The 260,560-nt window shown below is 42.0% G+C and overlaps 1 protein-coding gene across 1 annotated transcript; it reads left to right on the top strand.

The window, feature by feature from the left end:
• Positions 1-112,574: 112,574 nt before the first annotated feature.
• Positions 112,575-253,514, top strand: LOC126267485 (uncharacterized). The gene is made up of 7 exons (XM_049972769.1): positions 112,575-112,668; positions 175,063-175,192; positions 206,153-206,284; positions 214,720-214,847; positions 236,998-237,222; positions 244,845-244,915; positions 250,791-253,514. The coding sequence occupies exons 1-7, from the start codon at positions 112,621-112,623 to the stop codon at positions 251,188-251,190; spliced, it is 1,134 nt and encodes a 377-aa protein (XP_049828726.1). The 5' UTR covers positions 112,575-112,620; the 3' UTR covers positions 251,191-253,514.
• Positions 253,515-260,560: the final 7,046 nt, after the last annotated feature.

The following is a 260,560-nucleotide window of genomic DNA, read 5'->3' as shown; positions in this document are numbered from 1 at the left end:
CCATCGTGTTGCTGCATCAATAACCTCCCCATCATCCATGTGCTAATACCTGCGGAGTGCATCCTTCATTGCACCAAATAGATGAAAGGCTTCAAAAAGGCTCTGAGCACTATGGGACTTAACATCTGAGGTCATCTGCCCTCTAGAACTTAGAACTACTTAAACCTAACTAACTTAAGGACATCACACACATCCATGCCCGAGGAAGGATTCGAACCTGCGACCGTAGCGGTCGCGCGGTTCTAGACTGAAGCATCTAGAACCGCTAGGCCACACCGACAGATGAAAGCTCTTTATGGTCACCCGGTAGGCGGTAAAGTACCCAGCGGGCACAAACCAGACCTCTAGTTGAGCAGTGAGTTGTTTGATTGTGAAGCTTCGATTACTTCGAATGAGAGTGTCCATACTTTCCAACACATAAGGAGACACAGCTGTGTGTGGCTGGCTGACACGTAGGAGATCGGAATCAAGCGGGAATATTCCACGATGTCCCACAACAAATTCCGCTTTTCTTCAACCGAAACTGGCCCAGAGGAAAAATACATTGCATTACTCATTGAACACTCCTCGTATGTCTACTAAAGAGCATAATGAATCAGAGAGAAAGAATGTGTTAGCACAGATTAAGAAATGAATCGTTGCAGAAACCTGTAACTGAAGGAATCATTGCAGGAGATAATCGCAGGAGTAGGATTAGATACGAGAACATAAGGCACATCGTCGATAGTGCAGGATACACAGGTTATGCCGAAACGTAAAATATAGTTGCCAGGAGACGACAGGAAGGGAAAACAGCATCAAACCAACCTCATGAAAGTGCACCAACGCTACAACATGTGGTACCCACAGTACAGCCTGGACTTTTCGAAAACCCTAGAAAATTGGAGGAATGCTGCTCTTTACAATATGAAACCTTTGAAGAACCAGGTCTTCATTTCTAAACAGAAGATGTGTAAACAATATACCAATGGGCCCAGAGGCAGCAAACCTGAGAAACATACACTATGTGATCAAAAGTATTCGGACACCTGCCTGAAATTGACTTGCAAGTCTGCGTCGCCATCCATCGGTAATGCTGGTATTCAATATGGTGTTGGCCCACCCTTAGCTTTGATGTCAACTTCCACTCTCGTACGCATACGTTCAATCATGTGCTGGGAGGTCTCTTGGGGAATGGCAGCTCATTCGTCACGGAGTGCTGCACTGAGGAGAGGTATCGATGGTGGTCAGTGATGCCTGCCACGAAGTCGGTGTTCCAAAACATCCCGAAGGTATTCTGTAGAAGTCAGGACTCTGAGCAGGCTAGTCCATTACAGGGGTGTTATTCTCATGTAGCCACTCCGCCACAGGCCGTTAATTACGAAGAGGTGTTCGATCATGTTGAAGGATGCAATCGTCATCTCCGAACTGCTCTTCAACAGTGGGAAGCAACAAGGTGCTTAAAACATCAATGTAGGCCTGTGCTGTGATAGAGCCACGCAAAACAACAAGTGGTGCAAGCCCCCTCCATGAAAAACACAACAACACCGCCGCCGAATTTTACTGTTGACACTACACACGCTGGCAGACGACGTTCACCGAGCATTCGCCATACCCACACCCTGACATCGGATCACTACACACAACCTTTTTCACTGTTCAATCGTCCAATGTTTACGCTCCTTACACCAAGCAAGGCGTCGTTTGGCATTTACCGGCGTGATGTGTGGCTTATGAGCAGACGCACGACCATGAAATTCAAGTTTTCTCACCTCCCGCCTAACCGTCATAGTACTTGCAGTGGATCCTGCTGCAATTTGGAATTCCTGTGTGATGGTCTGCATAGATGACTGTCTATTACACATTACGGCCCTCTTCAACTGTCAGCAGTCTGTCAATCAACAGACATGGTCGGCCTGTACGCTTTTGTGCTCTGTGTGTCCCTTCTCGTTTCCACTTCACTATCACATCGGAAACAGTGGACCTAAGGATTTTTAGGAGTGTGGAAATCTCGCGTACGTACGTACACCAAGTCACCCGACCACGTTCGAAGTTCGTGAGTTTCGCGCAGTGCCCAGTTCTGCTCTTTCACGATGTATACTGATTACTGAGGTCGCTGATATGGAGTACTTGGCAGTAGGTGGCAGCACAATCCACCTAATATGAAAAACGTATTTTTTAAGGGTGTCCGGATACACAATGCATGTTGAATGACACGACGTTGCAATTATTTTATGTCACATTGGATGACTGAAGATGATTATATCAAAACCATCTGCATTTTAACATCCTGTAAAATTTTCGTTCGATTAGATAGTGTTTGAGGTTGGAATAAGGAAGCAGTGTCTCTGAATTGCCTGCGACAAGCAATATCAATCACTGTAGATAACATATTTCATATTTTCCTCTATATTGTAATCTTCGCTCTGTTATTTTCCTTCTGCGCCAAGAAATACGAATAACTAGATGTTAGTTCGAAATTTATTTTTCACCTTGACGTCCATTTCAGCGTTTAGGTGAAGTTCGTGTGTCCAGTTATCTCGAATGTGTCCATCATTTCTGCAACAACACAGAAACGCTCACAAACACACACAATATATGTACAATACTGTTGGACGTATTAGCATTTTTTATTCTGTCTTTGTACGGGCATGTACCTCTTGATATCTTACTTTTCTACAAGGAGACACAGTAACTGGCCCTCTGGAAATCGCAAGTGAACATTCGACGAAAAGTGAATATTCAGTTGAAAGGATGGGTCATGTAAGCACACCTATAGTACTGTGCCTTAAGGGACTAACTGGAATGTTGGGCTGGAATGCTCAATCGTATCCCTTCTGGTATTATGCTGCGTGTTAACATGCCCTAGGAACTCAAATGGTCTTGTAGCCAACCTGAATAGTACACCACAGGCAGAAGCTAAAATTCCTTCCACTGAAAAAAAAACCGGACAGTCAGGACGTTGTCCAAAGCTGGCGTCTAGAAAATTTATAAAGACGGGAAGATTGTAATTAATTCTTCTGGGACAGCCAATCGGGAAGATTTAATGTGGAAAATTGGAAGCGAATAATAGTTCACACGTGGGAAATGACGATTGTGATGTAGGGACAAATAGAGAAGGTAAAGGAGGGTGTACGTGGGTGGTGATGGATCGAGAGAAGGGAGACATCGAACCCTGCATCAAACGAAATTTACACATTGGTCAACTTCGTAATCGACAAGTTACTTTATACATAATATACACTGAGGTTATTTTTATTATATAAATACATTAATCAAGAATTTTACACAATGCTGCAATTATTCAGGAACATAATTACATGAATAAGGTCTGATTTTGACCTTGACTGAACAACTGCCCAGTCTCCGATTCATTACGATAAATTTCATGTTCATTTTCCAACAAAAGTGTAAGGTACACACGAATGCAAGATTGGGATTACAGTATGACCAAAATCATCATCAACATGTACATTTTCAGATCAGACACCCCTGCCTGTTCTAAAACTACGCTGTTTAAAGCTGATCCCACCATCTTCTTCATGGTCGTCCTATCCTTCTTCTAGTGTTAGGTCTGTGTGTGGGGCGGCTGGTGGAAATTTTCTAATGTTGCGTTCTCAACACAGGCTCTCTAATCATAATGTTGACAAACAGAGAGTGATTAGCAAAAACGTGATGCCTGTAATTAAAGTTCACTGTGCCCACTCTGATGAAGAAAAAGTTATTTATCATTGAAGTTCATTACGCTGAGGATTTAGGATGATATCTGGGATTCATAGAAGATGCAGTTTACTATAACAATTTTTACTATATTCTGAAAACGATAAAGCGTAAAGTTCGAGACAAAAGTTTACCCAAGCAATGCTACTATCAGCTCTTGTACTATCAGAGCTGTTGAGAGTCTATTGGGCGGATCCTATTATCCCTAGATAACGAAACTGTTCAATAATCGGTATCATTGTAAATGTTCAAAGTGAATGATCGCCAAAATTTGATGTTCATACTCATCAAACGCCACGCTAGTAATGGTAGAAGGTCTGTCTTGCGGGGCCACGTGAAAATACAACATATGTGAACTGAGAATAAATCAGAGGTCGTTCCGCAATTAACACTTTACCACAATGCGAACTCATTGTTGCGTGCATACCGAGTTACGTAATGTAGCATCCAAGGCTGTTCCTTGCAAATGCACAGACGCGACGTGGCTCCCGACACAGAGTACGCGCTGATACGAATCTGGAAGAGAACTGGGGCCTGACTCTAGCTTGCAGCGCTCTTATTTATGTAGCCGCAGTGCGGACCGACGATAGTGCAGCCGATAAAATTTCCCTTTTTGACTAGCCGCTGTGGCTAGTAGAGCACCACTTCAAGTTACTAAATGATTAATTGCTTCATTCGATGAAGGCCGATGGAGCTCTCAATTTAATTGTGCAATCAGCACACAGGTGAGTATCTACAATAAAATTCTAATGTGGCTAGATTAAAAACTTTTGGCGAGAGAAATATTTTAGTTGCACTGCACGCAATAGATGAGCTCTCAACTTGCCCTTTGGAGAGACGCTACAGCTACAGTTTTATAGCTACCTTATGGAAACTCACATCTTTATTATTATAGTGTATCTCCATTCTACCTAAATTTAAACATCCTAGCTTTATCTAATCGCTTACTTCATCTATCTTGTTTCCATACTTTTGGGATACAAAAACAGAAAATCATGAATTTCAACCAAAATATTACTTTGTGACATCCAGCATGCCGTTTCCATTAAATTAAAATGAATAAAGAATCCGAATATAAATTTTTAAGTTTCTAGCTCCTTCCTGCTGCGCCGACGATTTTTACGTAAAATGTCCAAATTTCAAAAAACTGTTAAAGTTATTAAACTGAAACTTGACACATTATCATGACATGTGTAAATACACTCCTGGAAATTGAAATAAGAACACCGCGAATTCATTGTCCCAGGAAGGGGAAACTTTATTGACACATTCCTGGGGTCAGATACATCACATGATCACACTGACAGAACCACAGGCACATAGACACAGGCAACAGAGCATGCACAATGTCGGCACTAGTACAGTGTATATCCACCTTTCGCAGCAATGCAGGCTGCTATTCTCCCATGAAGACGATCGTAGAGATGCTGGATGTAGTCCTGTGGAACGGCTTGCCATGCCATTTCCACCTGGCGCCTCAGTTGGACCAGCGTTCGTGCTGGACGTGCAGACCGCGTGAGACGACGCTTCATCCAGTCCCAAACATGCTCAATGGGGGACAGATCCGGATATCTTGCTGGCCAGGGTAGTTGACTTACACCTTCTAGAGCACGTTGGGTGGCACGGGATTCATGCGGTCGTGCATTGTCCTGTTGGAACAGCAAGTTCCCTTGCTGGTCTAGGAATGGTAGAACGATGGGTTCGATGACGGTTTGGATGTACCGTGCACTATTCAGTGTCCCCTCGACGATCACCAGAGGTGTACGGCCAGTGTAGGTGATCGCTCCCTACACCATGATGCCGGGTGTTGGCCCTGTGTGCCTCGGTCGTATGCAGCCCTGATTGTGGCGCTCACCTGCACGGCGCCAAACACGCATACGACCATCATTGGCACCAAGGCAGAAGCGACTCTCATCGCTGAAGACGACACGTCACCATTCGGCCCTTCATTCACGCCTGTCGCGACACCACTGGAGGCGGGCTGCACGATGTTGGGGCGTGAGCGGAAGACGGCCTAACGGTGTGCGGGACCGTAGCCCAGCTTCATGGAGACGGTTGCGAATGGTCCTCGCCGATACCCCAGGAGCAACAGTGTCCCTAATTTTCTGGGAAGTGGCGGTGCGGTCCCCTACGGCACTGCGTAGGATCCTACGGTCTTGGCGTGCATCCGTGCGTCGCTGCGGTCCGGTCCCAGGTCGACGGGCACGTGCACCTTCCGCCGACCACTGGCGACAACATCGATGTACTGTGGAGACCTCACGCCCCACGTGTTGAGCAATTCGGCGGTACGTCCACCCGGCCTCCCGCATGCCCACTATACGCCCTCACTCAAAGTCCGTCAACTGCACATACGGTTCACGTCCACGCTGTCGCGGCATGCTACCAGTGTTAAAGACTGCGATGGAGCTCCGTATGCCACGGCAAACTGGCTGACACTGACGGCGGCGGTGCACAAATGCTGCGCAGCTAGCGCCTGCTTGTACAGCCCTCTCGCAGTGTCCGGAGCAAGTATGGTGGGTCTGACACACCGGTGTCAATGTGTTCTTTTTTCCATTTTCAGGAGTGTACATCTGAAGCCTCTTTTCAGAATCATTATTGTAACCGTAAGGGATATCACAGCCTAGATAGTTGAATTTATAGGCTTCTTCCAGCATGTTACTCTAGATTATGGTTTTAGCTCTAAGATGTTATTTTCTGCAAAATGCCATGACTTCAGGTTTCTTTGTGAATATGGTAAAATTATATTTTTTTCTCTATATGTAAGAAACATACAGTTTGTTGCAGCTTGCCTTTCAAAACTGCCAACTTGGCCATCTGCAAAAATGTGTCAGTTAAATAGCATACTTCGCAGTGAGAGTATATATATTAAATAGCGTGGAGAACGATAAACGACACCCTTCTCTGACTCCTTTTGTGTTTCTTCTCATTCGTATACCAATGGTTGAGGCGACTCTTATCCTGACATTTTTAGCAGCATACAAACCCCGAAATTATATGGTTACTGAGGTCTGCCAGCCTTCCGTAACATGGTCTTTCTTACAACATAGGTTTATAAAATTTAGAAGCCTAGTCTTAAGATTTTCTTGGGCATATTTAATAAGATATGAATTTATTTTTTCTTCCCCTGCACACTTTTCCTGTTTATCATGGACCCTATTGCAGTTTGTATTTCTCGCAAGTAAACGGAATCTACACTCACATCTGACTGAGCTGTTACTATATTTACTCCTTCTGCTCTCTATAGGTTTCGGAAGTAGCCTCTTTCATTGAAGATACTATTCCACTGTAGCGTACCTTTCTCCTCTTTATTGAGAGCTTTCATTATTTTAACTAATACTATTTATCTTTTATATTCAGTGTGATCTTGTACCCTTGTTGTATTGAGATATTTTAAATAAGCGTCTTCCTTTCTCCCAATCATTTTTACTAGGTCTTCATTCCAGATATGGCCCTTCTTCTGTGTTCATTTTTCTTCCTTTTTTCTATAGCCCCCTCGTCTGATTTGATCTTTACATCACTCATTTCATTCCATTCTTCTTTTGCGTTTCGGTTTATTTTTGAGTCTTTCAACATCTTATTCTTTTCCATTGATATAAATGTATCATACTGGGAGCTTGCAGAATATGTAGTTTAAAGACTTCAACTGTCAGTGTATGAACTTTATACTATAACATTTTTGTTTCAGGTGCCAAGTGAAAATGATCTGAATGTTTATCGTACCATCTTTTCACTCTAGTATCTTTTACTAAAGGTATCATTTTATAATTTTTAGGGATGTAATCGAAGACTGAGCAGTTCTCTCCTGCGCTCCAGGTAAATTCATGGATATTTTTAGTTGATAAAATACATCCTTTACCATCAGACTATTAAATGTTCTGAAGTCTCTTGACAGTTCACTATTGTAATTCTTAAAATCTTCTCCATTATTTCCAACTATCTCTTTTGAAGGCATCTTTCCTACCCTTGATTTAAATTCTCTAGCGATTATGGTTTGCATATGACTAGGTAGCTTTCCACAACAGACTACAGGAAACGATAAAACTCACATTTGTTCTAATTTTGCTTTTCCTGGAGCATACAGGCCTCTGATGTTAATCTTCTGTTTTGATTTCAGTTTTAAATTTATAATTCTTTCATCAATCTCGTTGTTTGAATGTATTTCCTTTTCCAACTCGTTTTTACCATTATACCTAGCTCAACACCTGTTGATGGGTGCTGATGTTGGTTTAATCATATCCGCTTCGCCTTAAATAAAAAAATAATTTTTCAGTACAGTGAATCCTCTTTGTTTCTTTTTTGGTGGCAGTTATTTCTACTATATCAGTGTTTGCTTTCAGTAGTTCTAAATTTAGTTCTTTTCCTTTGCTGTATCTGTCCGTAAATTCCATGTAGTTAGATTCAGTAATTTATTGCTCACATTAAGCTTAGACTTTTCTTAGGCCAAGTAGTCATTTTAGTGCCTGCCTGGCTTTTATTGATACAGTTGCAATGAGTAACTGATTTTTTAAAATTTCCCTTATTAAATAAGTTGCCAACCTGAAGGCAGAAACAATTGCAATAAATTTTCATATGCTAACACCGTAGGAGATTGATATCACTGATGTCAATGACAGTTGCTGAGGGTTGAGCAATAACATCAAGGAAAATGTTAGCTTGATATTCAGTTGTTTTTATACTGCTGTTAACGTATGTGTGATGTGTTTGTGTGTGTGTGTGTGTGTGTGTTTTATATCTTGTTTTGTTTTAGGGCGCTAAAATGACTAAAGTCATACGCGCCCATACGAATCTTAGAACATTTATACTAAAAGGAGTTAAAAACGACTACACGTTAAGCCCAATCGATGGGAGGAAAGAGAGCTAAGAATAAAGGCTTCCCCTTGGAGAAATATCCATAAAAATACGTTGCAGAGAGAACGTAGCTTCCGAACTAAGGATTAAATGTTCGTCGTCATATTACTAAGATGGATAAAAAGTAAAACGCGGGCAATAACTCAGACGGCAAACATACATTAGAACGTCAGTGGTTAAAAAAAGGGCATTCGGTCAGGAAATGGCGGACTGTCATAGTTTGATGACAATGAGCACAATGTTGTGAGGAATCACCACTTAAAAAGTGGCGATGGATAAAACGACAGTGCCCAATAAACAATCGAGCTAAAATGAGAAGGCCGAGAGAAGGCCGGCCAAGCCGATGGGAAAGGATTCATTCCCCGGAGCTTGTTCCCGTGGAGAGAAGACCAGTGGTAATGCCAAATTGACACCACCTGCTAACACACGGCAACACGGAGATCATCGGAAGGAATGGAAGAACTAGCGAGCCGAGGTAGGAGGACTTTAGCCTTGGCAGCAGCGTCAGCAACCTTGTTTCCAGACAGGCCGACGTGATCAGGACCCTACATAAACATCACAGTGGCTCCCTCAAGAGTGAGCAAATGGAAGTTTTCTAGGACCTGTTGCTCTAAGGGATAGACTGCATACGGCACAGAGTGTCTCGGAAGGGCACTGAGAGAATCGGTGCAGATGACGCAATTGAAAAGCCCGTGTCGTCGGATACACTGTGTGGCCTGATACACGGCGAAGAGCTCTGTTGTAAATACTGTGCAGTGTTCTGGAAGCAGATACAGAAAATGGTCGGTGCTAATGACGAAGGCATACCAGACAACATTGTATGTGCAAGAAAGGAAGAAAGAATTGATTGTTGGTGTTAATAACGATCATCCTCCTTTATCCCCTCTGCATTACTGCAGATGACGTGTCACTGAGCACATTTGTTCTGTGCATGCAGTACACGTGAGGCGCCTTGTTGTTTCCACTGGACTGTGTGGAATACGAAGGTTCTGTTATAGTTCACTAACCTGCTGTCTTGAAGTTGATGTTCCCAGCGCAGAAAACAGCACGCAGGTCGTAGGTTCTGTATCTTGAGGCTGAAACTGACTTTTAGCGAGGTTCTGTTCTGAAATAATATATCACTTCTTTGAGATGTCACTCGCGTATTTTAATGTAGCCACACGAGAAGACTACATGATCTTAATACAACACCTTCTGATACAGCAAAGTACGTGGTCAAACACAATGTTTACGAAAATGTATCTTTACACTATTTGTGGCACGTGTCTCTGCCTCATGACTACCGGAGTGAATCTTTTAATACTGAGTACTGGCAAACACATCCTGCCACAGACAACTCGACAGCCTAATCCAGAGTGACGAACAGGAACTTAAATAAAAATTGGAAACACATCCTACGACAGACAACATGTCTGTTCTTCTCGACTGCCTAATCAAGAGTGACGAACAGCGCGAAACACTTCGAGCGCCATACCAGAGAAGGAGTGACCCGAACGCTTTCAAAGTGCTTCGTCTGCAATTTCGTCAGTTTTCTGTTTTTGATTTAAATTATTTTTAATAGTTCTAAAATGACTGATTGATAGTCAGCTGTTGAGAGATATTTATATTAAAAAGTGAAGTCATTCCAATGAGTAGTTTAACTAATAATAATAATAACTATACTTTAAGGTTTTGGCGCCCTTGCTCCGAACACAGCAGCCAATCACAGAGCAATAGCATTATGCAGGCGGTCTTTCTCACGGGAATGGTACGGAATCTAACATCTGTCACAGGTACCTCACACCGCATTTCGTCATCTATATATTTCTTGCTTCTTCACTGCTCTGGGAACAGCTTCTTGGAGCCTAATATGATGGCTGACTAAGCCAGAAGTATTACAATTGTCAGTCCGAGAACCATCAGTATACACAAAGTTCCTTCCGAAGGACGAGAAACTTACAGCGATAGTTCGAATCTGGAGTAGTTTCATTAGGAAGCGAATTCAGAGAGTCCTAAGTGAACATGGAAAGCCGTACCAAGCCAAGACGTTGAAGGGTTCACATCCATCGGGAAAATGGCAGGTAGCGTGAAGTTAAGCCGCAGGACAAATAGTCAAAAGCGAAGTCCAAGAGGTAACAGAAGAGGGACGAGCGCCATACAGGCGGTCAAACAACTCATCGAAGAGGGAGGCATAGGATTGGTGGCCGGGCATGGCAGACAGACGTCATGCGTATCTGCGGAGTAGAACACTGCGCTGGTATGACAACGGTAGTTCGACAGCTTCTGAACAGAGACTCTCAACTGGACTAGCGTAAACGGCACCAGTGACCTAACAGATTTCACGATGGTGGATTATATTTATAGGGCGTAAGTGTGCAATGGGAATTCCACTGTTAAACGCAAAGGAGAGAGTGAATTGGCGGAAAGAGTACATTGAAGGGCTCAATGAGGGGTAAGAATTATCTGATGTAGTAGAAGAAGAAACAGGAGTCGATTTAGAAGAGAGAGGGGATCCAGTATTAGAATCAGAATTTAAAAGAGCTTTGGAGGACTTAAGGTCAAATAAGGCAGAACATACCATCAGACTTTCTAAAATCATTGAGGGAAGTGGAAACAAAACCGATTATTCAGGTTGGTGTGTAGAATGTATGAGACTGGCAACATACCATCTGATTTTTCGGAAAAATATCATCCACACAATTCCGAAGAGTGCAAGAGCTGACATGTGAGAGTATTATCCCACAATCAGCTTAACAGCTCATCCATTCAAGTTGCTGACAAGAATAAAATACGGAAGAATGGGATAGAAAATTGAGGATGTGTTGGATGACGATCAGGTTGGCTTTAGGAAAGGTAGAGGCGTCAGAGAGGCAACTCTGACGTAGCGGTTTATATTGGGAGCAAGACTAAAGAAAAATCAAGACGCGTTCACAGGATTTGTCGACCCAGAAAAAGCGTTCGACAGTGTAAAATGGTGCAAGATGTTCGAAATTCTGAAAAAATAGGAGTAAGCTATATGGAGAGACGGATAATATACAATATGTACAAGAGCGAAGAGGGAATAATAAGACTGGACGACCAAGAACCAAGTGCTTGGATTAAGAAGGGTGTAACGCAGGGATGTAGTCTTTCACCCCTACTGTTCAATCTGTACATCGAAGAAGCAATTGTGGAAATAAAAGAGAGGTTCAGGGGCGAAATTAAAATTCAAGGTGAAAAGATATCAATGATACGATTCGCTAATGACATTGCTATCATGAGTGAAAATGAAGAAGAATTCCATGAACTAATGAATGGAATCAACATTGCAATGAGTACAAAAAATGGAGTGAGAGTAAAGCGAAGAAAGAGGAAAGCAGTGAGAAGTAGCAGGAATGAGAACACCGAGAAACTTAACACCAGAACTGATGGTCACGATGTAGATGAAGTTAAGGAATTCTACTACCTAGGCAGCAAAGTAACCAATGACGGACGGAGCAAAGAGGACATCAAAAGCAGACTACCAATGGTAAACTGGGCGTTCCTGGCTAAGAGAAGTCTACTACTATGAAACATAGGCCTTAATTTGAAGAAGAAATTTCTAAGAATGTACATTTGGAACACAGCATAATATGGTATTGAAGCATGGACTGTGGGAAAACAGAAACACAAGAGAATCGAAGCATTTGAGATGTGGTGCTACTGACGAATGTTGAAAATTAGGTGGACTGATGAGATAAGTAATGAATAGGTTCTGCGGAGAATCGGAGAGGAAAGGAGTATGTGGAAAACACTGACAAGGAGATGGGACAGGATGATCGGACATCTCTTAAGACATTGAGGAATGACTTCCATAGTACTAGAGCGAGCTGTAGAGGGTAAAACTAGGGAGAGGAAGGCAGAGATCAGAATTCATCCAGCAAATGACTGAGGACGTAGGTTGCAAGTGCTGCTCTGAGACGATAGGTTGGCACAGCAGTGGAATTCTTGTCGCGCCGCATGAAGCTAGTCAGAAGGCTCATGACACAAACAAAAAGAAAAGAAGATGGACCGACATGCAGATGCATAAAGTGAACACCCATAGTCTAAGAAACTTCCTGGCAGATTAAAACTGTGTGTCGCACCGAGACTCGAACTCGGGAACTTTGCCCTTCGCGGGCAAGTGTTCTACCATCTGAGCTACTCGAGCACGACCCACGACCCGTCCTCACAGCTTCAATTCTGTCAGTACCTCGTCTCCTACCTTCCAAACTTAACAGAAGTTCTACAGCGTATCTCATTCACCAGTAGTCTAGTTTCGAACTCGCAAGGGATCGGTCCAAACGAAGAATCCTGGTCCGATCCGCTACCCAGCAAGTACCGCTTGGGAACCGTAGGACTCTGAGGGACCGGCTGCAGTGGGTGGCCGGCCGAAGTGGTCGAGCGGTTCTAGGCACTTCAGTCTGGAACCGCGCGACCGCTACGGTCTCAGGTTCGAATCCTGCCTCGGGCATGGATGTGTGTGATGTCCTTAGGTTAGTTAGGTTTAAGTAGTTCTAAGTTCTAGGGGACTTATGACCTCAAATGTTAAGTCCCATAGTGCTCGGAGCCATTTGAATTTTGCAGTGGGTGGCCAGGTAAGACACGTGGGAGGACCAAGTAAATTTTCCATTGAGCATGAGCCGCAGGAATTTCGTACTTTCGGCGAACTGAATAGCAACAGGCTCAAGATGCAAAGACGGTGCAAGAAAACCACTGTGCAGCCAGAAATTCATACAAACGGTTTGCCGGCCGCGGTGGCCGTGCGGTTTTAGGCGCTGCAGTCCGGAACCGCGGGACTGCTACGGTCGCAGGTTCGAATCCTGACTCGCGCATGGATGTGTGTGTGATGTCCTTAGGTTAGTTAGGTTTAAGTAGTTCTAAGTTCTAGGGGACTGATGACCTCAAATGTTAAGTCCCATAGTGCTCAGAGCCATTTGAACCATACAAACGGTTTTGTCGGTGGAAAAGCAAAAGCCATTGTCAGTGCTCCACAAGTAAAGACCATTGAGATGTCTCTAAAGATCTCGCTAAAGGAGACAAGTCCTAGGAGAAGTGCAATAGATCGAAAAATCGTCAAATCGTCGACGAGAGGGGAGCCAAAGACGCCTGGAGGTAACAGACTATAATAGGGTTACTGGCTATAGCAAACAGGTCGACGCCCACGATCGAACCCTGAGGCACCTCGTATTCCTGGATAAAGGTGTCCGACAACATAGAACCCACAAGGACCTTGAAAACACTGTCTTTTAAATATTCCTAGAGGAAACGGGGCGGGCGGCCTCGGAAGCCCCACGTGTAGAGAGTATGGAGGATATCAGTACTCCAGCAGGTGTCATAGGCTTCTTTCTAATCCAAAAACACAGCCAGTCTGGTATTTCCGCAGGAAACCGTTCATGGCATGAATTAACAAAATGACGAGATGGTCAACTGCAGATCTGTGCCCTCGGAATCCACATTGTGCAGTGGTTAGAAAATTGGGAGACTCGAGCCACCATACCAGCTGAGCATGAATCATACATTCCAACGCCTTGCAAACACAGCTGGTGAGAGAAACGAGGCGGTCGCAAGAAGGAGGGTGTTTCTGAATACGAACATCGTCCAGCCCTGGGGAAGAAGACTCGGATGAAGTGGGCGCATAATCTAGCACCCTCATCGTAAAGAATAGATTGTAGTGTATTGCCCGAGTCTCAGCGACTTGTTTCCGATGGAGGATCTCAAGGTAATAACGGGCAGAACTCGGAATATGCACAAAACAGCGGCCTAAGGTGTTACAGATAGCAGTGGGATCCACAATGACATCATCCGCTATGTCAGGCCGGAAATTAGAGAAAGGACTTTGGTCCCAGAGCGCCTTCAGATGTTGGCCCACACGATGGAAGATGGAGTGGAACTGTTACAATAACTGGTAAACGAAAACCAGCTTGCTTTTTTGCTGTTAGGAAGAATGAGATGACACTGCGCACGCAACGTGTTATAACGAATACAGTTTACCATCGTAAGATGACGGTTAAAAACGCTTAGAGCACGTATATGCCCTCGAATTGCGTCGCGGCACTCCTCAGTGTACCAAGGGACCGGGACAAGGCGCAGTAAAGACAAAGTGCGAGGAATGGATCGTTCTGCGGCGGTAAGGATAAGGTTTGTAAGGTATCCTACTTGGTCGTCACAAAAGGAGAAATGTTATTCGGCAGGAAGGAGTAAAGCCTCCAGTCAGCCTTAGAACGCTGCCAGTTAAGTTTACATGTAGGTGTAATGGGAGTCAGCTTACAGATAGCAAATGGGAAATGGTCGCTCGAAAACGTGTCAGAGAGAACGGACCACTCGAGATGATGGAAAGCTGGGCAGTGGAGAACAAGAAGTCCAAATGGGAATTGTTGTGCGTGGAGTCTGGAAAGAACATGGGTGCTCCAGTGTTAAGGCAGATGATGTTGAGTTGATTGGGAAGGTTAGCCAAGAGGGCACCTCCTGGACAGTTTCTGAAAGAGCCGCAGAAGGGATGGTGTGCATCAGAGTCACCAAACAGCAGAAATGGGCGAGGGAGCTGATCAAGAAGCTGGAGGAAGCCTTCTGCGGGAACATCGAATGATGGAGGGATGTAGATGTTACAAAGAGAAAAGATGAAGTGAGGATGGAAAATGCTGACTGCAGCTGCTTCCAGCCGAGTGTTCAGTAGTAAGATGGTTTGACTATGAACGCCATCCCAGATGAGCAGCATGACACCCCCATGAGATGGAATGCCGTTCTCTTGGGGGGGAGTTCAAAGCGGTGGCGGTGCACCGGTGAAACGGAGGTCAGTCAGGTGAGGATATCACTCAGTGACACCATTGAAATTGCTTAGTCGTCAGTGGCGAAGACATTTCACCTTTCTTTAATTTCTTGAAGTCTTTCCGATTTCCAGAGGAAGACTCAGATGTTTGTTGGTTGGAGGGACATAAAAAGTCTTCGTGGGAGTGCAGCAGGTGATTTCACCACCGGAGGCGTAGATGTGGCGCAGCTGGAGGAGTAGGAGACGGGTATGCCACTGACATTGGACCACTTTACAACCTAGGTGCTCAATTTGGGCTTCAAGTCTGCACGGCTGTCTTGAGTGGGGCGAGGTGTAGCAAGAACAATACTGTAAGTGCCAGATGGTAAGATGCTGGACTTTCACCTAGCCTGCAACTAGCGAGCGACAGGGCAATACACTTTTTCCTTCACTCAGAACTCCTGGACGGCACGCTCATTGAGATAGACGAGACATTCTCGGCATTAGGCCGCACGGCTGCCATTGCAACTGATACAAAAAAATGACTCTGAGCACTATGGGACTCAACTGCTGTGGTCATTAGTCCCCTAGAACTTAGAACTACTTAAACCTAACTAACCTAAGAACATCACACACATCCATGCCCGAGGCAGGATTCGAACCTGCGACCGTAGCAGTCGCACGGTTCCGGACTGCGCGCCTAGAACCGCGAGACCACCGCGGCCGGCGCAACTGATACATCTGGGTGAATGAGGGGGGGCAATCGCCCTCTTGAGCATCCCTACCACAAGTACAACATTTATCCATGTTTTGACAGGACTTTAGAGTGTGGTTGTAACTTTGACACTGGTAGCAGAGCATCGGGTATGGAATTCACGGTCGGACCATCATGACTTCATAGCCTGCTTTGATCTTTGATGGAGGCACTATCCTATCAAACGCGAGAAAAACAGTATATGTAAGCACTTAGGTTGCATTAATGTTTTTCATGGACTGCAGTGACCCACTGATAAGAGAAAGAAGACCATCACATAGCATAGTGTAATTAACTCCACTCAAAGAATTCAGCATTTGATGGGCTCAACACGAACAGGATAGCCATGGAGGAACGAAGCTACAAGCAGTTTTTGGGCCTGCGAATCACAAATTCTGTCCAGTAAAGCGCCATTGAATAAATGAGAGCAAGATTTCCTAGGGTCGGCAACTGCATCAACACCTTTCTGAATTATAAACGGATTAACCATAGCAAAGGGCCGACCTCCTTCAGCACACGATATCACGAGGAATCGACGTGCAGCTGGGAGAGTCTTGGAACCTTTAGCCTCATTCCGCGTACGTTTAGTAGATGTAGCATGAGATGGTGATTGGATAATTGTGAGAAAGTTCCCCATGATTGCCATACTCTCCATTGGCGTGCTCCTTCGAACTGTGTGGTCCCTCCTCAGAGGGGGGCTCACCCACATTAGGTGACTGTTCAGACCTCAGGACACATCTCCCAAACTCTTGACAGAGAAACCAATTGGCAATTTGGGAAAGTAACAGCTCAGACAATCACCCCTCCCTGGGACTGGCCTGTACCTGTACCTGTATCTGTCAACCCAGGGCTAGGAATTACGCGTTACTCAGTCACCTGTTAAGCGGCAGACGCGTGGGCGGGCCTTCAGGAGTGCACAGTGCGGAAGAAGAAACAAAGAGGAACCTCAAACGCCGAAGCAGAGGAAGGAGGGGACATGGAGAATTAAGAAAGAAACAAAGGAAAAAAAGTGTGGGGACTGTTATGATGTCAGGCTACTGAAAATTCAGGGAGGAGAGAAAGAACAGCAACACGGAAGGTGACTGGTGACCCCCTTGGTGTGTTTGTGTGTGTGTGTGTGTGTGTGTGTGTGTGTGTGGCTCTTACTGGCATGAGCACTATGGGTCTTAACTGCTGTGGTCATCAGTCCTTAGAACTACTTAAACCTAACTAACCTACGGACATCACACACCGGACATCACACACATCCATGCCCGAGGCAGGATTCGAACCTGCGACCGTAAAGGTCGCGCGGTTCCAGTCTGTAGCTCCTAGAACCGCTCGCCCACTCCAGTCGGTGTGTGTGTGTGCTCCTCAAATAAATAAACAGCAGTTTAGTGCCGTCATGAAATTCTGTTTGGTGGAGGTTTATAAGGAATCCGGTATTTCAGTTTACACAACTTACGGGAATATTGCACTCATCTGGCCTTGCAACATCAGCCAACATCCCGATTTCTGATTGGTAGTGCTCAAGAGGATGCTGTCATAAGGAAAACCAATACTGGAGTTCTAAGTGTCAGAAAATGAAATGTTAGATCCCTTAGTCGGGTAGGAAGGTTGAGAAATTAAAAAGAGAAACGAATACCTTGAAGTTAGATTGGTGGGAATGAGTGAAGTGCGATGTCAGGAGGAACAAGACTTCTAGTCAGATGAGTACAGGGTTCTCGGTGCACAGTCAATTAGCGGTATTATAGACGTAACTCAAATATTATATGCTGATGACCATTTGGCTACCTGTCACATGACAGCCTAGTATAGCAATGTATTACTTGGGGCACAACTCAAGCAGCCACCGCTAGTTGGAGTCACTGTCGCGAAAAATGCAAGACGATGATGGCGACAAATTAAAAAGTACATGATGCTGTAGGCAGAAAGTTTTGATAATTCAAGATGGCTGCGGTGCGAAACACAAACTAGGCCAGTTGATCTTAGGAACCCCTCTGATGTTAACGTCCGAGGGGTCTCCATTTTTAAAAGTATCCGAATGACCTGAATTTTGGTGCGTTCAAAAGTATCTGAAGAATCAGAATTTTGCGACATATTCAGAAGTATGTGAGTGACCCGAATTTAGTAAAAATTCGCGCCATGTTCAAAAGTATCCAAAAGAAATGAATTTGTCATAAAATGGTGCTATGTTCAAAAGTTTCTGAACGGCCTCTGGGACAATCTTCAACAATATCCAGATGATCTGAATTACAAAAATCGCGATTATCTTCAAAATTATCTGACAGATCAGAGTTTTTTTTTCGAAAATACAGCATACATGTGTTCACGTGCACGCGCGTGTGAGCGCGCGCGCGCGTACACACACACACACACACACACACACACACACACACACACACAAACATAATATTTGTGTGTGTGTGTGTGTGTGTGTGTGTGTGTGTGTGAACACATGTATGCTGTATTTTCGATAAAAATGTGTCACAATGTTATCCCCACATTTAAAATACGTAACTGATTAACTGATAGTAATTACACATCTAAAATGTATGTGACATATACGTCAGCAACACACAGTTTATATCAATTCTCACAAGGTTACATTTATGTCGAAAATATCTCTCAAAATATTTAAAAGGTATAACTTACAATAGTTCCACAACTAAGTTGTTCGACGGTTTTACAAAGCATATGTGCCCTATTAAAATAATGTGCTAAGCAGGCAGCTGACATTTCATCCAAGGCCTAAATGAGACTATGCCAAAAACAGAGCTGACCAAGCACCACTCTAGGAGGACAGAAGATAATACAAAAAAACAATGTTTATGTCAACTCAAACAATGTTATTTTTATGTTTAAAATGTGCATCAAAATAATTAAAGGTTGTATTTGTATGTCTTACATGTATATCAAAAATACATCAGCAGCACCGACGATGTTTATGTGAAGTATCACAAGGTTAAAAAAAAATGGTTCAAATGGCTCTGAGCACTATGGGACTCAACTGCTGTGGTCATTAGTCCCCTAGAACTTAGGGCTACTTAAACCTAACTAACCTAAGGACATCGCACACATCCATGCCCAAGGCAGGATTCGAACCTGCGACCGTAGCAGTCGCACGGTTCCGGACTGCGCGCCTAGAACCGTGAGACCACCGCGGCCGGCTCACAAGGTTATTTTCACATCAAAAATATTTGTTCAAACATGTAAAGTGTGTTAGAATTTCAGTCCTACACTTAACTCGAGTGCGTTAATGTCGGTTATGATGTACCTTTCGCATTTCTTATTTGTATATTTTTGTTTTCTTCAAAGGCAAGGAGAAAATGTGAAGTGGTAGCCTATCATAGAGACTGCGCCTACCGTCATGTATTTTTGATCTTTATTTAGGAAGGTAGTATACAGTACATAGATTGAACTTTCATCACTTGACATATTTACAGGTGGAGGAGATAACCACCATATTATACACTAGAAAAATGTAATTGACATTATTAACAGGCTAACATAAGTTTTTATAAATACTCTTTTATCTGGGACATGTCAGAAGTTAGATTCAAATATTGTTCTGTAACAAACACTACATACCAAAACTGTTCTGAAAAGACTATATTTTGACATGGTGTTTATCGCATTGTTACAATAAAGCTACATATTTTTGTAATGTGCAAAGTCAGCTTTTTAATGCATAAAATACAAATGTAATAAAGTGCAACATAGCCAAAGACAATGAGCAACATGCATCCTCACAGAAAAGGAAGTATGATATCTCAAAGTTCCACTGTTTGCACAAGAATAAAATAATTTATAAAAATATGTAACACTACTATACTAATCTAATTGTTCTACAACAAAAGAAAATATGCAAATGTACGTCTGCATCTGCATCTACATCTGCATCTACATGGATACTCTGCAAATCACATTCAAGTGCATCGCAGAGGTTCATCGAACCACCTTCACAATTCTCTATTATTCCAATCTCGTAGAGCACGCGGAAAAAACGCAGACCTATATTTTTCCGTGCCAGCTGTGATTTCCCCTGTTTCATTATGATGATCATTTCTCCCTATGCAGGTCGGCGCCAACAAAATATTTTCGCATTCGGAGGAGAAAATTGGTGACTGAAATTTAGTGAGAAGATTCTGCTGCAACGAAAAACGCCTTAATGATGTCCACCCCAAAATCTTGTATAATTTCAGTGACACTCTCTCCCCTATTTCGCGATATTACAAAACGTGCTGTCCTTCCTTGAACTTTGTCGATGTACTCCGCCAGTCCTGTCTGGTAAGGACCCCACACCTCTTGGCAGCATTCTAAAAGAAGACGGACAAGTGTAGTGTAGGCCGTCTCTGTAGTAGATCTGTTACATTTTCTAAGTGTCCAGCCAATAAAATGGTCTTTGGTTAGCATTCCCCACAACATTTTCTATGTGTTCCTTCCAATTTAACTTGTTCGTAATAGTAATACTCAAGTATTTAGTTGAATTTACGACCTTAAGATTTGGCTGATTATCGTGTAACCAAAGTTTAACGGATTCCTTTTGGCACTCATGTGGATGTCCTCACATTTTTCGTTATTTAGGAACAATTGCCAATTTTCGCACCAAACAGATATTTTTTTTCTAAATCGTTTTTCAGTTTGTTTTGATCTTCTGGTGACTTTACTAGTCAGCCAGCCACTGTGTCCGAGTGGTCCTAGGCCCTTCAGCACGGAAACTGAAAAACAGGAGCCTTTTTAATATCCTTTAAGCAAATTGGTCTCCCCTTTAGCAAAATTCCAGCTAAATCCTTGTGTAAGGCCCCCTGAAGTGGGCACTCTGCATTGGGCAATGTTGTAAAGCTGTAATATGATAAAGGTTGTGTTGGTGAAGAGGGTTACGGTCGCAGGTTCGAATTCTGCCTCGGGTATGGATGTGTGTGTGATGTCCTTAGGTTAGTTAGGTTTAAGTAGTTCTAAGTCTACGGGACTGATGACCTCAGATGTTAAGTCCCATAGTGCTTAGGGCCCTTTGAGCTTTACTGGTCGATAAACGACCGCATCATCCGCAAACAACGTAAGACGGCTCCTCAGATTGTCTCCCAAATCGTTTACATAGCTAACGAACAGCAAACAGCCTGTAACACTACCTTGGGGAACGCCAGAAATAACTTCTGTTTTACTCGATAACTTTCCGTCAATTACTACGAACTGTGACCTCTCTGACAGGAAATCACGAAATCAGTCACATAACTGAGGCGCTATTCCATAAGCACTCAAATTCCCTACAAGCAGCTTATTTGGTACAGTGTCAAAAGCCTTCTGAAAATCTAGAAATACGGAATCAATTTGAAATCCCTTCCCAATAGCACTCAACATTTCGTGTGAGTAAAGAGCTAGTTGTGTTTCACAAGAACGATGTTTTCTAAATCTGTGTTGACTGTGTATCAATAGACCGTTCTCTTCGAGGTAATTCATAATGTTCGAACACAATATATGTTCCAGAATCCTGCTGCAAATCGACTTCAATGATATAGGCCTGTAATTAAGTGGATTACTCCTACTACCTTTCTTGAATATTGGTGTGACCTGTGCAACTTTCCAGTCTTTGGGTACGTATCTTTCGTCGAGTGAACAGTTGAATACGATTTTGAGTAAGTATGGAGCTATTCTATAAGCATACTCTGAAAGGAACCTATCTTGTATACAGCCTGGACCGGAAGATTTGCGTTCGTTATGTGATTTAAGTTGCTTCACTACTCCGAGGATATCTACTTCTACGTTACTCATGTTGGCAGCTGTTCTTGATTTTAATTCTGGAATATTTACTTCGTCTTCTTCGGTGAAGGCATTTCAGAAGCCTGTGTTTAGTAACACTGCTTTGTCAGCACAGTCGTCGATAGTATTTCCACTGCCATCGCGCAGAGAAGGCATTGATTGTGTTTTGCAGCTGGCGTACTTAAGATACGACCAGAATCTCTCTGGATTTTCTGCCAGATTTCGAGACAAAGTTTCGTTGTGGAAACTATTATAAGCATCTCGCGTTGAAGTCCGTATTAAATTTCGAGCTTCTGAGAAAAATCGTTAATCGTGGAGATTTTGAGTTCGTTTAAATTTGACACGCTTTCTTCGTTGGTTCTGCAACGGTGTTCTGACCCGTTTTTTGTACCAAGGGGGAGCAGCTCCGCCGTTCGTTAATTTATTTGATATAAATCTCTAAACTGCTGCCGATACTATTTCTTTGAATTAAAGCCACATCTGATCTACACTTACTGGTACATTGTTAGTTTGGAAGGAGTAGAGATTGTCTCTCAGGAAGGCGTCAAGTGAATTTTTATTTTGCTTTCTGAATACGTATACTAAGCGTTTATTTTTGAAGGATTTGGAAGTTACAATATTCAGTCTCGCTACGACGACGCTGTGTTCACTAACCCCTGTATCCGTTCTGATGCTTGTTATTAGCTCAGATTATTTGTTGCTAAGAGGTCACGTGTGTTTTCAAATCCTTTTACTATTCGCTTGGACTCATGAACTAACTGCTCGAAATACGAGTAATTTTTAAAAACTGCATTTAGCAAAATTTCGGATGGTATTTTATGCGTACCTCCGGATTTAAACATGTATTTTCACCAACATATCGACGGTAAATTAGAGTCACTACCAGCTCTAATTGTATGAGTCGTGTACGTGTTTGAAATTAAACTCGTTTCCTTTGAACCTTTGAGCAATTGTATCAACTGAATTGGGAAGTCGGTAAAAGGATCAAATTACTATTTTATTCCGTTTGCCAAGAATGACCTGTGCCTATACTAACTCACAGGAGCTATCTACTTCAATTTCGCGACTTCTGACGGCAACAAAAACGCCACAGACAACTATGTGTCGCCTATCCTTTCGTAACACTGTTAGACTTTTCGCAAAAAATTTGGCTGAACTTATCTCCGTCTTCAGCCAGCTTTCGGTGCCTATAACGATTCGAGCATCAGTGCTCTCTGTTAGTGCTCTGATACCTTTCCAACACAGCTACAGCAGTTTACAACTGTTATATCGATGGTTCCTGTATCTACGTTCTTCGTATGTTCGACCTGCACCCTTTGAGACTGAAGCCCTTCTTGTGTTTTCCCAAGACCCTCTAACCTAAAAAACCGCCCAGTTCACGCCACACAGCCCCTGATACCCGTGTAGCTGGCTCCTGCGTGTAGTGGACTCCTGACCTATTCAGCAGAACCCGAAAATTAACCACCCTACACCGCAAGTCGAGGAATATGCGGCCTACATGGTATCAGAACCGTCTGATTCAGACCCTCCACTCGACTGTCACAGAGGTCCGCAATCGGTCCTGCTGACTGTGCTGCAAATGGCGAGCTCTGCTTTCATCTCGCAAGCAAGACTGGCAGACTTTACCATTTCTGTTAGCCGCTCGAAACCAGAGAGATTATCCTCTGATCCAAAGGGACATACATCTTTGGTACCGACTTGAGCCACCAAGCCGCCAAGAGTGGCGGAGCGGTTCTAGGAGATACACTTTGGAACCGCGAGACCGCTACGGCCGCAGGTTCGAATCCTACCTCGTGCATGGACGTGTGTGATGTCCTTAGGTTAGTTAGGTTTAAGTAGTTCTGAGTTCTAGAAGACTGATGACCACAGAAGTTAAGTCCCATAGTGCTTAGAGCCATTTGAACCATTTTTTGAGCCACTAACTGCAGTTGACTGCACCTGTGCTGTTCATGGCATCCAGAAGGACCCATTCCACTCCTGGAATGACTCCACTCGGTATGCACACTGAGTGCACACTGGCTTTCTTCCCTTTCTTGGAAGCCATGTCCCTGAGAGACCGCATAACGTGCCTAACAATGGAGCTCCCAGCTACCAATAATACGACCCTCTATGATTGCTCGAACCTTGCAGGCTCAGAGGTTACCTCCGAAACAGGACAGGAGACTGCATCTGGCTGAGCAACATGTGTCAGCCACAGACAACACCTAGAACCTCTTTGTGAAACTGACTGAGAGGCATTACGTGCGGCTGCCTGGGAAGTCTTTCGCCACCTGCCATGCCCAAAAGTGAGAAGTCAGTGCTAGCAGTAACTGGGCTGGCCACCAGTGAGGACTGAAAGGAGGATTCGGACGTGCTGGACGTCTTTTGGATCCCCACCGCTGGCCCACAACAGTGATGTCCATCCACTGCAGCTTCAAGCTGTGTAACCGAAGCCATCACAGCCTGGAGCTGAGAGCAAAGTGTCATCAACTTTGCTCACGTCTGCACACAATAATCACAGTCCCTATCCATACTAAAGATCGTGGAAAACTTCACTACTCAGAAAAACAGATCATCACAGGTGCTGCGGAACTCTCCTATAGACCCTGACGAAGGTGCAAGAACTATAACTAATAAATTAGGTTTATACAAAGAGATTCTAATACCTAGTACATTTGGAGTACTGATGAATCTTGCAATTTAAGCAGCATTTGTCGATGACATTCATTCATCTTTGCGTCACACATTAAACAACCCACAACTGTCTGTCATTTACCAAAATACGGAAAGATTTGTTCTACCACATCACAAAAAACACATGGCACTACTGCTGATCTAACTTAAGGTGCACGAATCGACAAGAATTTTTGATCTTTGCACCAAAGTAAATAATGCCATTCTCATGTCCAACTTACCTTTATTATTTGTTAAAAACGCATCTCAGTTCAGCTAAAACCACTATCAGAGTCTGTCAAACATTACAGTGACCTCCATTAACCTTATCTTGCAGTAAAACAAGGTTTCTCATATTCTTGTGATAATAGCAACATGCTATCACACAGTGGAAACTGCATGACACTTTGATGAAACAGCATACTGAACAGTAGTAATACATATTTTTTTAGGTAAGAAATGAAGATTGCTGTGCTTTCAACTATCCATTTTCAACTACTTTTTGAGTCACTAAAACATTATAGCGTCTCTATGCTAGGATATTAACTTTATCTTACAGTACAAACTACTTTACTGTACTAAATCGACATATTACAGCAAAATTGTAACAGATTGTCCCCAACATATTACAGCAAAATTGTACCAAACAAGACCATATTTCGTCACTTTCTATAAATATTGTACCAGATGTTCCATACGTCACAATATTATAGGGAAATTGAAACTAACTGCCCCATACATCGACATGTTACAAAACAATTGCAGTAAATTTCTCCACACATCGCAATGTTACAGCAAAATTGAACATATAACCCTGTACATCATCATTGTCACACAAAATTGTATCAGATTCCCCCGTACATGACAAACTAATGATGGACACTACTGGGGAAAAAAAGTGAAAACTTGTTTTTTAAAACTCCTCTCAGTTCAGTTAAAACCAATGCAACACTTGCTGAGTTGTTCGATAAAGTCTCAGCAAATGTGTTAATTGAATCCTCCCTCCCTGTTGCTATAATCTGTATAACACAAGACAGCGTTTGGGTACTACCTTCAAGACATCTGCATCGGAGTCTGATGATCAGGACGAAGCACAAGAACTGACAGTTAGCCTTCCTCTCCAGTACTGGAATGTAAGCAACGCCGTTAGCAGCGCTTATGTACACTCTATACAACACTTGTGTCAGTGTCCTATGATCTGAGCACAGTGTATGCAGCAGTCAGACGTTTTCCTTCCATTACAGAATCTCTACAACACTTGACACAGCCTTTGCGTGCTCAGACTATCTTTCAAGCAGGGACTATTGCGGGATAATGATGGTCAGATGACATTAGGTGGTTACCATTACCGTGGATACTATGAACCAATATGGTCAGCTGACACAGTGCTACCTTTACCCCAGGTGACATGTAGTTGATATGGTGATTGTCAATACCCCTCAATCACGACGACAACTGCTACCTCTAATATATGGTTTTATTCAAGAATTAATAAAAATAATGTGCTGATAATGGGCGTCAACTACTGGATCTCAGATCACTGTGTTACAGCAATATTTCAACAAATGACATTGTCTGTGTGCAGTAAACAGTGGGGTCTCAGCAACCTGATGGTAAAATTGTATGCTAACACTAGGAGCCGACCAGGTAAATAACATAAGCTGACAGTGGATGGCAGCTACAGGATCTCAAATACACTCCTGGAAATGGAAAAAAGAACACATTGACACTGGTGTGTCAGACCCACCATACTTGCTCCGGACACTGCGAGAGGGCTGTACAAGCAATGATCACACGCACGAAACAGCGGACACACCAGGAACCGCGGTGTTGGCCGTCGAATGGCGCTAGCTGCGCAGCATTTGTGCACCGCCGCCGTCAGTGTCAGCCAGTTTGCCGTGGCATACGGAGCTCCATCGCAGTCTTTAACACTGGTAGCATGCCGCGACAGCGTGGACGTGAACCGTATGTGCAGTTGACGGACTTTGAGAGAGGGCGTATAGTGGGCATGCGGGAGGCCGGGTGGACGTACCGCCGAATTGCTCAACACGTGGGGCGTGAGGTCTCCACAGTACATCGATGTTGTCGCCAGTGGTCGGTGGAAGGTGCACGTGCCCGTCGACCTGGGACCGGACCGCAGCGACGCACGGATGCACGCCAAGACGGTAGGATCCTACACAGTGCCGTAGGGGACCGCACCGGCACTTCCCAGCAAATTAGGGACACTGTTGCTCCTGGGGTATCGGCGAGGACCATTCGCAACCGTCTCCATGAAGCTGGGCTACGGTCCCGCACACCGTTAGGCCGTCTTCCGCTCACGCTCCAACATCGTGCAGCCCGCCTCCAGTGGTGTCGCGACAGGCGTGAATGGAGGGACGAATGGAGACGTGTCGTCTTCAGCGATGAGAGTCGCTTCTGCCTTGGTGCCAATGATGGTCGTATGCGTGTTTGGCGCCGTGCAGATGAGCGCCACAATCAGGACTGCATACGACCAAGGCACACAGGGCCAACACCCGGCATCATGGTGTGGGGAGCGATCTCCTACACTGGCCGTACACCTCTGGTGATCGTCGAGGGGACACAATAGTGCACGGTACATCCAAACCGTCATCGAACCCATCGTTCTACCATTCCTAGACAGGCAAGGGAACTTGCTGTTCCAACAGGACAATGCACGTCCGCATGTATCCCGTTCCACCCAACGTGCTCTAGAAGGTGTAAGTCAACTACCCTGGCCAGCAAGATCTCCGGATCTGTCCCCCATTGAGCATGTTTGGGACTGGATGAAGCGTCGTGTCACGCGGTCTGCACGTCCAGCACGAACGCTGGTCCAACTGAGGCGCCAGGTGGAAATGGCATGGCAAGCCGTTCCACAGGACTACATCCAGCATCTCTACGATCGTCTCCATGGGAGAATAGCAGCCTGCATTGCTGCGAAAGGTGGATATACACTGTACTAGTGCCGACATTGTGCATGCTCTGTTACCTGTGTCTATGTGCCTGTGGTTCTGTCAGTGTGATCATGTGATGTATCTGACCCCAGGAATGTGTCAATAACGTTTCCCCTTCCTGGGACAATGAATTCACGGTGTTCTTATTTCAATTTCCAGGAGTGTAGTTTACCAAGCACACAAGCAAAATTATAACTCCAGCGATAATCTGCTGGTAGAACGGGAGCAAGTTCTTTCACATAATCTCTGTGTAATCTTACAGGTATCTCATTTGGTCTTTCCACTACAAAGCGATTGTAGTTAATTTTCTATTCCACAATCAGTTATCTCAATATCTGCCATTTCGCAGTTTTTTTACGATGACTGAAAGGAAGGACCGTGTTACGATCCTCCGCAGTAAAAAATTTCGGAAGTCTGAATTCACTACTTCGGCCTTCTTTCTTCCATTTTCCGTTTTGATGCCAATGTGGTAACTAAGTGACTGAATAGATAACCATGAACCGCGTACTGATTTTAAAGACCGAACCTCTTCGATCGGTTGACAAAATTGCACTTTCAAAGTCACTGAACGCTTCTCTCATGGCTATTCTTACGCACATTTTTACTTTGTTCGGTTTTTGGTCGTCAGCTAGGTTTTGAGAATCTTTGATGAATTTCACTTTGTTTTCATAACAGGTCTCCAACACAGTCCTTAAACCACAGAGGGCCTTTAACATTCCTGATGATCCCCCACTAAGGGAAATTCAACAAAGCTTTTGAATTTTTTCCATTTTCTCCACATCTTCGTCCCCAGCATTGAATATCTGATGTTGACAACTCAGATATTCTGCAGTTTGTATCCTCTTACTCTTGCTAATCAAAAATATTTTCTTACCTTTTTAAAATGCCTTGTAATACCCACAAAATAATTCAGATAATTTTTAGTGTAGTGCCATCTTCGACTGTAATATCAGAAAGGCTACAAAGCACTACTGGGATACTTCTGCCATCTTATGTTTTTTTTTTTTATTTTCCCGCCACCGCAATATTGTGTTTCATAGTGATTGCATTTCGGACTAGTACAAGTCACTTGAACTATTGCCCACGAAGCACATTGCTATACTGTTCTCTTGGCCCTGATTAATTTGAATTTATGGCAGCACGTTTCCCCAGTTACTTGTGATGGGTTCCAGAAAGAGGACATATGGTCTAATTGATTGGTGTGTTCACTGCCTGACGCCAGAAATTTTCTACGCTTGCCGAATTTTAACTACTTCGAGGCCTTACATTCAGTTCGAATTTATTATGACGTCACCTTTCCTCTTAAAGACGTAGCTTTCAGGTAAGTGACCACGCTGACAGTAGAGCACTGAATTACAATAGATCTGCATACGATGTCACAGCTGCTTGCACGATAGTAACGCACAGATGAGGGGCTATACATTTAATTTATACATCATAGAGTATAAAAACAGCACTTAAAACAATTTCTTTACAATTCTAACAAGTTTTATGACAGATGTTGTGAAAAAAGCCTGCTTTCTATCAACCTTAGTTTTTGTTATCCTATCTCGTTAATAGTCTTCTGTTTTAATCGCTTGTGTTTTACTCGATGACATTCCGTCAATTACTGCTAACTGTGACCTCTCTGACAGGAAATCACGAATCCAATCACCTAATTGAGGCGCTATTCCATAAGCACGCAATTTCACTACAAGCCGCTTATGTGGTACAGTGTCAAAATCCTTCTGATAATCTAGAAATACGGAATCACTTTGAAATACCTTGTCAATAGCACTCAGCATTTCGTGTGATTAAAGAACTAGTTGTGTTTCACATGAACGATGTTTTCTAAATCCGTGTTGACTGTGTGTCAATAGTCCATTTTCTTCGAGGTAATTCACAACGTTCGAGTACAATATATGTTCCAAAATCCTGCTGAAAATCGACGTTAATGATATGGCATTACTCTTACTAGGTTTCTTGAATATGGGTGTGACATGTGCAACTTTTCAGTCTTTGGGTACGGTCTTTCCTCGAGCGAACAGTTGTATAAGATTATTAAGTATGGAGCTACTGTGCCAGCATACTCTGAAAGGAACAAAACTGTTATTCAGTCTGGACCAGGAAGACTTCCTTTTGTTAACTGATTTAAGTTTCTTCACTACTCCGAGGATATCTACTTCTATGTTACTCACGCTGGCAGTTGTTCTTGATTCTAATTCTTGTGGTGATGAGTAAAACATTCGTATCACTACGTATTTAATTGAATTTTTCGATTATTTCCATATATTAAAAAGAAGAAAACGTTAAAAATCTTGAATACTTGGTGCTTCGCAGTTTAAGGTATCTTTGATTACAAATTATGGCAGTATACACGTGATGTGTCACGAGAGTGAAACGAACCTGTGACTACTGGAGACAGTGTCAGAAGTTCCTCCAAAAATGGTTAACACAACACAACACAACACAACACACACACACACACACACACACACACACACACACATATGCCATACTAGCAAATGTAAATCCACCTTACACTGGAGGTTTAAACCTTTGAAGTGCGTCATGGAAATAAATAAACAGTGACTGGTAACTGTAAAATTGTTATGTCATTTGATGCCAATAACTGTCACAGTATAGCTTAACCTGAGATGTTCGCATTTAAATTCAAAGTATTTATTAAGTGACATATTCTGCATACCATGAGCTGCACTAGTAATGTATATTTGCCAAAACCGGTATTCTGATTTATAACCTGTCACCTCTGGCATCTAGTACAAAGAAATAAACAACTATCTGTACTATCATATCCATAAGTATCCGAACGATCTAAATTGAGTTTCGCCTAATTTACATGCAACCCACATAACGTAGCTGTCTTACAAGTCCTATAATCTCTCTGCAGTACGGTCATTTGACTATACAAAGTGGGTACCATAAGAGATCACTAGAGAACACTGTTCTTTAAGCTAATCGGTAGAGATGTAAATCAACACCATGATATTGTAAATACAAGGAACTAAGTAACTGGAGATGAGATAATCCGTAACGCTTGCATAAACTCAATTTTCTTACTCTAAGTGACATTTCAAAGTCACTACCACACTCATTAGAATCTGAGTTAACTAAACCCATCACATAAGTCGTTCCAGTAGTATTTAGGCAAAATTAAATATTGGTGTTTGTGAACAGGACATTTTGAGGCAGTATATGGACTCCTGATGTTATGTGACAGTACGAAATACTTTTGCTCTTTAAAGGTTTTCTCACACCTGTCAGACGTGGTTCCTTTTATGAGTATCATGACATATACTGGATATTGAACTAACCAGTTAAAAACAACCGCATTAAGAGTGGCAGCTGTTGCATGGAAACTTCGGGATTAACGTCGCATCACCAGTAACTTCTCTGTACTCATAACTGAGCAATTATTTGTGCTCATTTTTGAACTTGAAACGAAATGACGAACATTTTTGTTCTGGATTTGTATTGGAATGAAGCACTTATAGCCTTTGTAACTGAAGAAAGCTTTCCTGCCAGACAGTGATTCGATCACAGCAGCGTTCGTCATTTGTGACGAAGCATGAAAAGTCGAGAAGTATCAAAGTTTCCACAAGTATTAGTTGGCAAATCTAAACTAGAAATTTTTTTACTGTGCCTTGAATCCTGTCAAGAACCATGTCTCCCTGTTCACTAAACACGAAAAATGTTTCTAATAATTTCAAGTGGCAAAGTTTGAATTGTTTAAAACGAAATTCCATGATGTAAAGTTTTGCGACGAGAACTCACACTCATCTCATAATCAGATTGTTAACTAAGCAAAATAGATGTTAGATACAAAAAACTTGCACCAGCAGTGAATTTGAAATGAGGATACAGTTTTTTTCCCTGACCTGCTAGAATTTGGCACCTACCGCCGTTGCTTTCTATCCACGAATTGAAACTTCCTGGCAGATTAAAACTGTGTGCCCGACCGAGACTCGAACTCGGGACCTTTGCCTTTCGCGGGCAAGTGCTCTACCATCTGAGCTACCGAAGCACGACTCACGCCCGGTACTCACAGCTTTACTTCTGCCAGTATCCATCTCCTACCTTCCAAACTTTACAGAAGCTCTCCTGCGAAACTTGCAGAACTAGCACTCCTGAAAGAAAGGATATGCGGAAACTTGGCTTAGCCACAGCCTGGGGGATGTTTCCAGAAAGAGATTTTCACTCTGCAGCGGAGTGTGCGCTGATATGAAACTTCCTGACAGATTAAAACTGTGTGCCCGACCGAGACTCGAACTTGGGACCTTTGCCTTTCGCGGGCAAGTGTTCTACCATCTGAGCTACCGAAGCACGACTCACGCCCGGTACTCACAGCTTTACTTCTGCCAGTATCCATATCCACGAATTGTTTGCTCTCCATTAGTGAAATAAGTGCATATCTGACTAAAAATAACGGAACTTTCGTTACTCTTGACAACACATCAAAAGACATTAAAAATGAAACTCATTTATCACTCGTAGTTCGGCGTGCATATGATAGGGCTTGAAATGAAACCAAGGCTACTTTCGTGGTGGACCAGGATTCGAACCCACATATGTGCCTTTCATGGAGACCTAGAGAAGTTTGCAGTCTTGGGGAAAACAACGATATAATCGAACTATACCTTTCTTTATACCACCAAAGAGGAGATTCGAATTCCAGCCACAGTCCAACACAACATTTTTCAACAAGTTCAAATAAAATAAGAGCCCTGTGAATTTGAATGATCACTGGCTCATTAAATAACATAAATTTTGTAGTGTAAGGAATCTCACTGGTGACAGAGTTTATGTTTGCAGAGAATTCCTCCTCTGGTATGGTCAAACCTAAACCGGCTCTGCTCCATTTGGTAGTGAAGGGATGTTTACAATGCGGATTCTGAACTACACTGAAACATGACGTTCTTCACTTGGCATTGCTAGAGGCGAAGCAGATCTGTTGTGTGGGTCTAAAATAAATGACGGAAGAGGGAGCAGAACTTATACCTCACTCCTAAGACACTAGGATCAATCCACCAGACCACTGAAGCCCACATTTGCTACATGCGTCACTGTATCGTAACGCTTGGCTTACAGATTAGACATGGTGAAGAATTAAGTACTCTGTTAGGTAGCTAATTACCAACAGGCTTCTGACACAAAAATTATGCTAATCTTATGTCAGGGGAACGTGAAGATGCGTTTTACCATCACAGTCTCGATTCGAAGCCATTTTTAAATCTTCAGTATTGCAAGAAATTTGTTAGAGTAAGAAATACCACTCAAGAGTATGACGTGACCAAACACATCAATTAATACTGGCATTATTGCTACTAGCTTTTCATTCTGCTGCTGCTACACGCGTGTCTGAAGGAAGCGTTAATGCTTCTTGGTCATTTTTAAAAGCAGTCGCCCAAATAGAGGGAAATACTCAGCCCGCAGAAAATGGCTGCAGCGTTCTGTGGCAACTGGACTGTCCTTTTCCTAGTCATTACTATTGCGAAATACTCTGTTCGTCAGAGATTTTCTGGAGGCAGAATAGTGTTCTAACATGACCGTTCTCCTGTCTATACAGCAAACTGTGTAAGCTTCTGGTTTCAAATGGAGGCGTTGAGCTATTGGACTGGCCTCCCGAAGGTGCTAACCTCAGTCCCATAGAGCGCGTACGGGCATAGATGAAGTAAATTATTAGGTGTAAAAGACCAACGCCGACAAACAAGGTAGTGCTGTCCGAAAAAGTTGATGACGCGTGGGAAGAGTTGTCACAGATAACAGATTCCTCCGGAAACTTGGTGTCTCTATTCCCCGGCCGGTAAATGCAGTTGTAAGGAGGACGGAAACTCGGCACGGTATTTGAATGATTTGTTGTTCGGGAGAAACTGTTTATCATAAATGAACGTTCTGTCCTCCCTCGAAGAAGAGGAGAATTCGTTTATCTTAAACCTTTTTTTTAAAAAAAATGAGGAACAGATTATACATAAAAACTAGGCCGTCTATTTCACCCTTTCCAGTCTTCTGATAGACTCTTGATTTTAAATTTTTTATGACCTTCGAACAAAACGACTGGCACAAAGATGACCCTGTTTTTTTGTCACTATGTGCATAAAGTAAATAACGATGAAGGCATCAAAGAGAAGGTACTTAGTTTTTCTACGCCGAGAAAAGCGTCGTATTAATTTGTACTCTTCATTTACATGCAAACAGGATGCCAATACCAACGAAGCCACAAAAGAGATATCATTTTCTTTTAATGCCACGAAGAAACCACAGTACTGCACACAAAGACAAAAAGTCAAATTACCGTTGTCCTCCTACACGAATAATTGTTACCACCAACTAAAATTCATGGAAGTGACAAGATTCGAGACCCCTGCCTGCAGATTAGAACGGATCGCATGAACCATTACGACCTTAGTCGAGTACACTATGCCTAGCAAATGGTACGATATGGTCTGTAATATCATACCTTTTCCATAAAAAAGAAATGCTATACAAAGTGAAAGCGGCGCAGTGCGTCTTCGAAGAAACAGCAGGGAGTGGATCTGACCTGGAATTCCATGAACGGAGTTATGAAAAACATAAACGTGCAGTTCTTCTATTCAATACGTTTCTTACCCCCAAATTTGCCTGATTATGTTCATTGCCTCCGTAACGTTTGTCTCACGTGATAATCCCTGAATGACAAGCAACCCATAAATTACTGTCATTAATGGTCCTTCTGAGCCTTTTCTTGTGAGGTAATTCAGTATTCCCAAAACAGACTTCTGCTGAGTGCTACAATGTACTGAGTGGACGTTGTGAGAGGCTCATGATGCACAGCCTTTCTTATGATTTAGTCACTGAATTTCGTTCTGAGAGTTTTCAGATTGAATAAGGAAAATGAGAAAAAGATTTACAAATAGCAGTATGTCTCAGCAAGATCCGTACCGCCATGTATGTCAACCAGCGCAGTGAAAATGGAGCGTGTTACTGCTAGTTCAACACCACACCGCTGCAGTATATCCTTCTTCATCACGTCCATATTTGCTAATGTACATTACTCGGAAGATGAATTGAGAGAGAGCAACCACAGCTTAGATGGGAAACGTCAAATCTGATTTCAAACGCCGGCCAGAGTGGCCAGAGTGGCCGAGCGGTTCTAGGCGCTACAGTCTGGAACCGCGAGACCGCTACGGTCGCAGGTTCGAATCCTGCCTTGGGTGTGTGTGATGTCCTTACGTTAGTTAGGTTTAAGTAGTCCTAAGTTCTAGGTGACTGATGACCTCAGACGTTAAGTCCCACAGTGCTCAGAGCCATTTGAACCATTTGATTTCAAACAATGAATTTTACTTGTTCAGCGTAACATCTTAACTACAAGCCATTTAGAATATTTCACCGTGATGACGAAAAAGTACAGTATTAGACATAAAACTTGGGCTCCTGCCGGCCGCCTCGGTGACGAAGTCAGAGCCAATATTCCCAGCTGCCCCTCAGATAACCAAGTCAGACCATATGCAGGATCTGGCAACACTTTAAGATGCGGAGGTGTGTGGAGGAAGGTCTGTCATTCTTCTCGAGGTTTTACAGAAGCTTATCTGCTTCTGGTGTAGTGTTAAGCTTCGTGTTCTGTAACCGTAAAATCTAGTGTTTGAGTCCATTCCATATACTAGTTTTTTTTTAAAAATCACAAATCGGATTTCTGCTAAATGTTATTAAGCTGATAGAAGCTCAAACATAATTCGTTTCGTTTTCTAATGAAACTTCAATAGAAAATATGTCTATAAATATTACCCCAAACAGCCTGTAGCTGCGTCAAGATCAGAACAGTTTATGCTGGAGAGTTTCCTCGCCCCACGGCAGCTACAACCTATCAGCCATAAGCAGCCAGCCGCGCCAACGTCAGACGTCTCCGTCTGGGTGAACGTGTTGCTCATACTATGAGTGTTTATTTATTTGAAGTTTTCTTACTTACCTCACAGGTACGATTTGGATTTTGCATGCCTCAGACTTGCGAAGGTTGTTCAAGTGTGATAAAATAAAGTCGCAGTGGATATATTATATTATTCGATTAGGGTTTAGCAGGGGGAGGGGGGTTAAGGCAACAGAGGCAGCTCTGAATCTTTGTATTGTTTGTAATTTCCCCATGAAACATTGTTCTAGCATGAATCTTTGTTGCGCATTCAGGAAACCTCGATAGCAGACATACCTAATTGAGCGCAACCATTTAAGCGTTGTACGACATTTTCATTCATCAGTCTGGTTTCAGAAGTCAGGAGCAGTAGTACTGGACGCTCTAATTTGAAACAATAAAAATCAACGGGATGAGTATTAAGGTATTATTGCTTGATCGTCATCAGTTGGCTCAATGAGAATTCCAATGTAATATTTCTACTGGTGATTGGTTAGGATTCCTTTATATTAACTTATGAATCCTGTCAAAAGGCATACTCACGAGCAAAGGGCAGTGTGGACGTCATGTACTGCGTGTGATGGCTCAAAAAGGGTATTGTGACAGGTGGTTTCATTGGGGAAATTGTAGTGGCGTGGGAATTGGGAAAGCAAACGAGACTCTTCCATTCTTTTGCAGGATTTGCTCAAGAGATAAGATTATAGCCGAAGAGGGGCAGAAAATTAGAGCCGTTCAGGCCGATTTGGACAGACCGAGGGAGGAACTGAAGAGGTTAAGGGGGAGGAGGGTAAACAGTGGTGGGTAGTGGTAGCTGGGAACAGGTGCAACAGAAAGAGAACAGTGTCTGACAGCTTCCCAATTGGCACAAACAATACATTTGCCTTGCTACTACGGTTAAGTAAGAAAGAGGCTCCAGTACAAGTAAATGTAGTTAATATGCAACAGAATCTTACTAGGAAACCAACTGTTTCAAAAAAGTAGAAAGTAAGAGGGAAGTTCTGTTGCTAGGTAGCAGCCATGGAAGAGGTGTGGGCCAGATGTTGCAGGAAAAATTAGGTGACAGGTACCAGGTCACAAACTTTTTCAAGCCAAGTGCATGTCTTAGCTAGGTGGTAGGGGATATAGGTTCCTTGTGCAAAGGTTTCTCAAAGCAGGATCACTTGATGATAGCGGGCGGAGTAGTAAACGGTATTGATAGGGATCATGGGGACAGTATTGAGTGTGACCTGGTGAAAATAGCCTCTGCAACGACCCATACCAATTGGGTTTGGTGCCTTCTTTCGTGCGGCGTGATCAGCTCCAGTTGAACTGCTGTGTCAGGAGGGTAAATGTGGAGTTGGATCGGTTGCGTAGGGCGGCCACTCTGTCAGACATAGGATTGGTTCCCGTTGAGGCTATTGATAGGGGAGATTTCACAATGCATGGACTACACCACAATAGGAAAGGGAAGGGTAAACTGGCAGGGTTGTTAGCGAAACCCATAAGGAGGGACACTAGTGCTCATGGATGTACCTCTTTTTTAGACTATCATCAGTGTCCAATGAGAAGTTCAGGAGGCCAGGCGCTAAAGAGGTCCAAAACTCACAAGATTCTCACAACAGTAAAGTAAATAATAATGTCACCATATTTAACCAAAATATTGGTGGATTAAAGAAAAAAGTACATTCTCACAAAAGTGAAGTAAAAAATAATGTTACCATTATTCACCAAAATATTCTGGGATTGAAGAATAAAGTAGATGAATTCCTGGTTTGTTTAAATGACATTGAATCTGATAATGTGATAGATATACTATGCCTGTCTGAGCATCACATTGTGTCTGATATGGAAAAGGTAAATATCAGTGGTTGTAAAAATGGTTCAAATGGCTCTGAGCACTATGGGACTTAAACATCTGAGATCATCAGTGCCCTAGAATTTAGAACTATTTAAACCTAACTAACCTAAGGACATCACACACATCAATGCCCGAGGCAGGATTCGAACCTGCGACCGTAGCGGTCGCGCGGTTCCAGACTGAAGCACCTAGAAACGCTCGGCCACACCTGCCGGCAGTGGCTGGAAACTAGCTGCTCATATGAGTAGAGAGAATAAGGTGAGAGAAGGAGTTGCCATATATGTCAAAAGTTATTACTGTGTAAAAAGCTTAGATGCAAAAATGTTTTGTCTAGAGCAACATATAGAAGCATGTGCCTGTCAATATAAACTGAAGGAGGGCTCTTTTATAATTGCAACAGTATATAGGTCCACTTCAGGAAACTTTCATTTGTTCCTGGAAAACGTGGATGTCTTGTTGTGCTATCTGTCAGATAGGGGAAAGCAAATTATTATTTGTGGGGACTTCAATGTTGATTCACTGAAAGAGTGTAATAGAAAGAATGACCTGGAAGTCTTGCTCGGTTCTCTCAATTTCACATCTGTCATTAATTTTCCTACTCGAGGTCAGCAGCACATTGATAGATAACACTTTTATAGACCAAGATAGGTTTAAAAACATAAATTCTTGTCCTCAGCTAGTTACACTATATGACATAGCTCCATTCGGTTATTCAAAACTTCCTTCCAAAGTTGTGCATTCAATTAATGACTCAACAATTAGAAATTTCGGAGAAAGTCTTCAGCAGTTAGACTGGGATGAGGTGTACAAGTAACCCGATGCTAATTTAAAATATAACTTATTCATGATAAACTTGTAAGAGAATTTGAAAATTATTTCCCCAAGAAGGTAGTTAAATCTAATTATAAGAAACCATTGAAAAAACCTTGACTTACTAAAGGAATAAAAATATCTTGTAACCACAAAAGGGAACTATCTAACAATAAAAAAGAGTAACAGCCAACTATTAAAAAAACTACTGTGCTACATTCAGAAAGGTTATTAAAAAGTCCAGAAGCATGTGCATCATATCTGATAACAGAATTAAAACTATTTGGAATATTATTACAAGGGAGACAGGACAGCCAAGAGTACAGGATGATGGCATTACGATCAATGCGAATGGAAACTTGACAAACAACAAGCCGGCAGTCGAAAACATTTTGAATAATCATTTTTCAAATGTTGTAGAGAAAATAGGATCTAAATGTTCATTAGAAGAAGCAAGGCAGTTAATGGAAGAGGCCTTATCCACACAATTTGATACAATTGAAATTCCACCCACCTCTCCTTCTGAAATTAGGAAGATAATAAACTCTCTGAAGAATAAAAGCTCACATGGAAGTGATGGCATTTCCAGCAGGATAATAAGAGGTTGTTACCAAGAGATAAGTGGGATTCTTAGCCCCATACGTAACAGCTCTCTGAAGCAGGGTGTTTTCCCAGTGAGACTGAAGTATGCCACTGTTAAACCACTGAATAAAAAAGGGGATACGTCTGATGTCAACAACTACCGCCCAATCTCTCTTCTGAATGCCTTATCCAAAATTCTTGAAAAAGTAATGTATTGTACAGTAGCTTCACACCTTTGTAAAAATAAAGTTTTAACAAACTGTCAGTTTGGTTTCCAGAAAGGTTTTTCAACGAAAAATGCTATATACACTTTCACTAATGAAATATTAAATGCTCTGAGTAACCGGAAGTCATCTGTTGGGATTTTTTGTGATCTCTCAAAGACTTTTGATTGTGTAAATCATGGAATACTTCTAGATAAGCTGAAATACTGTGGCATTAATGGGACAGCGATGAAATGGTTTAAATCATACCTAACTGGAAGAGTGCAGACAGTTGAAATAAGCAGTTCACATAATATGCAAAAAAACTGGTGATTTCTCAAACTGGGGAACTATCAAGAATGGGGTGCCGCAAGGTTCGGTCTTGGATCCTCTGCTGTTCTTAATATATAGTAATGACTTGCCATTCTATATTCACGAAGATGCAAAGCTGGTACTCTTTTTTCTGATGACACAAGTATAGCTATCACACCCAGCAGACAAGAATTATCTAATGAAATTGTAAACGATGTTTTTTAGAAAATCATTAAATGGTTCTCTGCAAATGGGCTCTCATTAAACTTTCACAAAACACAGTATATACAGTTCCACACAGTAAATGGGATGACACCATTATTCAATAGAGACTTCGATCAGAAATATGTAGCTAAGGTAGAATATTCAAAATTTCTAGGTGTATGCATTAATGAGAGGTCGAACTGGAAAAAAACACACTGAAGATCTGCTGAAACATTTGAGTTCAGCTACTCATGCTATTAGGGTCATTGCCGGCTGGAGTGGCTGAGCGGTTCTAGGCGCTACAGTCTGGAATTGCGCGACCGCTACGGTCGCAGGTTCGAATCCTGCCTCGGGCATGGATGTGTGTGATGTCCTTAGGTTTAAGTAGTTCTAAGTTCTAGGGGACTGATGACCTCAGAAGTTAAGTCCCATAGTGCTCAGAGCCATTTGAACCATTTTATTAGAGTCATTGCAAATTTTGGCGATATACATCTCAGTAAATTAGCTTACCACGCCTATTTTCATTCTCTGCTTTCGTATGGCGTCATATTCTGGGGTAACTCATCATTGAGTAAAAGAGTGTTCATTGCACAAAAGAGTGTAAACAGAATAATTGCTGGAACTCATCCAAGATAATCCTGCAGACACTTATTTAAAGAGCTAGAGACCTTCACTGTAGCCTCACAATATATATATATATATATATATATATATATATATATATATATATTCACTTATAAAAATTTGTTTTTAACAATCCAAACGAATTCAAAAGTAATAGTAGTGTACAAACGCTAGGAGGAAGGATGATCTTCACTACTCAAGGTTAAATGTAACTTTGGCTCAGGAGGGGGTAAATTATGCTGCCACAAAATTCTTTGGTCACTTACCTAATAGCATCAAAAGTCAGACAGATAGCCATATAGCACTTAAAAGGAAATTAAAAGAATTTCTGAATGGCAACTCCTTCTACTCATTAGATGAAGTTTTGAATATAGTAAGTGCGTAATCCCCCACCCCCCCCCACCCCACCCCTTGTGATATACCTTTTGCATTTCTTACTTTTATGTTTTCATCCTCTTTAAAAGCAAAGAGAAAAGATGAGGTGGTAGTAGCCCAGCGTAGAGGCTGTGCCTACCGTCAGGTATTTTTGACTTTCAGATGTTAAAAGACAGAACAGTTTTTTGTTCTGGTACGAGTTGTTGGAAGGAAGATTTTTCTCCGTGAGTGAACGAGTGAGAACCGCTATTTTTTAGCGAGTAATTGCAGACCGCCATTGTGTGTATTTTCTATGTGCATCGAACAGAAATATAGTAGTGTTTTATTAACAGAATATTTGTGAGAGTTATTATTATTTCAAGTAGTAATGCAATAAGAAGAACGGAAGCCCACCTGTGTACTTCCGAAAATTTACGAAGATCCGAATATAACAACACGGCCACAGTCAAGGAGACGGCGATCGGACATAATATTAATAATTGGTACGCATAAAATACTATGAAGACGATTTATTTATATGAATATAAACAAAAATGATTCCTTTCCCATTACAGGCAATGCCTAGCTTATTGTGCTTGTCCTCCATGCCAAAGAATTAATCTCTTTAATTCATCCATTTTAAAAAAGCCACACATTCAAAAATTTTATTATCATTCATTCCCTATCCTATTATATTATCATTTTATTATATTATACCCTTCACCCCACCACCACCACCACCGAAAAAAAATTAAAAGTATTAAGTGTCGTGTAATATTTTGTGTAATAAAATATCTTGTATAGTCAACTTTTATTAACCTGACACGTTCCACATCATTACGAAGTGTCGTTTTCATGATCTATGGAACAAGTACTAATCTACTCTAATCTAATCTGTTGTGCATTACGACAACTTCCTCAGCCGAGAGTATACCGCTGCTGGTATCGGTCACAGTGTAAGAAAAACGACCTACAAAACTACATCACATATTGATACTACACGATAACGCACTCTGCCGCTTTTACTAACTGTTGATGAACTGTTGAAGCTGCATGGGCAGCTGTATTTGTACACGCCATCCAAGCTCTGTTTGACTCAATGCGCAGGCGTATCAAGGCCGTTGTTACGGCCAGAGGTGGTTGTTCTGGGTACTTATTTCTCAGGAGCTTTGTACCTAAATTGCGTGAAAATGTAATCATATGTCAGTTCTAGTGTAAGTCATCCAATACGCACTTACTCTTCACATCTTACATTTCGAACTCCTTGTCGAAAAACAGTCAATAAAATTCCTCTCTGAACAAAAATAGACTTCAAACCTGGTTTGGCTACTTGAGAGTTAACAGACTTTTTGAGATAAATGCGAGACAGTATACTGTTGATTAAATTCTCTCAGGTTTTTACTGTTTGTTCAATAAAATAATGGACAATGCTATTACAATAGGCACTATACCAATTAAAATGAAATACATATTACCACGATATCGTCTCGATGAAAATCTACTTCAAAGAAACATAAAATACCTGCAACAGGACGGTGCCTGTATCTGCACGAATTACACTACTGGCCATTAAACGTGATACACCACGAAGATGTGCTACAGACGCGAAATTTAACCGAAAAGAAGAAGATGCTGTGATATGCAAATGATTAGCTTTTCAGAGCATTCACACAAGGTTGGCGCCGGTGTCGACATCTACAACGTGCTGACATGAGGAAAGTTTCCAACCGATTTCTCATACACAAACAACAGTTGACCGGCGTTGCGTGCTGAAACGTTGTTGTGATGCCTCGTATAAGGAGGAGAAATGGGTACCATCACGTTTTCGACTTTGATAAAGGTCGGATTGTAGCCTATCGCGATTCTGGTTTATCGTATCGCGACATTGCTGCTCGCGTTGGTCGAGCTCCAATGGCTGTTAGCAGAATATGGAATCGGTGGGTCCAGGAGGGTAATACGGAAAACCGTACAGGATCCCAACGGCCTCGTGTCACTAGAGTCGAGATGACAGGCATCTTATCCGCATGGCTGTAACGGATCGTGCAGCCACGTCTCGATCCCCAACGTTTGCCAGACAACAACCATCTACACGAACAGTTAGACGACGTTTGCAGCAGCATGCACTATCAGCTCAAAGACCATGGCTGCAGCTACCCTTGACGCTGCATCACAGTCAGGAGCGCCTGCGATGGTGTACTCAACGACGGACCTGGGTGCTCGAATGGCAAAACGTCATTTTTTCGGATGAATCCAGGTTCTGTTAACAGCATCATGATGGTCGCATCCGTGTTTGGCGATATCGCGGTGAACGCACATTGGAAGCCTGTATTCGTCATCGCCATACTGGCGTATCATCTACCGTGATGGTATGGGGTGCCATTGGTTACACGTCTCGGTCACCTCTTGTTCGCATTGACGGCACTTTGAACAGTGGATGTTACATTTCAGATATGTTACGACCCGTGGCTCTACCCTTCAATCGATCCTTCCGAAACCCTATATTTCAGTTGATAATGCACGGCCGCATGTTGCAGGTCCTGTACGGGCCATTCTGGATACAGAAAATGTTCGACTGCTGCCCTGGCCAGCACATCCTGCAGATCTCTCACCAATTGAAAACCTCTGGTCAATGGTGGCTTTGAATCTGGCTCGTCAGAATACGCCAGTCACTACTCTTGACGAACTGTGGTATCGTGATGAAGCTGCATGGGCAGCTGTACCTGTACACGCCATCCAAATTCTGTTTGATTCAATGCCCAGGCGTATCAAGGCCGTTATTACGGCTAGAGGTGGTTGTTCTGTGTATTGATTTCTCAGGAGCTCTGTACCCAAATTGCGTGAAAATGTGATCATATGTCAGTTCTAGAATAACATATTTGTCCAATGAATACCCGTTTATCATCTGCATTTCTTGTTGGTGTAGCAATTTTAATGGCCCGTAAGTAGTAAGATACTATTCATTCTGAACTTCTAAATGGTCTGTGTCATAATGAAGCAGTACGGAAATGTGATATTTCATGACTAAAATAAACAATATTTTCTAAGTGATTTTCGATCTGACTGCTTATAGCTCTGTCACGAAAAGCCTATCCTGGGAACTGGGAGCCAGAGCAACCCCCACCCCCCATCCCCCACCTCTACGGGCCATGACGTTACCTCATAACTAGCGGAGTACTGCAGCGTTGTGCTCTCTCTTATTGCTATCTAGGACTGATAAGCTCACAACATGAGAGACGAGATTAAATGCAATTTCCGCATCGAATGACTTTCCTGTACTCAAAACCACAAATTCATAACTTTATTTCACAACTTATGTGAAAATCACTCAGATTATTTAATGGAAATCGTGCTAATATATCAAGTGAATTTTGTAAACTAATCCTGTGTCATCCAGGAAGTAGCTCGTCAGTCAGAGGGCTGCCAAGCATGTTTTGCGTTGTTACCAAGATTCAGTTATATACTTCTAGCAGGAAATGCCAGCCTTGAGCGGTCAAGCACTGATTACAGTTCGTTTCTCAAAGACGTGCTGACCGAGCGCCGAAATACTCAAAGTATTTGTAAGTAAGACTTATTTGCGTTTCTGTAACTGAGTAGTCTTACTTGCGTTTCCGTAACAGAGTTTAGGACTACAGCGTTGTCACTAATGAGCAAACTAAGCAACAAAAATCATTACTGTCAAAATTATTTGGTTTTTTTTCTGTCTTAAGAATACTGAAACTATAAAGCTCATCTCTAGACATGATCATATTTTTAGAACAACTCCAGCAGCTATATTGTAAATGTTACGAGTAGGCAACACATCCTTTTTATAATACCAGACTTGGAAAATATTATTCTTGAGATAGGCGTCAACAGGCACCAAATGAAGACACCAGAACACAGCATCGGTTTCAAAACGAAAAATTTACAGGGAGACTTCGTAAGCTACGAATAACATGAAGTTCGAAATCATGAAAGGCTGCTATGCAGGAACCATAAGAAATGCAGGCTCAAAATTGCATTGAAAACTAAACTAGCGAATGTATGCAGCGCAACTTCGATACCTGGTTCTGCTAACGCGAAAGGCGAGGGACAGTTATTATCAGAAAGTGGAACAAGGAAAACAAAACATGACAGTAATGTCTAGCATAAGTTATCCTTGACTAAAAATATCATTCATCAGATAAATACTACAAGAATTATACGTATCATCATGTGGTGTCAATAAATGCGAAAAGCCTCTACATTGAAGAGCTTTTCAGCGTGCTTATGACAGAGAGAACCCGAAATAACAACAGGTTCACCGAGCTTGGCGTGGTGCTGAGATTCTACATATCGCTTGTGCAAACTCTTATTAATAAAGCCCCTAATGTTTTCTATTGTGGCCGCACAGATAGGCAGATGGTCTTAGAATTTACAGTGAACATTCACATGCCGCTGATGGTTCAAATGGCTCTGACCACTATGGGACTTAACTGCTGTGGTCATCAGTCCCCTAGAACTTAGAACTACTTAAACCTAACTAACCTAAGGACATCACACACATCCATGCTCGAGGCAGGATTCGAACCTGCGACCGTAGCAGTCGCGCGGTTCCGGACTGAGCGCCTTAACCGCTAGACCACCGCGGCCGGCATGCCGCTGAATCATAACGCCAAACTATCACGACATCAGATTAGAAGCCACACCTAATTTCTACCTGTGGAAGAATTATTCAACAGTACCACTAAACCCTCACCATACACGCAACACAGTCCCATTATGCGTCACTTAATCGATTCAAAATGCTCTGTACTCGCATCTTTGTCCCAACAACTTAATTTCTGCCGCATGACTATCACCCAGTTACCCCGTAGCGACAAACAAGTGTTACGGTCTACTACACCATCGTTCACGCCCTCTCCCTTCCCCCAACCCGCCAGACCCACTGTGAATGTCTCATAAATTATGGCACCAAACGCAGATTTATACCTAGTTAATCAACTTCTTATTAGCTTTTCTGATTGGGTATTCTGCCGTTTCCCTGAAGAGAAATACTTAAGGTAAAAATGAATAAACTCTATGACGGCTATCCAATGTTCCCATTCTTACAGGACTATTATTCGAAAAATTGTGAAAATAAACGACAAAGAAGCACCTATGAATTAATATATAATAATCAGTGAAATGTGGCATACTCCATTAGCCACCTGTCATTCAGAAAATTGTTACATAAACATAAATTATCTTAATACAACTTAACAAAGAACAGCTTTGTTCACTGTTCGCTGCTGGAGCGGCTATTTAAGTATTTGGGGGCGGGGATGTTAGTGGATGGCCGGAAATCGACGTCCAATGGGGACGTGGAGTTGTGTCTCGTTGAGATTGACACCATAGCCTGTGTGGGAAACATTGTTTTTCAGCAGTTTTTGTGGTGTAGTATCGTGCGAGACACTTTTATATGTCAGTATTTGACTTACGATTTAAGCTTCTCAAACCTCATTTCCTTTTTTGGTACTCTGGAGAGTTGAGTTGTAACATTACAGTGTTACGTAATATGACACTGATTTGGACGTAATTGTTCTACAAAATCCTATTTCCTAAACTTAGCAAGCGTGGCAATACTTAATGAAGAAAGAAGAAGGTTTGCCACAAAGTAACTGACGAGAGACACTGTAATTTCCTCATTAGATACACGTCTTGCAGTCAAAAATTTAAAAGGTTCGATCCCAAGTGACGTATAAGGCACAAATTGTTCATAAAATTCCATCAAAATTACGAGTAAATATCTAGTAAACACAGTAGGATAATTTATTTCCAACTTCAGAAGCCCGGCGACTCTCACTGATTAGCCATACATTTTTTCGGTGTCATTTTATATACACTCCTGGAAATGGAAAAAAGAACACATTGACACCGGCGTGTCAGACGCACCATACTTGCTCCGGACACTGCGAGAGGGCTGTACAAGATGATCACACGCACGGCAAGGCGGACACACCAGGAACCGCGGTGTTGGCCGTCGAATGGCGCTAGCTGCACAGCATTTGTGCACCGCCGCCGTAGGTGTCAGCCAGTTTGCCGTGGCATACGGAGCTCCATCGCAGTCTTTAACACTGGTAGCATGCCGCGACAGCGTGGACATGAACCGTATGTGCAGTTGACGGACTTTGAGTGAGGGCGTATAGTGGGCATGCGGGAGGCCGGGTGGACGTACCGCCGAATTGCTCAACACGTGGGGCGTGAGGTCTCCACAGTACATCGATGTTGTCGCCAGTGGTCGGCGGAAGGTGCACGTGCCCGTCGACCTGGGACCGGACTGGAGCGACGCACAGATGCACGCCAAGACCATAGGATCCTACGCAGTGCCGTAGGGGACCGCATCACCACTTCCCAGCAAATTAGGGACACTGTTGCTCCTGGGGTATCGGCGAGGACCATTCGCAACCGTCTCCATGAAGCTGGGCTACGGTCCCGCACACCGTTAGGCCGTCTTCCGCTCACGCCCCAACATCGTGCAGCCCGCCTCCAGTGGTGTCGCGACAGGCGTGAATGGAGGGACGAATGGAGATGTGTCGTCTTCAGCGATGAGAGTCGCTTCTGCCTTGGTGCCAATGATGGTCGTATGCGTATTTGGCGCCGTGCAGGTGAGCGCCACAATCAGCCCGGCATCATGGTGTGGTGAGCGATCTCCTACACTGGCCGTACACCTCTGGTGATCGTCGAGGGGACACTGAATAGTCCACGGTACATCCAAACCGTCATCGAACCCATCGTTCTACCATTCCTAGACCGGCAAGGGAACTTGCTGTTCCAACAGGACAATGCACGACCGCATGTATCCCGTGCCACCCAACGTGCTCTAGAAGGTGTAAGTCAACTACCCTGGCCAGCAAGATCTCCGGATCTGTCCCCCCATTGAGCATGTTTGGGACTGGATGAAGCGTCATTTCACGCGGTCTGCACGTCCAGCACGAGCGCTGGTCCAACTGAGGCGCGAGGTGGAAATGGCATGGCAAGCCGTTGCACAGGACTACATCCAGCATCTCTACGATCGTCTCCATGGGAGAATAGCAGCCTGCATTGCTGCGAAAGGTGGATATACACTGTACTAGTGCCGAAATTGTGCATGCTCTGTTGTCTGTGTCTATGTGCCTGTGGTTCTGTCAGTGTGATCATGTGATGTATCTGACCCCAGGAATGTGTCAATAAAGTTTCCCCTTCCTGGGACAATGAATTCACGGTGTTCGTATTTCAATTTCCAGGAGTGTATACACTACTGGCCATTAAAACTGCTACACCAAGAAGAAATGCAGATGATAAACGGGTATTCATTGGACAAATATATTATACTAGAACTGACATATGATCACATTTTCACGCAATTTGGGTACAGAGCTCCTGAGAAATCAATACACAGAACAACCACCTCTAGCCGTAATAACGGCCTTGATACGCCTGGGCATTGAGTCAAACAGAATTTGGATGGCGTGTACAGGTATAGCTGCCCACGCAGCTTCATCACGATACCACAGTTCATCAAAAGTAGTGACAGGCGTATTCTGACGAGCCAGATTCTCAGCCACCATTGACCAGAGGTTTTCAATTGGTGAGAGATCTGCAGGATGTGCTGGCCAGGGCAGCAGTCGAACATTTTCTGTATCCAGAATGGCCCGTACAGGACCTGCAACATGCGGCCTTACTGAAAGATGTCTTGAAAGCTCTGATAATGGTGTTCCCTACCTTGTCAGTTCTGCAACGAGTTGCGGCAGTTGGCAGTCAGTGCTGAATGGAAACACACACAAACATCTTCACTGCTGTAGCGGCTACTCTCCTTTCATCATGTTCCCCATACCGTAATTAGCAACGTAACATAAGGCTGACTTTGCTGCAACATTTAGTTTCCGCAAGTCCGTCAATTAGAATTTGCGAGCGGTAGTAATGTATCAAACGAAAGAGACTGTTGATTTCAGTGACGCTTCTAATAGTAACTACGATAAGGATCTGATGTCACACTACGCTTCATTACCCTATAATTTATAATTTATCACTCGATATTAAACCAAGTACTGTGATATGAGAAGAAGAAATGAATTATACGCTTTTCAGCAAAGTATTTCCTTGTGTACTACTAGCAAGTGCAGAAAAGCTTTTGCGTACTGCGTAAATTTTGTTATCGCCTCATCTCACTATGTGAGACATTATCAATGGCTAATTTTCTGATGTCTAATGTGATACTCATTCCACTTTCTCCGTCTGATATGCGAACAGAGTTTCAAAAAATGGTTCAAATGGCTCTGAGCACTATGGGAGTTAACAACTGTTGTCATCGGTCCCCTAGAACTTAGAACTACTTAAACCTAACTAACCTGAGGACATCACACACATCCATGCCCGAGGCAGAATTCGAACCTGCGAACGCAGCAGTCGCACGGTTCCGGACTGCGCGCCTAGAACCGTGAGACCACCGCGGCCGGCATAGAGTTTCACTTCGGCTATTCGCAGAACATGTAGAATTCTGTGGGAAACTTACTTCGGTCTTCATTAATTGTTGCCATACTTGCTAAGTTTAGGAAACAGGATTCTCTGGAATAATAACGTCCAAATCAGTGTCAGATTAAGCAGTGCAACAGTGTAATGTTACAACACGGTTCCTCCAAAGTACTAAAGAAGCAAATCAAGTTTGGGAAGCTTAAATCATAAATAAACAACTGACATATAAAACGTGTATCACACAGTACTACATCACAATAACTGAAGCAAAATTATGTTTCCCACGCATGTTATGGTGTCAATCACAACGAGACACAGAGCTATGCTAGGCAGGATACACACTCGATGCTAATTTCTGGGCATCCACTGATACTCCCACCCTTAAATACTCCAATACTTCAGCACCAACAGCGCACAGAACAGTTTTATGTTAACATAGATTAAAATACGTTACCTTTATGTGTCAGTTTTGTGCATTCATAAGCGCCTAATGATGAGCAAAACATGGTTGAAATGCGTTGCAAAACGTTCATTTAAACATAAAATAAATAATTAAATGGCTGCTCCATTCACTAGTCTGTACTACACGAATGAGAGAACGTTCTTCACGTTCTTGATTCCTTAGTTCCTAAGTTTTATTAAGGCTGTAAGCCATAGGCTCAAATCTCGCTGAACTAGTATATTTAAAGTCAGGCTTTTTCCTCCTTCTGTATGTCAACTGATAAAGACCAAAACGAAATTAAGTAAAGATTTCTACGAGACACTCGAGTTTGTACCACGGTGCTGTGAAGGTCAAAAAGTAGTCAGATAACTTTTGCATATGAAACATTTAATTGACTGTTATTTAATGATTCATAAATGCTTCTCTGTTGCTTATTTTCACAATTCATAATTTTTCGGACAATGGACCTGCAAGAACGGAAATACTGGATAATTACCATACAGAATATTCGTTTTTACGTTAAGCATTTCTCTTCAGAACAATGGCAGAATACCTAATCAGAAAAATTGATAAGAAGTTCGTTAATTTAGCTATAAATCTGAGTTTGATGTCATAATTTATGAGACATCCACAGTGGCTGTGGCAGGTTGAGGGAAGGGAGTGGGCGTGAACGGTGGTGTAGTAGACCGTAACGCTGGTTTACCTCCTTGGTAGCGATATGAGTTAAGTCTTTTTCAGAAAGATACGAACATAAAGCATTCTGCAGCGATTAAGTGACATTTACTGCGACTGCGTTGTGTGTAGGGTGACGCTATTCATGCACTATTAAACAATTGTTCCACAGGTAGAAATTAAGTATGGCTTATAATCTGATGTAGTAGTAGTTTGGCGTTATGATTCTGCAGCATATGGATAGTCTCTGCAAATTGTAGACCCGTCTGCCAGTTTGTTCCGCCGCAATAGAACTCGTTCAATCTCATATGACTATTGTGGTAGCCGAGAGGTGTCGTTAATATTAATATTGAAATGTTAGGAACTAAATTAAATGAGTAGAATCTCAGCACCACGCTCGACTTCGGGTTCTCTTTGTCACAAGCATATTGCTCATTGAAAAGCTCTTCAACTGTAGGCGCTTTTCGCTTTTATTGACACACTAGCAGCCGACACATTTTAATCATAACGAATAGATGATACGTATCATTATTTAATTTTATCTACTGAATACTGAATGATAGTTTATGTCAAGGATGACTAATGCTCGATGTTACTGTCATGTTTTTTCTTGTTCCACATTCTGATAACTGCCTCACCTTTCGCGTTAGCAGAAGCTGGACTTGAAGTTGCGCTACATACATTCACTACTTTAGTTTTCAACGTAATTTTGAGCCTGCATTTCCTATCATTTCTTATGGTTTCCTGCACAGGAGCCTTTCATGATTTCGAACTTCATGTTATTCGTAGCTTACGAAGTCTCCCTGCGGATGTTACGTTTTGAAATCGATGCTGTGTTATTGTGTCTTCATTTGTGTGCCTGTCTTTCATGGATAGTGCTCTTGACATCAATCTCAAGAAGAATATTTTCCAAGTCTGGTATTATAAAAAGGATGTGTTGCTTACTCGTAACATTTACAATATAACTACTGGAGTTGTTCTAAAAATATGGAATATGACTGGAGATGACCTTTTTAGTTTCAGTACGCTGAAGACAGAAAAACTCAAATAATTCTACCAGTTAATGATTTGTGTTGTTTCGTTTGGAGTCATCGCATATGAATATTATTAGCGACGATGCTGTAGGCCCTAGACCAAGCCGGCACGTATGGCCGAGCGGTTCTAGGCGCTTCAGTCTGGAACCGCGCGACCGCTACTGCCGCAAGTTCGAATCCTGCCTCGGGCATCGATGTGTATGGTGTCCTCACGTTAGTTAGTTTTAAGTAGTTCTAAGTTCTAGGTAACTGATTACCTCAGAAGTTTAGTCCCATAGTACTCAGAGCCATTTGAACCCTAAACCAAGTTACACAAACGCAAATAAGCCTCACTTACAAATGCTTTGGGTATCTCGGCGCTCGGTCACTACGTCTTTGGAACACGAACTGTAACCACTTCCAAGACCTCTCAAGACTGGTATTTCCTGTTAGCAGTATAACTCGAATCTTGGCAACCTTGTAACAGACGAGTTACTTCCTGAGTGACACAGAACTAGTCTACAAAAGTCACTTGATATATTCGCATGACTTCTCTTAAATAATCTGAGTGATCTTCACATAAGATGTGATATAAAGTTATGAATTTATAGTTTTGAGTCCAGGAAAAGCATTCGATACGGGAATTTCTATTAATCTTGTATTTTATGTTGGAACTTATCTCTCCAAGCCAGCACTGTAGCAATAAGAAGGAGCACAATGTTCCAGTATTCCACTTGGTGTGAGGTAACGTCGTGGCCGATAAAGGGACGTTGGCTGCTTTCGATCACAGTTCCAGTCTAGTTGAAGCATACGTTTTTAGCCATTTCGCGACAGGACTACAAGCAGTCAGATCGAAAATCAATAAGGAAATTTTATTTATTTTGGTTTTGTAATGCCACATTTCAATACTACTTCGCTGTGACACAGAACAGCAAGTAAACACAGACCAGACAACGTGGCTTATGAACAAACACAGTTATGGTGTGGGATGCATATACAAAAATTTTGAGAGTGTTTTAACCGAATAGTTTTCGTGGAGGTATGTGCCGTCTATGCAACTAAATGAAGGCAGTTTGTTTGTTGCCATACGCGTTTCGTTTCATTTATTTGGGAAGCATCATCAGTGGCGTTTTTCCAGCGCTGCTAACACATATATGTGTTTCTGGAGATGTATTTGCTGGTCTTCATGCTCCAGTTAGCCGAATCAGGTGTTGTTTAGTCATTTGTGACATCACATTTCACTTTCATTGCCATAGTTTTGCTTTTGAGTCTATATCCTGGAAGTAAAATTATCTAAATTGACGTGATATGTTGGATTACTTTGCGAATTTATACCTTTTGTATCTTCTGCCTGCATATACCAAGTGTCAGAAGAGTGTATTTTACATAATGTATTTCGCAGATGTATATAACTAAGACTTAGAAATAACAAAAGACAGAAAATGTATACTCTCTGACCTGTAAGTTTTATGTTTACGCTATGTGAGAGTTATGTTAGACATGATCAAAACTTGTCATTGCCTAACATTTGACAGCAGAAACATACATGACAACCAATATACTACGTCTTAGGACAGCTCTGATATCCTATCGTATTAACTGACATGCATGTCACTGCTATAGACGGATATAATGAAAGTGTACTTCTGCTACTATGAATACAGTTGTCACTTTGTAGGAATTGATGAACATATAGCTGTTGGTTCCTCTTGTCAGATACCCCTGAAGATGAGTTATAAACACGAAAACCTGCTATTGCAAATAAACATTTCCAGTGAAGCTCATTGGTGCTTAGAAGATGTACTTTAATGAAGAAATTGGCAGTGTCAAATTTTCTTTTTCTTCAGATGGGCAGTAAGCCTCCTTAAGTCACACACTCTTCGAATAACAGTGTTTTGTGTCAGTATCTGCCTGATGGTAATATGATAAATTTTATATGACATCACAAAATACAGAGCCATCATTGCTAACGAACTCTATAGGTAATAAAATGATAATTGGTCTTGGAAGACAAGATTCAGAACTATTAAAAGACAGTGATACTTGCCTTTTTCTTGTAAAGATATGGATATCATAGTCGCTACGTGATATATGAGCAGTGAGGGAATAACTAGGGAAAAAGAAATGGCCACTAGAACTCCTTGGACTACGTAAGTGATGGCATCGACAGAAAGCGCAAAATGGCAAAAGTAGGAATGATCAGAGCAAAAATGCTACCTATGATGAAGGTAGAAACTGAACTTAGAAAGAGTGCAGAAACAGTTAGAGAATAAAGATATATATATGAATATGGTATCTGTTCTTTCGGACTTGTCTGAAAGAACAGATGCCATTTTCATACATATATAGTTAAGGCTCACGGGCCACTTGACCACCTTCTTCTTCTGTGCAGATGCACAAACAGTGCCCGAACTCTGGGACTCGGCAGTATAGCCGCGAGTGATGAGTATAATGGGCAGGGGCGCTATGAATATAGTGCGGGACAATAAGTTGCGAACGTGGGTCTGACAGGAGCTGTGCCAGAGATAAATCCCTGCAGTCGCACTATCCTCTGTGTCCTTGGTGGTTCAGCTGGATAGAGTGTCTGCCATGTAAGCAGGAGATCCAGAGATCGAGTCCTGGTCGGGGCACACATTTTCAACTCTCCCCGTTATATCAACGCCTGCATGCACCTAAGGGTATTCATTTCATTGTAATAAAGAAATAGTTACACAAATACCAAGAAGTTAGATGGCAAGCCGGTAATAAGCAGGGAAGGGAAGGATAAATGGCGGAAGGAAAATTTGGAATGGCTTTATAAAAGAAAGAAACTTGGAGACTCTAATATGGGAGAGAAACAGTACATGGATGAAAATACGTTTAGGAATGTGCTACTAGGAGAAGAATTTGACAGAGCACCTATGTCGAAACAAGCCATCTGGCGTATACCAAAATTATTAATATCTTTTGGAGAATGCTACGGGGCGGAAAATAAGTGCGGTTGCAGAGTTCACACGAATGGGCATATACAAATGTTCGTTAAAAAATGTTAGTGCAAATTTTGGCTCTCACATAAGTCACAGGGGATGATTACCACACTTGGTGCAATAGCACACTGTTCCACAACCGCGCATTAGTTATAGCTCTTTAATTAATTTTCACTCAGACATGAATACAGTTTATGCTAGGGAACAAAAATTAGGCGATTATTGCAGCAAAATCATTTTTCGCGACACTGTTCAATCACTATTTATTGGCGTCGTCCTTTTCTTTCACACAATGAAATTAGCACTGGTGAGGCGGTTTACAGTTTTACTTCAATAATAATTTGACTCCGAGCCCCCAATAGCAGTAATGTAGGCTGTTATAATCGGAAATTACTCAATCAATTCGAACAGAACCATAAGTCCTACTGTCCTCTTTGTTCTAACAGTTTTGGCGCGAAATCACAGATCGCCACATGTTCACTTACGCCGATGTATACCTCGTAATTCGTACTCACACAATTAATCGTAGCAGTTCCAGTTAGCCAAATATATGCTTGTACACTTGCACTATTAAACAATTCTCTTTGTCGAAATAAATCGGAGCGAACAATTCTTATTCAAATGATCACATGGGCCACCAACAACTGGGGCTCGCTCGCCACCCACCGACCAACCGACTCAACAACTGCCCAACTGACCCTTGGCCAAGATGGCCGCTCGCTTATATAGGCTTGGATGTCTACCCCTCCTGGTTATGCAAGTACCTATCTCACCAGTTAGGTTACAAATTTTGACACATGCATCCCTCAACAGAAAAAAGTACACCATCAGAACCGTGCAAAAAAGTACATCTTATTTACCATGTTACATTAATTTCTAGGAGTATTCTATCGCCCGTAAATCAAGTTTTAGTTTTTGCAAAATTTTGCCACTTAGCGCAGATTTGTTTGTTTACATCTCTGCTGCACAGTTTTAAGATAGAACTACATATAGCACTGTTTTTGGACATAATCTATAGCGATCTACACATTGCACTGCTCAAAATCTTCATAACTATAATAATTAATTTATTATGGGTGATAAATGTTAATAATAATTTGCAAACAATGAAAACTATTGCAAGTTAAGTGTATAGTATAACTTAACTAGTTTAAAACACGTGTGATGCCACCCAAAATATTATATACTGCCGTTGTTTACGTCGTGAATTATCTATTGAATTTTATAAACAATTTCCTATCAAACTGTTTATTGCTTTTTTTACGAGCTTAATTATTTGTGAATCTTAATATATGACTACAGCACTCAATCCGCTATAACGAGACGTTTTAATGAGCGCTTGCTCTTCTCAATAAGTGATTATTTAGTATTTTTATTAGTTTTTTCAGCATTCGTGATATTAAGCAATTTTCAAGTCATTATTACTTTTGCGTCTCGTGACTTAAAATAAAGATCGATCTTTCAGAAGATGTATATTACTCACCACAATCCACAGCCGCATCGATCTTCACCGTAAGTTACACCGTTTTCGAGTAATGCGCGTAAAACTGAATAATGCCCCAAGCTGCGGGCCACGTGGCCGCCCGACGGTGGATGAATCCCACCGACCGTTGCAAATCTCGCTCAGGTTCGCCACGTGCTTCCGCAAGTGGCGCACCATGTCGCGCACTCGCTCTCCACAAAGCAGTCCTTGCATACTAAACCTATTCATCTACTAACAGGGATTTGTAACGTCAGAAAAACCAAACATGGAAAAGCTAATTCATATCTAAAGAATGCTCTCAGACTTTAAGAAGAATTTAATGAAAGCAGTTTCACAGAAACAAGGGGCTGACAGGAGTGAATATTACCGAATCATCAGTTAAAACACTTCAGGCTGTGAAATGCTAACATGCATAATTTTCAGAAAAATGAAAAGACCGGTAGAAGCCAACCTTGGGGTTGCAATACGTGAGGGAATGCGTACCCTGTGACTTATTTTGGAAGACAGATAAAAAGAGGTAAATCTCTGTTTATGTGAATGCCTGGTGTCTGTTCTTTCTGACTCGCCTCAGTGGACGACGAATACACCACGTTCAGCGTATATGCACAATTATGTGCAGTAATCTCAAAGCAGCGAGCTTGGAGAATGTGGACAGGGAATACGGATAGGAGGCACTAGAGGCGCTAGGTGAGAATGTAGGTCTGCCGGGAGGCGTGCAGAAATAGCCCGCGCAGATACCCGAAACACTGTGTCCGGGTGGTGTAGTGGTTAATGCAATAGCCTAGTCAACTGGCAGTCTTGGGTTCAAATCCCTGTCCCCCACACATTTTGCACTCATCGCCACTGATTCCGCATAAACATCGGTAGTTACTTCCCTTCATTTTCCTTTTCATTCTCCCCCCTCCCTCCACCCTCTCCATCTTTAGTTTACGTAATACAAGTCTGTGTTTGTAGATCGATAGATTATTTTTAAGAGCTTTGACTGGAATACACTCTTTTAAATCCTGAACGTAACAGGAAGCGTAAGATTATCAAGAACTTGTGCAAAAACTAGACTGCAGTTATACGAACTGAAGAACATGAACGGGAGGCAGAAGCTGGGAAGGAAGTGATACAGGATACAGCATATTCCCCGTATCGTGAGGTGTAAGGAAATTAAGGAGCCATTTTAGAAAGAGAATTAAGTTCAGGAAAAAAAATTAAAATTTGTAAGTTTTTCAAAACAAGTTCCACAGAATGAATTGTTTAAAAAATTATTGTAAAGTGAACACGAACAGAAGTAAAACAAGAGTAACAGAGTGTAGTCGTTTTGATAATGAATAAGGAAATAAGCACGGCGGATTAGTGTCGAGGTCTGGTGTGCCGGCCAGTCTGTGGATGGTTATTAAGGCGGTTCCCATCTGCCTCGGCTCATGCGGGCTGGTTCCCCTTATTCCGCCTCAGTTACATTATGTCGGCGATTGGCAAACATATGGGAGGTATGAGACGTTGCCCGCAAGTGGGGGGGGGGGGGGGGGGTGTCCACTGGGGTCGAACCGGTGTGGGGTGGCGGAGGGGTGAGTGGACTGCTGTAGCCTGTTGTGGGGTAATGAACAACTGAGGGCTACAGCAGGGATGAAGCCTCTGCGTCGTTTCTGGGTCCCCGGTTAAATACACACAATACACGACGGGCTTTCAATAAATAGTGCAACATATTTCTTTTCTCTGACAGTTTCGGTTGAAAAAATACGGAATTTGTTGTGAGACATCGTGGAATATTCCTGCTTCAGCCTCGATAATTTCATTAAGTTCTGATTTAAGGTGGCTCTGTACACAGCCTTCAAAATGGTGGAGGTGCGTTTCAAGCACAGAGCTGTCGTCGAGTTTCCTTTGGCAGAATAGCAGGGCACCGCAGATATTCAACGACGTTTGTACAATCTCTAAGGAGATCTGGCAGTGAACAAAAGCATGGTGAATCGCTGGTCGAAGCGTCTGACAACATCACAGCATGGTCGCGCAGACCTGTCCGACCTCGCCCGTGTCAGCTGGCCACACATAGCTGTGACTCGTACAGTGTTGGAACGTGTGGACACTCTCATTCGAGGTGATTGACGGATCACAGACACCTCGCTGCTCGTACGGACATGTCGGTTGGCAGTGCTGACACACTTGTCTACCAGTTATGGTTCACAAAGATGTGTGCCTCCTAAAGAGCAACGAAGGACTATCTGTGCGGAATTGCTTGCGCGTGACGAGGCTGATAGGGTAAGTTTTTGTCGAAGATAGTCACAGGCGGTGGAGTGGCGCCACGTCCCCTCTCCTCCGAAGAAAGAGTTTAAAGCTTCACCCTCAGCCAGTGTAGTCATGGCGTCGGTCTTTTGGGAATCTGAAGGTTTGAACTGTTTAATGTTCCCCCTGGCGGTGCGACGACCAACTTTGGAGTGTACTGTGCTACTCCCAGGTAACTGAAGAAAGGACTTCAGTGTGCTCGTCGCCACAAAAATGCAAACGAACTTCTCCTTCTCCATGGCAATGCAAGGATTCATACAAGTCTGCACACTCGAAGAAAACCTGCAAAACTCCATAAAATTGTTCTACCTATCGCCCGGATCTCCCATTTCCGACTTCCATCTGTTTGGCCCAATGAAGGCTGCACTCCGCGGGAAGCAGTACGTGGAGGCGTGTGGTGGGGTTTATTGATACAGCAAGATGTTAGCACCTACGTCGACCGATAGAATGGTGCCATGTGCTCTCACAGATTCTCCCAGTAAGGTGGCGTAAGGCCGTTGTACTGAAATCATATTGAAAAATAGAGTTTGTAGCCAAAAGAGTGAGTAAATAGTACACTACTAGCCATTAAAATTGCTACACTAATAAGAAATGCAGATGATAAACAGGTATTCATGGCCAAATATATTATACTAGAACTGACATATGATTTGGGTGCATAGATCCTGAGAAATCAGTACCCAGAACAACCACAGCTTCAACACGATACCACAGTTCATCAAGGTAGTGACTGGCGTATTGTGACGAGCCACTTCCTCGGCCACCATTGACCAGACGTTTTCAGTTGGATAGAGAACTGGAGAATGTGCTGGCCAGGGCAGCAGTCGAACATTTACTGTATCCAGAAAGGCCCGTACAGGACCTGCAACATGCGGTCCTGCTGAAATGTAGTGTTTCGCAGGGATAGAATGAAAGGTAGAGCCACGGGTCGTAACACATCTGAAACGTAACGTCCACTGTTCAAAGCGCCGTCAATGCGAACAAGAGGTGACCGAGACGTGTAACCAATGGCACCCCATACCACCACGCCGGGTGATACGCCTGTATGGCGATGACGGATACACGTTTCCGATGTGCGTTCACCGCGATGTCGCCAAACACGGATGCGACCATGATGATGCTGCAAACAGAACCTGGATTCATCCGAAAAAAATACGTTTTGCCATTCCAGCACCCAGGTTCGTCGTTGAGTACACCATCGCAGACGCTCCTGTCTGTGATGCAGCGTCAAGGGTAACCGCAGCCATGATCTCCGAGCTGATAGTGCATGCTGCAGCAAACGTCGTCGAACTGTTCGTGCAGATGGTTGTTGTCTTGCAAGCGTCCCCATCTGTTGACTCAGGGATCGAGACGTGGCTGCACGATCCGTTACAGCCATGCGGATAAGATGCTTCTCATCTCGACTGCTAGTGATACGAGGCCGTTGGGATCCAGCACGGCGTTCCGTATTACCCTCCTGAACCCACCAATTGCATATTCTGCTGACAGGCGTCTGGAGCATGTCGTCTTCGTGGTGTAGCAATTTTAATGGCCAGTAGTGTATTTTTGCACTGGAATCCCGAATAAAACTAACCTGCCTTCAGAAAAAAAATTTTGCATTACTTATTGAGTGCCTCTCGAAATAGTGGAATTTTGCTATTTGGGGAGTAAAACAACTGACTATGGCAAAAAGCGAAGAGCGTATGAAATGCATAGCAAGAAAAAAAGTTTCTCAAAAAGAAGACATGGAAAAAACAGCTACGTGTATTGTACTTCAAATATTGGTAAGTCTTTTGCGAAAGTACTGGTTTCGAGTTTAGCCTTAAGCTGATGTGATATGTGGTCAACACATAGTGTAGACGATAAGTGAATTGTAACTTTTGAAGTGCAGTATTATACAACACTGTTGCAGATTAGATGGGTACAATCGAATCGAATCGGGGAGATAAGAGAATTATAGCCTAACTTCAGTAAAAGAAGGGATCGGTTGATAGAATATATCGAGAGGCATCATGAAATAGTTTATTTGGTAAAAGAGGGGAGTGTGGAGGATAAAAATTTTAGAGAGAGACCAAGACTAGAATACCGTAGAAAGTTAAAATGATTGTAGGTTGCAGGAATTATTCAGAAATGAAGAGGCTCGCACATGGTAGACTGTCGTGGAGAGCAGCGATAAGCCAGTCTTCGAACTGAAAACCACAATAACGATAACAACAATAACGGTATAGCTCTCCTAAGGAAATAACAGTAGAAAAACTACGTACAAGATATGAGGGACATTTGCGGAATTCCTCGGGTTTATTCCATAGAAATATTGTTTCATTAAATACCATTCAACACGACAAAAGTGACAGACATAAGCATAGATCGTACAACCTGCCGATATACCATAGGCTTGAAATTCTGTTTGTTCAAAATTAAATGTGGACATTAGTCATTGTCCGCGCCAGAACAATGTAGGCATCAAGAGTCGCACGTGTAGTATTACTATTTGCTCGATTACATTAGGCCAGGGCGAATTTCATCTGAATTATTCATGGAGAATAGTGTCAGTTTGAGTAGTTTAAAAATAAGTAATTGAATTATCACAAGGTGCCTTGTGATGACTGGGTGTTGTGTGATGTCCTTAGGTTAGTTAGGTTTAAGTAAGTTCTAGGGGACTGATGGCCATAGATGTTAAGTCCCATAGTTCTCAGAGTCATTTAAATTATCACAGGTGGCTACACGAAAGTGAAATTATGGTCAATAGAAAATTCCAAACTGTCTTTATCAATAATGTTTGGAGACTTTTAAAAATAATTCAACTTACTTTGTTGCTCTGGAAGAGAGTAGCAAACTGGACATGAATCAACAAAGCTGTAAGTGAAGTAGGTGACTTTAAACTAAAAAGGCGAAGTCAACGTCACATGTTGGAAAGGTATCAGATAGTGTTTTTTGGCATAAAAATGGATTTTTTTATGATTGCTGTGCGAGTGGTAAAACATTTTTTGGAAAATAGTGTAAATTCTTCTACTCCAACTGAATGAAAAAGATATAAACAGAACCCTAAATTACAACAGGAAGAAAATAGCATTTTATTAGGCCAGTTAAAGATGGCCTGGGAGTGGAAAAACAAAGTGTGGGAACATTCACGCTATTCTCGTGAGTTAGCACCCTCTGATATCCACTTATTCCTACGTCTAAGTGGAGAATGTGGCTGAAAACAGTTTGAGTTCAGTTATATGCTTCTGGTAGTCGTAGAACAGTGTTTGGCAAACATCGTGTACGTAATCCCATGCAAAACAACATCTTCTGAAAAAAGGTAGTTGCCTTACATGTCGATTAAGTGGATAAGAAAGATTGTGAACAAGGTATCTTATATAACACTGCTCACGTGCCTAAAAGCTGACCAATAAACAATGGCCTGTAGGGATGTTGATATTACAAGTGCTACCACTAAGATAGGAAGACGATTAACGAGATAAGATGAGGAAAACCTAATGATGATGGAAAGCAGGCTGTTTTCACAACATTTGTCAGAAAACTTATTATAAGTGTAGAGAAACAGTTTTAAGAGCTGTTTTTATACTCTATGATGTATAGATTAAATTTATAGTCCTTCATCTGCGCGTTACTATCGTGGAAGTAGCTATGACATCATATACAGATCTATTGTAATTCAGTGCTCTCCTGTCATTGTGGTCCCTACCTGAAAGCTAAGCCTTTAAGAGGAAGTGTGACATCATACTAAATTCGAACTGAATGTAAGGCACCTAAATAGTTAAAATCCTGCAAGTGAAGAAAATTACTGGCGTCAAGCAGTGAACACACCAATCAATTAGACCATACGTCCTCTTTCTGGAGCCCAGCGCAAGTAACTGGAAAAACGTGCTGTAATAAATAAAAATTAATCAATACCAAGTGAATAGTATAACATTGTGCTACGTGGGCGATAGTTGAAGTGACTGCCACTAGTCCGAAATGCAATCACTATGAAATACAAGGCTGCAGTGGCGGGAAAATAAAAAACACAAGATGACAGACGTAGCCCAGTTGTGCTTAGTCACCCCTCTGATATTACAGTCGAAGATGGCACCATACTAAAAGTTATATGAATTATTTTGTGGATATTACAAGGCATGTTAAAAAGGTAAGAAAATATTTTTGCTAGCAAGAGTAACAGGATACAAACTGCAGAGTATCTGAGTTTTCACCATCGGATATTCAGTGCTGGGGACGAAGATGTGGAGAAAATGGAAAAAAAATCGAAAGCTTTGTTGAATATGCCTTAGAGTAAGACCCTAAGGAATGTTAAAGGCCCTCTGTGGTTTAAGAACGGTGTTAAAAAACTGCTATGTAAACAAAGTGAGATTCATGAAAGATTCGAGAGAAGTCAAAACCTAGCTGACGACCAAAAACTGAACGAAGTAAAATTGAGCGTAAGAATAGCCATGAGAGAAGCGTTCAATGACTTTAAAAGCACAATTTTGTCAATCGATCTAAGAGGTTTCGTTCTTACGTAAAATCAGTAAGTGGGTCGTAGTCATCTATGCAGTCACTTAGTGACCATAATGAACCGAAATGGAAAATGGAAGAGAGAAGGCCGATATAGTGAATTCAGTCATCCGAAATTGTCTACTGCGGAGGATCGTGGCCCGGTCCTTGATTTAAGTCATCGTAAAAAACTGCGAAATGGCAGGTATTGAAATACCTGATAACGGAATACAAAAAAACTAAAATCGCTTTGTAGTGGGACGACATTAGGTCCAGATGAGATACCTGTAAGATTCTATAGAGGTTATGTGAAAGAACTTGCTCCCGTTCTACCAGCAGTTTATCACTGGAGTTATAATTTTGCTTAATGTTTGGTAAACTATTTGAGATCCAGTAGCAGCCATCCACTGTCAGCTTATGGCATTTACATGATCGGCTTCTAGTGTTAGCATGCAGTTTTACTATCAGGTTGCCGAGACTCACTGTTTACAGCAGACAGATGATGTCATTTGTTGAAATATTGCTGCAACACAGTGATGCCACCTTCGAATACTATCTAAGATCCAGTAGTTGACACCCATTGTAAGCACTTTATTTTTATTGATTCTTGAATAAAACCTTATATTAGAGGTATTGGTTGTCATCATGATTTAGGAGTATTGGCAATCACCATATAAACTACCTGTCATTGTCCCACAGTAGTATCTAGGGCAATGGTAGCACTGTGTCAGCTGACCATATTGGCCCATAGTATCCAGGATAATGGTAATCACCTTATCTCATCTGATCATCATTACCCCCCAATAGTCCCTGCTTTAAAGGTAGTCTGATCACTCAAATACTGTGTCAAGTGTTGTAGAGATTCTGTAATGGAAAGAAAGCCTATGAATGCTGCATACACTGCGCTCTTATCGTAGCACACTGACACAAGTGTTGTACAGAGTGTACACAAGCGCTGTTAACGGCGTTGCTCAGGTTCCAGTACTGGAGAACAAGGCTACGATAAGTTCTTGTGCTTTGTCCTGATCATGAGAGTCCGATGCAGATGTCTTGAAGGGAGTACACAAACGCCCTGTCTTGTGTTATACAGTTTATATCAACAGGGAGTGAGGCTCCAACTGACACATTTGCTGAGACTTTATCATACAACTCAACAGGTGTTGCTTTGGTTTTAGATGAACTGAGAGGAGTTATTCCTCTGATTTCTCCTACACTGATCGGTTTACTGAGCGTGTTCATCATTATAGCTTATGCACTGAAATTCATTATGTATATACACGGTTCAGTCACATTAATGTCACAGCTGCCTGTTTCTGAGCCAAGGTGCAACAACCACCAGCAGACGTCAGGTGACAACAATATCAGTGGAGGGTATGTAAAGTGTGTCGGAGGAAAGCGGAAAACAGTGCAGTATTGTAATGTGGAAAAGGAGCGATTTATCTGAAGTCCTAAAGGACACGATCATTGACTTTCGGGCCAAGGGAGGAAGCATTTCCGAAACTGCTAAGTTTGTAAATTGTTCGCTTGCCGCCGTGGTTAAAATAACTTGTGCAAGGCAGAATGGCGCTACCCAAAACTGGCACTGAGGCAATTGTGATGCAATACGGGCCATAGATGACAGGGGTGAACGACGGCTGAGGTAATGTGTGCGTGCGAAACGACGTGCAGCTGTTGATCAACTGACCGCCCAGGTGAACCGAGGAGCTATCAACGACAGTTCAGCGAACGTAGCTACACTACCGGCCATTAAAATTGCTACACCAAGAAGAAATGCAGATGATAAACGGGTGTTCATTGGACAAATACATTCTACTAGAACTGACATATGATTCCGTTTTCACGCAATTTGGGTGCATAGATCCTGAGGAATCAGTAGCCAGAACAACCACCTCTGGCCGTTATAACGGCCTTGATACGCCTGGGCATTGAGTCAAACAGAGCTTGGATGGCGTATACAGGTATAGCTGCCCATGTAGCTTCAACGCGATACCACAGTTCATCTAGAGTAGTGACTGGCGTATTGTGACGAGCCAGTTGCTCGGCCACCATTGACCAGACGTTTTCAGTTGGTTAGAGATCTGGAGAATGTGCTGGTGAGGGCAGCAGTCGAACATTTTCTGTACCCAGAAAGGCCCGTACAGGACCTGCGCATGCGGTCGTGCATTATCCTGCTGAAATGTAGGGTTTCGCAAGGATCGAATGAAGGGTAGAGCCACAGGTCGTAACACATCTGAAATGTAACGTCCACTGTTCAAAGTGCCGTCAATGCGAACAAGAGGTGACCGAGACGTGTAACCAATGGCACCCCGTACCATCACACCGGGTGATACGCCAGTATGGCGATGACGAATACAGGCTTCTACTGTGCGTTCACCACGATGTCGCCAAACACGGATGCGACCATCATGATGCTGTAAACAGAACCTGGATTCATCCGAAAAACCGACGTTTTGCCATTCGTGCACCCAGGTTCGTCGTTGAGTACACCATCGCATGCTCTCCTGTCTGTGATGGAGCGTCAAGGGTAACCGCAGCCATGGTCTCCGAGCTGATAGTGCATGCTGCTGCAAACGTCGTCGAACTGTTCGTGCAGATGGTTGTTGTCTTGCAAACGTCCCAGTCTGTTGACTCAGGGATCGAGACGTGGTTGCACGACCCGTTACAGCCATGCGGATAAGATGCCTGTCATCTCCACTGCTAGTGATACGAGGCGGTTGGGATCCAGCACGGCGTTCCGTATTACCCTCCTGAACCCACCGATTCCATATTCTGCTAACAGTCATTGGATCTAGAATAACGTGAGCAGCAATGTCGCGATACGATAAACAGCAATCGTGATAGGCTACAATCCGACCTTTATCAAACTCGGAAACGTGATGGTATGCATTTCTCCTCCTCCAGGCATCACAACAACGTTTGACCAGGCAACGCCGGTCAACTGCTGTTTGTGTATGAGAATTCGGTTGGAAACTTTCCTCATGTCAGGACGTTGTAGGTTTCGCCACCGAAGCCAACCTTGTGTGAATGCTCTGAAAAGCTAATCATTTGCATATCACAGCATCTTCTTCTTGTCGGTTAAATTTCGCCTCTGTAACACGTCATCTTCTTGGTGTAGCAATTTAATGGCCATTAGTGTGGATATGGGCCCTCGCAGCAGGCCCCTGTTTCATACACCCACGCTGACTGCTGTTCATCGTCGATGAGGGCTGGAATTTGCATGCCAATACTGGACTTTATGCTCCATCGGCGTGAAACGCCTGAAAGCAAACATCCTAAAACAATCGTCGGAGGGGGTATCCAGGATGGAGGAAGGAGCCTTATGGTCTGGGGAATGTTTCGTAGCATGGATGGACACAAGTATGCATTTATCCCTGGGGACCAAGTCCACCCCTACATTTAGTTTATATTTCCCTGACACGACTTCATCTACCAACAGGACAATGCAACGTGTCACACACCTCGCAGTGTGAGTGCGTGGTTCGAAGAGCGCCAGGACAAGCTTACCGCACTCACCTGGCCACCACCCTGTCCGACTTTAAACCCAGCATGGAATCTGAGAAACCACCTCATTTGAATCCCTGTCAGTGCCTTCCAGAACTTCAATGACACTCTTACTGCACGTCTTGCAGCCGTCTGTGCTGCATAAGGTGGGCAGTGTATTCAGTTATTATCAGGACCTTCTCGTTCATGAATTCTTTGCAATGAACAATCCAAATAACAGGTTTATACTGCTACCTCCCCCCCCCATCCCCAGTTTTGTAGCTCTGAAATCGATTCAGGGTCACAGTATTGCTGCTAACCGCTGCAAGTAAGCTCGAACTAATGCCCTTTGATCCACAGCATTTCTGTATGGGTTATTGTACGTCGAAAAATTAATCAGGTGACCATATTTTGTACAGTGATATCCTTGCCATATATTGACAGTCGGTACAAGAAATGAGTCTCGAGCAATTAAATATTCTCAGAGGGAATCAACCACATCGAGAAAACCACACAAGAAAAAACACGACATTAGTTTATGCGTCAAGAGCTACCTCCAGAAATACATTTCCAACCTGATACATATACGAAAATTGACTCCACGTTTGTACACATGCGACTTTAATAGAAAGAGGCGCAGGTTATGTTGCAAATTCCTTACCTTCTTAAATAATCTTGGCAGGTATTAGAGAAACTTTCAGGCCCTGAAAAAACCTGTTGCACGAGGGAAAACATTATTCCAAAGTATACCGAAACAAAACGGTGGTCATACTATGGCTAACTACAGATCATGATTGCTTTGCTAGTGGAACTAATATGTATCCATAGCTACAATATGTAACTGGTAATAGCGAAAAAACCTACGAACTAGCATCATTTACTAGCATATGAAAAATGAACACAGTATAGAAATTTAAATTCCCCTTCCGCCCGAGAAGGGCTGGGGAGGATGCCTTAATAATAGAGTCACAGCGCAGGTGGCATCACGTCATTTTAAAGGTCTCTGTGAATAGGTAATACTAATAAATGGTTCCTGAAAACGGGATGCAGCTTCTTCACTACTTGCAAGAGCAGCAGCTTGGCTGGTTGAATGATCTGGCCGTGTGACGTTAGGCAACATAACTTGGCTTTGATAGTGCGGATGGCTGAAAACGAGGAGAAACTAGAGCCGTTGTATTTCCGAAGTAAACGTTTTGTGGTCATGCCTCCACACTTCAACACTTGACCTGCTGTCCATGGGAAGATAAGCATTAATGGCTTACTCTTGCCGCGTATCCTTGGAGTTCCTAATAAAAATATCTCCACTTACACCCCCAACACCCTGTATAATGGTGGGACAGAGATTTGGGAACCAGACTCTATACTGTAAGACATTTCCCTGGGCTGATGTGGACTCTGGCCAATATTTATTATTTACGAACTGCAGGTTAAATAAAGAAATTGCAGAAAGGTAAGGGAAGATGGGACCTGGATGATTCGAAAAATTATAAGTTTTTAAGAGTTTCGAATAGAGAAATAGACAATGTTTGATGGGCATAGTAGAAAGAGATACTCATTTTCAATTTCAAAAAAATCACAAGTTTCGTAGTCATATAGCAAAGAAGCAGTAAACGTACGAAGTAGTTTCTTTGTTACTTGCACAAAAGATACCAAAGCGTTATATAATCAGTCAGTGGAATTGGACCATGTAATGAAGACTTACATAACTGTCTAAAGCACGGAATATCACTGTGTCTCACTTCAAAATGGCTAAAGGCTGAAACTGCAATTGAGTACACTATAAATAAATAACTTCAACAGTCGAATGCAACGATATATTTTTAAAAATTTAATCATACGCTTCGCTTGGACTGGAAATGAAATAGATTCTGCAACAACACCCAAGGCCTGATAAAAACAAAAGTCATTTGAAAAGTACTGAAGCACTGAACACAAAGAATTCTTTTCCAGAGACGAAGATGACAGTTTTACTCAGAGGAGCTGAGCGGAGGAGTAAAAGTCACTAAATTTCAATGAAGAATCCATCGGAATCGGTGATAACACGCAGGAAAGTGACGTGGTGGATCAAACGCAGAGATAAGGGGAAAGAGCGTCGGACGGGATTAAAGGCATCGGAGAGCAGTGCCGCCAGTAGGTAGGTGCGCAGATAATGGCGAGGGGCCCCGGCAGGGTGTCCCCAGGGACGCCGTACGGTGTACAGTGTACAGTGTACTGTACGTTGCCGGGATGCGGAAGGAGCCCCTAGCGTAGCACGCCCCTTTCCAGTCAGCCGTCATAGTGGGGCGGCGTCTCGGCCAGTTTTCACCACCGTCCTGCTATCATAATAATCATCATCATCATCATTTATGACTGATTATGCCTTTCAGCGTTCAGTCTGGAGCATAGCCCCGCTTATGAAATTCCTCCATGATCCCCTATTCAGTGCTAACGTTGGTGCCTCTTCTGATGTTAAATCATTCTTAACCGAATCCAGGTACCTTGATCTACCCCGACTCCTCCTACCCTCTACTGCTGAACCCATGAGTCTCTTGGGTAACCTTGCTTCTCCCATGCGTGTAACATGACCCCTCCATCTAAGCCTGTTCGCCCTGACTGCTACATCTATAGAGTTTATTCCCAGTTTTTCTTTGATTTCCTCATTGTGGACACTCTCCTGCCATTGTTTTCATCTACTAGTACCTGCAATCATCCTAGCCACTTTTATATCCGTAACCTCAACCTTGTTAATAAGGTAACCTGAATCCACCCAGCTTTCGCTCCCATACAACAAGGTTAGTCGAAAGATTGAGCGATGCAGAGATAACTTAGTCTTGGTACTGACTTCCTTCTTGCAGAAGAGAGTAGATCGTAGCTGAGCACTCACCGCATTAGCTTTGCTACACCTCGCTTCCAGTTCTTTCACTACGTTGCCATCCTGTGAGAATATGCATCCTAAGTACTTGAAACCATCCACCTGTTCTTTGTTCCTCCTATTTGGCACTCAATCCGTTTACATTTCTTTCGTTTTGGAGATGCTAATCTTCATACCATAGTCCTTTCATTTCTGATCTAGCTCTGAAATATTATTTTGCAAGCTTTCAATTGAATCTGCCTTCACAACTAAGTCATCCGCATATGCAAGACTGCTTATTTTGTGTTCACATATCTTAATCCCACCAACTCAGTCTATTGTTTTCAACATATGATCCATAAATAATATGAACAACAGTGGAGACAGGTTGATCCTTGTCTTACCCCTGAAACTACTCTGAACCATGAACTCAATTTACCGTCAACTCTAACTGCTGCCTGACTATCCATTAAAGACCTTTAATTTCTTGCAAAAGTTTGCCTCCTATTCCATAATCTCGTAGTAGAGACAATAATTATTTTTTATTTATCAGATTCCGTGCGATCAAGAGAGCTACAGCTGAAGAGGCAGTACAAAGTTAACGTAAGCCTGACTAGAAGATTTACAAGTAAAAAACATTAAACTTATAAAAATAAAAATTTAAATGTTCATTTATTCAAAATCGTATATTTTCGACAGCTCTTCACCGATTGCTTAGAGACTTTGATACAATGTTTCATTCAAATACGACTGTGCTTTTGTATAACTACTGGAGCGCCACAGATAATATGTAAATATATACATGTAATAATTATAGGATGAACATATATAAAAATGTGAATGTTCGTTTGTTCAGATTCTTAAATCTCCGAAAGTTCTTCACCTATTCCTTCGAAAATTCGACGTAACGTTGTATTCGAATACATAGTGATTTTATATAATTACTGGATCGCCTTGTGGTGCATAAAATATGCATTGAGAATAAATAGAAGAAAGTTGAAAATAATGAGAAGTAGAAGAAATGAGAGCAGTGAGAAACTTAGAATCGGGGCTAGTGATCACGAAGTAACTGCAGTTAAGAAATTCTGCTACCTAGATAGCAAAGTATCCGATGATAGACGGAGCAGGAAGCAGAGTAACACTGGCAAAAAATGACATTCTTTTTTTTCGATGATGAGCATTTTCAGCACTAGTTTCGTATACACTTGTTTTTCATGTTAAAATGGTTACGTAAAATTTGTCTTTTGCATTCTTTGTGAGCTCCTACAGTTTTAGCAATCGATCGAATACTCAACTGAAGGTCGTATCGGATGAGATTACCTACTTCTGGGATATATTCATCCCTTTGTGAGTGGCGTCCCGGGCGTGATTCATCTGTAACGTTCATCTTCGAAACGCTTGAGCCACTCAAAAACTAGCGTACATGATAACAGTATTTCCTGTGTTATAAAAACGTTATCAGTAAATGACAGTGTGCGTGGCATCACCGTAGCAAACTAGTAGTCAACATATGCGCATGCACGGATCTACGCCGATATGTCCTGTTGACCACCAAATATTATGTTTATCAGTTTGAACGTGTCGTTCAGATGAAACAGCAGACACGTAGTATGGCATATTAAGGAGCATGTTTGTTGCTCACAGTTTGACTTTATGGAGCAGTTCGTACCTTCTGGCACCATGTTGTGTAACCTGTTACGGTTAATAACAAGGCATGTCTGTGATCATAAAAGCACCTGTAATATGGGCATGCATACTGTGTGTAAATATTTTCCGTAAAATAAGTACGTAGTAATTTTGAGGGTGTGGTTTGAGAGTGGACGAGTCAGCCAGAAACTGGTAACCACTGCAGGCGTCAATAAATTGTATATTCATGCAACTGAGACACACAAAATAAAAAATTATCAAATTTTCCTCACTATTTTACGGTTGCGGGCATACCACGCCGAAGCAGCATGTCTCTAATCAGCAAATTCTTCAAACTGACTTTGAAAAGACATTTCATAAGTTACCCTCATAGATATTAATGTTTCACAAAAACAAAATGGACAACAATAGATATCAGTTAGTCTTCCCAAATCCTTAAGTACCCCAGTTTCATGAAAGAGAGTCGTAATGAGTTTGCGTTTCAAAACTTCTATTAGAAGTACGAAATGATTTACTCGAAAATGCTGGTTGCAGCGAAAAAGTCATTTAATGAGCAAGTAATATACAGCCTAGATAATAAAAGCAAAGCAGTCTGAGATCTCATAAAAAGAAACAGAGAAAGACAAACAAAGTTATATTCTGCATCTACATACATTCTGCGCAAACCACCATATGGTGCGTGGAGAAGGGTACCTTGTACCTCTACTAGTCATTATCTCTCCTGTTCCATTCGCAAACTGAGCGAGGGAAAAAAAAACCTTTCTACATGCCTCTGTACAAGTCCTAATTTCGCTTATCGTCTTGCTACTTAGACGGAATGTTCGTCGAGTACAGTAGAATCGTTCTGCAGTCAGCTTCCAATCCCATTTCTCAAAACACATTGATGACGGAGGGGGATGAAGTAATAAATGAGCCACACCACCCTCCAAACTGTGAGAATAAGCATGTTTCACGTACTGCAGAGAAATGACAACCAAAATTCCCATAAAATATAGCACATGTCAATAATTATCATTAAGTACAACGATGTTAGTACCATCGACAGAGCATGAAATCAGTAAAACTGCACAAAACCTAAAGAATATAAAATATCCCTGGCAATGTAAATAGAAATAGTTGCTCACATCATTATATAGTTTCTCTTGTGTGAAATACGAAGGCTGTTCGGAAAATAAGGTCCGATCGGCTGCAAAATGGAAACTACGAGTACATTGAAAATCCGATGAAGCTTTTCACCGATGTGTTGGGCAGTGAGTGTAGTATGCCCACCGATCGCGTCACGTCGCTCTTTTCAGTTCAGAGCGCACAGTGAGGGTCCGTTGAGAGATTTCGCCTGAACATAACATAACTGCCATGTGTTTCCTTCTTCATGACAATTCCCAGCCGCACTCTGCAGGAGCAGTGAAGATGCTCCTGCAGCGTCTGCAATGGGAAGTGTTTGAGCACTCGCAATACAGTCCGTTATTGGCTCCGTCTGAGTTTCATCTCTGCTCACATGAACCGCTGGCTATGAAGACAACATTTTGGCACAGACAGAGAGCTGTAGACCAGCGTAGAGAATTGGCAGAAAGCGCAGGCGGCTGCCTTCTATAATGAAGTTGTTGGAAAGTTGGTACAGCACAATGACAGATGTTTTCTTTGGAGTGGTAACTATCCAGAGAAGTAGCTAGAAGGTGTAGCTAACTGCTGCAAATAAAACATTTTTATTTTCGAAGTGGCTTCCATTTCGCGACCCATCGGACCTTACTTCCCGAACAGCCATCGTAAATCATCATACGTTTCCTCATTTCAACTCCAGATACAGTGTGCAGCAGCGTTTTTCGTGGTGTTCTACACCCTTTAGCGTACACTGAAATTATGGGCAGTGGACAGTCCGGTGAAGGTGCCCATTTCAGATTACGGCCGAATAGGAACAAACTAGCAATGCAAGAGCTGTGGTACACAGAAATAAGTAAGGCTGTGGCCCTAATTAACCAGAATGAAGACAACGAGCCCTCGAACATGGATGTCGACGCCAGAAACTGTGATCTGAAAAGCAAACGTGTATGTGGTCAGACAGTTGTAAAAATAAATGAGCGATAGGCAGAAGCAAAGAAGTTACTGAATGAAACTGAAGAAGTAACACCGTAGTATTACATTACAGTAACTTGTAATGCTCTATGCAACCAAACACTTGTTGTTATACTGCTTTGCGTAGTGAAATGTCCTCCAAAATCGATGTAAACACAACATTAACACGTGCTCTGGTGGGTAGTGCAGATTCAGTTAAGAGCGTCAGACGTAGAATCCATGTACATGATATAAAAGGACAATCGATGTAAAGACGATTCCTGGGGTACTTCCTACGTATACGTAGAAGAAACGGCCGGAAATAATGCAACATGTACTCGATGACACTGGGAAAAATTGTTTTCCAAGCAAAAATAGATTGCCTATGGAATATAATAAATAACAAATCTGCAGGGAGAAGTAGGATTACAATAGACCTAATTTCCGCACAAGTTACAAACACCTTAGTAGAACTGTCGCTGTTTCATAGTAAAAAGTTATTAACATACATTCCGGCTCACAGTTCAATCTGGCGCGCTATGATACGTATTGTTGATCTCAACACTACTGACGACGAATTAATACAAGCCATAGAATCACCGATAACAGTTCTTAACACTGGAAGGATGACGTGGAATGCATAAGCATATACGGGATGAGGTGTCTAGTCCGCTAAAGAAAGCAACAGTTAAACAATGTTTTAACTATCTATGATTCGACCATATTAGTTGTTAATCACATTCTCAGAAAGGTTGTAAAAATTATGGTGATAAACATTCAGCAGATGAGTGCTCAAATCCAAATCCCCTGTGTGTTCATTGCAAACGGGATCATAACATAATGGATAACAGGTCCCAGAACGTGAGAAGCAGAAACAAAGAAAACTTCTGCTGAGCTCAGCATTGCACACGTTGAAGCTAAGATGTAGAGTCTAGTAACTCGCATCCCTTAAGCGGAAGTTGCGACGTTTCAGTGACCGACAGAACAGAGCAAGCTTATTCTAGTCGTCCTGACACACAACACTGGATCACAACATACAAGCAGCCTCGATAACTTTCACTATCGCACAAAACCCAATCGTTCATCAAGGTGAATTACCATTAGAAACCACTGCAGCAAATTCGAATTGCTCACAGTATCCTAATTTTCCTATCCTAATTTTCCTGAGCAGAAGGAAACAAATACAGGCAGTACTTATTCTTCACATTTGTCAAGTAAGCAAAATTATTGAGAACTTGTGAAGCATGTTTAAACATGCACAGTCACCGAACACGGACTCGACTGACTCATGAGTTATATAATAGGCAGCTGCTAGTATTTTATCTTAATAAAGAGAGGAAAAACACAATGAAAATTCTACAGTGGAATGCCTGATCATCAATAATACTTTAAAGCATAAACTTTTCCTGAAAAATGTCGAGATCGCTGCGATTTGTGAAACGCGTTTAAAACTGGAATCAGTTATCGATATTACGTACAATGGTCTTAACTAAATTCTCTGTCTGTTTTCACTTAATGTGACTTCTGTGTAACCATGCTCTTTGATATAACATCTACAGATTTTATTCATTTATTCAGCTTCTATCGTTATCCGTGTAACTGTTTTATTCACTATTTATGATAATTAATGTAATTCTAACTAATCTATGGATGTAATTTAAAAGTAATATACTTTAACAGAATGAAAATATTAAAACTTTACTTGTAATACTGGTTCATGCTTAGAGAAATCAGGTTTGTAATCATGTAAAACTTGGAAGGAAGTCCCTCTGCAACGGAACTGGCTAGGCGGGAATAAAAAATACGGATCTGGTGGTCAAACTGCCCAGTTCTTATGTGACATGAGTGAGTCGGTGGCTGCCAGGCAAAGAGTGTGCATGTTGTGAACTGAAAGGGATTAGAAGAACAGCAAGATTATGTAACAGAATCTATGATGTGGTTTAATTTGGCTTATTATTCATTGCATGCTTGGGCTAGCTCCTTACTAAGAAAATACGACGCTAAAATTTACAGAGCTAATTACTCAATTACTCAGATAGAACCATGAATACTTTTGCCGCATTTTTTTATTTGTTTTTTTGAGCACGGAAGATCGACACTGCTTCACCTCCAATCATCAGCTGAGTACTGCATAATTGAATGGACTGGTAATGAGGTTTCTTTTTCAGTCATTAGTTTTTGTTCCGTAAACTCCATGTTGAGTCACCGTATTTCATTCTTAGCCGTTTACCTACTCAGGGTCCTATCCCAAGTACTACGTAGCCGTTTACCTAGACAGGGTCCTATCCCAAGTACTACGAAAATTTAAAGTATCCTATATTACTGAACTAAAAAGCAGTTACTGTCTGTAACAAAAGTTAATAAACTTCGTGGAGTTGTAGAGTACATTAATAATTAGTCAGCAGTTTTGAAAAACTCCATATAATTTTCACGAAAGGACAATTAAAGTTTCATCAAAGCACAGTTACTAAAAGAAGATATAAAGTATCCAATTTAAAGATTCATCTTATTGAAACAGCAAACATTTTATTTCATGTGTTATATAATTAAAAGTATTTCTAATGTTGTGTTATGACTAAAATGCTCAGCCTACATCAGAGTCTAATAATAGACCAGTTTCCGGGCCCCCATGCTAATAATTGAGCCAGATTTAAATGTCATGTTACAGTGAATAGTACTCAAAAGGCACGACTTTGATTCTTATACACTACTGGCCATTAAAATTGCTACACCAAGAAGAAATGCAGATGATAAACGGGTATTTATTGGACAAACATATTATACTAGAAATGACATTTGATTACATTTTCACGCAATTTTGGTGGATAGATCCTGAGAAACCTCTGGCCGTAATAAAGGCCTTGATAGCCCTGGGCATTGAGTCAAACAGAGCTTGGATGGCGTGTACAGGTACAGCGGTCCATTCAGCTTCAACACGATACCACAGTTCATCAAGAGTAGTGACTGGCGTATTGTGAAGAGCCAGTTGCTCAGCCACCATTGACCAGACGTTTTCAATTGGGGAGAGATCTGCAGAATGTGCTCGTCAGGGCAGCAGTCGAACATTTTCTGTATGCAGAAAGGCTGGTACAGGACCTACTACATGCGGTCGTGCATTATCTTCCTGAAATGTAGGATTTAACAGGGATCGAATGAAGGGTACAGCCACGGGTCGAAACACATCTGAAATGTAACGTCCACTGTTCGAAGTCCCGTCAATGCGAACAAGAAGTGACCGAGACGTGTAACCAACCCCATACAGCACGCCGGGTGATACGCCAGTATGGCGATGACGAACACACGCTTCCAATGTGCGTTCACAGCGATGTCGCCAAACACGGATGCGACCATCATGATGCTTTGAACAGAACCTGGATTCATAAAAAAAATGACGTTTTGCCATCTGTGCACCCAGGTTCGCTCCTGTCTGTGATGCTTCGTCAAGGGTAACCGCAGCCATGGTCTCCGAGCTGATAGTCCATGCTACTGCAAATGTCGTCGAACTGTTCGTGCTGATGGTTGTTGCCTTGCAAACGTCCGGATCTGTTGACTGAGGGATCGAGACGAGGCTGCACGATCCGTTACAGCCATGCGGACAAGGTGCTTTTCATCTCGACTGCTGGTGAGACGACGCCGTTAGGATCCAGTACGGCCTTCCATATTACCCTCCTGAACCCACCGATTCTATATTCTGCTAACAGTCATTGGATCTCGACCAACGCGAGCAGCAATGTTGCGATACGATAAACCGCAATAGCGATAGGCTACAATCCGACCTTTATAAGAAAAGTCGGAAACGTGATGGTACGCATTTCTCCTCCTTACACGAGGAATCACAACAACGTTTGACCAGGCAACGCCGGTCAACTGCTGTTTGTGTATCAGAAATCGGTTGGAAACTTTCCTCATGTGAGCACGTTGTAGGTGTCGCCACCGGCGCCAACCTTGTGTGAATGCTCTGAAAAGCTAATCATTTGCATATCACAGCATCTTCTTCCTGTTGGTTAGATTTCGCTTCTGCAGCACGTCATCTTCGTGGTGTAGCAATTTTAATGGTCAGTAGTGTAACTTGTGTGTACTGTAGTAGGCAAGTAGCTACAACTATTCAGACTATACTAGATTCAGGTATCACGTGTTGAAGCAAAGCAAGCGCTGTATCATGTATAAGATACAGAGGCGAGCGAGTGCACGGGACTTACCCTAGTTCACTGCTAGTAGCGTCACGTCATCGTAACGCGCCTGCATATAGTATTGCACCACATTTAACATAAAAGTAAAAATTAAGATTTGTGTGTAAAACTTTGTTAAAGTATAGTTCTATGTAATAATGTTTCAGGTAACAAATCTTAATGTTATAAAATTAGTAGTTTACGTAAAATTCACGTTTTGAAAGAAAAATAGGAGGCGCTAAATAATGACGCTAGGAAGCCAAAATTTGGTGAGAAGGTGCAGTAAGAAGTCATTAATGAGTGGTGCTGGTTTCCAAAACCATAAAACTAAAATTGACTCCAGAATCCGCGTTTTTCGGAAAAATCAGAGGCGCGAAATAATAGAGCTACAATATTGAAAATTGGTAGGATGCTTCAGTTCACCCTAATAATAATAATGGAAATACCACAATCAGTTACCTCTTCTAGTTTTTTTTTGTAATTTAGTAAAAACTACTTTTGTGAGTAAAATGTACATAAGCATTATAGATTAAGTACTTTAAATTTTAATGATAAAACGAATTCTTTAAGACCAATGATCAGATAGGACAATTAACAAAGCTACACCAAGTTTTAGTCTTGTAGCATAATTAACAGCTGATACAAGTCTTGATAAAGCTATGGTTCAGAGGTAACAATCTACCGTTAGTTCCATTGTAAAAATTCTAGAGAGTAAAGTTTTAATTTTAGCGGGCTGAGATTTTCTACGTGCTTCTGTACTGCTCAGATGTATGTATACAAAAATTGAGAAGTTTGTAAAGCTATTATTAAATGTGATATTTAAGATTATGTGCCTGAGATAGCGATCATTTGGAGGCTGCAGGCATCTGCATAGGAACGGAAAGAACAGATGCTCTCTTGGCGGTACGCGCCGGAGCTATATAAAAAGAGCGGCAGAGGCAGTAGGAAGCTCACTCCGCATTAGACCAACGCCTAGTCCACGCGAGCTTAACGTCCGATCGCGCCTCGCCTCGGGTGACGTCATAGCGGGCTGTGACATGCGCGTACTTAGCAATGTAAACGGACATTGAAAATCGCGAGGACTGTACACCGTCCTGGATCGTTTAGACTTCGGTAACAAACTGTTATTGTGCCGTCCGTGTGAAGTATAATTCCGCGTGGCAAGTGGTGACTAACTCCACTTTTAAGGCGAGCATTAATCTTTTTTTTTAACATTATTGCGAACTATTAATAGAGCACCGTTAGTTAGAGTAATGAACTATTCGGGAGGAACTTGCTGTAGAAGTCGCCTCTGAACTATTAAACGATTGGCTGAATTAACAATATTTAATGTCTTTAGCATTTTCAGAAGTTTCGAGTAATTTGTGTGAGCCTTTAAGATAATAAAATCTTGTTTGGAACTTTAAATTTTATTGAAGCAGCCCTAATCCCGTGAAGAACTATGGATATTTTTCGTTTAGCTGGGCTGTACAGGAATGTGGCCGTGCAGACTGGGAACTAAGGTCAGTAAGTTTCCCTTCGCTTTCTGACTGGCCACCAAATTAGTTGCCAGGCTCGCGTGATTTAAGGTGGCAATGTTCAACTTTCATTCAACATTAAACAACGACTTCTTCGCCGTCCCACATATGTTGCATCGGCAATAGTCTGTTACGTGAAATGAACATTCAAACAACTCATTCGACAACTTCTTCGCCGCCCCACATATGGTGCTTATCGGCCGGGAAAACTGAATTAAAAGCAAATAAAAGTGCTCGATGTGTGAAAGCGATTGGTATAAATTAACGAACTCGGTAGACAATAACAGGACACTGAATTGAACTAGTGTGGGAACAGTGTTACCAGTAAAGGCGGGTGTAGTGTATAAACAATAAGTGTCTACCGCTGTACGTTGGTTAGTGACGATGGTGAGGAAGGCGACGATGCTGGATCGCGGCTGCCGACGGCGCTGAGACTAAAAGAAGACGGTGCGTCATCGCGGAGCTGCGCTGATCTGCGAGACAGCTGCCGGCTGCGCCGAGCGGTCAACGGTGCCTTGCTGCCCCCCCCCCCCCCTGGAGCTATTGCAGTAGGCGATTCCTGTGGCGGTACTCGACGCTACAGCTGCTGCTGCTGCCTTCAATACGTCGCGACGCGTCGCATCACGATTGCTGGTACACCGCGACGACATCATTCGTCGAAATCAAGCATTTAAGTTAAGTCAAAGACTTTTAAAATATTTATTAACTGCTGCTAACAAACTAAAAGATATGGAAAGTAGTGTACATTTCAGAAGGGAACCGGTCTCTGACCAAGAATCCTCAGGATCAGGAATTGAGTTTAATGAGGATGGTTCCATTAATCCCTCAAATATTGAAATAGAAGTCAAAAGGGAGCCAGTAGAGTTGCTAACTTTGTCAGGTAGTGAAACTGAGCTCAATATATCTCCAGCTCAGTCAAGTCAAGAGATACAAAGTATCAAGGTAGAAGCTCCGGATTGGATGCAAATACTGTTTGCCAAACTCGAATCAAACCAAAATAAAATTGAGGCTAAAATTGAAAATAGTAATAAAGAACTAAAAGAAGAACTGCAATCAAAATGGAATAGTTTGAATTATAAGATAGATGCTATTCATCATGACATTCAAGTAAAAGTAGGGCAACAGTTAACTAAAATGCATAGTACTTTCAAATGTGAAATAGATCAAATTCAAAAAAATTATCAAGAGGCAGATGAACTTTTGGAAGTGAGGTTGTCCGAAAGATTGAGCAACGAGTCCAAACTTTGCTCTGACAAAGTTAAAGAGGTACAAATTAAAGTTGATACTTGTCAGAAAAACATTGAGAAAGTACAAGAAACCTGTACCGAAATTCGTGGTGCAGTGGAACAAAGATGTTCTGCCAGGATAGAAGCAGTAGAGTCACAAGTAGAGGAATTAAATACTAACATTGCTAACCTAGAAAATAGAGTAACCTCTGTTAATTCTAGTCATTCTACTGTACAGCATGTGACTTCAGTTGACGCCGCTTTTATAGGGTGTCGACAGTTTTTGCGCTTTGATCCTGATAAGTACATTCACCCTCTTGAATTTTGGAATGACTTTGAGGATGTTCTCCCCAACACTTGGTCAGAAAGAGAAAAAATTTCATTTATAAGAAGTCATTTGTCAGGTGATGCTTTGCGATGGTCAGCGGATGTAATGATCAAATGTAAAACTTTATCTGAATTTAAGTCTGCACTTCTCAACGAATACTGGTCACATAACAAACAAAATGATGTGTTAAGGGAATTCTGGAGTGGTAAGAAGTTTTTCCCAGGGCGTGAATCAGTAAAGGATTTCGCTAGGAAGTGGGTTTCTAGACTGTCACATTTGACAGAAAAGATGAAGCCAGATATGATCATTATGGGTTTAGAAGGTAAGCTGCCGTGGTACTGGCAGAAGAGAATCATTTCCGCCCCGAGAGATAATATAGACAAATTTATTGAATATCTGGAAAGAGTGGAAAGAGTAGCTGCTGCTGAGGAGCAGGTGCAGCAGAATAACAAATCTTCTAACAATCACGTACAAAATAATGGAAACGTGAACGTTAGAAATATGGAAGTTAGGCACACCAAAACAAACTATCGAAACCAAAGCCGTGGCAGAGGAAGAGGGGGTAGATACTCACCACGCTTTCGTAACAACTACTATGACGAAAGTGGAGAAGTAAATACTATGCTATTAAGACAAGAAGGGAGTCATGATGCTACTATATCTAGTGGTGTCACAGATGAACACAACAGGCCGCGTGTGGGAAACTAAATCCCGTCTATGAGGAAACTGGCGCTCACCAGGCGGTAACAGTAACACAGCCAGTAACGGAAACACAGACAATCAGCCAACATACACAGACAGACAACATGGATGACGAAATAAATACAGATAATACCAGTGATGTGTTAAGCCACTCTCACAAAATAGTGGATAGTATTTTGGATACACTAGAAAAATGGGTCAAGGAGGAACAGGAACTCAAGGTAGATAATGGGGAAGAAATAGATAATGGGTTTGAGTCTGATGGGAATAATGATGAAGTAAAAGCTTACATCTTCGATGAAAATGGCAATCTAAAAGCTGAAGTAGAAGTAGCAGAAGTAGAATCAGTACTGCAAAACTTTAGAGAGGAGGAAATGATGAATGAAGGGGGTAGAAATAGTAACGAGGTGAAAGAATCTAGTAGCTGTGTAAACGTGCCACAAATGGTTGAAGGTGACGACATTCTTATGAACAGCAATATTGCGCAGGGACGCAGTTGCTCAGAGGTAGAGGGTAGTTTGGCTGATGTGCAGCAAACAAAAGTAGAAAAAGTCGTCAGATGCTTCGATTTAAAGTTAGTGGACAAATTAGAGAAAGCAGCTAAGATTATAGAGCATGATGAGCCCCAGGATGTAAATGTAAATGTAATTGCAACTGATCAGAATTACTTTAGCTGGAAGAACATAGAACGAGATTTATTAGACGAGGTGTGTGAGCAACCTGTTCAATGTAAAATAACTCACCCTGTTATCAAAGTAAACATATCAGGAGTCACTGTGCGTTGTCTGCTTGACAGTGGCAGTGAAGCAAGTGCTTTATCACAAACATTTTTTGACACCATACCCAATAAAGAGAAGTTAACAGTTATGAAAGTAAGTGGCTTAAAGATTATAGGTGCTACTGGAAAAGTCTCTAGACCAGTTCAACACGAAGCTTTGATACCCATTGGTATAAATGACGTAGTAATAGATCATCCTTGTTTGATTGTGCTAGGCTTAAGTGTTGATATGTTGATTGGTACTGATTTCTTATCAAAGTACCAGGGAAAGATCAATTTTGATCAGAACAACTTAATTTTAACTTTACCTGACTCTAAAGTGATAAGAGAGTCTTTTATAGGAAGTCATATAGGCGGTAGTAATGAAACTTGGGAACTGCCTATTAGAGTAATAAAGAATAAAGGATACTTGCAGGAAAATTTGGTTTTCAGTGAGAATGAGGAAAGTGCTAAGGTTGAAGAGAGACACATCCTAAAGGAAATAGAGGAAAAGGTACAATCAACAAAGCAAATTGCTGACGAACAAAGATCAGAGTTAAAGAGTGTGTTAACTAAGCATAGTAATGTATTCTCAAACGCACCTGGTGAAGTTAAAGGTTATGAATGCCATTTGAATATCAAGCCTGGGAAGGTATTTTTTAAGAAGCCTTATCCAATACATGATGCAAGGGCTTCCCCCACTAGTTTTAAAATTGGTGAGCTAGTGCTGGTCAAAACAAAAGAAAAATCAAAGAAAATTTCTGCAGAAACTAAAAAGTTTATGCATGTATATCATGGACCATTTAGAATAGTAAGTAAACCTCATGCAAATGCCTATCGTTTGGAATATCCAAAGAGTAAGAGAGAACTAGGTCTAAGAAATATTGTGGATCTAAAGGAATTTAAAATTAACAGTAATTAAGTACTGTAGGGAGTCTGCCACTCTTTGGCGGATACACGGTTTGGCGTACCGTGCAATCCCAGCTGGGTGAAACTTTATTTCCTTTTCAAGTTTCATTCCCTTCTTCTGGTCTATCATAACAGGTAAGAATCACATATGTCTTCATGTTGTATATATGCTATTAGGTTTTAAGTATTCTTAGTAAGGATCTACCTAGTGAATGGCAAAACAAAAGTCTGAGTACCAATAAGAGGCAAACATGGCTAAAATAAATAAATTAAAATATTTCATGTAATTGTAAAGGGTTAGAAACTACAACTAAGAGAGACACTTTGCAGTATACGAAGTACGGTATGAATATGAATAATCCATGAGATTATGCAGAAGGTAGTATGTTGCTAGAAATAAGGTTGTCTGAAGGAAAACAGTGTAAGAAGGTAATGCTCATAGAGGCAAGCAATGGCGTTTTAGAATTAAATAAATGGAGATGTGTGGAAGTGGTGTGAGGATCGCACCAAATATATAGAAACAGGACGTCAATAGGCTGACAAAAGGAAAAGGGAGAAAGAAGTGGAGAAATGAAGTATTTTGAATCTGGAAGAAAAGGGAGAAAATGAATAAGGTGAAGAAGTGAAGTAAGTAAATTGAAGTAAATGATGTAGGATTAAAGAATAATTCCCTCACGTCTCGTGAAATGGTGAAAAACGCTAAATCTTGCTTGAGGCAAATAAATAGTTAAACAGACAACAGAAACACACAAATATTGGAAAATGCAGAAATTTGGAATCGGTATACTGAAAATAACTAATTTCTTTAGTAATTCATACAATAAAGCAAAGTGCTGGTCAGCAAATGACTTCTTTGATGAACTAATCCATACGATAATTAAGCCAGAGTACATTAAAACTAAAAGGTTACTCAATTTTCTAAGTTGAAGCAAGATCTTAATATATTAATTTGCTAAAAGAATTTTCACTATTTAGGAACCTAAAAGATTGTTTATGAAAGAAGAAAGTAGGAGCTATTGTATCAGATACGACTTAGTGCTAAATGTCTTTCTGACAACTTCACAATTAGTAAAATAGTGCCAGAATATAAACTATAAAATGTACTTTGTCCTACCTTAGATATAAGTTGAAAACAGAAACTTAGACTGTATTGTCTGTTTCTCAGGGACATGCAGGCTGCATGAATGACTGACAACAAGCGGTAGGGAGATTGGAAGTAGAGACGCAAACCACAGTGAATACAATTTCCTCCCACAATTTTGTCAATCAGTGAAATTAAATGAGTGTTACAATAGGACACCCACCACAGTGCCGAGTATTATAGTAAAAGAAAAATGTGAGTGCGTTGCAGTGATAAAAGTCGTGTGTATTTTCTTTTTCAGGAAGAGACTGATTTTAAAGAAAAAAAAATAACTATTTTGTAACCATTGAAAAATTTATATTTCCATGTAAATGTATGTAAATAATTTGTGAATGTCTTCTGTACTAGGTTTTCTATGTGTATATGAGTATGGTTATTTTGTGTATGTAGTAATAAGGAATTTCCTAAGAAGAAGCAACTTAAGTTGAAAGAGGTATACTAAAGTAATCCATCGCTTGTTTGTTCTTTTAGAAATTTAATTTTGTTCAAAAATAGATTTTCACGAAAATTAAAAAGGGGGTGATGAAGCAAAGCAAGCGCTGTATCATGTATAAGATACAGAGGCGAGCGAGTGCACGGGACTTACCCTAGTTCACTGCTAGTAGTGTCACGTCATCGTAACGCGCCTGTATATAGTATTGCACCACATTTAACATAAAAGTAAAAATTAAGATTTGTGTGTAAAACTTTGTTAAAGTATAGTTCTATGTAATAATGTTTCAGGTAACAAATCTTAATGTTATAAAATTAGTAGTTTACGTAAAATTCACGTTTTGAAAGAAAAATAGGAGTCGCTAAATAATGACGCTAGGAAGCCAAAATTTGGTGAGAAGGTGCAGTAAGAAGTCATTAATGAGTGGTGCTGGTTTCCAAAACCATAAAACTAAAATTGACTCCAGAATCCGCGTTTTTCGGAAAAATCAGAGGCGCGAAATAATAGAGCTACAATATTGAAAATTGGTAGGATGCTTCAGTTCACCCTAATAATAATAATGGAAATACCACAATCAGTTACCTCTTCTAGTTTTTTTTTGTAATTTAGTAAAAACTACTTTTGTGAGTAAAATGTACATAAGCATTATAGATTAAGTACTTTAAATTTTAATGATAAAACAAATTCTTTAAGACCAATGATCAGATAGGACAATTAACAAAGCTACACCAAGTTTTAGTCTTGTAGCATAATTAACAGCTGATACAAGTCTTGATAAAGCTATGGTTCAGAGGTAACAATCTACCGTTAGTTCCATTGTAAAAATTCTAGAGAGTAAAGTTTTAATTTTAGCGGGCTGAGATTTTCTACGTGCTTCTGTACTGCTCAGATGTATGTATACAAAAATTGAGAAGTTTGTAAAGCTATTATTAAATGTGATATTTAAGATTATGTGCCTGAGATAGCGATCATTTGGAGGCTGCAGGCATCTGCATAGGAACGGAAAGAACAGATGCTCTCTTGGCGGTACGCGCCGGAGCTATATAAAAAGAGCGGCAGAGGCAGTAGGAAGCTCACTCCGCATTAGACCAACGCCTAGTCCACGCGAGCTTAACGTCCGATCGCGCCTCGCCTCGGGTGACGTCATAGCGGGCTGTGACATGCGCGTACTTAGCAATGTAAACGGACATTGAAAATCGCGAGGACTGTACACCGTCCTGGATCGTTTAGACTTCGGTAACAAACTGTTATTGTGCCGTCCGTGTGAAGTATAATTCCGCGTGGCAAGTGGTGACTAACTCCACTTTTAAGGCGAGCATTAATCTTTTTTTTTAACATTATTGCGAACTATTAATAGAGCACCGTTAGTTAGAGTAATGAACTATTCGGGAGGAACTTGCTGTAGAAGTCGCCTCTGAACTATTAAACGATTGGCTGAATTAACAATATTTAATGTCTTTAGCATTTTCAGAAGTTTCGAGTAATTTGTGTGAGCCTTTAAGATAATAAAATCTTGTTTGGAACTTTAAATTTTATTGAAGCAGCCCTAATCCCGTGAAGAACTATGGATATTTTTCGTTTAGCTGGGCTGTACAGGAATGTGGCCGTGCAGACTGGGAACTAAGGTCAGTAAGTTTCCCTTCGCTTTCTGACTGGCCACCAAATTAGTTGCCAGGCTCGCGTGATTTAAGGTGGCAATGTTCAACTTTCATTCAACATTAAACAACGACTTCTTCGCCGTCCCACATATGTTGCATCGGCAATAGTCTGTTACGTGAAATGAACATTCAAACAACTCATTCGACAACTTCTTTGCCGCCCCACAGTGTCCCAAATGAGCTTAATAGTATAAGGAAGTCAATGATCCTTGAGAATACAATTTCTAATCAGTACAAAGTACAGAATTACTTCATAACTAATTAAATGGTAGTAATTTCTTAAAATTAAACTGACAAAAGAACCTGTCTTCCAAGACAGTAGTAATCATTCAGCTATAATTATCATTATCTTCCTACAGTAATGCACAGGCAGTAAGTGTTATTGAGAGCCAGTTGCTGTCTTAATGTATTAATACTGCTCCTGTGTAGTTCTTGTCAAATCACTGGTATGTTCTTGCTAAACTGTGCTACTGTCTTGTATCCTTCCAGCAAAATATAATTTCAGTTTCACGTGAAGGTATTCCAGTGGTGAGCTTTCTTTATCAACCATGCTAGTACTCTATGCAACTACATCTACATCTACATGACTACTCTGCAATTCACATTTAAGTGCTTGGCAGAAGGTTCATCGAACCACAATCATACTATCTCTCTACTATTCCACTCCCGAACAGCGCGCGGGAAAAACGAACACCTAAACCTTTCTGTTCGAGCTCTGATTTCTCTTATTTTATTTTGATGATCATTCCTACCTATGTAGGTTGGGCTCAACAAAATATTTTCGCATTCGGAAGAGAAAGTTGGTGACTGAAATTTCGTGAAAAGGTCTCGCCGCGACGAAAAACGTCTTTGCTGTAATGACTTCCATCCCAACTCGTGTATCATATCTGCCACACTCTCTCCCCTGTTACGTGATAATACAAAACGAGCTGCCCTTTTTTGCACCCTTTCGATGTCCTCCGTCAATCCCACCTGGTAAGGATCCCACACCGCGCAGCAATATTCTAACAGAGGACGAACGAGTGTAGTGTAAGCTGTCTCTTTAGTGGATCACTTTACCTAATATGGCTGGGGCCCATTTCCTTTTATGTAATTATAGTTTACTTGAATGCTAACTGAGTTTTGGTACGATTCCCTTTTGTTTTGCTACTGCTTCCTTTCTGTAGAAATCTTTACAAAAACAAAAATAGTCCAACACTTCCATAATGAATGACCAAGGTCATGTAATTATCCTTCAAGAGGAGTAACATTAGCGGTGTATTGCTAATTTAATAGTATCCGTTAGAATCATAAAATATTAAGTTTAAACGTTATCATGTACCCCGCCATAGCAGAAATGGCGGGAAGGGAGGTGTTGGCCTGTTAATAAGATGATCTGTCGCTTTCGCAGCACTGCATATAGATTTTGGCTGTATTTAAGGGCAGTCAAATGAAAATGAGACATATGGAAAAAAATAAGTAAACTGTTTATCATATCAAAAGTAATCACCATAATTGTTAATACATTTATCCCGTTGTGAGATAAGACGGCTAACGCCTTCATGGAAAAATGTTTGCGGTTGCCTATCGAATCATGACTGTATCAGACATGTACCTCTTCGTCCCAGAGCACATCATGCTCATATTACTGTAGTTATTTGCAGTGACTGATCTGAGATATTCCATTACAGCATCTACTTAGGCTGACAGTCACATCTTCTCTGTAACAGAAGTGCTTATCGAAAATTTCATCAACACTGTACACACCTGTTACCCACGCACTGTAATATTGTTGCATTAATTTGCTCTGAAAGCGGTGCTGATATTCAAGACCATAAAAGTGGGTTAAAAGCTGTGAGCTATCTACGGAAGTTAACCTTGCATTACTGAGCAACTGTTTCACCAGGTATCCAGTCTAGCTTACCAAATTCCCAACCAGACTAACATTAATTATAATCTTTTAATAGTCATACGACAACTGGTGATATATATATATATATATATATATATATATATATATATATATATATATATATATATAAAGAGAATTTAAATAAAAAGAAATAAATCAGTATGTATTTGGAAATTTATTTTAACATTGATCATTGAAATTTCAGCATATTAAACTTGATTCATAACTAAACTGGTGCCTTATTTAGGACTGTAAAAATGTGAGTGTGTAATCTTACGGAACACATCAAATATGGATTCAACATTGGGAGACTGCATACAACACTGCATTCATAAAATAACACACGAAGAACGTTGAAACACATGCAAGAGGAAATTAACCACAACCAACTGATTCAATTTTCACCCAAAGAAGTAACGTTCGTAGCGCAATCCTGTCCGTCATGTAATTACCACACACTGGTATACTAAATTCATACTAACTCTCTGTGAAATCTTCCCGAAAAGAACAGATGAGCGCTACTTTGATGATTACACCACATGCTTCACGTGGTCAAGTTGGTTTACACAAAGAGTGTAACTCCACAATAATTTTGATAATTCAAACAAATTAGATCGGAAAGCAATTTACAAAAGAAAATCCCTCGAACTGGTTACTATCGTCTTACTATTAACTTGATGGGTCAAACAATTGTATAAGCACGTGGTACTGGTCTCACAAGGTACACCCCACGTGGGTTAAAGAAAAGTTGCTATATTGTCAAGACGATACGTTATAGTCTCACGCACATTCGCATTTAAGATTGATGATCTTAGAGTTACTGATCAACACGTGGTTCCACTTTACTCACAAAGTAGTGACAAAGCAACTACTGGAAGATATTCTGAACTCCACACTCGAAATACATTGCGTTGCAATTTAAGATAACATTAGATATTTTAGAGCTAAACCTGAAATAAGGGTGTTTAAATTTTCAGTTAGGTTGAACTTAAGAAATCCATTGTCCTACGGACTTAGCAGACACGCGCTTAGCCGGAGATCTTACCACTTCAGACAGTCGCTGCGGACAGACTGACCTGCGCTCCTAGCGAGCGTGCTTCACAAATACAAACGGAAGTGACCAGAGAGGCAGCTGCCTGTACCAACATGACAAGGGACGGACAGGACCATACTAAGAATAGGAACCTCTTTGCTTTTAGAAAGAGTACCTACCTGTTCCGACGTTGGTCCTACTGTTCTCTAGCAGACAGGCTTGTCTCCTACACTCAAGCATGCAACTAGAAATAAATTTGCTCATTCATCCTTTCACACAGAAGGGAAGGGGGATGACAATATCTTATCATATACAGTAAATAAAAGAAAGCGGATGTAGGTTCCGTATAAGACTGTGTGACATTAATTACATATAAACTGCGTTTTAAAGTGTAGTAGTGTGACAGATCGTTCTTGTTTATGTGTAAAAGTAACACGTTTCACTGCTCAGTCTCCTCCCAGATAGTCAGAAACACCACAGTAAATTTAGAAGAGGAATTTATGCCATAAATGACAACAGGTTCAAGAAATTAACATGAAAGGAATCCAACAGAGACCTTTCAGTATCTTTTACTCTTAATGGTATGTGCTCCTCTTTATCTCTGGAGCTACCAATCCTTTCCTTCGCTGTATCCCAGATTGTCTTCATTTTATTGTCTGATGTGACTATACTTTTCTGATAGTGCATTTGATTTGATGTCTGTATTACTCTCTTCAATATTTTTCAGTGTGTTTTGTAATGATCTGCAGCATTTACATCAGAGACGGAGCTGTTTCCGATATATATATATATATATATATATATATATATATATATATATATATATATATATATATATATATATATAGTTTCCTTTTTGTCTCACAGGATACCTTTATTCCTTGAGTAATCCATCGATTTTTTGTAGACTTTGGGAGAAAACACTTTTCAGATAAGTTCTTTGAGGAGTGTACTAAAAAAAAATTTTTTTTGGCTTGCTGACTACCCTTCTTCAACTCAAGATTTAGTAGATTTTACTCCTCATGAGTATTGACATTTAGCAAAAGGAACTGCGTGTCAAAGTCTGAGAGGCTACTTATTATTGGTTTTATAACATACTTTTCTTCGTCAAACATTTCTATGAAGATATTATCAATTGTCACCTTTGAGCCCTTAGCTGTTCTAGTTGGAAGGTTAACAGTATGAATCCAGTTGAATGACAATGCTACTGACTGCAGTAAGTTCTTAGTGGAAGCAGTTTCAAGAAAATCTACATTAAAATTACCAGCAACCACTAATTATTTTTTTAAAAAAAGTAAGCGAATAGAGCTTCAATGTTATTTATGAATGGATTAAAATTACCTGCAGTTACTTAGGATACACTTACTATCTTGGATGATTTATTATGAAATTCTACTTCTGTCGCACATGCTTCATATGTTGCTCTAGGCAACATTTGTAAATGTCTGTGTTGTTAAATTTACGGCAGTTATTGATGAATGTGGCAAATCCTCCATTTCTGCCCTGGAAAACTGAGTAGATAAATAAAAAATGAAAGAAGGTTGTATACATGGAAGAATCCTGGAGATACTAGTAGGTATCAGATAGATTATATAATGGTAAGACAGAGATTTAGGAACCATGTTTTAAATTGTAAGACATTTCCAGAGGCAGACGTGGACTCTGACCACAATCTATTGGTTATGAACTGTAGATTAAAACTGAAGAAACTGCAAAATGGTGGGAATTTAAGGAGGTGGGACCTGGATAAACTGAATAAACCAGAGGTTGTACAGAGTTTCAGGCAGAGCATAAGGGAACCATTGGCAGGAATGGGGGAGAGAAATACAGTAGAAGAAGAATGGGTAGCTCTGAGGGATTAAGTAGGTAAAAAGACGAGGGCTAGTAGAAATCATTGGGTAACAGAAGAAATATTGAATTTAATTGATGAAAGGAGAAAATATAAAAATGCAGTAAATGAAGCAGGCAAAAGGGAATACAAACGTCTAAAAAATGAGATCGGCAGGAAGTGCAAAATGGCTAAGCAGGCATGGCTAGAGGAAAAATTTAAGGATGTAGAGGCTTATCTCACTAGCGGTAAGATAGATACTGCCTACAGGAAATTTAAAGAGACCTTTGGAGAAAAGAGAACCACTTGTATGAATATCAAGAGCTCAGATGGAAACCCAGTTCTAAGCAAAGAAGGGAAAGCAGAAAGGTGAAAGGAGTATATATAGGGTGTATACAAGGGCGATGTTCTTGAGGACAACATTATGGAAATGGAAGAGGATGTAGATGAAGATGATATGGGAGATACGATACTGCGTGAAGAGTTTGACAGAGCACTGAAAGATCTGAGTCTAAACAAGGCCCCGGGGGTAGACAACATTCCATTAGAACTACTGACGGCCTTGGGCGAGCCATTCCTGACAAAACTCTACCATCTGGTGAGCAAAATGTATGAGACAGGCGGAATACCATCAGACTTCAAGAAAAATATAATAATTCCAATCCCAAAGAAAGCAGGTGTTGACAGATGTGAAAATTACCGAACTATCAGTTTAATAAGTCACGGCTGCAAAATAATAACGCGAATTCCTTACAGACGAATGGAAAAACTGGTAGAAGCCTACCTCGGGGAAGATCAGTTTGGATTCCGTAGAAATGTTGGAACACGTGAGACAATACTGACCTTACGACTTATCTTAGAAGAAAGATTAAGGAAAGGCAAACCTAGGTTTCTGGAATTTGTAGACTTAGAGAAAGCTTTTGACAATGTTGACTGGAATACTCTCTTTAAAATTCTAAATGTGGCAGGGGTAAAGTACAGGAAGCGAATGTCTATTTACAATTTGCACAGAAAGCAGATGGCAGTTGAGGGACGTGAAAGGGAAGTAGTGGTTGGGAAGGAAGTGAGGCAGGGTTGTAGCCTCTCCCCGATGTTATTTAATCTGTATATTGAGCAAGCAGTAAAGGAAACAAAAGAAAAATTTGGAGTAGGTATTAAAATCCGCGGAGAAGAAATAAAAACTTTGAGTTTCGACGATGACATTGTAATTCTGTCAGAGACAGCAAAGGACTTGGAAGAACAGTTGAACGGAATGGACAGTGTCTTGAAAGGAGGATATAAGATGAATATCGACAAAAGCAAAACGAGGATAATGGAATGCAGTCGAATTAAGTCGGGTGATGCTGAGGGAATTAGATTAGAAAATGAGATACTTAAAGTAGTAAAGGATTTTGCTATTTGAGGAGCAAAATAACTGATGATGGTCGAAGTGGAGAGAATATAAAATGTAGACTGTCAATGGCAAGGAAAGCGTTTCTGAAGAAGAGAAATTTGTTGACATCGGGTATAGATTTAAGTGTCAGGAAGTCGTTTTTGAACGTATTTGTATGGAGTGTAGCCATGTATGGAAGTGAAACGTGGACGATAAATAGCTTAGACAAGAAGAGAATAGAAGCTTTCGAAATGTGGTGCTACAGAAGAATGCTGAAGATTGGATGGGTAGATCGCATAACTAACGAGGAAGCATTGAATGGAATTGGGGAGAAAAGGAGTTTGTGGCACAACTTGACCAGAAGAAGGGATCGGTTGATAGGACATGTTCTGAGGCATCAAGGGATCACAAATTTAGCATTGGAGGGCAGCGTGGAGGGTAAAAATCGTAGAGGGAGACCAAGAGATGAATACACTAAGCAGATTCAGAAGGATGTAGGTTGCAGTAGGTACTGAGAGATGAAGAAGCTTGCACAGGATAGAGTAGCATGGAGAGCTGCATCAAACCAGTCTCATGACTGAAGACCACAACAACAACAAACAACAACCTAAATCGTGCAACGCTTCACATATCTATACCTGGTGGCAAGATGGTCAGAGAGGCACATTATGTCAGCTGGATTGTTTGACTCTAATTTATCAATGCTGATAAGTGGTTCATTAGTTTTACTTCTTACTCCTCAAATATTTTGGTAGTTGGCATTTCACAATGACTGAAATAAAAATAGGGGAAAATAAAGTAACTGCTGAGTAGCGAAAATTTGTAAGCAAGAGCTGTGTTTTCTGATGTTCCACAATAATGCTGTTTATCTTCTTTCTCAAATTCAAGATTTGTTTCAATCCTGACCTCTCTCTGAACTTGACTTCTTTCTGTCCTACCCATCCTAAAAAAGGTGCAGCTCCAACACCTGTAATCATTGGTATTTTACCACGCATGGCAGTGTCTCTCCCCTTAAGTTTCCTGCCTTCTCTCTCCTGTTGAGGTGTAGGCAATACTAATATAATGCCACCTATTGAGAATATCAACAGGAACCACACCAGTATGTGACCTCACACCCAAGCAGCCTTTCCAACTTCAAATTAATTTTCCTGACAGGAGAGTTCAAATGAGGCTCATCATGGCACCACAGAACAGACACAAACTCCACACTGATATGTCGCGATGCCGATGCAGTCTTTACCAGGTCATACTCTATATTGTACCCAGGATCTCTGTCAGTACTGTTGCCGGTCCACCCACAATAACCAGACTGAAGATGATCCACAGTTCACAATTCTCATTTCATTTATGGCTTAGGTAGGATACTAAATTGCCTACAAAACTTCTTTTTATAGATACAGATCTTGAGAGACCTTGTAAGCAAGAGACCATGTTCGCTTTAGCATAATTTGTGTGTAGTAATTCTGGGTTATACTTTACCGTATAAATTAACATGTGCTGTGTTATCAACATCTTCAGCGTTCCAAATTACCAGCGTTACTAGAGAAGGTTACCCTTGCGGAAAGAAAATGAATGTTATTTACGCAATCGATATTCTGCACCTGCATGAAAGTACCTACAACAAGCGCGTAGCGAGTGTTGGATTGGTCGAAGAGGTCCGGTAGCACACCCCCCCCCCCCCCATCCAACCTCCCGATCCAACCCCCCCCCCCCTCATCCCCACCCCCTGCGCGTTTGACTCTCGTAGATTTCAGATTTATGGCGATGGGAACAAGTAAACGTTTTGACAATATGTACGCATCACAGGAGCGTGTATCCCATGCGTGTGACAAAATTCGAGGTAATGGCCCTCTTGTAGTATCAGGATACAGATCGTTATAATAGGACAAAATGGCTCATATCTCAAGAAGAATTTGTATACAGGAATGCGTTTATTGGATTTTTATTTTTTATTAATGTTACCTATTGTAAGAATGTGATGTGTATAGGCTTTTTCTGTTACTGATCAGTCAGTTTTATGGCCGTCATAAGCAATTACGGCAGACTGAAATTTTGACTCGATCGGTGATCATTAGCCCCCTCTTCATTGTTTTTCACCCTCAGATCACTTCGCCGTCTCTGTTGATGTTCTACGTACACTGTGTGGCTCCGCGAGTTAAACGTATCAGCACAATGTAGGCAATTGCCTGTCGCCCTTGTGATCACTGTTTATTATTTCAGAAAGACCTTTTAGACAATCTGATACTGAAATTTGATACTTTATCACTGGGTCAGTGAAATTAGTCTTCGTGGGATTGTAAAATTCTGTGGAAACGAATTCTTTGCTTACTTTATCTAATCACGTATCCGGTCCGCTGTGGAACAGTATTACTGGGAATGCGACAGTGTTTTATTTCACAGAGATAAAACTGACGTTGACAGGGGCGAGAAGTGCGCAAAGTTTAGTTCAAACTGTTCGCATCAGATGACGCACAAACATTCTACTGTCATATAGATATCTCGTCACTGATAAGACAACGTATTTCACGACATGTAGACATCACCATGCAAATTTATAAGGTTAGCTGCGTTTGTGATTTTTGACAAACCACTGCACAGCCGTGTGTCTCCATTATCACTGAGAGTTGCTAGGCCAGTGGTTCTCAAGCTGGGGTACAATGATATATTCGTAGGGGTAAAAACGAAATGGTTTGATTGGATTTTGGTCACGAAGCTAAATTATTTTTAAGAGATCATTACTATTATCGCTATTTCGTTAGACTGTAATAATGATTAAGTGAGCTGCCAGTAATTACATTTTTGTCAAGCGCTAATATTAATATGCACCACAGTGTGATGGAGGCTACAGCTTGTGAAACAAATGTGTGAGCTTCTTCTTCCTCAAATAGTCCACCCAATATGTACTTTGTGCTTTGCATTCATGACACAGACATCGCTTATGATTAAAAATCTCATGACAATGCCTTCTCTGAGTTGTAAGTAACTTACGCAATGGTGCAGACATTGCTACGTTATTCACTTAACAGCACATAAATCAAATAAATGCCACCACACAGCACGTCAGTAACTACGAAGTCTCTACTACACTGCTGTAGAGACTACACTGTATTATTATTATTATTATTATTATTATTATTATTATTATTATTATTATCATTATCATTATTATTACTAGCTGGAGTGCCCAGCTTCGCTCAGGGAGTTGATGTGAGACTATGTGGAAGTTAGAATAAAAAGATAAACTTTAAAGTGTAAGAGGTAAAATTTTTTATTGAAAACATATTCTAACCATTTAGAACACTTGTTACAATATAAGAGGTAAAAAGTTTTAACTGAAAACATTCTAACTATTTATAATACTTATTCATTGTCTGGGATATGTATGTACAAATTTTTCGAATTTTCTACTCGACAGTAAGCTACGTACAGTTGACTGTGAGAGAAGCAGGAGTCTGTGAGCTTGATGCCGCAATATTTTAAACTTTGTCCTTACGCTTTGCTAATTGTAAAACTGTAGACTAATTCGATTGGAAATGCAGTCTTTCAAACTGGAATGGCAATTCAGTAGAGATCAGTGGTATTCTGGGGATAAACAGTGTGTATCCTTTGTGCTTTCCTGTAATAAGTTCGGCTTCGATGAAGTTATTCGATAGCTGCTTGACCATCAATCTTGTTCCGTTACATAGTTTTGCTGAGTTGAGATTTCTGAGTAGTATGATCGGATATCCAATTTTAACTCGAAGGCAGCGTAATGGCGTTTCTGGTACTTTCAAAGAGTTTAGAAAATCTGTAGGGAAGTTCACTCTTCCTTCAACGTTTACTATCGTGTTGATAGATTTGTTTATTTTCACTTTCTTTTGGTTATTTAAGTTGATATCGTCGACAATATTATTTTTAGTTGCCACAATTGCACTCTCAAATAGCCAGTCCTGATTGGTATAGTTATGAACAATTTTTGGCTAAGATCGTTTTCTGCAAGGGTATGTTGCAGAAATCACCGTTGAATTTAATGATGGCGGTCGACTGGTCATTAGGATATGTGCCTCCGCCTATTTGTAAAATGTGTTGAGCAAGGTGTGCTTTGTTTCGTCTTTAGACAGTTCAGCTCTCATTTTTTTTGTTAGTCGCAGCATTTGTATGTGTGACCAGAGATGTGATCTTTTTTAATATGCATTGATGTCGTCTGCTGCTGTTGACTCGGGATAACTGGAAGTGTTTACCGAAAATCTCCTGAGAGTAAGAGAGAGCTCCTCCCAGCACTTCAGAGATTTCTCGCAAGTCTTGCAATGTTCTGTCCACGGCATCGAGTGATTTTTATGTGTCATTGTGCATTCGTCGCAGGAGATAATTTTACCTTGCTTTAGAAGTTCACTCCGTCCAGATGATCTTGAGGTTTTAGGTAGCGGGAATTGTTCTTCGGCTATATTCAACAGTCGTTTTAGGGCGGAAGGGGCAGTTCGTCCTCCTTCCACAAGTGTGGCTGCAGTGTCGGATGATGCCAGTGCAGTACGACTAGTTACATGTGAATGTTATGATGAGGTCAGGTCCTACCTACTTCCTTATCCAGGTCATGCCATCTCGAGTGTACTCGTGCATGTGTCTCGGATTTCCTAAGCATGACGAGATTACCACTGTTCCAGTGTAGTCAATGTTTCCGTCATTTGTGTCGCAAAGGTGGGTGTATTCTTCCGTAAGTAGTTTCTTCTGGTTCAGCCTAATGTAAAGCGTCCATTTCACTTCTTTTTGCATACATATCTATCAGGAATTGTTGGAATAAACGGCGAGTATTGAGAATGTAACTATGTTTCATTGTCCTTGATCATTAAGCGGTAAGCATAAAATTCCGTAGAGGTGATTTCTTTGTTTGTTTTTACGCCTGTTTCATGTTGGATTTGTTTCACACTAAAATGATGTCCGTCTTCTCTGTGCAAAAATATTAATGTAAATATGGGGGGATCATACGATCGGGATCTCTGGAATGCGTTGTAGTCCTTCTCTTCTTGGTTGTACAATTATGTCACGGCTTGTGTTTTCATTGGCCACAGTTACGATGGTGACTTCATCTGTTTGAGGAGCATCAAAGCGATGTTTGTATTCTCCAAGTGGTCTTTTGTGAGCTCAAATTAAAACTTTATACTCATCAGAAATCTTTCGGTATAGTGCTACTTTGTATAAGTGAGTAAGTTGATTGTATTTTTGTAAGATCCTCTGTAGATCTCACATTACTTCTTGTCTCAATTCACTGATATTTGTGCGTCGCTCATCAGTCTCTGCTTCATTATTTCCGACGAAATGTACTTGCGGCAATTTATGGTATTCCTTGGGTAGTGGTAGTAACGATCCAGTCTTGTTATACATTTGTCCTAGGATGTGAAAAAAAATCGATTTCATCTGTGTTCGTGTTGGCCGAAGTGACACCGAAAGAAGTAATTTGGAAGAGCGCGTTGTCTGCTTTCACATTTTCAAGAACGTGTTTTGATTCTGGAGTTTCCTGGGTCATGTAATGCAGAAATTCCTATGGAGGTACTTCCAATGGCTGTATACGAATATTTTCCTCCATTCAGCAGAATCCTGGTAATTATCTACTGATTTTTTCACTTTGCAAAATTGACAGATGTTATACATTTTTCCGATTACGACGTGTTGTATTTGTCATATTCTTTCGGTGGGTCGTAGTGGGAGGCTTCAAGTCGAATTAAGTCGTTTGATGCTGAGGGAATTAGATTAGGAAATGAGACACTTAAAGTAGTAAAGGAGTCTTGCTCTTTGAGGAGCAAAATAACTGATGTTGGTCGAAGTGGAGAGGATATAAAATGTAGACTGGCAATGTCAATGAAAGCGTTTCTGAAGAAAAGAAATTTGTTAACATCGAGTATAGATTTAAGTGTCAGGAAGCGGTTTCTGAAAATATTTGTATGGAGTGTAGCCATGCATGGAAGTGAAACATGGACAATAAACAGTTTAGACAAGACGAGAATAGAAGCTTTCGAAATGTGGTGCTACAGAAGAATGCTGAAGATTAACTGGGTAGATCACATAACTAATGAGGAGGTGTTGAACAGAATTGGGGAGGAGAGGAGTTTATGGCACAACTTGACAAGAAGAAGGGACCGGTTGGTAGGACATGTTCTGAGGCATCAAGGGATCACAAATTTAGCTTTGGAGGGTAGCGTAGAGGGTAAAAATCGTACAGGAAGACCAAGAGATGAATACACTAAGCAGATTCAGAAGGATGTAGGTTGCTGTAAGTACTGGGAAATGAAGAAGCTTGCACAGGATAGAGTAGCATGGAGAGCTGCATCAAACCAGTCTCATGACTGTAGACAAGAACAACAACAACACTGTTTACCTGACCTCGTCCGCACTTCTCGCAGGCTGATATTTTCATGGCTGGCTTGAGTTCGCAGTCTTCTACTAAAGAGCGCGTCATTTACGACTGCGGCCGAGTTTAGGTTAGTTCTGCGCATCTGACACGACAAAACAGTCAGCCAATGAACAGAGAACGACGTTGCCAGAGCAGAGCAGGGACGAGAGTCTTCAGTTTTAGAAACGTTCAGTCATAAATAAAGTAATTGAACAAAAGCAATGTCTTGATAGCAGACTTTCTTTTATAGAAAGTTTGGAAAAAGCATTCTTTATACCAATTGCTTCATATTCTATTAATTAAATAAACCAAACAAGAAATAAGCCTCCTAATTCAGGCGATAGCAAGGAAAGGTGTTTGTATCATTCTCACGAATTTTTTCGCAATTAAGAACAGCGGTAATTGTTTATTTCCTGTTGTACTTCGACGAAACGTGAGTAATTCATAGTCATACCAACGGTGTTTGTCGGTATTTTGCGTGATATGTTAGAGACCTCCAGGAGGTCTCTTGAATGAAAAGTTGCGTTAGTGTAATGGTTAAGGTGTTGGGCTGCACTTTGAGAGGATCTGACTTCAAACCTTTTTACTTTATTTAAAAACAATATCAAAGTGTCTTACTTCATGAACTTTATTCATTTGAATGTAATTTTTTGAAATTTCTAGTGCTTTGTCTCTTCATTAGAATCATAATAAGTTTTCAGTTTTTCTAAATTTGTCCTCCATTATTCTTTTTACAACAATTAAAAACAATGAAAAGGCACACCTGCAATATTAATGTTATCTGTTTTGTTTGTATATCTTCTCTTCTGCAGTCGCTGTTTTACTATTCATATTGACATATATTCTTTAGCGACAGTATTAAAAGTATTATTTAGAGCAGAATTTCGGCTCGTACGTTGCCGAGCTACTTGATTGTCGGACGCAATTCTTTTGCTACGCTGCTTTGACAACATAATCATATTCAATGTTTTCGTCGACTGATCTATGTTTTGGCAAGTTGTGCCAAACACAATTTTTTTGCGCACTGTGCCTCACTGTTTTTTCTATATTTTATTACGTCAACAATTCAGTTTTGTGTACTTCGCCAACTCTGTTTAATGAGAACTTTTTAGAAAAAATCGAAATGACTCTGGTATAAATAAAACTTTTATTACAGTCGCGAAAGACGGAATATTTCTCAATATTACATATGACACATATCTGGTACTTAAATTAAATGAGACATTGTTATACTGTAAATTTTATATGAAATTTAGGTATCTTGTCCACATTTCATTCTCAACATTGTGGTAACTAAAGTCGACCATACGGAAAGTATACGCTATGGACTTTTACCTCTGCAAACTCTTCAAAATTTCGTGCATTGGTTTACTACATTTAGTGCTGCACAATAACGGCGTTGAACATCGAAACAAAATTAAGTCATTTACGGGGGGAAGGTATCAATCAAGAAGATGTGTAAAAATCAAATTTTTGGGCCAAATAGTTTTTGTGAAATCGATTAAGTGTCAAAGCAGTCGGAACACCATGTGGCAGCACAGGCGAGCAGTGCAGTGATGACAAAATCGCGCACAGCGCGGAATGCGGGGAACACGTCTCTGTGTCAGCGAAAGGGTTAATGCGCCCGTGGTGGCTTTACTTCATAAACTGCTCGTAAGTTTGCGAACTATACTATCCTATGGCGCTGCTTGTCTTGGCGCGTGCGTCATTTGCAACTGGCAACGCAGCAATCTCCCGCGTCTGGGCGCGCATGCGCGAGCCGCCACGATAAAAGAATTGAACTGTAGAAGATTGTGTCGCAATTCTTGATTTTTTTCATTTCGTTCATTTCGTTTTTCTTTGGTTACTCTGCTTCCCGCGGTGCTCATTCTCGTTCGTTGGGAACATAAAAGTACTTCGCGCTCTTCGTCTGTTTCATTTTTTCGCTATTCTTTTTGTTTACACCGTTTTGCTTCAGAACTGGCAACACCTTATCTTTTACGTGTGGGCATTGTCTAAACTATTATCACATCAACGCTTCACTAAAAAATAGGCAAAGTATACTTTACACATTTTTACACCTTATTTTCGATTTCTATTCGGTCACTGTATCAGTTTGAGTACTCACACTTCACTGTTCATTTTTCTTCACTCACTGCACTACATTATCGGTTCCCCTCGTCGTCACTGATAAGATACTGACGTTAGAACCTACGACGCGTCTTGCTTTATGTACCCATACCAGTGGTTAGTCCCACTTGTGGCGAATCCAGAACATACCAAAAAGGCTTCGAATGGTCTACAATGTTCCAGAATATTCCACAACATTTGAGAGTGTTCTGGAACGCTCCACGATGATCTAGGATGTTCCGGGATGTCGCTAAACATTCTGAAATCTTCCCAAATGTTCCATACTATTCCCAAACATCCCAGAACATCTCGCATCATTGTGGACCATTCTGGAATGTTGTGGAGTGCTCTCTAATGATCTAGAATGTTCTCGAATATTCTAGAAGATTCTGGAAAACTCTAGAAATTTCTAGAAGGCGAAACTTCCCAGTCCCTATAATTTCAAACGCACGCCCTTCATGTAAAAACAGGAACATTCTTCATGGGTGGGGGATAGAGAGCTTGTACACCGTACAACTCCCTTAATTGTTCCGGAACTCATTTCTGAGTTTTAACGGCACACACATTTTACACTTGCTTTCATAATATACACTGAAGTGCCAAAGAAAATGGTATAGGAATGCGTATTCAAATACAGATATACACTCCTGGAAATGGAAAAAAGAACACATTGACACCGGTGTGTCAGACTCACCATACTTGCTCCGGACACTGCGAGAGGGCTGTACAAGCAATGATTACACGCACGGCGCAGCGGACACACCAGGAACCGCGGTGTTGGCCGTCGAATAGCGCTAGCTGCGCAGCATTTGTGCACCGCCGCCGTCAGTGTCAGCCAGTTTGCCGTGGCATACGGAGCTCCATCGCAGTCTTTAACACTGGTAGCATGCCGCGACAGCGTGGACGCGAACCGTATGTGCAGTTGTCGGACTTTGAGCAAGGGTGTATAGTGGGCATGCGGGAGGCCGGGTGGACGTACCGCCGAATTGCTCAACACGTGGGGCGTGAGGTCTCCACAGTACATCGATGTTGTCGCCAATGGTCGGCGGAAGGTGCACGTGCCCGTCGACCTGGGACCGGACCGCAGCGACGCACGGATGCACGCCAAGACCGTAGGATCCTACGCAGTGCCGTAGGAGACCGCACCGCCACTTCCCAGCAAATTAGGGACACTGTTGCTCCTGGGGTATCGGCGAGGACCATTCGCAACCGTCTCCATGAAGCTGGGCTACGGTCCCGCACACCGTTAGGCCGTCTTCCGCTCACGCCCCAACATCCTGCAGCCCGCCTCCAGTGGTGTCGCGACAGGCGTGAATGGAGGGACGAATGGAGACGTGTCGTCTTCAGCGATGAGAGTCGCTTCTGCCTTGGTGCCAATGATGGTCGTATGCGTGTTTGGAGCCGTGCAGGTGAGCGCCACAATCAGGACTGCATACGACCGAGGCACACAAGGCCAACACCCGGCATCATGGTGTGGGGAGCGATGTCCTACACTGGCTGTACATCTCTGGTGATGGTCGAGGGGACACTGAATAGTGCACGGTACATCCAAACCGTCATCGAACCCATCGTTCTACCATTCCTAGACCGGCAAGGGAACTTGCTGTTCCAACAGGACAATGCACGACCGCATGTATCCCGTGCCACCCAACGTGCTCTAGAAGGTGTAAGTCAACTACTCTGGCCAGCAAGATCTCCGGATCTGTCCCCCATTGAGCATATTTGGGACTGGATGAAGCGTCGTCTCACGCGGTCTGCACGTCCAGCACGAACGCTGGTCTAACTGAGGCGCCAGATGGAAATGGCATGGCAAGCCGTTCCACAGGACTACATCCAGCATCTCTACGATCGTCTCCATGGGAGTATAGCAGCCTGCATTGCTGCGGAAGGTGGATATACACTGTACTAGTGCCGACATTGTGGATGCTCTGTTGCCTGTGGTTCTGTCAGTGTGATCATGTGATGTATCTGACCCCAGGAATGTGTCAATAAAGTTTCCCCTCCCTGGGACAATGAATTCACGGTGATCTTATTTCAATTTCCAGGAGTGTATGTAAACAGGCAGAATACGGCGCTGCGGTCGGCAACTCTAAATAAGACTAGTGTCTGGTGCAGTTGTTAGAACAGTTACTGCTGCTACAATGGTTCAAATGGCTCTGAGCACTATGGGACTCAACTGCTGTGGTCATTAGTCCCCTAGAACTTAGAACTACTTAAACCTAACTAACCTAAGGACATCACACACATCCATGCCCGAGGCAGGATTCGAACCTGCGACCGTAGCAGTCGCACGGTTCCTGACTGCGCGCCTAGAACCGCGAGACCACCGCGGCCGGCCTGCTACAATGGCAGGTTATCAAGATATAAGTGTGTCTGAACGTGGTGTTATAGTCGGCGCATAAGTGATGGGACCCACTACCTCCGAGGTAGCGAAGAAGTGGTGATTTTCCCGTACGACCAGTCCACGAGTGTACCGTGAATATCAGGAATCCGGCAAAACATCGAATCTCCGACATCGCTGCAGCCGGTAAAAGATCCTGCAAGAACAGGATAAACGACGACTGAAGAGAATCGTTCAACGTTACAGAAGTGCAACCTTTCCGCAGTTTTCTGCAGATTTCATGCTGGGCCTTCGCAGCTGAAGACCGATTCGTGTACCCTTGATGACTGCATGACACGAAGATTTACACCTCGCCTGGACCCGTCAACACCGAAATTTGACTGTTAATGACTGGAAATGTTTTGCCTGGCATGTTTCATTGGCAGGACACTTAGAAGATGCAACAAGTCCACTAAAGAGACAGCTTACACTACACTCGTTCGTCCTCTGTTAGAATATTGCTGCGCGGTGTGGGATCCTTACCAGGTAGGATTGACGGAGGACATCGAAAGGGTGCAAAAAAAGGGCAGCTCGTTTTGTATTATCACGTAATAGGGGAGAGAGTGTGGCAGATATGATACGCGAATTGGGGTAGAAGTCATTACAGCAAAGACGTTTTTCGTGGCGGCGATATCTTTTTACGAAATTTCAGTCACCAACTTTCTCTTCCGAATGCGAAAATATTTTATTGAGCCCAACCTACATAGGTAGGAATGATCAACAAAATAAAATAAGAGAAATCAGAGCTCGAACAGAAAGGTTTAGGTGTTTGTTTTTCCCGCGCGCTGTTAGGGAGTGGAATAGTAGAGAGATAATATGATTGTGGTTCGATGAACCCTCTGCCAAGCACTTAAATGTGAATTGCAGAGTAGTCATGTAGATGTAGATGTAGATGTGGATCGAGTCTCATTTCAAATTGTATCGAGCGGATGGACGTGTACGGGTATGGAGACAACTCCATGGACCCTGCATGTCAGCAGGGAACTGTTCAAGCCGGTGGAGGATCTGTAATGGTCTGCAATGGTGTGGAGCGTGTGCAGTTGGAGTGATATGGGACTCCTGATAGTCTCTGATACGGCTCTGACTTAAGCATCCTGTCTGGTGGCTTTACTTTTTGAATATAGTAATGCAAACCCAAATGGTGGCTGGTTGCTGCTGTGCGCTATAAACAACCTGAAAGTGTACCTTTACTTTGACAACTATGGCACTGATTATGAAATCGATCGCAAACTAAGGAAGTATCATGCTGTATGGAGGATGTTCCGAAGGATATTATCTATAAAAATGAAAAAAAAAGACTAAAGCAAGTAATTTTAAATGGCGGTGGCTGTGCCAGTTTTGCTATACGACTCAGATACACGGGCGAAGAATTAGAGAATGTCTTGGTAAGATACAGACGTCAGACTCACGAGCCTTAATAGAAATGAAAATTACAATATGTCGAGAGAACTGAATGCTTTTAACGTAAGATATAGAATCAAAGAAAATGTGTTGTGGCTCCCACAGTTCAACTTCTGTAAGAAGGAATAGTACCGTTTTACCATATAACCTAATAGAACAAACAATGAAATGCGGAGTTAATGTCGGTAACAAAATCTGTGACCTGACGGATCGCATAATCCCTGAATGAATAACTGTGTCTATATCGTATCTGAGTCGAAGATGGGACACCAAAGTGGCAGTTGCGTAGCTGAATGTGAGAAATGGTTTAAAGCTACATCCAGGCAACCATATATACCAGATTTGCGGTCACAATTTACTCCTAAACCTGACTACCCTCCGTGTCTCGCAAAGTAAAGGGCTATGCTTCGTATTTAGCCAAGTGTCGAACAGGGATTTCACATTAATTCCTGGCCTTTCATGAGTTAATCGAACTTCAAAAATGCCAGATCTTCGTCCACACTGACAAACTGCACACACACCTCTTAGCCATACTAGCTTTATACTTGGAGTGGTGGTGGTGGTGGTTAGTGTTTAACGTCCCGTCGACAACGAGGTCATTAGAGACGGAGCAGAAGCTCGGGTTAGGGAAGGATTGGGAACGAAATCGGCCGTGCCTTTCAAAGAAACCATCCCGGCATTTGCCTGAAACGATTTCGGGAAATCACGAAAAACCTAAATCATGATGGCCGGAGACGAGATTGAACCGTCGTCCTCCCGAATGCCAGTCCAGTGTGCTAACCACTGCGCCACCTCGCTCGGTTTTATACTTGGATAGAGGATCTACATCTTCATCTATATCCTTCGAATCTCCAAAATGCTTGGTGGTAAGTACTTTTTAATCTACTATATACTGGAGCTATCATAAATTAATCTCCGATTGGCAATTGAAAATAAGCTTAATCTTGTAGCTTCATGGCGTCTGAATGATTCGGAAGGGAGACTTTGGAGGCTAGTTTGCTTCAGTTAGCTCTCTCTTTCGATCGTCAGTGCGTAAACAGCAAGCGAGTGAAATGGACGCTGTTAGTGCGTCTCCCGTCACTGACGATGTAGTTCTGCCATTCGTTTCCTGCCAGCAGATGGTATCAATGCAGCCGAGACTGGTTGTACACTATGCCGTTTGTATGGGGCTGGTGCCATAATTTATGGTGCCATAATGGAGTGGTACAGAAAATTCAAGGCTAGTCGCACATATGTGAAATATGAAAGTGGTAGAGGAAGACATTCATATGAGACTGATGAACTTGTGGAAATGTTGACGAAATCGTGTACGTGAGACGGCAGATCACAACCCACGAACTTTCAGAAGTCGTGCCTCATATTACAGGCCCACACATTTTTAAGTTTTGTGCACGGTAGGTACAAAATGCCTAAGCGATCTTCAAAAATTGGAAGAATTGGTTCGGCTGTGACATTTCTCCAGCGCTACGCCGACGAAGAGGAGAAATTTCTAAACAGAATCGTGTCTGGGAACGACACAGGAACACACTAGGTGAACTCCGAAACTCAGGTACTGTGCAGACAGCGAAAGCACACTCGTTCTCCCAAAACGCCCAAAAAATTGAAGCATACGCTATTAAACCGCAAAATGCTGGTCACAGTTTTTGAGATCGCAAAGGAATTAAGAAAACAGATTTTTTCAGCGAAAGGAGTGAGAAACAATTAAAATCGCTTAAAAGAGGAAAGGCCGCTGGAGCTGATGGGGTACCAGTTCGTTTTTACACAGAGTACGCGAAGGAACTTCCCCCCTTCTTGCAGCGGTGTACCGTAGGTCTCTAGAAGAGCGTAGCGTTCCAAAGGATTGGAAAAGGGCACAGGTCATCCCTGTTTTCAAGAAGGGACGTCGAACAGATGTGCAGAGCTATAGACCTATATCTCTGACGTCGATCAGTTGTAGAATTTTGGAACACGTATTATGTTCGAGTATAATGACTTTTCGGGAGACTAAAAATCTACTCTGTAGGAATCAGCATGGGTTTCGAAAAAGACGGTCTTGTGAAACACAGCTAGCGCTATTCGTCCACGAGACTTAGAGGGCCATATACACGAGTTCACAGGTAGATGCCGTGTTTCTTGACTTCCGCAAGGCGTTCGATACAGTTCCCCACAGTCGTTTAATGAACAAAGTAAGAGCATATGGACTATCAGACCAATTGTGTGATTGGATTGAAGAGTTCCTAGATAGCAGAACGTAGCACGTCATTCTCAATGGAGAGAAGTCTTCCGAAGTAAGAGTGATTTCAGGTGTGCCACAGGGGAGTGTCATAGGACCGTTTCTATTCACAATATACATAAGTGATCTGGTGGATGACATCGGAAGTTCACTGAGGCTTTTTGCAGATGATGCTGTGGTGTATCGAGAGGTAGTAACAATGGAAAATTGTACTGAAATGCAGGAGGATCTGCAGCGAATTGACGCATGGTGCACGGAATGGCAATTGAATCTCAATGTAGACAAGTGTAATGTGCTGCGAATACACAGAAAAATAGATCCCGTATCATTTAGCTACAAAATAGCAGGTCAGCAACTGGAGTCAGTTAATTCCATAAATTATCTGGGAGTAGGCATTAGGAGTGATTTAAAATGGAATGATCATATAAAGTTTATCGTCGGTAAAGCAGATGCCAGACTGAGATTCATTGGAAGAATCCTAAGGAAACGCAATCCGAAAACAAAGGAAGTAGCTTACAGTACGCTTGTTCGCCCACTGCTTGAATACTGCTCAGCAGTGTGGGATCCGTACCAGATAGGGTTGATAGAAGAGATAGAGAAGATCCAACGGAGAGCAGCGCGCTTCGTTACAGGATCATTTAGTAATTGCGAAAGCGTTACGGAGATGATAGATAAGCTCCAGTGGAAGACTCTGCAGGAGAGACGCTCAGTAGCTCGGTACGGGCTTTTGTTAAAGTTTCGAGAACATACCTTCACCGAAGAGTCAAGCAGTATATTGCTCCCTCCTACGTATATCTCGCGAAGAGACCATGAGGATAAAATCAGAGAGATATGCCTAACATATGATGACAAGCAGATGAAGAATTGGACAGCGTTAAATTCTTGGGATTACAGCTTGATAATAAATTCAACTGGGAAAAGCACAGCACAGAACTGCTGAAGCGTCTTAACAAATCTCTGTTTGCAATGCGAATTGTGTCAGATATAGGAGACACAAAAATGAAAAAGCTGGCATACTATGCTTGCTTTCATCCCATAATGTCATATGGGATTATTTTTTGGGGTAATTCACCAAGCCAAGCTAAAGTTTTCTGGGCATAAAAACGTGCAGTGAGAGTTGTATGTGGTGTGAACTCAAGAACATGCTGCAGAAGCCTGTTTAGGGAACTAGGGACACTAGCTACTGCTTCCCAATATATTTATTCTTTAATGAAATTTGCCGTTAAAAATATATCACTTTTTCAAAGCAACAGCTCAATTCATGGAATCAATACTAGAAATAAGAATAATCTTTATAAGGATTTAAAGTCACTTAGTCTTGTACAAAAAGGTGTGCATTATTCAGGAACACACATTTTCAATAACTTGCCAGCAGCCATAAAAAGCTTAACAATCAATGAAATTCAGTTTAAGAGAAGCCTAAAGGATTTATTGGTGGTCAGCTCCTGCTACTCCATTGATGAATTTCTCAGTAGAACCAATTTATTTGTGTGTGTATATGTCTAAGTACAATATAACTTCCTCACAATTTCAGTGCAGTAATGTGTTCATTGTAAATAAGTGTGTTTGTGTGTGTCGTTGTGTGTGTGTGTGTGTGTGTGTGTGTGTGTGTGTGTAAGTTCAATCTAACTTCTGCACCACTTCGGGAGCAGTAATGTGTTCACTGTAATGTGTTCACTGTAAATAAGTATTATAGTAGTTGTATTACATGTTTATTACCTTATAAATAAATAAATAAAATTTTATTTTAAATTCAGTGCATTAGTATTTGTAAAATGATTCTTTCCTATAGTGTTAATTAAAAAATTACGATCATTCCACTTGGGACCTGTGGAGTGGTACATTAGCTTATTTGTTTGAGTTGTAAATATTTGTAATGTAATGTTGTTTTTCTGACATGTTCTACATCCTGGAGGACCTCCTCACTACGGATCAATTGGAATGAAAGTAAATCTAATCTAACCTAATCTAATTCTTCTTAAGCCACAACGCACCTAGCCCGTACAGAATGTGCAGATAAAATTAAGCAAATAGAAGTTCGCAAAGATGCATACGAGCTGTCAGTTTTCCCATGCTCCTTCCGTGAAGGGAAGTGATCTTAATACGAGGTCTGTTCATAAATTAACCTCTGATTGGCTATTAATAAAAGAAAAAAATGGAATTTTTTACGTATAACTCTCCTTACGTGTTGACATTACTTCTACAAATAGTCTCCACCCAAAACCAATCATTTGTCATACTTTGACATCAGCTTCTTCATCCCTCCGCCAAACAATGGTACCGCCCGGAGATTCAGCCACTTGTTGACAGCATCCATGAGCTTATAGTCTGTTGTGAAGCGCTGATTAGTCAGCAAGGCTTTCATCTTTGCGAAGAGTTGAAAGTCTTGGCGCCGAGCCTAGACTACAGGGCGGATACTTAAAAATCTCCCTGCCAAAAAGTCATGAGTTTTTCTTTCGTTAGATACAGTGTGGGATTGTTCATTGTCATGCAAATCAATGGTTCCTTCGACAACCATGCCTCGCCGTTTGTGTCAGTTTGACTTTCAGTGTTCCGTAAGACTCACAGAACAAGACTCGCCGTTTGTGTCAGTTTTACTTTCACTGTTCCGTAAGACTCACAGAATAAACTTGTGATTTCACAGTACTATCTCTCGTTACTCTCGTGATATCTGTTTTCAAAATTTATTTGCGATCTCAAAAAGCTATAACCAGCGGTTTGACAGCGTCTGCTACATTTTTTGTGGTTGTTTGAAGAACTACAGTACAGTCACTGGTTCTACTGTACGTGACTTTCAGAGTTCACCTACTGTACCCTTGTCTCGTTCCTAGGAATGATTATGCTTAGAAATTGCTCCCCCTCTTCGTTGTAATGCTGGAGAAATGTGGAAATGTGAATTTTTTGAAGATCGGTTAGACTTTTCGATACGGACTGCTCACAAAGCATATGGTAGCCTGACCTCCCTGCAGCAACGCTAAGAGGGCTACCCTTGAAATCAGAGGTGCAACTTGGAAAGTAAGGAAACTGTGAATCGGCGTCTCGGAACCACAATTTCATCAATGTGTTGCGCAAGTTCATCAATCTCATCTGAATGTCTTCCTCGACCGCTCGCGACAGGGAGGTGACACAGTTTCAAACGAAGGTGGAAAAATTACGATGGGAGGGAGAGATGGTGATGGGCCACTTACATGTTTGGTGTTTTGGCCGAGCGGTTCTAGGCGCTACAGTCTGGAACCGCGCGACCGTTACGGTCGCAGGTTCAAATCCTGCCTCGGGCATGGATGTGCGTGATGTCCTTAGGTTAGTTAGGTTTAAGTAGGTCTAAGTTCCAGGGGACTGACGACTTCAGAAATTAAGTCTCATAGTGCTCAGAGGCATTTGAACGATTCTTTTGTCCCTGGTGCGTTTTCGGTAGCATCCCGAAAGACTCTCTCTACGTTTCGATGTCGAAAATCGGGCACACAATGAAAAAACACCATGTAAGTATTGTTTACTGCCTAGCCTACGAAACACGGGAATAGGGAACATCAAAAAATGCTGGGATGTATCAGATTCCGTGGCAACGTGGCAAGACCTATACTGAGGTAACAAAAGTCAAATATATCCAAACATCGTCTCGGACCTCCTTTTGCCCGGTGTAGAGCAGTAGATCAACGTGGCATGCACTCAACAACTCGCTGGATGTAAATATTGAGCCATGTTAAACTTCCTGGCAGGTTGAAACTGTGTGCCCGACCAAGACTCGAAAGGCAAAGGTCCCGAGTTCGAGTCTCGGTCGGGCACACAGTTTTAATCTGCCAGGAAGTTTCATATCAGCGCACACTCCGCTGCAGAGTGAAAATCTCATTCTGGATTGAGCCATGTTGGCTCTATAGCCATCCATAATTGCGAAAGTGTTCACGGTCATGTTTCTGAGCACGAATTATGTCCCATACATGTTCGATCGGATTATGTCGGGCGATCTAAGTGGTGAAATCATCCACTCGAACTGTCCAGAATGTTCTTCAAACCAATCGCGAACAGTTGTGGCCTGGTGACATGGCGCATTGTCATCCATAAAAATACCATCGTCGTTTGGGAAACTGAAGTCCATGAAGGGCTACAAGTGGCCTCCAAGTAAGTTAATATAACCAGAAGACCCATTCATTCCATGTAGACACAGCCCATTCCATGGTTTCATGGTCTCTGCGCCACACGCGAATCCGAACATCAGCTCTTACCAACTGAAATCGGGTCTCATCTGACCAGGCCATGGTTTTTCTGTCGCCCAGGGTGCAAGCGATATGGTCAAGTGCCCTGGGGAGGCGCTGCAGGGGTCGTCGTGCTGTTAGCAAAGGTACGTGTGCCGGTCGTCTGCTGCCATAGAACGTTAGTGCCAGATTTCGGCTCACTGTCCTAACGGATACGTTCGTCGTACGTCCCACATTGGGTTCTGCGACTATGTCACGCAGTTTTGCTTGCCTGCTTTCACTGTAAATCCTACGCAAACGTCACTGCTCTTTGTTATTAAGTGAAGGCCGTCGGCCACTGCGTTCTCCGGGCTTTAACTACCATCCCGCGTTTAAAGTCATTCACATCGTACAGCCATAATCACGTCGGAATCCTACTCGCGTGAATCACCTAAATACAATCGACAGGTCTGGTAATGAACTGCCTTTTCATACCTTGTGTATGCGATACTATCGTTATCTGCATATGATCAAACAGCTATTCCATGACTTTTGTCACAGCAGTCCATGTTGGACAAGCAGTGTTCATCAGCCAAGATCTATGCCGAGAAAACTGTCGGTACACTCGCTTAATGCACTCAAACAAGTCGGTGATCACAGAGTACTGGTTGTTCGAGACTCAGGCAATGGAAACCAACGTACCAGGATTTGAGCACAAACTTTGGACTACAGGGGCAGCGTCGTTAGAGAGGCCATCGAAAATTGCACGAGGGTCAATCTCATCAACCGATCTGCAGCTATAATCTAAGCAAGGCTTGAGAAGCAGCACTGGGTCTAATTAAGAAGACTGCAAGCATAACATTCTGGTGACCAGGGGGACGGAGTAACTATACCCACACCATCGCAGTCTGCCTCTCTCTCTGTCAATCTCTCTGTCCATCTCCTCCTTCTCCTACCCATCTCCATCATCATCTCCTACTTCCTCCTCTCACTGTTCATCTCTATCCCCCATTCTTCTCTCAGTCGATTTCCTACTCTTTCCTTTCTCTGTCTGCCTCCTTCTCTTCACATTCTCTGTCCATTTCCTCCTCCCTCTCCCACTGTAAATCTCTCCCTCCTACTCTCTCTTTCAATCTCATCCTCATCCTCTCTCTAGCTATCTTTTCCTATCCCCCCTCTCTATCCATCCTCTCGTCTTTCCTTTCTCTGTCAATCTCCTCCTCTCCCTTCTCCCCATCCATTTCCCCCTCCCCTCTCTCTAACTATCCCCCTCTCCCTCTACCTATGTCCATCACCTCCTTTACCGTCTGTCTGCCCATTTTCTCCGCCCTTTTCTCTCCACGTCATAACCCCTCTCTCAGTAAATGGCAGGTGACTATTTCTTTCCAGGTCGTAAATAATACGAGTACCAAATTTGGTTGAAATCATTCCAGGGATTAGGATGACCATTTCACTCGTAACTCTGCACAAGTACTCAAGGGTCAGATGTATTTCACACATATTTGAGAGGTAATTGTACACGTATTTCACCATGTCTCTAGTGAATTTCACCATGCAGTTTCATTTTCACACAGCTTAATGTTTACAACATTGTATCCCCTGAACTATATGGCGTACAATGATATAATTTTCGCAGTACGTCCAGTGGTACATGTGGCTGCTGTCTGCGAAACGCGTTGTGAGTTAGTAATAAAGGAGTGTTAAACTGAAACGTCATGCAAGATGCAGCAGTTCTGCACGTATCTCAGTGTTTATGATGGTATATACCCTGAACTATATGTCGTACATTGGTATAACTTTTCTGATGCTTTCAGTGGTATATGTAAACACTTTCAGCGGCATGTGTTGCAAATAGATTTGGTAGTAAAGAAGTAATAAATTAAAACGTCGTTTTACACAAGTACAACGAAAATGTAGTTAGCGACAAACTTCTTTCCTTTCACCATTTTGTGGGTGTTGTCAGCAAGAAAAACTTTCGTAAAGATTTGAAATCTTAAATACTGGATGAGCAAAATATGGGTATTCGTGTTCGCAGGCTACACTGCTTTTTCACGCCAATCCATTTGATAGGTAGGTGGTTCTTACCCATACAGCGACCATTTCCAGCCAGTAAGTTATATGCCTTCCAAGTTCGGTTGAAACTGTTCCACTGGTTTAGTAGGAGATGTGGACTGTACATACATACGTACTTAATACATACGAACATCCACATGTGTGTTTATAGTATGTACCGAATCGTTATCATCACATAGGCACACCATCTTGCGTGGTGCCATTGTGTACCACAGAATACACAATACGACCCCACTGGTTTGTAGTAATTTAGACATCAGACGTTACATACTCTCATGTTAATGCGAATGTCCTTTTCCTGTCTATCTTTCAACAAGATAACTAAGACCGCATGTTGTCCTTACTGTCCTTTCCTGCCTCGAATACAGAAGGTGCTCGACTTTTACCCTGCCAGTACCTTCCCCAGATCTCTCACCCACTGACAACGTGTATTAATAGTTTGCCGAGGGTGTGGCACACCACCAGTTGCTCCCCACTACAACCAGCTGGCGCAGCGCCGATGCAGCATGGAATGATTTACCAGTTATCTGTAATCCAAGCTCAGTTCAACTCGATAGCAAGCTGTATTACAGCCACTGATGCTATAAGTGGTGGCAGCTACAGGTACTAAATTTGGCATCCTCTGTACTCCCAAACCACCAACAAATTTAATCTCCTTGCTATACTGTACACGCTCAATAAGTAAAATTTCACTATTTGCTACAATTCCTAGCGTTCCATTTTTAACAGCCAGCAGTATATTTGTCGGATAAGTACTTGAACGAATTTTCAACCTGGCTCTTATTTCGCTCCATACGTTCTGTCAGCACTGACCCTGGATGCACGTCATTGCTTAACAGATGATAGAAAACGGTCCTCGTCAGATACTGTCACTTTGCGATTGATTGTATTGTCAGCGCCCTCCAGACGGAGATAAAACTCGCAACAGCTGCGGTTATCTGCGGCTATGTGCTGGAGCCGGTATCAGCTGCGTCAGTCGGGTTGTGGTCTTCACCGGAGGTGCACGCCGACGAAACTGGCGCCATGAAGATCAAGGACAGGAGCCTGCTCCTCACAGCAGCCTGCGGACTCGTGAGTCTCGACCACATCTGGTCTAGTTTAGAGCCACGTGGCGCCTCTCGCCACGTAGTCTGGTGACACGCATTCCGGCACTGACAGAGCTGCCAATCCTAGTACACCCATGCCATTCTCCTGCTGTGCATAACTTTTTATCACATCTGTACTCAGTCCTGTACACCTTGCCTCTGTCTTCCACACAGTTCTGGTGCCGCCTTTATGTAGAAGGTGTGGCACCTTCAGCAGTCTTTACAGGTCAAGTTTTATTTGCAATCATTTTCTGCTGTGTTTCTTTATACCAACATCAGGCTCCTCTACGATGCGGGTTGATCATGCCGGGTAATCACCTTTGTACATCTCAAGGAGGACACAAAAAATACATAAAGACGATTACCCGGCATCCACGTGATCATCTTGCAACATAGCGAGGCCTGAAAATCGTGTAATGTAACAACGAAATCAATTCCAAATAAAATAAGACCTGTAAATAGAGCTGAAGATATCATCAGTTCTATATGAAGATACAGTAATAGCTATCGTCCCATGATTCATCGAAAGATTTATGTATGGTGATTAAGGTGTCATGTTTCAAAATGATCTGCAGCACGTTCTGCTCACACATTTGCTCTTAATGTCACGCATGTTTTCACTCTACCGTTGGCTAACATTTCATATCTTATCTCTTCTAGCCGTTCTCCTGGTATCACTCTAATCTAATTTTATGTCCCTGCCTTAGTATTATCTGATTTCTTCTCTATTCCTCGTCCGTCTCTCTCCTGCGTGTGTACCCGTAGATGTATTACTCATACTTGCGCTTCAGTTTTTATCTACGTTTGTATCCCTCGACTTACTTTGCGCTGTGCGACGAAGGATAGAAAGTACATGCAATATATGTTACACGCCATGAGTAGCAGATTATGAGTAGAAATGAAATATGTATTTTATCAAAATTAAGACAACAGAATTACATCAAGTTTTGAAATATTGTAATACAATTCAGAATATTTATTTAGGCAAGACAGTTAGTTTTCTTGTACCGCTTGTGATGTTTGAAAGACTGAACATTATAGTCTCGCATTTCACTGTGGGACTAGAGGTGTTCCAGCATTCTGTAAGAGGTGTTGAACTATAGGTCTTGTCAAAAATTGCGTTTTCCTTTGACTATTTGTTTATGCGTTCAAACTTTGCATTATCTGATCTTCCATACTATAAATATAAACCCCGTGGTACATCATATGGCTAATTATTTCAGTTACAGAATGTCTATTGCTTTTTGATTAACTTGGAAGTAATACACATTCATTTCTCTTACAAGCGTAAGACGCAAACCGAGACTCTCAAGTGTACTTACATATTCTGTACTAACGTATTTATTTAATTTTTATCCATTCGAAACGATTGATAAATTCCTATAAACATACAAACACTGGGTATGTGTGTAAAATAACTTTTTCTGCTAATAGTTACGATTTTATTTTTATTTATATTTGTCAGGAGACACTTCGCGAAATGATAGCATTTTCAAGTTCATTTTTCATGAGTTACGACATTTCCTCGTGGTTTTGTTGTGTGTGCTGCTGCATTATTCTGTTGTCTTTACTATTATATATTAAAATACGCACAACTTTTAATTAAGGGTCTATATTTATATCGAGTAAGTGTCGAATTTGCGAAAAGCTTCTGCTTACGGTTTTCTTGTGGTCCACGTGTGTAGAAACTCGCAGACATTAAACATCACACACGATTTTCTGTGCACAGTGCACAATTAAAACAGTAAACGGTCAAAAACAAAAAAGTTAAAAAGATATTTTTTCATATTGTCAACAGAGGTGACGCTCTACATCGTCCACGGAGTATGAAGCGGTATATACAGTAGATAAATGCTACAAAAAGCAAACAAAATACCTTTGAGGCAAGAAAACATGTAACAGGAAATAGACATTGTGAAACAGATTGTCGTTGATAACAATGCATTAATGTTTGACTCAATACGAGATAAGGCAAAGAAAGGTCCAATGCAACCACTCCACAAAAGATAAATATAAAAACATATGTACAGGGTATATCTAGCTTCACATACATTGGCAACACATCACAAAAACTGCTAATATTTTCAAAAACCACAAGATAAATGTAGCATTCTCTAGATATAACTAATTAAAACATATACATCCACATCAGAAAGGGTAATCATGACCCACATTTGTAATCATGAGTCAAATTTAGATTCTGGAATACACAGAATAACATGCTAGCAATGCTCCACGTTTCACCTAGGACAAATAGGCTGAGATTTCCGCTCCAGGTGTACATAGCATATTAAAACCATTAAAGTAAAGTAACTGCTTCAAAAGATTTTCTCACAAAGTGTCAGAATTAAGATGAGAAGTGTTCTCAGGTTTAGTTGCTGGAGCACATCGCCCGCAAAACCTACACTGTAGAGCCAAAGAAACTGATAAGGGCATGCGTATTCAAATACTGCGATATGTAAACAGGCAGAATACGGCGCTGCCGTCGGCAACGCTATGTAATACAATATGTGTCTGGCGCAGTTTTTAGATCGGTAACTGCTGCTACAAACACAGGTTACCAAGATTTAAGTGAGTTTGAACGTGGTGTTATAGTCGGCGCACAAGAGATGGTATACAGCATCCGAGGTAGCGAAGTAGTGGGGATTTTCCCGTACGACTATTTCACGAGTGTACCATGAATATAGGGAACCGGTAAAACATCAAGTCTCAGACACTGCTGCGGCTCGGAAAAAGATCCTGCAAGAACAGGACCAACGATGACTGAAGAGAATCGTTCAGCGTGACAGAAGTGCAATCCTTTCGCAAACTGCTGCAGATTTCAATGCTGTGCCATCAATAAATATCAGCGTGCGAACCGTTAGACGAATCATTATCGATATTGGCTTTGGGAGCCACTCGTTTACCCTTGATGACTGCACGACGCAAAGCTTTACGCCTCGCCTGGGTCCGTCAACACCGACATTCGACTGTTGATGACTGGAAACATGTTTCCCTGTCGGACAAGTCTCGTTTCGAATTGTATCTAGCGGATGGGCGTGTAAGGGTATGGAAACAATCTCATGAATCCATGGACCCTGCATGCAGCAGGGGACTGTTTATACTGGTGGAGGCTCTGTAATGGTGTGGGGCACGTGCAGTTTGTGTGATATAGGATCCCTGATACGTCTGGATACGACTCTGACAGGTGACACGAGCGTTAGAAGCCTGTCTGATCTCCTGTATCCATTCATTGTGCTTTCCGACGGACTTGGACAATTCCAGCAGGACAATGCAATACCCCACACGCCCAGAAATACTACGGAGTGGCTCAAGCAACACTCTTCTGAGTTTACACACTTCCGCTGGCCACCAGACATCCCAGACACGAACGTTATTAGCATATCAGGAATGCCTTGCAACGTGCTCATCGGAAGAGATCTCCACCCCCCTCGTACTCTTACGGATTTATGAACAGCTCTGCCGGTTTCGTGGTGTCAATTCCCCCCCCCCCCCCCCCCCAGCGCTACTTCAGACATTAGTCGAGTCCATGCCACGTCGTGTTGCCGCACTTCTGCGTGCTCTCGGAGGCCCTACACGATATTAGGCAGGTGCACCAGTTTCTTTGGCTCTTCAGTGTATTATGTCACTGCAAATAAGATGTGGTTCTGACGTACTGTATACATTAGAAAATCTGAGTTTATTTTCTAACAGTGAGATCAAATACGAAGCCAGAATCACATGAAGAAAGGTGATGAAGTAAATACTAAAACTAAAAGAATAGATAAGAAATGTGGCGGATAATTTGAAGAAGTTTTGTGGACTGGTCGAAAGTGTCTCTTAATTTAGATCAAAACCAATATTTATCACTAACGGTTCAGGTCACGACGAGGTAAGCAGTTTTCATCTGAAGCAATTGATCTGGAAGAGATCAGCTGGTGGCAGTCAATGTGTGATTTGCGCAAAACGCAGCTCTTAAAGAGAATTATACAAAAACACTACCGAGAGATATTCCAAATGCTGTCTTGGCTATTGAATATGCTTCCCCATTAATAACGACAAACTGAGTTCTGTTTGCTAGGATATCATCAACACAATCGCAGATATATTCGGATATTCCGTACGCTTGTAGTTTGCTTACTAGTCGATTGTACGGAACTGTATAGAAGCCTGTCTGCATGTCAAACTACATCTCATCAGTAGGAAGTCAGCTCTCCGTTGCTTTATACAACTCATTACTGAGCAAATGAAACTGGCTGTCACATGACCGGTGCTTTCAGATACAAAATGGTTCAAATGGCTCTAAGCACTAAGGGACTTAACATCTGAGGTCATAAGCCCCCTAGACTTAGAATTACTTAAACCTAACTAACCTAAGGACATCACACACATCCATACCCGTGGCAGGATTCGAACCTGCGACCGTAGCAGCAGCGCGGTTCCGGACTGAAGCGTCTAGAACCGCCCGGCTACAACGGCCAGCGGTGCTTCCAGAAACCATTTTGGGTTCCACATAGGAGATGTTCATCTTCAGAAATGACATCAAAAGCGAGCATAATATACAGGGTGATCAGAAACAGTCTGGAAACCTTGTGAGGGTGTTACATGGTACATTCTACTGAGAAATAGATCTTTAGAAAACAAAATTCGATACGTTGCGCCGTTTCCAAGTTAGTAGTACTGAACTTAACCAGTCAGACTAGTGCGCGCGCAAATTAGAGCAGACCGCCAGAGATGGTGTAGCCAAAAGGGACCTTCATTGATTTCCTAAAACCGAACAAGAGAGCCATACAAAAACTGGACATGGGAAGGTAATAAGGACTGAACCAGACCCAAAGGTTAATAGTGTCGTGTGTTATCGTCTGCACTCTGAGAATAACTCACACTAATTGTATGCCGGCCGCTGTGGCCGAGTTATTCTAGGCGCTGCTGCTACGGTCGCAGGTTCGAATCCTGCCACGGACATGGATGTGTGTGACGTCCTTAGGTTAGTTAGGTTTAAGTGGGTCTAAGTCTAGGGGACTGACGACCTAAGATGTTAAGTCCCATAGTGCTCAGAGCCATTTGAACCATTTGAACTAACTGTATCTGGCGGGCCGCTTGAATTTGGGCGCGCAACGGCCTTATTGTATAACTTCAATTCTAATTAGCTCGGAAACGGCGCAACGTATCGATTTTTTTTTCTGAGTGATTATTTGTCAGCACAACCTACACTATAACAGGCTTATAGGGTGTTCAGCCTGACATCCCAGCACAATCCATAATTCTAAATGAAATTGACGTCGTTGTGATAAGCCTCTACTTCTGCGCTCCCGTACTGCGACCCTTCTTATAGACTGGCACGATCTGTGCCTCTTTGCAGTCATGCTTAATGCTCGGTTTATCCTGCGACCTACGGTCAACTGTTGCAGGAAGGGAGACTACTCCCTGCGCATATTCAGGATATAACCTAACGAAGAAACATTGACGTTATGTGCTCTTGTCTCGAACCAGCTATTGCAGTTCTTTTTTCAATGCCGCGCTTAGTCTTTCTGTATCTGAGGATCCACATCCGTGGGACGATCGAACGAGAGTACTGCTTTGTGATTTTATGCAGCGAACCAGTTTTGACCTTTGCTTTATCAGCCTCCATTTCGGTGACCCAAAGCTCAATGAGCATTTCGGCAAAAAGACTTTATTCCTTCAATCCAGTTTTACGCAGGAACAAAAGTTTGCTGCTTTTTTAACAACTTAGGAGGTGAATTCCTGCTTTCAAATTCATTGAACGCTTGTTCGCATAGTTGTGTGCTTGTTTTAACTTCGTTCAGCTTTTGTTCTCCACCAAAGATTCGGCTTCGTTTGATCGGCTACGCAGTTGTCTCTGCTTTAGTTATAGTTATTGGATAATGACGAGTTCCTGTCATTCCTCACTTCAGTTCACGGCACCAGCGTATCTAGCACGGGGCCTACAATACGTCTACCTTTTGCCATAGAATCTTCACATTCAGAATGTGTCTTCCATTCTGTAGTGGAGTATGCGCCTTCCTGAAACTTTCTGTTAGAGCTTTGTGACGAGTAGGAATCGTGCCTGGGTGGGTCGGTCAAAAAGAGCATTGCGCTCGAAAAACAAGCTTCCAGGTGCGAGTTCAGCGTAAGAGACACTTTTAAGTTGTCAGAAAGTTTCAGTCTCCACATTGTTTCCTCCCCTTAGGTGCATGTTCGCTGCAGAATACTCACAAAGTTTCTGTTTTCTTGCCGCGCCAGCTACGCATGAATAACTGTTGTCAGAAACGTACAGACACTGAGTTATCAATAACCTACGTGTCTAGAGCCTCACACGAGAATGCAGATACGAGTAAAACAGCTTTCATTGCTAGTAATCAGGGAGATGATTAGGGAGACAATAGGCGTTCCAATCGGCGAGTTTAAGGATCTTTTGGGTTTACGAAGACATTAGAGCAACTGAGGGAGAGATGGAAATCTTAACAAAACATAGACGATGCAGAGACTCTAATTAACAAAGTTGTAACACAGAGATGCAGTTTTCTACTCTACTGTTCAACCTACACATCGAGAATCAATAAAAGTAAAAAAAGAAAGATTTAAAAGTGTTACTAAATTTCAGGGTGAAAGGATGACAATGTTAAGTCCCGCTGACGACGCTGTTATCCTCAGTGAAACTGAGAAAGTTTTACAAGACTTCTTAGTAAGTTAGCTAGTTACATGTTCTCTCGATCTACTGACGACATCTTTTATCGAAATTTTATGAAAAGAGTAACATTACACACTATGTTAACGTGATTAATGTTATCATCAATGAGTCTATTCAAAAAATATTTATTTGCTTGAAAGACATCAAGGTAATTAGGAAAATCTTAGTGATTTCAAGGAAAATTGAAATATTTTACGGGCAGCTGCTGCTACCAATGTAAATTACTTGTCAAAAAGTTCATCTCTTCAAGGCTTAGCACATAAAAAGTTGTATTGGTGTGATATTCAACTGTCAAACAGGTATACTTCAAATCACCTACTAAATTTGGGACACTTTGAGAATAGCCGCCTCTAGGAAAATAAATGAGGTGTGAAAAAAAATGAGTAGATATTTTGTGTACAAAAATTTGCTTTGGTTTGATATTTGATTTTCGAATAGCTTCCTTCGAATCAGTTAACAAATTTAGGAGATGTCAACAACACTTTTCCGAACAGAAATTGAAAATAAAAAATAAAAGGAACTGAAAAATGGTCAAATGCTTCGTGAAATGATTTGTCTGTGAGCAAGAAATTATAGAAACACTTGATGTGTCTTTGAATGATGCTCAAAAACATCTGCACTAAATTATGTGCCGACTAAGACTGCGTGTTTTCTTTCCAGATATTTGAAGGATTCTTTCGTACCTCATCAAGGAAAGTGGAACAGCAGCCGGACGTCAAGTCTTGAATAATGACAACAAAACCAGTAGCTGTATTGGAATCCAACGTCATGTGTTAAAAGGATAAATGGCGTTGGATTCCAGTACAGCTGTTGGTTTTGTTATCATTACTCAAGTGTTCAAATACCTGAAGGATTCTCTGTTGAAACTTTTATAAAACCGAGATGTTGTTGGTACTTTTGTATATTTGGGAATAGATGATAGAATTATGTCAACAACAATACAACTGCTGAGCCCACGGTGTACCACTCCACAAGACAAATACCCCCTAGTACTCTTTAAAATTCTAAGATTAGAAGTTAAACATTGTAGTTTAAATTCTCAGTTGGTATTTCATTTCCTGTACATGGTTTCGTGCAACATTCAAAGGCATGTCAAATTTTTCTCTAATCTATTTTGTTCCTTACATTTAGGCAATTCTTTTCATAAAATATTTGACCATTTTTCAATAATTTTTTTTATTTTTAGTCCCACTCATGCAGCGACACTCATACCGAAGAATTTTTTACAAATAAAAAATCTTTTATAGATCACGACCTGTCCCGGAGAAATGATTTTAGGTTAGAAATAAAATTTGCTTTGCTATCTGTCGGACGTTTTATGTTATGTGGTAAATGACCACAACTTTTTGTTGTTGTATTTTGAATTTTCTGAGGCACTAACAGCTTTAATAATGGGCAATACCGCTAATTTTTTCCTCTAGTATTGTAGATATGAACATCACTATTCCTCTTGAATTGTGTTGTCGTTGTTGTGGTCTTCAGTCCAATGACTGATTTGATGCAGCTCTCCATGCTACTCCATCCTGTGCAACCCTCTTCATCTCTGCGTAAGAACTGGAACCTACATCCCTCTGAATCTGCTTACTTTATTCATCTATTGGTCTTCCTTTACGATTTTTAACCCACACGCTTCCTTCTGGTACTAAATTGGTGATCCCGTGATGCCTCAAAATGTGTCCTGCAAACCAATCCCTTCTTTTAGTAAGGTTGAACCACAAATTTCTCTTCTCCCCAATTCTATTCAGTACCTCCTCATTAGCTACGTGATCTACACATCTAATCTTCAGCATTCTTCAGTAGCATCACATTTCAAAAGCTTCTATTCTCTTCTTGTGTATACTGTTTATCGTCCATGTCGACTTTCATACATGGCTACTCCCTACAAATATTTTCAGAAAGGAATCCTGACACTTAAAACTATACTTGATGTTAACAAATTTCTCTTCTTCAGAAACGCTTTTCTTGCCTTTGCCAGTCTATACTTTATATCCTTTCTACTTCGACCATCATCAGTTATTCTGCTTCCCAAATAGCAAAACTCATTTATTACTTTAAGCGTCTCATTTGCTAATTTAATTCCCTCACCATCACCTGATTTAATTCAAATACATTCCATTATCCTCATTTTACTTTTGTTGATGTTCTTCTTATATCATCCTTTCAAGATCCTGTCATTTCCGCTCAGCTGCTCTTCCAAGTCCTTTGCTGTCTCTGACACAATTACAATGTCGTAGGCAAACTTCATGTTTTTATTTCTTCTCCCTGGACGTTAATTCCTACGCCAATTTTTTTCTATTGAGTCCTTTACTGCTTGTTCAATATACAGACTGAATAACATCGGGAAAAAGTGCAGCAGCTGCTTCTCTTTTGTGCCCGTCGATTCCTACAATGCCACCTGGTTTCTCTACGAATTGAATATAGCCTTTCATTCCATGTGTTTTACCTCTGCCACCTTTAGAATTTGAAAGAGGGCATTGCAGTCACCGCTGTTAAAAGTTTTCTCTGAGTCTAAAGATGCTATAACCGTAGATTTGCCTTTCCTTAACCCATCTTCTGTGAGAAATTGTAGTGTCAGTATTGCCTCACATGTTCCTACATTTGTCCGCAATCCAAACAGATCTTCCCCGAGGTCGGCTTTTACCAGTTTTTCCATTCGTCTGTAAAGGATTGGTACTATTATTTTGCAGCTGTGACTTATTAAACTGATAGTTCGGTAATTTTCACACCTGTCAGCACCTGATTTCTTTGGATTTGGGATTATTACATTCTTCTTGAAGTCGGAGGGTATTTCACACCAGGTGGAAGAGTTGTCATGGCTGGCTCTCCGAAGGCTATCAGTAGCTCTAATGGGATGTTGTCTCCTCACGGAGCCTTGTTTCGACTCACATCTTTTGTGCTTTGTCAAATTCTCCACGCTGTATCATATCTCCCTTCTTATCTCCACCATTTCCATAATATTGCCCTCAAGTACATCTCCCTTGTATAGACACTTCCACCTATCTGCTATCCCTTCTTTGCTTAGGAACTGGTTTTCCGTCTGAGCACTTGATATTCATACAGGTGGTTCCCTTTTCTCCAAAGGTCTCTTTCATTTTCCTTTAGGCAGTGTCTATATTATCCCTAGTGACATATGCTACTACTTCCTTACATTCGTCCTCCAGCCATTTTTGTTTATCCATTTTGCACTTCCTGTCAATCTCATTTTTTAGACGTTTGCATTCCCTTTCGGCTACTTCGTTTATTGCGTTTCTATATTTCCTCCTTTCATCGATTAAATTCAGTAAGTTTTGTGTTTCCCAAGAATTTCTAGTAGCCCTCGTCTTTTTATGTACTTGATCCTCTGCTGCCTTCACTATTTCATCTCTCAATACTACCCATTCTTCTTATACTCTGTTCCTTTCCCCTGTTCTTGTCAGTCATTCGCTAATGCTCCCTCTGAAGCTCTCTACTGCCTCAGGTTCTTTTTGTTTATATAGGTCCCATTTTTTTTTTTTAAGTTGCTGGCCTTTTGCAGTTTCAGTTTTAATCTGCAGTTCATAACCAATAAATTGTGGCCATAGTCCATATCTGCTCCCTCTGAAGCTCTCTACTGCCTCAGGTTCTTTCTGTTTATATAGGTACCATTTTTTTAAGTTGCTGGCTTTTTGCAGTTTCTTCAGTTTTAATCTGCAGTTCATAACCAATAAATTGTGGCCATAGTCCATATCTGTCCCTGTAAATGCCTTAAAATTTAAAGCCTAGTTTCTAAATCTCTGTATAACCATTATATAATGAATATGAAACCTCCTGGTGTCTCCAGGTCTCTTCCACGTATGCAACCTTCTCTCATGATTCTTAAAACAAGTGTTAGCTATGATTAAATTATGCTCTGTGTAAAATCTTCCAGGCGTCTTCCTCTTTCATTCCTTTCCCCTAGTCCATATTCACCTACTACTTTTCGTTCTCTTATTTTCTTACCATCGAATTCCAGTCCCCTGAGACTATTAAATTTTCGGCTCCCTTAACTAGCTGAATAATTTTTGCTATCTCATCATACATTTCCTCAACCTCCTCCTCATTTGCGGAGCAAGTTGGCATATAAACTTGTACTACGGCGATAGGTGTCGGCTTCGTGTCTGTCTTGGCTACAATAATGCGTCCGGTATGTTGTTCATAGTAGCTTTATCGCGTTTCTATGTTTTTACTCGCTATTAAACCTACCCCTACATTGCGCGTATCTGATTTTGTCTTTATAACCCTGTATTCACCTGACCAGAATTCACTAATTCCCACTCTATCTAACTTTATCCTACATATTTCTCTTTTTAGATTTTCTATCCTACCTGCTCGATTAAGGGATCTGACATTCCATGCTCCGATCCATGGAACGCCAGTTTCGTTTCTCCTGATAACGACGTCCTCCTGATTAGCCCCGCCCATAGATTGTGATGGGAGCCTATTTTACATGCGGAATATTTTACCCAAGAGGATGCTTTTGTCATGTAACCATACAGTAGAGCTGCATGCCCTCGGGAAAAACTATAGTTTCCCAATGGTTTCAGCCATTCTCTGTATCTGTACAGTAAGGCCGTTTTGGTTGATGTTACAAGACCAGACCAGTCAATCATTCAGACTGTTGCCCCTGCAACTACTGAAAAGGCTACTACCCATCTTCAGGAACCACACGTTTGTCTGGCCTCTCAACAGATATCTCACTGTAGTGGTTGCACCTACGGGACTGAGGAATGCAAGCCTCCCCACCATTGGAAAGGTTCGTGCTTCATGGGGGGGGGGGGGGGGGGGGAATCAAGATCTTGAATTATTTGTGACTAATTTAGTTGGCGAAAATATGTGTTGTGGTGGTGCAGTTAAAATCCACCTACAAGGCAACCACAGATGAACACCGCTTATTCTTACTGCTGGCTTTTGTGTAGTCACTACCTTATTTCTAAGTGATGAGTTACACTAGAAAATTATTCCACCCGACGTTATTAAGTGGAGGATGCTGAGTCGTTTGTTTGCAAGACTAGAAATTACATGAAGAGTAAAAATATCTGAAAGTAATTGTTGAACAGCTCAGTAGTATTCTTTTTGTAGTTCAAGTTTTCATCAATATGTACATACAAAACTTTGGAGCATTCCAAGCTGTTTACTAACTTCTATTAATGTCCTACATCAATAGTGTTGGTGTGATTCTACTTTTGGGCATAACTGAATACTGTGTCTGTTCTCAAAATTCAGAGAGCTCATTTTCAGAGAACCACTTAACAATTACTTTAAAAACATGATTAACAATCTCTTCTGTTGCTTCTCCCATAATGGAATTTATTATAACATTAATATCTTCAAAAAGTACCAATACTGCTTGATGAATATTAAGTGAAAAGTCATTCACATATGAAAAGAACAGTGGACCCAAAATTGAACCTTGTGGGCCTCCCTTCGTGATTTCACAACGACAGCTAAACTTTTCTCTTCTTCCAACATTCTTTTAATTTTTCAGCACACTTTTTTGCATACTGTTTGTTGTGATTCAAACCAGTTATGTGTAAAGCCATCAATTCCACAAAACTTTAGTTTTTCTAATAGAGTTACATGATGTATAGAATCAAACGTCCTGGAAATATCACAGAACATACTAAATCTCGTTATTTAATGCTTTCAATATTTTGGAGTCCATATATAAGTATGACTCAGTTGAACAACCCTTCTGGATTTCAAACATTGATGTACTAAGTAGCTAGCCACTGTGGCCGAGCAGTTCTAGGAGCTTCAGTTCAGAACTGCGCTGCTGCTACAGTCTCGGGTTGGAATCCTGCCTCGGGCATGGATGTGTGTGATGTCCTCAGGTTAGTTAGGCTTAAGTAGTTCTAAGTCTAGGGGACTGATGACCTCAGATGTTAAGTCCCATAGTGCTTGGAGCCATTTGAAATTTTGTACTAAGTAAATTGTTTCCACTTAAATGTGACACTGCTCTTGAGTATGTTACTTTTTCGAAAATTTTGGAAAATGACTTTAGTAAGGAAACTTGACTATGATTAGTTAAGTTTTTCTCATCGCCTTTCTTGTAAACAGATCTAAAAATTGCCTATTTTCGTCTGTTTGGAAAAATTCCTGTGATAATGATTCATTACATATATCACTTAAGATATTACTTATTCACTTAGAATAACTTTTCATAATTCTGTTAGAAATTCCATCAACGTCATATCAGCTTCCAGTTTTTAGAATGTTTGGAATTCTACTAATTTCAGTGAAGTGTGTTGATGCTACTTCTAGTTCCTTAAAGTTTTGAGGAACGACATTTCCGAGTATATTCTCTTGCTTTTTTAACTGAACCTTTTAATCCCTCGTTTGCCGCTGCATTTAGAAAGTGAATGTAAAATATGCTTCCAATCTGTGAATTATCAGTCACAACATTGTCATTTAGTATAATTGTTGTGTTATCCAGCACGCTGACTTTTTGTCCTGTCTCTCATTTCAAGATATCCAATACAGATTTAATCTTACTATCTGCTTTATTGATTTCTGTCCGGACATGCAAAATTCCGGAAATTTTAATGATTTTCCTTAAAATATTACAGTGTTATTTTTAGAACGCAAAGGTGTAAGTAAATTCCCTTTACCAACATTGAGGACTTGTAGGGGGGCGAAGACGGTTAGGTTTAGCATCGGAACTGATGTTCAGAAACGTACCGTTTTCCCACAACATACAAAATACCACTACACTCTTTGCTCTCTGACTCCTGCTGCTTATCGTCTGGTCAGCTTACAAGTAGGGCTCGATGTGACGATCATCGTAGTCAAAACAGTTACGGTACCCCCATACCATGTTCTGGTACACACGATTACCAAACCCTAGACGTCCAACATCCGCCACAGTCATAACCCGCGCCAGTAGGCCTTCCTCGGATGCCACAGTGATCTCGTAAATCAATATTTAATGTGGCTCCAAAGGTAGTAGCCCAGCTTATTCAAGTCGGAAGACCGTGCAGGCCTAGTAATCGGTCTACCACTAACTAGCAAGAGTTGCCCAAATCATTGGGCCAAATGCTCTCGGACTGCAGTGACCGCAGGTGGTGTGCTATCGTCCTTGTTTTGAAGCACACAAAGTGGCACATCCTTCAAGAGCCCATGCAGTACGCCGTCTAAGGACCGAAAGTACGTGGCTCCCATGAGATGTGGTGGAAGAAGTACGCCCCAATCACACGTCCTTCCAGGAACCTTGCCCAAATGTTCCTGAAACCCATGGGGCCGCACAGCATGCGTGTTTTCATCAGCCCATACGTGATTTCTTCGAGAACTGAAAACACCTTCCCTAGTGAACTGGCTTAATCCGTGAAAAGGATCCGCCGAAATACGTCGGGCTCGCCCACACAGCAGTTTTAAGAACCACCTGCAGGAGCGGGCAATTGACGGAAAATTCTGTGGCTGCATTGCCTATACCTCCCGAGGGTGGTACAGGCGTAGCTGCTGCTCATACAGAACACGCCAAACTGTTTAGTAGTCTACATTTAGTCTACTTGCTATCTTACTGCTACTTGTATCACCGACCTCCTCCACTGTACGGAGTACAGCCTCTTCAAAATGGGATGTGCGGCGCCGCCGTGTAGCACCACAGTCGACCTTGCTGATGGTAAGCGTATCCTTCTCCGAGACACCCTCGTAAACTGTAGCAAAGAGTGATGTGGAAAACTGACGAAATGCTCTTCCATTGCACCGAGCTTCGACGTACAAATAACATGCTGTAAGAGTATTCCGAAAACGTGAAGTTTACCATGCTCAACTGCGACACATAAATATGAAATGTACGTACAGCTTGCATTCTGTACCATAGTGAATGATTACTGCTGTACAGTAGTGCAGCATTAACAAAGACCACATGCACAACGGCACAAACGGCACTCCGCAGGTACACAACTACAGTTTGAACAAAGACTACAAATGCATCAACAAAACAATCCCCTCTGGACAAATCACAAACTCAGCTGAATGGCATGTAAACAAACCCGCAGTAGGAATGAGACAACAGGTGATCGGTGTAAGACGTACCTCAATGCCCTAGTCAGTGGTGCCAAAAATGAGGGAGATTCAAACGTGGGTTGAGGAATTTTCTGTGTAGCGGGAAAACGGTACGTTACCGGACATGAGTTATATGCTAAATTTGCCGGCCGCGGTGGTCTAGCGGTTCTAGGCGCGCAGTCCGGAACTGTGCGACTGCTACGGTCGCAGGTTCGAATCCTGCCTCGGGCATGGATGTGTGTGATGTCCTTAGATTAGTTAGGTTTAAGTAGTTCTAAGTTCTAGGGGACTAATGACCATAGCAGTTAAGTCCCCAGTGCTCAGAGCCATTTGAACCATTTTTATGTAAACTTCTCCTTTCCTCTTCCACGATATTTTAATCCTTTTAGTTATCCATGGCTTTTTCTAATAGACTTTCTGTATAACTTTTTAGGTACGTTATTATGAAATATTGACAAAAATTTACTGTGGAGCATACTGAATTTTACGTACCTCTTTCTGTCCAAGGTGTTAAAAAAAGTCGAATACTTTGAGAGGTGGTAGTTCTCATCGAAACAAGAAAAATAAGTCCAGGAAATATGGGTCCGGAAGCCCATACTTTCCCAGATAAACATGTGTTTATAGGAAGGGCTGCGTGACACTTGGTTGCGGATATTAGCACAGTCGTTGCGATGGCGCTCCGTTAAATGGGTCAGCGGGGTATTATGATGTTTTACTCACGGTACTCTACTTATCAGTGGATGGTCGGTAGTCAGTTGTGTGATTCTAGTAGTGTTGTAGGGACGTTAGTTTTCGTGGTGTTTGTGTGCCTTATTGTACATTACTGTCAACCCTGAGTACATATCATGGTGTTTTACCTTCTTCCAAAGGAGCGGATTCACTTATGTGTTTACTGTTATTGCACTGTTTCTATGTACAAATAGTGTAGTACATTTACATTTTCTCTTTGCCACCACTTGTTAGCAAAGGGAGCCTACTACAAGAAAAGTGACATGGCGGATATAATATTCTGCTCTGGTTTAGCAAATAGATGTAGTCTACTAGCCCGTCTCCTCTACGCTCAAAAATGTCCACAGCGCAGAAATCCCTGTGATAAGATGTTCGGCAGACTTTTCCAGCAAGTGAGGGACACAGTCCTCATGCCTGACACGGAGGAGCATGTGCTACGTTCGGTGGAAGAAACCCGCTGGGACCAGTGTGCGACGCTTAGCAGCAGCATACCGCGTGTCTGTCTCACTCTCTTATCTGGGGGCGGGGGGGGGGGGGGGGGGATGCTTACTTCATGAACAACTGGTGTCTACAGTGCGTTCAGGCTCTGAGGCTAAATGGTTCAAATGGCTCTGATCTGAGATCATCAGTCCACTAGACTTACAACTACTTAAACCTAAGTAACCTGAAGACATCACACACATCCATGCCCGAGGCAAGATTCAAACCTGCGACCGCAGCTGCAGCGCGGTTCCGGGCTGAAGCTCCTAGAACCGCCCGGTCACAGCGGCCGGCTGCCCTGAAGCCGCAGGATCGTCGTGGGGATTCTGTCAATGGCTATTGCAGAAGTGTGCCTCATATCCACTGTTCACATCCAAGATTTTATTTACCGATGAGGCAGGTTTCACACGAGTTGGTTTTGTGAATTTCGATAATCAGCATGTAATTCCCAAGCAGTTCAGGAAAGAGGGCATCAACACCGATTCTCAGTCAACGTATGGGTAGGCGTACTTATCGACAGATTAATAGGGCCATACGTGCCACCACAAAGGTTAACTGGTGCGCATTACCTGGACTTTCTCAATAACGTATTGCCTACCTTGCTGGAGGCAGTGCCATTGCAGCAGCGAATACAGATATAATTCACACACGATGGCGCACCACCACGCTTTCGTATCTATGCGCGCGAGCATCTGACACAGAAATTTCAGGAGTGGTGTATCGGTCGGGAGCCCCACACCTTGGCTTATTCGTTCCCCAGACCTGAACCCCTTAGACTTTTGATTATGGTGATACTTGAAGGAAGTGGTCTACGTCACGTCAATTAACGATGTGCGGACACTACAAAGTCACGTCTTCAATGCGTGCCAGCAGGTACAACATCAACCGAGTATACTTCAAACACTGCGCCATTCCTTACGGCGGAGGGCAGAGCGGTGCATTGTCACGAATGGACGCCACACTGAACATCATCCGTAAAATGTGTTATTGCAAAAAGTATGCATTTCCGGAATTATGTTTATTTGATTTACCTCAGAAAGTATGCATTTCCGGACCCATGTTTATCGGACGTTTTAATGAGTACTACCACCTCTCAAAGTATTCGACACTTTTCTTTTGAACACACTGTAAATGCCTCATCCCATACCACCTCTTTTAACTTATTCTTAAAGCATTCTACTCTGTTCTCATTAATAAACCTCATTCTTTGTACCAACATCCTCAGACCTGTAAGGTGCTACATTGTTTATTTCCATTCACTGTGCATAATCATCAGACAGTCCATTGACAATGTGGCACACATTATTTGTCACAGCCTGAGTACTGTCTGTAAAAATGTTATTAATCGTAGCCTGACTACCGTACGCGAGGTGGAAAATTTGCCACTGAAATCATATTGAAACAGCCAAATAATGATTCCAGTTTACATTTCTGTAAGAGTCCTTTAAGAAACTTGCATTGAAATCTCCACAAACTACAACTGTTTCTTCTTGTCTGACAGGTACTCAGTAATACATATAGATTCCTCATATTTTTTCAACCGTTACTGAACTGACACCTTCTTTACACTGTCTCCAACATTTATTTGCAAATAACAAAACTGAGACTGTTTGTAGAACTCATTTCTCGCCAAGATCTGGTTATATAAACGCTAATTGCCGCAAGGAAGGGCTTGTAATCTTGAAAACCGCGGAGTTATCTAATCGACACATTTCAATTACAAATCACTACAGCTGAAAAGTATGCTACTCGCATATTTGTAGCGAATTAAAACTTAAGTCTCATAGTTACTACGTTCCGGACCTCCACATTACGTGGCAGTGTTTTACAACTGAGCTACCTGTTGCATCCTGCACAGCTACACATTACATGTGTACTACTACGAAAACAAGATTGCTGAGTTCTCGGTTGGAATGGCTCCTCCCATCTGTGTAATTTAATACTATGCAAACCACTGAAATAAGCCCTCATACGAAATTACGGTGCGGAACGTTGAAACTGCTTTTCTGTTCTGCTAACATTAATTTATTTCGAGTCAGTTTTCGCTACGTTAAGGAAAAAACCGACTAAGTCCACAAGAGACACTAGCGTGTTGGAAACAAAAAATTAGAAACAAAGAGACTATCAACACACAATCAATCGTTGGTCTTGAAATTGAAGTGAGAAATGTCAAATCGAACGCTCACACACGCGTTATGCACGAGATGCGCTAAATTACAATTAGATTGCAATTTACAAAACCGACAGCATCAAACACAGTACATAACTAAACACACAATATTAAAATATACAAGTTGTGTCAATGTACTACTAAGGGTAATAAAGAAAACAATGTAAGGGTTAAATAAAATCATATTTTGGTAAAAATTTGTGGAGATGAACGTGATTCTTACTTTTAAGAATGTCTGAAGAAGGAGAGATTCTTGACCATCTTGTAGCTATACTACTATATTTATGAAATTTATTCGCAATTGTGAAATCTTTCTCAGATTAACTGCACTAGGTATGAAGATATTACCGATTAGTTACACACGAAAATTTGTACCCGATCGAACTCGAACCCAGGTTTTCCACTTTCGTGAGCGGTCTCCTTGAACACTTTTTTTCTCTTTTAATTCGCAAAGCTGACAGTACTTCATATACACTACGTGTCCAAGAAGAATATGCATTTGGTACGCCCTCCCACAGCCCTTTAAGGACAATGAACTCATATGGCCCCAACAATAACGAATATAATGAAATTGCAAGTTAAACCTTGGTGAAACCATTGTATATTGTTAGAAAATAGTTAAAGGAGAATACAACCAGACTGAGAATACCCTTCCGGTAGTACAACATAAGAGTGACGACCACGTGGAACATCAGAAAGTAAACAGTCCCAACTGTTAACAGCTGGGACCCAGGTACATCTTCTCGGAGTATATTCTTGTTCAAGGGACAACTTCGACAATCCGATCATGCTTTCAGGATCGACACAATCTTCCATGCTCGCAACTTTACTTGGATTCCCACCTCGGGGATTCGAAGGAGAAAAACGTACTCAAAGTTAGTATTACGATCGTCATTTTGCGTGTCAGGGCTTATAATACCCATTTTAACAACATCTGAAGACACAGACATTGGTGAAGATCTTGTAGCTATATTAAATTTATGAAATTTATTCGAAATTGCCGAATCTTTTTGACGTTAGCTACATTATGTACACTCCTGGAAATGGAAAAAAGAACACATTGACACCGGTGTGTCAGACCCACCATACTTGCTCCGGACACTGCGAGAGGGCTGTACAAGCAATGATCACACGCACGGCACAGCGGACACACCAGGAACCGCGGTGTTGGCCGTCGAATGGCGCTAGCTGCGCAGCATTTGTGCACCGCCGCCGTCAGTGTCAGCCAGTTTGCCGTGGCTTACGGAGCTCCATCGCAGTCTTTAACACTGCTAGCATGCCGCGACAGCGTGGACGTGAACCGTATGTGCAGTTGACGGACTTTGAGCGAGGGCGTATAGGGGGCATGCGGGAGGCCGGGTGGACGTACCGCCGAATTGCTCAACACGTGGGGCGTGAGGTCTCCACAGTACATCGATGTTGTCGCCAGTGGTCGGCGGAAGGTGCACGTGCCCGTCGACCTGGGACCGGACCGCAGCGACGCACGGATGCACGCCAAGACCGTAGGATCCTACGCAGTGCCGTAGGGGACCGCACCGCCACTTCCCAGCAAATTAGGGACACTGTTGCTCCTGGGGTATCGGCGAGGACCATTCGCAACCGTCTCCATGAACCTGGGCTACGGTCCCGCACACCGTTAGGCCGTCTTCCGCTCACGCCCCAACATCGTGCAGCCCGCCTCCAGTGGAGTCGCGACAGGCGTGAATGGAGGGACGAATGGAGACGTGTCGTCTTCAGCGATGAGAGTCGCTTTTGCCTTGGTGCCAATGATGGTCGTATGCGTGTTTGGCGCCGTGCAGGTGAGCGCCACAATCAGGACTGCATACGACCGAGGCACACAGGGCCAACACCCGGCATCATGGTGTGGGGAGCGATCTCCTACACTGGCCGTACACCTCTGGTGATCGTCGAGGGGACACTGAATAGTGCACGGTACAACCAAACCGTCATCGAACCCATCGTTCTACCATTCCTAGACCGGCAAGGGAACTTGCTGTTCCAACAGGACAATGCACATCCGCATGTATCCCGTGCCACCCACCGTGCTCTAGAAGGTGTAAGTAAACTACCCTGGCCAGCAAGATCTCCGGATCTGTCCCCCATTGAGCATGTTTGGGACTGGATGAAGCGTCGTCTCACGCGGTCTGCACGTCCAGCACGAACGCTGGTCCAGCTGAGGCGCCAGGTGGAAATGGCATGGCAAGCCGTTCCACAGGACTACATCCAGCATCTCTACGATCGTCTCCATGGGAGAATAGCAGCCTGCATTGCTGCGAAAGATGGATATACACTGTACTAGTGCCGACATTGTGCATGCTTTGTTGCCTGTGTCTATGTGCCTGTGGTTCTGTCAGTGTGATCATGTGATGTATCTGACCCCATGAATGTGTCAATAAAGTTTCCCCTTCCTGGGACAATGAATTCACGTTGTTCTTATTTCAATTTCCAGGAGTGTATGAAGATATTTACTATTGGTGACAAATGAAAGTTTGTGACATACCGGGACTCGAAACCGGATTTCACTCTTGTCATGAGCGGTCGGCTTAACCACTTAGGCTGTTCGTGGATGCTCCCAGGACCGTCGCAAACTTCCAAGTATCATACTGTCTACGAACCCATAGCTCGTAACTTTACTTGGATTCTCGCCACAGGGTTTCAAGTAGACAAGCATTCAACATTAGTAATCTTCTTCTTTTTCTTCTCACCACCTTACTTTCCAGAGTGGATCTTAGCTTCTTAAAAAGAAAATTCCTACATTCTGCGCTCTCCAGCACGGTTCACCGCTCTCCTGCAACTGTGAGGACTTTATATTTTCTTCCACATCGCTTTCGTGGCCTTCCTCTCTGTCTTCTTCCAGTTGCCCTCGATTCAAAAACCTTTTCAGCTGTTCGTCCAGTATGCATCCTAAGGACATGTCCAAAGCAGGCTGTTCTCCTACTTTTGTTATTCTTACAATGTCAGCTCCCTGTATGAAGCGATCCAGTTCAACGTTCGTTCAACACGTCCAGAAACCATCGTTATCCGACAGTCCCATAGATTTTGCGCAGTACATCCTGAGCTGCTGCTCATCAGTACTCGTTAATGTCCGTGTTTCACATTTGTATGTTACAGCTAGTGTAGTCACGTCATAAATTTGCAGTTTCAGCTGTCTATTTAATAATATAGAGGCCAAAAATTTCTTAAACGTGTGGAAGCATCTGTTACCATTTAAGACGCGCCGTTTTATTTCAGTGTACATCGAATTCGTCCTATTCATATTATATCTCAGATAGTCGAAATTCTGCACACGTTCAGAATTTAAATCTGCTGCTGATAGTTTATCCAAGATATTATTTTCCTTCCTGGCGAAATTTTTGTACTTAGTCTTCATTTCATTAATAGCAAGACATCTAGGTAGGGCGACTTCTTTCAGCTCACTATTGTTCTTTCTAGGGAAACTCTTATTCTACCAGTAACTGTTACATCATCAGCATACGCACATATCTGGGTTTGCTTTGCGGTTAAGTAACCAGACATTTGAAGCTTTCGAGTAGCTGCTTTGAGAGTCAGATTATAAAGCACTGCCGGCCAGTGTGGCCGAGCGGTTCTAGGCGCTTCAGTCTGGAGCCGCGTGACTGCTACGGACGCAGGTTCGAATCCTGCCTCGGGTATGGGTGTGTGTGATGTCCTCAGGTTAATTAGGTTTAAGTAGTTCTAAGTTCTAGGAGACTGATGATATGTGCTCAGAGCCATTTGAACCATTTATAAAGCACTGCAGAGATGGCGGTCCAGTGCCTGACTCCCTTACTAATACTAAACAATTTACTGATTTCTTCCACTCGTACTGCAGACTTGGAACCAGTCAATGTTGCCTGAACAAGTGAAACATACTTAGATGGTATACCAAGCAGTAGCAAATCAGACAGCACTTCTGCTCTATCAAGACTGTCGAAAGCCTACTTGAAGTCTACGTAGTGCTTATGAAGTTCAATATCACATTCATGCGCCTTCTCAACATATTTGCCTCAGCACGAATAGTTGATCTGTTGTTGACCTTACGCCGAAATCCACACTAATAGTCTCCCAGAATCTTTTCTGGACATGAAACTAGCCTATTTAAGACAATACTACAAATCTTAGAGGTTACATTCAACAGGGCAGTTCCCTTGGTAATTCGAACAACAAGTCTTGTTTCCTTTTTTATGTATTGGCTGGATTACACCCAAGCCTCGCCCTTCTGGGATTCTTTACTGATTCTGTATAAGTTTGATAAGTTTGTGGATTCACTTGTGGAAGCCAGTTGCCCCATTTTTCAACAGTTCTACAGTTACTCCAACAGTTTCTGGTGCTTTGTAATTTTTAAGACTTTGCACTACCTTCTGTGCATCTTTTAACTGCCTTCTTCTATCTTTGTATCTCCAGTGTTTTAGAATGCCAACTACTTCCGGTAAGTTTGTCCTCAAGAAGCCTTTTGAAGTATTCTCTCCTTCTATCCGGAATATCTCGTTTATCTGTCAGCAAATGCCCCTTTTTGCCCTTAAATTTTATTTTCGATCTATATTCTTGAGTGCCTTCTTTAATTTTCTTATAAATTTTATGCTCTCATTCATTTGGTCTTGGTCTTCCATCTCCTCGGCCTCTCTCCTTATGGCTTCCCCTGTTTTCCTCCTGACATCAGCTGTGAGAAAAATTCCGCAACTGCGAATAAATTTCATAAATTTAGTACAGCTGTAAGGTAGTCACCAGTGTCTATTTCTTGAGACATGGTTAAAAATAAATATTATAAGACTCGATAGGCAAAATGACTATCTTAATACTAAAGTTGAATACGGTTGTCTCATTGAAACCATGTGACGGGAAACCAAGCAAAGTTCTGAGCGATTGTGTCGTAGACAGTATGACACATGGTACTCTGGTGTCGGTCCTGGAAGCATGCCTGAATAGTCGAACTAGTAAGGCAACCGCTCACGAAAAGCGGGAAACCCGGATTAGAGCCATGGTCCGGGATAAATTTTCATGTATCAGCATTAGGTAATATATTCGTAGCTAATACATCTGTCAGAAAGATTCCACAGAGGCGCACAAATTTGATGAATGTGATCATTGGGCTAGATGCCAAGGAGTAAGTTGCCGGTTGAGTGGATTGTACTGTCATTGTACCTGCTACACTTCCATGCGATTGTAGCTGGAGATTACACATGTCAGACTCCACTTTTGCTGAACATGTCATATGCACAAAGTCACAACACAACTGTTACATATAGCCAACAAAGAGAAAAAGCTTAGCTTACTAGAAGTAGTTGATCTAAACAAGCTTGTGGCACAGAACCCCTATCTTGTTCTGAAAGATTAGTTGCAGTTGTCCGCAGCTCGTGGACGTGCGGTAGCGTTCTCGCTTCCCACTCCCGGGTTCGATTCCCGGCGGGGTCAGGGATTTTCTCTGCCTCTTGATGACTGGGTGTTGTGTGATGTCCTTAGGTTAGTTAGGTTTAAGTAGTTCTAAGTTCTAGGGGACTGATGACCATAGATGTTAAGTCCCATAGTGCTCAGAGCCATTTGAACCATTTAAATCAGTTGCAGTTGAGAGTATTCCCACTCTCACGTGATCCATTGAACCAGCCCCACACTACCAGAGCTCAAACCTGATTATCACATTCCTCTCCACTAACTTGTACCACAATAAACTGTTCTTTCTTTCCCTTAAAACAATTAGTATCACAGTCACACAGTTTGTACATTTATTGTGCAGTTTCGTTATGTACCGTGTCTGATACTATCCATCATGTAACTTTTAATTTAACAATGTAATGGAAAAGCAAATTTAGGGCGTGTTAGATGACGATCAGTTTGACTTTAGGAGAGGTAAGGGCACCAGAGACGTAATTCTTACGCTGCTGATGATAACGGAAACAAGACTAAAGAAAAATCGAAACAAGTTCATCGGATTTTTCAACCTGGAAAAGCATTCGACAATGTAAAATGGCGCAAGATGTTCGAAGTTCTGAGAAAAATAGAGGTACCATAAGTACCAGAGCCAATAGGGAGAAATAAGAGTGAACGACCAAGAGCGAAGTGCTCGGATTAAAAAAGGTGTAATACAGGGCTGTAGTATTTCGCACCTACTGTTCAGTCTGTACATCGAAGAAGAAATGATGGGCATAAAAGAAAGGTTAAGAATTAGGATTAAACTTCAGTGTGAAAGGATATCAATGATACGATTCGCTGATGACATTCCTGTCCAGAGTGAAAGTGGAGAAGAATTACAGGATCTCCTGAATGGAATGAGCAGTCTAATAAGTACAGGATATGGACTGAGAGTAAATCGAAGAAAGACGAAAGCAATGAGAAGTAGCAAAAAATAACAGTGAGAAACTTGACACCAGGACTGATGGTCACGAAGAAGATTAAGTCAAGGAATTCTGCTACCTAGGCAACAAAATAACCAAGACGGACGGAGCAAGGAGGACATCAAAAGCAGACTAGCAATGGCAAAAAGGACATTCCTGGCCAAGAGAAGTCTGTTAGTATCGGACATAGGTCTTAATTTGGGGAGGAAGCTCCTGAGAATGTACGTTTGGAGCACACCATAGTATGGCAGCGAAACATGGACTATGGGAAAACTGGAACAGAAGAAAATCGAAGCGTTCGCGATGTGGCGCTACAGACGTATGTTGAAAATTAGATGGACTGATAAAGTAAGGAATGAAGAGGTTCTCCGCAGAATCGGAGAGGAAAGGAATATGTGGAAAATACTGGCAAGCAGCAGGGACAGGATGATAGGACATATGTTAAGAGATGAGGGAATGACTTCCGGAGTACTAGGGAGGATTGTAGAGGCTAAAAACTGTGGAAGAAGACAGAGATTGGAATACATTCAGCAAATAATTGAGGACGTGAGTTGTAAGAGCTACGCTCAGCTGAAAAGGATGGCGCAGGAGAAGAATTCGTGGGCGGGCATATACGTAACGCGTTCGGTCCGTGATACTGATGATGAGCGAGCTGTCTGACATCTCACCTAATTCCAAGAATTCAGTGTACGTTGACAGAAACTTTGATTCTAGTGTTGGGATGCTACACACTAGTGTGTTCGGCAGACGCTAGTCAGTTCCTTGCCGATTGAAAATTAAAAAAACATTGATAGAACGAAACCGAAGTTAGTATGTTTTTCAACCTTAAATATGAAACAGTCTCACCAGGAAGTGACGGCAGAATTCATAAATACGAAATTTCGATAGTTGCCTTTCAGCATAAGAGTACTGTTTTGTCTACCAAAATTTCTTTCAACGAGTCAGTGACTTTACATAAGACCCAGTGCTGCACAACTTGCCACAAGGCCCAATGTATCACTTTGCAATAATTTACCTTCTCTTTTCGTTCACTTACCAAACAAACCATCCAGGTGTGATACTACTGTCTTCTGCTCTTGGGTAATATTTCAAGATGTGGTATTCTTCCTCTGTCTATTACTTTGTTATTAGTACGTAAGGAATAATGCTGTTTTCAGTCAGAAAAACGGTTTGAATGCAACTGTACTTTACTGTATACAGGGTGTTACAGAAAGTTACGGCCAAACTTTCAGGAAACATTCCTCACACACAAGCAAAGAAAATATGTTATGTGGACATGTGTCCTGAAACGCTTACTTTCCATGTTAGAGCTCATTTTATTACTTCTCTTCAAATCACATTAATCATGGAATGGAAACACACAGCAACAGGGCGTACCAGCGTGACTTCAAACACTTTGTTACAGGAAATGTTCAAAATGTCCTCCGTTAACGAGGATACATGCATCCACCCTCCGTCGCATGGAATCCCTGATGCGCTGATGCAGCTCTGGAGAGTGGCGTATTGTATCAAAGCCGTCCACAATACGAGCACGAAGAGTCTCTACATTTTGTACCGGGGTTGCGTAGACAAGAGCTTTCAAATGCCCCCCACAAATGAAAGTCAAGAGGGTTGAGGTCAGGAGAGCGTGGAGGCCATGGAATAGGCCCGCCTCTACCAATCCATCGGTCAGCGAATATGTTGTTGCGAAGCGGAAGAACACATCGACTGAAATGTTCAGGAGCTCCGTCGTGCCTGAACCATATGTTGTGTCGTACTTGTAATGGCACATGTTGTAGCAGCACAGATAGAGTATCTCGTATGAAATCACGATAACGTGCTCCATTGAGCGTAGGTGGACGAAACTAAAATGAACTCTAACATGGAAATTAAGCGTCTCCGGACTCATGTCCACATAACATCTTTTCTTTATTTGTGTGTGCAGAATGTTTCCGGAAAGTTTGGCATTCCTTTTTGTAACACCCTGTATAGTCCTTGGGGAATCAACAAAAACTATAAAAATCGGGGAGTATACATCCAAAATGGCCAAATAAAACTTGTTAAAGGAAAAGTAGAGCCCAGAAAAAAAATCATCGTAAGAGTCGTAAGAGAATCTCAACGTTCTACAAAACAATTTTTCGGCTGATCTGTCTCAGATAGCCAGTCTGTGAATCCAGACAGATGTGACCCAAGGAACAATGGCGCGTTTCGTCACGGGCTCGTTAAGTGCACATGAGATCGGTACGGTGATGCTCAACAAATTTTGTGGCAGATGCCGTAAGAGAGGAAGGCTGCAATGTAGTTCTTTATCTAGATTGTCGTATAGATGACAAAATGGTAGATATCGAAATACGACAGAGGGATAGAGAAACAATTAAAATCGCTCAAAAGAGGAAAGGCCGCTGGACCTGATGGGATACCAGTTCGATTTTACACAGAGTATGCGAAGGAACTTGGCCCCCTTCTTGCAGCGGTGTACTGTAGGTCTCTAGGAGAGCGTAGCGTTCCAAAGGATTGGAAAAGGGCACAGGTCATCCCCGTTTTCAAGAAGGGACGTCGATCAGTTGTAGAATTTTGGAACACGTATTATGTTCGCGTATAATGACTTTTCTGGAGACTAGAAATCTACTCTGTAGGAATCAGCATAGGTTCGAAAAAGACGGTGGTGCGAAACCCAGCTCGCGCTATTCGTCCACGAGACTTAGAGGGCCATAGACACGGGTTCACAGGTGGATGCCGTGTTTCTTGACTTCCGCAAGGCTTCGATACAGTTCCCCACAGTCGTTTAATGAACAAAGTAAGAGCATATGGACTATCAGACCAATTGTGTGATTGGATTGAAGAGTTCCTAGATAACAGAACGCAGCATGTCATTCTCAGTGGAGAGAAGTCTTCCGAAGTAAGAGTGATTTCAGGTGTGCCACAGGGGAGTGTCATAGAACCGTTGCTATTCACAATATACATAAATGACCTTGTGGATGACATCTGAAGTTCACTGAGGCTTTTTGCAGATGATGCTTTGGTGTATCGAGAGGTTGTAACAATGGAAAATTGTTATGAAATGCAGGAGGAACTGCAGCGAATTGACGCATGGTGCAGGGAATGGCAAATGCATCTCAATGTAGACAAGTGTAATGTGCTGCGAATACATAGAAAGATAGATCCCTTATCATTAAGCTACAAAATAGCAGGTCAGCAACTGGAAGCAGTTAATTCCATAAATTATCTGGGAGTAGGCGATAGGAGCGATTTAAAATGGAATGATCATATAAAGTTGATCGTTGGTAAAGCAGATGCCAGACTGAGATTCATTGGAAGAATCCTAAGGAAATGCAATCTGGAAACAAAGGAAGTAGGTTACAGTACGATTGCTCGCCCACTGTTTGAATACTGCTTAGCAATGTGGGACCCGTACCAGATGGGGTTGATAGAAGAGATAGAAAAGATCCAACGGAGAGCAGCGCGCTTCGTTACAGGATGATTTAGTAATCGCGAAAGCGTCACGGAGATGAGATAAACTCCAGTGGAAGACTCTGCAGGAGAGACGCTCAGTAGCTCGGTACGGGCTTTTGTTAAAGTTTCGAGAAATACCTTCACCGAGGAGTCAAGCAGTATAGCGCTCCCTCCTAAGTATATGTCGCGAAGAGACCATGAGGATAAAATCAGAGAGATTAGAGCCCACACAGAAGCATACCGATAATACTTCTTTCCACGAACAATACGAGACTGGAATAGAAGGGAGAACCGATAGAGGTACTCAAGGTACCGTTCGCGACACACCATCAGGTGGCTTGCGGAGTATGGGTGTAGATGTAGATGTAGATCTGCATAATGGTGAGGTACACCGTTAAAATTCTAAACGCGTACATTTCAACGAGAGCTTGTCAGTAGACTGCTTCGCCGTTCATACACCTTATCAAATGATCATAGGGGGGAAAATCACAGAAATTAGAACTCATCCAGACACATACTAACAGTCATTCTCCTTGGGCACCATTCCCTAACCGAGCAGGAGAGGATGTTGATGTGAAGCGCTCTTCGCTACAAGCCATAAGGTGGTTTGTGCAGTAGAGATGTAGATACCCTTGCCTTTCCCCGACTTTGACTTGACTCGTACAGTTAGTTACAGAGACCAACAATCTAAAATGGACTCCAAACCACGACTTGAGTTGACATTTTTCACATAAATATACAAATCATTGGCAGATATTAGTTCCAAAAAACGTCAGCACAGTCGCTTAAAGAAAATTAAGAGAAAATATCTTATACCAATAAAGCAAGAAAGGTAGATAATAATTTAAGATAAAGTCAGCATCAAAGAATCAAATTTTTTGATTGTTTACAAAAATATTCATTGTTTTGAGTTCAGTCTATTAATGTACACGGGTTGGAAATACCGGGGGAAATGCATGCCTGAGCACAAATGCAGATGATACCCAAGTCTGGAGGATGTGCTGATGTATTTGACCACGAATGGCACCTGTGCAATGTTCTCCTTGCTTTGCGAGTGTCAGTAGTGGTTAGAACAGTGTTTTGTGCAGTTGTGAGTGCATTATGTCTTGGAGAAGTGTATTCTAAAGTGGGCAAAGCGTTGGTGTTCGAATGGCGTGTGCTTCTGTAAATAAGGAGGCAACAATGTGTGTGCTTCCATAATCAAAGGAGGCAAGGAATTAGGTATTTCAAGAGGCAGCATATCGAAGTTTTATATGCCATACAGGGAAAACAAAGAAACATCATCCATTAAGTCACAATGCGGGTGAAAGTGGGTGTTGAGTGATCGTGACAGATGGCCACTGAAGAGGGTTGTGACAGCTACAGAAGTCACTGCAGAACTAAATGTAGTGCTCGCAAACCCTGTCAGCACCAAAACAACACGAAGGGAGTCCGCAGTTCGTGGTCTAGGGCCTAGGGTTGCTAGCGGGGTCCCGGTTTCGATTCCCGACCGGGTTGAGGATTTTCTCCGCCCGGGGACTGGGTGTTTGTGTTGTCCTCATCATTCCATCATCAACTGTGAAAGTGGCTAGACTGGACTGTGTACAGATTGGGAATTTGTACGGGTGCTGCCGAGCGCGCAATTGAGTGCCCCACAAACCAAACATCATCATCATCATCATCATCAACACGAACGTAGCTCCTTAACCAGGGAACTGCAGAATGAGTTGGAATTCCAAAACCAGTCTTCAGCGATTGAACGCCCGTAGCAGAAAAACGTGGTGCTGTAGCCATAAAATCTGCATTACAGAGTAACGGAAGAAAGTCATTTAGTCGGACGAGTCTTGTGTCACACTGTTTCCTATTTATGACCGATTTAGGTCCCAAGAGAAAAATCTGGCGGTGTCTCGGTGACGATCTTGGCAGCCATATTGTGATATTCCATGGGCCCAGTGGTTACTCTTCAAGGTCGCATTAGTGCCAAAGGTTATGTCGTTATTTCAACTGATCTATCTAATGGTACAATGTTTGCTTCCCAATGGTGATGTGTGCCAAGGCGGTAGGGGCCCTGTTCACAACAGCTTCCAGTCGCATCGTCCAGGACTGGAATTATGAGGACGAGGATGAAGTTTGGTATCTATCCTGGTCATAATAGTCATCAGACCTCAATACCATTGAGCCTTAATAGACTATTTAGGAAAGATGAGTGTGTGATTGCTAGCCATCTTCATCACTTGCAACTGTTTTGCAGCAGGAATAGTATCAGATTCGCTTGAAAACCATTTGGGATCTGTATGATATATCCATTCCGAGACGGCTGGAAGCTATTTTGAATGCCAACGGGTTTCCTACAACGTACTGGCCTTGGTAATCTGTTGTGTTTTTCAGTGTTTCCATATTTTTGTCCAGTCCGTGTACATATAAGCAAATCCCACAAATTTACAGTATTCAAAACAAGAAACAAGTTTTCATAAATTATTACGTTTGTAAAACACAGATCATGATAAACATCAATAAAGAAGTCGTGATACAAAAGCAGAATTAGTGACAAGAACAAAAAACAAAGCAAATCATGCTGGAGAGAGAATTGACACATAATTACAAACGTAAATTGTCAGAATAATCTCTTAACACAATTTATTTAAGAAAGCAACACAGATGAGGCACTTTGCCTACGGCAAAAGAGTAGTTCGAGGCATTTGAAGTCACGCTGTCGGTATAGTAAGAGCTTCACCACAGACTCCCCAGTCTAAATTCCTCGCAAGTGCCAGGAAAGGTCCCAAGTACCAACCACACATGCTAGAGCCTCTACTACAAGTGCTTCCCAGACCAAAGTTACGCACCCGAGTGCTTCGCACCTCTCCAGAAAAAAAATCCTTTTCCCCACAAAGTGCACCAACGATACCACCTTCACCCCATCTTGAGCCAATCACAGGGCTCTAGAGGCGCTAAATCTCCCCTCTCACACGTCAGCACAAATTCATGTCGAATCAGAGCAAGAGTTAAGAAAACTGCATCTCTGAATAAGAAAGAAACCACCAATTACTGGCCTTTTTTAAGTTTTCGCAGAGGGCGAAGAGACGATTTTCTCTGAAGTGTTGCTTCCCAGTGCAACAAGCAAACAGATACAGTCTTCAAGATCTTTATCTAAATCGCATGTGCCTTGGAGCTTGTTAGTCCTACCTATGAGGTGTAATGAAGATTCTATCTCTAAACGTTTCTCAGACGCCGGGTTTTTCTTATACAACCAAGGCGGCCAGGGGAAGTGGTTCACTGGCCTGTTTGCACTATTAGCGAACACAAAAACAGGTGAATTTTTATTACATGTGCCTCTGCAAACAATTCCCAGTTTACGACTCTACTGTGTAGAGACGTTCCTTCAGACGGTTGTCCAAGCCCAGGCTTCCGCTGGCGCTGTGGCAGGTATCACAGTATTGTTCTGCTGTCTCGATGAGGAGCTGCCCTGTATGGCTGTGGACCTGTCTGGCAACATTTACTAAGGGATGGGCTTGCCGCCAATTGCTTTCCATTTCCAACATGCCCTTTCTACGAGCTAAGAACCATAAAAATATATCATATTTTAGCGCCCTGCCAGGCTCCATCTATGTCTGCTCAGGCCATTAACTTTCCAGAGCCTCGCTCATGGTGCATCAGGTTTCATGAAAATCATTAACAATTTTCCGTATGCGAAAAATAGGTGAGAGAGTAACTTGGCCTCCCTCGCTATGAACACTGTTTTAGTAGAAGCGATGTGTTTGACTGTGGTGAAGACGAAAAAGTATTCATTGCTCTTAAGATATGCAATTTAGAGCCCACATTTACTGGATATTTTTTGCTTTTTTTGGTCCATACCACCACTTCTAAGATAAAGAGCCTTCAATGGAAGGGATTTGTCCCGCAGTATTTGAGACGAAGACGTTCTCATAACTCTTAAGGTATGTGTTTTAGAGTTCATGTTTACAGGAATTTTTTTACTCTGAGTGAAAACTGATAAGTCCTCCTGGGAATACTGCTCTACATACAGTGCTGCTCGTACTGAACTTCACTCACACAAACATTATTGTTCTCCGCCGTTCCACTTCGACATGTTTAGGATATCTGACTGTAACGTAACAAGAGAGAGAAGCAGCAGCAGAACTGTTTCTGAACGAAGTGAGAGATCTGTGTCAAGGTGTATAATTCACATGTTCTTTATTTCTGAAGGTAGATAACCGATATTATTTTAGATTGGTATAGCACACCTTCTGATATAAGACCTTGCTACTCACTTCTCTACGAAGATCATTCCTACGTCTGGTTTGATAAATGTATAGTTATCTGTTTAATACTGAAAACACTCGGCGTGATTTCAAATAAATGCGTGCCATTTATTTATGATCCTGGAAGAGTCGTAATTTTAAATTCATTAAAACGTAGTGTGGTTCTGTAGAGGCAACAGTCTTCATTACCATAATTATTCGTTTTCATAGTTCTGTACCACAATCGGTAAAAACGGAAACTTTATAATTAGATCACTTTCTTGTCCGTCTATCTGTTTGTCTGTTCGACTGTTAAGACCCCTTTTGTCTCAGGAACGGGTAGAGGTATCAAACTGAAATCTATGTCAAGTACTGAATACTGGAGTCTGCGGTCCCTTGGCTGTGTAAGAAAACTAAGCTTCTAAGTTAATGCAAACAAAAAATACGTCCATTATATGTTCCATGTTTTGACACTCTCAAACCCACTCATCAAAACCTATCCAGGATAGTCAGAAACAGTCTGAAAAGTTTTTAAGGGTGTTGCAGGAAAGGTGTGCTGAGAAATAGCTATTAAGAAAAAAAGTCGTTACGTTGCGTCGTTTCCCAGTTAGTTAGTAATGGAGTTAGCCAATCAGGCTGATGTGTGCGCAAATTCCAGCGGCCCGCCAGACACAAGTTATGTCAGTTGTTCTCATGGTTTAGATAACAGAGCACTAGACAGCTTTAGTCTCGGTTTCGGTCCTTAGTACCGTCCCATGTTCAATTTTTGTATCGTTCTCTCGTTCTGTTTTCGAAAATCAAACGAAGAACATGTATGGCGACACCGACTCTGGCGGGCCACTTGAATTTGCACACGCAGCTGCCTGTTTGGGTTATCGAATATTTTTCTTATTAATTATTTCTCATCATAACCTACCCTGCAACTTACTTAGAAGCTTTCCAGTCTGCTTCTGACCATACTGTAGATGAATTCTCTACATACTTGTCGGTCCTTGTGATCTAGCAGTAAGGCACGTGCCTGGAAACAGAGAAGCTGCAGTATCTAAGCTGGATAGGATCACGGATTTTTAAGTCTTTCTTTCTAAACTAGTCTTCGCCCCTCAACGTCTGAGAAGTCTTCAGAAACAACATGTGGTTTCGAATTCACGTTAAATTGTATGTCTCCTTTCCCTATTCAGATAATGTAGATAGGTTAGGATCACGCAGGTATTCGAGATGGAGTCCAATAGAAATACTAGCACCATAACAAGCTATACATACTTGATTAGTAATTACATTGTACTCATAACTATTTTCGTATACTGAACAACAGTGGGAAAAGCTACGTAAAACGAGTGGGTAATGAAGGAACTTATCACCACTAGTGCTGCTGTCTGTGGTTCTCTAGATCGCGTTTACCGACTTCAGTACGATATTTTTATCCATAAGAAACGAATATGTGTATTTTAACATTCCATTCTGCAATACAGAACAATGTAAAACGGAGTGAGGCGCCAGAGAAGCCGGGTGGAGGTACTATCTCGTATCTGATAAGCGGCGGCCATATCGCTGATACCATGGCACGCCACTTTTCCGAATCAACTGTCCGCACTTGGACGTCACTTACCGGAATTCGGAATCACGTGCGTTTCTCATCAGTGAGGCTCGAATAGCGGTGTTATCTCCGTTCTACTAAAAGGGTTCATTTCCTGCTGCTATTTGTTGTGAATAGAAAACGGAAGCAGAGGTTTTCTTGTGGCAAGCGAAATCCCATTATCGTATTTCTAAAACAAAGTTCACGACGATTAGTTCTTTGCACTTACCTTGAAGCACATGTCAGTTGACATCTGCCGCGAGCTATCGTGGAAATTATGGCGGAGACGATTTTCTTTCGATCACAGAATTATTACTTTTTAAAATGATGACAGCTTCTAAATACTTGCGACCAGGGTACAAGCAAATCGTATTGACTGGTGATATGCGTTATTTGCTGGGGTAAATAGGAGAACACATAGGTCATTTCTTAACAGCGCATAATCGTCTCACAGTAATCTTAAACAGCAACAATTACAGAACTTTTTATTTTCACGTTGTTCGTTTCGCTCATTTTTCCTGACAACCAACATAACATTTGGCGCACCATCAGGGAAAAACGCCAGACATTAGTTGCAGTTCCTTCGGCCCTTGATAAGACCTTTATTACGTCATTCCATTTCTCTCCGAATGTAAGATGGAATTCGCACTAAAATTGCGCCATGTCAGTCGGCAAGACTCAGCGGAGCAGCGCCTCTGAGGAAGTCCAGGGCACTCCTGGACGAAACGTAAGGAGCAGAAAAGTTCTTGGACCACGACCTCACATCCCGAAAAGTATATCAACAGCCACGTCACCCGGTCGTGAAAGCCTTCATTCTACGCCATTTCTCTTCGAATGTGAGCAGGAAACCGCAGTAAAGTTGCTCCATTTCTCTTTGAATGCGTGCTGGTTTGCAAATACAATGGACGAAAACAGGTTTTATAGTGCTCTCTCCGCGATAATTAAAAACCGGTGTCGAGTGCCGAAACGGCTGTCGGCCGTACTATGAACGTCTCAGGGAAGGAGAGAAGGGACGCAGCAGTGTGCTCATGCCCTCATGCGTCGTCATCCCTTCTGGCACTGAGGGTGCTATCTTGCTCATGGCACCAGCTCGGTATTTTGCTTTGAGCACTGCTTATGAAGCATTGTGCAAGCGTAAAGTATGACCATTTTAGAGAAGCAGCTGACATATCGGTGCCATAACACAGTGGCCAAGTGTACCAAGATCCCAATTCATTGGCTTGGATTTGATTCCCACTGCTACCATTGCTTGATTTTTCCATTTTACTTTACCCCTCCTGGTGTTAAAACATTAACTATAAAATTTAAATATATATCAACAGTTCAGTTTATATAATAGAAATTAGTGTATTCTATTTAGTTATGATTACCACCCCTCTAAATCAAAAGGCTATATCTTTGCCCATTGGAGAAATTTTGCTCAAGACACCGTTGGAAAATTGTAATAAGTAACAAGCTTACGTAGTATTGACGTTCTTGCAAAGGTCTTGTTTGGTGAAATTTGAGCTCAATAGGATGAAGACATAGCTGAAAAATTTGCGTTTCACATACGCTTACACTAACTAGAAAAATAACCATACACTCGCACCTATCTCACAAATGGCATGTTTGCGTACCCATGTTTAATGAAACGTTTTTGCTTCTATAGTCATATACTTTAGCCTGTGTCATGTTTCGCTACTAACTATGAGACACCCTGCGAATAAATTCTGCACTTGGTAACCTCTGGCCCCCTCTCAGATTGGCATCACAAGCGGCTATGTGTTTCTTTTAGGACTTAAATGGCCCTGCTCGCGGCTAATAAACCTAACACCCTCCAATAAAGCGAAGACCACATCCGGCCGGGCTGGCTGAGTGACCATAGGTACTACAGTCTGGAACCGCGTGACCGCTCCGGTCGCAGGTTCGAATCCTGCCTCGGGCATGGGGGTGTGTGATGTCCTTAGGTTAGTTAGGTTTAAGTGGTTCTAAGTTCTAGAGGACTGATGACCTCAGAAGTTAAGTCCCATACTGCTCAGAACCATTTGAACCATTTTTTTGAAGACCACAGTTAGCACTACAAATCCGTCGTCACAATCGAGATTTTTTTTTCTCTTTCGACTTCATATTCGCGATGTCTTACTTTGCAAGGATCGAGTTTGCGTTTGAAAACAGATCCTACTGGCACATCTGCGTGAAGTGCAAAGAATGTCACTACTTTCTTAGCTTTCTTTCCAAGGCTGCTCCTCGTTCATCTGGTCTACTCTCTGTTAAAGTAGGTGAGCCACCTGTCAAACTGACCGCGCGGTGATTGCATCCTGTCTCTGGGAGCACTGGTTCCCGGAAACAGCACTTGCACCGTACGTAACAGACACTATACTGTACAGGGCAAATTCCAAAAGGTGCAGCTCTCACTAAGGCTCTGTGATATGCGATATGCCTTAAAGGTGCACGACGTGACAGTAATCCGTGTTCCCACACAAGCAACAGTATACTGCCGATAGCAATGCCATAGCAGGTGGCATGTTGCTGCCAGTTTAGTTGTAGACTGTCCCATATTCACTCGAGAGTGGAAAGAGATGTAGCTCTCCTTCAAGCTTTAAGACAATTAGGATATATTTATGTATGTTCGCAGATGGGGATATTCAGCTGCCAAATAATTGTTATAATTCCTGGTAAAACCTTCAGCTGTCCTTAATTTTACACATTCCGCTATTAGTTTCGGTGAATGACCATTGTCAAGCTTAGATGGAACAAACTTCAGGAAAGTTACACCATAATTTGAACAAAAGTGATTTGCTCTTTTGAGTCCGCCGTAGTGCGTAAAAATTTTCCACAATAATAACTGTGTACAATACTTTTCGTCAAGAAGCAAGTCCACATCGTCAGCTAGAAACACACTCTATAGTTGTCGATGTGGACTTGCTTCTTGCCAAAAACTATTGTACGCAGTTACTACTGTGAAACATTTTTACGTACTAATGTGGTCTCAAAAGAGCAAATCACTTTTGCTCAAATTATAACTTTCCTGCTACTTACTCAAGCTAAGCTTGATAATGGTCATTGATCGAAACTAGTAGCGAATTGTGGAAAATAAAAGACAGTTGAAGGTTTCATCACGAATTTTACCAATTACGATATCTTAGCTAAGTTAGGAACAGAGAACTGTATGAGCTAAATTGCACCGAACATAAAGCGACCAGCGGCTACATTTTTTACCGCTAACTTTTAAAGATATGCGCTCTGTTTTACTATAGCTCTGGTCAAAAACGAAACGAAAACCGTTCTTTATCTGTTATCAGAATATAAGATGAAAAAAATCATTTTTTATCGAATACCTTCTTCAAAATCGAATTAGAACGATGGATAGTGAAACACATGTGCAAATCCCAAAACAGTGGTTTTTCATTTTTTTATGCAAAAAATGAAAGTTTTGCTGAGAAACTGACTACAGAGGCAGATGAAACAGTGCTTCATCTACATAAAACGGTTTTTTGAGGCATATCAGATGACTTGAAATTTTCGTCGGCATGTACCGTTGGATATAGTTGCTTGAAATAATCAACACTTCGTGCTTGCCGGCTGTTACAAAAAAGAGCCGTGGCGTGGTGAAACAGTTAACTCGCTCCTTTGTGAGAATCGCATCTAAAAGACTCCACTTCTTATAATTTGTGTGCGGTTTATGATATCGAAGCACCATTCCTCCAGATCTGGGTTTGTCGCTTAATGCTGGGATGGTTTCTTTGAAAGATAACTGTCAACTTCCTTCCTCATCTTTGCCCTATCACTATGACCTCGTTGCCCAAGTAATGTTAAAGGCTAGTCTCCCATTCTTTCCTTTTCTAAAACCCTGTACCCCGACAGAAGTGACACCAGATCAATAAAGTGGTTGACAGCCAGATACGGATATGGGCGATGTTGGTGTTTTGCCATTACCCACACGCCAATACTACCACGTCAGCAAACAAGCTATGCCACTCGCTACTGAGTTCCTTCATGTGTTTTCCGTTCACCTATACTACTGAGATCACCTTGCAGCACTGGAAAAGCCTTATCATTTTTCTGCTCACTTTCCCTATAAGCTGCAGCCATTCTTTTGTATATTATTAAAAAAATCAGCATGAAAAACGAAGTATATGAATAAAATAATCTCGATTTTCAAGCCATATCACTTCAACTGAAACGAGCTTTCGACAGCTGCACAATTCGCCTTCCCACGCATGTGTCATTGGAGCCCTCTCTGGAAGATTTATGACACTGTTATCGCGCCTGTTTAAGCCTATTGAAGCGCCAGCCTGACGACCGTGGCAGAGACAGCTGCTGAAAGCCTGAGTGTTTTATTCGAAGTGGCCCAGCCTGAAAACCGAAAAGATTTTATTCAGGCACGCTACCGCGAAATATTCAGGGGAGTAACAAAGCATATGAAACAAACGAATCACAGCAACTACGTTACTGTCTGAAACTGTAGTCCCTAGAGAGACGTGACGACAATGAACAAAACCGATGGCGCGAACAAACTCGTTCTCTGGTTGGTGGTTGCTGCGGTATCTCTTTTGTAAACAACTAGCTCTCAATCACTTTGTTACTGCGATCTGAGTTTAGTCATCCTTCCTTCCTTCCTTCCTTCCTTGGAGAACCATCTTTTGATAGGTACGCCACTGGCCATTAAAATTGCTACACCAAGAAAAAATGCAGATAATAACTGGTATTCATTGGACAAATATAATATACTAGAACAGGCATGTGACTACATTTTCACGCAATTTGGGTGCATAGAGCCTGAGAAATCAGCACAAATAACAACCACCTCTGGCCGTAATAACGACCTTGATACGCCTGGGCATTGAGTCAGACAGAGCTTGGATGGCGCGTACAGGTACAGCTGCCCATGCAGCTTCAACACGATACCACAGTTCATCAAGAGTAGTGACTGGAATATTGTGACGAGCCAGGTGCTCGGCCATTATTGACCAGACGTTTTCAATGGTGAGAGATCTGCAGAATGTGCTGGCCAGGTCATCAGTCGAACATTTTCTGTATCCAGATAGGGCCGTACAGGAACTGCAACATGTGGTCGTGCATTATCCTGCTGAAATGTAGGGTTTCGCAGGGATCGAATGAAGGGTTGAGCCACGGGTCGTAACACATTTGAAGTGTAACGTCCACTGTTCAAAGTGCCCTCAATGCGAACAAGAGGTGACCGAGACGTGTAACCAATGGCACCCTATACCATCACGCCGGGCGATTCGCCAGTATGGCAATGACGAATACACGCTTCCAATGAGCGTTCACCGCGATGTCGCCAAACACGGATGCGACCATCATGATGCTGTAAGCAAAACCTGGATTCTTCCGAGAAATGACGTTATGCCATTCGTGCACCCAGGTTCGTCGTTGAGTACACCATCGCAAGCGCTCCTGTCGGTGATGCAACGTCAAGGGTAACCGCAGCCATGGTCTCCGAACTGATAGTCCATGCTGCTGCAAACGTCGTCGAACTGTTCGTGCAGATGGTTGTTGTCTTGCACACGTCCCCATCTGTTGACTCAGGGATCGAGATGTTGCTGCACGATCCGTTACAGCCATGCGGATATGATGCCTCTCATCTCGACTGCTAGTGATACGAGGCCGCTGGGATCCAGCACTGCGTTCCGTATTACCCTCCTGAACCCACCGATTCCATACTCTGCTAACAGTCATTGGATCTCGACCAACGCGAGCAGCAATGTCGCGATACGATAAACCGCAATCGCGATGGGTTACAATCCGACCTTTATCAAAGTCGGAAACGTGATAGTACGCATTTCTCCTCCTTACACGAGGCATCACAACAACGTTTCACCAGGCAACGCCGGTCAACAGCTGTTTGTGTATGAGAAATCGGTTGGAAACTTTTCTCATGTCAGCACGTTGTAGGTATCGCCACCGGCGCCAACCTTGTGTGAATGCTCTGAAAAGCTAATGATTTGCATATCACAGCATCTTCTTTCTGTCAAATTTCGCGTCTGTAGCACGTCATCTTCGTGATGTAGCAATTTTAATGGCTAGTAGTGCATAAAGCAAACGTGAATTGCACCCTCACAGTGGCGTTAGTACCGCCACTCCTATGAGACTGGCGCTCAATTTGAGTAGATATCATCTTTCGATGTAGAAAAGACGCCTACGATCTTTCGTTTAACTCTTAACAATTCCTTCTTTTTGTTGCGTTTTTTCCGTCAGTGTAGTTATCCAGCGCTGCAAGGAGCAGTAGAGGCGAAACAGTATTGTCACGCAAAGATTAGAACATGTAATACGGATTACAGATTATGTGGACTGTAGTAAATAAGAAGAAAGGAAAAGCTTGGAGGACAGAAGTACACAAGAAAAATTAATGACGACTTTCAAACAAATCTTTCATTTTGTCATATAAATGTTTCAAAATCCTCATAGTCAAGATCGCACATAATTTTTATATATTTTGATTATTAGTTTCAGCTACACAGCTGGGCCATCTGTAGATCATAAAAACATTCTTGATTAATGTAACTGCCATGACGGCTGGAACATGGTTAAAATCTTTTTTAAAAAATGACGACACCCACGCAGAACGTATAGGTAGAATAACTTTACATCGTTCACAACCAGTCAAGGAAGACGAAGGTCATAAAACCAAGGCGTTATGCCGTTAAAACTTAGTAACTGACAGTTAAATTACTATTTGTATAATTTTATCTCATATAATACTGTATTTGTGCTATCTGTTACGCCGGCCGGGGTGGCCGAGGAACACACATCAAGGATTTACTGAATGATTAATTTGGGTCTGGGAAATGATGATGAGGAATCTCAGGCTGCAGAAGAAGAAAGTGTGCATTCTGAACTGCCAATAGTTGAAGGTGACAGTGAAGTTACTAAACTGTGCTACTGCTAAAGACTGAATATGATTCATCACTCTTTGAATGCTGTAATTTATGACTGCAATTGTCTGTCACCTTGTTTATGTTATTTCATTGTAGCCATTTTTGTTACTGTTTTTGTAGAATAAAAAAAAGCGGTTCTAGGCGCTACAGTCTGGAACCGTGCGACCGCTACGGTCGCAGGTTCGAATCCTGCCTCGGGCATGGATGTTTGTGATGTCCTTAGGTTAGTTAGGTTTAAGTAGTTCTAAGTTCTAGGGGACTGATGACCTCAGAAGTTAAGTCCCATAGTGCTCAGAGCCATTTGAACCATTTTGTTATCTCTTACAATATGATTAAAATGTATCAATTGCCCAGTTTTAAAGGCATAACGTCTTCGTTCTAAGACTTTCGTTCTTCTTGATTGGTTGTGAAGGATTTAAAATTATTTTACGTTCTATATGGATGTTGATATTTTTAATACAAGATTTTAACTGTATGTTCAGCCGTTATGGCAGTTACACTACTCAAAAATATTTTTTTGACCTGAAGATGGCTAGTATGTAGCTGCAACTTCTAATCAAACCATAAAAAAGATAAATTAACAAAATTTATTTGCGATCTTGACTTGGAGGATCTTCAATCCTCAGTATAAGAGTTACGATAGATCGCATGCCTCCAACGGTGACAATGTCAACAAACATGAAAATCTTATATCAGTGGTTTAATCACTCATCATAGACTGTACAGTCACCGCAGCGCACTAAATGCTGCTGTTGTCCAGTCTACGCATGTGTTCTGCATTGTGCAGCACTGAGTACAGGTGACGTCAAGACAATCAAACATACAAAGATAAAATCTAGCGGATCTTTCGTGTCTGAAAAGCCACGTAGTTGTATGGACTTAACTGTAATTGTTAGCTCTAATATATAGTTGATGCACACGTGTGTGCGACGTCTGAAGACGAGAAATCTTTCTCGAATGTCGTAGCATAAAAAACTACTATGTGATTCGTGTATTATTCATTATAATTAGCGCATTATAACTGTTCCCGTGTTTTCAACTATTTATATTACGTAGTTTGCAGTGATCCTCCCGTGTATCCTGCGTCGTAGTTTGCATGTTGTAGTATGATTTATTCGCAGCCGTCGTCTCTGGAAGGTGAGGACATCCAGTGCCGCCAACCCTGGACTGTAAACACTGAAGATAACAAAACAGTGTCATTTCAGATAATAAGAATACGACAAAGCATCTTGATAGATATCTTGTGGCACGATTCGAATAACGATAGACTAAAGTGGCTGCGTGGGTTTACGTGTATTTGGACGTTACTCTTAATGTATAAAATACTAAGAGATCACTTTGATATGTAGATTAATACCGATTCCTTATACGGGGCCAAAATCTCAAATATTAAGTCAAATATATCGCCATTCATTTGAACTACAATTTTGCATGAAAATTTAACTTTGAGAGCTTATCTGATTATGATTTTACATTTGTCTTGTTCTGAAAGTTGTTATTGGTATTCTTCGATAGTTACCTCAGTAATAATAGTTCGTAAAATCGTTTAGAATGGAAAAGCAAGGAGAATATGATAATGAGATCAACTGACACTGTTTCATAATAATGGATTCCTTCATCGATCCTCGAAAGATGACTTTCTTATTTCAGACTATAGACAGAAAATCGCGATGTAAGTTGTCACTCAATTAACGAGTTAGGAACCTGTCTCCAGATAACAATTGTGTTAACTGTGAAAGATATTAATGAGAGCCTTAGAGGGGCAACTACTTTTCAGCACGCCCTCTTATTACCAAAGAACTTGCTTCACTTACGCTAGATGCAATACAGTTAGCATTCAAAATTTAACCCAGTACAGTGTTCATCACACAGAAATCATGAACAGTAATTTCAGAAGGAATCTTTCACTTAGAAGTGGAGTTTACGCTGTTGCATACCAATTAAAAATATGTTCCGATCAGGTACACAGTTTTAATAGGTCACGAAGATTCATGAGCAAAAAATGTTTAATAACATCGTATGTGTAATATTTGATAATATTACAAAATACAAGGGCTAAATCGCAAATTGTTACTAACAATATAGGCAGTAGGGAGGGCCAGGCTTTGGAACACACAAAACTATCCTCTGCTCACTCATCTTTGTGATGCAGGTATGATTGATTATGAGAGAAACTAGTTTCTAGTGCCGATTACGCTTTTGCGAATGAAGATTTGTCGGTGAACGTCTGATTCTTAAAGACACAGTGATTCTGTTTTTATTTTATTTAATTTTACTTTATTTATATTTATTTTTTGTTTGTGTATTCTGATACAGTCGTATTATTTTCGTTGAGTCCTCTTAATTTAATAGTTCAATTTCTTGCCAAAAATAACTCGTTGGAGGAAGCATTAGAGATATTACGGCTCAACACTAAATGCTTTCTTATTTTTATTTCTATGATTAATTATGTCATACAACGATTTTCAATCAAACTTTGGTAGCACTAAGGTCTTTTCTGATAAAAATGCAACTGTAACGACTGTTGGACTAGTTTGACAACAAAATTAATCGCGTCTTAATTCGTTAGAAGAAGGGGACAGTATTGTACCTCGGAACAGTTTTAAGATTTTCGCCTCACGTTTAGCATATGGTAAAGGAAAGAAGATAGAGAACAAGAAACCAGAAGAGAAGCCTTGGATGGAAAGAGGACCCTGACTACAAATCTGGGGTCTTCTGAAGAGGTGACATAAGAAGAAACGTTAGGTTGAACTTAAAACTTAAAATTATGATCTTTTAAAGTTAATGTACCTATTTCTCAGTATCCAAGAATGCTATATTTAAGAATCTTTGTACACTTGTAAGTAGGCTGTTTAGGTTTTTTTAATGGTAACGCCACGTAGCGCTCTGTATGAAAATAACTGGCTGTGCTGGGTGCAGTCTGTGGCTAGTTTGCATTGTTGTCTGCCATTGCAGTGTTGGGCAGTTGGCTGTTAACAGCGCGTAGCGTTGCGCAGTTGAAGATGAGCCGCCAAGCAGTGGTGGATGTGGGGAAATGAGATGCCGGATTTTTGAGAGCGGATGATCTGGACGTGTGTCCATCAGAAACAGCACATTTTAAAGACTGGATGTCATGAATTGATATGTATATATGACTTTTCAACACTATTAAGGTAAATACATTGTTTTTTCTCTATCAAAATCTTTCGTTTGCTAACTATGCCTATCAGTAGTTAGTGCCTTCAGTAGTTTGAGTCTTTTATTTAGTTGGCAGTAGTGGCGCCCGCTGTATTACAGTAGTTTGAGTAACGAAGATTTTTGGTGAGGTAAGTGATTTGTGAAAGGTATAGGATAATGTTAGTCAGGGCCATTCTTTTGTAGGGATTTTTGAAAGTCAGATTCCGTTGCGCTAAAAATATTGTGTGTCAGTTTAAGCACAGTCTAGTACAATTTTTCTAAGGGGATGTTTCACACTTATTTCTATAAACACAATAAATGTTGTTGCAAGAGTAAATTTTGAAATTATGAGTGTTAGGTGAGATATGGGGCAAAGCGTGTAGGGTTTTGCATGAATTTTAAATTATACTTCCAGAATTATAATTAAAAAGTATTTAAATACTGCTATTCGATTTATTAAAAACCATGTGAGGGAGGCTTACTGTATGCAAAGAGATTAAACAGATAAAATTTTGTTCAAACCTCTCGAATATTTTCTGAGAAAATTTTTTTAAATTCAATAATAAAGTTAAATACGAGTACATATAACCCAAGGAACTTAACGTGTCAATATCATAAAAAGCATAGTACAAAATGTTATTGCTTATCTTCAAAATTGAGGATTTGGTGGACGTTTAAACAGTGTGCTTTTCTTGAACGTTTAATCTTAGGCAGAACATCTATGCAAAGTTCGCAAGTGCAACACCTGGCCAGAAGATTCACTCAGAACACTCATTTATGATGGTGAACAGTGCTTTCCTTACCGCCATCACAACGTTTAATAATTACTTAAAACCGATCACATAGACTGTCATATTTTCTTGAAAACTGTACGTTAGCTTTACCCAGGAGGCTGCAGTTATTTTTTCGTAATTCTCCGTGTTCCTCCTAGTGGCTGCTCTCGTAGTTACTTGCCACAATTCATCTACACCAGATTCCTATCGCGTGTAGCACGCAAATACGAGGCGCTTTCAAAGTAATGCAATACATTTTTTTTTTCTGAAAGCAGGTTGGTCTTATTCAGGATTCCAATACACCACATTATTCCCCACTCTTTTAGCTACAGAAACAGAGTTTTCAACATAATCTCCGTTCAATGCGACGGCCTTACGCCACCTTACTGGCGGGGCCTGTATGCTCGCACGGTACCACTCTATACTGGTCGAGTCCACAGCTCGTGGTCCAGTGGCTAGCGTTGCTGCCTCTGGACCACGGAGACCCAGGTTCGATTCCCGGCCGGGTTGGGGATTTTCTCTGCTCGGGGAGTGGGTGTTTGTGTTGTCCTCACCATTTCATCATAATCATTATTCGTGACAGTGGCTCGATAAGACTGTGTAAAATTTGGACTATATAAAAATTGGGATTTCGTACGGGCGCTGATGACCGCGCGGTTGGGCGCCCCACAAACCAAACATAATTATCATCATCATCATCATCATCATCTACTGGTCGACGTCGAAGCCAACGCCTTGCTGCATCCTTCATTGGGCCAAAGAGATGGAAGTCGAAAGGTGTGAGGTCCGGTCTGTAGGATGGACGAGGAAGAGCAGTGCAGTTAAGTTTTGTGAGCTCCTCTCGGGTGCACAGACTTGTGTGAAGCCATGCGTTGCCATGGAGACTGAGAAGTTCGTATGCATTTTTGTGGCGACGAACACGCTGAATAGTTCAATACACTTCCGAGTTGATCGTTGCACCTTGATGGAGGACATAAACAGAATAACAGCTTCAGAGAGGCAAAGGCAGCTAATGTATAATATGTACCAAGAGTGGACTATGGTATAAGAATGGAAGGTGAAGCGCGAAATGCTCGAGTTAGAAAGGGCATAAGCCAGCGATATCAGTCTTTCTCTTCTATTGTTCAAGCTGTACGTCAAAGAAGCAATGGGTGAAATAAAAGAAAGTTCAGGAGTCGGCATAAAATTCAGGGTGAAAAGATATTAACAATAACATTTGCTAATAAGACTGTTATCCTAAGTGAATGTAATCAAGAGTTACAGGACCTGTTGAATGGAATGTACTTTGCATTTAATATTAGTTGATGGTAAACTAAAGAAAGACAAAGGTAATTAGGTGTTGCAGAAATGAGATTATCGCAAATTTAACATCAGACTCGGTGAAGAATTCTGCAAACTTGGAAGAGAAGTAACTCGTGATGGACGAAAGAAGGGGGAATTAAGAAACAAATTATCAGAGCCAAAGAGAACGTTCTTGACTAAAAGAAGACCACTGGCAACAAATATAGAATGTAGGCATTTGTTAGCATGTGCTTATGGAGGACGTAGATTTCTGCAATGGGGACGGGGGTGGGGAAGGCAAAATGGTGAACTCGCCCTTCCTGGTATCTGAGCACAGATTCTTTAATTCATTGTAGAATTATCACGAATTTATAGCGATGGATGTTCTGTGACTCCACCAAACTTCAGTTTTAACATTACTGAGCACTATGGGAAATACACTGACTTCAGCAGTCTACTTATGCTGTTAGGTTTATTGCAAATTTTGGAGATAACACGTCAGAAAATTAACTTACTCTGCCTGTTTTCATTTACTGATTTCTTATTGTGTCATTTTTTTGGGTAGTTCATCATTAAGGGAAAAAGTATTCATTGCACAAAAGCATGTAATCAGAATAATAGTTGGATCCCACCCAATATCATCTTACAGACAGTTATTTAAGGAACTAGGGGTATTCGGATATTCACAGTAGCTTCGCAACCATCCGAATTCAAAGGCAATAGCAATGTGCAAACTACAACACTAGGAGAAAGGCTGATATTCACTATTCTGGGATAAATCTAACTTTGGCACAGAAAGCGGTGAGTTGTGTTGCCAAAGAGGTCTTTGGCTACTTACCAAAGAGCATCAAAAGTCTGACAGGTAGCCAACCAGCACTTAAACACAGATTAAAAGAATTTCTGAATGATAAGTCCTTCCACTCAACAGATTAATTATTAGATCTAAATTAGTAATTACACAGTTTAAAAAAGCACCACTGAATAATGACATGTAAAGAAACTTTTGTTAAACTGACACGTTCCACATCATTACGAAGTGCCTCACTCATGATCTATGAAATAAGTATCAATCAAATACAATCAACATTCACATCTACATATGCAGTTCGCAAGCCGCCGTACGGTGTATGGCGAAGGTTACGCTGAAAAAATGTTAATCATTTCCTTTCGTGTTCCACTTGGAAATATAGCGAGAGAAAAACAACTGTTTATATGTCTCCGAACGGGTGCAATTTCCCTTATGTTATCTTCTGGTCCTTGTGCGAAATGTACGCAGATGGCAGCAGAATCGTTCTGCAGTCAGCATTCCGGTTCTCTAAATTTTCTGAATGGCGTTCCTCAAGAAGAAAGTCGTCTTCCCTCCAGGGATTCCAATTTGAGTTCCCGAAGCACCTCCGTAATAGTTGCGCGTTGCCTGAGCCTAGCAGTAATAATTCTAGCAGTCTGTCTGTGAATTATTTCCATGTCTTCCGCTATTCCGACCAGGTGCGGATCCCAAACACTCGAGAATGCTCAAGAAAGCGTCGCACTAGTGTCTCTTTTACAGCTGGTGGTCCTTACTTTAGAAAAAAATTCTCCCAACAAACTTAAATCGACGCTTTGCCTTCCCTACTCATATCCTTACATGCTCAGTACATTCCGTATCGTTTTGAAACGTTACACCTTGATATTCAATCGACGATTTGTCAAGTATCAGACTACTAGTGCTCTATTCGAACATGATGGGTTTCTTTTTCCTACTCATCTGCAGTAATATACATTTTTCTCCATTTATACATTTTTCTACATTTACAGCTAGCTGCTATTCGTCACACCAACCACAAATTTTTTTAGAGTCATCTAGTATCCATTCTACAGTTAGTCAACGATGACAGCTTCCTGTACATCACAGGAACATCAGCAAACAACCGCAGTCAGTATATGTTTTGAGTTTTTTTAGGTTGTTATCGTGTTTTCCACAGGAAATGTTCCGGCTGCACGTTACGACGTCAGTCTCGGAGTTGTTCTACAGTCAATGTGGTTGTGAGCGATTACAGAACCGTCCCGAAATAGTGCCCCAATCTTTCTGTCACTCCCTCATACAGGCCTTACGGAGAGGTTTAGACAGACGGCTACAACACCCTGAGGGGAAGGTTCCTTGCACAACATGCCAAGGCTTATACCTACTGTTCTGAGATTTTCAAACTACTTGCAGAATTTTACGTTATCGCACGCGTTTTCTAGGCAAACAGATCCTATGAAAGGGTCCTAATATTTACCTTATGTCTTGCCTTCATCTACATATACGTGAATTCACAATAAAGTGCCTGGCAGAGGGTTCAATGAACCACCGTCAACCTGTCTCTCTCTACCGTTCCACTCTCGAACGGGGAGAGGGAAAGCGACTTAAATTTTTGTATGCCAGCTCTGGTTTCTCTTATTTTATCGAGATGATCATTTCTCCCTATGTAGGTGGGTGACAACAGAATGTTTTCGGAATGGAAGGAGAAAACTGGTGATTGAAATTTCATGAGAAGATCCCGTCGCATGTCTGTGGCACTATCTTCCCCAATTTCGCGATAGTACAAAACGAGCTGTCCTTCTTTGTACTTTTTCGATGTCATCCGTCAGTCCCACTTGATGCAGATCCCACGCGGCACAGCAGTGCTCCAGAACAGGACGGACAAGAGTGGTGTAAGCAGTCTCTTTAGTAGACCTGTCGCACTTTCTAAGTGTTCTGCCAATGGATCGCAGTCAGTGGTTTGCTGTACCCACTACATTATCTATGTGACTTTATCTGTCATTGTTATCCCTGACTATTTAGTTGAATTTACAGCCTTCAGTTTTGTGTGACTTATTGCGTAATCGAAATTTAGCGGATTTCTTTGAATACTCATGTGAATAACTTCACACTTTTCTTTATTCAGACTCAATTGACACTTTCGCACCATACAGATATCTTGTCTAAATCATTTTGCAATTCGGTTTGGTCATCTGATGACTTTAGAAGATGGTAAATGACAGCATCATCTGCAAACAATCTAAGAGTCTCCTATGTCGTTAATGTAGATCAGGAACCATAGAGGGCCGGATATTACATGTGTTTCACTCGATGGCTTTCCGTCTATTATTGCGAACTGTGACCTTTTTGACAGGAAATCACGAATCCAGTAGCACAACTGAGGCGATATTCCGTAGGCACGCGGTATAATTAGAAAACGCTTGTGAGGAGCGGGGTCGAAAGCCTTATGGAAATCTAAAAATATGGAATCAATTTGACATCCCCATCCGATACCACTCATTACTTCATGAGCATAAGGAGCCATTTGTGTTTCACAAGAACGATGTTTCCTGAATCCGTGCTGACTATGTGTCAATAAATCGTTTTCTTCGAGGTAATTTATAATGTACGAACACAGTACATGTTCCAAAACCCTACTGCAAATCGACGTTAGTGATATGGGCCTGTAATTCAGCGTATTGCTCCTATTTCCCTTTTTGGGTATTGATGTGACTTGAGCAATTTTCCAGTCTTTAGGCACGGATCTTTCTGTGAGCGAGCGGTTGTATGTAATTGCTAAATATGGATCTATTGTATCAGCATAATCATTGTGAAGTACGGCGACCTGCCTCTCTGGCGCCTTTCTTTAAACCAAACTGGTCATTAACACATTTTCAGTTTTCTTTTAGATTCACCCGTATATTACTCTTGCCAGCAACTTAGTAGGTATAACAATGACACGTATTTGGTTGGGTGAATCGGGGGGAGGGGAACAAACAGCGAGGTCATTGGTTCCACCGAATTGGGGAAGGATTGGGAAGGAAGTCGGCCGTGCCCTTTCAAAGGAACAAACACAATATTCGCATGAGACGATTTAGGAAAATCACGGAAAACCTAAAACAAGCCGTTGCGTGTTTGAACCGTCGTCCTCCCGAATGCGAGGCCAGTCTTCTAACCACTGCGCCATCTCGCTCGATGACGCGTATTTATACTAATCGAATCAATTATATCAAAAGTGCTAGTTTTGTAATCTTGTCCTTTCTTGCGAAACTTGCTGTGGACACACATTATAGAAAACAGCATTGTATGAAAGCTCCCACGGGTTGTGGGAAAAGAAGAGAATCGAAGGGTTTGGGTTGTGGTGTTACAGAAGGGTGCTAAAAATTATGTTGACAGAACAGAGTAAGGCCCTCCGAGAGGCAGCGCGAACGACTGCCATATGGAGGTTCCAATGGTTCAAATAGCTCTGAGCACTATGGGACTTAAACATCTGAGGTCATCAGTCCCCTAGAACTTAGAACTACTTAAACCTAACTAATCTGACAGCACATACATCTATGCCTGAGGCAGGATTCGAACCTGCGACCGTAGCGGTCGCGCGGTTTCAGACTGAAGCGCCTAGAACCGCTCGGCCACTCCGGCCGGCCATATGGAGGACCATGGCTCGATTCCCGGTACCTGCCAGGGATTTCTCCTTGGTGGGAGCAGTGAACGGGGTTCATTCAGCCTCGTGAAGCAAACTGAGGGGTTACTTGACATAGTAGCTGCAGGTCGCGAAAACTAACCACACGACCCTCTATGCTGCATCGAATGACGCCATTGGCAAGGGATGAGACTGCCGTTGGACGGTACTGTTAGACCCGCCAGGGCCTGTGGACAGAGTTCACGTTTATGTTTACGATAAGATAAGAAATGTTCTCCGTAGACTCAGTAGTGAAATGCGTTTATGGAAAACACTGACTAGGAAAAGGGACAGGGCGATAGGACATTTTTTAAGATATCAGTGAATAACTTCCAGGGCTAGAAGCTACCGTAGATGGCAAGAATTGCAGAGAAAGATAGACAGTGGAACACACCTAGCAAACAATGGAGGACGCTGGGTGCAATCGCTACTCTGAGATGAGGCTGGCGTAGGGGAGGAATTCGTGGCGGGCAGCAGCAAACCAGCCTGAAAACTGAAGGAGAAAAAATTAAATACAAATATTTTCCGCACTAAATTACTGTTATTTTCGTGTGTGTGTGTGTGTGTGTGTGTGTGTGTGTGTGTCTCGAGAATGCATCTACTGTTGCAGCCTTGAAATCACTTGAAAGGCGTCCGTCGTACTCACAAACATGATTATTTCAACCGTAATTCGGGACACAAGAATTAGTTTTGTAACTCTACAGCCAATTAAAAATAAATACGGGATAAAGGAACCACGCAGTTATTTAATAACCTGTCATTTGCCTCTGGAAACAGCCGGGAAAAGATGTAAATATCTGAGGTTTGTATCTTTGGCAAGTATGTGGGTATGCGCCTGAATGAAATACGACTCTGTATGCTGTTACTTATTACTGTGACACGAATTAAAAACTATGTGCTGACATTTCCTACGTATCGGACGTTTAGACTTTCGGTTATTACTAAACTTGCTCTACTATGGAGTATTAATTCGGTTGCAATAAACAAAACCGACCTCACTGAAACGAGTTGTCGTTGGGCCGTGCAGAAGTGAAGAGTTGAAAGTGGGTTGATGATGCGGGAAGTCAGTGTTCTCAGTATATATATGCCTTTGATTGACGAATCATTGTCATGACAACCAATGCAACAGATTTTGTGTTACGTTGTGGACGAAACCTTTATGAATATTTTTTTCTTCATTCAGCTTTGTTAATACAGTAATACTCTTCAGAGTTTCACATGCACCTAAGCACTACAACTACTGCAACAACAACTAGTCTTGAAAGCTGGCCTGATGTACTTTTAAAATGTGCTTTCAACTGGCTGCTTATTTCTTGTATATATAGCGTATAATATTAAAAATAACGTTCAGTCGTTTGTATGTAAGAAAAGTTTATATTTAACTTATATTCTAATAAGTAAAATATTTCAAATCGTCCTGACCCAGCGTATGTACAGAGTTAACAATTCGTTAATGGTTCATTCGTCAAGCAATAAGACATTACAAAACCTAAACTTTGATCTCGACTTTACTACGGGTACCTATTTTCAAATATTTCATGTCACAATTATTTGTATCTCTGGGTTCTAAATAACCTTTAGACTTGTTACTGCTGTTAGATTTAAGGAGACCATACCCTGCCTGTCTAACCCATGTTAATTTAGGCAAATATTTTACCCATTTCTGAAAAAAATTATTTGATGCAGGACCTTAATATTTTTACTGTATGTTACAATGACGCTGGTAGAGTCAACTGACCTAAAATCTACTTTATCCATTTTATAGTTCTTAAGAAATACTTTTATCAAATTTATTGACAAAAAATATTAAGTTTTTTCTGCAGAAAATATTTTTTTTGGTGGGCTCCCTAATGGGGGAATATTAATGAATGTAGTACTAAAGGGCCGGCCGAGGTGGCCGAGCGGTTCTAGGCACTACAATCTGGAACCGCGCGACCACTACGGGCGCAGGTTCGAGTCCCGCGTCGGGCATGGGTGTGTGTGATGTCCTTAGGTTAGTTAGGTTTAAGTAGTTCTAAGTTCTAGGGGACTGATGACCCCCGAAGGCAAGTCCCATAGTGTTCAGAGCCATTTGAACCATTTACTACCAAATGTGGCTTTTTATGTTATGCAGAGTTTCTGAAAATTTCATTCATTTATCTATTATAGTTTCTGATATAACGGGGCGTATGTACTGAAAATTTTAGTTTGCGGGGAGTTGACTATAAAGAAAAAACATCTGAAATTTTTTACTTACAGTTAATTAAAACTGTCTTGCTGTGTATGATGGCCCTTCTCTGGCCTCTAGCAGGTCTTCCAGCTTCTTTTTCACCTTCCTGGATGTTTGTCTTGCCTTCTTGGCCATATTAGATGCAGACCTGTCTGCATCGGCTATCCTCATTTTATCGCAGTGTTGCAGCCCAGTGAACATATTTTCACCAGGATTAATTCCCAACTTTTTCAGTACCCAACACTTTCCAATATTACCACAACTGAATGTAACAACAGCATCATGAACTCCTATTTTCATTGTAAGCATTCCTACAAATACAGTTTTAGGAAGGCGATTCCAAATTAGCTGTTGAAACATTCATTTGGGTTCTGTGTCTACCCATGCAGACATTTCCTTTGAAGGTCAGGATGAGCCAAGTCTCTGAAAATAGGTTTAATTGCTGTAACAACAGCAGCAGGAAGAGAATGTTGGTGAGAATAAGATCCTCCAGTTGCCTGAGCCCTATTGTAATTGCACCACGAATTTTCTCCTGATGGACACAATCCATGACGAGGCTTATCATCAGTAGAGGACTTATGGAAGAATATGGCCCAAACATCACTCTTCGTTGCCTCCAGATTTTCTTTATTTTTCCAAATAGCCTGCCCATAGTATACCTGCAAGTTTCCTATTTCAGTTTTACTTAACCAACCAACAATTTTTCATCATCTAATTTTTTTCCTCTCATATCAACAATTAGTTTTCTCAGCCTTGTTCCCAAACGTTTTTGAACATGGCCTACACATTCTGTTTTGCTAATAGTGGCATCTCCATATGGCTTAGGGTTCACTACATTGTTGTATGTCTTACTGTCTCCATCGCGTCTTGTTTCTATGGAGCGATGAAATATTTGTTGAACTCCATGAACTTCCATACCAGCAGTTGTTCCTCTAAAATTAGCCACACAGTTTTGTTCTTTATGTTCATTGACTTTACAACATTTGCAATATTTAGACATTATCTCCACTTCTAATACTTTACCGGTCTCTACATTCGTGACAGTCACTACGCCATTCAGAGACGTATGTCCTCTTTTCTGCAAACTTCGATCAAACTTCCGAACATACATCATTTTCTTCTACTTCTTCTCTAGCAGCCAGTTTCATGCTTTCCTCACTGACCTCACATACAGCTTTCGCTCTCTAATATTGCAGTCAGTTTTTCATATTTATTTCGTGGGTGATGTAAGTTCATCACTGAACAAAATATTCTCCCTGTAGCCGTGCCCTTGCCAATGGATCGTAAGGCATAAACTAACCTAGTATTGATTTCATAAGGGCCACTTGCATCTGATTTTGAAGAACTCATAAATGAAATAACAGCTGAGCATTTCGTGCAAATTAAATCCAAAGCAATTGCTAGACCTTTTCTCCCACTGGCACTCTCACAAATTTTCACACTCTGTGACTCACCATACTGTCTACATTGTACAAATTTAGAAATTACATCTGATAATATTCTCAAATTTATAATAATGTTACTGCACCCCTTGTCACTTACAGTAAATTCGTTGTAACTCTCTTGAAACGGTGAGAGCTTCTTTGATGATGCACTCGTTGAAGAACTACAATCAGAAACATCGTTGCCAGGTGACATAACCTTTTGTACAGAAAGCTTTCTAAACATGTTTCCTCTAAACTGTCGTTTCTTGAAAATGCCTTTACTTTCCGTCATCTTCAATAGACGCAACAAAACACACTTGAACAAGCACTGCGAACGTAAGTATAACAACTACTCGCAATCACACTCGAACAAAACTAACCGCGTGTTTGAATTCGTGTTGTTTACAAACAGCAGAAACAAAAGAATACAGACCGTTGCATTCCAAGCATAGCCAAAACACTCGGGAGTAAAAAAAAGTCCCTAATGTGCAATGCAGTGGATATAAAGATCTAACATATATGCAGAAAAGTGGGTGACAGAAAAATGGGAGTGGCACATAAACACACATGGTAGGAAAATGCTCTTTAAATGCTCGAAAAAAAAAAAGTTTGGCAGAAAATACTTTTGAATACTTAAATAAAACCTTAATCTGTCGAAATATGATGAAAACCGAAAATCGATTTTTTTCGACCTGAACCACGGTGTGGTCCCCTTAATATTAGTAACCTACTGCAGAGTACTTTTAAGTTGCGCCAAACAGTGACATTTTTAATAGCCACTAAAATCAGCACCATTTACTGCCATTTTTCATTTGCCGGTTTTGTCTTCTCATGTGCATTTCACATTTCTTGCGAGCTCTGTTAGTTTCTTTGGCTTCATTGTTCTTGACTAAACAGCGTTGTATGTCAGCCATTGTCGGAAAAGACAATGGCGGCTCTGTAGCTACCTTGATAACAGCTATGAAATAATTCGTCGCCTTGAACAGTTGATAACAACAGAAGTCTTTCAAGCGCAAGCAAAGCAATGTGCAATCGCAATGTATTATCAGTACGTCGGATCACTGAGTCAGTACGCAGTATTATCTAGAATTTCCGATGACGCACGAAAGTACAGGATCAAGTTAACGACGTTTTGTTTACGACCTGCATCGGGGTTTCAGGAACAGTCATGTATTGTTATAAAGGACTGTTTTTTTTTTTTTTTTTTTAAAAAAAGAGTCCTCTTTGCGAAGTATATCTCAGTCACGATGTGTGCCGAGAAGCGATTTTATCTGGAATGTTGATGAGTAACGAAAAGATAGCTTACGGAGCGAGGTGCTCTAGAGATTCAACCGTATGAATTACGAACAAGGTAAACATTGTGCCACTAGGAAGAATTGGCTTATCACGTCACTCCTCAAGATATATCATGTGCGAAGGGAAAGTTATACGAGTGCACTGCTATGATAAAAAGAGTGAAACATCCAGAACGTTTGGAGGAAAAGAAATGAAAGTTGATAGGTTGGTAGGGTATGTGATGTGGTATCAATGTTTACGAAATCTAGTCCACTTTGCTAACGACTTAGCAGTAAGGGACGACTTATCAGTATGACACTGCACCCGCTCTGACCTGGATGCATGCAGTTATTCAATTGAGAAGGATGTCATCAAACAGCTGTATCCTCTCCTGAGATAAGCTGGCTCACACCATTGTAACTGGCCCGTCGTATCAAGGATACTGCACTAGAGCGAAGTTAATATCCAAGTTATTGAAACTGGATCCAAGTTATTTCCTCCCCAGTTCTACTGGGAAACTTGTGGGAAAGTGGCACCACCAACCTATTACACGAGAAGTGACACATGAGGACGCAGGATATCCGTAATGCAGCATTGTGCCGTCCAAGTTCTTTCAGCTACTTCCAGCCAAGACCTGAAGTCATACCGGATGGCACCCCATAACATTATGCCAGGAGTAACACCGCTATGTGTCTCCAAAACACTGGAAGACTACTTACCGACGATGGTCAATTGGTGTAGCGCGGAACTGCGATTCGTCACTGAACATCATGCTATGCCATTGAGCAGCCCAAGCTTCACGGTCACGGCATCAGTCCAAACGACGCGGTTTGTGCTGTGGCAGGGAGGCAATTTCCTAGTCTGGCTGCAGTTAGTCTCCGACCAACGGTACAGGATGACACAGAACGTTGTACGGGGCCCATTACTTGTTCTGACATGACACGAGCAGATGTGAAGGGCTTTGGTGCGCTTAGTGCACAATATACACTGAAGAGCCAAAGAAACTGGTATACCTCCCTAATATCGTGGGTGCAGGGCCCCCGCAGACATGCAGGAGTGCCGCAACACGACATGACATGGACTCTACTAATGCCTGAAGTAATGCTGTAGAGAAGTGAAACCATGAATCTTGCAGCGCTGTCCATAAATCGGTAAGAGTACGAGGGGGTGGAGATCACTTCTGAACTGCACGTTGCATGGAATCCCAGATATTCCCAATAATGTTCATGTCTGGGGAGTTTGGTGGTCAGCAGAAGTATTTACACTCTGAAGAGTGTTCCTGAATCCACTCTACAACAACTATGGACGTGTGGAGTGTCGCATTGTCCTGCTGCAATTGCCCAAGTCCTTCGGAATGCACAATGGACATGAATGGATGCAGGTGATCAGACAGGATGCGTACATACGTGCCACATGTCAAAGTCATATCTAGATGTATCAGGGGCCCCATATAAATCACTGCACACGCCCCACGTCATTACAGAGCCTCTACCAGCTTGAACAGTCCTCCGCTGACATGTTGAGTCCATGGATTTAGGAGGTTGTCTCTACAGGGTGTTACAAAAAGGTACGGCCAAACTTTCAGGAAACATTCCTCCCACACAAATAAAGAAAAGATGTTATGTGGACATGAGTCCGGAAACGCTTAATTTCCATGTTAGAGCTCATTTTAGTTTCGTCAGTATGTACTATACGTCCTCGATTCACCGTCAGTTAGCCCAATTCAAGGAAGGTAATGTTGACTTCGGTGCTTGTGTGGACATGCGACTCATTGCTCTACAATAGCATCAAGCACATCAGTACGTAGCATCAACAGGTTAGTGTTCATCACGAACGTGGTTTTGCAGTCAGTGCAACGTTTACAATGCGGAGTTGGCAGATACCCATTTGATGTATGGGTTAGCATGGGGCAATAGCCGTGGCGCGGTACGTTTGTATCGATACAGATTTCCAGAACGAAGGTGTCCCGACAGAAAGCCGTTCGAAGCAATTGATCGACGTCTTAGGGAGCCCGGAACATTCCAGCCTATGACTTCCGACTGGGGAAGACCTAGAACGACGAGGACACCTGCAATGGACGAGGCAATTCTTCGTGCAGTTGACGAAAATCCTAATGTCAGCGTCAGAGAAATTGCTGCTGTACAAGGTAACTTTGACTATGTCACTGTGTGGAGAGTGCTACGAAAGAACAAGTTGTTTCCGTACCATGTACAACGTGTGCAGGCACTATCAGCAGCTGATTGGCCTCCACGGGTACACTTCTGCGAATGGTTCATCCAACAATGTGTCAATCCTAATTTTAGTGCAAATGTTCTCTTTACAGATGAGGCTTCATTCCAACGTGATCAAATTGTAAATTTTCACAATCAATATGTGTGGGCTGACGATAATCCGCACGCAATTGTGCAATCACGTCATCAACACAGATTTTCTTTGAACGTTTGGGCAGACATTGTTGGTGATGTGTTGATTGGGCCCCATGTTCTTCCACCTACGCTCAATGGAGCACGTTATCATGATTTCATACGGGATACTCTACCTGTGTTGCTAGAACATTTGCCTTTACACAACATGTGGTTCATGCACGTTGGAGCTCCTGCACATTTCAGTCGAAGTCTTCGTACGCTTCTCTACAACAGATTCGGTGACCGATGGATTGGTAGAGGCGGGCCTATTCTATGGCCTCCACGCTCTCCTGACCTCAACCTTCTTGACTTTCATTTATGGGGGCATCTGAAGGCTCTTGTCTGCGCATCCCCGGTACCAAATGTAGAGACTCTTCGTGCTCGTATTGTGGACGGCTGTGATACAATACACCATTCTCCAGGGCTGCATCAGCGCATCAGGGATTCCATGCGACGGAGGGTGGATGCATGTATCCTCGCTAACGGAGGACATTTTGAACATTTCCTGTAACAAAGCGTTTGAAGTCACGCTGGTACGTTATGTTGCTGTGTGTTTCCATTCCATGATTAATGTGATTTGAAGAGAAGTAATAAAATGAGCTCTAACATGGAGAGTAAGCGTTTCCGGACACATGTCCACATAACATATTTTCTTTCTTTGTGTGTGAGGAATGTTTCCTTAAAGTTTGGCCGTACCTTTTTGTAACACCCTGAATGTCCATGCACGTTCCTCCGTTCGATACAATTTGAAACGAGACTTGTCCTACAAGGCAACATGTTTCCAGACATCAACAGTCGAATGTCGGTGTCGACGGGCCCAGCCAAGGCGTAAAGCTTTGCTTCGTGCAGTCATCAAGGGTACACGAGTGGCTAAGAAAGCCCATATCGATAATGATTCGTTGAACGGTTGGCAAGCAGATACTTATTGATGGCACAGTACTGCAATCTGCAACAATTTGCGGAAGTGTTACTCTTCTGTCACGTAGAACGATTCTCTTCAGTCATCGTTGGTCCTGTTCTTGAAGGATCTTCTTCCGGCCGCAGCAGCGTCTGAGATCTGATGTTTTACCGGATTCCTGATATTCACGGTACACTCGTGAAATGTTCGTACTGGAAAATCACCACTCCACCACTACCTCGGAGATGCTGTGTCCAATCCCTCGTGCACCGATTATGACACCACGTTCAAACTCACTTAAATCTTGATAACATGCCGTTGTAGCAGGAGTAACTGACCTAACAACTGCGCCAGACACTTGTTGTCTTATACAGGCGTTGTCGACCGCAGCGCCGTATTCTGCCTGTTTACATATCTCTTTATTTGATTACGCATGCCTACACCAGTTTCTTTGGCTTGTCAGTGCAGCTATCCTCCTTTCTGGCGTCAGACGTTGTCGGAATGGAAACTTGAACAGTTGACTTGCCTTTAACTTCTCAAGCAGTAAAACAATGGCCTACTGTCACATCCGAATGCTCAGAAAATCTGTATATTGCGGGATCTGACCACTTGACCAGCTGGAGACACACAATAAAGTCTCTTTCAAATACTGTCACATACTGATAACGGTGTCTCACACGTTTACGTGGGTTTTCCGTGTACTTCAAATTGATCCCTCAACATCTCATACTGTTCACTCGCCTTATATACCCAATCTGGACATGTAACAAAACTAAACACGAACAATCTCATGCTTTCTGGTGTCCCATTCTGTCAGAGAGAACTGCAAATCTACATCATTTACGAGCCACTGGTGGTGTACGCATGTGCGAAGTTACATTGACATCCGGCGGTGTGTTCTGACTGCTTCACTTTTTTGTCGGGCAGTGTACTTATACAAATTCCAAAAAAAGAAGAATTAAAATGTCCATTTTTGCTATAACGAACGTTTATACGTGAAAAATATTTTTAAGGAGATTAGGGCTTATTTGTATCGCCAGGTGGTAGCAACCAACCCACTATCCTAATGACTATTAAAAGTTTGCAAGTTATAATTTTCCGTTTCTGTAAAAAATAAAGTAGGTGCCTTGAGTGCAGTGTAATAAGCCAGTGACTTTTAGCGTCAGAAATGTTTACTTTGTCCATAGTTCACGAGGTTATTCTTTGACAACAGAGACGTCCACGTGTGCAGCAATGTGTTTGATTATGATCCATCGATCATCTCGAATGAGAGTGTCCGGACGTTCCAAATGGCTCTGAGCACTATGGGATTTAACATCTATGGTCATCAGTACCCTAGAACTTAGAACTACTTAAACCTAACTAACCTAAGGACATCACACAACACCCAGCCATCACGAGGCAGAGAAAATCCCTGACCCCGCCGGGAATCGAACCCGGGAACCCGGGCGTGGGAAGCGAGAACGCTACCGCACGACCACGAGATGCGGGCCGGATGTTCCACCAGCAGGAGTCACAGCAGTATGCGGTCGGCCGGTGTGTGCTACCTCGTTGCGATGATGACAGACGCCTCGCCCAACGACTCAGAGTGCTTTTGTTCACTGTCAGGTCTCCGTAGACATTTTGCAAGCACCTGTGAATATCTGGAGCGCTCTGGTTTTCCGTCAAAACAAACTCAATGACAGGTCTCCGCTTGGGAACCACCTCCTTTACAGGTGCCATTCTGAAGGCCATGTCTAGAGCCGCCACCTACAGGAACTTCATGAAACTGTGGGGGGTCAATGGCGAATATTTCGGATGTCACAAAAAAAATTTCGCTTTTTTTCAGCTGAAATTGGCCGAGAAAAAAATGTGTTACATTACTTATTGAACACCCTCGTTGTAATAGTTGCTTCAGAAGCCAACACGAGAAAAGGCTTAAAATTGTTGCAGATTATCAAAGAACACAGCGAATGTGTTCGCTCAGTTATCTGGAATGTGAAGTCCCAAGTTGCTCCAAAGGTATAGTTTTAAAGAAAAATATACAAAATGAAACGTGGTACGTGGATACATAAAAGACTTCTGCGGAAAAATATGAGCAAATAAAAATAAGTACACACAGTGTGCTGCTAAAATCTGCAGAAGGTCTACGATATGCCAGTGGAAAATGGATTCTACAATATACAAAAGAAAAAAGAAATATGTCGCTAATATCTTCGTTAGATTTAGTTTTGAACTACCTGATTCGAAGTCTTGGCATAAGACACTCAGTTAGAGTTACAAGTAGCCTTGTGGAGGATGTGAGACAGTGCCAACATAAATGGTCCCAGCATCTTCTGATAGTCCTTTCAGAGAGATTACCACGTCTATATGTCTAAAGTCCCAGGGAACGATCGAGAAGAAATCTCTTCCCATAACCTCGAAAAAAGACTTCATCTAAACTTTGACTTGGGAAAGAAACAATTCTGTCCCTGCAGTTAGAGGATGACTGACGTCGTCAAGATTCCTTCTAATTTACGTTATCAAACAATGAACTCAACGTACTATATTCGAAGAAGTCACTGACAAACGACAGTGTCAGTGTGGACAACAGTTTTAGATAATGGTCTGTTTGCTTTTATAAGTTGGCGCAAATAGTTGCAGTTGTATCACGTACAACAGCATCTTTCAAAGTTTGTTTCTGCCTCGTAACTGACACAATTTCTTCAGTAATCCAACCAGAGACGAGAATGGTGTTTAACCTTGGGACGTGTGTCCACATAAAATTTTGTCCTGATAGAGACAGGCGCAACTCTATGCGACTGTGTCGCTCCAGTTCAGTCAGACAGAGCAATGGATTTCACACATCTAAGTTGCTGAAGTTAAATGGAAAGAACGGATGAATCAACAGATTGTGAATCACAGAAAAATCTCCCAAGACGTATAGAAGCGATATAGAACGGAATGAGCATGTGAGAACTATGATAGGGAAGGCGAATGGGCGACTTCCATTTATTCGGAGAATTTCAAGAAAAAGTGGTCCACATGTAAAGACGACCGCATATAGGACGCTGGTGTGACCTGTTCTTGAGTACTGTTCAAGTGTTTGAGACCCGTAAAAAGTGGCATTGAAGGAAGACATCGAAGCAATTCAGAGGCGGGTTACTAGGTTTGTTACCGGTAGGTTCGAGCAGCCCTTAAGCGTTTCGGAGATGCTTCGGGAACTCAAATGGGAATCCCAGGAGGGAAGGCGACGTTCTTTTCGAGAAGCGCTTTTGAGAAAATTTAGCAAACCAGCATTTTAAGCTGATTGCCACACGATTCTACTACCGACGACGTACACTGCGCATAAGGGCCACGAAGATACGATACGAGAAATTAGGGCTCATACCGAGGCTTATGGACAGTCGTTTCCTCCTCGCACTTTTTGCGAGTGGAACAGGAAAGAAACTGAGTAGTAGTGGCGCATGCTACCCTCCGCTAAGAACCTCGACGGCTTGCGAAGTGTCTATGTAGTTATAGGTAGAGGTGGGGCTTATCAAGAAGTGCAACAGGTGTCTGAGTTGATTGCTGGCTACATCCTGTGTACCCACATGCTTTCATAAAACCTTCATATCTGGAGATTTCATGTAAATAATATCTTTTATCATTCACAGTGAAGTTTTTCTTATTTTGGTTCAAATGGCTCTGAGCACTATGGGACTCAACTTCTGAGGTCATCAGTCCCCTAGAACTTCGAACTACTTAAACCTAACTAACCCAGGGACATCACACACACCCATGCCCGAGGCAGGATTCGAACCTGCGACCGTAGCGGTCTCGCGGCTCCAGACTGTAGCGCCTAGAACCGCACGGCCACTCCGGCCGGCTTTCTTATTTTATTGTATAATATTTTAGAGAAGTAAATAATGTACCACATCATCTATGCACAGAGTTTGGGACTACTTGTCTCACATCAGTTGCACGTCCCTACAGCCGCGATGTTCCTTTGTGTTCCTACCCATCAGAGCGACACGGCTGCGCTGCAGCCCTCACGCCGTCTGTGGAAGCGTTTCTAACAGCGGGATGGTCTCCCATCTTCAGGTGCAGAGTGTCACGTGGTTCGTGCTGGCGCTGTTGGGCGTCCTCGTCTACAAGTGCGCCATCGATCTGCCTGATGAACCTGATCCTGCAGCGCTATTCGGCACACGACTCGCACAATTTTACTTCGCGGGTGAGTACGTACATACAGCGCTTTGCGTAGTTATCTTGAAACCTTCCCGTCTCCTCTATATCTCTTTTGTTCCCTTCTACAGTAACCTATGAAACCTTTCCTTAGGCTTTCTATCTCTTGCTTAATAATAACAAATGAAATCTTCTCTTTGACATTTATTCTCTTTCTAATCTTCGCATACAAATTTAATTGCTGCTTATTAAAAGTGATTTTCTGATTATTTCGACGAAACATAGAATGTGTCGTCGACGTGGCCCTCAGTCGTTATCTGCAATAACCCAAAACTGTTCCTTACTTTTTTACTGTTACTGGATCGCCATCTGACTGCTACATCGAACTGCGACATGAATATACTTACTCTGGTTTACTATACTCCATTAACTGCTGGTGGGCTGTCATAATAAGTGGCTGTATTTGTTACCAAAGCTGACGTTATTCTTTAATAGCAAAGCTGACGTCATTCTGTAATTAATTTGACTGAAGCTACGTAATTCATAGTTACACTTTTTCTTGACAACAATAAATTTTTTGCAAAGTTTTACGTTGATGGTTTTTGGGATGGATTATAATCAGTAATGCAACATTGCTGGCAAAAATTAATTATATTCTGGTAACGCTTCAAACATTTACTGTTGGTAATGGAATGATTTTACAAACGTTCAAATGGGACTTACTTTTTACAATAATCTTACAACTAGCATTGCGCAAACATACCTTCAGTAGTCTTGACTTTTGCAAAGAAAATAATTCAATAATATTAGTTTCTCTTATGATAATAGTTAGTTGATGTCTCTGTACATCCGTTTATAATCTCTTGTAAATCATAGGTGGTGGCTGGCAGGCATACTGCTCCCCTCAACCTCTCGCTTCAGACCTGCTACCAACTCGCTTCGCATGTGGCTTACTACTGACTTCCTACGAAAGCTAAAGTGCGGTCTCTCCTGCCAACAATGCTTTCTGGTGCAGACAATCCCTGCTACCATTACAAAATGTATCAATGTGCGGTCTTTCCCCCTCTTTTCTTAAAATGTATCCATACGCGGTCTCTCCCGCCCATTTTAAAATTATATCAATTTGCGGTCTCTCTTGCCAACAATACTTTGGTGCAGACATTCCCTGCTACCACAATTATTTCCAACATGACAAATATTAATTATTCCTACTTAATCCTATTAATAAAATATATACATCTCTCATAAATTGTGGTTTGACAATAGACAATAGAAATATACACGTCTTACAATCTACATCTACTTTTTTTCCCATCGACGAATGTTTTTCCTTTCTTTGATTCACCACTCTTTCGACTGGGCTTGCCGTAGTACTGCCCTCTTTACTTTATCAACTCGGGGACTTCAGAAAGTTGTTTACGCATGTCGTCCCACGCTAAGAGTGGGGCACTGTCGGAAGTGATTACATATTCCGGATTTCCTGCAGACACAGTTCTGCTGCGGTACGGATAACAGGTGCGCAACAACGTATAATTGAAATTGTGTGGTAGCTGGGGACGTACTTCAAACTTAAAGTAGGCTGGGCAATAGATTACGATTATTGTGGACAAAATGAATAAACAGCACACAGATTCGCCGTGAAATTCCGGTGGTATATGGACCATACACAATGTCGTGTCCAGCCTTAGTGAAAGGGTGCCAACAGTTTGACCAGGATTGCACTGACGTGGGTAATGTCGTTCGCGACGTCCAGAGCTCGCACCGTGCGATTTCCATTTTTTGGCATGCTGGAAGAACATCTGGAGAGAAAGATATTTTGCAAGATGAGGACGTTCAGACGGCGGTTCTCGAATAGCTACGTGATTAAGTAGCGAATTTCTATCGTCGAGGAATTCAACGATTGTCAGGACGTTCCGACACCTGTTTACAGAGACCACTTGTCTTTGATGAAAAATAGTGCTGTGCAGCGCTCAATGAAATTCATTTGGCCCGCCATAACAATATATAACATACTTTTTGAAGTCCCCTCGTAACGTGCACAACACTCAGAGATTAGCTTACATACGAGCCGGTTACACCGCCAACCTGTTGGGTTGATTTGGTGGAAGAGACCAAACAGCGAAGTCATCGGTCTCGTCGGATTAGGGAAGGAAATCGGCCGTGCCCTTTCAAAGGAACCATCCCGGCATCTGCCTGAAGCGACTTAGGGAAATCACGGAAAACCTAAATCAGGATGGCCGGACGTGGGGTTGAACCGTCTTCCTCCCGAATGCGAGTCCAATGTGCTAACCACTGCGCCACCTCGCTCGGCCTACACAGTAAATGGTGCAGGTGAGAAACACACTATGAAGCTAATCTGACCTCTAATTTGCATAACAATTCAATCTACAGTGCAGTCGGACAGATTTCACCTGAGAGCATTCAGAAATCATTAAGGAGGACATTATTCAGCTGATGTCAATGAAACACAACAGGCAAAAATAGCAAACAAAGTCAAGACTGCAATACGATGCTGAATAGCAACGCAGTTAAATTACATTATCTCGAAAGCAGTAAATGTTGAGAGTAGAAAGACGTTCACGCAATATCAGCACTCATACCTAGTTCAGATATACATCACAAAATAATTTAAACGTTGTTCAGTGCAATCGGTCATGAAAGAGTATTTAAATAAAACTTCTTTTACGTAAGAACAGTGCAGACATTAAACTCTAATTTCCGTGAGACTTTGAAACCCATATTCTTCTTCTTTTTTCTTCTTCTTCTTTTACTCTGCAATGTCCAGAATTTTCCTGTTGCACTGCCCATCTTTTCCTCGCTCTTTCTTGACTTCTTCTCGCTTTAGGTTTGTGTCGCATGTTTTTGAGAGGTAATCTTTGGCTACTCGTCCTGTTAATATGTGTAGTCCATCTGTTCTCTTTACTTGGATTTTATTTACTATTCTATAGATGTTCAGTTCATTCCTAATTTCCGTATTTCTAGATTTCCGGAAAGCTTTTGACACCGTTCCTCACAAGCGACTTCTAATCAAGCTGCGGAGCTATGGGGTATCGTCTCAGTTGTGCGACTGGATTCGTGATTTCCTGTCAGGAAGGTCGCAGTTCGTAGTAATAGACGGCAAATCATCGAGTAAAACTGAAGTGATATCAGGTGTTCCCCAGGGAAGCGTCCTGGGACCTCTACTGTTCCTGATCTATATAAATGACCTAGGTGACAATCTGAGCAGTTCTCTTAGACTGTTCGCAGATGATGCTGTAATTTACCGTCTAGTAAGGTCATCCGAAGACCAGTATCAGCTGCAAAGCGATTTAGAAAAGATTGCTGTATGGTGTGTCAGGTGGCAGTTGACGCTAAATAACGAAAAGTGTGAGATGATCCACATGAGTTCCAAAAGAAATCCGTTGGAATTCGATTACTCGATAAATAGTACAATTCTGCCAATTCAACTAAGTACCTGGGTGTTAAAATTACGAACAACTTCAGTTGGAAGGACCACATAGATAATATTGTCGGGAAGGCGAGCCAAAGGTTGCGTTTCATTGGCAGGACACTTCGAAGATGCAACAAGTCCACTAAAGAGACAGCTTACACTACACTCGTTCGTCCTCTGTTAGAATATTGCTACGCGGTGTGGGATCCTTACCAGGTGAGATTGACGGAGGACATCGAGAGGGTGCAAAGAAGGGCAGCTCGTTTTGTATTATCGCGTTATAGGGGAGAGAGTGTGGCAGATATGATATACGAGTTGGGATGGAAGTCATTACAGCATAGACGTTTTTCGTCGCGGCGAGACCTTTTTACGAAATTTCAGTCACCAACTTTCTCTTCCGAATGCGAAAATATTTTGTTGAGCCCAACCTACATAGGTAGGAATGATCATCAAAATAAAATAAGAGAAATCAGAGCTCGAACAGAAAGGTTTAGGTGTTCGCGTTTCCCGCGCGCTGTTCGGGAGTGGAATAGTAGAGAGATAGTATGATTGTGGTTCGATGAACCCTCTGCTAAGCACTTAAATGTGAATTGCAGAGTAGTCATGTAGATGTAGATGTAATTTTATCATTCTTAATTGTGTCTCAGCTACTATGTCATTTCTGCTGTCTGAATTCTGCTCTCCATTGTTCATATGGGACGGACGACTCATTTTGTCACAATAAAGTGGGGATATCTGTAGTCTTATAAAATTACAATCGTGTTTGTTTTTCTTCAGAATACTTATCTTCTCTGATCTCTATTAAATTCATATTTAATGGCGTATCAGAGATATTTAAAGCATTTAACTTGTTTTAATATTTTATTATCAACAACAATATTTTATTTTCTAGAGTTTTTTAAATGCTTGAATTTTCATTTTCCTATTGATATCTTTACGTTATATTCTTTTCATATTCTGCCCAACAAATAAATTCCACTTTTTCGATTATGTTCTGTACTGGCCAAAATTATGGTAATGTCTGAACGCAGTAGACAGGATCAAGTAGGGAGTCCATCGGAGTACATGCATAGAACTGGAGCTAGATAACAAAAGCCGTGTGCATCGGACATAGTCCGTGAAGTGAACGAAGCATTTCATGTAGTGAATAATTTAAAATTCGGTCGCCTGGATTATGTGCCAAGACCTACATCTGTAAGTAAACAAGACGAGTTTTCTATTGGCAAGGACTGTGAAGATAAGCATTGTGTTTTACGTGCAATACTTTTCCGCAATTGAAATTTTAATGGTGGCTTTATAGTGTGACCAACTGCAGTCTGCAAACTGTAGAAAAAACACATATCTAATTTTTTGAAGCGCGTTTTCCGCATCTTCCATGGCACACTCTGAGAGGCTAGGATTACCACTGATAAATCGCCACTGGCACAGTTCAAGTCAAACCTGCGAGCATCTCTCGTGAAATGTATTTTTATATTACTTACTCGGTGAATAGACGCCAAGCTATGCTGCTTTCTGAAAATATCGACGTACCAGGTTCCATGTGTGTGCAATGTGGCCCGGTTTGCAGCAACACTAACAGCAGCACTCGAGATATATTACTCGTAAAAAAACTAAAATGGAAATCTTTGAAAAAAATAGGAGTCTGGAATCTGATAATGAAAAGACATCAGAAATATTTCGAATAACTTACGCTATATTTCCCTTTAGACTGAGTCACAATTTTGGTTAAATATCTTGGAATCTCTCGTCACTTCTCAACCATCTTTCATTATACAATCTCAGGACAAAATCCTTCTTCGTCTTCACAAGTTCGAAGACTAATCTCTCCTTTAGAAAAGTCCAAAATAGTAACTTGTAATCTCAAAACCCATAATATTAATTAATAACCAAGTTTTTCTGCATAGCAATATCAAAGAATAACTCCTGGAAATGGAAAAAAGAACACATTGACACCGGTGTGTCACACCCACCATACTTGCTCCGGACACTGCGAGAGGGCTGTACAAGCAATGATCACACGCACGGCACAGCGGACACACCAGGAACCGCGGTGTTGGCCGTCGAATGGCGCTAGTTGCGCAGCATTTGTGCACCGCCGCCGTCAGTGTCAGCCAGTTTGCCGTGGCATACGGAGCTCCATCGCAGTCTTTAACACTGGTAGCATGCCGCGACAGCGTGGACGTGAACCGTATGTGCAGTTGACGGACTTTGAGCGAGGGCGTATAGTGGGCATGCGGGAGGCCGGGTGGACGTACCGCCGAATTGCTCAACACGTGGAGCGTGAGGTCTCCACAGTATATCGATGTTGTCGCCAGTGGTCGGCGGAATGTGCACGTGCCCGTCGACCTGGGACCGGACCGCAGCGACGCACGGATGCACGCCAAGACCGTAGGATCCTACGCAGTGCCGTAGGGGACCGCACCGCCACTTCCCAGCAAATTAGGGACACTGTTGCTCCTGGGGTATTGGCGAGGACCATTCGCAACCGTCTCCATGAAGCTGGGCTACGGTCCCGCACACCGTTAGGCCGTCTTCCGCTCACGCCCCAACATCGTGCAGCCCGCCTCCAGTGGTGTCGCGACAGGCGTGAATGGAGGGACGAACGGAGACGTGTCGTCTTCAGCGATGAGAGTCGCTTCTGCCTTGGTGCCAATGATGGTCGTATGCGTGTTTGGCGCCGTGCAGGTGAGCGCCACAATCAGGACTGCATACGACCGAGGCACACAGGGCCAACACCCGGCATCATGGTGTGGGGAGCGATCTCCTACACTGGCCGTGCACCTCTGGTGATCGTCGAGGGGACACTGAATAGTGCACGGTACATCCAAATCGTCATCGAACCCATCGTTCTACCATTCCTAGACCGGCAAGGGAACTTGCTGTTCCAACAGGACAATGCACATCCGCATGTATCCCGTGCCACCCAACGTGCTCTAGAAGGTGTAAGTCAACTACCCTGGCCAGCAAGATCTCCGGATCTGTCCCCCATTGAGCATGTTTGGGACTGGATGAAGCGTCGTCTCACGCGGTCTGCACGTCCAGCACGAACGCTGGTCCAACTGAGGCGCCAGGTGGAAATGGCATGGCAAGCCGTTCCACAGGACTACATCCAGCATCTCTACGATCGTCTCCATGGGAGAATAGCAGCCTGCATTGCTGCGAAAGGTGGATATACACTGTACTAGTGCCGACATTGTGCATGCTCTGTTGCCTGTGTCTATGTGCCTGTGGTTCTGTCAGTGTGATCATGTGATGTATCTGACCCCAGGAATGTGTCAATAAAGTTTCCCCTTCCTGGGACAATGAATTCACGGTGTTCTTATTTCAATTTCCAGGAATATATATATATATATATATATATATATATATATATATATATATATATATATATATATATATATATATATATGCCTCCCTGGCACAGCTCTAAGTTAATGTCACACATTCACTCTCGTCTTTGTTCCACAATCCCCTTATCGAATCCCGTATCAATCACCTCTCTCCACCGTTTGCGGCATGAAAAACGGAACAAACGCATTTTAACTACTGCCTCCACCTTACCAACATAATTTGAAAACATTTTACTGAAATTACTAACTCTAAGACAAAAAAGAAAAACGGTTCCCACAAAGGAATTATCCGAGTGGGACGGAAATGGATAGATGTGCTGTGCATGTACAGACAAACAATTGCTTACAATTTCATAAAACATGTATGGTTTATTCAAGAGAAAGAGCCACCCAAATTGAGCAAGTCAATAACGCGTTGTTGCACTTCTGGCCTTTATGCAAGCTGTTATCCGGCTGGGCATTGATTGACAGATCTGCAGGATGTCGTCCTGAGTGATACCGTGCCAAATTCTGTCCAATCGATGCGACAGATCACCAAAATGCCGAAGTTGTTGCAGAGCCCTACCCATAATGCCCCAAACGTTGTTAAATGGGTAGAGTTCCGGCGATCCTGCTGCCCAAAGTAGGGTTTGGCAAGCACTAAGACGAAGCAGTTGAAACTCTTGCCAAGTTCGAGAGGACATTAACGTGCTGAAATATAAGGCCAGTATGGCCTGCCATGAAAGGCAACAAAACAGGGCGTTGAATGTCATTGAGATATCACTGTTGTGTAGGGGAACTGCGAATGGCAACGTCTTCGCTGGTCGTCGATGCTCAGCTCGAAGCGTAACTCATCACTGAAGACTACTGCAGTAAGTGAGATTAAAGGCGGAAAACGTCTGGAGACTTCCCGGACAGTGGTGGAATACCATCCTAACTGTCGTCCACCAAATGGTCCGATATCCGGTAGTGATGTCTGGTGTGCCATTTCTTTCAATACCAGAACCCCTTCGTTTTCATCTACGGCATTCTTACAGCACACTGGTACGTGCTTCATTCCAAGCCATTCTCAGCTACAATTCAGCAAGATAATGCCCGCTCTCACACAGCGAGAGTGTCTACTGCTTGTCTTCGTGCTCTTGGTCAACAAGGTCATCGGATCACTCTCCAACAGAGAATGATGAGAGCATAGTGGATAATACCTTCCAACGGGCTCGTGATTTTGACTATCTAACGCTTTCATTGGACAGAATTTGGCATGGTACCCCTCAGGACGACGTCCTACAACTCTGTCAATCAATGTCAAGCCGAATAACTGCCTGCAACTGGACCAGAAGTGGTCCAATGCGTTACTGTCTTGCTCAATTTGTGAAGCTGTTTCTCTTGAATAAATTAACCGTTTCTTCAGAAATTGTAATCGTTTGTTTGTCTGTACATTTTCATCACATCTACCGATTTCCGTCACATTAGGATAATTTCTCCATGGTGCATTTTTTTTCTACACTATAATTTCTTTGTGAGCTGCTAGAAATTATATGCCTCTCCTTGGGGATGCAAAGGATACTCATTTCGAAAGAAAATCGCGTGTTAACTATTAGACACATAGGCACCGGTTTTCATAGGTACAGACGAAGTACACTACTGGCTCAATCTTGTTGCACCAACATGCACCAACTAGAGCTACAAAGCAATTACGGGTTGCTCATTTTTCACTGCTACTCAAACAGCTGGCAGATTGCATCACACTGCAGGTTGAAAAGTTCTCACCTATTTGCGAAGAAGTTGTTGCCTGTTTGCGAAGCCCTATTGTCATCCATCTGTGACGCACTAATTGTATTTTGCTTGTGCTTCTTCATACCGATAGGCCAGCTCAAAACTAGTTTACTGCTTCTCCCGTACCCTCCTGCATCCTACTTTTCGTTTCTTGTTGTTCGTTCTTTATTTCCATGATTCGCTCTGCTACATGCTTCATACGTATAGCTTGAGAAACTTCTCCGTCAGTTGTAGAGCAAAATAGATACTACAGCAGTGTCAAAAGTTAACCAAAATTAAGTACTGCAAGTACGTTTAATAACAAGCACGTCAGAAGACTTAGAGAAAAATAAATTTGGCTTATAACGCTGACTAAAACATGTAATTAGAAGATCTTCAAAGTTTAAACGTACTTATAATAACAATAATGGTAATTTTTCGCAAGCAAACAAGACAGGAGTAGCAGTATAACTGGCACACATATGCTTTCCAGCAATATGACATGCCTTCTACGAAGTGTTTTCGGAGGTCTATTAGCAATTATACCATTTCGGAGAAAGATTTCTGCATAGGTCTACATCAATCTTTGGTTGAAATTCATTAGGAGCAAGCCGTCTCTATAAAGCCTAAAACATCGCAAATTATGACGTTCATGAGCTTTTCTCGCATCTGAGAAGTCCCTGTCCAGTCAGCCAGATGTAGATATTCCACAATTTTCCTGTATCACGTAAACGGTTGTTCCCTAGAAAAGGACACGATTTGTTTACTTGCTGGTCTGTTCTCCAACCTGAGCTTGTGCCGCATCTCTCATGATCTTGTCGTTGATGTGACGTGAAACTCTAGACCTCTTTTTTTCCTTGTGGCTAGCCTATACAAGGATTCATCCACCAGATCTCCAAGACACAAACTAACATTATCGTCTGTAAAGAGAAAAACAGCACCAACTGCATTGTGGCTATAGTACCTTATATATGTACTTCTAACCACCAGCGAAGATGTGAGAGTGAGTCCATTAGTATATTCCCATGTAAGAAGATGAGGATCATTCTCAATGTTACTGAGGGTGCCCTCATTGCAGAGAGCTGACCATTCATTCCCACAAGTCTGGCAGTCAGGTGAACTGCTCTGTGCTTCCGACAGAATGCTTATCGGAACACAGCGATTCCGGATGCGTACGTCATTGGATTTCATAGCGCCGTTAAGGCCAGATATCAGAAAAGCTGAGTCGTCTCCCTCGGTCGATCACGTTGTAGCCTGTGATGGATATTTCCTGTGTGTCGCAATCGACGCCGATGATCTGAAACTGTATTGCCAATGCCCCGCAGTTATATCACCCAGGCTTCATACTATGGGCGGCTACACTCAAATTGTACAGTCGATACATGTCCTTGTCACTCACAAGTAAACCTACCCAAGAGATACCCTTCGATTGTTGTCGTCTTTGAATATGTTGTAGTGTACAACAAAATAAGATACACACTTTTTTTCATAGGTATACACGCGGCCGTGAAGGGAGTGAGACGCCCTCTTGCAAAGACCTCAGTTTAATATTTCTCAATGAATACTGTTGAAACGTTACCACATCTGAAAAAGACTTTGAATTTAAGTTCTGTAGCTTTTAATGTACGTTTGGTCGGAAAAGTTATTTTCTCGAGATCGCCTAACCCCACTATTTTGTTTTTCAGTCCGACATTTTACTAACATCAAGACGTATAACATCGCTTATACAAAATTGATTCATATATATGATGAAGTGGTATTCAAGGTGTTTCAGCCCCTCAACCGCGTATGTGCACGAATAAAAAAATATGAGTCTCTTTTTGTTGCTCTATCAAAATCGAAGGATATCCCTTGGCTAACTTTATTTGTCAGTTCTGTACCGCTGCGTGCGCATTTGATTTTCGTGTGTTGTCAGCATCTTAAGTGCTGAATTGATAAGTTCATTTATAATCCACTTATAAGTTCACTTACGTATTTGTGTGTGTGTGTGTGTGTCTGTGTGTGTGTGTGTGTGTGTGTGTGTGTTAGAGAGAGAGAGGGAGAGAGAGGGAGGGAAAGATAGAGAGAGAGAAAGAGAGAGAGAGAGAAAGTGAAAAGGGGACGCCTGACGTCTCTGTGCTGCCATCCCTAACACAAACACGACACGACACAATACACACACACGTACACACACACACACACACACACACACACACACACACACACACACACACGACACTATAAAACGATATGAATTTATTAACTGTGTGCCGACAGTACAAAACACAATAAAATCAAATTAACGCTTATCAACACAGTACCGAGTGCAAAGGAAATATAACTACAATACAGTTTGGGCGAAGCCCCCTACAAAATAATATTCGGGGAATTGAAGTATGTATACAGACCAACTACAGTTAAAAGAAAAATGGTTCTTCTAAAAGTTGAAAAAGGCGAGCAGTGTAGGTGATATTAAGTTTTTCTCGGGTACAATCTCAGCGAACAACGAAGGAAAGACCCGATACTGTCAAAAAATGTGGAAAAGGAACATGCATTGATCTTCTCATCTGAAAGAAAAACTGTTTCAACTGCTTAGTAATCGAAATACATATTATATATTTCAAATTTTTACAGAAACGCCACTGATGGTGCTTCAGCTGTAATAAGAGTACAGAGAAAATAAATTTTTAATATTAAGGCAGGAAAAGCCAAATAAGCTTGTTACCTTGTTACACGATCACTGCAATTACAAGGCCGTGTTGAAAAGCGGTTCCTCCTAATATTTTGTACGATAAATCTTAATGCTTTTTAAACAACACAAACGATGTTAACATTCTTTATCTTTATTCTTCATCTTTACATGTTTATTTCTCAACATAGTCACCCCGGCGACGAACCCCACCGGCGAACACATTTCTCTCACCGGGAGACCCGTTTGCCGACACTGTCAGTTTGACTTTGTTGACAGAGCCACAACTTCACCTCTGCTTGCACCGCTTCATCACTATCAACATGAAGTCCTCGAAGGTGTTTCTTAAGTTTTTGAAACAGATGAAAATCGGTTGGTGCCAAGTCGGGATTGTATGGAGAATGGTCGATGACAGTGAACACAAAAAGTCAGATTGTAGTAGATGTCGCGGAGCTCGTCTGTGGTTTGGCATTCTCTTGCCGAAGGAGACTGCGCTCCACGTGAGGACGAACTCGACCCGATAAAAAAAGCATGATGTGTCTCATAGACTGTCATAGTTACGTTACAGACCGCCATATTACACGCTACAATTAGGAGCCCTTAACACTGAGAACAGAATAAAAAATTCGGAGGCATTACTTTTCAGCTCATATAATGGTAAGACAGAGGTTTCGGAACCAGATTTTAAGCTGCAAGAAATTTCCAGAGCAGATGTGGACGCGCTATAATTTACTGGTTATGAACTGCAGCTTAAAACTGAACAAATTTTAGAAAGGTAGGAAATTAAAAACCCAGAGCCTGGATAAATTCAAGGAGACATTTGTCGCTGAGCTTTTCAAAGGGAGCATTAACCAATTGTTAATTGAAACAGGGCAAACTAATACAGTAGAAGACGAATACTCATTCGAGATATGAAATAGCGAAACGAATGCAACAGTAGGCGAATACACATTCGAGGTATGAAATAATGAAATGAATACAATAGAAGGCGAATATACATTCGAGATATGAAACAGTGAAGGCAGCCAAGACTCAGACAGACGAAAGACACAACCCAGTATAAAGCACTGAATAACACACGAGGTACAGCGTTTAACTGATGAATGGAGAAAATATAAAAATCCGGAAAGTTGAGCAGAAAAACGAGTGAACAGACCAATAAAGAGGGACACAATGAGGAAAATAGCAAAGCAGTAATGGCTAAAGGGAGAATGTAAAGCTGTAGAGTATTTGTGGCTATGAGAAACTTACAATAGATGTGTGCTGCCTGTTTGAAAAATAAGCAAACGTTCGAAGGGAAGCAGACGTATGATATTAAGAGTTCAGATGACAGATCAGAACCAAGTAAAGAAGGGAAGACCGAAAGTTGGAAGGAATTCGTATCAAGACTATACATAGGAAACGTACTGGAATACAATATTATGGAAAGCAAAGAAGAAGTGGATGAATATTAAGTGTGAGACATGATACTGCTAGAAATGATTGACAGATCTCTGAAAGACCCTAAGTTAAAACAAGCCACAAAAGTCCCAGGGAACTAATGAGATCCTTGGTAGAACATACGATGACTCAACTGTTCCACCTCACATGCAAGGTCTGCAAGGCGAAAAACCCTTGAAGGAGAATGTAATACTTTCATTTCCAGGGAAGCCACGTGTTGAAAAGTGTTAACGTTAGCTAAGTATCAGTTAAATAAATCATGGTTCTAAATACTGACCCTAATTATTTATAGAAGAATATAATGACTCATAGGTGGAGATCTCGGGAAAGATATGGGTTCGGAGAAATTTAGGGATACCCGAAGCAATAATAATACAACGGTGATCTTAGAAGATGTGCTGAAGAAAGGCAAAGCTACGTTTATAAAATTGGTAGGTTTACAGAAAAACTTTGACTGTATTGACTCGAATAAAGTCATTGAAATTCTGAAAGCAAGTGGCAGCCGTTATTTACAACTTGTGCAGAAATCAGACTGCAGTTACATGAATGGGAAGTAGTAGCCTACACGAAAGTAAGAGGGGTAAAAAGTCCTAGCAAACTAGTCTCTAAAAGCTATGAACACTTCTTCTTCTCCGATACTGTGAAACAAATCACTTGTACTGCAATCTCTCTGCTCTCCACATTTAGGGAGGAGGCAGTATGAGCCAAAACGAGAAAAACATTATCTAGTAAACATGGGCTCCAAAATTCATACCTTTGTCCTAGGAGCACTTGTTGAATAGATGAGATGTGTTTCACAGTAGCCAAGATGAACAAGTGCTCGAAGGACTAAGGTATGCACTTCACAACCCAAGTTTACTTCCACCTCTTAAAATACGGAAAGCATAGTTCTTTTAGTAGAAGAGACTTGTTTCACAGTACCGAAGATGTAGAAGTGCTCACAGCTGTTAAGGTATGTGTTTCAGAGTCCTCGGTTACTAGACATTCTTGCTTCGAATGATCTTTCCTATCATATCTCTGAGTACTGGTCATTCCTCCTGGGACGTAGACGGGACACAAATATGGTAAGCAGGTTCAAATAGATGCAGATTTATTAGGAATGCAGAGATGATGAGGCAGAGGATAAACTAGAGTGATGAACTGTAAAACTAGCCTTCGAATTGAAGACCACAATACCCCTTCACTCCATTTGGACGGAGGCTGAGCTGCCGACTGTTCAGATATCCTAACCTTTATCCCAACGGTTTAAAATATCAACAAAGACGAAACTATGTATGTAAATGGTGGAACAATTAAACTGTTTTTATTATAAAAAGATGATCTTCATGGATTGTATTTATATGGAATTGAACTACTGATGTTCTTATTAACAATTAAAATTAAACTAAATGGTAACATAAAAGGGTAGCCAAAAGATGTTTTTGACAGAGGTCGATCCTGAAACGAAGCATTACCGTTTCACTAAAAATTCAAGGATCTCACTGGGGACAATTAGCAGAAGGAAATATTACGTATATTCCACGTGGAATGGGGAAATACGTATAGGAGCATGTTCGACTGTAACTATGGAGATGCGTTTAGTTGTGCGGGTGGACGGTGGGAAAAGGAAGTAGGAGACTGGGGTGTGGGCAAGGGTGAAGTATGAGGAGGAGAGTGATAAAGACGGAAGGGCGAGGCGAATCCTGGTGGGTGAAGAAGGGACAGTATGGATAAATATCGGGGCTGTGAAGAAGCCATTTTCTGAATTCCTTGGAGGTGTATTCTTTGTCAGCCTGTTGAAGATTTCGGACGTAGTGTCTTGGCGGCGAAACGGCCGCACATAGTCGGCACCTGATTGAACTGGGTAGATTTTGTCCTGGAACTCTAACGCAGAGGGGCGTGATAATCTCTTTATTGGATTTTAAGTGCGTGTGATAACACCTGAACATCGGTGTTTTTATACACTCCTGGAAATGGAAAAAAGAACACATTGACACCGGTGTGTCAGACCCACCATACTTGCTCCGGACACTGCGAGAGGGCTGTACAAGCAATGATCACACGCACGGCACAGCGGACACACCAGAAACCGCGGTGTTAGCCGTCGAATGGCGCTAGCTGCGCAGCATTTGTGCCGTCAGTGTCAGCCAGTTTGCCGTGGCATACGGAGCTCCATCGCAGTCTTTAACACTGGTAGCATGCCGCGACGGCGTGGACGTGAACCGTATGTGCAGTTGACGGACTTTGAGTGAGGGCGTATAGTGGGTACATCCAAACCGTCATCGAACCCATCGTTCTACCATTCCTAGACCAGCAAGGGAACTTTCTGTTCCAACAGGACAATGCACGTCCGCATGTATACCGTGCTACCCAACGTGCTCTAGAAGGTGTAAGTCAACTACCCTGGTCAGCAAGATCTCCGGATCTGTCCCCCATTGAGCATGTTTGGGACTGGATGAAGCGTCGTCTCACGCGGTCTGCACGTCCAGCACGAACACTGGTCCAACTGAGGCGCCAGGTGGAAATGGCATGGCAAGCCGTTCCACAGGACTACATCCAGCATCTCTACGATCGTCTCCATGGGAGAATAGCAGCCTGCATTGCTGCGAAAGGTGGATATACACTGTACTAGTGCCGACATTGTGCTTGCTCTGTTGCCTGTGTCTATGTGCCTGTGGTTCTGTCAGTGTGATCATGTGATGTATCTGACCCCAGGAATGTGTCAATAAAGTTTCCCCTTCCTGGGACAATGAGTTCACGGTGTTCTTATTTCAGTTTCCAGGCGTGTAGTTTCAAGCAACTGCATAAGAGTGTTTCGTTTTGTGGTAATCAGTACAACTTAGTTGTACTATAAAATGAACTTTGCAAAGCCAACATTCTCTGAACTTCCAACTCCTTTCAAAATTACTTCTCGTTTTTCTTTACTGCTTACTCAACTCAAAGACAGAATAACATATTCGGCAGCCTACAACCCTTCTAACTTCCTTCTCAACCATTGTTCTCCTTCACGCCCTTCGACGATTATAACTGCAGTCTGATTTCTGTACAAGTTGCAAATAACTTTTCGCTCCCTGCAGCTTACCCTTACAACCCTTCGAACTTCAAAAAATGTTTTCCAGTGAACGTTTGCAAAAACTTTAAATGTACAAATTCTATAAACGTAGGTTTGTCTCTCTTCATTCTAAGATACGTCATAGGGACAGTATGGCCTTACCTGTTTCTACATTTCTCCGGAACTCTTCTCAACTTCCCGTAAGTCGATTTCTACTAGTTTCTGTCAATAATTCGTATCGGTATTTTGCAACCATAACTTGTTAAACTGGTGTTTCGATAATGTTCCCACCTGTCAGTACCTGCGTTCCTTAGAATAGGATTTATGACACTCTTCTTCAAGTCTGATGGTATTCCCAATTCTGACATATCTCGTTTACAAGATGGAATAGTTTTGTATGGCTGGGTCTCCCAGTGACCTCAACAATTCTGAGGCTATGTCGTCAACTACCGGGTACTCATTTCCACTGGTCTCTTTCAGAGGTCTGTCAAATTATTGTCGCATTGTCGCATTGTCGCATTCCATCTTCATTTATTCGTTATTTTTTGTCTATAAAGTTGTCTTCAAGTTTGAATGCCTTACATAAACCATATTTCTTCCACCTTTCGGTCTTTCCTTCTTTGCTTAGCCAACTGAGCTCATAATATTCATACATGAATTTCTCTTTTCGCCATTCTCTTTTATTTTTTTATATGTGCTGGATCAATGTTTCCAACAGGCATGCATGCTTCTACAGCTTCTCGTCTTTCTATTTTGTCTTTATTGCTTTGTATTTTCTATCAGTCTCGTCTTTTAAAGTATGTATTTCTTTTTTCTTGCTTCATGGCAAAACAACAACAAAGAAGAAAGAAAAAGACCGAATTCACTAGAGCACTTTAAAGACATTTTTGATAAACGTATGTTAAAAATCATATGGCTAAACACGGGGTGCTAGCTTCATACAGCTGTCCACGCCCTTTTGATTTATAGTTTCCGTATTTTTTCAGTCTGAAAACAATCTTCAAAAGAAGCACTGTAGTTTCATTAAAAACTTAAAATTTATTTTGTCTTTTTAGAAAAGGTCAGAATTTTGCCACAGTAAACATCTTGGATCTAACATTTAGATAACATGGAAGTTAGATGATGCGTAGCATTAGCACATGCCGTTAACTATGTACATGTGTTGTATTCATCAAAATATGGCTTAATAATTGCCTTGTGCAATCACATTTACTATGTCACAACCAAACCACATTACTGTTGAGTAGAGGTAATTGATACTCTACTGTTCCTGTCAATAGCTTTTGATTAATGTGCAGACTGTCTCTTTATAATCTTTTGTTCAAGAACAATAACAAATAATTGTGTTGTATAGAAACGTCCATCATATATATATATATATATATATATATATATATATATATATATATATATATATATATATATATATATATCACATTGAGATTTTGCCACATAAATGCAGGAAATAGTTTATTTTAATGACGGCCTCCATACTTTATCATCGCTACCTTCGGTCTAAAAGGACCCGCATTCCACTGCCAATAACTCCGAAGATTGTTTCAGGCGTAGGGAGTTCTGGAATGGGTTCCCTTCAGTAGGGCAAAGTGAGTAGTTGCTTGAATAAAGAATTAGCGCATCCATCACAGTTCATCTATTGGCAATAGCGGTAGGAGGGATTCGCAACACGCTGATCACGTGTCTCACGATCATAGATCGCTCTACCTAGCAGGCAGCATTTGGCTAGCTGGAACAGACATAATACCTAACCCGTAAGTAGTGTTTACGTCTATTTTAATAGCCTTGACACGTTGCTCATTTTAATTTTCTTGGACTCCTCTTAGGTAAGTTTAATAGTTACATTTTCTCCGTTTGTTTTTGTGACACTTTTTCACGCCATTGGCTCCAGTTACCCGAAAAGTCGTTTGTCACTTTCAACGCCGACAAAACTGTGACGTAGTTACCTGCTCCTTCTCTCCTGTCTGCTGCAATCGCCAACACAGTTGTGCCTCTATATGACACATGACTGCATTCTTCTTTCCTATCGTAAGCCACGCCTCCAACTATTTCTGCATCCTATCCACCGTTTACTACCACTCTGTAGACCTGTCTCAAGAGTGTCCATTCACTTGGCCCTGGTCACCTTACACCGTCATGTGGTAGTAACATTTCGAGACGTCTGTGGAGGCTTTACACATTTTGATATTAATAACACTGCGCAAAGAATCTTCATTGAAAACTTGTAAATTACTTAAATTTAGCGTTTCTACTTTCCTTTGGCTACACTGTTACGAAATATAACGATGGTAGAAATTTTTAGCTCCAGTTTCAGAATGCATTTCCTGTTTTATAACATCAACATATATATTTATTTTTAATTGTGGCAGCAGTAAAACAGGGTCCCGTCAGATCACCGAAGTTAAGCGCTCTCGGGCTTGGCTAGCAGTTGGATGGGTCAACGTCTGGGTTAGCCGAGCACTATTGGCAAGCAGCCTTGTGAGGCACATTGAGAAGCTATTTGACTGACAAGTAGCGGCTGCAATCTCGTAAACTGACAGTAGCCAGGAACCAGTGTGGTGACCACATGCCCCTCAATGCCCTCATTGATAAACGCATCTGAGCTAAGGAGGACACGGCCGTCGGTTGGTACCGCTGGACCTTAAAGTTCTATTATTATAAGTAGCAACATTCCCTACAAACAATTAGTATAAGAAATTCGTTAATAAATTTGAAACCTTCAGGTCAGATATCTCGAAATCACTTGCACTGATAAGATTGAATAAACAAAGACTCACAAAATTATTTAATTAAAACGGATCTGGATAATTTTTGCATTTTCTACAAGTGGATTATTATGGTAGGTTACTACCAGTTTCCTTTTATATTAAACTGCGTGCTTAATCCACGCAGAAATAGCAATGTATATGGGCTCCCTCCATACCACAGGAGCTGCAAAGGGCATTGAACGCCCTTCACCATTAATCCAGTTGCGTAGATTGCTGGCACAAATTTTTCAAACAACATGTGGTGCCTCATCTCAGATTTTCCTGCCAAATATGTATGACAGATGTTCCGAATTGATGTTTTTGCCAAGCAAATGATACTTCCTCATAGATGTAGGAAACATTTTCAGCACTGTTGACACTACTTCGTTGTATTTTCTTCTCTTTTGCCTCAAAAACTGTCACTTTTGTATATAAACTCAAGCACGTTGAAGTAATTCTTTTCAAGCCACTTTTAGTTTCCAAGGAAATGGCATTTTTAAAAGTATGCCTCGAAATGATCTACTTCCTACCGGTGTAACTAAAATACGTTTCTTTTCACATATGATCAGCAACTGCCTAATTTTGATTACCTTTCTTCAATTTTCTTGCGAATTATTTGTGAGTTTCATTTCTTTTAAATGCTGAAGTGACAGGTCAAAATTCAGTGTTGGTTGTAGATATGTTTGGTGAGGTGTGACCGTGTAAGTAAATTAACGTTCACACACAGGAGAATGTTCTCAAAAAAAAGATTATAAGACTTAGTGTTAAAATTGTAGTGTCGACTGAAGCCTGGTAATCAAGGGAAGGCAGGATTGTGGACGAGGCCGTCAACAGTTACTGTTGGTTGCCGTTTACAGTTACACACAATTTATTTTAAACCAGTAAGTCCAGACTCAACAACAAATAAAAATTCCACACGTTATTAATGAAGGAATAAACAACAGTGTAAATAATAGTGTTTTCAGTGAGTTACAATTCAGCAAATCACCATTAAATAGAGATACAGCAGATAATGTTTTAAAAGCAAGCCACTGTGATCTGGGCAGAAGACCTTACATGCCAGGAATGGCAATAAATTAAGAATTGCTTAAAACTCGCTGCAACTTGCAAATTACAGGTATTGAAACATTAAAGGCAAGTCACCATAACCACAGCAGAAGGCATCAGACGCCACTAATGGCAGTAAATAAGGTAAATACAAACAGCAAATTAGAATTTTAAAGCAACTGACCACAATCACGGCAGGAACGGCAATTTTGGAAACCTGCTGTGAAACAGCATGTACAATAGCAAAGGTTAATTAAAAAAACAAGCAACTGATCACCAAACGGGTGAAATAAATAATACAATAATAAAACTCAAGGACCAGTACATCAGATCTCCTTTTAGATCACACATGTCTTACAAGAACCAAGGAGCCACAGACGGTGGGTGCTCCAGGAATCGACCTCTGTGAAGGTCTGGCAACAAACACTTTCGAGAGCGATGAGACAGGCAGCCAAGAGTTTCATTCACTTCCCAAGATGCGCTAACTCAGGCTAGTGGTAGTCTAACGAATGACTAATGATAATCTTACTGAAGCTACCTGATGTCCGATAAACCAAATGCAACCATGGAACAATACGCCAAAGTCGGAACCGGCGGTCTGCACTACGTCCCCAGAATAATGTGTTTAGAGTGCCCAGAACGAGAAACGAATCACTACCACCATAGTAGAAGAATTACCAACCGGTCCCCAGGGCAGGTAACTGGGGCGTTAACGGCCTTCAGGCAAGAAAAATTACCGCTAGTTGAACTTAACAAACTGTAACAAACTGAACCCAGTAAATGGTAATAAGACGTCGAGGAAAGCGAATCAGATCCTCCTTCCCCAAGCACTCCACTCGCTGCTCTTCGCTTCAGCGACACTACGAGCAGCAACACGAACCCAAGTCACTGGAGAATCGCAAGATTTCACAATGGTGGAGGTTTCTCTACTTGGATTGAAATGCACAAATCTTAAAGCTTGCTGGATCTGGTTTACGACGGGGTCGTGCACCCTCGTGACCACAGCCCTTCCATGCAGCAGTTCACCCGTGCTGCCAGCGGTCCCGGCGTGTTCTGGTACTGCGCGGACCTGGCTCCTCCTGAGTCCCCAACTGAACTGGCCCACTCACACGACCCGGAAAAACAATGACTTCGCAACAACGATTGGGCAACAGTTACTATATATCGATAACCGCCGCTGTTGCCACTAGTGGACAGGCAACGGTTGCGAAACCGAGTGGTGCCAGTCAACACGAGAAGAAGACAAACAACCGCGACCATGGCAACGAAACGATACCGTCTGGCCTCCAACAGAGGGCGGAAACCTACAAACAGCACCAATGCAAGCCGCAGCACGGTTCATCGACTTTCAGTAATAAAATAGCTAACGTTAGAGCACTGATGGCGCTCGAAGGTTACATCACCAAACGAGCCGCCTCCAACTTAGTTAAAATGGCCGAAAATTACTTTATGACTCAGTTAACGTAAAGGGAATAATAGGTTAATTAGTTAGTATTCGTAAGAATCTTACAGTGGGATGAGGTTACATCTGAATCATTGAGAGTCCAGAAAGGGCAGAAGAAATCATTACAAACAACCTAAAAACAGATGTTCCCTTTATTTGCAATGGTATTATTTCTTGAAAAGACTGTTGGCGTAACATCGCTGCAGATCGCGAACTTAACTTTCTTTCTACTGGTTAAAATAGGTACCTTTACATTGGTTTCAGTAAAACTGACCCTTTATGAATACGTGGAACAATAATCACTTCAGAACAGCTCATGAAGAGGAATTTGTTTAATAGTACTGTTCTGTAAGGTATCGACGTCTGGCAGGGAGTGATAATTTTGCTAAAAGATATGCTACAACGTTTCGAATTAATCACAAACAAAAAAAACAAAAGATTGTACAAAGTTCATTTTAAAACTACTTTACGATTGCTGCCACACACAATACCAACTGAAGTGAGGCTATCAACTGATATGATTTGAGAGTTTATTATTATTGTTGTTGTTATTATTAAGCACTAGTGTATAAAACTTAAGAACGAATGTTCTCATGATATGTCACTAAGTAACATAGCACGATGAAACTTGCGCCATTAAAAGAACTGATACAGTCTAGTGCACAAGGTAACTGAAAGAAGCACGCAATGAGAGCAACTAAAGTGTCGTTTCCGCAAAACCTTTTCTCGAAGACAATAATTGCGCTGAAGTTATAGCGATTTATGATGCTCATCTGCACACTGTAAAAGGCGGGAAATTTTTCTTAATAGGTTTTATAACCATCACGGACAGCAGTGCGTCCCATTCAAAGTCCTTCCACGTTGACCACAAAGTTGGTAACTAGTTGAAGTTAAAATCTTATGGGTTATTAGGCCGTGTCATGTTTCTTCTAAAATGGTCGACGTTTCGATCCCTCTGCTGGGATCTTCCTCAGGATCTTCTGGTGTCCACTACTGCTAGAACACTGTCAGAGACAAGTTTTCTCGCTTTCGTGCTGGAGAAGTGATAGTATTGGTTAAAATTCATATGGCTATCATTGGTGGGCCATAGTCATAGGCTAACATTCCCGCTCTGATGCAGAAGAAGGGGCGTTGTTAGCTAACCTCCTTTGGATACCATTGGTGGCCCATCGTCATTGGTAACTAGTTCTTGTGGTATGGAGTTCCATTGCCCCACCAGCTCGAGTGACGACTGCTGGATGGCGGTTCGAGCATTGGTACGTGCCGTAATTCGTCTTCCCAACGGAACACACAATGCTAGATGGGCCTTAAGTTGGAGGAACTTCAGGTCAGTCCATGCGCCATATATACTCTGGGTCCAAGACCTCTTCCATCTGGGCCGTCCCATGCGATCGCACATTATCGTCCATAAAATGGAAGTCAGGGCCTAATGCACCCCTGAAAAGACGTACGTGGGGAAGGAATGAAATGTTGTCACATAAACTGACCGGTGAGTGTTGCGACCGTAGTGTTGTATGGGAATAGGCATGTGGTGTGGATGACGAAGTAAAACAATCTCTCTCATCAACTCGCCGAAAACACTGTTCACAAGTATTATATCAGCTCGGCGCCCACACGTGCTACTGTACGAAAAGATTTACCCATGCGTTACACAGCAGAAACATTTCAATGGGGCCCCCGTAAATGTGGTTGGACTTACAAGTTTGGCTACGTTTCGTCTATGGGGCGCCAACTTACATTCGTCGCAATGTACCCAATGTTCCACAGAAGTATTCAATATAAATGCAGGCAGAATCTGCTATATTGCTGGCCGCGTTGTACGAGTGGTTGTAGGCGCTTCAGTCCGGAACCACGTGGCTGCTACGGTCGCAGGTTCGAATCGTGCCTCGGGCATGGATGTGTGCGATGTTCTTAGGTTAGTTAGGTTTAAGTAGTTCTAAGTCTAGGGGACTGATGACCTCAGATGTTAAGTCCCATAGTGTTTAGAGCCATTTGAACCATTTTTCTGCTAGGCAAAAATCACGTACGCACTCAAGTATTTTTTAAAGCTTCACAAATTAGAGTTTATTTCCAAAAAGATCATAGAAAAATCGAAAGCTACAGTTCATAATAAACTGATTTCCGAGCCTGACCGACTTTCTTAAGATCTGGGAGGCGGCTGAATAAACCACGACTAATCGCGCAAACTATTTCTAGAAAATATTTAAAGTTCCACAGTATATCAAACTACAAATTTCACGATGACTACACACTAAAACCTTATAAGTGCGGCGTGTGTCTCACGCAACCCGAAAAGTAACAGGTTCATCGGATGCCGGATAATATCTATGTCCGAAAGAAGGAACTCTGAATAACACACACACACGCAAACTGGAGGCTATTTCACCGCTAATCATACAAAACTTTGTCCTAACATAGCCTGACTACCTCCAATGGTGTCTGAACCTAGACTCTCTTCCATATTGCCGCTGTCCACCAAGGAAACGTCGGTCAAGAACCACAGAAGTCATTTAAACTATTCAACACGAAAATTGCTGAAATTCTTAATTTTAACCTTTTATACGCATATGATACATCAAATGACACGGAAGTTTTCCGAGATATATTGTGCTGTTATCAGTTTTATGTTATTTGCCACAGTCTCTTTTCGTATAAACAATAATTTCTATAATTATCTTGGGGTTGAAGCTATTTTCTTCCGCGTTTGCTTTAACAATACGTATTTTTTTGGATAGGGTTCGCCTTTAGCAAAACACATTTTTTGTTTTTGAACCCAAACATGTTTCACTGCAGTTGCAGCATCTTCAGTGGGCTTTTATTTTCCGTCTATTAAAGATCAAGAGTGTTATTTGCTGTTTGTATTCATGTAGCTATTAGTTTTTAAATCGTAATTACAAATATTTGGAAATAAACACATAAATTACGATTTCATATCTTTTTACCACGTGGTGTGGTTGTCTGATGTGTTGTGTTTCCACAGTGACCGTTTTTTGTAGAGTTTGTCATCTGCAACCACTTATACCTTAAAGTAGACAAACTGTTTAAGCCAAACTTACAATTTGAAAACTCGTTATTTCTATGTCTGAAATTATTTAATACTATGTGTGTGTCTATTTACATAATGTTTCACTTACGTTTTCCTTTTAATCATCTTCATCACTGACGAACACTACATATTGAGTTGTCACTATCACTGTATCTGTTTCACTGCTTTAGCAGCTGTAAAAACAAACATGGCGGGCAATGGAGCAATAGAAGGTGTAAAAACAAGATGGCTGACAGGGGAACAATTGAAGGTGTTCCTGGTGGTTGTTCTGAATCTTTCAGAAGTGTTAGTGATTCTTTTTTTTCTTTTTTCTTGTGTGTGTGTGTGTGTGTGTGTGTGTGTGTGTATGCGCGCACGCTCGCGCGCGCGCGCGCGCGCGCGTGTGTGTGTGTGTGTGTGTGTGTGTGTGTGTGTGTGTGTGTGTGTGTGAAAAGGAGAAGGCGGGAGGTAGGGAGAGGGAGGGAGAGAGAGAGAGGGAGAGAGAGAGAGAGAGAGAGAGAGAGAGAGAGAGAGAGAGAGAGAGAGAGGAGGGAGGGAGGGAGGGAGGGAGGGAGGGAGGGTGAGGGTGGCATTAGGTTTAGGGATTTATTTTGTTTCTATTTTGTGTGTGTGTGTGTATGTGTGTGGGGGGGGATGGTGGGGGGGGGGGGGGTGGAGCGCTATTTGTTGGTCTTGTCTAATAATTCCTTGAGGGCAGAGAACAGAGTGCCATTGCAGAGAGCTGTGTATTCATTTATCACTTGTTTGCCTTCCATTGTGGCTTTCTGTATCCGATAATTTTCTTCAATTATTAGTTTATGTGGGGGGCTATTGCTGCATTTGAGAATTTTCAAATCCGTGCTGATGTTTGTTGGGTTATGTTTCGTGTTCATGAGGTGTTCAGCAAATGTGGACTGACAGCTGTTGCTTTTTAATGCTCTTCCGTGTTCTGTGTATTTGGTGTTAAAGTTTCTGCTTGTCTGCCCTATATAAACTGCTTTGCAGTCCTGGCATGTTAGTTGGTAGATACCAGATGTGTTGTGTTTGTCTGTACTTGTGTTGGTTTTCCTTCGTTTTGGGATTTATAAGTATAAATAGCAACAAACAATTTAAGTTATACATTAAATAATTTCCTACGTATCTGAAGTTCCAGTACTGTTGCCACTTTTAATTTCTCTTTTTATTTAGTAAGAAGAGCTGTTTTTAACTGCGCGAAATATTTAAATATGTGAATAGTTTCAGTAAATCTAAGATCACAAAAAAAAGTTCAAATGTGAGTAAAATCTTATGGGACTTAACAGCTAAGGTCGTCAGTCCCTAAGCTTACATACTACTTAACCTAAATTATCCTAATGACAAACACACACACCAATGACCGAGGGAGGACTCGAACCTCCGCCGGGACCATCTAATATCACAGTCTGATACAGTTCTATGAGATGTATCCGTAGACACCTCATTTGTTGCAATCGCATAATGCACTGCTGAAATATTCACTTTTACATTTCGGGAGTTATTTGTAACACTTAACTTGCAATAACCTGTAAACTAATGTGAATATCGAAAGCGCGTCTTCACAGGCGTAATCGTCCATCTTCTCCGCTTCAAGTGAACCTACTGGCTCTTCAGTGACACATATAGGTCAGTGTTTATTAATTTTGGAGTAAGCTTTAATTTTGCACTGGACGCGAAAAGCGACCATGAGCAGCCATGGAAGGTCACGCGGTCACCTTAGCGGCCGGTGGAAGTCCGGAGACAACCCCCACCTGTGGAGCACAGTGTGGAACTGGCCCTCCAAGTACCCGTGCCAGGCTGATTTCAGCTGTCAACAAGAATATGACCCGACCTTAGCCAGTGCCTGTGCATCTGCGGTCGCATGTTTCTCACTGAATAAAGTGTCCCTTCTGTTTACAAAAGGCTGCCGTTTTACAGTGTGCCGTTTTTTTTCAAATATTTGTAGATCAGTACGCCTATGCAATATTATACCTCTCCACTCTATAACATTTCGACCACCAAAACGATAACGTTCGATTCCCCCCCCCCCCCCCAAGTGCACCTCGTGCAGTATGCCAATGACACCGCATTCCTTGCCCTCGCTCCTACCCTCCAACGGTCCCAACCCCTTCTCCAGAATCACCTTGACCTTTTTGCCGCATGGTGTAACCAGTGGCTCACGAAAATCAGTCCTTCCAAGACCCAGGCAATCATCGTAGGTCGTACGACTCGCTCCTTCTGGCTCCTTGATATCTTCCTTACCATCTGCGCTCGTCTTTCCCGCCTCTCCCTCACCCTCACCTAACTTGGCCTCACCATTGACCGTCAACTCACCTGGATCCCTCACCTCTGCTCTATCCAATCCAAAGCTCACAACCACCTAGGACTCCTCAAACTCCTCTCTGGCCAGGCATGAGGGTTGAACCCCTCTACCATCCTCCAACCCTACAAATACTTAATCCATCCCATCCTCTGTTATGCCAGTCTGGCCTGGATATCCGCCCCCCCCCCCCCCAAATTCTATAAGTCCCTCCAGATCCTCGAGTGCCATGCACTACGCCTTGCCTTCTGTATACGCCTCCCATCCCCCCTGCGGATCGTCTACAACCTGATTCCTTTCCACCATCTGCTCCTATTCCTCGAACATATCTGCATACTCTACACCTCGCGCCACCTTGATCCCCCTCATCCCCTGGTTGCTCCTCTCCTCTCCAATCCCCGCTCTCTGCCGCACCTTGACTGTTGCGTCCCCCCTACCCTTCATCTCTACACCCTTCATCTCCTTTCCCAAGGCGGCTTCTGTCATCTCCCCCTCCCGGATGATGCCCTCTCTCCCTCCATTTATCCCTCCTATCAATTCTGATCCTCATCTCCCCCTCCTTTCCTTTGTCTTTCCCTGGGCTCCCTCTTCCCATCCCCCTTCCATCCTGTTTTTTCCCTGCGTAACCTCTCTCTGCCTCCCTTCTCTCCCCCCTCTCCCTCCCCTAGTCCTTTTGCACTCCTCTCCTCTGCCTTTCCCCACTCTCTCTCGTGTCTGTCCAGCCCCCCCACCCTTTTATGAGTCTTCATCCTCTGTCAGTTCCTTGCCCCCCGCACTTCGTTTTTCCTCTCCTTCCCTCTTTTCTTTCCCATCATGTGTCCAGGTTGCCCCCATCTGCCCTCAGCTGTGGTGTGTCATATTTGCGCCAACTTCTTAGTGCAGTGTTCAAGGGAGTGTTCAGTGTTGTGCGTCTTTCCAAAATGTTGAGAACAGAAATCATGCTATCGCTGGGTGTGATGTTTATATCTCTTGCAAACAGAAACCAGACTGTCACTGTGTTTTTTAATTGTCTGTCTGTTATTTTACCTGTCTGCTTCCTGTGTATTTTATTAGCATCGCCAACCCTTTGTTTTATGTTTTAAGTTCCACAATTTTCCCATATAAGCCAGCGATTTTATCGCCTGCTTTTAGTATTTATTATCTTCACTTTTTAAAACAAATTCTGTAGACTGAAGAGCGGTGTACTAAGCTGCTGCCAGCCCGCCCCCTTCAGGGGGAATCGAATATCAATAAAGGAAATAAAAAACGGTAACGCTCAATATGATTCTGAACGTAACCTCATATGGCGATAGATCGGGACACGTAATGCACCCAGGAACATAGCCGGACGTGATCATTTTTGTGATCCAGGTATAATGGTGTGCGTGGAAATAATGTTCCATTGCCATAGTTGTCTCCAGATCTTTGAACACGGTACTCTCACCACTGACCGTTATTGTGATACTGTCCTCCTTTCACATGAGCGTCTTCCAAGGATGCATTTCCCCTGACTTCATTTTTAGGATTACAATGTGCGATCGCATCGAATAGCGTGGAAGAGCTCCTGTAAGGAGGACATATTCAGCGAGTGGACTGCCCTGCCCGTTCCTCCTGTCTATATAACCTATTTTAATTTAGGCAAGTATTTGACCCATTTCTGAAAAAAAACTATTTGATACAGGACCTTAATATTTTTACTATATGTTACATGATGCTAATAGTCAGCTGTAATAAATCTACTTTATCCATTTTATAGTTTTTAAGGATTACTTTTTTAAATTTATTAACAAAAAATATTTTTTTCTGCAGGAAATATTTTTCTGTGAACTTCTTAATGGGGGAATATTAATGGATGTAGTATCAGAGGTGGATTTTTATGTTATGCAGAATCTCTGAAAATTTCATTCATTTGTCTATAATTGTTTCTGATATAATGAGGCATATGTACTGAAAATTTTACTTTGCGGGAAATTGACTTTAAAGAAAAAGCTTTTGAAATTTGTTATTTACAGTTAATTAAAACTGTCCTGCTGCATATGATGGCCCTTCTCTGGTCTCTAGCAGGTTTTCGAGCTTCTGTTTCACCTTCCTGGATGTTTGTCTTGCTTTCTTGGCCATATTAGATGCAGACCTGTCTGCATCGGCTATCCTCATTTTATCGCAATGTTGCAGCCCAGTGATCATATTTTCACCAGGATTAATTCCCAGCTTTTTCAGTACCCAACCATTTCCAGTATTACCACAAATGAATGTAATAACAGCATCATGAACTCCTAGTTTCAGTGTATGCACGCCTACAAATACAGTTTTAGGAAGGCGGTTCCAAATTATGCTGTTGAAACATTAATTTGGGTTCTGTGTTTGCCCATGCAGACATTTCTTTAGGTCATGATGAGCCAAGTCTCTGAAAATAGGTTTAATTGTTGTAATAACAGCAGCAGGAAGAGAGTGCTGGTGAGAATAAGATCCTCCAGTTTCCTGAGCCCTATTGTAATTGCACCACGAATTTTCTCCTGATGGACACAATCCATGACATGACGTGACTTATCATGGAAGAATATGGCCCAAACATCTCTCTTCATTGCCTCCAAATGTTCTTTATTTCTCCTAATTGCCTTCCCATAGTATACCTGCAAGTTTTCTATTTCAGTTTTATTTAAGCGTCCCTGTCCGGTTAACAATTTTCATCTTCTAATTTTTTTCCTCTCATATCAAAAGTTAGTTTAATCAGCCTTGTTCCCAAACGTTTTTGAACATGGCCTACACATTCTGGTTTGCTAATAATGGCATCTCCAAATGGCTTATAGTTCACCACATTGTTGTGTGTCACCATCGCCCAAATACTTGGTGTACCGTACACCTATTGTTTCTATGGAGCGAAGAAATATTTGTTGTACCCCATGAACTTCCATACCACCACTTGTTCCTCTAAAATTAGCCGCACAGTTGTGTTCTTTATGTTCATTGACATTACAACATTTGCAATATTTAGACATTATCTCCACATCTAACACTTTACTCGTTTCTACACTCGTGGCAGTCACTACTCCATTCAGAGAAGTATGTCCTCTTTCCTGCAAACTTTCATCAAGTGCAACTGCAATATCCAAACATCCATGATTTTCTTCCACTGCTTCCCTAGCAGCCAGTTTCATGCTTTCATGCTTTCCTCACTGACTTCGTATACAGCTCTCTCTCTCTCTGATATTGCAGTCAGTTTTTCAAATTTATTTGGTGGTTGATGTAAATTCATCACTGAACAAAATGTTCTCCCTGCAGCCATGCCCTGGCCAATGGATCGTAAGACACAAACTGATCTAGTATTGATTTCATAAGGGCCACTTGCATCTGGTTTTGAAGAACCCATAAATGAAATCACTGCTGAGCGTTTATTGCAAATTAAATCCAAAGCAGTTGCTAGACCTTTTCTCCCACTGGCACTCTCACAAATTCTCACACTCTGTGACTCACCACACTGTCTACATTGTACAAATTTAGAAATTACATCTGATAATATTCCCAGATTTATAATAATGTTACTGCACCCCTCGTCGCTTACAGTAAATTCGTTGTAACTCTCTTGAAATGGTGAGAACGTCTTTGATGATGCACTTGTCGAAGAATTACAATTAGAAACATCGTTGTCAGGCGACACAACCTCTTGTACAGAAATCTTTCTAAATTTGTTTCTTCTAAATTGTCGTTTCTTGAAAATACCTTTAAGTTTCGTCGTCTTCAATAAACACAACAAAACACACGTAAACAAGCACCGAAAACGTAAGTATAAAAACTACTCGCAATTACACTTGAACAAAACTAACCGCGTGTTCGGTAGCGTGTTGTTTACAAACAGCAGAAACAAAAGAATACCGACCGTTGCATTCCAAGGATAGCCAACACACTCGGGAGTACAAAAAAATCCCTACAGTGCAATGTAGTGGATATAAAGATCTAAAATATATGCAGGCAAGCGAGTGACAGAAAAGTGGGCGTGGCACATAAACACACGTGGCAGGAAAATGCTCTTTAAATGCTCGAAAAAACTTTTTTCGGCGGAATCCTATTCAGAATACTTTAATAAAAGCTTAATCTATCGAAATATGATGAAAACGGAAAATCGATTTTTTTCGACCTGAACCACGGTGTGGTCCCCTTAAATCCCAGCGAACACATGTGGGTTGCGTTGGGGAGAAGTCTCGCAGCACGTCCACATGCACCAGAGACTATCCAGCATTTTTCAATCGCGTTGGTGGGCCAATAGGACGCCCTACCACAAGAGCACCTTACCAACCATGTTGTCAGCATGGCAGCACGTCGCAGGGTATGCACTGCTATTCACTCTGATCACCATCCTATTAAGAAGCTCGTCCCGCTTTTTGTAATGTCCAAGGGACCATCATAAATCGCGGGAACTTGAGTGTCATTATTATCATTGAATAAAGTGTCATTTCTAATCTTTTCAGATCGTATTTTATCGGTTACCTTGTGTACTGTACCGTAACACTTCTGACACATGATGTGAAGTACTGCACACCAGTGTAACTTCATGTCACTATATGTAAGTTTGCAATGAATTTCTTTCAATTTCCTTTGTAAAACAAAAGCCAGAGCTAACTTCTAGTTTTTTATATGATGTTCGCTACTTCCAATCAGTTTACATTTTATTCACTGTTGCACGATGTAACTGGCGTATTTGCACAGTTCCTCTAGGAATGTGTTTCTGCATTAACTGCAGAGACTAGGAACGCCTGTGCAGTACTACGTGTGACGTACTGTGTGATTTTGCAGGTGACGAGTGCGCGGTGTCCAATAGGTCTCAGACGGTGGGTCTGACGCCACCGGAAGGGCTTCTGATAATCAACAGCATTATCATCGCGACGAGTATCCTCTGGGTAGTGGCGTCCAGCCTCCTAGTATGGGGTAAGTATCTCTCATATCTACCTCGTTTCATAATCTACTTTCGTTTCGATCTACGGGGGAAGTTTCGCAGCGAAACGGTGAACCTGTGCCGATAACAATGGAGCGCCAATTAAGCGCACCAGACAAAAAATTGTCAACTCTAGGAGGTATGACTCTAGGAGATATATACTGTGAAACATCACTTATAGTCTTGATAATAGTCTCAACTGGGAGCTGAAGAGAGTGCACAAATCTTAGAGGTACACCATCTCCTTCTCAAACCACTATAGTAAGAGTCTGGCCTTGTAAGAAGCACATTTATACTGCCGGAAGATGCCATCGCCTTCAGGGAAGACGTGAATCATGAAAGATACGCACCTAGTCCGCAATAATGCCCACGTAGCTCACAGTAGTCATGACGGCTTCGAATATTTCCACAGGTCCTAAGGAAAACCACGTGAATGTCTCCCATGGCGTAATACTGCCGCCACCGGCCTACGTCCGTGGAGCAGTGTACGTCTGGAGCAGCTGTTCACCTGAATGGTGGCGGATCCGGACACGACCATAGATCCAAAGTGCAATCTCGATGATCTGGTGCTAACTGCAATCACAATTTGCAAAACCCTGCAAGTGTTTCAAATGGTTACCCTTACCCATAAAGGTAAGAGCCGGACACACCTTTTAAGACACAAGCTGAATTACTGTGCACAAACTGATTAACGAAACGGAAGAATTTATGGCCCTAGCTCTGGTGCGTATAGCGATGAACTACATAATATTAAAATGAGAGTAATAGAAGGTGTTGGCAGACGTAAGAGTAATAGAAGGTGTTGGCAGACGTAAGTTTTAAACAAAGAGATGAATTTATTTCATTAAAAACACAAACATGAAATGCATCTGACTATCTACCAATCACAGTTAATATCACAAAGCTTCCATGCATCGTTTACAGCAGGTGGGCTTGTTCGTTCTCAGAGTTACTTGAATGGCTTGAGAATGTGCCCTTTAGACACAACTGACATTCCAAAAATAACGCACAAGCTCCTAACCAAATGAACACAGTGACTGATAGCCTGACGTCTGGACTGAGAAACGCAAACTGTTGCTGCTAATAATGCTCACTGTGAATTATCAGGATCAGGTATGCATAGTGTTGTCATCGTGACTGTCCCTCTAAGTATGGACGGAGGGACGAGGTTCCACAGATACGAACCCTGGACCGCGAACAAAGTCTTACATCGGCCCATGTGACCATCTGTCGACGAACTCTACCATGCACACCTCGTCTCTGTCCCCTAACGAGCTCCGAAATTTTCTAGCCGAATTTCTCCTTCCCAGCGAACACGACTACCAATCGCTGTATAAGAACATTCAGCCGGCCAATGGCGTGAGTGCTTCTTCCGCGAAAATTCCACCGAGGAAAACGAGTTGCCTTAAAACTCCAATGACTTTTCGATCATCTCCCTTTTCCAAAAATCTGTTCCCAATGATCCATCGTCATGTCACAGGCGTTTTTATAAACACAACTTTTTGTGTGCAGAAAGAAAAAAAAAAACTTTTCTCGGGGCCAGGCTCTTATTTTGTGGCATGCTGTGGATCTTTGGGAAACAGCTAGAGTACTCTCTGCGGAAGTTAGTCTTCAGAATACAGGATTACAGTTTCACCTCCCCCCACTCCCCCATCAGCATTGCTCCACTGCTAGGGTGGAGACGTAAACGTACAATAGCACTGGTCTCCCAAGGCTTGCCTGGCAATGTAACTTTTGATGGAGCCAACAAAAATGGTTCAAATAGTTCTGAGCATTATGGGACTTAACTTCTGAGGTCATCTGTCCCATAGAACTTAGAACTACTTAAACCTAACCAACCTAAGGACATCACACACACCCATGCCCTAGGCAGGATTCGAAAATGGGTAATCCAATAAATTTAGTTTTGACCAGTTCTGGCCAAATTTTCATCAAAAAAAAACTGTTTTCGTACTTGTCTGCAATTGCACGACCGTATATCAACGCTTCCTCTAACTCGAAATGTTCCCGGAGAGCAATTCCCTCGTTCTTCTTGGCGACAAAAGCCGATCTAGCTGAGCTGGATATGCTGCGTTAGGCTGCCTGTACACGTTGTTCGTCAGCTTTTTCGGCGAATATGTTTGCATGCACACTGCAACATAAATCATTTTGTGAACTTGCGTCATGGCACGACATGTTTGCTCCTGACCCGGGCGTCTCCGGCTGTGAGCGTTCCACGGCGGCCGTGACACTGCTTCGAACAATGGACTGCAGAAACTTTTGCAACGCACAGATTAAAAAAAAAACCTTTTCGTCCCAACATTCTAGACACATATACCTTAAAAGAATTCAATATAAAAATCGAATTTTCGACCATTTGAAATGAGAACCTGGCCTTAACCAAATACATTTTGTCGAAGTCGCTTGTGTCAGTCGATTTCCGCATTTGCGGCCCTCATCGACACTAGAATAATTTCCCTTCGCCTCTGCTCCACTTTCACCGCCAGCTTTTGAGCTTCAGTGCTGCACTAGCCTGTGGTCATAAAGTTTTGGCTTATCAGTGCTTGTATATGGTTATGTTGGGAATTATGTTTTTTGTCTCTCAATCTGTAATACCACAATACGTCAAATTTCCTTATTATAGTGTTCCACAGATGAATACAACTATTACCACACATTACTTTCTTGTAAACTGAATTTTTTTACGATACTATTGCCCACAATTCTGAAAAATTGCAGTCTCCTCCCACTCTTCAAAAGACCCAACATCTTCCCAATTAGTACCAGGTGGTTATAACTGAGATGCAGCTGCTCATGGAGGTCCACAGTGGGTGTGATTATCATATGACAGTGCAACTTGATAGATATGCTAACTCATTATTGTAGAAGCGACACAAGCTGGAAAAATTTCAAATTGTGCAAATGGCTCTGAGCACTACGGGACTTAACTTCTGAGGTCGTCAGTCCCCTAGAACTTAGAACTACTTAAAGCCAACTAACCTAAGGACAGCACACAAACCCATGCCCGAGGCAGGATTCAAACCTGCGACCGTAGCGGTCCCGCGGTTCCAGACTGTAGCGCCTAGAACCGCTGGCCAAGCTGGAAATAAATACCCGAGGCAGGATTCGAACCTGCGACCCTAGCGGTCGCGCAGTTCCAGACTGTAGCGCCTAGAACCGCTGGCCAAGCTGGAAAAAAATACTTCCTATTTTGGCCACCAGATGCAAATTTGGCGCTGTAAAGCATATTTCGACGTCTCTGATGTTCATATTGAACAAACTCTTAATAATAAAATCAACTCTATGACTTTTTCTCTTGTTTGACCTTTTCTGAACATATCCCGCTCCTAATCCATTACGAAGAAATGTTCAAATATGTGTGAAATCTTATGGGACTTAACTGCTAAGGTCATCAGTCCCTAAGCTTACACACTACTTAACCTAAATTATCCTACGGACAAACACACACACCCATGCTCGAGGGAGGACTCGAACTTCCGCCGGGACCAGCCGCACAGTCCATGACTGCAGCGCATTAGACCGCTCGACAATCCATTACATGTAGAAACATTTCTATTCTGATACGTGGTACTTTCTGGAATTAAGGAAAACGTGGAAGGCAGGACCCACCAATATAACTTTTCTTTCACACAACCTGTTTATTTAACAATATATAAACAGTGTTTTACAGATAATCGAAGCATTTAACCATAACAAATTTTTAACAAATGAACAAATTTGCAAAATTCTTTTGACCTCAAACCTTAAGTTGAATAAGCTTCTAAAATTTACCAAAGAAATCTGAAGTGCTTTATTGCAAAACAGCAATCAATATGATAATGATTACAAGACGGCCGGACCTGCAGCTCGCCCGTTATCGGGTGAAACAGCAGTTTTTACTACCGCGTTGGACACAGGCCGTCTTATTAAATGCCATTCTGCAGCACATAAAAACTATATAAGCATCATTGATGACAAGAGTGATTCAACTACTCAGGAAAGATGACTTAACTCTTAATTAGAAAGCTGTAAGTCGAATAGTTCGAGGTTAAGATGCGCACTGGAGCTTAAAGGTTAAAAAGATTAGCAAACAATATGACAATCATAAGGCTTACGTCACAGCAACCAACCTCTAACTCAGCAACCGAGGTGCGACTGGATCACAACCTGTCCCTTCTTACAATTTTGTTTTGACTAAAGCCCTGGTGACAATTTGCTGTTAATATTTTCAAAGGTAAACTGATTGACAGTTATTAAGACCGCTCTGAAGGAACGTCTTAAAATATTACTAGTGAACACTTATTACAAGAGAACTCACTCGGCGGAACCACAAGATCCCACTAAAATACACCAATAATGACTCGGTCTTTCAAACATAGAAACGAACAGCTTAGTATAACAGGTTGTTCAGATTGTAACTAATGACTGAGAAATGCAATTACAATCATTGAACTAAACCGGTTAACAGCCAAATCTAACCACAACGTCTCTCTTTTGTTTAACGGCAACCTGTGCCTTAGTACAATTTTTCAGGCTGTATATACGACCAAGAGCTGATTAATTAGAACATTAGTGATCGGGTACGAACCAGAAAGGAAAGGCAATGCAATAGCGGGACAAATTTTCAAACGACAGCTAGTGTCTTAGTACAATACTACTGCCTATATTTACGACCAAAGAGCCTACAGAGTAAAGCTCTCAGGGTCCGTTACATACCAGAAAATAATAAGAACGTCAGGTAGAAACCTGTGCCTTAGTACAATTTTTCCGGCTGTATATACGACCAAGAGCTGATTAATTAGAACATTAGTGATCGGGTACGAACCGGAAAGGCAATGTAATAGCGGGACAAATTTTCAAACGACAGCTAGTGTCTTAGTACAATACTACTGCCTATATTTACGACCAAAGAGCCTACAGAGTAAAGCTCTCAGGGTCGGTTACATACCAGAAAATAATAAGAAGGTCAGGTAGAAACCTGTGCCTTAGTACAATTTTTCAGGCTGTATATACGACCAAGAGCTGATTAATTAGAACATTAGTGATCGGGTACGAACCAGAAAGGAAAGGCAGTGCAATAGCGGGACAAATTTTCAAACGACTGCTAGTGTCTTAGTACAATACTACTGCCTATATTTACGACCAAAGAGCTTACAGAGTAAAGTTCTCAGGGTCGGTTACATACCAGAAAATAATAAGAAGGTCAGGTAGAAACCTGTGCCTTAGTACAATTTTTCCGGCTGTATATACGACCAAGAGCTGATTAATTAGAACATTAGTAATCGGGTACGAACCAGAAAGGAAAGGCAATGCAATAGCGGAACGAATTTTCAAACGACAGCTAGTGTCTTAGTAGAATACTACTGCCTATATTTACGACCAAAGAGCCTACAGAGTAAAGCTCTCAGGGCCGGTTACATACCAGAAAATAATAAGAAGGGCAGGTAGAAAATGAAACAAATCATCACGAGGATTACAGAATGTTACTCCCCTTTAACAGCAAGCAGTTCCATGGATCCACGTTGCGTCGCAGATGTTATTGAGTGGTGCCGATGAAAGCCAGGTAGAAGAGGGCAGCCACTCCACGAGTTGTCGTCCGACACAGATGTTTCCAACCAACAGACGGTAGGTCGGCATGCTGCTTGTAGCCGACGCTGACCCCGGTGAAGTCCTCCGGTGTCTTCTCTCTGCGCAGGCCCTCCTTGCGCAGCTCGTGGCTTCGGCGGCTCGGACCTCGTGACCACCTCTTGTCGTGACGCTACCACCCCAAAGTTCGTGCCTTCTCTCGGGCCAGCGAACCTCGTATATATATCGGCACTCCGCCCGGTTAGCCGTGCGGTCTAACGCCCGGCTTTCCGGATTGGAAAGGAGCGCCTGGTCCCCGGCACGAATCCATCCAGCGGACTTGTGTCGATGTGCGGTGAGCCGGCCAGTCTGTGGATGGTTCTTAGTTTTCCATCTGCCTCGGTGAATGCGGGCTGGTTCCCCTTATTCTGCCTCAGCTACACTATGTCGGCGATTGCTGTGTAAACAAGTTCTCCACGTACGCGTACCCCACCATTGCTCTACCACGCAAACATAGGCGTTACGCTCGTCTGGTGTGAGACGTTCCCTGGGGGTGGTCCACCGGGGGCCGGACCACACAATAACCCTGAAAGAGTGGTTCGGTGTGGGCGACGGAGGGGTGAAATGGACTGTGGTAGTCGTCGAGGGATTGTGGACCACTGCGGCTGCGGCGTTTCTAGGCCCCCGGTTAACATACAATACAATATATATCGGCAAGCAAAAACCTTCTAAGTACCCAACACACAGATGCAAACTCTTCCTCACAGATGTTGGCAGTGGGGCCGCAAGAGGGATAGTCGATACTACACCTGAGCCAGTGGCGCCAGACAGAGCAGTCTACTAACTCAATGGCGTCACGGCTCATATACGGCTTTCTTGTGTTCATAGCCCCAGATTTGCACCTGCTGGCCAAAACTGTAACTAACTTTATACAGCGTTATTCCTTTCCGCATTTAGCTTTAGAATATCTACCAAGTTTCGCTGCCGTACGGTAATTACAGCCCACACTGGCGTAGCTGCCCTCTAATTGTAACCGCCTGGTATTTGCGACCTATCGTCAAATGTCTCCTCCTGTAATCAGTAAAGTCTGCCAAACATCTACACTTATGCTCATAAATTAAGGTTAATTACAGAATGTGGTGCCACACAACGTGGCACTACACAAAACCGGTGCAAATAGCATAGGCACATAGGGAACACATTTGACACAGACGTGTAAGTCCACGTTATTGGTGATAAGGTGAGAAAACCGTCCCGAAATACATGTGTTACAAAACGACACTGTTTCCTGTTGTACCCCGACATCAATATGGGATATGATCACTAAGTACACGTACGCAGGCCGCACAACGGGTTGGCATACTCTGGATCAGGTGGTCGAGCAGCTGCTGGGGTATAGCGTCCCATTCTTGCACCAGTGCCTCTCGGAGCTCCTGATGTGTCGTAGGGGTTTGAAGACGTGCAGCGATACGTCGAACGAGAGCACCCCAGACGTGCTCGATGGGGTTTAGCTCTGGAGAACAGGCGGGCCACTCCATTCGCCTGATATCTTCTGTTTCATGGTAATCTTCCACGATGGCAGCTCGGTCGGGTGGTGCGTTATCATCCATCAGAAGGAAGGTGGTCCGCGCGGGATTAGCCGAGCGCTCAGGGGCGCTGCAGTCATGGTCTGTGCGTCTGGTCCCGGCGGAGGTTCGAGTCCTCCCTCGGGCATGGGTGTGTGTGCCTGCCCTTATGATAATTTAGGTTAAGCAGTGTGTAAGTTTAGGGACTGACGACCTTACCAGTTAAGTCCCATAAGATTTCACACACATTTGAACATTTTTTTGTGGAAGGTAGGACCCACTGCACCCCTGAAAAGGCGGACCTACTGGTGCAAAATGACGTCCCGATACACCTGACCTGTTACAATTCCTCTGTCAAAGACATGCTGGGGTGTACGTGCACCAATCATAGTCCCACCCCACACCATTAAACCACGACCTCCATACAGGTCCCTTTCAAGGAAATTAAGGGTTTGGTATCTGGTTCCTGGTTCACGCCAGATGAAAACCCGGCGAGAATCACTGTTCAGTCTATACCTGGACTCTTCCGTGACCATAACCTGGGACCACTGTTCCAATGACCATGTACTGTGTTCATGATACCAGGCTTTACGGGTTCTCCTGTGACCAGGGGTCAGTGGAATGCACCTTGCAGGTCTCCGGGCGAATAAACCATGTCTGTTCAGTCATCTGTAGACTGTGTGTCTGGAGACAACTGTTCCAATATCTGCGGTAAGGTGATCGTCTGTGATCACTGATAGTGAGATATCAGTCTTCTTGTGGTGTTGTACATTGTGGATGTCCTGTACTGTAGCGCCTGGACACGTTTCCTGTCTGCTTGAATCATTGCCATAATCTTGATATCACACTTTGTGGCACACGGAGGGCTCATACTATGACCTGCTGTGTTTGACCAGCCTCCAGTTGCCCTAGTATTCTACCCCTCATAATGTCATCAATATGTATTCTTTGAGCCATTTTCAACACACAGTCACCACTCGAACTTCTGAAAACGTCTGCACACTTACTCGCTGCACCGTACTGGGACATGCATCAACACACCTCTGCGTATGTGGATTGCTGCCAGCGCCACCATGCGACGACCGCAAGTCAAATGCACCGCATGGTCATACCCCGAGGTGATTTAAACCCGCAAACCGCCCACCAGGGCGTTGTTTCACCATGTATCAACATTAGCCTTAATTTATGAGATTGTGTGTAAATGTAAACCAGACGAAAGTGATTTTTGTATCTAGGGTCATATGTACTAGATTGTTGTGTAGCTGAGGCCTGGCACAGTTTTTGCAGCAGGTAGCCGGAGTGAGTGCCCCGTGTTGCAGAGGCCGTGCGGGTGATGGAGCAGAGGCGCTCCTGGGTGCTGTGGAGCTGGGTGACCGTCGCCGGCTTCGTGTGCCTCAGCGACTTGGGTATCTTCATCAACTTCAGTGTCGACTACTCCAACACAGTGGTAACTACTGCATTCTCCGTGTAACGCTCTATCACATAACCAGCATCAGTTTTTTTAATTCATATACACTTCGCTGGGTTACCTTGGTGTGACTCAGGTTGTAGGTTTGGAATTTGGGTACTGTGTCTGACATATATTAATTATTCACCCTACAAAATAATGAATTGGGAATTAAATGAAACAAGAACCACAATTAATTCGTTTATTCTGTTAAAGAAAATGTTTGACAGGAAATAATAATATTATTGTAGTAAAAACGTGGCACATCTGATAAAAGGGTATGGAGTCAGTTTCTAGTAATTATGAAAGTTGTACCACGACTGTCGTGATGTTAGTAGAAAAGGCAGATAGTACTGAAGAAGGTGTTGCAATTTTAATGACCGGCAGTATATACAGGATATCCCAGAAATGTTGTGACAAGCTTCGAGGAGACGCAGGGGGTGCCTTGAAGAACAAATCGAGGATAGGAACCAGCAAAGTCATCCAACGACGCTATATAGCATCTAAGTTATAGTCGCTGGTGCCTGCCACCAGACTATCCCTCCGACTGCAAACGTGACTTTGCACGCTTTATTCAAATGCTGCAACTGATTTCTACTACCGCCAATGGGAAGATGGGAGTAGCTGCTGAGTAAAAAGGCCTTGTCTCCTATGAATGGCATGCTCTGTTGCTTTGTTGGGTGACGGTTTTGGACATGGGTTATCACATATACTTCACTTTTCTCCTAGGACCCTCTAACATCTCCAATGTTTCTGGTATATAGGAGTAAAATAATCTGCAGATGAAAACCTGTGTCCGAAACCGCCATCCACTAAGGCAAGAGAGCATCACATTCGAGGGAGACGACTCCTGTCTACGCATCAGCTATTTCCACATTTTCCACTGGTGGTCATGACATTCCCACGTGACCACTGCATAATAAACTACATTGCGAGACGTTCCACCTACGGTGCTTACAAAGTCATGTTTGCTGCTGAAGATATGGCTTAGTGGCAGGCACCAACGCCTATAACTTCGACGCTCTGCAGCGTCGTTGGATGACGTTTCTGCGCATGGGTTCCTGACTTCGATTTGTTCTCAAGGCACCCTCTACAACTCCTCGAAGTTTGTGCTAACATTTCTGCATCATCCCCTGTATCAAATCAGAGTTTACAAGGAGGATAAATATAATTACTTTGTCATGTTCCCTCTTTTTCCTTTTTCCATTCAGCTGTATTTATTGGTGCCAAATGGCACCATCTTCAGGCATCTTATAGAGATTCAGGAACCAGTTCAAAACCGCGAACTATATTATCTCCTAACATTGTGATAGGAGGGTAATCCCAAAAGTAAGGTCTCATATTTTTTGTAAGTACATAGACCTCTTTATTTCTACAATGGTTTACATCAGTTTACAGCTTGAACATTTAGCTATTTTTCGACATAATCACCATTTCTGTCGATGCATTTTTGTAGACACTGTGACAGTTTTTGTATGCCCATGTCATGTCATAGCAGTTCGTCACCATGCTGTTCAGAAAGTTATGAACCTCTTCTTTCACATCGTCGTCGGAGCTGAATCGCTGGGACCACAATTAACGCTGACAGGTACTGTGAGACTCTGAAAAAACTCAAACGGGCAACTGACTTGGCATCCGGTGACTATTACCTGTTCCCTAGGTTAAAAGAACATTGGCCGGAAAGCGATTCAGCTCCGACGACGAGAAGAAAGAAGAGATTCATAGCTTTCTGAACAGCATGGCGGCGAGCTGCTATGACATGGGCATACAAAAACTTCAACGGCGTCTACAAAAATGCATCGACATAAATGGTGATTATGTCCAAAAATAGCTAAATGTTCAAGCTGTAAACTGATATAAACCATTGTAGAAGTAAACAGGTCTATGTACTTATAAAAAAAGTAAGAGACCTTACTTTTGGGATTACCCTCGTAAAACTGCTTCTCGAGTATTAACAAAAGCCCTGAATCACCTTACACACACAGAATCCAGCTATGTCAGTCGAGGAGGTAAGGTGTTTTGACGCTTACGTTGGCTCTTGAAAAATTATTTTATAACGCTCCCCGTCGGATTTAGACTAACTCTCACAGCCTTAAAATTTGCCTGAAAATGGATGCATTTGTTCCTTAAACTGACTATATGTACGTTTGACATCGATAAACAGAGCAGAGTCGAAAAATGGGCAGGAAAATATAATAACACATTTAATGTCACTTCATAAAACCTGGCTGTTTGATAAATGATAAAATGTTTTTAATCTTTTGGTTTTGTCTGCTTCTTCCGCATACAAGCAGAAATATCTACTCAGGAGGGGCTATTCTAGAGATTTTCTATCTTCAGTTTGTTGCCCTGCACCAGTCAGACAGATCTGAAGTGCTGGGGAAAATATTCTGTCTGCCTACTCTCAACCGCATCCCTGCTTTTTCGGTGTCTGCTAGATGAGCGCAGAAACGTACATGCCTTCGTTACTGAAAATGGCTAATGAAAAGGCTAGTTAGCTACACGTTGCAAAATTCAATTTATGCCTGACAGTGGTTATTATCGAAAATTCAGTTCTCACGACATCAGAGAAGATCCTTTACTTAGAACTGTTTTTAACATATGTCACAGGTCTGCATGTAGCTAGTAATTCCTATTGTGATTGTTATGCGAATTCTCTGTTCATTTAAAAGTAATATTATACCTCAAACGCTGTCATTGTTGTAGTAAAAAAAAAGGGCTCGCTCAAAACTCGCAGTTAGGCAATATTGTCGAAGGTCGTGTCTCGACAACACGAAAATATTCACCAGTCCTTCATGAGGTTGTACTGCAAGATCGACAAGCAAAAATAGCTCAAAAAAAGGATAATTCCAAGAAATATTTAAATATCACTCGTTTAACTGCAACAGCCTATAAAAAAGGAAACAATCAGAAGTTCATGTCTCGATACAGTGGATATAAATGTTCTTTATACAATGTATACACTGTCCAATCACATTAATTTAACCACCTGACAAAAGCCTGAATAATCAACCACCTTTTGCATCTTGAACCGCTGCGAGGCGTGTAGGAAGAGGGTCAGTGAGGTTCTGGCAGGTACCGCCAGGGATCTGGAGCCAGTGCCGTGGCCGAACGCCGAGTTTTCTCGATTAAAGATCCATGGCGCGTACAGCCCTATAAAAGGTAGTCCCACAGATTCTCGATTGAGTTTCAATCTGGGGAGTTTGGTGGCAAGTGGCGCACGCCAAAGTCATGCTGGTGCTCTTTGAACTACGCACATACAATGCGAGCTGTATGACTCGTTGCATTGTCCAGCTGGTAGGTGCCATCACGTCGAGGAAAAAACATGTTGGGGTAGACGTGGTCCCCAAGGATAGATGCATATTTCTGCTGTTCCATTGTGCCTTCCACTATGAAAAGATCACCAAGGGAATGCCACGAAAATATTCTGAAGACCATAGCGTTTCTTCCTTCACCATGAACCCTTCTGACAATTGTTGCACAGGGGTAAAACACAGGGAGCGAAAGGATATTTACAATTTGTACAGAAAGCAGATGGTAGTTATAACAGTCGAGGGACATGAAAGGGAAGCAGTGGTTGGGAAGGGAGTGAGACAGAGTTGTAGCCTCACCCTGATGATATTCAGTCTGTAAGCAAGCAGTAAAGGAAACAAAAAGAAAAGTTCGGAGTAGGTATTAAAATCCATGGAGAAGAAATAAAAACTTTGAGGTTCGCCGATGACATTGTAATTCTGTCAGAGACAGCAAAGGACTTGGAAGAGCAGTTGAACGGAATGGATAGTGTCTTGAAAGGAGGGTATAAGAAGAACATCGACAAAAGCAAAACAAGGGTAATGGAATGTAGTCGAATTAAGTCGGGTGATTCTGAGGGAATTAGATTAGGAAATAAGACACTTAAAGTAGTAAAGGAGTTTTGCTATTTGGGGAGCAAAATAACTGATGGTTGTCGAAGTAGAGAGGATATAAAATGTAGACTGGCAATGGCAAGGAAAGCGTTTCTGAAGAAGAGAAATTTGTTAACATCGAGTATAGATGTAAGCGTCAGGAAGTCGTTTCTGAAAGTATTTGTATGTGGTGTAGCTATGTATGGAAGTGAAACATGGACGATAAATACTGTAGTTTGGACAAGAAGAGAATAGAATCTTTCGAAATGTGGTGCTACAGAAGAATGCTGAAGATTAGATAGGTAGATCACATAATTAATGAGGAGGTATTGAATAGAATTGGGGAGAAGAGGAGTTTGTGGCACAACTTGACTAGAAGAAGGGATCGGTTCGTAGGACATATTCTGAGGCATCAAGGGATCACCAATTTAGTACTGGAAGGCAGCGTGGAGGGTAAAAATCGTAGAGGGAGACCAAGAGATGAATACACTAAGCCGATTCAGAATGATGTAGGCTGCAGTAGATACTGGGAGATGAAGAAGCTTGCACAGGATAGATTAGCATGGAGAGCTGCATCAAACCAGTCTCAGGACTGAAGACCACAACAACAACACGCTAACGAGCATGTGTCCGACGGAGCATCAGATGTGATTCATTTGAAACGACCACCTGTCTCCACTCAGTGGACGCCCAGTTGCGGTATTTTCATGCAAATGCCAGGGTTCGACCTCGGTGAACAGCTGTCAGCACGGGTGCACGAACCAGGCACCTGCTGTGGAGGCCCATACTCAGCAACGTTCGCTGTACAGTCGTTATGGATACACCGTCGGTAGCCCCCTGGTTCATCTGGCGGTCAGTTGCTCAACAGTTGCACGTCTGTTCGCCAGTACGCATCTCAGCAGACGTCATTCACCCCTATCATCTATGGCCTATGCTGCACCACGGATGCCTTAACGACGGTTTTGGATTGGGCCGTTTTTTCATGCACGATATACTTTAACCTAGACGGCACGTCAACAGTTTGCAAACTTAGACGTTTCGGAAATGCTTCCACCCTTGGCCCGAAAGCCAATGACAATGCCGTTTTGGACATCAGATAAGTCATTATGGCAATGACTGCACTGTTGTCCGCGTCCCCCGACTCGCCTTATGTACCCTCTACTGCTAAGTGATGCCACCTGCCGTCTGTGAGTGGCGACTGCACGTTGACGTGGAACAAATGTGGTGGTCACCTTAATGTGGCTAGATCGTGTATGTCTACCCAACAGTTGACAAGAAGCACCAAAGTCTGGTTCCAGATTAAGATGTTGGCCTAGTTTTTCCTCATTGTTTCTTTTACCAAACGAAGTATCGACGAGAGATCTGATACGTCCATTTCTGACTCTGAAAAACAGCTTCCTTACAAATTTGAACTTGATGATCCCTCATGTTTCCTGGCAGTTAAGGCTTTTCCAACCAGGCCTCTGCTTCCTACATCTTTACGTACAGACTTTAGATTTCGAGCCATATTTCAATGGTCTACATTACTATTTGCTCGGAATTTGGGGTTTAATACTGTGCTAAAATTCTGTAGTGTAAAAAGGCACTGTTGTTGTTGTCGTGGTCTTCAGTCCTGAGACTGGTTTGATGCAGCTCTCCACGCTACTCTGTCCTGTGCAAGCTTCTTGATCTCCCAGTACGTACTGCAACCTACATCCTTCTGAATGTGCTTAGTGTATTCATCTCTTGGTCTCCCTCTACGATTTTTACTCTCCATGCTGCCCTCCAATACTAAATTGGTGATCCCTCGATGCCTCAGAACATGTCCTACCAACCGATCCCTCCTTCTAGTCAAGTTGTGCCACAAGCTCCTCTTCTCCCCAATTCTATTCAATACCTCCTCATTAGTTATGTGATCTACCCATCTAATCTTCAGCTTTCTTCTGTAGCACCACATTTCGAAAGTTTCTATTCTCTTCTTGTCTACACTATTTATCGTCCATATTTCACTTCCATACATGGCTACACTCCATACAAATACTTACAGAAACGACTTCCTGACATTTAAATCTATACAAGACGTTAACAAATTTCTCTTTTCAGAAACGCTTCCCTTCCCATTGCCAGTCTACATTTTATATCCTCTCTACTTCGACCATCATCAGTTACTTTGCTCCCCAAATAGCAAAACTCCTTTACTCCTTTAAATGTCTCATTTCCTAATCTAATTCCCTCAGCATCACCCGACTTAATTCAATTACATTCCATTATCATCGTTTTGCTTTTGTTGATGTTCATCTTATACCCTCCTTTCAAGACACTGTCCATTCCATTCAACTGCTCTTCCAAGTCGTTTGCTGTCTCTGACAGAATTACAATGTCATCGGCGAACCTCAAAGTTTTTGTTTCTTTTCCATGGATTTTAATACCCACACCGAATTTATCTTTTGTTTCCTTTACTACTTGCTCAATATACAGAAGAAGGCACTATGGTGGTCTAAATTAGCAACATGCTTAGGCATCCCTCTTCGTTGCAGTACTGCTTCGCGTCATACACCAGCGCTACCTCCTACCTTCTACTTTCAGTCACCGACTTTCTGCAAGGAATCACTGTAATCTGAAACGTTCCTTTTCCGTGCTTAGGAGCTTCCGTGGCGTTGCGCAAAATGATACCCGCTTCCATAGCCAAAATGGATGTACTTCATGTGCAGCACACGAGAGAAATTACACCAGGTACTGCCCCACGGATTTAACTGGAAACCTTATTGGTGGACCCGCTTTTATTCACAATTCTGCTAGACTAACAAACCAATCAAAATAAAGCTTGCCAGCCTCTCTTCGACCCGCGAGATGGGGTAAACTCTTAACTAGTCTAAAGTTAGTATTTATGTCCTGTAGCACTCCAGCTATTATCACAAAGATTCCAAAATCCGGTCACTGGACTCGAATATGTACACCATTAACAGGTCATACACTGCCTCCAGTTGACCGCTAGCAGACCTCACCGGTAACCACAACAGGAAGTCAACAGGCAAAAAGTCACAACTACCAAAAGTGCACTGAAATGAAATAGAAATATTTTGGCATGAATTAACACTAAGAAGGTCAACTTTTTTATCCAACACCACCTACAGTTAGCTCATGGCTCCACAGTCCTCTCTCAGGTATCTCTATTTGTCGAACGAGTCCGTACCATTACCCTGCAACACTTGCTGAGGAAAACATTAATGTGCCTAAACCACACCCTCTCCTGGGAGCGCAGTTCGGTTTCCCTCACAAGGAACCCATTGAATTCGAGGTCACAAGTTCGATCTTTAGTATGGCTTATTTGAAAATGTTTTGTTAACAGTTATGAATGTAAAAATATTAGGTGCTAATGACTCACCATGTGCATCAGGAGGGCGACAGAAAATGAGTGCCTGGTGGGTTCCAGAGATCAACCTTCTACTAGATGTATGTATTACACTTCACGAAATGGACATCGTCGACATCGAAGAAATATTCAAAGCAAGTCAGTAACATGCACCATGCAACACTGAATGAAAAACGGCGCGCCACAGCGATAACAAAGTTTCACACCACTGCGATCGGAAATGAAATACTTGGGTGCTACAAACAGTGCGGGACGTGCAGCTAGGTATCCACTCTTAAAGAAATGCGTATAGCATCATATAGGTGTAACGGGGTGATGAGAACTAATGGAAAGTGATGGTGTGCAACCGAATGCGAAATTGCTGTCGTGGAGCTCATCATGAAACTGACTACCCTTTAAGGCGTGGAAGCAGGTAGTGCTGTAATACGTTATATTGGCACAGAAAAAAACAAACGTTCGAGGCTGAATTTGTATGGTGGTTACAGTTGGTATGAAGTGCAACATCGCACAATTTTCAGGAGGGATAGTTTGCTCTGAAGGAGTTTGACATTTATACGCAAACCAGGAATCAAGCAAAACCAAGTTATTTTGACCAGCTACTGGGCAAAAGCAGTGCTCACACCATAGTTTCAGTTCTCTTACGCCAATTTCCCACTCGTGCTTACCGTGGCGTAAATATTCCCTGCTGCCCTCGCAAGGTCACTCACACAAGAAAGAATCGTAGGAGGTACAGCACCTCCAACTTCTCACAGAACAATAAATAAATATCCAGTCGATTTACCATCCAGATTAACAGTCGGAATAATTGTGTACGAATGCGTTAAGACACTAATGTTAGCTGTTCTTGATGCACCTCTAATCTTCAGGGTTCCTTTCATATAGATTTCCTCTTCAAATCCCGACTGATTGAACTTCAAAACAAATTCCTTATTGAACGACGGAATAAATGTTTATCTTATCTACAAATTTGAGGGCCAATTTCACAGTTTGCTGTGCATGTTTAAGTTGAAGCTTCGTTTGAAATTTCGTTATCTTACGTCTTTCAGTCCTGCAGCACTGTCTAAAGTTATGACCCATCCACTGCTTCCCTTGAAATCACTGTAACCTATTTCGCGCGCAATTTCATGTGCGTAAGGTAATAGGTCACAATCATGCAAAACCTGTAATTTGTATTGAGAATTCTTGAAACGCGCAAACATCAGTTTTTGCAATAAGTGCGACTTGTCCTCCCTTGAATATACCTGGTTTTTCTTTTTCACTACACAGTCATATTGCTGCGTACTTACTCGAAATCTTTTAATATTTTTTTTATTATTTTTATGCTGGGAATGACCTTCCACGTGCGTCATTACGTTTAGTACCTGCTCCTACGACAACGATTGTGTTTCACTACGTTTCACTGAATACGGGATTTGTGGCTAGTTGTCGAAAAAGGATGGCGAATTACCTGACTGGCAAACTGTTTCGATATCACTTTCGCTTGTTAATAGCGTATTGTCATCACTGTACGCCTCGTTTACACTGAGGTGCCAAAGCAACTGGTATAGGCATGAGTACTCAAATACAGAGATATGTAAACAGACAGAAAACGGCGCTGCGGTCGGGAACGCCCATATAAGACAGCAAGTGCCTGGCGCAGTTGTTAGATCGGTTACTGCTACAATGGCAGGTTATCAACATTTAAGTGAGTGGGAACGTGTTGTTATTGTCGCTACACGAGCGATGAGACACAGAATCTCCGAAGTAGCGATAAAGTGAGGATTTTCCCGAACTACCATTTCAAGAGTGTACCGTGAATATCAGGAATCTGGTAAAACATCAAATATCCAACATCGCTGCTGCCGGAAAAAGATCCTGCAAGAACGGGACCAACGACGACTGACACTCTGTGACCAAAATGGTACTGAAACAGAGGATGACAGACTAAAGGCCGAAATACTAAATGTCTTTTTTCCAAAGCTGTTTCACAGAGGAAGACTGCACTGTAGTTCCTTCTCTAGATTGTCGCACAGATGACAAAACGCTAGATATCGAAATAGACGACAGAGGGATAGAGAAACAATTAAAATCGCTCAAAAGAGGAAAGGCCGCTGGACCTGATGGAATACCAGTTCGATTTTACACAGAGTACGCGAAGGAACTTGCCCCCCTTCTTGCAGCGGTGTACCGTAGGTCTCTAGAAGAGCGTAGCGATCCAAAGGATTGGTAAAGGGCACAGATCATCCACATTTTCAAGAAAGGACGTCGAACAGATGTGCAGAACTATAGACCTATATCTCTAACGTCGATCAGTTGTAGAATTTTAGAACACGTATTATGTTCGAGTATAATGACTTTTCTGGAGACTAGAAATCTACTCTGTAGGAATCAGCATGGGTTTCAAAAAAGACGGTCGTGTGAAACCCAGCTCGCGCTATTCGTCCACGAGACTCAGAGGGCCATAGACATGGGTTCCCAGGTAGATGCCGTGTTTCTTGACTTCCGCAAGGCGTTCGATACAGTTCCCCACAGTCGTATAATGAACAAAGTAAGAGCATATGGACTATCAGACCATTTGTGTGATTGGATTGAAAAGTTCCTAGATAACAGAACGCAGCATGTCATTCTTAATGGAGAGAAGTCTTCCGAAGTAAGAGTGATTTCAGGTGTGCCGCAGGGGAGTGTCATAGGACCGTTGCTATTCACAATATACATAAATGACCTTGTGGATGACATCGGAAGTTCACTGAGGCTTTTTGCAGGTGATGCTGTGGTGTATCGAGAGGTTGTAACAACTGAAAATTGTACTGAAATGCAGGAGGATCTGCAACGAATTGACGCTTGGTGCAGGGAATGGCAATTGAATCTCAATGTACACAAGTGTAATGTGCTGCGAATACATAGAAAGATAGATCCCTTATCATTAAGCTACAAAATAGCAGGTCAGCAACTGGAAGCAGTTAATTCCATAAATTATCTGGGAGTAGGGCATAGGAGTGATTTAAAATGGAATGATCATATAAAGTTGATCGTCGGTAAAGCAGATGCCAAACTGAGATTCATTGGAAGAATCCTAAGGAAACGCAATCCGGAAACAAAGGAAGTAGGTTACAGTACGCTTGTTCGCCCACTGCTTGAATACTGCTTAGCAGTGTGGGACCCGCACCAGATGGGGTTGATAGAAGAGATAGAGAAGATCCAACGGAGAGCAGCGTGCTTCGTTACAGGATCATTTAGTAATCGCGAAAGCGTTACGGCGATGATAGATAAACTCCAGTGGAAGACTCTGCAGGATAGGCGCTTAGTAGCTCGGTACGGGCTTTTGTTAAAGTTTCTAAAACATACCTTCACCGAAGAGTCAAGCAGTATATTGCTCCCTCCAACGTATATCTCGCGAAGAGACCATGAGGATAAAATCAGAGAGATTAGAGCCCACACAGAAGCATACCAACAATCCTTCTTTCCACGAACAATACGAACCTGGAATAGAAGGGAGAACCGATAGAGGTACTCAAGGTACCCTCCGCCACACACCATCAGGTGGCTTGCGGAGTATGGATGTAGATGTAGATGTAGATGTAGAACAGAATCGTTTAACGTGACGGAAGTACAACCCTTCCGCGAACTACTGCAGGTTTCAATGGTGGGCCATCAACAAATGTCAACGCACGAACCATCCAACGAAGCATCATCGATGTGAGCTTTCGGAGCCGAAGTCCACTCGTGTACCCTTGGTGACTGCAGAGCACAAAGCTTTACGCCAAGCCTGGGCTCTTCAACACCGACACTGGACTGTTAACTGGAAATATGTTGCCTGGTCGAATAAGTCTCGTTTCAAATTTTATCTAGCGGATGGACGTGTACGGGTATGGAGACAACCTCATGAATCCATTGTGTAGTTGGAGTGATTTGTGACCGCTGATACGTCTCTGACAGGTGACACGCACGTAAGCATCCTGTGTGGTCACCTGCGTCTGTTCGTGTCAATTGTGCATTTTGATGGACTTGGGCAATTCTAGCAGGACAATGCGACATCCCACATGTCCGTAATTGCTACAGACTGGCTACAGGAAAGCTCTTCTGAGTTTAAACACTTCCGATGGCCACTAAGCTTCCCAGACGTGAACAGTATTGAGCATATCTGGGATTCCTTGCAACGTGCTATATCTCCATCCCCTCGTAGTCTTATGGATTTATGGACATCCCCGCAGGATTCATGGTGTCAGTTTCCTCGAGCACTACTTCAGACGTTAGTCGAGTCCATGCCACGTCGTGTTGCGGCACTTGTGCGCGCCCACGGAGACCCTTCACGACATTAGGCTGGAGTACCAGTTTCTTTGGCCCTTCAGTGTACATTGTCCGCACAGTCTACTGTATACGACACCACACTTTCCACCGACTCATCTTGCAAAACGCTATTATTTGATCTGCCACTTCTTTCTCACTCTGTGAAATCCCTTTTGTTCCTTTCTGACGAAATGTGAGCTTCTGCAACTATTGTTGTGCATATAATGCATGTTTCCTTTGTTTGTCGTTTCTATTGCTCTGCTTTGTATCAACATCACTAGCACTGTAGCACTGTTGTGAGTTACTCGTCGAATAAGCAGTTCAATTACGGTCTGTAGTCTCATGCTGTGCTCGCCATTGGATACCGCCAGTCCCATTCCCTATTACCATTAGCACCTTGTATTGTGGTTGTGTGGAAGACAACATACGGGGCGTCGAATACCGTAAACATTATTGGCCTTTTGCGACCTTGTATTCAAGGGTTTCCTTATCAGTCTTCCATATTATACTAAGTATGAAATACGAGTCTGATAATAAAAAATGACGACTCCCATAAGTCAAGCAAAACGTATTATTCTTATGCCCCAGAAAATAATTTGGGAACGCTATCTGACTCGTAAAGTTTAGTATAAATAGTCACACATATACATGCACTTTCATAATGCGGCTACTTAGGAAAATGGGCTTGCATAGTTAGTGACTGAATACTATGAATAACTCTTTAAACAGTGATCAGAAACTGAACAAGTGCCAGCCATCTGCTTGTAGCGTCCAGTTGTGCAGTGGAGGTGTCTAATTGTTCACTTGAACGAAACATCGTAAACTTGACCTTATATTTTAAGAGAAAAAAGGCATTTAGCAAGACATCAGCTCCAGAAATCGATACCGCCCAAAAATGGTGTGGCACATCTCTGACAGTGCGCAGTCATGGCCTTCTGAAAGTACAGCTTTTAAACTTTCACGTGCACTGTTTGTTTGTCACTCGCTGCGCCCTACTACAACCCCTTAATGCCTGAGCGCGAAGTATTGTACAGTGAAGTAGGTGAAGTGAGTAAGAGGTTTGTGAAGTACCCTCTAACACAAAAAAACCGACGCAGCACTTAGAAATTATCGGAATCGGGTGAAAATCGGTAGAGTGATGTAAATGAACAGAAAAATAAATGATTACAATTTCAGGAAAATTAGACGATTTATTCAAGAGAAAGAGCTTCACAAATTGAGCAAGTCAGTAACCCGTTGGTCCACCTCTGTACCTTATACAAGCAGTTATCTGACCTGGCACTGATTGATGGAGTTCATGGATATCCTCCTGAGGGACATCGTGCCAAATTCTGTGCAATTGTAGCGTTGTATCATCAAGCTCCCGAGCTTGTTGCAGGGCCCTCCCCATAATACTCCAACCGTTCTCAGTTGGGGAAAGATCTGGCGACCTTGCTGGTCAAGATAGGGTTTGGCTAGCACGAAGACAAGCAGTAGAAACTCTCGCCGTGTGCGGGCGATCATTATCTTGCTGAAGTGTAAGCCCAGGGTGGCTTGCCTCGAGGGGCAACCAGACGAGGCGTAGGATATCGTCGACGTACCGCTGTGCTGTAAGGGTACAGCGGATGACATCCAAAGGTGTCCTGCTATGAAAATAAATGACAATTCAGCCTCACTGACTGGAGTAGAATTGCCTTCTGTGATGAGTCCCGCTTCGAATTGAGCCCCAATTACCAGCAAAGACGTGTGTGTAAACGCTCCGGACAACGGTTGGATACCAAGCTGACTGTCGCCGTGAGAGATGGCCTTGGGTGTCATTTCATTCATAGCACGACCCCTTTGGTTATCATCGCTGCACCTTAACAGCACAGCGGTACGTCGACGAAAATCTAAGCCCCGTTCCGTTGCCCGTCATGGCAAGCCATCCTGGGGTTACATTTCAGCAACATTATACCCGCCCGCACATAGCAAGATTTTCTACCGCTTTTTTCGTGTATGCCAAATCCCACCATGGCCAGCAAGGTGGCCGGATCTCTCCCCAAATGATAAGTTTGGAGCATTATGGGCAGGGCCTTCCAAACAGCTCGGAATTTTGACGATATAAAGCGCCAGTTGTACAGAACTTCGCCCGATAGCCGACAAGAGGACATTCCTAATACTACATCGATCAGTTTCAAGCCGAATAACTGCTTGCTTAAGGGCTAAAGGTGCACCAACGAGTGAATCACTTGCTCAGTTTGTGTAGGTCTGTGTCTTAAGTAAAACATCCAATTATTCCTTCATTGTGCATCGTATCTTGACACTTGTAATGTGCTCTACTCATTGTGTCAAAGTGCGTGGTTTCTTACCTTTAGATGGTGCCAGAGATTTCTTTGCTTTGAAGACTTTTATGTTGCTACTCACAAATGCAGTTCACATAAATGAAACGAATGAGTGTGTCTTAATGAAGGATCGTAACACTGTCGCTATTGTCCATTAATTTCCTTTGGAGTTCAAAGCAGGCACTGTTAAAGTGAAACACATTTGCAGATGATGCTCCTTTCTTCAACTGATTGGCATTAACTTCACTTTATAATAATTCTTAAGTTGCTTCGGTTCATTCACTTTGATTCTGAGGAATATGTAAAGCTGCAGAATGTCAGTGCTGGTCTACTGTTATAATAATATAGATGTAAGGGTTTTATTTTGCGTGCTCATGTTACTTACTATTTGTTGCGTAAAATGACATGTGTTCGCAAGCAACATTACAAAATACATTGGGCAGATATGTCCACCATTCCCCTCCTCTTCCCTAGGGTTCAAGAACCCGCGAATAGGAGGGCTCTGTTTGCCCCTCTACTGTGCATCCTTTCGCGCTCAGACATTAGGCGGCTGATGTGGGGCAGAACTAGTGTCAAACGAAGGGTGTCCACGTAAAATTTAGAAGCTGTACTTTCACAACGTCATAACTGCGTACTATCAGAATTACGGCCGAATTTCGCGAGGGATCGATTGCTATGGCTGGTATCTTGATATCTTCCATGTGTGCTTGTTTTCTCCTTAACATATGAGGTGAAGTTGGTGATGTTTCCTTGTTAGAGTACAAAAGACCTTAAAGCTTCAGAGCGAAAACATAATTTGAGAATGTTATCTTTATGTTACATGACAGTAGCGCACAAGATTTCTGCACATAATATCTGATAAACAGCGATTGGTGCAACAGTATCTATCAGCCTACTTTATCAGCAACTGTAGCTGATAGCATGCAAAGAAGAACTAGTTATTACTAATGTCTCACCACTGCATCTCAATAGGCGTTTATCGACTTATCAGAATGCTCATGCGTCGTGAGGCAAACCTGCAAAATACGAGGGATATTCGGGAAATAAATTCCGATCGGTCACGAAACGGAAACGACTCTGAAATTCCTATGACGCTCTGCACATGTGTGTTAGGCAGTGTCTCTAGTACGCCTGTCGATCGCGTCACGTTACTCTTTTCAGTTCTGCGCGCACAGTGAACACTAAAGATTCTTAAATAAATAGTGTCTCCCGCCAAGTGCGTGGGCCTGGTGCGAAATTTTTACTGAAGCTATGCAGCCCACATAACATATCTGTCATGTATTTCCTTCTTCAAGACAATTCTCACCCGCATTCTGCAGGGGCAATGAAGACGCTCCTGCAGGGTTTTCGATGGGAAGTGTCTGATCACCCACAATATAGCCCGCATTTGGCTCCCCCTGAGTTTCTTGTTTGTTCACAAGAACTGCTAGCTATGAAGACAACAATTTGGCACAGCTGTAGACCGGCGTGGAAAGTTTGCAGAAACACTGGCGACCGCCTTCTATGATGAGGAATACTGGAAAGTTGGCACAACGCTGCAACAGATATCTAAATCGGGGCGGCGACTATGTAGATAAGTAGCTAGAAGTTTCAACTAACTGTTGCAAACAAAACATTTTTGATTTTCACAGTGGTTTCTATTTCCCGGCCGATCGGAACTTACTTTCCGAATACCCCTTGTGACAGCAAAAGGAATTCAATTGCTACACCTTTATTTCACAATCGGTAAAATTATACGTAGTGAATATTTACGTTTAAAACTAACAAACGAACAAAATGCAGACGAAGGTTTAAACTGTCTGAGTTATACACTATGTGATCAAAAGCATCCGGACACCTGGCTGAAAATGACTTACAATTTAGTGGCGCCCTCCATCGGTAATGCTGAAATTCAATGTGGTGTTGGCCCACCCTTAGCCCTTAGCCTTGATGACAGGTTCCACTTTCGCAGGCATACATACGTTCAGTCAGGTGCTGGAAGGTTTCTTGGGCAATGGCAGCCCGTTTTTCACGGAGTGCTGCACTGAGGAGAGGTATCGATGTCGGTCGGTGAGGCCTTGCACCAACTCGGCGTTCCAAAACATCCCAAAGGTGTTCTATAGGACTCAGGTCAGGAGTCTGTGCAGGCCAGTCCATTACAGGGATGTTATTGTTGTCTAACCACTCCGCCATAGGGCGAGCATTATGAACAGGTGCTCGATCGTGTTGAAAGATGCAGTCGTCATCATGGGATCGGTCTGTACGCTTTTGTGCTGTATGTGTCTCTTCTAGTTTCTACTTCACTATCCCATCGGAAACAGTGGACCTAGGGGTGTTTAGGAGCGTGGAAATCTCGTGTACAGACGCAAGAAGGTGCTTAAAACATCAATGTAGGCCTGTGCTGTGATAGTGCCGCGTAAAACAACAAGGGGTGCAAGCCCCCTCCATGAAAAACTTGACCACCCATAACACCACCGCCTCCGAATTTTACCGTTTGCACTATACACGCTGGCAGATGAAGTTCACCGGGCATTTGCCATACACACACCCTGCCATCGGATCGCCACATTACGTACCGTGATTCGTCGTTCCCCACAAAGTTTTCCCACAGTTCAATCGTCCAATGTTTACGCTCCTTACACCAAGCGAGGCAGCGTTTGGCATTTACGGGCGTGATGTGTGGTTTATGAGCAGCCGCTCGACCATGAAATCCAAGCTTTCTCATCTCCCGCCTAACTGTACTTGCAGTGAATCCTGATACAGTTTGGAATTCCTGTGTGATAGGCTGGATAGATGTCTGCGTATTACACATTACCGCCCTCTTCAACTATCGACGGTCTCTGTAGGTCAACTGATGGGATCGGTCTGTACGCTTTTGTGCTGTATGTGTCTCTTCAAGTTTCCACTTCACTATCCCATCGGAAACAGTGGACCTAGGGGTGTTTAGGAGTGTGGAAATCTCGTGTACAGACGTATGACACAAGTGACACCCAATAACCTGACCACGTTAGAACTCCGAGAGCGCCCCATTCTGCTCTCTCACGATGTCTAATGACTCCTGTGGTCGCTGACATTGAGCACCTGGCAGTAGGTGGCAGCACAATGCACCTAATATGAAAAACGTATGTTTTTCGGGAGTGTACAGATACTTTTGATCACATAGTGCACATAATACAAACATGATTTGCCCGCAAGGTACTGGAAAAGAGGGTATAAAAGAGGTGTGACATCGAGAGATCGCAACTGTATCAACTTTAAATGACGTGGCAGAGATAATTGCTTTACCCTTCATGCAAGGAGATGTGCAACTCAGACATCTACAGTAACTAATACGTGCACTTGGCAAGATAACGAGCGAGACATGGTAACACAAGATTCACTTTAATAATAATCCACTCCCGAATTGCGAAAGAAATGAAATAACTAGAAAAATGATCATGATAACGGTTTTAAGTAAAGTCTAACGTTATTGTGACATTCCTAAAATTCGCATCAAGCCAGACTCAGTTAAATAAGCGAGATGGCGCCGTAGCGGTTATTTGTTGACCTGTTCTGTTACGTCCCAGAAAATTATCTGCGCCATAATATTAGTAGCCAGACAGAGCTTTAGGCTTGTTTCCAGCTTATTAAACAAGAGGAAACGCTGGTGTGATTTCCCTTCCCTTTTGAGACTTTCAAAATGTTCGCGTAACTTTGTGAGGGTGTTTAACTTTCCCAGCGGATATTCTCCTCTGCAGCGGATTCAGTATCAAATCTCCCGTGTCGTACAGCTGTGTGTACTGAACAGAATGAAAGGGATTGTACTCTGTGGCTTTAATAATCAAGTACGATTTACACTGTAGTTTGAATGACGCTCTACAGCCATCATGCCTGATTATAGGTTCTATAGCACAATTGAGATGTTATACGTATAACCACTGTTTGTAAATAATGTGTTTGATCTTCTATATTATCATAAGGATTGCATAGTTCTTTAGGAATGCTCACACTTGTTCGTGAACTTCCAATGAATCTCAGTCTGGCATCTGCCTTACCGACGATTAATTTTATATGATCATTCCATTTTAAATCAGTCCTAATGCCTACTCCCAGATAATTTATGGAATTCATTGCTTCCAGTTGCTGACCTACTATATTGTAGCTGAATGATAAAGGATCTTTCTTTCTATGTATTCACATCACATTACACTTGTCTACATTGAGATTCAATTGCCATTCGTCATGCGTCATGCGTCAATTCGTTGCAGATCCTCCTGCATTTCAGTACAATTTTCCATTGTTACAACCTCTTGATACACTACAGCATCATCCGCAAATAGCCTCAGTGAACATCCGATGTTATCGACAAGGTCATTTATATATATTGTGAACAGCAACGGTCCTACGACACTACCCTGCGACACACCTGAAATCACTCTTACTTCGGAAGACTTCTCTCCATTGAGAATGACATGCTGCGTTCTGTTATCTAGGAACTCTTCAGTTCAATCACACAATTGGTCTGATAGTCCATATGCTCTTACTCTGTTCATTAAACGACTGTGGGTAACTGTATCGAACGCCTTGCGGAAGTCAAGAAACACGGCATCTACCTGGGAACCCGTGTCTGTGGCACTCTGAGTCTCGCGGACGAATAGCGCGAGCTGGATTTCACACGATCGTCTTTTTCGAAACCCATACTGATTTCCTACAGAGTAGATTTCTAGTCTCCAGAAAAGTCATTATACTCGAATTCTACAACTGATCTACGTTAGAGATATAGCATAAAGGTCTATAGTTCTGCGCATCTGTTCGACGTCCCTTCTTGAAAATGGGTATGACCCGTCGCCTTTTCCAATCTTTTGGAACGCTACGCTCTTCTAGAGAACTACGGTACACCGCTGCAAGAAGAGGGCAAGTTTCTTCGCGTACTCTGTGTAAAATCGAACTGATATCCCATCAGGTCCAGCGGCCTTTACTATTTTGAGCGATTTTAATTGTTTTTCTATTCCTCTGACATCTATTTCGCCATTTACCATTTTGTCATCTGTGCGGCAATCTAGAGAAGGAACTACAGTGCAGTCTTCCTCTGTGAAACAGCTTTGGTAAAAGGCATTTAGTATTTCGGCCTTTTGTCTGTCATCCTCTGTTTCAGTACCATTTTGGTCACAGTGTGTCTGGACATTTTGTTTTGTTCCACCTACCGCTTTGACATAAGACCAAAATTTCTTAGGATTTTCTGCCAAGTCAGTACATAGAACTTTACTTTCGAATTCACTGAACGCCTCTCGCATAGCCCTCCTCACACTACATTTCGCTTCGCTTAATTTTTGTTTGTCTGCGAGGCTTTGGCTATGTTTATGTTTGCTGTGAAGTTCCCTCTGGTTCCGTAGCAGTTTTCTAACTCTGTTGTTGTACCACGGTGGCTCTTTTCCATCTCTTACGATCTTGCTTGGCACATACTCATCTAAAGCATATGGTACGATGGTTTTGAACTTTGTCCACTGATCTTCAACACTATCTGTACTTGAGACAAAACTTTTGTGTTGAGCCATCATGTACTCTGAAATCTTCTTTTTGTCACTTTTGCTAAACAGAAAAATCTTCCTACCTTTTTTTTAATATTTATATTTACGGCTGAAATCATCGATGCAGTAACCGCTTTATGATATTTACGGCTGAAATCATCGATGCAGTAACCGCTTTATGATTGCTGATCTCCTGTTCTGCGTTAACTGTTTAAAATAGTTCGGGTCTGTTTGTTACCAGAAGGTCTAATATGTTATCGGCACTAGTCGGTTCTCTGTTTAACTGCTCAAGGCAGTTTTCAAATAATGCACTTAAAAAAAATTCACTGGATTCTTTGTCTTTGCCACCCGTTACAAACGTTTGAGTCTCCCAGGCTATATCTGGTAAATTAAAATCTCCACCCAAAACTAGAACATGGTCGGGAAATCTACTCGAAATATTTTCCAAATTTTCCTCCAGGTGCTCTTCCACAACATCTGCCGAGCCAGGGGGACTATAGAGACATCCAGTTACCATGTTTGAGCCTGCTTTAACCGTGACCTTCATTTCACATTTCGGATCTCTGTCAATTTCCTTCGACACTATTGCACTTTTTATCGCTATAAACACGCCTCCCCATTCACTGTCCAGCCTGTTTCTGCGGTATACATTCCAATGTAAGTTTAGAATTTCATTACTGTTTACATCTGGTTTCAGCCAACTTTCTGTCCCTAGTACTATGTGGGCATTGTGATCATTTATTAATGAGAGGAGCTCTGTGACCTTTCTATAGACGCTCCTGCAGTTTATTATTAGCACATTAATATTGTTATTCCTTGTTGCATTTTGCCTACTCCTGCCTTGCCGCGTCTCAGGAGGCGTGTTGTTGGGCCTAGGGAGGGAATTCTCTAACCTAAAAACACACATGCTGTGCCGTGGGTAGAAGTCGGGCTAAAGGTGTGCGTGCCCTTAGTCTCATTGCTAGTAACTGGTTCGTAACAGTTCGTGCTGACACGTCTGTGCTCACAAGCCCTCTTACATGTGTTCTGGTAGCTGTAAGATCTGCCACTGCTACCCTTACAATACGGCGATCCTGGCGGGCGGACATCCAGGATCTGGTCTGGGTGTGTGAGAATGATCACGTGACCACTGATACCAGGATCGTTGCACAACTGGTGCAGCACGTCCACATTGTATGGCAAATCTCAGAAAGGACCATCTCGACAATTGGAAGGCCGCAATTTGACCCCTTTCGAACTCGCGCAGTTGGTTGTAGGAAGCACAAGTGCGTCTCAATGGCATGATCGCGTGATTGCTTCACACATTTGCGCCACATTGAGCCTTCTTGCTGTAAGCATTCCCTGTTAAAGGGTAGACATAGATGGCGTTCTGAGAGCTATGCTATCTGTTGGCGGACAACGTTGAAACCATTATAAGTACATTTATTATCCCCCATGTGGCAAATACTATCATCAGACCAAAATCGATGTTGTCTTTTCAGGTATACGATCACACACAGAACAAAGTACGTAATTTAGGGACAGGTGACGTCCAGGACTTAACTCTCTTAGGTAAATAGCGATATGGCGAGAGGAAGTGCAACCGGCTACAAAGTTAAATATAAATAAATAATAATAAATAACAAATAAAACTGCCGAATCTTGAATACAAGAGAACCCGTACTACACTGTCTGCTACTGCTATACCATAACCTCACAGCTGGAGGCAGTTCGTATAGTCAAATTATTTTTATTCAAGTAATTATGGTATAAAGCAACAGAGCAGTGTTAGCCTCTGAGAAGAATTTTGTTGTTGACCGTGTTGTACCTAACGGAGGTGGCTTATCGGAAGTGAAATTCAGAATTACGTAAATATTTAAACAGTAAAAAACTATATTCTACCTATCTATACTGTTCAAAGAATAAGGAAAACGGTCGCCAGCCTAGTTAGGCGTGAGAATGATTAACATTCTTGTTCAAAAAAACAGTTATTAGTAAATTTAACGGACAAACACAACCTATACTTTGCTACACGCGAGTGCAAAGAACTCTGACACCTGCATATCTTAACGTTAAGGTTGGAACTAACTGCTAGAGCAGCTCAAACTGTTTGCATAAATATAACAGATAAACAATACACACTATTACTTTCAGGGCTTATTCAAACTGAATAATCTTTATACCACTACTGTTAATATTCATTGTAGAATCACAAATTCGACGTAGGTTCAGTATTACCTTTAAAACATTTTTCTAGCTGACATAAAATTGTAAGTATAGTTCAATGCTAAATTATGAACTGGTCACAGGTTAAGTCTCCCTCAGCTAAATACTTTTCTATTTAGAGTGAAAGTTAAATGGAATTCACTAATAGGTACTTCTCACTGTCTTTTGAATAAAGAAATTATTGTTTTCACAAACAGTGGTCTTTTATTAAACGTTATTTATCATGAGCATAAAGGATAACCTGTGGATCGTATTAATATGCGCTTTCAACACACAAAAGAAACAAGTGCTTAGTAAGCATGAGTATATAACATTCCACAATTGCAATTTTCAACTTTTACTACAGTGAGACACTAAATTGACCTATTTGTAAGATACTGACTCACCTTTTGCGAATTACAACAGGCAGCAATGTGATCATTTACTAAGCAAAACTTTATAAGCCTCAGTTTTAAGGACTTTTAATTTTGAAGTTGGCAACAACGTATTAATAAGCAGTTTTAATAGGAAAATTGTTTTCAGCAAGCATCATTTGCTTTAACTCAATCTCTTGCCATTTTAACGTTCTTTTTACTATGTTCAAGAGGCATTAATTAGTTAAAACAGTGTCCAGCAACAACCTCTTTGACTCCATAGTTACTCTTTGACTGTCCACAGAGCAGAATAAGGTCAGTGAAGAAAATCCAAAAGTCCCTGGGCCTTGAACCATGGGATATGGAAACTATGATGGACTTTCCGACGCCGGGCCTGGAGCTGCTGACGTACTCGGCGTTCATGATGTCGATGGCCGCCCGCGGCTACATACTGTGGCTCCTCAACATCGCCGCCGCGCTTTGGGTGGGTTTCCAGGCACTCGGTGGAGGTTGCCATGCCGACGATCAGGTGCGTCCCACTCTACTCTTACTACTTGTTCACTGTAAGAAGACTCTGCGCCTGGTGGCTGATGACAGCAGCAGAATCGATGGCCGCTGTCAGTACCGTTAGCTTTTCCGGCTCAGCCGAACTAGTCGGGCTTAGCTAGCAGGCACCACAGTGTTCAGTGTGACTATGTAATCATGAATGAAAGCAGACGTAACATGTGGAGATAAAATCACAGAAATGTTTCATATAATTGTGTTGGAAATGGTTTACATTTTTGATGTGTTCATCGAAGACACTCGCTGCATGTAGTACTGAAAGGTAACGTTAGCAGTGACAGGAAACAAGATATTATCTGTACTACGTCATACAATTCCATCCGACTGTTAGAACAGCTACTGCAGTCAGCCACCAAGCCGAGAAGCTTCTTACAGTGAAGATTCATACTCTTTCTTTTCTTAAGACTTTCAAATAACATTATTTTTTACTAATTATGTTCTGTAGTTTCGACTAAGAGCAAACTGTGAGACATCAATGATGCACATTTCCTTGAGCTTGATTTAAGTTGAGAAGTGTTACACAAGGTATATCTGAAACGATTGGCAAATGGTGTCTACATCTACATCCATACTCTGCAAGCCACCTGACGGTGTGTGGCGGAGGGTACTTTGAGTACCTCTATCGGTTCTCCTATTCCAGTCTCGTATTGTTCGTGGAAAGAAGGATTGTCGGTATGCCTCTGTGTGGGCTCTAATCTCTCTGATTTTATCCTCATGGTCTCTTCGCGAAATATACGTGGGAGGGAGCAATATACTGCTTGACTCCTCGGTAAAAGTATGTTCTCGAAACTTCAACAAAAGCCCGTACCGAGCTACTGAGCGTCTCTCCCGCAGAGTCTTCCATTGGAGTTTATCTAGCATCTCCGTAACGCTTTCGCGATTACTAAATGATCCTGTAACGAAGCGCGCTGCTCTCCGTTGGAACTTCTCTATCTCCTCTATCAACCTCACCTGGTACGGATCCCACACTGGTGAGCAATATTCAAGCAGTGGGCGGACAAGTGTACTGTAACCTACTTCCTTTGTTTTAGGATTGCATTTCCTTAGGATTCTTCCAATGAATCTCAATCTGGCATCTGCTTTACCTACGATCAACTTTATATGATCATTCCATTTTAAATCACTCCTAATGACTACTCCCAGATAATTTATGGATTTAACTGCCTCCAGTTGCTGATCTGCTATATTGCAGCTAAATGATAAAGGATCTTTCTTTCTCTGTTTTCGCACCACGTAACACTTTTCTACTCTGAGATTCAATTGCCATTCCCTGCACCATGCGTCAATTCGTTGCAGATCCTCGTGCATTTCAGTACAATTTTCCATTGTAACAACCTCTCGATAACCTCTTCAGTCCCGAGCACATATTAAAAGTATAAATGAGCTATTATTGTGTTAATTGCTTTTTGTTAGCTCTAGTTAACAATGAATGACCCTCAAAAATGTTTTGAAAACATAGTGATTTTTTTTACAGATGGTATCACATGTGATTCCTCAGGACTTAAGCAGGACAATTACGCACACAGCTTTACAGCTTATTGTTGCTTTATTACGACAAAAAAGAAAAAAAAACAGTCATACGATACATATACTTTATATTTTCTGTCGATTTCCCAATCCATAATACTGAAACAAAATTATCGTACGAAAAATTTTAGACGTATTTCTATCTTTGCTGATATTACCGAATGTAGTAGTATTAAGTTAACTTTACTTGTCCTAATTTAATTTTATTTTTTGTGGAGTGTGTGAAGCAATTTCTGTCAATAGTGAAGCAAAGGAACACTTTGCACTGCTCGCATTGTATAAAGGTATGGCCTCAGCAGCCTTCTGTGCGGTGTTTTGAACTGTTCTTCTAAACATGGCAGTCAAGCCTAATAAACAAGGTCAAAAATAAAAATAGTTGGCGTTGATTCAAATGGCCCTAAGCGCTATAGGACTTAACATCTGAGTTCATCAGCCACCTAGAATCAGAACTACTTAAACCTAACTAACCTAAGGACATCACACACATCCATGCCCGATGCAGGATTCGAACCTGCCACGGTAGCAGCAGCGTGGTTCCGGACTGAAGCATCTAGAACCGCTCGGCCACAGCGACCGGCAGTTGGCGTTGAGTCTCCGGGGTGTAATACAGGATATTTCACAATGTTTTGACAATTTCAAATCTGAATAAGACACAAACTAATCACGGAACAAAGCTGAACAATTTACAAACGGTAAGGCATTTATTCAAGTTTGCTTAGGAGTACTACATCGGGCAGATGACGACCATTAGCGACTACACTGTACTCGAGGGGTTTCAACGCAGATTTTGAGCACATCTTTCGTAACTACTGGAGAAATTCTGGAAATTTCATAGTGGATTCGGTCTTTTAAGTGGGTAGGACGTCGAACGGGCCGACTTGGAGCAGAAGAGTCACCACAGGACATTTCAATTTTCACTGTCTATACTTTTACAAACAAATTCGTAAAACTTTGTCAGCATGACCAGGAAGAATTCAGGATTCACATTCATAGCAGTGGAAGTTCAAAAACATAGCAAAATGATTGTTTTTTACATGTGTAATTTCATCATTTTTTATCTACTATGACAAGCTGCATTTGCAGCTACATGTACACTTTTCTTCATAGGTAAGAGAGAGTCTTCGATGAATTTTGTACAGAATACAAACCATAGTTCCAGATGTATGACACTCTAGAATTTTTCAAATATATTAAAAACTGTGGCAAAAATTGAGCTAATTAACTATGAAATTTGAATTTTTTTTCTAAACATGAAGTTTAAAATGTAGCAGCTCATTCATTTTTTCATAATTTAAATTAATTCCAGAGTTTCATACTCCTGTATGTATGGTTAGTATGCAGTGCAAAATTCATAGAAGAATTTCTCTTACTTATGAAGAAAAATGTACTTATAGCAAAAAATTCAGCCAGTAGTAAGTGAAAAAATGATGAAATTTCACATGTAAAAGAAACTATTTTGTTATGTTTTTGAACTTCCACTGCTATGAATGTAAATCCCGAACCCTTTCTGGTTCTGCTCACAAAGTGTTGTGAATTTATTTGTAAAAGTATTGACAGTGCCGATGGATTTCGGAGGGTCTGATGACTTTCGATACGATGCTCTGGCAATTGCACGGAAGTTTCTTACCCAAATTCATATTGTTCCACGAGCAGAAACTAGATATCGAGGCTGAATCTTGAAATGCTCCCGAAAGGCACGTTGCACTCGCGTGATAGATTCGCCATAGCAAAAATGGCACTCCACCATGGACGCACAATGTTGCGTCGACCACTACGACATGATTACTGACTGACCTGTATATGAGATGAAGCCTGATACTCTGCACTATTAAAAGTTGGCACAACTGTCGTTATATCTTGTTTTTAGCGCTCATTATTCAAGCTCGAAATCGTCCAGACATTATGGAAATGGAAATGCCATGTGGGTAGGGCCTCCCGTGGGGTAGACCGTGCGCCTGGTACAAGTCTTCCCAGCTGACGCCACTGCGGCGACTTGCGTGTCCACGGGGATGAAATGATGATGGTAAGGACAACACAACACCAAGTCCCTGAGCGGAGAAAATCTCTGACCCAGCCGTGAATCGAACCCGGGACGTTAGGACTGACATTCCATTGCGCTGACCACTCAGCTATCAGGGAGCGACGGCCAAACATTATGAAACTACCTGTATATGAAATCCAAAAGTTTTAAATTTATTTAACCGTTATAACATTAATTGTTGGTTTGTTATTAACTGAGGAATGTTAACACAGCTTGAATAAGTTATTAAAGCTGGTGGAAACATCCGTAATTGGAAAAGGATACGTCTTTACCTTCACTTCGACGTGATATGCTGTGCAGCTGTAGAACCCGAAGTTGCAGGATAAATGCTGACACGTCGTGGTGCACGGCAGAGTGATGAACAAGAGCGCTGCGCAAGTGTGATGTGTATCGTGCATGATATCCCAAGCCAGAAAAGGTACAGCTCCGTGCGCACCCGAGAAAAAAATAAAATCTGGAGGTATCATAATACCTCAAGACTGAAGACGATTAAGTAAAAAAGGTGCAAAGTGGAAATTACGGTGCTATCCGACGCCTTTGACCAGTGAAGCTGTGCACACGCTTCAGTGGAAACATAATGGTGATTATGAGTATATCAACATCCATATTTTGAAACCAAAATAAAAAAGACCCCATTTATCATGAAAATTTACTGCATCCGAGTAAAAAATATTTCGGTTATGACTAGGAACCTCAGTCAAAGATGAACAGAAAATCAGAGAGAAAGCGGAGTATCTAAAGAAAAAAGCACTGCAGCTGTAAAAGATAACACAACCTCAAAACGAACTTAAGGAAAACGTAATCATCGTAAAAAAAATAGAAGCATGTACAGCAGAATGCACTTCGACTATGTACACTATGTGATCAAAACTGTCTGGACACCTGGCTGAAAATGACTTACAAGTTCGTGGCGCCCTCCATCGGTAATGCTGGAATTCAATATGGTGTTGGTCCACCGTTAGCCTTGATGATAGCTTCCACTCTCGCAGGCATACGTTCAATCGGGTGCTGGCAGTTTTCTTGGAGATGGCAGTCCGTTTTTCACGGAGTGCTGCACTGAGGAGAGGTATCGATGCCGGTCGGTGAGGACTGGCACGAAATCGGCGTTCCAAAACATCCCAAAGGTATTCTATAGGATTCGGATCAGGAGTCTGTGCAGGCCAGTCCATTACAGGGATGTTATTGATATCCAACCACACCACTATAGGTCGTGCATTATGAACAGTTGCTCGATCGTGTTGAAAGATGCAATCGCCATCCCCGAATTGCTCTTTAACAGTGGGAAGCAAGAAGGTGATTAAAACATCAATGTAGGCCGCTGCTGTGATGGTGCCACGCAAAACAACAAGGGGTACAAGCCCCCTCCATGAAAAACACGACCACACCATAATATCACCGTTGGCACTATACACGATGGTAGATGACCTTCACCGGGCATTCGCCATACACACACCCTGCCATCGGAACGCCACATTGTGTACTGTGATTCGTGACTCTACACAACGTTTTTCCACTGTTCAATCGTCCAATGTTTACGCTTCTTCCCCCAAGCGAGGCGTCATTTGGAATTTGCTGACTTGATGTGTGACTTATGAGCAGCCGCACGACCGTGAAATCCGTTTTCTCACCTCCCGCCTAACCGTCATTGTACTTGCAGTGAATCCTGATGCAGTTTGGAATTCCTGTGTGATCGTCTGGATAGATGTCTGCCTATTGCACATTACGCCCCTCTTCAACTGTCGGCGGTCTCTGTCAGTCAACTGACGAGGTCAGCCTGTACGCTTTTGTGCTGTACGTGTCCCTTCACGTTTCCACTTCACTTTCACATCACGAACCGTGGATCTAAGGATGTTTAGGAATGTGTAAAGCTCGCGTACAGACGTATGACACAAGTGACACACAATTACCTGACCACGTTCGAAGTCCGTGAGTTCCGCTGAGCGCCCATTCTGGTCTCTCACGATCTTTAATGACTACTGAGGCCGCTGATACGGAGTACCTGGCAGTAGGTGGTAACACAATGCGCCTAAAATGAAAAACGTATGTTTTCTGTGGGTGTCCAGATACTTTTGATCACGTAGTATAACTCAAGTGTAGACTGCGGTATGCAGTTGCGATTATACAGGGTGTGAATGATAATTGCCTACAGAGTACTACAGTGGTGTAGATGAAGTAGAGACGAAAAATTTGATACTTAATAATGTGTGTAGTCTGGAAAATACCTCAAATTCGCCTACAAAAACCACCTAACCTACAGCGCAGTTCGATGCAGCAGTGTTATCTATGCTGGCCAGTGAGTTCATTTTCTCGTCACTGATGTTGGCCAGTAACGTTCCAAAAGATATGAAACGACTTGCTATAGCGCAGCTAAAAGGAAATTACGAATGTTTAACTTCGTACTCCACTGAATAGTATTTTCGCAATGGTTCTTCCACTACGGTGAAATTAATTTAGTCCTCACTAGCTGAGAAACCCAGCGTTGCATCGGATTTTCTTTTTTATATATCTTTCCCCAAGATTTCGTATGTGTGGTGTTTATTTTTGACTTACAAAGCTTCTTTGTATACAATGTTTAAAGCAGTATCACTGAGGACACAAGCTAAGAGTTGTTTGCGTCACTAACACAGAAGAGATCCGTGCAGAACTAGCCATGTGAAAAGCAATTGACGGTAAGGCTCATGCCTGCAACACGCAGCGTCTGGTCCTGGGTCTTGTTTACGGTCATGGCTTAAAATAAGCTCACCGGAAAGTACGCACTTCTAAAGTGAAATCACAAATTATTAACAATTGGTGGGATTCGGGCGCAAAAACTCGCTCGCTTGCGCGCTTCCCCACTAAAAGCTTCGTTTCTATGATGTTACGTTGGGTATAAGTGAGTTTTATGTATCGCTGGGTGAAGGGTTCTGAGGAACTAGATAATGAATGAGACTCTTGATCAGAGATGTGTTGCACCTCACTTTCGGAACAAATTTCCAGAGAGCGAGCTAAACTCTGATGTTCTCGAACTGCAGCAAGTTCTCGCCTTACGATCTTCATTGGATTCTTGAGATTGCAAAGGCCTCAGTCTTTTAGCTGTTCTAGTGTATTCAGAAACACTCGATCATTTTAAAGGCATTTTTATTCGTAACCAAAACGAAATCAAAATGTGATAAGTGGGCACCCAAAGCGTAAGGCAAACTCCATAAGTTCGTTTTTCCAAGGAAAGAATATTTAAAAAAAACATTTAGAAAGAAGTAAAGCAATGTAGTTAGGTATTTAATACACAAACCGAAATCAGTAAATGTCCTAGTCAAGTAAATTCGCTGCTCGTTTGTGTTCGTTAAGATAAGATTAAGGTGCTTAATTATATCACTGACGTAAACTTCCGAAAATACATCTGTCTCTTAGTTTAAAAAGATTAAATTGGTTATCTGGTGTACTATGAAACGAACGGCGCCAGCTATTGCTTCTCGGGTGCTTATGCCGTGATGACTAAATATTCGAACTACTACACTGAGCAGACAATATTAGATTAAATTAAGATATTTCTTTTTTCGTATTCCGATTTTAATTAAATTAAGCTATATATTTTTGTCCCAAGCTACGTCGAAGTTACCTGTGACAGACCCATGAAAATTCGTCTAATCGTTTTGGAGACTAGTGCAGCGACGTGCAGGTAGCAGCGATGTTTTTACATTTTTATTATTGGTACAGATTACAATGTTTTTGGTGATGTCAGTTACATTATCAGTTCCTGCCTTTCTATTACAACATCTCATAACATTAAATCTGCCTAATATATTGCGCTTTGAATGCACATGTTTTAACTTCTTCGAAATCCAGTTGGCTCCTCTCTGTCGGAAGTGAGCAACATGATTTAAATAGCTTAATATACATTAGCATACAATGCATTCTGTGTGTGCTCTGAGTTGAGCAGTTGAGAAGCAACCCACACTCAGCAGACCATACAATTACGATACTCGATGACAAAGACGTATTGGAGCAATTTATTCACGTTAGTATTATTATTTTTGTTGCAGGATGAAAGAAAATCACTGAAGCACCACTTCCTTACCTCACTGTACAGTGAACGGAGGGACAAACCTGACGGGTAAGTACCGGTACTAAACGGTATTCTGTATTACACGGATGATAAGGGAACCATCATTTGGGGCATTTAATTTCTAGTTCTGAATTTGTAGAAGTGTGATTGTGTGCTTTAGTGGATTCGTGTCAAACTACACTGAAGCGTCAAAGAACTGGTACAGGCATGCATATTCAAATACACAGATATGTAAACAGTCAGAATACGGCGCTGCGGTCGGCAACGCTTGTATAAGTGTCTGGGGCAGTTGTTAGACCGGTTACTGCTGCTACAATGTCAGGTTATCATCCCGTACGACCATTTAATGAGTGTACTTTTTAAAACGTAATAAGAAACAATAAAAGCAGGCGATAAAACAGTGACTTAAATTGTAAAACGGCGGAAAATTGTGGAAAGTTCAAACATAAAACAAAGGGTTGGCAATGCCAATGAAATACACAGGAAGCAGACAGGTAACATAGTAGACAGACAATTAAAAAAACATGGCGACAGTCTGGTTTCTGTTCGCAAGTGATATAAAAATCACACCCAGCGACAGTATGATGTCCGTTCGCAACACTTCGGAAATGACACACAACACTGAACACTCACTGTAAACACTGCACTAAAATGTGTGCACAAAGATGACACACCATAGCCAAAGGCATTTGGGGGGGACTTGGACAGATGAGGGGGGAGGAGAGGAAAAACGAAAGGGGGGAACCGAAGGAGGTAGAGGACACATAAGGGGAAGGGGGGCGGGCAGACGCGAGAGGGAATGGGAAAAGGCAAAGGAGGGAAATGCAAAAGGACGTGAGGGAGAGAAGGGGGTAGAGAGAGGGTAGGTGGGGAAAAGAAGAGGATGGAAGGGGGGGAGAGGGAGCCCAGAAAAGGACGGAGGAAATGAGGGGGGATGAGGATCAGAGTTGATATAAGGGATAAATGGAGGGAGAGAGGACATACTACGGGGGGAGGGGGGGGGAGTTGGTGGTAGCCACCTTGGGAAAGGAGATGAAGGGTGTAGAGATGGAGGGTAGGGGGGTCACAACAGTGAAGGTGTGGCAGGGGGCAGGGATGGGAGAGGAGAGGGGCAACCAAGGGGTGAAGGGGATCAAAGCGGCGGGAGGTGTGGAGTATGCAGAGTATGCAGATATGTTCCAGGAATAGGAGCAGATGGAGGAAAGGAATGAGGTCATAGAGGATCCACGTGGGGGACGGGAGGCATATACGGAAGGCGATGCGAAGTGCATGATGCTCAAGACGCTATAGAATTTGGGAGGGGCAGATATCCAAGAGGGACTGGCATAACAAAGGATGCGATGGATTAAGGATTTGTAGGTGTGGAGGATGGTAGAGGGGTGCAACCCCCATGTCTGGCCAGAGAGGAGTTTGAAGAGTTGTAGGCGGTTGTGGGCATTGGACTGGATGGAGCAGAGATGAGGGATCCAGGTGAGTTGACAGTCAATGGTGAGGCCTAGGTAGGTGATGGTGGGGCTGAGACAGACAGAACGGGCACAGACTGTAAGGGAGAAATCCAGGAGCCAGAATGAGCGAGTGGTACAACCTATGACGATCGCCTGGGTCTTGGAAGGATTGATTTTCAGGGGCCACTGGTTACACCATGCAGCAAAAAGGTCAAGCTGATTCTGGAGAAGGCGTTGGGACTGTTGGGGGGTAGGATCAAGGGTGAGGAATGTGGTGTCATCGGCATATTGCAAGAGGTTTAGTGGGGGGGGGGGGGGGCATATCTGCAGTGTACAGGAGGTAGTGGAGAGAGGAGAGGACAGAGCCCTGGGGCACACCTGCAGAGGGATAGAAGGAGTGGGAATTGGCAATATGGATGGTAACATAGGAGGGGCGGCGGAAGAGGAAGGAGGCTATCAGATGGATGTAGTTGACAGGAAGGGCGTAGGTTTGGAGTTTAAACAGGAGACCACGATGCCAGACACGGTCGTAGGCTTTTTCGTGGTCGAGAGAGACAAAAATGGCGGAGCGACGGGAGTTAAGCTGGAGGGAGAAGAGATGAGTGAGGCGGAGGAGTTGCTCATCGGCCGAGAAGGAAGGTCGAAAGCCACGTTGGGTGTCGGTGAGGAGGTGGTTTTGGTGGAGGTGCTGATGGATGCGCTGGGTAAGGATGGATTCCAAGAGCTTGCTGAATACCGATGTGAGACAGATAGGACGATAGGAAGAAGTGCTATAGAGACTCTACAGGGGACTTTCAACGAGTGTTGGTTCCATGTTACGTCGAGTTGCTGCACTGCGCCGGGCAGAAGGATGACCGAGACAGTATTAGGAGGTATCCCATGACTTCTGTCAGTTCGGTATACATTAGCTGATGAAATCAGTTATTCAACAAACTGTGGACTCCGACGTAGTCCCACGGTAAATACATAACCCATAGATTTGGTTTATAGTTCTCATTAAGGATGTCATTTTCTCTGCCATTTCTTCTTTCTCGTCTACCAAAGATTTTTTTAAATGAACTGCGTTTCGATTGACTTTTTGGAGGTCTCTTTTCCTCATTGCCTAATTTTTACACGTTGCATCCTCTTTTATTGTTTGTGTAATTATTACAGGCAACTTCCTCTATGATGTGATTTGCATGTCCTAATCTTTATCTACCCATACCACATTTCCTCTCTGTCGCTCCTTCCAGCACAAATTTAACTATCCCTGGATCCCTTACTAGCTGTACCGATAACCAAACAGGCGCAACTCGTGATTATGTTCTGGGGAACTTCTAAAATTTATAATTAAAATGTTATATAAAGGCTTTTGTGACATATTTTTCGGAAGAGGATTGTGACCCCCACATCGCCTCCCCCTCCCCTTTACAAATACCTGATTCTACCTTCATCTGTTCTCTAGAGCCCTTCTTTATTTCGTACTTTATTTATCAACTTAAAATCTTCTTTGATAGCACCACATTTGAAGCGCTTTTACTAGTCGAATCCGAGAATCTGTAAATACTTACTCCAAGTACCACCACACGTTTTCACAAAACATTATACCTCCCATCGCCAAGTATCTCACCCAAACTTCTTTCTGAACTGATTAGTTTATCTTCTTTGCTATTTTTCTTATTGCAAAACCCATAACACTTTATTAACTACTGATCTCTAATACAGTCTACTTACTTCCTCAGTGAAGAATATTTCAGATGAAAGATATAGGTCAGACTGACTACAAGAGAAGAAAACTAAAGTATTATTATCCAAACCGCAGGCATCTGGTGATCGTTAACCACGTGATATTGCGAAGATTGCACGTACCCTGAGGCCTTGCTGTCTTCTGAAAGTGAAGAATATCAAAAATAAAAGACACAGTTCAGGCTGGTATAAGAAGAAGATTGACAACACTAAAAGTAAATGAATAACTGGGGAATCTGACAATCGTCAGCAACCTGACATTGCAAAGAGTGCATTTTCCGTGAAGATTTACACGATCTATCTCCATTACCATCTCGTATTCATTCATTATGCTAGTAAATGCATTCTTTCTTCTTGCAGTAACCTATTGGCATTGATTTCTGTTCTTCCATTGTCAACCCTGTTCTCCAATAAAGGAGACCATCACTTTACTCCCATCTACTTCCATTGTTACTGAACCTGTAGCATAATCTAGATATCCTTTATACGAGGATTGGAACTCTAATAGTGGCAACTATTTATTTACAGCTCATAAAGAATATACACGTGTTTCAAAGTTTTACTGACCTTCAAAGTGGTCACCACCATTGTGTATAAACTGCGACCAGCGATGTGGATACTCTTAGCAGTGCCAGTTGTGTTGACAGTTCAAGCGGCGCGGTATATTGCCCAACAAATTTGTAGCAGTTCTGAAGCGAATGCCGTGAAGTGTTTCCTTCAGTTTAGAAATCTAGTTGAACTCACGAGGGCTTACAGCGGAGTGCAGTAGGTGGTATAGCACTTAGCAGCCCCATCAGTCAAACAAATCAGTAACACTTTACACCGCACGTGCTTGAGTATTGTCCTGCAAAATGATGGTCAGGCCCTGCAGAAAGGGCCATTACTTCTGTAATATCTTGCTGCAAAGTGCCCACGTGAATTCCCCAGTGCATGGTGGAGCCGCCGCCAGCTTGTTTCCGTCCTGCAGTACAGGTGTCAAGGAGCTGTTTCCCTCGAAGACGACGGATTCGCGCCCTCCCATCGGCATGATAAAGAAGTTATCAGGATTCATCAGATCATGCAAGGCTCTGCCACGGCCCCAACGTCCAGCGCCCATGGTCGCGTGCCCATTTCAGTCGTAGTTGCCGATGTCGTGGTGTTAACATAGGCACATGCTTGGGTCGTCCGCAGCGGAGGCTCAACAATAGGAGTGTTCGGTGAACTGTGTGTTCAGACACACTTGTACTCTGCCCAGCATGAAAGAGTGATGTTGGTTTCGCCACAGTTCTCCGCCTGTCCTATTTTGTCAGTCTTCCCAGCCTACGACGTCTGACATATGTAATGAGGGGTGACCGTCCAACCCCAGGATGTCGGGACGTGGTGTTGGACAGTCACCCCTCATTATACATGTCATACGTTTCAGGCCGGGAAGATGTGGTTATAGCCTGGTTTCACCACTTGAATACACTAAGCACAGTACTCCTCGAACACCCGACAAGTCGTGCAACTTACGAAATGCTCGTGTGGAGCCTCCGGACCACCACAATCCGCCCTCAGTCAAACTAACACCGACTCAAAGTTAGGCCTTGGCGCTTGTTCGTGACGTCACGTCAGCTAGGCACGGCGAACGCCAGGTCTTTTGCAGGCATACGCATAATGGTGGTGTCTCCCTCTCTGACACAGGAAAATGTGAAACTATTGGCGGTAGTTGACCAACACACATTGTACTGAAAGATTTCTGCAATCAATTAATTGTGTAATTCACTACACTTCTTAACAAATAGTGTACTCGTGAACTTAAATTTCCACCTGTTTTAAGGCTTGACATACAAAAACAACTTCATGGTCTATCAGCAACAGAATTCATGTTTCTTTACCTTACTTGTAAATCTGAGGAAGTTACGTTTGTGCTGGGTTGCTTTTACAAGAAACTGTGAACATATTGGTGCTCTTCTTTAGGTATCTTGGTTGACTGGGGTGAGGAGCACTGAATGTTAATGAAATATCTTACGATTGCACACGTAGGGCGAGGAGGTGGGGGACAGAAGAAGAGGCAAAAGAGAGATACTTGTTTTATCAAATATTTTTTTTTTTATCTTATAAAGTTTCTCCTGGCATGGTTCCTCACGGAACCTGGCTGTTGCTAACCTTCAACTAATGGTGAGGTACGACACGGAATATTGGAGGAAGCCATTACTTATTATCTAATGGCAGGCACAAATGTGAAGGGGTTATGAATGTACTTGGTACGCAATACAACGATCTTTTTGGGAAGGTCAGATATTTTTAACCAGACGAGTCTCACATTCGCTTGCAGTCCCACATCAGGCCACTTTCAGATCCAAATGCCTCACAAATCTGGATACTGTACGATTCTATCACTCAGTCATATGGAGACCCACAATGAGGCCGATTTCAGACTGTGGCAATGCTTTGTCACAAGAGTAAATGGCATCTCCGCATCTTTCACAGTGATCTCTCTACATCTGATGCTGTTTGTGTGTCTTCTATACCTTACCAGGCCTGGTAACAACACTAAAACTGAACAACTCTAATACTCTCTGATGGCTATTCTACCTGTGCTGCAGCTCTAATCATTTACTTACCCACTGATGGTGTGTATGTGCACAAAGCTACACTATACATTCTGCCATATCTTCTGGGTGCTTCACTTGTTTTTTACAGGCAGTGTATTTTGTGAGCTTATTTAGCTGCCACCAACAAGCAACGTGTCGTCATTTATCAGCTGCTCATGTTGTGTGCTCTGCCCGCAGGGTGTCGTCGCCGTGGGCTGTGCAGTCGCCGGTGGTGGGCACAGCGCCGCGGCCACTGCCCTGGTCGTCCTTTGGCTCTGCGCCAGCAGTGGAGATCCCACGGCCCTTCCGCCTGGGCCCACCACCACCTGGTCGCCCACGCACTAATGCCATACCGGAGCCCGACTACGACAATGAGTCACTGTCGCGAGAACCCCCACACCTGTCACGGGAACCTCCACTGCTGTCACGGGAACCCTCGCGTCTGGCACGGGAACCCCCATACCTGGGGCGCTCGCCGCCGCACGCCAAGGACGCACTGCGCCGTGAACCGCCGCCACTAGACGAGATGCCTCGCCGCTCTGCCCTCAAGAAGGCCGCCTCCACAGAGTCCCGGTTTGCTGGCAAGACCGTTTTCTGAGTACACACAGAAGCCACTGACTTTCAGAGTTAACGGCAATCACCTTACTATCGACACACATCCTTTTGCTGCAACTGGATTCTATTAGTTCAGTACATTAGTTTTAGAGCTCTTCATTTCTCTGCAGCTTATGTTCTTGTGTGTCTGTTGTCGAATCAATAAACATCTTTACAACTCACTAAATCTAATGTACAACATTATTTATTTGTGAAGAGATGTGACACTGAGCAAAAGGAAAAGAATGGCGGTTATGCCAACCATACGGAGTCTCCCAATATCTGAGGCCACATGAATTAGCTTTTTAATCTTACGTACAACTACACTTACAAAGTTTATTCCATTAAAATTAAATGCACACATTGAAAAATGTTTAAACTAGAGGACTTATATTACATTTATTTATTTATTTTTATTATTTTTCCTTCTTTCTTGGCCAACTAAGGACCACATGATAATTTCAGTTCCTTCTTCCTCTTCTTCTTCTGCTGACTAAAATTGCCCTCTGTTTGCTATCCTCATTATGTTGATGTACTGGGGATTGACTGGGACAACTGCTGTTACATCTCTTGGGTGATCGTCTACACATGTGTTTCCCTTGCAGTCATCTATAACTAAAAAAATTTTCTAGTCCTGTCAGTCCATCCATTCTACATTGTCCTTCCAGTTACTTTTCCTTGCCTTTATCCCTTTATTAATATCTTGTATTCCAAAATCTGTCTTAGCAACTTCATATCCACCACCATAATGTTTGTTTTATATTTTCCATTTTCGTTTCTGCAGCATATGTCATAACAGGATACACCATTGATTTACATATTTTACTTTCCCCTAAGTTGTCATAAAGTTGTTTCTCCATACAGTATTTTGCAGGTATCAAGTTACCCTTTGTTGCTTAGATTTTTTTATATTGCTATATCCACTGCTTTTAGATGAGATTTCCATGTTATATTGTGTAGTTCTTTTATTAAATTGGTGAAGTAACATTTGTAAATTATTCTCATTATTTGCTGTCATTACAGTATTATCAGCAACACATGTAATGTTTATCCTTTTATTTCCCATTTCATATTTTGGTTTTCTTCTTATGGCATCAGTAATGTGGTCCATTATTACGCTGACCAGGAGTGGGCTTTATGAGTCTTTTTGTTTAATTCCTATGTTTGTTATAATTTCATCTTTTAATCTTTCAAATGTTTTAATTCTCAGTTTATGGTCAATTTCCAGGATATTTCAGTCTTCTTTTCCTTAATATTTCTATCATGTTTTCTATATTTCGATATACTTCATCATTCATTCTTAAATTTCAAGCTTCTTTGCTTTTTAATGGAGATGGAATTTTCCTCAAGATTACCCTCTCTACTACTTCTAGTTGTTCTTTTTATATGTTGGTAATAGGCATTCACTTCCATATAGGTGTTTTGGTTTAACTAGTATGTAATCCTTTTTTTGCTTTTACTGACATGAATTTTATAGTAAATATTTTTTGGTGTTTCATATTTTCTTTCCATTTTGTCTATAATTATTTTTATTTTATTTGGAGCTTTTATTATCATCAGAAATACCTGTCCCTGCTTGGAACTGCCTTTACTTTAGTTCATCCCAGAAATTATCTCACTTAGTGAACTAAAATATTTCACTTATTAACTGACAATTTACTTCAGGATCTTGTGTATGTTGCTGACATCATGCACCACTATGTGCTTAAAGATGTGATGTATTAGAGCACCAATTTATTTAGAAAAAATGCCTCAGCTAAGGATTTCAGAACGCGAAACAGGTTTTTTAATCAAAATGAATGAAACTCTCATCTGTGGCCTTCCTAGTTCATTATGAAACCTGTACACCAACCTATCCCTCTGGATAGTGACAAAATGCAGGTGTGTGACGTGCCTGAACTTGCTTAGTGCATGATAGAATATTAATGCAAGATCATCAACACTGTTACTAATTTTCAAAACGATAATGTCTACTTCATTACAGTGCTCTATGTTCCTATGTATGTTACAGTCACTCTATTGGTAAAGAATCTTTATAAATGTGTGTATTTATTTACAAAGTTTTTTCTATACAAATATTTATACAACTAGACATATTCGCTTAAATCATCATGAAGGCAAGGAAAAACCACTGTTGCAAATAGCTGTTACCATTATATAAAAACAAATTTGTTTTCACTTATCAAAACTTGCAAATCTAGAAAAAACATTGAATTATTAACTGTATAACATTTCGTTTTGTCACAGTGTGAATTATATGCTTTAAGAAGTATTTCATGAACTATATGAAAAATAGTTGGCCAATAAATTTCACTCATCATCTTTTCAGTCTCTTTATGTTTTGTTACACAAACATATTTAGAAACCTACCTCCCATTACCTTAAGTTTAACATCTAACGTTTTTACAGGCACAATGTTTACAAAATGAAATATATGAATCATGTAACACATCGTACAAGAGATTCATGTTAATCTTCATCATATATCCAAAACCACAGAAGAAACCATCATCTTACAGTATTGTCTACTCGTGCTACATTAATATATAATGGAGAGTATGGACAGTATGAAATGAAAAATTAATGTGAAAACTTATAGGCATTGCTATTAAATGAAACAAACTGTTGCTGTAAAGCAGTCAGAAGAAAGCAATAAGTATATCATGTGACACACAAAAATGTATGTTTTACACACTGCTTGATAAAACACTAAGAGCAATGGTTTGCAATATCCTGAATCAGAAGACTGATAAATTCTTTCATCTCAGGCATCACCAGAAGAATGCTGGTGACACTACAAGATTACACTTTAAATAAAAGAATTTGTGGCTGTAAAGCAACGATAAAAACCCATGCTCTATATCATATTGTAGGCACCCAAATGTAAGATGTGTGTGTGTGTGTGTGTGTGTGTGTGTGTGTGTGTGCGTGTGTGCGTGTGTGTGTGTGTGTGTGTGTGTGTGTGTGTGTGTGTGTGTGTGTGTGTGTGTGTGTATCTGTCTGTCTGTATGTCTGTGTGTTAAAAACCAGCTACTACCTTGGGTATTTAAATAGAGTCCTAATCTACTAAGCTAGGCAGTAACATACGAACTTTTACACCCCAGAAAAGAAACTGGAAATGCTGTCTGACTGCAAATATTTAAAAGAGACCAACTATTGCAAGAAAGTAGGAGGAAAGTTCTGTTGTTAGGTAGTAGCCATGGAAAAGGTGTGGGCCAGATTTTGCAGGAAAAATTAGGTGACAGGTAACAGGTCACAAGTATTTTCAAGCTCAGTGCATATCTTAGCCAAGTGATAAAGGATGTAGGATCATTGTGCAAAGGTTTTACAAAGCAAGATCATGTTGTGGTAGTGGGTGGAGTGGGAAACAGTACTGATAGGGATCAGGGCTACAATATTGAGTGTGACCTGGTAAAAATAGCATCTGCAACGAACCATACAGATGTTGGCTTGGTTCCTGCTTTCATGCAGTATGACCAGCCCCAATTGAACAGCTCTATGAGGAGGATCAATATGGAGCTAGATCACCTGCTTCAGGTGGCTTCTTTGTCAAGCTTAGGTTTGGTTCCTGTTGATGGTATTGGTAGGTGGGACTTTACAAGACATGGCCTGCATCTCAATAGGAAATGGAAGGGTGGAAGGGTAAACTGGCTGGGATGATAGCAAAATCTTTGCGGATGGGGGGGGGGGGGGGGCACTGAAACTTTTTAGGCTAAGATCAGTATCCTACATTGATTGCAACTTAGATTAGTGAAAGGTTCAAAGAGGCAGGTTCTATTGATGTGAAAATATCACAAGATTCTCATAACAGTACAGTTAAAAATAATGTTAGTATGTCACAAGATTCACATAAAAGCACAGTAAAAAATAAGGTTAATGTATTGCATCAGACTATCAGGGGATTAAAAAACAAAGTAGATGAGCTCCTTGTTTGTACATATTGCATCAGAATATCAGTGGATTAAAAAACAAAGTAGATGAGCTTCTTGTTTACATAAAAGATTTAGAAACTGAGGGTGAAATAGATGTACTATGCCTGTCTGAACATCATATAGTCAAATGTTTGGAAATAGTAAATGTAGGTGGATATAAGCTTTCAGCAAATGTAAGTAGAGACACTATTGAGAGAGGAGTTGCCATATATGTTAAAATCTGTCATAGTGTGAAAATCTGGAAAAAAATTTGCGTAGAGCAACACATAGAAGGATGTGCATTTGAGCTTAAACTAAATAAAGGCACTTTTATAATTGTAGCCATGTATAGGTTCCCATTGTGAAACTTTCAACTATTCTTGAAAGCCTTGTATTCGTTGTTGTGCTACCTGTCAGACAAAGGAAAGCAAGTTATTGTTTGTGGGTATTTCAACGTAAACTTTCTGAAAGAGTCAGATAGAAAGGTTGACCTTGAAGTATTACTTGGTTGTTTCAATTTGATATCAGTTATTGATTTTCCTACTCAGGTGGTACAGGAAAGCAGCATACTGATAGATAACGTTTCCATGGACCAAGATAAATTTAATTAAATAAAAACTTTTCCTGTTAAGAATGGTCTGTCTGATCATTATGCATAGCCACTTATAGGATATGACATAGTCCTCCAAAATAGTGCGTTCTATTAACGATTTAACTCTTCAAAATTTTAGGGAAAGCTTGCAACAGTTGGACTGGGATGAGGTGTACAGGGAACGTGATGCTAATTTAAAATTTAACCTATTTCATGATACCTTTGTGAGTATATTTGAAAACAGTTTCCCTATAAAACAGTGAAATATGGCTCTAAGAAGCCATGTAAAAAGCCGTGACTTATTAAAGGGATAAAAAATCTTGAAAATATAAAAGGGAAATGTATCTTATAGCTAGGAGGAGTAATGATCCCAAAACAATGAAACATTATAAAAACTACTGCCTTGTATTAAGAAAAGTTATTAAAAAGTCCAGACGTATGTACATTATGTCTGAGATTAGTACATCTGATAATAAAATTAAAACAATCTGGAATATTTTGAAAAGGGCAACAGGGCAACCGAGAGTATAGGAAGGCTGTATTTCTATCAAATACAATGGAAAGTTTGTTAACAAAAAGTCAGAAGTAGAAAACATTTTTAATAGCCATCTTTTAAGTCTTGTAGACAAAATAGGTTCCAGCTATTCATTAGAAAATGCAAGAAGGTATATGGAAGAGGTAGTACCTACACAATTTGATAAAATTGAAGTTCAAGCCACCTTAGGAAAATAATAAATTTACTCAAAAGTAAAAGTTCGCATGGCATTGATGGCATTTCCAACAGAGTACTAAAAGATTGTTCCCAACAAATAAGTAGTATTCTCAGCCACATATGTGGTAGCTCACTGAAACAGGGAATGTTTCCAGATAGACTGAAATATGCTAATGTTAAACCATTGCATAAAAAAAGGTTAGATCTGATGCTAACAACTACGGCCCAATCTCACTCCTGACAGCTTTATCCAAAATTCTTGGAAAAGTAATGTATTCAAGAGTAGCATCAACTATTTGTAAAAATAAAGTACTAACAAAATGTCAGTTTGGTTTTCATAAAAGCTTTTCAACAGAAAATGCTATATATGTTTTCACTGATCAAATATTAAATGCAATGAACATCCGAACATCACTCATTGGGATATTTTTTAATCTCTCAAAGGTTTTTGATTGTGTGAGTCATGAAATTCTTCTAGATAAGCTTATGTATTGTGGGACAGTGCACAAATGGTTTAATTCGTACTTAACTGGAAGAATACAGAAAGTTGAAATTAACAGTACAGATAGTCTACAAAAACTAGCAGAGTCCACTAACTGGGGTGGTATCAAGAATGATGTCCCACAAGGTTCAGTCTTGAGTCCCTTATTGTTCTTAATATACATTAACGACTTGCCACTGTGTATTCATGAAGATGCAAAGTTAGTTCTTTTTGCTGATGATACAAGTGTAGCAATCACGCCCAAGAAGCACGAATCAGCTGAGGAAATTGCAAATAATTTCTTTCAGAAAATTATTAAGTGTTTCTCTGCAAATGACTCACCAAGTTTTGAGAAAACACAGTTTATACAGTTCTGTACAGTAAAAGGTATAACACCATAGATAAATATAGACTATGAACCAAAGTCTGTTGCTAAGGTAGAATACTCAAAATTTCTGGGTGTGTGCATTGATTCGAAATTGAAGAAGAAGAAACACGTCGATGATCTGCTGAAACAGTTAGGCTCAGCTACTTATGCTCTTAGGATTTTTGCAAATTTTGGTGATAAACATATCAGTAAATGAGCCTACTATGGCCATTTTCATTCACTGCTTTCAAATGGCATCATATTTTGGGGCAATTCGTCATTAAGAGAGAAAGTATTCATTGCACGAAAGTGTGTAATCAGAATAATAGCTGGAGCCCACCCAAGACCACCTTGTAAACATTTATTTAAGGAAATCTGGATATTCACAGTACCTTCACAATACATATATTCACTTATGAAATTTGACATTAATAACCCATCCCAATTCAAAAGTAACAGCGAGTGCATAGCTACAACAGTAGAAAAAAGGATGATATTCATTATTCTGGATTAATTCTCACTTTGGCACAGAAAGGTGTGAATTATGCTGCCAAAAAATCTTTGGTCATTTGCAAAAAAGTGTTACGTCTGACAGATAGACAACCAACATTTAAAAGCAAATTAAAAGAATTTCTGAATGACAACTCCCTCTCAACAGATGAATTTTTAGATATGAAGTACTAGCTGTAAAAACAATTAATTAATTAATTAATTTCTGTAAAGAAAACTTATGTTAATGTGACACATTCTACATCATTACGAAATGTTGTATTCATGATCTATGGAACAAGGATTAAAGTACATATGTAGAATAGTGACAGACAAACATGCTTATTTAATGTATGTTAAAAAAACTGAAATTTTTGTAGCTAAATGATCAAACGTTAAACAACAAATAAGCTAACCAAAAATTACAGTTTGTTTTCTTTCTGTTAAGGCCCCAAGCAGTACAAAGGAGGGCATTCCCTATTATTTGTACTCATTGAAACTAGTATTGAGAGAAAACTGAAACAAATACTTGGAAATGGAAATTTGTGGGACCAAATTGTTAAGGTCATCGGTCACTAGGCTTACAATCTACTTAATCGAACTTTAACTTATGCTACAGACAACACACACACACACATCCATGCCCTAGGGAGGACTTGAGCCTCCGATGGGGGGAGAAGTGCAGACCATGAGAAGGCGCCTCATACTGCATGGCTACCCCGTGTGGCAAAACAATACTTTCCTAGACCACTAACTCCAAAACACAACTTAAAAACACAGACTTCTCCTGCTGCTTCATTTAATTCAAGTCAAAGGAACAGATCTTTTACTGCTGATGGTTTGTGATTGTAGAATGTAATTAATTTAGTTACCTGTTTGTGCCGTATCTGACCATTTTCTGATGAAGTCACCTGCAGCAAGAATTCACAATACTATGGCATGGCAGCTGTATCTGCATTAAGAAAAGATAATAAATGAAATGACTTACTTTGGACAAAATACTTCACAGAAAAATATTATAAATATGTATGTGTATTTGTCTCAAAATAATGCAAGTGATTTACAGAGTCCTCATGAGTCTTCAAAGTAGTTCTCACAAAGAGCAAAATACACTTAATACACCACTTATAACCAGGCAATGACTCTTTTTTAATGCTACAGAGGATGACAATTTTGAATCAGCAGCATGATGGATTGAAAAGATAATATTTTTTCTTACAATTAGCCTCCATTTAACAAAAAGTGAGCATCTTAAGAGTTTCCATTTCACCATGCAGGAGAATATCGTTGCAAGTATAAATTCGAAGTAACTGCAAGTTTACTGTGCAGATATTTAGAACGCACTTCTCATATATGCTATATGTTTGCCTAATTGTCACCAAGGCAAGTAGCTAAAAAGAATTCAGTCATTTTTCTTATGATTTCAGAAACTCTGAACCAGCTTGCACCAACGCCAGATAAAGCCAGACCGCCTCCCAAATCAAACAGAACAGAACCAGACGAAAATCAGCACCCGAATGGTGAAAATACACTCGATTACAGCACCGCACGGTTCCAAAAACTGTGAGCGATTCCCATTGCTTGGTGACCTAAATCGGCCTCCAAAGATACGAAATGCATCAGTGGAGACAGAAAAAGACTGATTAAAGAATTTGTTTCAGGTAATCGAAGTTGACTGCAGTAGAAACATACCAAGTGTTGCAAACACAAATCGTGATGGAAGAAAAACAAAAATACTGAACAAAACTTGAAATTGTAGATGAAGAGGCTACTATCTCATTCTTCCAAATTTATGGAAGGATGATTCTATTTATCTCTCCAGCGTCTAAACTGGCTCAGATCGTTTCGTAACAGCGTGAATGGGGCTACTGTATTCACTGTCTGACCGTTCTATACTTGCAAACAGAATTGAATGAGATTTTATTCTAGAAGACTTGTAAAGTCTGATTTCAGTATGAATATGCAACATTTCATCAATACTGGCTTCGTTAATCTTCCTGGCATTTCAGGATCTTTGTTAAACTATCAAGTTCCATCCGAATTTCAACAGAAACTTCAGTAGTATTGTGCCCTATTCCTAGGGTGTTGTGTCTTCATTGAAATTCGGAGCCACCTCTCCCATTTCTCCTTTTAAGCCACCTTTATTCAAGTGGCGTTTTGGTCAAAATCGACTATTCGTTGTCGGTGTGCAATATGTGCTTGCATGTAAGCCAGTGTGCATGTAAATGAGCGATTAGGTCAATGACATAAATGACCAAATAACTGTGCTGAGTTAGGAGTTCTAAAATCACGATTAAGTTGCAGGATGCGCATGTACAGTAACAGGGGACCTTGACATCGTCCACTAACACTGGAAATTAACCTATTCTCGTAGAAGCGTAGGCCCTTTTCCAATTGCAGTAATGTATTTTGCGCTTTTGTCTCTTCTTAATATTTATTTTGTTATTTGCTTTGTTTTCGTGACATACTGCAAATATTGCACCAGGGCCTGATATTTTTCCTAGTAGCGTTCTCCCACATGAGTAACGAAATACGTCTCACAATTCCATTATCTAGATGAACAAAACGAAAAAACTGGAAATATTTAATGAAGAAAATGGTTTTCTGTTATCGGCTTGTAGAAAGAAAATGACATTGAAAAAATAAAGTGAAGAGAGGTGCAGTGAACTGCCTTCTAAGTGTTGTTTGAGTCTTTGTTAAGTGTATATTTTCTTGATCAGATAAATTTTGACATGTCTTGCCTCAGAAGCCATGATATTTCATGCCAAGATTCGCTTCATAGTTTGGTTGAGGCTGGATTACCTGAGGAATGACACAAGAAA

The sequence above is a fragment of the Schistocerca gregaria genome, chromosome 4 (genome assembly GCF_023897955.1).
Source record: "Schistocerca gregaria isolate iqSchGreg1 chromosome 4, iqSchGreg1.2, whole genome shotgun sequence".
In the NCBI taxonomy this organism is placed as follows: Eukaryota; Metazoa; Arthropoda; class Insecta; order Orthoptera; family Acrididae; genus Schistocerca; species Schistocerca gregaria.
The sequence above is the reverse complement of the archived record's forward strand: the minus strand, read 5'-3'. Positions and strand labels throughout refer to the sequence as shown.

Bases quoted from the DNA above. Each gene is read 5' to 3' on its own strand.
- LOC126267485 (XM_049972769.1), top strand. From the start codon at position 112,621: ATGAAGATCAAGGACAGGAGCCTGCTCCTCACAGCAGCCTGCGGACTC. The intron at 112,669-175,062 runs GTGAGTCTCGAC...TCCCATCTTCAG, and splicing joins TCACAGCAGCCTGCGGACTC to GTGCAGAGTGTCACGTGGTT. The intron at 214,848-236,997 runs GTAACTACTGCA...GACTGTCCACAG, and splicing joins TCGACTACTCCAACACAGTG to AGCAGAATAAGGTCAGTGAA.